Genomic DNA, 272,146 nt, shown 5'->3' with positions numbered 1-272,146 from the left:
AAATTTTGTTATTTTAAAATAAATAGTTTTTTTTTTATCTATATATGTGTGTGTGAGTCAAGTCTCGATCATAAAACGCAATTTAAAATTATGAATAAAAATATTATATAGTAACTAAAATTTTGCAACCTAAACAACAAAGGGCATAATATTTTGCTTATTTTACCCCCACAAAATCACCACATTACATATGCCACCTTCCATTTGCACCACTTGACCAACTCTATAAAATCAAAGCAAAATTGCTCCATATCTCACCACTTACATCTAAGACATTAGAGGCAAACAAAATCGAAGATAATATAAAAGGTTGGAGATGGAACAAACTGGCAGGCCTAATGTATGCCATCCCGGTTCAACGAGAGCCACAAATTTTGGTAAATTTCTAAACCATTTAGTGTAATTTTTGTTCGATTTTTTATTTTTTTATAAATGAAAAATATTCGATGTGAAATTATGTGTGTTTGGAAGGTAAATTTTTTCATAGTAAAAGCATATTTATATTTAATTTTTTTTCAAAAAAATAATATTTTGGTGTGAAAACTGTTAAAAAATTCTTTTCAAAGTTAGAAGTAATGCTTGTTATAACGTCTGTTTTAGTTTTTTTTTTAAAAAAAAAAACATCTTTTTGCTTCTCTCTTAAAAAACTGAAAAAAAAAAAAATTTTTTAATACATCCAAATATTAAAATTGTTTCTCATTGTTTTAAATACTTAATGAAATGAATAAAATTGTTCTCATTTTTTAAAATACTTAGATAAATGAAGCTCAATGAAAATTTTCTCGAATTGTCTGCTTATATATATATTTCATATGGCTCTATATATTAAATATAGCATTGAATTTCGCTTTTTTTTCAAGAATAAATTTTGGGTTTTGTTTCAATATACGAAATCGAATTTTCAAGCTGATTTGTTATAATTTTTAAGTAAAGAAAATCGAATTAATTTACTTAAATGGTTACTTGGTTCTGTCCCCGCACGACCATATCTAAATTTGTTCTTTTGGGCCACATGTTAAAAAAAATTTCAAAAAGTGGACTGGTATTTGTACATTAAATGTGGGCCACAAAAAGCCCATTTCCTGAGAGGACAATTTTCAAATGGCCCATTTCGGTAAATATTCTTTCAGACATGATGGTTAGTCGAGAGGCTTACGGCTCTAGGGACATTGCGATCGATACTAATCATGTAAGCTTTAACCAACCACTCAAACGTAGCCCGGATGAATACCTGCCGATTCCAAATGTGATTAAGATCATGCGCCAAGTCCTTCCTCCACATGTGAAAATTTTAGACGACTCGAAAGAGATGATACAAGAGTGCGCCTCCGAATTTATTGCCTTTGTTACAAGAGCAGCTAACGAAAAATGCCATGGAGATTGTCGCAGAATCATCAAGCCCGAGGACATACTGTCGGCACTGGGATCAGTAGGGTTTGATGATTACGTCGAACCTCTCGCTATTTTCTTAAAGAAATATCGGAGTGATTCTCAAGATAACGTGACTCGTCTCCATTCTTTTTCTATACCCAAGATTCCAGAGGCAATGAACCTCTTTCGACATCCTCAGTCTGAATCTACCATTTTCGGGTCCGAGCCTCGTGTGATTCAACCAACAATAGAGTTTGGCCATGTGACGCCCCCAACATCCACATTAGATCAGGCTAATGCAGATGAATTGGCAAAAATTCTAGACTACTTAACCAAGGATCAAAGCCGTCAAAGTGAAAATCTTTACAACAGTTCACCTTAGAATAAACCACTTGATTGAAATATATGATTTGCATGGAATACATTATATATTTGGCATAAAATTTTTGTTTGTGTAGTTGCTTAGATTGTCAAATTGTCGTCGAATTACTTAATAAGTCAGAACAAATATATCGTGCTTTGGATTTGAATGGTATTTTGTATTTCATCGAGTTTATTTGAAGAGCCTGTCAAGATCCAGAAACATCGATTTATCATTTTCAGTAGATCTAGTTGGAAGGATTACTGTCCTTGTGCATGCCCACAAGGAAAATTAAGAGTTTATCAAAATTTCCAATGATATTTAAATCTATATATGTATAATTCTATATACATGTATTTAACAAATTGTCTAAATTTTTTTTTTTATAAAAAAGGTGACATCTTGAAACTTGTAAAATCTAAATATTTATGTTTCTAAAAAATCGAATATAATATTTATGCGTCCGTACCATTATGTGTTAGATTTCAAATTTTTATACGAATTATAATTTAATTTTCCCTCGCACTAGAATGCCAAATTAAAAAATAGTACGATAAATTAGTTATAATAATAAAGTATTAAAAACCCCAATGTTCGCGAGCAATATAATAGATAACTATAATTAAACGGTATTATTTTCTAAGTTCTAAAATAAAATTACGAACACAACTAATTTTTCTTCGTTTGATAATATATTAATCACTTATCCATGGGCGTTGAGATGCTATCTTAATTTAAAATCAATAACACTATAAACACATTCAACTATGGTTGTTTTATCAGCCAAAAAATAACATAAACAAGGCAAAAACTTGTGTTAGATGATCTAACGTGTTGTATTTTGTGAGACGGATATCTTATTTGGGTCATCTATGAAAAAATATTACTTTTTATGCTAAAAGTGTTACATTTTATTTTGAATATCGACATGGTTGACACGTATCACAGATAAAGATTTGTGAGATTATCTCACAAGAGACCTACTCAATAAATAATGCATAAGAAATAAAAGACGAATAGATAAAGAAATGATAACCTACACATATAATGATTGTCGGAAATTCAATGCTAAAAAAATATGACAATAACAACAACAATAATATTAGCTAAACTAATTTATTATTTGCATGAATAAAAAACCAATAAAATTTTTAAAGGCAATAACATGATTGATACACAGTACAAGGCAACAACTACTACATCTTCATTGTAGATGCTGAAATGGTAAGGTTCATTGAAGCTACTAGGCATTATACAAAAATTCATCTCCATTAACCAAAAAGAAATGATAGAGGAGAATTTGGACCATATGTCCATGAGCCCAATTAAAGTTTAGACAACATTTGTTAACCAAAATTAAAGATAGAGTGGACCACAAAAATGATGGAAAGAAGGGCAAAACGGTCTTTTCCGCGAAATTCGCATTCGCTCTAATTAGCTATGGTTGATTGAAAAAAATACTATGTAAAATTAATATCATTTTAGATAGCGTGTTTTTAAAAATCAGGCATGAAACTTTTTGTTAGAGAATAAGTGTGTATGAGTTTTTTATAACATAGATAGATGAAATGTATTGGATTTTTGAAAAATAAAGATTTATTAGACTTTTAATATTTTTTAAGGAAATTATTTAGTGCAATTACTTTTAAATAAATTAATATATATGTATGAAATGAAATTAAAAAGACGAGGAGGCCCAACTTCCAAGTTCCAAGCATGAGGGACAGCTTCAACAGTTGGAGGTCCACATGTTTATTCAGACCTTTGTGTAAGTGACAAAATACATTGAAATTATTGAACATGTAAAGAGACTGCATTGGTATCGGCGTAGCCCGCGGGCCCAGGCCAGTCTCCCACTCAAGGGGCAAGAGTCAATACTCATCTCTCTCTCTTTTCTTTCAGCATTCTCAAAGCTTTTTCTTTCACTTTTTCCTCCTTTATTTACTACACACTACTTGTTTTACGGAAGAGGAAAAGAGGTGGGTTTGAGTCATTTTATTGTTCTATTTTGTGTGTAGTTGAGGGCCTTCATTTGATATAACTGTGAGCTGCTAAAGGTTCGATCTTTGTGACTTCAGGTTGCGTCTTTTTGGGTTGGCCGCTTTTTTTGCTTTGCTTTTGAACTGATCCAGTGGTCTTCTTGGTGCGTTTTGCTTCTCTGCGTCTCACTGGGTTTCTTGGTTTAGTTTGTGAGATTTTGGGGGGTTTGGTGGATCCATCTTGGTGGGTTTTTACATGGAAGTGGTGGGTCATCGGTCAAGATCTGTGTGTTTTTCATGGACCTTTCCTTTTTGTTTCTCGCTGTTTTTATCCTTAATTTATGCTTATCTTCTGGTATGTGGTAGGCTTTGACTGTGAAGCATGTTTGAGGTACTGCACTTTGTTTCGCTTGTTAATTGAATCTCTTTCTTTGCAATTCAGTGGTGGTTTGGAGAATGTCTACTTTCCTGTTTAAAAATTTGATTTCTTGAGGTGAAATGATTGTATTTTGAGGCATCAGTTGATGGCAAGTTAGATGCTTTGTTACTTTTCTGCACATTGTGTGGATCTGCGGCTGCATCGAAATTTACTTCCTGGCCTCTTTAACTCCTGCTACCCTTTCGTCACCAGATGTTGATTGATATATTTTTTTTTTTTGCGGGGTTATGTCAAAGATCTGTATGGTATCTATATGGACTTTGCTCCCTGTTTTACCCTTTGTTCAAATTTCACCCAACTTTAGTTAGATTTGTTGTGCTCTCCGTATTATTTATCTTTTGCATTGTCTTGTGGCTTAACTGCAGATGTGGATGCAATTGTAAATGACGACGCCTGATTATGGTATTGAATGGGGATACGCTTTTGTTTGGTTTTAAGAGTCTGATTAATTTACGGATTCTGTAATCTTTGTAATGGCTTCTGGTTCTTGCACCAAGGATTCCTCAGTAAAGCATAGCAAAACTAATGGAGTGCAAGTCATTGAAGGAAATCCTCGGAAGGCTTGTCCCATCCCAAATCCCAAAGTAGGGAAATTAGACACCTCTGCAAAAGAAGTGTCTAGAACTGTAAAAAATTCTGCCTCAAAGGAACTTACCACTGAAACTTTACTAGAAACAAAGTCGGTTAGTTCCTTAGTTGGTGAAGTGGATTCAAACTTACATTTGGGTAGCTCAAAGCAAGTGCAAACACTCAACTGCGATAAGAAAACATCCGATGATGCTGGAAATATAAAGAATCTTGCGGCGTCTACCAAAGTTTCGGATGGAGAGCATGGTGTTACAAAAGCTAATGGCGGTGCTAAGAATATTGATCGGAACGATTTTGTCGAGAGTGGCAAGAGCAGTCTGTGCAGGGGTAGCACAAGCACAGACATAAGTGATGAAAGTTCTTGCAGCAGCTTCAGTAGCAGTGTTAACAAACCACACAAGGCAAATGACCTAAGGTGGGAAGCAATACAGGCCGTTCGTACAAAGGATGGGGTATTGGATCTGAGGCACTTCAGACTACTAAAGAAATTGGGCTGTGGCGACATTGGAAGTGTCTATCTCTCTGAGTTATGTGGTACTAAGTGTTACTTTGCAATGAAGGTAATGGATAAAGCGTCACTAGCTAGTCGGAAGAAACTGTTGCGTGCCCAGACAGAAAGAGAAATATTGCAGTCTCTAGATCATCCTTTTCTCCCAACCCTATACTCGCATTTTGAAACAGAAAAGTTTTCATGTTTAGTGATGGAGTTCTGTCCTGGTGGTGATTTACATACGCTACGACAGAGGCAACCAGGAAAGCATTTTTCTGAACAAGCTGTTAAGTATGCCCCTTTCTTGACTCTCTCGCCATATTATATTATTGTTGTTGTTTGGTTTCTTAGAAATGCAGCATTTATTTTCTTGAACTGCAAAAACTTATGTTGTCGTTGCTTGAAAATGTTGAGCTTCTTTGATTGATCTTAGTTGTGATTCAACAAGCATTTGGCCTCAAAGTGTTCCTGTACGCCAGTTCTAAATACTGCATTACTGAGAAGCACAGGACAAAATTACATTATTATAAATTTGCATATAAAACTTGATATTTTTTTTCGATTTGCATTTGATGAGTGCGCTAAGAAGCACTTCATCGGCTGCTCATACTTGGGTGTCCCCACTCCCTCCAATCTGTTTACATTGCATTAAAACTCCTCCATTCTTTAAGTCCCAGTTAGCAATGTTTTGGGGCACTTACATTGATGCATTTACTCATGGATCACTTTTCTGGTTTGGAATATTTTCTTATGTGTAATTTTGCTTACAGGTTTTATGTAGCAGAGATCCTTCTATCTTTGGAATATCTCCATATGCTCGGCATTGTCTACCGTGACCTAAAACCAGAAAATGTGCTCGTGAGGGATGATGGGCATATAATGTTATCAGATTTCGATCTCTCTCTTCGCTGTTCTGTCAGCCCAACTTTGATCAAGTCCTCGTCTCTTGAAGCGGAGCCCCAACGTAAAGACCCTGTTTATTGGGTCCAACCAGCTTGCATCGAGCCATCTTGTATCCAGCCATCATGTATAGTCCCGACAACATGTTTTGGTCCTCGTTTATTTTCGAGCAAATCAAAGAAAGAAAGGAAGCCCAAAATTGAAACTGGCAACCAAGTAAGCCCTTTACCGGAGCTCATTGCCGAACCAACAGACGCACGCTCAATGTCCTTTGTGGGCACCCACGAGTACTTGGCACCTGAAATCATTAAAGGTGAAGGGCATGGCAGTGCTGTCGACTGGTGGACATTTGGGATTTTTTTATATGAATTATTGTTCGGTAAGACCCCTTTTAAGGGATCAGGTAACCGAGCCACCCTTTTCAACGTAGTAGGCCAGCCCTTGCGTTTTCCAGAATCGCCGGTAGTTAGTTTTGCGGTAAGAGATCTTATAAGAGGATTACTAGTGAAAGAGCCACAGCATAGATTGGGGTACAAACGTGGAGCAACAGAAGTGAAGCAGCATCCCTTCTTTGAAGGTGTGAATTGGGCTCTAATTCGCTGCGCAAGTCCCCCAGACGTCCCTAGACCGTTCGAGATCGAGAAAATTGCTGGCCCTCCAGCACCAGCAGGTGTAAAAGTTGCCCCTCCAGCCATCTCTTCTCAGCAGAGTACTAATAACTATTTGGAGTTTGATTTCTTTTAGTAGTTTTTTTGGCATTTGAGCCGCTGTTTACTTTCAGTGAACTAGAAATATGAATTTTTTTCAAGCATTTGTGAGAACTTCAAGTAAATGTTGGTGCTTGCATTATTGCTATGCAAATGTTGTGATTCTGTTAACATCAATTTCATGTATGCTTGAAGAAACTAATAAACATGTTCTAGTTGAACATAGCAACAATTTACAGTGTCCAGTGTATCAATTATTAAGTTGAGGGAAAAAAAACAAATGCGGTGAACGTGGATCGAACATCCCAACTGAGCTATCCCCGCTAGTTAAGTAGTTAAACCGTGCAATATTAAAGTAATATAAACCAAACTTTTAAATGAAGCTAACTTTTGCTTTTTCTTGAAAAATGGTCACTTTTCCATATTCCTTTTCCATTATACATTAAATATTAAATCTTTTAAAGAATGAAGTGTCCATTCACACAATATATGTGGAATCGATTAATGAATATTGCCCACCATTACCTTAATTAATTGGCAAAAAAAAAAAAAAAAAATTTGATTAGACAAGAGCATGTGAATGTGTAATGGCTGACACCTCGGAAGATTCTCCAAGATAATAAAGATATAAATAGTTAATCTTGAATAATGAAGCTGATACATGTTAAAATAGTGTTTAGCATCTTTTGATGGAGGAAAACAACATGCTCAACACTTTGCCTTTTGCGTCTTTTCATGCATGCCCCTCAACGACTTTTTTGGTAAATTTCAAGAATAGGTAACTTTTCTTTATTCCACTCGTAATTATATTTTTACATATTGTAAATACTCTCTAAGTACTAAATTCGGGCAGATCCATGAATTTAGTTACTAGATCACTTACTTTATTTTGTATTATAAGATTTAACATTTTTCCAAGATTCGATATATTTTTTTTTGTATGTTTCTGTTTTATTTGATACCATCAAGGGTTAGGGGAAAAGTTAAATATGCTTGTGGATGTAGACAGTTTATTCCTTTTTTTTTCTTTCTTTCTATTGCCGCAAACTTGCTTTTCATCTGTGGGCTTCTTCTGTTACCAATAAAATTTCAAGACAAACAAGTCCTCGTACATATAATGTAAGGCATAAAATACAATAATATGTCCAAATCTGCAATTCATCAGAATTTGGAATTTATTATTTTCTTTTTTTAATCTCAACCGATGGAGTTTTTCGAATCTTTTTATTAAAATTCCATTTTGGGCTGATTGTATGGACTTCCTTGAACTCCACACTTATCTGGGTCAATAATTGGGCCCACACAATCTGAAATCGCGTTAGCCCTTTATGTTCGTCCAATAAAAGACCAAAAAAAAATAAAAATAAAATGGAAAGACAAAAAACAAAACATGGAAAAGACAAGGCAAGGCAAGAAAATCATTAAAATTGCGAGGTGTCTTGTCGACTCCCTAGTTTTAATCGTGTCCCACACTTAATAAATTACCATCGATTGGTTAGCTTCGTCCAATAAATTCAATCTGACATTTTTTCCATTTATAATTTAATTTCAATCAATACCTGGCAACTTTTTGACCCTTACCTTATACGGTTGACATTAATCGAATAAAGTTTTATGTGAATAAAATTTAGCATTTCGTTGAAATCAAGCAACTTTATTCGATTAATGTCAACCGAAATGCTAAATTTCAATTAATGGTGATAGGTGTGATCTTGGACATTAATTTTGCGCAACTTTGACGAATATTTGATGCAATTATTTTGAGTGATAATGGTGATAGGTGTGATCTTGGACATTTCTTTACAACGCAAAATTTGGTTTTTTAGCGTTACCGTGCTAATTGCGACTTATATGTTCGAACAAGATCCGATAAGGGGTTTTTCGATGTTACCTATGGGTAATATCTCAATTTAATTATTAAATATCTGCAACGGATTCACGTATATTTTTCACGTGAACTAAAACATTGACGACAAAAAAATTTGTGAACTCTTTGTAGATCTGCTTGTGGCACGAACAAATCCAAAACGGAACAAAGATGTTCGAATAGGAATTTAAACTTACACGCATCTCAAACGTTAATGTTTTTTTTTTACCTGTTCCCCTTAATCTTCTATCAACTTATTTAAGGGGGTGTATTGATTATAGACTTTTAATGACTTTTGTGGAGTTTTAAAAGTCTAGAGTTATTCAAACTAGACTTTTATATACTCCATAAATGTTTAGTGGTATTCAATGTAAACTTTTGTAGAATTTTAAAAAGTCATGTGGTATTCAAACTTACTTTTAAAAACTCTACAAAAGTCTATAGGTATTCAAAATGTCAATAGACTTTTAATGACTCTATGGAATTCTATTAAGTACAAGAATTATAGCCTAAGGTACAACAATAAAATGTCAACAAAAGTCTTTGATTCAACATAAAGAATTGGATGTACATTTAATTGAGAAATCTCTCAAATTCAATACAAACTTTCATTCTTTTCTCATCTATTTATTTTTCCTTTTATTTGTACTTTTTAAAAACATAATTAAAATTTAATTTTTTTATTAATTATTATATACCATTTTATTTTTAATTATTTTCTTTAATTTTAGTTAATCTATATATTAAATTATTGTATAAGCAAATTCATACCGATACTATACCAAAATTTTCGGTATACCGAACCAAAAAAACCTTACATTTTAAAAAAATTTATAATTTATTGTTTTAAAATATTATATATTTTAAAATTTTTGTATATTTTTCCGGTATTTCGGTATATATCAAAATTTTCAAATTGGATATCGTTACCGTACCGAAAAATTCGGTATTGTTACCGTACCGTATCGAGAAATCTTCGGTATACTTAAAATTCGGTAAATTCAATATTTTTTTGTTATGGTAATCTCGGTATACCGAAAATTCGGTATTTTTTTCCACCCCTAATAGGGCTTGTATTGGCATGTGCTATATTATCAAATTTTCTTTGAAAGAAGTGTCAATTTGATGAATTTCAAATTGAACTAGATAATGAAGCTCAATTGTCTTCATCAGCACAAGTTTATGAAGGTGACGACTTTGATCAGTTATTTAATACTCAAAAATAACAACGAGCAAATGCTAATTCATGAAGGGATATCATAGCCAATGGAATGTAGAACGATGTTGATCAAATTGTCAGTAATGATTAGATTTTTTTTATAAAAGACTACTCATTATTTTGAGTGTTCTTTTAATAAAATTTTATTATGAACTTATAAAAATATTATTCATTAATATGTTGAATTGACATAAAGAATTGAAATTTTGATTTCAATAAATTGGATAGTTCATTTGTCGTTTTTCACAAATTAAATTGATTTAACTTTTAAGTAAGTAAAATTCATTTACATTCATAAATAAAAATAATAATTTAAAATTGAAGAGGTTATCTATGTCCAATAATTATTTTAAAAAAATTATTAAAAAATAAATCACAATTATAAACTACAAAATTCACATAATTCTATGAAAAAGTTTACAAAAGTCTACAAAAATCTTGGAAAAAAGTCTATAAGAGTCTATGAAATTTGTTTTACAATTTTACGAGATTCTATAAAAGTCAATAAAAATCTATCAACTCCACAAAAGTCCATCATTTAAAAAAATCATTAAAATTTTTTGAAAGTATAGAATGAATACACCCCCTAAATATTTTCAAGTTGTTGCAAACGTTTGCATGGTAACTTGTTAAAAATGTGTCATGTGAATTTCATATTAAATATCTTATTTTAGCGATATTTATGCTGCGAGACATTCGAGTTTTTATTCGATTCCATCTTTGGTACTGTCGTTAGTAGACTAGATTTTGACTTTTGAGGGAGTTCACATGTATTTATATTCGTGAGATGTGTCGATCTTGTCCATATCTAATATGAAAAATGATATTTTTAACATAAATTTTTTTTTATGAATAAGATCAGATAAGAGATCTGTCATAAATTAACTTGTGACGATCTCATATGAGTCTTTTGTGTTTTAAATATTACTTGTCTATGATTTTCACCATAGGTTTTTAAAGTATAACAATTTCCATGAATATATAAATTCACAATAACTCATATATATAGAGAGCATCGCACGATTGATCCGACTTATGAAAAATTATTAGTTTTTATGTCAAAAATATTATTTTTCACTTCAATTATTGAACGAGTCGATTCATCTCATGGATATAAATTCGTGAGATCATATCACAAGAGACCTACTATAAAAATTAATGTTAAAAAGAGTGAAATAGTAAAAACAAACTATATATACCGGACAGCTACACAATATTTAGGAGAGTGCTAAATCACAGTTCTTTTGTCAAAACAGAGGTAATTTTCCGTAATAATATAAAGAAACCAAAAAATAATAAAATTTCCGATTGTTATCTAGTGAATTTCATAGGACACGAGTACTGCCATTTTTCAACGTCATACGAAGTCAAGCAGATCCCAAAACATGGCAAGTATATAATTACTGTGGAAACGTTCTGGGTCGGTGAGTATTACTATTAAGTCTAAATAACTATACTTGGAAACAATCGGCCAAAGATATTCTTTATTCCAATCACGTGATTAAAAAATTTTGCTTTTGTGTTTTCTTTTCTTTCAAATTGTGAAGGAGGAGAATTGGACATCTATAAAAGATCCAAGAAAGGTAGTGTCTTTTTCTTCAGAAGGAGGTTTGTTTCGAGGGAAAAAAGCCCGCATTTTCACAAAAACCACACGGTATTGTGAGAAAAGCCCACCCATCATCACGAGGGAACCACGGTGAAAATTCGAAATCTGGCCTGAATCTATCTGCTAAGGTGTACTTGATGAAGGAAAGCACAATGATGTTCATAACGGAAGATATGATCATACAGTTTCAAATCTTGGTGGAAAAACGTCAGTTTCTCTAGTTGTCTTGCTAAATAATGTTCCATTGGTTGATCTTTGGATCTGCCGCTTGCTGATGTTTTCATGTTTTTAATGCAGTTGATGAGCCACTGAAGAAAACTTTCCAGGTGATTTTTGCTACCCATTTGTTATGTTTTTCGAGTGAATATTCTGGAAAAGTTTGATTTTCGATGAACCCAAATTTGTGTGTGTGTTTCTTTCTAAAGAGTGTTAATTTGTGTTTTGAACAAGTGTTGGTTGCTAAGCTATAATTTTTCTGATTGTGGCTAGAGATAATGTAATGGACAAAATAGTCATGCTGCTGATTTAAGTTCTCGAACAATGGAAATTGACTGTGATCTGGTTTTAGGATATTTAGAGCCGGGTTTCCTTTGCTCCTTTCTTTTTCTTTTTTTCTGAAATTTCTTCCTGGGTTTTACTGTTATTCAAGTAGTATTTATTGGTCTTATTTAAGTCAAGATTCATTTTAGAACCATGAGAAGAAAAGTGGTGCTTTCTTGGATTCACTGAACTTGTTCATGCATCATCTTCACGTCTTTTCTCAGGTTTAACTTGATCTGTTCAGTTATCCTGATCCCCAAATTATCTGATGTAACTTACAGTTTCTCATTTTGTCATAATCGAAATTGGAGTTTCAGTACATCGAACTGGTGGAAGCTTGCCTTTTATTTTCTATGCACACGTTCACGGTCAATGTGAAATGAGTGCAATTAGATAGTTGAGACTTTTTCATTTGCAGAATATGCATCTAGGGTATCAAAGGGAGACTTTGGTGAGGTTTCTCATGGCAAGGGATGGAAATGTATTGATTGCACATAAAATGGTTAGTTCCAAATTGGCTGGAATCCATTTAAAGTTATCATTCTCGGTAGTTCTTAACAGTAGTCATATTTTTCAGCTTACTGACTGTCTAAACTGGAGGATACAAAATGAAATTGACTGCACATTGAGGGTTCGTTTTTTAATTTTATCTTCATTGGAACCTTGCATCGCTATTTTCTTTTCCCTGCTGATAGGGTTGGTTGCTTTTGTAGAAACCAATTGTCCCTAGTGACATGTATAGAGCAATAAGGAATTCTCAGTTTGTGGGAATGCCTGGATACACAAAAGAGGTTCCTCTTTTGGCTATACGTCTTATTAGAACGTTGTTATTTTTTCTCCATGGATTATTTATTGAAGTTTCAGCAACAATGCCATAATACAATAAACATTCATTGTCATATTGTTCTTTCATAGGGTCTTCCGGTCATTGCCGTTGGTGTTGGTCTCAGCACGTATGACAAAGCATCCGTAAGTTACGAGCCATGAATCTCGCGTAAAGCAGGAAACTATGCAGCTCTTGCAAATATGCAAAATTATGTTCTTTATTGTGGAAACTATTGTCAAGATTTTATGCTCCATAATTCTTGGTTTTCTCCGTTCCAGATTCATTATTATGTTCAATCACATATCCAAATGAATGAATACAGAGATCGTGTCATACTGGTTAGCTTCAGAATCTACTGCCCTTCAATGTTTAAAAAATGTTGTTGCTATTTATTAGCTAGTTGACTTACTCAAGTTCATGTTGTATAGCCTTCTGCAACAAAAAAATTTGGACGGTATATTGGCACATGTATAAAGATTTTGGACATGACCGGTTTAAAGCTCGCTGCCTTGAATCAAATTAAGGTGTCATGACTATTTCCTTTTTCTTTCTTCTTTCAATGGAGCCATCACTCATTTTATTTCACACTCTGTGAACCACTCTATCATTTCTTGGACTAACATACATTTCTTGGCAGTTATTGTCTGCGATATCTACTATTGACGACCTAAACTATCCAGAGAAGACAGACACTTATTACATAGTCAATGCCCCATACATATTTACAGCTTGTTGGAAGGTTTGCGCTGAAGCATGCCTTCAGTTTATCTCAAATAATATGCAACATTCATCTGACAATTTTCTGCTGCTACAGGTTGTTAAACCTCTTCTGCATGAGAGAACTAGGAAGAAAGTACAGATTCTTTCAGGATCCGGAAGGGACGAACTGTTAAAGGTAGGCCACTCTTCTGGTCTATGAGCATAGACGAGCAATCAGTGGCGGAAGGAGGGGGTGTGTTGGTAGGGTTGGTAATTAGACTGCCTTTACATTTTCCCTGTACATGCATATTTTTCCCCAGTAGTAATATAAAACACAAGATTTCATCCAGGAAACTCCCATCATTCAACTTTTACCATTGCGATGTGTGCAGATTATGGATTATGAGTCTCTCCCACATTTTTGCCGAGGGGAAGGCTCAGGATCATCCAAACATGCCAGAAACGGAATGGTTAGTGACTGTTTTTCATTGGACCATCCGTTTCATCAGCAGCTATACAACTATGTTAGAGAGCAAGGCAAACTGGTGGAGTTAGTCACTCCAGTCAGACACGGTTCATTCCATGTGGACTTTCCTGAGCCTGATCCAGTAGACATCAAGATTGCTCAAACTATTAAAAGTGAATTTCAAAGACTTGGGAAGCAAAATGCGGTTATACACTCATTGCAAGAGCTTAAAATTTCTGGGGAGTGAAGCCATATGAAGCTTACATGCATCCAACGCTTTTTATTTTCAGTGAATTAAATAATTTCAAATTCGCATGTATCTGTCCCTTATTAGCACAAAGCATAAGATATTATCAAAGCAAAATGCTTCATCTTTCAAGCCAATTTATGGCAACAATAAAGTTATCTTATACTGAACATCATGTAAACCTACTGTACATCATGTAAACCTACCTGAATTACGATGGTCTCCCATGGTTCTAAATTACAAGACATACAATCACACTCAATGGAATCGAGTGTTTTTTACTCAAATATGATCATCTATAATTTCAACCATGGGGGAACCACAGCTTGAACAGAAATTAACCACAATCAGAAATTATAACAATAGCATGAAATTTCAGCTCAGCTGTTTGTAACAGCTATAGGCAAATGCAACTGATATAGCAGCACCGACAACAGCAAGTGAAGCATATGCATCTTCACGCTCCCAGGTTTCAAACCACGTAGGCATTGAGCACACTTTACGAGGACCAGTTCCATTTCCACTATTATTTTGAGAAATTTGTCTCTTATAAGGCCTTTTATTTTCGTTAGTAACATTTTCAACAACCTTGGCAGACTCCACCTTTCCTTGTGATTCAAGGTTCTGACAGCAAGGGAAGCCATCATTCTCTTGACAACATCCCGTGCCATCTGCTTGAGACGCGCACATGCTTGCTTTTGCATTTTTTATTCCTGAAGTCTCATTTGTGCTCCTATCCGTAAATATTTCACCGTTGATCTGAAACCTTAGTTCCTGTGACTTTTTCTGGTCGTCTTCTGATAATCCCATTTGTCCCCTGCAAAAATAAATCAAATATTTATGGGCCAAGCTCATAAAGAAAATTCTAATACTAGTCTGCTATCTATATATTACCTCCATAGGCAATCGACAATTTCTCCTTTCCCAATATGCTGTTCAAGCAACACAGGTACATCTTCAGGCATGACATATCCGTACCTGCCGCGTGGTTGCAATATTATCATTGTTTAATAGTGAACAGGCAATTTTCAAGGAAGGAAGAAACTGCTCAACAACATTAGGTAAAGGAGAACTAGTTATCCATGTACCAGTGGCCAGTGACTTCTTTTTTTATGTTTGGTCCAAAAATGATCACATTACCCGCGTACTTATGCCCTCCAATGTGCGAACATGGCCCAACCGTCACTTTACCCTGTAAACCACGCAATTCTATCTCATCCTTAAATTTATTAATAACAGAAGGTCCACAAACACCACATCGTCGATCCCTTGAGCCATGACAGCATACAAAAATATAACAACCCCTCAAAGCTTCTGGGCTTCCAGGCAACCATTCACAATCCTTCACGAGCACCTCCTCAACAAATGTATCAACATCAAAATGTGTTAATCTCCTGTAATATATTCAAATTTACGATCTTTCGTGTCAAATACAAAGGAATGCTATGGGTTTCCAAAGCAGTAGAAGATGAACTTTAACTTTAACCTGTATCTAATCATGTCTGGAAAGATTAGCACATCGCCGTTTGATGTCTCAGTACCATCACGTCCCTCACATATAGTTAAACGGGTCTGAAAATATTTGTGAGAGAGTGATTGTCATCAAATGGATAATTCAAAATTCAAACCATGGTAAAGAGGAAACCAAGTCGTGATTTTCCACACATTTTATCATGGAAACCCAAAATCTCACATCTTCATGCTTGATACTTAATATCTATATGCAATTATGCATGCTATAAACAGAGAGAAATCCGAGACCATTCTAAAAAGCAGAGGAGCTGATCTTCTTGACAGAAAACCAACCTCCATTAGTTTCTCTTTCCATTGAAGTGCACAAAATAAAAGGAAAATATTTTGTTTTATAATTAACAGTATTTTCCAGTCAGCGAAACAGCAAGTTGCGAGTTTTGAACTCATGCCCAAAATGATCAGTTGTCGCATGTACACAGTGATTGGAAGCTTTCAATGTTTGAAAAATGGCATTTGAGAGCTAGATTTGTCTTAATATTCCACATAAGTTGAGAGAATGGGTCAAAGAACACAGCCTTATAATTCGAATAGCTTCATAGAGCCATTTCACTAATTCTATCTATTGAATTACATGGTAATAAAACAAAATTCATCACCCGGTAAGATTGATGCATATCCCGCACGCCCATCAAACAACTTCCCAACACAAACACATACAATGAAAAAACTAAATCTACATCAAAACCCAGTTCAAGTTTTCCTCAAAACCCATCAAACATCCATAACCTTGCCATAATTCATAAACATTCTACCAGATGAAAAAAAAAGCAGACGTTGCACCGCCGCACAAAATCCACAGGAAAGAAAAAAACCCTCTACCTGTCGGATCATTTCTGTCTTCCTCGCAGCTAGAGCGGCAGCAAGAAGCCTGGGCAGCCGATCGAACTCAGCCGCTTCAATACGAGGCGGCCACACCTGAGGGTTCTTGTAGCACAAGAAGACGTGGCGCTCGTACAACTCCACAGTTCCCACAAGTGGACCCTGCCTGAAATCGGGACGCGAGAAGCCATACTCGGCTTCGTTGACAAATCCAGCGTCGTATCCCCAGCCGAGGAAGCCATCATTCTGGAAGCTGCCGGAGGCGCTACCGATTTGGGAGGCGTCGAGAAGGTAACTATCGGGGTCGGAGACAGCTGCCGGCGAGGAAGCCGAGGCGGAATGGTGGTGCGCACTCAGCAATAGAAGAGGATCGTCGCGATTGCTGGCCATTATGGGGTTTGACATTGGATGCTTTACAGTAAGAGTAGAGTAGAGGAGGTTGGGAGTGTGCTTTTGCTCCTAGGTTGGTCAAGTGTCGATTCACATTCCACGCTAGTGCTTGAATATTTACCTTCCACAAAATTATTAGCATCGCAAATTATGGGCATCGGAGTCGTGGATGGGATGAACTACAATTTAATACGTGTTTTGCTACATTAGTTGGAAGCCGAAAACCGCTTGAAATAATAATAAGACAACAAATCTTTAACCAATATATATAATATAAAAAAATTGACAACTATTTGTTCTCCATAATACTAAATGATTTGATGTTAGATAAATACAATGTTGAAAATTTTAAGGGAAATTTTGTTTTAGGCAAAGGGTTTCTCACGTTGTCCTTTCGCCTATTCTTGCAGTCAAAAGTATTATTTTCTCCTAACGTTCTTTCACTTCAAAATGGACATGTGATAAAAGACGATGTCAAAAGCAAAGCACGTATTGAATGTATTAGAATTCCACAAGCAATCTAAAACGCTCACCAAGCAGACCTGGCATTACTAGTAGGCACCTTTACACCATCAATGAATCAAAGACACCACCTAGAGCTAAATTTTCACAATAATTAAAATATACACAAGAGATGGCCAACGCTAGTTTGTCTCACGATGAATATAATGCACAAAAATTCGTCTATAACACTCACCAAACCGGTTTCTCACCAGGCAAATAAGAAGGAGAACCGCCCTCGACTTGGGTTTTCTTCTTTTGAAACATTCCACTAAGGCTAGGCATTAGCACTTTCTTGGCCACCGATGTTTTCGTTTTCTCTAGCTTTCGAGGTTGTATGACTCTCTCTTGTGGCTTCTGCTTCTGGCTTTGGTACACACGAGGAGGCGATACCAAGAGCTTGTCCGTTTCAGCGAGAATTCGAGATGCTGCCTCTGCTGCCTTCTTCTGCTCCCTTTCACGCCATCTTCTGAGTTCTCCCTCAACTGCCTTCTTGGCAGCCTCAGCCATCTCTGCTTTCTTCAAAGCCTCCCGAGTTGCAGCTTTCATGTCCTCGATTTCCTTCTGTGTAGCCTCGAGTCTCTTTAGGGCCTCGTTTTCATTGGCTTTGACTGCTTCCACCTGAGCCATCGCTGCTGCAACTTTCATACCTGTTAGTTTTTCAGAGTCCTCGACCTTACGGCTCAGTGACTCGAACTCGCCTCTTGATATTCTAATCTGCGCACCGGGCTCTGAAGTTGAGACACGGGCTGCATTTTTCTCAGACAAAATCTTGATCTGATCAAGGGCTCTAGCTTCAGCTTCCTTTGATTCTTCTGCTTCATGCAAAGCAACTCTCAGTTTCTTTTTTGCTTCTTCGAGTTCAATTCTGGCTGCTTCTGCTACTCCCTTAAGCTCCTTTGCTTGCTGTTTCATGTCTTCAACTTCAAGTTTGGCATTTTCTCTGTCCACAGCAAGCCGCCGAATTGTGTCGATCATTTCGTCAGAAGCACCCCTAACTTTTGCTTCTTCCAAAAGTGCTTCTTCAAGCTCAAACTTTGCTTTTCGGAGCTTCACATGCAGATTACCTGCGATGGATTCTGTTTCTGTTTCTCTCTCTTTCAATTCAGAGTGCTCCTTTTTTATTTCATCCAGTTTTGATTTAAGGGTCTCCACTAGATTTCTCAAAGTATTCTCCTCTTCCACCACTTTATGCAGCGATTCTTTAGCACCATCCAACTCTGAAGTAACAGCCTTCACAGAATCAAGATCTGCATCTCTTCTACCCTCCACATCCTTTTTTAAAGCTTCTGTTTCCGACAAGGTTTCACCCAATCGAGTCTCCAGATTTTTAACAAGTTCCGGATCTATATCTTTTTGCAGAGCAAGCAATTTGTTTACTGTCTTGTCGTGTTTGGCTTTGTGTAACTGTTTCTGTTTTTCCTTGTCGTCACAATTATTTATTTCTTCCTCCTTCGTTTGAGCTATAGCAAACTTCACTTGCTGAATCGAGTCTTGGACAGTAGCTATTTCCTTGGATAACTCGTCAACTTTTCCCACATTTTCTCGGGCAGAATTATTTGCCTCAGCAGCTCGCTTGCTGGCAATGTCTCTATCTTTCACAGATGCATTGTAATTTTGCCGTGTTTCTATCAACTCCTGCTTTGCCGCATCAAGTTCGGTGACCATAGCCATATACTGAACTCTAGAAGTTTCAAGATCTATATTTGAAGATTCATCAGTTATTTTAGAATTGCCATTGTTGGTTTCTGCAAATTGCTTTGCTTGATGCTTAGCGACTTCTGCATCCTTGAATGCTGAATCCTTAGATTCATTGATAGTTTTCAGTTTCTGGGTAAGATCTGAAACAGTCGATTTAGCTTTTTCAAGCTCTGCAAGAGCATAAACTTTTGCCGTCTCAGCATTTTTTAATTGATCCCTCAACCTATTAAGCTCTTTATCAACCAAGTGAAGCTGAGTCTCTTTTGCCAGAACTCTCTGAAAGAACAAAAAACGTGTGGGCAGGAGACTAGCAGCAATTGGTGGTTCAATGTAAGTTTATAACTTTTACATGTAATTAACCCAGTACAAGAGTATCACATCATCGAGCTGACAAAGAAATAAATCAATCATGCATTGCACATCCATTGTAAGCAAGCAGAAAACAATGTCGAATCTACCATCCACAACCAATATCTTCAACAATAAAATCATGCCAGGGGAGTATACTATTTCAGAGCAATTTTTGTTTGTTTGGTAAAGCTATACCACCAACTGCTTTCTAACATTGATTAGTCAGGGATGTAACCAAATCATAGAACTATAGAAATTAAGGTCAAAGAGAGTAACGAAGGTAACAATCATTTCTCTAGACTCTAATACAGTGCCAACCAAATAGCAACTAAATAGTAATGTGAGGTTAAGTTTCAATGAAACTCAAGACCTTTACCTCACACTTCAACTGTATGCAAAATATGTACAAAAAAAAAAATATCCCAAACTTCTACACTGGAGGTAAAACAAAACACACACTCAACATTCTTGAATCTGTAGTGGTGTTGACACGAGAAAATCGTTAGGATGGGATATGATAATTATATATACTAAGCAAGGGCTCCAAGAAAAAAGAAATCAACATACTTCCGTAGATTGTGGTTTTGCCTTCTTTATGGCTAGCTTTTCCCCTGAAAAAGAACCTTCGCCAAATAAACTGACAGCATCTTTGACAGATTGAAACGGTGCACTTGTGTCAATTTCTCCCACCTCAGCTTTAGCTGGACCTTTGGTTTTCTGATAATCTTTTGCTACCATCTTCAATCAGTTTGTTGCCAACTGTTACATGTAAAGGACAGCCAATGAAACACAATTTTTGACAAAAAAGGATGATCAATTATATTATTATAAAGAAAAAAGAACACAATCTTTCCAACTGAAGAAACTCTGAAGATAACAAGTTAAAATCAGTATGGGTGTATGGAACATATTTCCTACCACATTGAAGAATGTTTAATTTAAAGTAATATAAAAGCCTAGTTCACGTCTTGGGTTTTCAAGCAGCTACTATTAACCAGTGAAGGACATGCCACTAACAAATTTTTACAAAAACGGCACAAGAGAGTCAGCTCATGAGAAAATATCATGTTTCAAAATATCATGGTCAATCCCCTTCTTAAGTTAGAGGAATTAGCTTATCTCAATTTGATTGCTGATGCCGAAGAAACGAGACACAAACATATTTCAACTCACAAAAGTAACTCTTTAATAAAACTTGAAAGAATGACAGATCGAAAAAATCACCTGCTCTAATATGACTGTAAACTAGCAATTTAATCGGAAGTATGGGTCTTATACTGAAAATTGATATTTCATTGGTCATACCATCAATCATCACAATCAAAGCAGTATCAGATTTTATATTAGCTTTAAAAAGCTGATATTACTTCAGTGCTGTGATAGGTACTTGTTGCCTATCAGAAGTTATATCTGAAACATACATGAGTTGCTCAAAATACTTGGTATATAACCACCATAATAAACAGGTATTAAGCCACCATAGAACTAAGGAAAAATCCTATAGCAAAATTCTAGGTCGGTTGCTGATTTATTCACATGAATTATCTTAAGTACAGAAATCCCAGATTAGTCCATGGGAGTTTAAGAGAAAAAAATGGCAATTTAAACAGACAATCAGCCATTAAATTCTAAACAACAAAAGAAGCTCACAGATCATAAAGCAGTATCAGATTTTATATAAGCTTCAAAAATGCTAGTATTACTTCAGTGTGTGATAGGTACCTGTTGCCTATCAGAAGTTATATCTGAAACATACATGAGTTGCTCAATATACTTGGTACACAACCACCTTAATAAACAGGTATTAAGCCACCATAGAACCGAAGAAAAATCCTATGGCAAAATTCTAAGGTCGATTGCTGATTTATTCACATGAATTATCTTAAGTACAGAAAAACCGGAATAGTTAATGGGAGTTTCAAGTAAACAAGCAATTTAAACAGACAAATCAGCCATTAAATTCTAAACAACAAAAGAAGCTCACAGATCATAAAGCAGTATCAAATTTTATATTAGCTTTAAAAATGCTGATATTACTTCAGTGTTGTGACAGGTACTTGTGCCTATCAGAATTTATATCTGAAACATACATGAGTTGCTCAATATACTTGGTACATAACCATCTTATTAAACAGGTATTAAGCCACCATAGAACTAAGGCAAAATACTATAGCAAAATTCTAAGGTTGGTCGCTGATTTATTCAACGTGAATTATCTCAAGTACAGAAAAACCAGAATAGTTCATGGGAGTTTCAAGAAAAAATACAATATAGACAGACAAATCAACCATTAAATTCTAAACAACAAAAGAAGCTCACAGATAAAAAAGACTAAGATCTAAGTGACTGAGACAACTTCAAAATCCTATCTAAATATATGCTACTACAATACTCCTTCAGCAAGCTAGAGGATCAGAACCATAAACTGAAAGACGTAAAATTTTGCCAACAATATCAATTTGAACAAGTAATTTCTAGAATTTTCTCACTTATAATCAAAGTTTCTCCTCTACTTATTGTTCCAGTCAAGTAGTTCTTCCTTCCTACCAATTATTTCCTTCCAACAAGAGAGAGGAGAAAATCCTTTCTATCAGTTATTGGTGTACATTCATTAACCATATATTTAATCACGAGAGTCGTGAATACACTATAATAAGACAAATGAAAAAAATTAACATGAGAACCATTAGACATGAGAGTACCCACTGATCAAAGGTTTACATGAAAATTTACGCTCCAGCAAAAATGTCAAATATTAATCTTTCTGGCGAGAAACTTGTGCTTCAGCCTGAATCCACATAAATATAGTAATTATTGAACCAAAAGAAAAACTAAATTATCCACTAAATCGGAAAGGGTAAAAACTTGGATAAAATAACGAAAATGGGTAAAAAGTACAAACCCAATAATAATTCACTCGAACTTTTATCATGTGCTGAGAGCAGACAAAAAAGTCCACGTTAACCCTATGAATCAACAAAGCTTTTGATGCCAAAAAGGTTTTTTCCAAAAAAAAATAATACTCGTTGGATGGTGAAGAAGAATCTTGACAAACTTTCACCAATCTTCCGACACCAAAAGTCCGAACCTTTTCCCAGAATCAGCGAAACGCACAAAAAACCCACAACAAACTAAACTCCAGGACTCTACAACTCTGGTTCCCCGAGAAAATCACCTCTCCCGGTTTACAGAACAACCAAACACTCAAGCGATAAGAAAGAAAACGTTTTCAAACTCGATATTGGGTTGAAAAAATCAAGAAAATGGAGAAGAATTTGTCCACGGTTGTGCGAGAAAACAACAGGGGGGAGAACTTCAAATTTCTGGCCTTTTCTCAGATGCACAATAAAAAATCACAAAAGCAAATCAGAGATGGGTCAGCGAGTTGCACCGCCCCAAAGCTGATTAGGGAAAAAGAGGTATTGTATTCCTTAGCGTGCTGTACATGGTTGATGCTACGATACATACATGTGACTTCGTGGGCATGTAAATAATTTTTGGAGTGGAAAAGAAAATATATATTGTTCAAAAGTTAGATGAAATCGAATGTGTTTAGTTATGAAACTTGGGAAGAAGTGTTTTCCGAGGTAAGAAAGTGTTACGTAACGAACTTTGAATAATCATCACGATATTTATCGTGATATATATAGAGTAGATCTATTATGAAACGGTCTCACGAATCTTTATTTGTGAGACGAATCAATCTAACAATATTCAAAATAAAAAGTAATACTCTTAGTATAAAAAGTAATATTTTTTCATGGATGATCCAAAGAAGAGATCCGTCTCATAAAATACGACCGGTGAGACCGTCTCACACAAATTTTTGTCATATATATTGTTTTGAAATTTAGCTTATAAATTCTAAATCCACAATTAGTAGACTCTAAATATTAATTTTAACTTTAAATATGTACTACTAATCTCACGAATATAAATCCATAAATTAGTTTCGTCGTTCTTTTAAAATCACCTTCGTAATTGTTAGCTCACGATCCATATATTTCTTGATATCATGTCATTATAAAACAAAATTTTTTTATATATAAATATAAAACAAAAAACTCACGAGGAAATATGAATGAGAATCTTGAAACGTCGATTTTTATTTTAAGAGTAGGTCTCTCGTGAGACGATCTCACGAATCTTTTTCTGTGAGACGGGTCAACCCTACCGATATTCACAATAAAGAATAATACTCTTAGAATAAAAAGTAATAATTTTTCATGGATGACCCAAATAAGAGATTCGTCTCATCAAATACGACCCACAAGACAATTTACACAAATTTTTGTTCTTTTTTTTTTAAAAAAAAATTCTATTTGTTGTCTTGCAACACATGACAGTTAAAAATTAGATTCATGTTTTCTATATATATGATCCAATATACTTAAAATATATATATATAATTATATTATTTTAAGATAGAGGATGGCCACGTACCGTGGACCCCTCGGATAGTCTATAATTTTTTAAAACGACCATGTTTCTGTCGGCAAATAATCTATCACTATTTTACAATATTGAGTTCAAATCACGAGATGTACAGTTGAATTGATTAGATTTACAATAAAAAAAAAAAAAAAAAAACTCCTATATCCATTGTATTAAAAAAAAAATATGGGCTATTAATCAATCAAAAAATATAGGCTATTGAATCTAAATTATGTTTGGTTTGATTTATTAAATACTTCAACCGCATAACTTATATGATTGCAAATTTGTGTATTTATTATTTATATCTCACATTAATCAAATCATTTTTATTAAAAATTACAATATTATCATTAATATCTTTATTTTATTTATATTTATTAATTATTGAAAGTAACAATATTAAAATTTATTATCTTATCCCAAATTTAACCAATTATATAAAACATATCATTTTTTTACACGATTCTTAGAGAGTTTTTGAGATAACTTCTTAACTTATTATTCTAAAGATTATTTTGAAGTTGGTGAAAAACATAAATACAAAGTGTTTGGAAATAAAAGTCCAAAGCTGATACAAACTAAAGTTTGAGTGTATTATTAAATTTTGAATAGTTTGTATCGATCGAAATTATTATTTTTATAATATGAATGTATGAAAATTTATATAAGATTAATAAAAAAAATTTAAAGAAATGAAAATTTTGTATAAATGCAGAAAATATAAAAAAATGTATTATACATTATTAAAAATTTAATGTTTGTAATAAAATATGATTGAATTTTATATATAAATAAAATTTTAATATTTCTAAAAATCTACAAAAATATTTATAAAAATTGACATCAATTTTAGAATATGATAAAAAATTTAAGGAATGAGATACCAAATTATAACTTTAAACTATTAAAAAAACATAAACAAAAGCAATATCACTTCTAATTTTTAGTTAAAAATCATAAAATTTGAAACAGAAGCAGTATTTACAAACCCTACAAATTACTTCCATCCCACTTCATAGAATCTCTCCCAAATGTTATCTTAATATTTTAATACTCGCGACAGCATTAATGGACGCGAAGTACACTAATTGTTGGTTGTCGTGGACTAGCCAGCCCATTTACTTCTTATGGGCCCCCGTCTTTGTAGTTACTTAACTTTGGGCTTCCGGCGGGACCGCATTCGTTTTGCAATTATTTATTTGAAACAAAACAAATATTTATTTATTTATTTATTTATTGAAAATAAAAACAAATATTTATACACATTAATTAATATTATAATACGGGTCACTCAAAGGTGGTCAAATAAAATAAAAGATAGTTCAGTTTATACCTGTTTCGCAAGTTGTAGAATGACATCATTTTATTTTATTTTTCTTGGTAAGTTCACATAAAATATATATTTTAGTTCGGAATATATGTTCACAAAATATTTTTCTAGTTTCTTCATTTATTCAAATATTTAATTTAATATTTTTACATAATTAATTCGATTTTTTTAAAACGATTAACTGACTTCATTACTTCATATCATTGAAGTGTTTACTATACTTATTATGGAATATGTATATCATAAAACTTAACCTATAATTTTTATAAGTGAAATTATATAAACTCCAAACTATTTTAGTGCCCCAGCTCTGTTGTGATATATCATAGAGAAATACTCTAAATATAGCATAAAATAATTACAATTTATTGTGATGTCATATACCGTGCACTACCTTATGTATGCGTCTTTTTCTTTTTTTAGATATTTACAACATTTTCGTACATACGTATATGTACAATGCAACTCGAACTAGAAATCTAAATTTATTATTTATCAAGAGTATGTTTTTTGTGAGACGGTCTCACGAATCTTTATCTGTGAGACGGGTCAAACCTATCGATATTCATAATATAAAGTAATACTCTTAGCATATAAAGTAATACTTTTTTCACGGATGACCCAAATAAGAGACATGTTTCACAAAATACGACCCGTGAGATCGTCTCACACAAGTTTTTGTCATTTATCAATGTTCTAAAAAGCGATCACCCACCGTCCCGATTTTTAGAAAAAATGATGCCTCTCAGCAGTGTTAAAAAATATGCCGCTTAGGTTGCGTAGTCGCCGCCTAATTTAATATTTTGAGTTATTTTTTTTAAAAAATTATCAAACATATTTTTCAATTAATTTGTAGGATAAACAAGATGAATATGCTTGATTTTGATTTTGAATTTGAATCCGATAACGATAAATTATAGGAGAAATATGGAGATGATGGGTGGTTTCCTGTCTACCGTCTATTATTATTTAGAGCTTTTACATGCTAGATGGTGGGTGGTTTCCTGTCCACTGTCTATTATTATTTAGAGCAATGTTATTTCTTATCATTTGTTGATTCAATTTACAAAGAGATTTTTTATAAATGGTTATAAAGTTAGACCACATAGCACGTTATGGGTAATTAGGTCGACCATTTGGTAAGTCATGCTTATATATTCATGTGAATTTATTATTATTAAATTTGAATATCCAATCCGTTCAAATTGTTTAAGTTCGTGTCAATTTTTAGTTAGCCTGATTGCACAATCTTGTTTTGTGGATTGTGTTACAATTAATTAACGGAATTTTTTTTTCATGTAATTTGAGCTTGGTACTTCAATTAATTAAAGATAAATTTAGTTTTTATTTTGAAACGAATGGAACCAAACAAGTCAGTCCATAGCTATAGGAATGGTTGGACCGAAATTATTCAACAACACGACGAATAAATAATACTCGAACCAAAATTAATATTTTTTGAGTAACCACCAAATAACTAATAAATTTTTTGCGTAAATATTATAAGTAGGTCTCTTGTGAGACGGTTTCACGAATATTTATTTGTGAGACGGGTCAATCATACCGATATTGACAATAAAGTAATATTCTTAGCATAAAAAATAGTACTTTTTCATGGACCCAAATAAGAGATTCTTCTCAAGAAATACGATCCATGAGATCGTGTCACGCAATTTTTTTTCAAACAAAGCAAATAACTACTTCATATTAGTGAATATCTAATAAAATATTTAATAGGAAGATTCATTTCAGACTAGAGACCATCTTGGAAGAAAAAATAATTGAAAAACAGAGGGATAGACCAAAGTAAGAGTTTGAGGATAATGGTTGCCAAGAACGGAGAAGAAACCGTAGCTACTTTGTTCGAGACTAAAGTAGCCAAAGGCAGAGCTCTATACAAGCTCTTTTCTGCCACGATTCTTGTTGGGATAATCTTGATATGGATATACAGATTGGTTCACATCCCAAGAAGAGGTGAAGCTGGCAGATATGCTTGGATTGGGATGTTCTTCTCTGAGGTTTTCTTCGGTTTGTACTGGATTATCACCCAGGCTGGACGATGGCATGTTGTTTATCGGAGACCCTTCAAGGGGAAGCTATCTGAAAGGTGATAACTTTGTTCACTAATCTCTCACATGTGAAGATTTCACGTAGTAGAACTTGCTAAGTATTCGCGACACCCCTCCCCCCACCCCGTCCCCACTTTTTGGAAACCAAGAATCGTATTGTTCGCATAAATGTTCTTATCTTGTTGCCTGTTTTGGTTAATCTTTTTTAATCCGTTGTTAATTTGTCTTTCAACTGCAATCATGAGTGTTTTAGCTTTGGCGACAAGATGCCGGGGATCGATATATTTGTGTGCACAGCTGATCCCATATTGGAACCACCGTCGTTGGTGATCAACACGGTTCTTTCACTCATTTCGTGCAACCACCCAGCCGAAAAACTAAGCGTTTACCTGTCGGATGACGGTGGATCGGAGTTAACATTCTATGCTCTGCTTGAGGTCTCTAAGTTTTCCAAGTACTGGATACCTTTCTGCAAGAAATACAACGTGGAGCAAAGGGCCCCTGAAGTCTATTTTGCTCAGAAGATCGACGCAAATGAGTCAAGCTTAAAGCAAGAATGGACTAGCATTAAGGAGAATTCAGCTCTGTGCTCAATGAAACAAGAAAGAAAGATGATTGGCAGGGATGAGAGTGTGAAAACTTTTGTTTTTCCTTTGTTTTAGGAACTGTACGTGGGTATGAGAAACCGAATCGAGTCAGCCGCGGTAAAGGGTTCCATTCCCAAAGAAGTTAAGGATCAACACGAAGGGTTCTCAGAATGGAACAGTAAGGTCACAAAACAGGATCATCAATCTATTGTGCAGGTGATCTTTACAGTATTCGGCACTATACAGTTTTATTTATTTTTCTTTCTGTTACTACTCACTGATGAAGAATTAAGTTGAACTTTTCACTTCTGAGTTTCAGATTTTGATAGATGGATGGAACCCCAACTCAGTTGATATTGAAGGAAACAGATTGCCCACATTGGTGTACTTGTCCAGGGAAAAGAAATCTGGATGGGCTCATAACTTCAAGGCTGGATCGATGAATGCATTGGTAAATGAACTGTTCTTAAGAAGTTTCTGCTTCCCAAACCTAAGTTTAAATTTACTGTCGAATGAATTAACCACAAAAAATTATATGTCCAGAAATCAGAAATGAAGTTTTTCTTTGCAGATTAGAGTGTCATCAGAAATCAGCAATGCACCAATCATTCTCAATGTTGACTGCGATATGTATGAGAATGATCCGGATGCTTTAAAAGATGCATTATGCTTCTTTTTAGATGAAAAACAAGGAAAATCGATATGCTATGTTCAGCATCCTCAACACTATAGCAACGACACCAAAAATAATATATATGCAAATGTTGCCCATGTAATTAATCAAGTATGTAGTACTGTTTTTTATTTCCTTTTTGAAGTTTTAATCATCCGTTGGATAATATAAGCCGTAATTGTCCAACTAAAGGATACCCTTTAAATTTGAATAATTTTCACAAATCTGACTTTGAAAAGCTGCAATTCCGGGAAGAATATCAAGATATTGTCCTGTTTCTTTTCTTTTTTTGAAAATGGAAACGGTAGACTATAACCATTCCCAATTTCTTTCGAAGTTCGAGCTTTCGGGTTTAGATGGTTTCGGTGGGGCTCTGTATATTGGTACAGGATGCTTCCATAGAAGGGACAGCCTAGCTGGAAAGAAATATTCCGAGGATCATAGAATTGAATGGAACACTGCCAATGACAACACTAACGGTAGAACAGTTGAAGATTTGGAGGAAGCATCAAAAGTTTTAGCAAACTGTAGCTATGAGAAAGGCACACTGTGGGGGAAAGAGGTTTGTGTTTCACATTTACATATGTGTGCATGCATTGACACAAAATCTATTATACAAACCCTGCCTAATTTTGATGTACGGATTTAACATATACAGATGGGATTGGTGTATGGATGTCCAGTTGAGGACATAGTGACGGGCCTAACAATCCAATGCAGGGGATGGAAACCTGTGTATTACAATCCAAGCAAGAGTGCCTTTTTGGGCGTTGCTCCAATAACCTTGGATGTAGCTCTTGTTCAGCTCAAGAGATGGGCTGAAGGCATGTTTCAGATTTTCTTATCCAAGTATTGTCCCTTTCTTTATGGCCGTGGCAAAATATCGTTAGGTGCCCAAATGGGATACTGTATTTACCTTCTCTGGGCGCCTGTTTCATTGCCCACTTTGGGTTATGTGATCATTCCTGCTCTTTGCTTGCTTCATGAAGTGCCCTTGTTCCCTGAGGTATGCAAAGAAACACTTTTTCGCATTCTACGTAGATTCATTGAGTTACCTATTGATTGATAAATGTGTTCTCTTTTTGGATTTGTAAACATAGTTGAGAGGCACAAAATTATCAAGTGCTTGTTTTTCAGTTGCTGCTGCCTCCAACCAATAACTTTCATTCATGTCTCAGGTGTCGAGCTTTTGGTTTGCCCCTTTTACTTATGTTTCGATTGCTTACACGATCTACAACTTATTTGAAGACCTAATGTGTGGTGACACACTGAAGGGCTGGTGGAATTATCAAAGAATGTGGCTCATAAGGCGTACAACTTCATATTTCTTCGCCTTCTTTGACACAATTTCCAGGCAGTTAGGCCTCTCCGAGATGTCATTCGTTGTCACTACTAAGGTAGTCGATGATGACGTGCAGAAGAGGTACGAGCAAGGAACCATGGAATTTGGAAGCTCATCCATCATGTTTGTCATTGTTTCGACTCTTGCATTGTTAAACCTTTTCAGCTTTGGATGGGGTATCATTATTGTCGTTTTAGACTGGGGGATGTTGGAAGAATTTGTGCTGCAGATTACTATTAGTGGATTGTTGGCTGTGTTGAATCTACCAGTGTATGAAGCACTGTTCCTGAGAAGTGACAAGGGGAAAATCCCATCTTCAGTTTTGTTTAAGTCCATTGTTGTGGCATCTGCTGCTTGCCTGATTCCAGTGTATTAACCTGAATAGGTTGGCTTTCTTGGAAGGGTCAAATGTGTGGAATATTGTGTTGTGTAATAGAATTTCTTGATGAATTTAAATACGTTCTGTAATATTTCAGATGTAATAATTAATAAAATACACAGAAGTGTGGATCTCTTAGTGAAAATAAATCTTATCATGGATTCGACCTTGATTTTATTATGTTTATTGTAGATATTTATAATTTATAAAAACAAAAATTATATAAATATACCAACGGGCATAATATATAATTATGACTTGCTATATTATATTGTATTAATGTAGTGTTTTTTATAATAATTTTTTATATTAGAAATGATATAATTATTTAACAATTTATATGATGACAAAATATTTTAGTAGTTTCCGAAATTTTAGAAAATGAATAACATGTTAGAGTAGGTATCTTGTGAGACAGTCTCACGAATCTTTATCTGTGAGACAAATCAACTCTATCGATATTCACAATAAAAAGTAATACTCTTAGCATACAAAGTAATATTTTTTTATGGATGACCCAAATAAGATATCTGTCTCACAAAATACGATCTGTGAGACCGTCTCACACAAGTTTTGCCCAACATATTAAAATGAAATACACATATTTAAAAATATATTTTTCTTAAATAGAATTAGATTATTTTTTTCTTTATCATTTTAGTGGGGTCTTGTTAGTATTTTTTTTTTAAAAAATTCACTACATCAAATTTAATTATTCTAACAGACTCAAAATTAATAATAAAGATATAAATATATAACTATATCGATATATAATATATAATGTCAATTTTTTTTTCTTTGAAATAATTCTTCAGAAAAAGGAAAAAAATCTATGGTAATGTCAAACATTAGATTCAAATTTTATAGAATCAATAAGATAACTTTTGATATATTTATATTTGAAACTTTTTTTATATCTTTTATTCTTCACATATTAATTTCTTCACTTAAAAAAAATATTTTGATATGTTTTCATATTTAAGACGTGGGAGGCTACTATTGGCTATTGCACGTAGGTCGTTTGAAATTAAAGAACCTTCGAAGCAAAACTCAGCGCGAAAAACCCTCGCTAAGTCCTGACCTTTTTGACTGACAGTGAGTATTTGTTTAACAATTTTTGTTTTTTTTTTTGATTGATTTTGATTTGGATTTGGTTGATTGACAGTTTTTATTTCTCCTCTGTTTTTGTTTGTGTTGTTCCTTGATTTTTCTTTCAAAAAGAAAGAAAGCATACCGATGAGGCACCCGACGGCGGCGGTTCTGGCGGTTATTCTGGTGAATTTCGGCTGCGCAATGGGGATAAGATTTACGCTGGACAGAGAGGAATGCTTATCTCATAAGGTGGAGTATGGGGACACGGTGCACTTTTCGTTTGTGGTGATTAAATCGCGCGGCTCTTGGCGTTACAGCGACGATGGCGTTGATCTTGTGGTAATGCTGTTTACATATATAAATATGTGTGTGTGTTTTGGAGTTTCGTATTGAAGATTTATGAAGATTATAGTTTTGGTCATTCTATGTATGAAGGTTTTCTATAACCTTCATCGTATTTGCTTACACGGCGAATGAAATTTAGTCTGTGTTGCAGTGGAGTTGAAGTTGCATGAAATTATTGTGCTTCTCATTGTTCTATTTTATATAATGTCTATATAAATTCGACTGTAAGGAAAACACGAATATTTGGGAATGTTTTCTGAATCGGATTAATATGATGTGTTGATTTATGAACAATCAGGTGAAGGGGCCAAATGGTGAACAAATCCATGATATTCGAGACAAGACGAGTGACAAGCACGAGTTTGTGGCTTATAATAAAGGAGTTTATCGCTTTTGTTTCGCGAACAAGTCTCCATATCATGAAAACATAGACTTCGACGTGCACGCTGGCCATTTCTTGTACCATGATGAGCATGCTAAAGATGGTGGTTTTTTGTCTTTGTTTTTTGCCCTCTCAATCTATTTAGTTTGTGATGTTAAATTTAGGGTTGGTCTAAACAGATTGGTTTTGTAATTGCAGAACATTTCAAGCCTCTGTTTGATCATATCGGGAAGTTGGAGGGAGCCTTGAACAATGTTCAGTTTGAGCAGCATTGGTTGCAGGCACAGAACTATCGTCAGGCAATTGGTACATCTCCAACTTGCTGTCTGTATTTTCTCAACTATCTGGTCTGTGAGTGATGGAATCTCACATATATTTTATATTTTCGAGGAAAAATGGTAAGAGATGAGTGCGGTGAATGAGAAATAAACCTCTACAATCTTTAGATATGTGTGAAATTAAACCTTTAGAATCTTGGCAGATCCACCTCCAGCATTGTCATACATGCCTAATGTGGCTTAACTATATAACCTTCTTTCTAATTTAATCTAATAAATGCAGTGAATGAGAAAATGGGGAGAGGAGCAGTTCACAAAGCTATATTTGAATCGGCGGTTTTGGTTGGAGCTAGCATTTTGCAAGTCTACATTATGCGCCGTCTGTTCGAAAAAAAAGCTCGATATATCTAGAGTTTAAGGTTATGCAACAAGGATACTGGATTTTGAACATCATCTCTCAATATTAAAATTTTCAAAGCTTGATTCCAAATCAGATTTGTCCTCTACCGGGATTTTTTAAATAGAATGTTAATATTTGTAGCCTTGGAACTGGCTGGCTGCTTTCTTGGTTCTACATTCTTTCATGTAGCCACTTTATGGTCTCCAGGCGCATAATATCTATGCAAATACGGCAGTTTCAAATCATATGCTATACCATATCGATTAGATGCACCTAATTTGTTCCAAATTCTAAGTGGATATTCACAGGTATAATATAAATGACAAACATCCAACCAGTGCAAAAAACGAACACAAAAGCTTTACAAGAAAGAAAGATAGCAAAAGCAACATCGAACATTGTACAGATGTAGTTTTGAGGAGTTCATATTTCATTACCCAACACCACAGATATTTTTACAGTGCAAAATGTAGTGCCATGGTGACTGATACACGCAGCAGCAACAATTTGAAAGTGTTTACAGGACTATTCACGAATGAATATGCACTCCTATATTTATGCTTTATATATGTAAACCTGGTGGAGATTCGGACTTGGGATCTACATGCAGCAAAACCATTTTTTCTGCAGACAGAGGATTCAAGTAAGTTTTAGGAAGTTAACATCAGATAAAATCCAGATTCGGAGTCATTTATAAATGAAAGCAATGAAAACAAAACTCAATCTCTGAACGCAAAATTTGAAATCAAGAATTAAAAATTATTATTATTTTCCTCTGTGTAACTGAGAAAATGAACTCATGACAGTGAATTTTTTATTGTTTTTTTTATTATCAGTTAACGATTGTAAATAAAATGAAATTACAAGTTGTTTTGATAGGAAAGGTTCAAAATTTTCTCCCAGAGGATGAGAAATTGTCCCCTCACTCTGACTCTCTTTCTCTTGTTCATGTAATTAGATTTTTGAGTCCTCCCACACTATTTCATACACTCAAACAAGTCAATACTGAAGTAAAATATAGTAAAACTCACAACCTGAGTTTTTAAAGGTTCCACTCCATGCTGTGCATTTATATCCATCTTTGTAGGAGACTCCGGCTTCCCACCGGTCTTCTTCTCATTCCTGGCCTTGTTAAATATCACAGTAAAACCCTCCGCTGAAGCTGGGTCATTAACATCCCATTCACCAAACTTTGGCAATGGTCGACCCTTTTCCTAAAAAGGGTAAACGTAACAGTTGATAGAAATCAATTAGAGGACACATGAAAATACCAAAAGCCACAGAAGTTACCAACTATATTGACTTTTAAATGTTCTAACTTGGAGAATCCAAACAGAATCAACTCACTGAAAACAGTTAATAAACATCATCAGCTTAGAATCAAGTCAAATTGGAAAAATTTTTGGCATACAAACACATAATCACTACCATAAATACTTTCAAAACTTTCCCATTGGACAACAGATAAATTATTGCAGTTTATTCCCACGAATGGAAATTCTAGAAGCAAAATTCAAATCAAGAAACTGACTTGTTGAATGGTATTTGTCCTGAAACAGAACTAGAATCTTAAAATTAGGAAAATTCAATCTTGACTGCATCACAATCACACCGTATACTGATACCGCCATAATCAAATAAAAGCAGAAGTACTTAAATCTTCAATTCAAAATGAAATTAGCCACAACTAGAGATATTTCAAAAACGAAAAACACCAAAAAAAATATTTCCTCCAATGAATTCTTTTTCTTTTACATTTCTTCCAATAAATAGGCATAATTATCTATTTAATAATACTAATAGTTTCTTCAACGTCATGACCATGTTAAAGAGAGAGAGATTCATAAAACAGCAGTTCAAATCACTCCAAAACACAGCATGTACCCAATAACCAAACACGGAACAGCTTTTCATAACAGGTCAAAATCAAGATATCTTCAAAAAGCATAACCCCCAAAATCAAGGGATCGATCATGCCATCGAAACACGAAATTCGGCAAATATGAAAACGATGCGCGCATAAATAAAAAATCAAAATCACGTAAACCGATTCTCAAAATTGGAACTTGGAATCAAAGAATCAACAAAAGAACGATTACACACCGACATGAATCCTCAAGAAGCGATACTTTTTGAAAAAAAATGACCCGATCCGATCCTATGCTGGAGAGACAGGGATGGATTCTTTACAGACCAAGTCTGCTCACGCAGACATGTGTGTGTATATATATAGAGATATTGGATGTAGGTATGCAGCGTGGAATACTTTTACGTAATTTATTATTTCATTTAGTTTATCAAATATTTAAGATTACTTTTAATGTGCTTCGCAATATGTAATAAAACAGCCTTCTAGTTCTGCACCATATAAATAAAATGATAAAAATTTATTTGAGACAGTCTCATTTATTCATTTGTGAGAAAAATTTCCAAACCGACTTGATTAATAAAAAAAAATTACTTTTTATGTTATAGAAATTAATTTTTATTTTAAATATGAATCGAGTTGACTCATCTCACGAAATAGACACATAAAACCGTCTCATCAGAGACATTACGAGACATACTCTAAATAAAAAAAGCAACAACGTTAAATGATGCAATTATAAATTGTTAAAAGACATTTTTACAGTGATATTATATTATTTATTATTAGAAGTAAAATGTGCGTGACTATTAGTTAGTATATAAAGCTTGTTTGGTTGGTCAAATTCTATTTAAGAGCATATATACACATAATATATATATATATATATATACACATAATATATATATATATATATATATATATATATATATATATATTCATGTTGAAAACTGTATTTTGATATTGACACGGCAACAATAAGCTTAACTATAGAAGTTATAATCCGCCATCTATTTTTTTTAACCCATCTTAATACCTCTAAAATTGGCTTATTAATTTTTTTTGGTTCTGGTTCATTAAAATTATGAATGAATAAATAAATTTAATTAGCATGAATCCGGGTTGTGATAAAAAAAAATATAATAAAACAGTTGATTTCAATTCCATTTTATTTTTAAAATTAAAAAATTGTTGGTTTTCAGATTGAGGTATGGACCGTAGATATGGGAAAAGTAGAAACACTGATTTATACCATACATACATATAATCCAAAACAAGGTAAAAAATTGATGGACTTGACAAAGCCAAATTGGTTCCTAAAACTGCATATAAGCGAACTGGCAAAGCCTAAAGTACACATAATTTATACAATACCAATAAATAATGTACGAAGTCCAGTGTTGGGGTCCAGCATATTCATTTCGGCTGGCGCATTCGTCTGCTACGACACCACTTGTCAACTTGGTTTATATATATATATATATATATATATCATCTTTTATATATAAATTTTCAAAAATAATACACTGAAACTGTACATAATTCAGAGATATATCTCTATAATTTTTTTGAAAAAAACTGATAAAATGGACTTAATTTTGTGTAACACCGAGAAGGCCGAATTTGCCAGCGAATACTTTTTAAATCTAACAAATAAATCGGTAGATACAATTTAAATAAGATGTTTTAAAATATGAACAGCATTAAAGCATCCATTATTTTCCATACTAAAAGCCCGATTTGTCAAAACTAGAAACATCATGATTCAAATCGTCACACGTTTTTTCAAACTGAAAAGTATTAGCTTAGATATTGACCATGAAATTAGCAACTCAAGAAATTTAAAATAATTCAGGATAACACGTATCACCTTGGAGGTTGCAGTCACAAACTGAAGCACTCTTGCCATGTTTTCCTCATTGAAACTCTGGAAAACCTCCCAAAACCACTGAACAGCATTTGATGCTGTTGTATAGCCCGTGTACTCAGTGTTGGCCATCAGATCATCCACTACGAAGATAATCGAAGCACTAGGATATTTTCTGAACAATAAAAGTTATCACATGAAATCGAGAATGGAGAGAAATGCATGGACTTACAATCCATTTCAGGAAGACCGCTAATCAATAATTCAAGCTCTTTATCATTAAAAATAGACACAAGTTCTCGTGGTACTAATTCATTGAAACCTTCAAGAAAGGAATTGATTTGAGGCCGGATAGCATTAGTCAAAATGTGGTCAGCAACAAGGTCCACATATTCATGCTTTGTTTCTTCCGTTGTTCTTATGTTTCTTTCTCCCGGCTTCAGCTCATAATCTGTAACCTTTTCATAATAGCATATATAAAAAAAATAAGAGAACTTTCCAGGAGTCCTAAAACATTTAAGTTGAACTTAAAAAAACTAAATGGGAAAATTCCCAAAGAAGTAACTGATACACACATGATTACTATATTTGTACCTCTGTTTTCTCATAAGGGGCGTGTTTTTCTACATCCCCATCTATGCTGAATGTCAAATCTGGTATGTCACTCACATCATTCTGTCACGAGAGAAGAGACATGTTTGGAAACTACTGAAAAATCTGGTAAAACCACAAATGGAGTCACTCTTAGTCCTACTCAAACTCAAGCATCCATTTCAAATTTCTACAGTAATCAGGATCATCGGCCTCTATGCCACGATAAGTCACCTTCACGCCAAGGATGTGCTCGTAGAAGGAACGAGTAAAATAAACATCCAGCAATTGCCCATCAAACAGGGCTTTGGAACCCATAAATAGGATGATGATAATAGATATAATAGAATATGAAAATACAACTACAGAAGAGGTGTAAAAATTTGAGTTCGAAGTAGGGTCCTTCGAACAATTAACACACGGCCTACACATCTGAAATAAGAGAGATGTTCGGTTTGATATACAGAATTAGGATTTGGCAGAAAAGTCGCATTGTTTCCAACAGTGGTGAAAAGAAGAGCTCCTTTGTCGAATACAACTCTTGACAGTAACTGATACCATTCTCTAGTTAAACCACCAGCATCAATGCCCTCTTCACCTTGAAAATATACATCCAACTGTCCTTTAAGATCTTGAGTTGCTCTCATGCACAGCTGGTTATATGAATCCTCCAAAATGTATGCACGCCTAACACTAATTCGCAGTGGACCTGAGAGGTGTTGATCATGCTGCTGCCTAATCCTGGACCAAAAACAAGCCCTTTTGATGTCAAAATCAATCAGCCAAGGAGCTCTCAGCATCATGCAGAGTGATTTTTCCAACAAAGCAGGATTTTGCCTTATAAAAGCATTAAGAAGACGACAGTGCTTCTCAGCGAACCTTGCAAATGTGACAGATCCATCTAGTCTTCTGCAAATATCCACATATTTTGTAGATGATGAAATTGAGCACCCAGCATACTCTTTCACTTCTCTTGCTGTAACATTGAAATTATCTTGATGCAAAATTGGATTTTTAGACCGTAGCTTCTCCATAGAACAAAAAACCCTCAATAAAGGCAAACATCTCTGACTTCCAGGGGGAAGAGGAGGAACCTGCATCTCCCCGGTTATGTTAATACTGGAAACTAAAGAGTAGAATTCTGACTTAGATCTGATTCCACAGCACTGAATACTGATGCATTCACTTTTCCATATTCATTCCAGTACGACATTTAACTTCCACATGGCAGAATGCTCTTCCTGTACCTCATCATCCACCCAGTCCTCATTCAAGTCACTGCCAACTGCAGTAACCGCACCGAGTATCTGAAGCACACGAATAACTGCAGCCCCAGCCATGGATCCAGAGCTCAATCCCAGCATTTGTGAACCCTAAGTGCTATAAGTTCATTAACAACTGATCTCAACCTATGGCCTGACCCTGAAAGCTCCGAAACAAAAATTTGCAATGAGCAACCACAACAAAGGCCAACTTCCTCAGCACCTCACCGGCTGTTGTGTAAACCTTGTCTGCGAGCCTAATGACAAATTTTATAGATTAACATAGTGGCTTTACTTCACATTCAGTCATTCTAATATAAACAAAATTAGGTAAAATGTCATGAACTGGTGCATAATTAACTGCAATGTAAAACCCTACATTTTTAATAAAAAACGTACTGTGTGTGAAAGTGATGACACACTTACAAAACAATTGTTTTCCCACCATCAATGGCAAAATCACCCAAAACCAACCACCCAGACACTATTATTTTTCTACAATTATCAACGAGATTCACTTAAATATGATTTTTAGCATGTGTGAAAGTGATGGGGAGTGGACACAAAACATCACGAAAGATGAATTTTCAAACAATAGGCTAATTAAAATTTGCTTCCTGATTTAGTTGCTATCAACACATACCAAGTGCAATAACAAAAATATAGGCCAACATCAATGTGTTTTGGCATCATGCAAAAACGCAACATATTAATACAAGCAAGCAAAAAACTAGTAGCTTCTTCCACTAATCAATAAATCCATCTATCAGACTTCAAACTATTCATGTATTAAGATGCTTCAAAAATAGAATGAGGGTAAAGAAAGAAACCTCATAAGAGCTGTAGAAATGCTTGTTAGAGCAATATTCTAATATTATCCTTACGACAGGAACATGTAGAACAGCTTCCTTTGGGAAAGGTGGATCAGATTCCAAAAAATTATCCTCGAGTTGCAAATCCTTACTTGGCTTGATGCATTTCTCAAAGTAGGTATCAAAATGATTAAACAAGTCAACCCAGTGATGAAAATCTCCGTGCAATTGCACAAATCATTATTTATCAAAGTATGGGGGAACAAATTTGAGAAGTGTGCAAGAGTTCATTGTGTACCTTGTCAAACACCCAAAAGAAACTTTTCAGAGAATCTTCTATATTCTCTAGCGACGTAGCAGTAACATTGTCGATAAAGGATTTAATTTTAGCAGGCTGCAGAAAAAAGTGACGGGAATATCAATTATCCAAAGTATGAAAATTACACATGGATAACACAACCCTAAAAAAAAAGTAACGAACACAACACAAAGCAGAGACTAACCAACAAAAAAAACTATAAAAATCTCATATGGATCAGGGAAGATTTTGGAGTTTAAAGATAAGCAGCTAAAAAGAAACAGAAATATAGCTGCATTTGCTCTGATGAGGATTTTTTGGCTCTTTGCATAACTACTCAGAACAGATTAACCCAAGTTAGTAGCAATCCATTATAACAGTATCACATCAATCAAGTATGTTGATGTAACAAGAGGCAATTGTGATCGCACAAGATTTTAGAGTAAGTGAAACCTTTCACCTTCTCCAATTATAGAAAACAATAAAACCGCGAGAATCTCTAATCAGTTCTGAGGTATAAACTATTAATATTGAAAAAACAGCGAGGCTCACTCAGTGAAACCTGCATGAACAAATTTAATCACCAAAGCAGGTAAAAAAAACTTATTTGTTTTGAATAAACTGCAATGTAATGCTCCATCAAGAAATTGAACCTTTAGGAATTCAACCTTTGACAGGAGTTTAACACACGACATTCAAGCACTTACAATTACCGAAATAAGAGCACAGCAAGCAAAGTTAACCATTAAGAAAACACCGCTTCGTCTAAGTTCAATCACGCTCACAAATCAGAAAGGTGCAAGAAAATAATTCCACTGACCACTTCAAGTGCCCTCCTTCGCTTCAACTTCATTTCTTGCTATCATAATCAATCAAAGGCCGCCACTTCCCGAATCAAGGTCTGATCGACCACAAACTAATGAATCAATTGCCATAAATTCTTAATTTTTTGGAACGAAAGGTTCTTGTTTGCAATTGTTATCGCACATGATTTTAGAGACAGCGAGAATTTGTCTACATGGAGAACTGGAAAAATGGGATGGGAGGTAGTCAGTCAGAGGGTGGTGTGGGAAATTTCATTTCTCTAAAACTAAAATAAATATATTTACTGGATATTTATTATGGTTTAGGGAATATTTATTTTTTAAAAAACTAAAATAACAGCTTAATTTTTTATGAGACGATCTAACCAAATCTATTTCCGTAAGACAAATTAATACGATCCATATTTGTAATAAAAAATAATATTGCATAAAATGTAATATTTTTTATGAATGAGATCAAGCTGAAGATCCGTCTCACAAAATTAATTCATTTGATGGTTTCACGGAATTTTTTTTGCTAAAAATAAACGTATTTAAAATCAATAATGGAAAATAAGGATTTTATTATTGTTGTTGTTTGTGATTTCAACATGTCCTTGTCTAAAAACGACAACATACTCAAATAGTTATCAGTAGATTTTTCAAACAAATACCAAATACATATTTTGTCATGTGAAATAAAAATCAATTTTTAAATTAAAATTTATGTCTTAATTTCAGAAAAAAAATCATTTCTTTAAGTATTGTTTAAAAATTTCAAAGTTAGGAACCTTAATTTGACATCATAATTTTTTGCGCATTACTTTATTCATTATATTAATGAAATTTTAACACAAATTGGTTAGTTGACTTAGTTCATGATTGAATTAAAATATCCATGCAGATTTGTCATATTATATTTATTATTTCACAATATACATACATAAACACATAAATTAACAAAGGGTGTGTACGTTTTAGTAAATTTTCTGCCCAAAGTTTTCCCCCAAAAATTTAAGGTAATAACCATTTGAATTGGTTCAGACATATTTATTTTGGAAAAATTCAGAAAATCAATATTTTTAACTTGAGATACATCAGATTTCAAGTACCAGACATGATTTGAACTTGAGATACATCATTTTTAAGGGGAAAAAGGACATTCAAATTCAACAGTAAATCAATAAAATCCGACTACAAAACAATAACATGCAGCACTAGAGAGTCATTGCTAGAAAACTTCAGTAAACAACAAACAATTCAAGAAACTAAACCTAAACAAAATGCCCCTCGATCGTACGTCCATGCATGCACCTACATAAATAAATAAAGTAAACTACATAATCCAATCGTGTAGAAGGAAACAACACCAAGTTTGATCCCAGAATTCACTACAGTGGGAGGCCCCCAATCCGAATTATCCGAACCCCCTCCATCTGCAGCATCGGTCGGGGCCGGTGCGGGGGACGGAGTTCCAATCTCGGAAGGATGCATCACTCGAATGATAAGCCTTTGGCCTGATTTACAGTGGCCAGTTTGCCCGCTTATGAAATAGAAGAAACCCGATCGATTGAACTGGAAAACCGAGCTTCCGTCTTCGAATTTGGAGATGGGGTTTGCCGTGTTGCAGTTCAAGTAATCAGCAGAGCTCACCACCAGCACCGAGTCATTTTGGTACTTGAAATCTGATTGACAGATTAAAAACAGAAGCATTAGTTGGCTCTTAAAACACGTAATCCACATGTACCCATGATGCATGCATGTACTTACGAAGTGTATCACCAATCTGGAATCTGTTTTGGGCAGCCCAGTCATTATACGTCTCGGGCTCTTTTCCGGTTGGTATTTTCCAACCTCCCTCTTCTCCAACTTCGAACTCGAAACTCGAAACCAAATGCGAGACGGAGGCTGTCAAAAGGATGATGGAAAACATAAGAAAAGCTGATCTTGAAGCAGAAGAAGCCATTGGAGTAGATCGAAGTAAGAGTTTTTGATTAATAATCAAGTACTTGATCAAACAAATAAATTGCTATGCTAGCAGGAAGCATCAAACATCAATCGGGAAATGTTAATATATATAGAAATGAAAGAGTGAGTGGGAGAGTGAAGAACGGGAAGTGGGATGTATCAGTTAAGCTCAACGTGCATGAGAATTGAGACACAGTCAAATCTTGGATTGGCGGTATTTTGAACCTTGAACCTCTGCAATTTAGTTTTTACCCATTCAACGCACATGCAAATATAATTGCTCTTCAAATTAGTTTTTTCTTAAAAAAAAATATTGGTTCATTTAATCTTAATAAAAAAATTATATAGTTTTTATCATATAGTATTTGTCACCGAAGGTAGTTTAAATAAAAAGTTATCGATATTTTATATATATATATAATTTCTTTTTATGCAGTGTATGGATGAGATTTATTTTATTTAGCCAACAACATAATTTATATGTTTGCATTGAAATAAAAAAAGCAAATAGAGTGCGGATTTAAAGTTCATCTCAATTTTAATATAAGATTATTTATTACAAATTATCTTATAAAATATTAGAGATTCGAGGTTTAGAATAAGCTGTCCTACTATACCAATATGTCCAAATTCTTTTCTTTTCTCAGATTTCATTAATATCAAAAGAGCACCAAAATATGAAGAATGACAACTCAGTTTCACAGGAAATAGAAACCGAAAGAAAATGGTTAATTTCCCAAACAATCCAATTATTTCAAGAAGCAGCTATCCATCAAGATTCCCAAGAATCTTTTCCCCGTTGCATTGAACTTATTATTTCCATTTCTCCTTTTGTATCATAAAATTGATATCACTGTTTTATAATAAATACAGCTTATAAGGCAAGTATGACGACTTCTTCTTCTTTAACTTTAAAACAAAAATATAATTAAAATTTTTTCCCTTAAATTCATAAAGTATATTAAAAATTTATACACATTCATGTGAACGCGCGTTCATAGTAAAAAATTTCGAGTCTGTCGTTGCGGACAGGGGCGGAGCCAGAAATATGGCTCTGCCCGGGCTAGAATTTTAATCTCTAAAATTTTTAAATATTTTAAATTGATATACCCGGACTACTATCATATTATTCTAAAATTATACAAAATTTACCTATAAATTTTTTCAAAAAAAATTGGGCCCGGGTACAAGCTAATGTCCCTCTGCCCCTGGTTGCGGATAGATTGTAAATTTAAATCAGTGAGCAACGACAGGTTCCCTGTGTATTTCCAGAAGAGGAAAACCTGCTCACATGCAAGAATGGTTGAGGCAAAACAAAGCACGAGTCACTTGAAAATTTGATTTGGCATCAAGTCATTATCGAGCTAAATTTGTGTAAACACCACATTTATTGGTCACTATTGCGACCTACACAGTCTTAGAAATATTGGAGGTTATCAACAATAATATACATACGTATATAGTTGCTAATGCTAACACCAACTAGTCGTGCCAATCAATTCTTTGAACAAGAATTGGATTTTGCCTTCATCTGGCAGTTTTATCTAAATCCCACGAAATTGCTAAATAGTTTTCTCACTCAACATTTCTTTTAAATCTTCAATTATATCTTTATCAATATATTTAGATTCAATTCTATCTTTTTTATATATTTTTAAAATTTTTAGATGATCACTGAAAAAATACGAGAAAAAACCATTAATTTCAAATTAACAAAGACTGTCATGTTTAGATAATTATAACAACTGTATAAACACGCAACGCGTACAAAGGGACAATAATATATGATCATCATGTACATAGTTTTTTGATTAAGTCTCTTGTGAGACGGTTCCACGGATTTTTATATGTGAGACATGCTCATCCATAATTATCATTAAAAAAGAATACTTTTGACATACAAATTGATTATTTTTTTAATGAATTGAGTCAGCTCAGAGATCTGTCACGCAAATTTGACTCGCGAGATGATCTAAGAAGAGTTTTTGTGGAGTATTTATAAACCTCCCATAAAATGTATATAATTTTCTATATGTAGGTGAAATATCTTATCGTCGGTTGATGAAAATCTCGAAGTACATACGTTAATTTTGAATTTACTCGTGCAAACGTAGGTAAAGCTGTTATAATCCACGTTAACAATGCTGAATCGATCGAAAATCAAAGTAAATTTATAACTCAACCTCCTGCTATAAATATGTGGCCTGGCTCTTTCTCTATTGCACTATTCCATTACAATCAACTTCAATATCTATCTCAGTCGTCAAAATTTATTTTCTTCGTTTATTTCGCTACTCTACTCGTGCTCTGATATGGAGTTAACAGCAATATTTCATGCCTGAGATTTCAAAAGGGCTTGTTTAAAGGCAAGTAATTTTGTCCATATAATATTTTCTTGAAAATTGAGTGATGATGGTGAAGAAAATGTGTTGACAGAAGAGAGAGAGCACAGTCCCCCATCGGCAAATTGAAGGGCTTTTGCTGTTTTGCGGGAATGTGCTCTTTCTTCTTCTGTCAATGATACGGGCTTTTCCACCACCATCAAACTAATATTATATATATACATATATATGAATTGATTATATATCTGCAGATTGATGTTCTACAAGTACGAAAGATTATATATAATGATTGTATGTCTATGCAAGGAGTACAACGAGGGTTTACACATTAAGAATTTGCATGCGGTGAAATTATCTCATTTTAGCAGTAAATGAAACAGTTAATAAACATTATAAGTTATTATATTTGTTGGAAAATATAAGAATCAATTTTTTTTAGTGTTGTAAACACTCCCTAAAAAATTTTATTCGCCAATGTTCAACACAAATTTTTCATTTTATTGATGGATTATAAGTTTGATGCTCAATGCCATGCATACACACATAACACTTTCCATTGGATTCAAGCCTTTCGAAGGCAATATATTTATGATCGGATATAAGCCGAAAAATCAAGCGATGGACCTTTCGTTTGATCATCGGGAGAGAATTCGAGGTGAGTCTTTAGGACAAACCTTGCTTAACAGGTATTGTCTGAATCCAAAGGCAAGGTAAGCAAATATCCTTTCAGGGTTTCTAAAAAAATAAAAATGGTGACTTTTGAGAAATTTTTAGATCAGCCCACGATATTGTCAATAATTTAAGTCAATGCATTGATTTGATTGAGAATTCATTTTCTAGTTCCTCTTTATTTTCTATTTTGTGAATCCAACGGCCCATTTCTACTTCAGATCGATCTACTTCGTATTATGTACATGCATATGAGTGTACCTAGGTGTTACAAGAGTACACAAACTTCATTTTTGAGAGAGTAATAAAAAATTCAATTTATTTTAATGGTTGACAGTTTCCCACTCGAACCACCTACTATTGGATTCTACCCATGTGTGTCAGCATTTCGAAAATAAATTTAAAGTAATCTTTTCTATGTGTATGACCTAATATATCCGAAATGCAAAGTGAAGTACTATTTCCAAAACAGTAAATAGGCACGTGCACACAGGAAATGAAGAAATGAAGCCTCAACTTCAGTGCGTTGGGTGAGCAGAAAATAAGAAGCATTAGATATGTGTGTGGTCCCCTGGCTGTGACGATCGTCTCCAGCCATGTGTATGCGTATAGTTTTCGTATCGTTTATGTTTTTGGCCTATCCATGGTTAGCTTCAGTTTTCAAAGACACTGAGTCTCAAATATTGCAGTTGCTTGCAATTACACACAATAATAATTTGAATTCAACGACACATTTCTTTCAAGCACAGCATTCAACAAGCTATTATTATTATCTTTATATGGACAGATGGTGATTGTAGAATCGAGTATAAAAAATTTGTTACCAAAAAAGTAACATTCTTTCGACCCAAACGAAGTATATATATATATACATGCCTTTGCACTCTAAATATCAGTCAAGTGGAATTAACCCCTTTAGCCAGAAATTTTCATCCAAACCAAATAAAAAGTACCTGCAATTCATTTGATGGACAGATCAAGGGCAATAACAAAAGCAAGATTTGTAACCTTCAAGGAAGAAATTCACCAATAACATGAAAATATATTTGCTATTATGATATGGATGGTTCAATACAGTCAACGTGCACATATATGTATAAAGATGTAAAGGAGGTCTGGAGAAAGAGGTAGTATTGATACCACCAAGTATTCCGTTGCAAATCTTAGAGAAGTAGGACATTTAAAGTTTAAACTAGTTGTTTGAAACTTTCTGAAGGCAGATTATTTGTTCGGTGGTAGTTTGAGAGCAGGAAAACAACAAAAATATAACGAACTTCGTGGAAATATAACAGTTAAAATATTTGACCTAATGTATTTTCCAAATTGATGCTGCGTAAGTTATCAAAATAATTCTTTAGTCATCATTTATCCTTCCATTGAACAGTTTCATCAAAACAAAACCAAATAAGGGTAATGGTAAAAGAAAGTTAAGTAATACCTTTTGTGAGAGATGGCTTGAAAAAGAATATCATTGGATGTTCATGGAGTCTAGATTGTAACAGCCAGGAAAATTTGATTCATGCATCCATCTATCTCTGCTGTAGCTTGCGAGGAAGGAGAACTAAACAATGACATTTACAACCTTTAATAACAAACTTGTTTGCCAAAATAACCTAATTAGGATTGACATTTACCTTCATCCATGCAGCAAAAACTTTCAGGATGAAATATTAAATCAGGTTCCATTTTTTGCTGCAAGGGTAAAAGCAGACCCATAGAACTTTTACTGTGGAAAGAACAAAAAACCTCATATGCATCAATCTTAGAATAAAAGTGGTGGCCGTGTAAAACTTGAAGGTTTTTGCAGTCTTCATCAATAAACGCTTCAAACAAAATGCAATAGATTGAACACTTAAAATAAATAGGTCATATGATGAGCCACTCTCTGTGTCGAAAAGACATTGGACTAGGCACAAAAACTAAGCAAGCGAAACTTTTTACATCTATATTATGAAGTTATCCTATAGAGGAAATCACTGGTCATGGAATTTTAAAGTAATTAACTTTCTTAAGCATTAACTTGATGAAGAGCATAATGAAAATGAAATATGCTGAGAATTCTGAATATTAGGTAAACAATTGTATAGGGACAAATAAAAATAGCAAATCTAGAAGAATCACACGCAGATGGTGTCCACTACACTCTGTTGGGATTAGGGATTTTACAGAAGTAAGAGGGAAAAGCAAAGACCTTAAAGCCAGAAGTTTTCATTGTTCATTGTACAACCAAAATCAATCTTCAAAACATTTAGAATCTGATTGAGTGTTCTGAGAAAATACCAAACAAAAGTATTTATTCATAACTGCCACCTTTATTAAATGCATGCCAGAATTTGTTTCTTATTTATTCTTTAACCCAAAGAAAGAAAGAAAGCATGTTTAGCATTCTATAATCCAAATCCCACAAAAAAGGGGTGATCAAGCTACTAAAACATTAACATTTTCAAGCTGGGGCTACTAATACTTAATAGATATCTGTTACTATTTTCTTTTTCCTCTCCATGCCCTTACCAAAAAAATAATCTTTAATACACCTCAATCCTCATTAATTTCCCTCCAAAGCCAACAGACTATAGTGTTTTATGTTCTGTCCAAATACTACCCAAGTTTTAGAAAACAACTGAGTCAATCACCTGGCCCATGATGGAATGTACTTTTTGGTGGGTAACTCTTCATCTTCTTCATCTTCGTCTTCTGAACATTGATATGGAGAGATCTCATATGATTTTTCTTGCCTTTTCTGAACTATCAAGTCCTCGTTTTTGGGTGATCTATCGACTGTGGGCAGTGCCTGGAAAATTAGCATGTAAATAACTCCCTAAGTGTGGGCAGTGCCTGGAAAAGTAGCAGGTAAATAACTCCCCAAGTGTCTCATTGATTAATTACAATCCTTTCAGAAAGATCATTTCAGATTTTAATATCCAATATTTTGACAATTATATGTGATGGACCGAATGGCAAGGATCTTTAACATATAGGCTGTGATAGTTTCGTGTATGTAAGAATATGCAACAGCTAGAAAACATTTAGCTTCTAAACATATCCATTATCTCGTTGTGAAAATATTCTACCTTTCCAGCTTCGAAAGAATCACCAGAAACACCACATTCTTCAATGACTGTTTTTTTTGAAGCAACGTCGTCTCCTCTCACGACTCCACGGTTTTGCTCCTTCTTAAACTCATTGTAAGACTTCTTGGTGTTGATTTTCTCATCCTAGATTATCAATAAATATGCGAGGCTGAAGTAGAAGAAAGTAAAACAAAACAGAACATCAAAAAGTCACTCAGAAGAGTCACAACTTTGGTATGGCGTTTTTCTTTTCCAGCTTTCTCAGCATGTCCTCTTTCTTCTTCTTCCCTCAGACGTAGCCTTGCTTCTAACCGCGTTCTTTTCCTCTCCTTTTCCCTTCTTTCTTCTTCCTCTCTCGACCTTTTCTTTGCAATCGCATCAGCATCTTTTTTCTTGCGTTCCAATTCTTTCCTTTTCTTCTCAAGTTCCATTTTTCTCAAATTTTCTGCTTCCAATTTTGCACGTTCAAGCTTCAAAGCTTCCTTCCTATTCTTACGTTCATTCATTCTTTTTTCTTCTAGACGTTTTGCAGCCTCAGCAGCCTCCAGGGCTTTCACCTTGATATCTCTTTTTCCTAGAAGTTATAAATTGTTCATAAAAAATAAAACAGAATTTTTCTTTTTAAAAAGTAAAGAAATGCACCTCAGTCCCATCCTCAAACACTGAAGCATGCTGTCCATAGTTCTAAAATAGGTACAGCTGATAATTTCACCCACCAACACTTGAAATCAAAAATATTTCAGAAAAAGTCTTTATTTTCAAATAGTTCCTAAATTTTTGAATATCAATTTGCTGTACTAAACTTCCAATGCCCAAAACACACAAAATATAAATCAAAATCCATCTGAATCCTAGCAATCTTAAAAGTACAAAGCTTATTCAAGCTAACTATGAAGAGATAATTAAAACCATGTCAATCAGCAAAGAAAAATGTAATCAAAGAATAAGGGTCATAAGACCAAATGCACTTGCAGGAAAATCGAACTCTTGGTAAACTTTGGCAAGAAAAGCTTATGAGATGAACAAGAACATTTTGCCGAACAGAACAAAAATTAAGCACATGACTTATAATTCCTCAATAACTAAAAAATGAACCAGAATAATTCTTATCAAACTGAGGGGTGGGGGTAGTGTGGGGTCAGAAATATCAAGCAACAAAAGGAATAAAAAATAACTACCTGCACATACAGCAGCAGCAGCTTGTGTCTGTTGTACCAGTGGTATAAATGAACAAATATTTGAAACAATGTTATTCCTCTTAGAATCCTTCAATGAAATCTTTTGCTCATGTTTCTTCAAATTGGTTTTACTTGATAAAGTTGGTGTGCTGACACTTTCATCAATTGATACTTTGGCCTTCTTGGTTCCGTCATAACCAATTGGTGAAGTCGGGTAGCTCTTTCTCTTGGCTTTGCCCAAAGAGGATCCTTGATTTTCCCTCATCTCACTGTCATACCGAGACTTATTTTTCAGACTCCATTGTACATCATCTTGAGTCCCGCCAACATTAGATTTTGCAATAGTGACATCCACAGTATCTGCCCTCAAGATGTTCTGTTTTGCAAAAGTTGATACAGATGAATTTAAACCCATGTTTGTCAAATCCTCAAGCGGATGCCGCACATTACAATCACGCGCCAATAATGAATCAGTTTCTTCTTCGACATCATCTACAATCTCATCTACCCTTTTATTGTCTTCACTGATACAAGGGTCTTCCTCAATTGGGAAACATGTGAGTTCTGGATTTGAAATCGAACACTTCTCTGAACTTACAGTGTGTGATGACAGCCTTTCCCACAAACTCCCAACCGGAGATGCATGTTGAATTCTTGAATTCCAACCATGTCTTGATCGAGAATAAGGTAGACTAACAGAATATGGCACCCTTTCAATCCTTTCGAGAGTACTTCCCGTATCATTTACAAGACTCTTACCAGAATCTAGTTGTTTGTTGGTAGGCAAATAAGTCTTCAGGTTCATGTGCTCAAGGAGACCATTTGGTAAAGATTGAAATGGGTTTAAGGTTCCTTGAAAATTTAAAGCAGATGATAAATGAGACATGGGTGTATCCAGGCTAGCCGATCTGCACATTTCTTCTATTATGCTAGCACGTTCTATTGCAATCCTGGAAAGCCTTAATCCGGCCAAATCAACACCATCCGCAGCAAAATCCAGGTCACCATTATCTGCTAGCATCTCTACATTGAACCCCTCAAACACAGGCATCGATTCAGCAACAAATTTCAGGTCTTTATGTTTTGGAGAAAGAATCAAACATTGTGACTGCTCTCCATCAACGGACGGAGGAGATTTGTTTGCTTGAAGCATTCTCATCGTGTGAGTTAAATTTTCCGTATTTATACAATCTGTATCCTTATCCTGGTCCATTTCTATATCGATACTCATCTTCCTATCTAATAAATCTGTCAAATCAGTGTTTACATCCATTTCTATGTTCCTTAAATATCTATTTGGAGAATCTCGTTGAATGCTGCCAACATGTTTCACCGAGCTTGGATAAGATGTCAGTCTATTCACTTGTAGCTCTTTGATCTTTCTCCTCTTCAGCTGTGGCCATGATCCGATGCTGACAATTTCAAATCTGCCCTCGAGTAATAAGTCCTCACCTTGTTTAGTGCTTTTATAATTAGTTACTAACCTATTATCTTCAACACCAGTAAGGCGTGATAAAATTTGAGAAACCTGTGCGGGAAACTGCTCTATTTTGTCAGGAACAACACACATTGGATTTGCCATTTCTGATTGTCCACTTGAGAAACCATGGGACTCTTCACCTGGGTTATTGGCTAGTTTAGGAAAACAAGATTGTCCAACGTCTTTGCTTCCAGTAGCATGTGAAACTTCTGAGCTCTTAAGGCTGCCTTCACCAATCCAATTACCCTATCAAATGAAGCAGCATATGAAACACAAAAGAATTAAGTCCATAGCATGGGAAAATTAGCTGAAATCTAAGAAAATATACAAACAGGTATCAATAATTTTATGCACCTGTCGAAAAAGAGGCTAAGGGTACAGTATTATATAATAGTTTGTAGAAATAAATATTCATTAAAATGGAATAGTTTTTGTTCAATATAAAATTCCATCAATTGGTAAATTTAGCTGAAATATATGACTTCTAGTAATCAAAGGTAACTTTCTTGGGGATGGAGCTCAAATTTATTTGATGAAGAATATGTAAGCCGCTTACTAAAATCATACCCAGAAATTCAGAAGACACCAGCTAGAGAACTATAATCAACAAAAATATATGATAAAAAGAGGGGAAACTGTCAATGAGTTATGAGTTAACTACAAAGACATCAGCCAAGTAATCTTCCACTTGTCATAGGATTGTTACCCGCTCAGTCTGAATACAAAGGCCACATGCATTTATAGGTAGAAAGGTTGATTATACTGGACAAAGGAGCTCACATGAATTTCATACCTCTTCAATGACCTGTTCTGCCGAGGTTTCATACCCCTGTTCCCAACATTGTTCCACTGGATGAAACAGTAAAGTAGGAGTGTCCACCATTTTTGACATCATAATATCTGTCTCGTCTTCAACTTCAGGGTATTGGCAATTCCCACCCTCTATATTATCTTGAGGCCTCTTTGGTGTATTATTTTGACTTGTAAGAGAAACATATTTTTCAGTGCAGGTGTCAACATGCTTGTGAATATCACATTCGGAAGAGTTTGTATGAACTTTAGCTACATCTTTCCGGACCTCTGAATCGTCTGGTGATTGCCCACCCAAAGAAGGGTTATAACCGCAGTTAGAAATTTCCTGGGTAAGCAATAAATCACGATCCGACACGTTTTTTGGTGACTTATCGGGCCTTTTCTTTCCTAAACTAGAAGAGAAGGTTTTCAAGTTTTGCTCTTCAAATACACTAAAATCTAATTGTTGTATCTTCTCAGACATAAAACAATTTTTGGAGTCCTTTGCCACTAAAGATTCCAACTGCCTTCTTTGTTTAGCACCATTTGAACTTAAACTAACGCTTATCTGTTCATCACCATTCGCTGAACTAAGAGAGCGATTAATAAGATTGCCCGCAACAAGCTCGTTGTTCATCATAAAATCAACATTTCTTACCTCATCAAGCATATCTTTGGTTTCACACCAAGGTGGTCTAGTTTGACAACCTGAAAAATTCTGAACTTTATCATTTGCGGCAGAATTCTTTCTAGGAGAGGATATTGACAGCGTGCCTCCCCCAAAAGAAGAAATTTTCGAGCAATGTACAGGCTCAGATATATTGCTACTCTCTTTGCAACTCTTGCCATCTTCTAAAATTGATCCTCGGCCATCCTTATCTACACAGCCAACATAAAAAATATTCTTCTTAACTGGGGATCCATCGACATGGTTTTTACATAAATCATCCCCAAAATCCATTATGGTACCAACCATTCTCTGATCATCATTTGAAAAACTATCTGCTTTCCACGAACCACTAGCACAACTTTGAGGCCTATGAGAGCTTTTAAATGAAGAAATTTTGCCAGAATAAACCTCTCCCTTTTCCTTGCTCAGAGAACCTGCTCTAAATCTGATATCCCCGTCATTTTGACCAAAAGCAGACGAAGATCCAGGTGACTGCAGCAGCCTATTACGATAATCAGCCACCACTCTACTGGAAGTACCCACAGAGCTCCTTTTACTCGTGTTAGCACAATGAAATGACACATCTTTTCTATCATTTTGAGAGTGGCCTAATTCTAATGAAGTTCGGCCAGAACCTAGAATTTCGACATGACTTCTAGACCTTGTAATTCTGCCAAAGTACAAATCCATGCCATTGTCTTTGTTTTGGCAAGCTGCTTCGTCCAAATCCAAGTCTTCATAACATGAACCGCTGAATGCACACGGTTCTACCAATTCTGGAAGTTCATTTTCATTACCTGTTTGCTTGGAAGAAGAAATAGACAATCTAATCCCGCTTGAAAGAATACCACTGATGCTTTCATGATCTAATGCACTCTCAGCTACTGTATTTGCACTGTTACGAAGCTCCAGAGCCTTTTGCCTAGACTTAGACCTCTGAATTCTAGCCACGGACTGATCTGGTGCATTAGAAATATTCAAGAACCCTCCAGTTGTCTGATCCTTAGGTGATGTATTATTAAAGTCTAGCTCAGGAGCCTTTAGTCCAGACTTAGATCTCTGAATTCTAGCAACAGACTGATCCGGTGCATTAGAAATATTCAAGAACACTCCAATTGTCTGATCCTTAGGTGATGTAATACTAAAGTCTAGCTCAGGAGCCTTTTGTCTAGCCTTAGATCTCTGGATTCTAGCCACAGACTGATCTGGTGCATTAGAAATATTCAAGAACCCTCCAGTTGTCTGATCCTTAGGTGATGTAATACTAAAGTCTAGCTCAGGAGCACAATTTTGGGAACAACCAGCATCTGTGTCGCCTCTGGTTACAGATCTACCTTGTCCACTAGGACAATTATCAAGAGTATCCTTGAGAAATCCATCAGAAAATTCTCGATTAGCTCCTGAGATGAATGGCTTATCGTACAAAGGGTACTGTTCAGTGGAGCAACGGATTGAGTCTAGTGTATATTGGCCAAGAAGTTTAGAGATCAGGTCTTCCTTGTTCAGTTCTGCAAGGAAGCAATAATCATATACAATGACATGCCGTTAACAGGTTAATTAACTCAAATTTCGTGCATGTTTTCCACGTTAAGAAGTCAGCAAATTTCATAATTAGTAACCATTTGACTAGCCATATATTCCTTATCAAATTTCCAAGTTTAAGTTGGCTTATGGAAAAGGAAAAAGCTGCAAAGGTAAGGTAGAACAAGTTGAAATTGGAGCAAACAATTGCAAACTGACAGAGTTATGTTGTCATCAGATTTATTCAAGCAAAACTTTTCTGAAAAGAATATAACGAGAAGCACAATCACCCAAACAATAAGTACGACACAGCGTATGCTACATTTTGCTCTGAAGTTACTATGACTCCTCTCCTTTCGTAATGTCATTATCGAAGAGGGAAAAAACCATCGACATCAGATGTATTTGTGCTGTGAAAATTCGTGGGAGTAAAAATTTATTCTCCTATTTTACGTTGTACAAAAAATCTCAAGTCCCGAACAATTAAAGTAATCAAATAAGTTGAAGAATAAAATTTTGGAAAAGGAAATCAAATTTTGGAAAAGGGAATCAACCAGCCATATTATGAAGCAAATTCACAACCCCAAATAGATCGAAACCCTATAATCGATCTTTCGGGAATACCTTTAGAGTCGGAAGAGCCGGTAGGGCTCCAAAGCCAAGACGGAGGAGTGATTCCTTCAATCAGGAGTTTAGAGGCCAGGTTCTGGTTATACAACTCCGTCTGTTGCTTCACTTGTTCTATTATTCGATTCTTCCGCTCGAATATCTGCACGAACAACTTCTCCATTGTCACACCTTCCACGGCACGCCAAACGATTACAGAAAATCTTTTCACCGACCAGACAGATCTAGTTACAGCGATTATTACTCCAAATTGTTTCGGAGAAGGTCGTGAAAGTGCGTGTGTGTGTGTGCACTGTGTGTGACCGTTGAGTGAACGTTGGAATCACATATCCTCGAGCGCCGATGGGAATTTCAAATTGGATTTTAAATGTTCCGAGGAAATGAACAAAACCCGATTTGACTGACAACATACAGAAACACGGTAAAATCAATAACCGGGTTAGCGGGGGGATTGATCCGGCCCATACAATATATGCATATTATGGGTCCATATTTGAGGTGGCTTTATCATGGGCCTTATGGGCTTTGTCAAAGTACCTCTTTCATATCCTCAGTGTTCCTCCATTTATTTATTTTACCATAAATATGTTACTACTTGGTTTATTTCCAACAATTTTACGAATACATTTTTTAAAAAATATATTATTTTGAGGACTGAATATAAACATATTGTGTATATCTTGTATTATTTTTAATTAAAAAATCAATAAATAGTTAGTTTTTTTTATTTAAAAAAAAACAAATCCTCGATTAAATCAAAATAGTTTCGTAACAATCATGAAACAAAAAATCAGAAATAATAATAAAAGTATCATGATAACTAATAAACACAAAGACTAGCATAAGAATCAACTGCTCTAGAAAGTGCATGAGCCACCACATTTACTTGTCGCCTAACAAACCAAACTTGGGACTAACAAACCAAACTTGGTAAGTTTATTCTTGTAAAAGAAAGAAAAACATTCAATTATAGACGGAAGACGATTCAGTTGAGTTTGCCTTACCTCCTTATCCCGGTTGATCTTATTTTCCGCCTTTTTGGGCGTTAGAAAATGTAGTGATTCTTAGACTAAAACCTTAAACATCGACTAATCAAATAGGATCCATTCTAATAAATTCAATAGAACTACATTTCAGTAATGTAACAAGCATATGCGAAATAAACGAATATGCAAATCTCCTATCTAGGAATTTACAGCAGACTTTACTGGAGATGTGTGATGGCTCCAGTAAAATTATTTTATATGTAAAAACAAAAGACAGAGATTGAATCTCCAAAGATAAAAAATCAGCCTTTGTTTCGAACAATGAAACATCAAGGAATGAAAAATTCAGGCGCTAAAATGTTGCTCGCAACTATTCAGCAACATGGTACAAGGTTAACCTCAACTTTAGCGTGAACTAATTTCAACAACGGAGCATTTTTTTTAATAAGCATGATATACTACCACTCTGATGTTATTTTGGATAAGCACCCGTATCCTGCATTCCCGCTGTGAGTGAAGATTGCTGCATCGACATTGCATTTCAGATAATCTGTTGGTGGGATACTCCACCGAGTAGGATGTGGCTGTCTTTGAGAAAGATAATTGAGCAGGGAGGATTGATGAGCTTCCTGCCACTGCCATCAAAGGTCCATGGCTGAGATAAAAAGTACACTTGCTGCTTTATTTCTCTGCATTCCATACTACGTCATTTCTATTTTGCCACAAACTCCAGAGAACCACTGCTGCAATTTCTCTACTTCAGACTTTGATTTCGATATGACCAGATTGTTCCACCACTCTACAAAGGATCCAACCGAGCCAACATGGCTTCCTATAGATGTTAGGCACCACACTCGACAGGCAGATGGGCAAGAAATTAGAATATGGAAGACATCCTCTGGTTCATCATGGCACAATGGAGACTACAGTGGAACCTCAACTCTGCGGCGTTTTAAAGCATTCAACGTGGGTAACCAAGAAGAAAGTGTTTGCCAGAGAGGCTACAATGGAGCGTTTATTTTGCTAAATTTATGATATTTTTGGCAGCATCCATGAAAGTGCAGTCTTCCTCTTATATGACAGTTCCTAAAAACCATCAACCATACAAGCATACATTACTCGCAAATCTTCAATTCGCAAAACAAACACTTATCAATACATCATAACATCCAGATTCTCAAATTACTGAGTGTAAAAGTGTGAACCAACTGAGATAGAATCGATGGTTTTGTTGCGACTCAAAGTGATATCAAACTTAATGGTGACTGGTTGGGAAAGGCTATTGCCGGTAATTCGTTTAAGATCCAACAATGCGCAGGTCAAGTCAGAGTGGAGACTTCAACTCCCTGCGGAAGAGAGATAAATGCAAGCAATACAGATACAAAAGTCACAGAACGTTTGAAGCTCTGCAGGAGTAATCAAGAAGCAAAATCGCAGACAAGTCAATCAAGAGTGTTGAGATTGATCTGGAGATCAAGTTTGTAAACCAGAGTGATTGAGAAATCGTTTCGAAAAAGTGATATTTCCCTAGATCATTCGCATTCATATTTCTTGATTCTTTTGTTCGTTGAATGGTTTCTTAGTTCACTGGTGCATTGAAGATTCTGAATTGATCTACCAAACGTGAAGAAGAAATAGTATGCTCAATATATGTGAGAAAACCATAGACATGCCTTCTCTTGTAAATTCATCACACTTGTCAAACATATAAAAGTATTTTGACAAAAAAATCAGATTTAACCTACAGCAAGAAAAAATATTGGGGCCACAACATATTAAATAATTTGAATTAACAAAAGGCTTGACGCTGCTAATAATAAAATGGAGTGGGATAGATGGTCTTATAGATGCTATTCGGTAGTGGTTTCATCTGCTCAACATATGATATGTGTATGAATGATGAATCATGATAATTCATCTCTATATTATGATTGAATGAGTCGATATGATTTTTCAAATGCTAAGTAGATAAGAACCATATCATGTATGGAATGTATAAAAACATTAGAGTAGGTGTCTTGTGAGACGGTCTCACGAATCATTATCTGTGGGACGAGTCAATTCTACTGATATTAACAATAAAAAATAATACTCTTAATATAATGACGCAAATAAAATATCTATCTTAAAATACGATCTGTGAGATCGTAACGTATAAATATATCGAAAAAAACGGGGATGAATGCACCCCGCGTGTGGTAGGTAGTAGGATAGTGTTATACGTACCGTAAGGACAGGTTAGCAGTGCATTATGGTATAGTCATAAAGTGCCTTCAGTTTTATCCCCTATCAAGCACGACCTTGAGATTAGGGTTTCTCTAGTTCAAAATTGGAAGGAAAAGGTATCACTTTCCGGTAAGATCCTTCGATCAAAATATTTTTTTTCCCTCTATGCTCCCAAATTTTGTTCCACGGATTTGATCTTAAAATATTTATAAAAATAGCCCTGAATTTAACCCTAATTTTAGTCGAGTCATGGATGAAAATGAAGATAGAGGCAGTGTTTATGTCGGAGATCCGAACGACCAGTTTCACCGGAACGAAGCGATCTCCGCGGTGGCCGATGAGGGTTTTATGGGTGAGGAGGACGATGACTACGAAGATCTCTACAACGATGTTAACGTTGGCGAGAACTTCATGCAGTCTCTTCGGAAGAACGAGGATAACATAGGGCAAACGAGTGAGCAAGTTCCGGAGAACAAAGAAAAGTCGACGCCCTCAACCTCTCTTCCGCAGCAGCCGGTAGTGGAGAATGTAGGCATGAACTTACTAGATGAGAGGGATACTTCTAGGGTTCATACTGGGGTAGAAGGGTATCAGAATGTGGGTTTTGGTGGAAATATTAATGCGAGTAATGTTGGAGTTGGTAGAGGTATCGGAGCACCTCCGGGTGGTGGTGGTGGTGGTGGTGGATTAAGGCTTGAGCTAGGGCAGTCATCTAATAAAGCAGTTGATGTGGAGCAGATGGTGAATAACAGTGTCGTGAATAATCAACAGATGGTTCAGCACCATCAGCCTCGTGTTGCTAACACGGAAAATATTGTGAATGTTGGAATTACTGGGAATGCCAATGGAACTGGTGGAAACATGTTTGGAGGTGATGTTGGTGGTGGTGTTGGGGGTGGGGGGGCTGGGACTACTCTTTATATTGGAGACCTTCATTGGTGGACAACAGATACCGAGCTGGAGTTGGAACTGTGCAAGTATGGACCAGTGAGGGAGGTGAAGTTCTTTGATGAGAGAGCCAGTGGAAAGTCGAAAGGATATTGCCAAGTTGAGTTTTATGATCCTGCAGCAGCCACTGCATGCAAGGAAGGGATGAATGGACACCTCTTCAATGGTCGACCTTGTGTTGTTGCATATGCCTCACCATATACTGTCAAAAGAATGGGCGAAGCTCAGGTCAACAGGAACCAACAGATGGGACAGACGTCTGTTAATCAACCACGGAGAGGGCCTGGGGATATGCCCAACAGACCCATTGGTGTTGGTGGCAATATTGCCACTGGTGGAAATAATCAAGGCGGCGGCGGCAGTGGTAATATAGGTGGTGATAATAATGGCCGAGGTTTTGGTAGAGGAAATTGGGGTAGAGGCAATTCTCAAGGGGGGATGGGAAATAGGGGCCCAATGGGACACATGAGGAGTCGGACTGGTGGAATGGGTGTTCGTGGCCTAGTGGGTAATGGTAATGGATTTGTGCAGGGGATTGGTGCCACGCCTCCAATGTTGCATCCTCAAGCAATGATGGGTCAAGGTTTTGATCCTGCTTTTGGAGGTCCAATGGGCCGAATGGGTAGTTATGGGGGCTTTCCTGGTGCTCCTGCAGCACCCTTTTCTGGAATGATGTCTTCATTTGGACATCTTGGAAATGTTGGTTTACCTGGTGTTGCTCCCCATGTTAACCCTGCATTCTTTGGGAGGGGAATGCCCATAAATGGCATGGGTATGATGCCTAATCCTGGCGTCGAGGGGCCAAATATGATGATGTGGTCAGATCCGAATATTGGAGGATGGGCAGGTGAAGATCCTGGAGGGAGGGTTCGAGAGTCTAGCTATGGGGAAGAAGCTGCATCTGAGCATCAGTATGGAGAAGGAAGTCAAGAGAGAGGGCCATGGCCAAATGCAACGAAAGAAAAAGACAGGGGATCAGAAAGGGACTGGTCTGGCTCTTCTGAGAGAAGGTATCGGGATGATAGAGGAGGTGGGTATGACAGAGATGTGCCTAGAGAGAAAGATATGGGACGTGATATTGATTGGTCTGATAGAAGGCACCGTGATGGCAGAGATGTTGGAAGAGACAGGGAAAGGGAGAGTGACCGTGATCGTGAACTATCTCAAGACCGTGATCATGATCGGGAGCGCGAACGCACCAAAGAAGACAGGGAGCGATATTCAGATCATCATAGGTACAGAAATCGAGAGGCTGAACATGACAATGAATGGGACAGGGGAAGATCATCAAGGGCTCATAGCAAGTCAAAATTAGCACAGGAGGACGAGCATAGATCAAGACCAAGGGATGCTGAATATGGGAAAAGGCGTCGCCTCACCTCTGAGTGACTCAATTTGCTGCAGGATTTCTTGAGATTTAGTTTAAAAAATATGATTGAACCCTAAATAAATGTTTTTAGCTGAGATCTCTCCAAGTATTTGCTAGCTTTTTCATGGAATGCCTGACTTCAATGAACAAAGGTGGTTGTTGGTAACTTCCTTACTTCAATGTTCTGAGATTCCTTTCAAGGGCTATGCTTATCCTAGGGTCAAGTAAGTCTTTACTCTTCAGCATTCTCTTTCAATATACTAGTTTTAACAATTGTAAATATTTTCATCTGTTCCATTTTTTGGTCTGGCTTAGTAGAGGTTATTTGTTTGCCTCACATTTAACTATAGCCCCTCTATATTTTTCGTTTACCTCATTCATAGTACTCCAATGAGTAGCTCTTCTGGCACATAAATGCCTTTTCTTTCCTATGTGCTGAAAAAGATTCATCTGCCATCATTACCTTTTGCCACAAATGTTTGGTTTACTAGCCTTGGGATCAACGCCTTAGTGTGTTGGAAATGGAGGTTGGCGTAGGTTGTACTATGTGAAAGGGAAAATGAAGGGACATTTTAACATAGGGCAGTGCACAACTATTTGCTCGACTAATGAAATCACGATTCATGAGTGAACTTTTTTTGGAGATGTTACTTTTGTAGTCCAGAGATCCCTGTTGAGGCAGCTGTATGTTCTGAGATTGGGATTGTAGCTGTGGTTTATAAGATACTTCATTGGTAATTTTAGTGTGTTTTTTAGATTAATTCAGGTGCATGAACATGGAAGTGGTGTTGGCACCTTTGTTAACACTTGCTGCATGAGGAAGATGGCATTTTAGTCTGTGGGTATTGTTCAGAATTGTACTCAGTGATCTGAAAGTTTTTGAAGGACCTACCTGACATGATTATAAAGTAATCACCAACATCGATAATAGTTATTTCTGTTGTCTTCAACTCTGTAGGCTCTATATGTAGACATTTTCTTTTTGATTCACGCCCTTCCGCTGTATTCTTCACAGGATAGTTATCAAATAACCTTGCCAAACTCTTTAAAAAAAAAAAAACTAACCCTCTCAAGTGTATTTGAATACACTTGGAGGTTATTTTTCAAAAACTTAGTTTGACCAAGGTTATTTTTCAAAATTTCCTCTTCTTCACCAACTTGTAATGATGGTAAAAATATGAAATTACTGCACCCAAGGGATCTGGATGCAGTACATCTACTCTTCCGCTACCTTTCGATAAGCTATATGTATGGTTAAAAAGAGAAACAAAATATTCTGGTGGACGTTGTAAAGTAGTCGTACAATTATTTGGTAGTACATTCGAAGCATACATACATATATTTTTCTCCAATCTGTAGAATGAGGTTTTAGTTTTTCACTGTTAAATCCGGCATTCCTCTGGATTGACCGAGCTTATCTGAAATCTCAACTTATTTTGTATTGCAATGTTTTGATGGTCCACTATATTTCACCATATTCTGATGATATACTACAATTCACTGGGTGCATTTTATGTAATCGATATGGAGATTTCCTCTCTGACATTGGGGTGGAGTTTATTGACAATCTGAGGAATTTATTATCTATATAACTTCGTTACAGATATGAGTTTATAATTAGATTATGCGCGCGGTATTGCAATTTTTTGTCTCACATTTTTCTTTTGATGTTAGCTGGAAGGATATCCTTTTTCATCTGAAGCTTTTCTTCTGGAGTCTGGATTCTTGCATAGCGGATAGTGCATGAAACTTCTAGTTAAGGGAGGATGAGATGGCACGGTCTTCACTGGAATCGATTTGCTTGCGCGGCACCTTTTATTTCAGTTACTGGACTCTAAATATGTTTTTATGTTAAATATGGCCATTGAATGGACTAAAATTCTGAAGCGCGTGTGAGACGCTGGAGTTTGAGAATGTTACTGTATGGATTTGATGTGTTAGATTTAAAGTCACAGGATGTTATCATTTACACCCCCTTTTTTGTTTTATTTTCATGTAATTCTTTACCCCCATGATTTTTGGCTGGGTGTATCATGTTAATTTACTGCTATTTTACCAAGATGATGTAGAATACCAACCACGTTCTGTAAATCCAGAATTTTGTACAGTCAAATCACGCTTGTATATATCACAAAGAATGTGGTTTTTGTTCAAAGTTGTATATGCACATCTTTATTGTTCGTAAATCGACGAATCTTGGATCGCAGTTCTTTCTTTTTTACTTTGCTGTTACTTTTGTGACTTGCATTCGGATGCTAACCTGATTTTATTTTGTGATCGAAAAATCATCAAGATCTTTAGATTTACCTGGTAACGTTTGCTGGTTTTTTTCTGGCAATTATGGTTCTGTGAATGGTCTCGGTTACTTTTCTTTTAACTTCTGTGCTTGACGTTAATCTACTGCTGCCCAATTCGTGTTTATATTATTTATGAGCGCTCACACTTGAATGGGAGAAAAAGATGGGTAGTTTTCCACCATCACCTTTTTGCCCAAAGTATTTTCCCATCATCGAAACAAAAACTTGCACAAAGATTAATATTTATTTTTTATAAAATATAAACATTAAATGCTTCTGTAACAACTTCAAAAACAAAAAGTTCTGGAGAACAAGTATGTAAGTCTATATATTGGTGAAATATCGAATGGTTGAACTACCATTCATTGCATAAGAAAGCTATGGATGATGACACGTATGTCCTAGAAGTTATTCCAAGATACCAAGACTTTATCCTGCTATGGACCTAGCTGCGATTGAACAAATTCAACCTTGACAAGAGTACCAAAAAAAACAAAATGGTACTTAGGCCGAGTATTTCATGACATCGCAAGAAAAAAAAAGCAACTTTTTATGTAACCTGGTTTTTTCATCAAGCAAATTTGATAGGAATTTCACGAGGCGCCACCAAAATTTGATCAGCTTTGCAATTAAGTCCTCATGAAAACAAAACAATGGAAAAACAAGATTTTATCTGGAGGGCAATCGATTTTACCAAGCAGAGCGTCAAGGTAAGCATCGTATCTCCAAAATCAGAATAAATAGAGTAAACAAGTGCAACAAGAAACCGCTCTTAGAAGTGATTCATCTTAGAGCCTGATATATAGGTGGAAAACACTCAATAAACATGCGATGATTACTCTGGAACCTTAACACAGGTTTTTACGAACGTGACTCGAGAATATATATGCAGCCCTGTTAAAGGGAACAAAGAAGAGTTTTTCGCTAAAAGATTTACATCAGTGTTCACCCTTCTCTGCAGTAATATGGTATCTAGAACCAAGTGTGTAGTTCCGTCAAGTGCAAGTCAATATATGATCGAAACTTGAGTTTTCCCTTGGTTTCTTTCCTGATCTAAACTCACTTCCTCAGTTTTACTTGGAAGTCTAACTAAGTCACAGAGAATACAAGCTAAATACAAGGATACACGAGAAAAGAACTAACAAAATAATTGTCGTTGCGCTCAATTGAGGGAGCCGCAGGAATTTTTGGCTCATATTTCAATTCGAAATGTGGTTTTTCTTGTCTCCCTCATCCTCTCTCCATCTGTTCTTTATTCTCATTCTCTAAACTGAAACTCGGGGACTTCAGCTAAATCCTCTTGCTGACTTTAAATAGACTGCACAATTTTTGAAAAAGTTGTGCAAAACACTCAAATGCATCATTTTACTAAATAGATTATAAACAGTACGAGCCCTCTTACTATACTTTCACCTTAGAGGAAATACAAGCGCTAGCAAGATCCAAACATCACATTCATTAGCTGAATTTAGCTAGCAAAAAGAAGCAAAATTAAAGGAAAAAAAAGGAAATGGAGAAACAGAAAAAGTGCCACATATTCAGTTCCTAAGCCAAAAAATCTGAAAATTCAGAACTCACCAGTTGAAGTAATTTCACATACTTCGCTCCGGTGACGTTGGTGATCATTGACTGAACAGTTCATTTCTTATTTAATTGGGCCAAAATGGGCCGCGCCAATTTGAGGTCGGCCTTATCTAGATATTAGAAATCCACTGTCCCAATTAAATTTAGCCCAAAAGAAACTTCACGATGTAGAATACTGAAACCGCTTTTCAGTCGCCGCGTTTATTGCCAGGGCTAACGCTAGCTTATATTTTTCTAGGTCTAGGGTTTTGTTCAGGATTGTAATCGTACTTTCTCAACAAGAGATTCGATTTCCACAGTTTTTTCGTTTCCGGAGCGGAGCTTGAAACTTTTCCTCGATCCAGGGTGGTGCGAAGATATTATTGGTGGTCAATGAAATAGATGATCAGCAGGATTACATGGACCCGTCTTCAGTGCAAACCACTCCTGCTATTGAAGAAGATGAGTGGGGTACTGTCGCATTTTTCTTGTATTTGCCATTTCGGTCACCTTTGAACTGACGAATACCTATTTTGAATAGTTTAGGATAATTTGAACTGCTTGCTTATCAGTGTTTTTCAGTTAAATTTAAGATCTTGCTAAATTTTGCTGTATGGGTATTTACTTGTTTTATGTGTATGTATGCTTATGTTTTGGCGTGCATGTGTATGTGCCTTGATAGTATATTGGAGATCGAGTTTGATAGTTTTTTGAGTTTATTAATCACGAATTTCGATTATCGTGCTTGAAGTTATAGTAGCTAACGAATGCTGTACTTTCTTTAGTCTGGTTTATTGATTTCCTCTACTTCTGTTGGCTCGTTTTGTATATGTTATGGGTTTTAGATGGACGGTTCTGGTTTGTGAATCTATTTGCATCATGTATCTCGTGATTTCGAAAAATAATGGTTGATAAAATAAAACTAAGGTCGTCTATGCTTCAAGAACTGTGTCGCATTGCGACTCTGTGTGATGCTTGATAATGTGAAAATGCGTTGAAGCAAACATTCCTCGAGTGTTTTTTAGCTTAGCAAATTTTTTATGAAACTTTTGCTCTACAACCCTGAATTGTGAAGACATATGAAACAATATAATAAAGGATCTCCTCTTAAAAGCTTTACCTATGCTGCTCGTGTAAACTGGTTAATCTATGAAATTATCCGGAGATTGTGGTGCTTCATGTGCAAAAGGTGGCAAAATAGTCAATAATCGTTTAGCAAAATGAAGGGATCTACTGTGTTGGCCTCGCAGCAGTATGGTTTATGTAACCGAAGGCCCATATTATGTTCCTCGTGCCCGGTTCACTCGCGGAAGGTGCAGGAGTGGTTGTCCAATCACTTAGTGGGTTGTCTTCCTGGAATTTTGGTTGTCCTCGGTGGTTGGGATTAGGAAATATTCCTCCCTCTGATTGTTGGAGAGGCTAGAGTTTAAACCAGCTATCTTACTGTATGTTCCTATTTGTCAGTCTCTAAAAGCGTGAAGATTGAAAACCTTTCATAGAAGCTTTGCAAAGGCTTGCGAGTTGCGACTTTTAAAACAAATATCAGAAATGAATGAAACATTATTCGACTTGTGCATTTTCCGTTTAGTAACTAGAAAGTTGCTTGTTCTATTTTGTATTTTGTTGTATCTTTCTATACTGAACCATTGGTTTGTTCAATTTGCAAGACACTGATGGGTTTGTGATTCCAAGCTTGGGAATTGAGGTCCTTGACAGAGTAACCGTTTCTCCAGTAGTAGAAGACTCTAAGCAATCAGCTCAGGTAAACACTTTGTTGTTTACAAATCTTCTGACACTTGGAAGCTAGCTAGCTTTTAGTTCATGTAACGGAAATGAATTTCAAATTTATCTGTCACGATTTAGCAACCTAGAAAAGAAGAGAATATTTACCTTGGACCCCACGGAGCTCCTCCATCTCAGGCAAAACAGCAAGAGCGAAATTTCTCTGGCAACAGGCAGAGGTTTAAGCAGAAACTCAAGGAAGCGGATAAGAGATACAGTGGTACTGGGCGTGAGAATAAAGTTGACAACTTAAGGGAGCTTGTGGGCAGTACGGGAAAAATGCCCGTGATTGCATCCAAGAGTCCCAGGGATTGGCTTGACCCCCATTGTCATGAGTCCCAGTTTGAGAGGCGACACCCTCATTAGATTTCTCGCTATCTAATTTTAAGTCTTTATTGTTTCTTGCTTTTCGTGTCCGATATTCTATTTTTGCTTTCAATAAGGAGGTTATTTGGGTGCACGTTAACTTCCCGTCTCCTGGTGATTACATTGCAAGGTTATGGTCAGACTCTTTCTTTCTCAACTTTTGAATTTGCCAAAAACAATCTCAATGATCAAATTTTTTTTTTTTTTTTTTCTCTTCAGTTAGCTAACTTCCTTGTATCCGCTGCTCTGCCCGCAGAAAACTGTAAGGTTGATAAGACCCCTGCCCCTCCCTCAATGCAATTATCAAATTACAAAAATGGAAAATAAATAAGAAAAAATACTCCCCTCTATCTGTAACCACAGAAAAATTCTTTAGCTTATCAAACCTAGGAATGTGATTCTAAAATACAAACGCGTTCTATGGCTCTTCATTATAAGTTATTTGTCCAACCGTATCTTTTGTATTTTTTAAAAAAACATTTCAAATGCGAATATCTTGTGAACCTGTTCACAAACTTGTCTAAAAGTGATTGAGAACAGTGTCTCCTAATTCTGCATGCCTTTTCCATTAACAATTTTCTAACCTGCAAAAACAACTAAAAGGATAAATATCCATCACGAAAACAATCTGCTTATGTAAAAATAAATAAGCGGCAATTCTCACCCGCTTAGAGACCGAGGAACTCCAATCCAGTTGCTGAAGGTGTCAGGTTATATTGGGACAAATAATGGGCGTTGTGAAACTTACTCAAGTGCCTCATCCCGCTGTCACATAAAATTGTAACAATCGTGTGGCCACGACCCAGTTCTAGTGCCACTTTGACAGCTCCAACGCAATTCATGGCTGAAGAACTCCCAAGAAAGAGGCCATCGTTCTTCAATAAATACCTGAAGCACATAGAGTTCGGGTTTTATTTTGATCTCAAGAGTTCAGAAAAGCATACTGACTACAAACAATATCTTGAACCTAGACATTTCAACAGCTTCCATATCAGAGCCCTGGAAAGCTCCGTCAAGTGCAGCCATTTTAAAATTTTCTGTCAATCTGTTGATCCCAATTCCCTCCGTGATGGTATCAAATGGGTTTTTTAACCTCCGTCCTTCAGCCTCCTCTCTTGTGTACATCACTCCTCTGGTCACCTTATTGAACAGACCAGAGCCAGGAGGGTCAATCAAAAAGCATTTGATAGATGGTTTCTTCTCCTGTTGAATCCATGAAACAATGTCATATCACTACACCTCCAGAGTACCCGTCCAACAAGAAATTTCATGATTAGGAAGAAATCAACCTTAAGAAACCGAGAAACTCCAGCTAAAGTGCCCCCTGTGCCAGCAGCTGCAACAAATGCATCCAAATGCCCACCAACCTGTTCCCAAATCTCAGGTCCAGTGCCCTCATGGTGGGCTCTAAAATTTGCTAGGTTCTCAAATTGATCCGCAAAGAAGCCACCACCCTTGCTGTCAACTATGCTCGTCGAACTCTGTTTTCCCCGGACCAATACACCATTCTCAACTTGATTCATTTGTTTGCTAGTTTGCCTAGAATTTTGGTGCTCTGATGCTAGTCCATTAGCCTCAAGCGCCCTTCTCCGTGCAATATTGACATAGTGTTCTCTGTGAGTGATTGAAACAGGTCTAACTCTTTCAACGGTGGCACCAAGTGCTTCTAAAATTTGTGACTGCAAATGATCAAGGAAAGAACACCACATGGAAGTTTATTCAAAGAATCCAACTCAAAAGTGATTGAAACAATGCATCTAGTTTTTGCATACCAAGAATTCGTGAAAATAAGAGTGCAACGCAAAACATACCTTCTCAATAGCAGCATCATCTGGAACAACTACATGGCACTTGCATCCATAAGCTGGAGCCACTGTCGCGAGACTAATAGCCGTGCTTCCAGCACTGCCTTCTGTAATTACTCCTCCAGGAGAGAGAGCTCCAGATTCTAGGGCCTGTGGAAACCACCCAGAGCAAAAATTATTTTTAACCTAAACACGACCAAGTTCAAACAAGAACTACAAAGACAGAACATAATGATACACTACAGCATTGTCATAACAGAGAGAAAACAAAAACAAGTAGCATGTTCATACTGAAATCTTGTAACTGATTTAAGCGCCAAGGAAAATGCTACTAGCATTTTGCACATACATAAAAGCTCCTTCCATGGTAGAATTACGATTTTAAAATAAGCAGAACATCCATTTTCGCGTTTAGTAAGCAAAATTTTTTTCCTGACGGTTAGGTGAGGTACAGAATGCTAAGTTCAAAAATGTTTCATACCTCTTCAAAGATTTTGACTGCCACTCTGTCTTTCACGCTGCCACCGGGATTCAAGAACTCTGCTTTTCCAAGAATCTGCCAGCCCAAATAATGATCAAGGCACCACAAGAATATAGAAAATCAATGAAATTTTTCGAGAAAAAACAAATAAATCACCTCACATCCGGTGGCGTCGGAGAGACTGTTGATCCTAATCAGATGAGTGTTGCCAATGGCAGCAACAACCCCACTTCTCGGCTTTACGGTGTTCCTACGCGAACGAGCCCTTCTGTTGTTGATAAGAATGTAGGAAAGCAAGGCAATTACTGAGACTGCAGTAGCGGCGGCGCCGGCGGTTCTAACAGGAGGAGGCACCATAGTAGCGGCCGGATTTATGAATTGGGCCCAAAACATATCACAGTTCATGTCCTGGACGGCTTTCTAGAACGGCGTCAGGATGGTAGAATGGGCTGCCTGGTAAGGTATACAGGCCCAACAGATCAAACGGCCCATAACTACATCATCAGTATCACAAATCCTGACTGAACTCAGAAGCCAGTCATAGCGAACAGACAGGGGAACAAAGAATAAGGTGAGATTGACCACAACCAAACAATGTTTATCTGTTGATTGGAATTAGACAAAATCTAACCTCACCTCCCACACTTTTTTCCACTTAGGAAAAACGACTTTATGGTCTGTTTTATAATTAATTATCTCTTCAAATAATTAAAAGAAAAATAATTACCAAAAAACAATCAATTCTTATGTAAAAGAGTAATATGCATCCAGTGCATTCAATACCATTTAGCTGGGATCTAAATCTAATGACGCATGCCACTACCATCGAGAAATCCCTTGATTAGGAGATATGTGCAATTAACTATGGGCATTTTGGGGATTTGAAATTGAAAACAAGGACTAATTAATAAAATTTCCGACACCGACCGCGAGGCATTCACATGCCTCACAAGCAGAATCTCTGCACTGTGAAAGATCCGAGGTTTCCCATCTCAACTCTCAGCAAATGGAGATCCCAGAAAAGCTCCTCAAGTTTAAGTTGCACATTCTGGTGCTCTTTGGCTTCGGTGTTGTGATCTTCTCTCTCTGCTATCTGGCACCTCGTTTTCTCGATGTTTTGAACTACTTTTGGCCACTCCTCCTTTCGACTGCTCTATTTCTCGTAGCAGTCGTCGTGTTTGGCCGGATTTCTGCGCCGGAGGCAGATTCTCCAGGCGAGAATGCCGTCGAGGGGCTATTAAACTTCGCCGATGGCTAATCGGAGCAGGTAATATTTAGCTGAACGCAAGCTTTTGAGCCGACTGATGTTTTTTACGCTAGTTCGCTTTCTTGTACATTTTTTTTTTTTTGGTATTAATAAAATACTAAGATGATCGGCTCCAGGTGATTTTCGTTTGATTTCTATATATACATACATATTACGTTGGTGACACTTATGTGTGATGATTTATATATAAATCACTTCCAACATGTGAGTATTCTCCAACCAGCAAGACAATAGAAATACATGAAAATTAGCCTTGATTTCTTTTAACAAATGTAAAAAATGCAAATCCACAAGGCATGAAGAAATAAATACGCACATTTCAACAATACTAACTCGTTAAGGTGTAGAAACTAAACATTACTATCAGATGTGTGTACAAACAAATTTCACAAAATATTTCTTCTTCTCGTGTTTAAGCTAACTGGGCGAGAGTTAAATCACGCGTAGAAATGGTTCCAGACTGATCGACATCAAGGTTGTCAAACTCTTCTAGCAGAAGGTTAATATCCTCTTCACTGATCTTCCCCATCTCTTTCAGCTTATAGATGATGAATTCAGCAGCACTGTCATTAAATTTCAAGCAAAAAAAAAGCAATCAGTGGGATACATGAAACTATTCTTCGCGCCATAAACTTTGATTACCAGCCGTGTATGATTTCATATTTTCATCAGTTAATGTTGGATACTCGTTTCCGGGCCTCATGTTTTCAGGCATACTTGAGGGGTGAACAAAATGAAATCATCATTCATTTTGAGCATTTGGGATAAATCTGACTATCATCAACTTGGGTGATTGATTGTGAACGTAGACGGGCATCGATTAAAAAACAAAACTCACAACAAAGTTCATGTATAAGTTCATAAGTGACTTACTCCACAGTTCCATCGTTGTCAATATCAGCCGCTTCCAAATCCACATTTGTCATCCTCTTGGTGAGAACCCATTTAACCAGTGCTTTCCGTCTTCCCTCTGTGTTGAGCTCCGCAGTGTAACACAAGAACTGAGCCAAACAAATGGTACTTGTCAGAATCCAAAATATACCGAAAATACGCCCGGCCTTTGATGAGAAGCTTTTGTCTCCATAACCCAATGTTGTAACTGTAGAGCAAACACAATAAAACGCATCAACGGTGCTAAATTTCTCGACAGTAACCAGAAAGACTGTGCCAACAATAATAAGGACTATGAGGATGGACAACATCATAAAGCACTTGTATCGAACCCTGTTGTTCTCCATCTCCTTAAGAATGTCACTCGGACCTAGTTTTCTCCTGAGATGCATTGCCTTAATAAGCAATACCTCTTGCCTTTCTACTAAGTAGTCTGCTCCTTTGCTTATTGTTAGACCTAATAAAGCCATCCCCGTGAAGACAAAAGCACAAGCAAGAAGTTTTGTGGAGGCACTGTTAGGCACAAGGTCTCCATATCCAACAGTGGTCATGGTAACTATGCAAAAATAAACAGAATCAAGAACACCATTTGTTTTCACGCCGATGATCGTGCTCATAACAAAGCTAAAGCATAGGGTACCGATAGCCAAGTAAAATACAAGGTAAATGATCACTCTTCTAAAACTGGGATTTATTGTATATAAATACGAATCAGAATGTGGAAGTGGCTCCGGCGTGCAATCGATTTCCCCAGGAACAAATTCAGTCAAAGGAGCGCTTTTGCTTCGACGAAATCTCCTTCCCTTAGCACCAGCTTTTAGATCGATCGGAGGCTTATGACTTAACAATGCTGTTGATGCGGACGTTTCACCGTCACTGGCCATTAACTTCAGTATTTTCCTGAATACGAAAAACCTGAGATTCCCAGAACAAATTTTGGGTCACCACGACATAAGAACTGTCTGGAATCTTTGGAGTTGCCGGGTGGGGGTTTGAAATACCAACATAAACGTTCAGAAGAAGGATTGCATTAAACCCGTATACTTCTGATCAACATAACTACCACTACTAATATTCTTTTATTTGTTCACTTCTCTAATATTAATGGTGTCATATTACTAACAATAGAACATAAAAAAGGTAGAGATAATCTATCAGAGGTTGACAAGTCTGAGACTGCAGGGTGAAAACTTCCAGGTTAAATTAATAAAACACAAAAAATCACAGCGGAATTCTAAATCTAAACTATTTAAACAAGATAAACGAAAACCCATCAGAATCGTCTCAAATCCTCCAAATCAAGACGGCTAAAATACAATTAACTATCATCGGTTAGAATTCAGATGCCAACGCGGATCCACATTCAAACATAACAAAGAACAAAATGGCATTTAGCGATAAATTCAAACAGAAGATGCGTAGCTCAGCAGAAGGTCTAACCTAGAAACTTGGATTTACGACTAGTGGAAGCGCGAATCGTTTCCTCGGTGTCGTCTCCTGGAATGACTCGAAGGTTTCGCTTTACAAATGTCTGTAAAGTGTTAACTGTTCTATGTTTTGTGCTCAGTTTGGCTTTTGCCAACTAATGTTAATTTGTCTTAAATGGGGAAGTCAATTGTTGACTTCTTCGAACGTAAACGTGGGCCACTGGAAGGGAATCGGTACTACGAGGTGTGTGTAATGTTATTCATATTCATTAATTATGAAAGGAACATGATTGTAATCTATTATTTATTCAATATTTAGTTAATCAAACCAAATATATTATTATGAATTAAATATCATTTTATATTTTACTCAATATCTAATAATCATAACATAAATTAAATATAATTTTATATTTTACTCAATATTTAATAATCATAACATTATTTATCCTATAGATACTAACTATTCTCTCCCCACACATCACTATCTATATTAAATTCATAAATATTTTAAAAAAAAATTGAATTAGTGAACCCACGCGCTATTTACTACAAAATGTTGAAAATATGGAATATATATAATACTACATAACAAATTTTTTTAGATATAATTACAAAAATAAAATTTTGAGTATAAAATTGGAATAACGATATTAATATATATCAGTACTTACTACATCAAGTCATCTCCCGGAGATTCGTTGGCTTGGAGCCTTTCAATCTGATTGTAAAACATATCAATGTCTCCTACCTTTAACGGGTAGATACATAGCATGGAACCATGTGTTTAAAATCTCATTTTTTTTCCAGCTAATTTTAAACGTTCTCTGATAAGCATAAGCTCTGAGGTATGTTGCATAGGTGTTATATGGAATGCGAAGTACCCTATTGGAGGCAAAGCTTCTTGAATGATAATTATTTTTGTGTGTATTGCCATTAGCCATTGTATAAAAAGCACTTCTCAGTCCATGTGTAATATTTTACAATCTTACATGCGTGTATTCAATCTAGAGATTTAACGACTTTTAATGACTTTTTTTAATAAGAGACTTTTGTGGATTTGACAGACATTTATAGAATCTCACAGATTTCTAAACAGAATTTCATAGACTCATGTAGACTTTTTGCAAGACTTTTGTAGACTTCTGTTAACTTTTTCATATGAAAATCCATGACTCTTGTAATATTTTTATGGGGGTATATTCAATCTAGACTCTTCATTTGAAATATTATTATTATTATTATTAATGTAAATAAAATTTATTTAAAATGTAAATAGATTTTATTTGTGAAAACAAATAATGAATCACTAATCAATTATGAACTCAAAATTGAACTTCTCGATCCTAACCAATTCAACATAAATTATTAATTAATCAAAAAATTTAGAATATATAACAATTTCTTTTTGTGAATATTAGATTAAAAAATCAAAATAGTATGACAATTTGATAAAATTTCAACAATAGTTTATGAAATAAAATCTAACTTATATTGACAATATGATCAACATCGCTCCACATTTGATTTGCTATAGCATCTCTCCATGCATTAGCATTTGTCCGTTGTTGTTCTTGTGTATCGAATAATTCACCAAAGTTGTCATCTTCGTAAACTTGTTCAGATGAAGATGGTGGAACTTCAATCTCGGTTTCAACTGGAAATTCATCAGAACGACACTCCTTGCGAAGAAAATTGTGTAATCCAGCACAAGCCAATACAATCTCTGTCTGTGTTGTATATTTAAACGGAGGAGCAGTTTTGAATAATTTGAACCGCGATTTAAATATGCCAAATAACCTTTCAATTACGTTCCTCAAAGAAGCATGACGGAGATTGAACAACTCTTTTGCATCTTCAGGGTGGCGACCTTGGCCAGTGAAATCTTGGAGATGATAACGCACACCACGAAAAGGAGCCAAGAATTGACGTCGATTTGGATACCCACCATCCATTAAAAAGAATTTACCTATCAAACCATATTTTGTAGGATCAAGTAACTAATGTATAGAATATATAATCCTAAAAAATAAAAGAAATTAAATAAGCTAGTAGCATTAAAAAAATAATCTTGTGTCACTTTAAGCCCGTTATTTCTTGATAAAGCATCTGTCAATACGTTTGAATCATGTGCAGATCCCTCCCATCCACTGAGCACATATATGAATTATAAATCAAAGTTACATGCTGCTAAAACATTTTGAGAAATCGTCCCATGACGATTACGATAACTATTAGTATCATGCCCAAACACCGTGGCAGGAATATGAGTGCCATCAATAGCTCCAATGCAATCCTATAACAACAATATAATAATAATAATTACAACAACATCAATAACAAAAACAACAAAAAGAATTTCATTACTTACTTTGAAATAAGGATAAAATCTTGTACTCTCTCTTATTTTTTCGGGCACTGCAGATCCAGGTTTGACCATCATATCTGCTGCAATGCTATTTAATGCTTTCAACACCTACCTTGTTGAAGTTTTGGCTTGTATTGTAGTGTGATCGTTCAAAGGTTTTACGAATTAAGCAATATCGTGTATTATGACCAACAACGAGTAAAAATACGGCAAGCATTTCTTCAATACAAATGTATCTTGTATCTTGTAAATGTGTTTTCTCTCTAAGGATGTTGCACAATTTTAAAAATACGTCGGGGTACATTTTATAAATCTCTCGAAAGTTTGTTGGATCTTCTTTTAATATTTCATGAATATAATCGTATCCCCTTGAAGTTATTGGTTGTCTATTTAAAGGACGATGGACACGTTCACAATTCATGTTAGCTATATGCTTAGTAAAAGTATAGAGGCTCCCACGAACTTCAACTAACAAAAACCTAATAGTTTCGTGTAATTCTTCTTCAAATTCATCTTCTTCCATTTGTTCTTCTACTTCATCGACGTTGATATTTGACATTTAAATAAACTACCTGATATCAAACAGATAATTAAAATAAAAGAAACTCTATAAATTTATTAAAAATCATTCCATGTATCAAACAAGATATGTTCAAGAAACAACAAAAAACTTATATAAATCATCCAAAATTCAAGAGTTTTCTACTAGATCAATAATTAGAAAAACAATTTGAAACAATGCGAATAAAATTTTTAACATAAGGTAACTATTTAAGAATTGTGTTTCAAAACATACTCATTCATTCAATTTATAATCTATCCATCCCGAACGCTCTTCAATGGTCATTTTCAAGAAATCCATCTTTTTTGATCTGGTATTGAGTAAATCAAGCACCTTATATCGAGTACGATTATCCAAATTTGGGACCTCCTTGATAGCATCCCAACAAGTGTCACCTGCATTCCCTATTGATTCTATCTTAGAAACCACCTTCTCAAGACTATGGGAGAACTCATGCATAGCATTTGGGTCAATACTTTTGAATGTGTTTGATTTTGCTTCAAACTCGGTCCTATCCCGTTTCCTAGTTGTTGCTGGAACTTCTGAACTTATGGGCTGAGAGGGTAATGGTGAAATAGAGTCCTCGAAAAATGGAGGTTGATACGAAGATTCTTGTCCGTCGCTTTGCACGAAATATTCACCAATGTTGTGATCAAGCACATAATCGTCTATTAAACTAGTTCCCCTATTTTCTTCTATCTCAAATTTTCTTGCATCAGTGTCATCTCCTACTCCAATTGAGTGTTTTCCTGTAGCAGTTCCAGTCCCAACCACGATTCTCAGGTCTTCATAATCCTCAAAAGTGTCTGTCCGATAGTGTTCATGTTTAGGGTGAGACTGGTAAAGAGCAAAAAATAACATCAAGTGTTAAGCTAGTTATAAATCTAATTGTAAATATAAATTTTATTTTTTTAAACTCGAAGACTCTCACCTTAAAATAATATTTCCATACTTCGTCATTAGCCGTGAATTTCTTTGTCTCAGGATCCCATCCAAAACCAGAGTTATGACGCATAAGCTTACAATAACTGTTGTATCTTCCTTTGAACCACTTTAGACGACTTTGATATTGTGTAATAGTTTTTGCACACCCAATCTTGTCGTTCAGAGCGGGAAGTATTTTCTTTTCTACAGTTTTTTTGCTAAATACTCCATTCTTATCACGCCATCCTCTCATGGCAGCATCAACCATAATTTTTAGCAATTCATTGCTCTCTTCAATCGTCCACACATTATATTTTTCTCGTGAATCTCCCATTGATAGTATTACTTGAATATGCATAAGATAAAATCTCAAGAACAACTCACAACAAATTTTATTAACATTCTATAATCCATAACAAACCTAAAACTATGCAATATACGCATATTGAAAACATGATATTTAAATAATAAAAAAAACTTACAGACTATAAATTATATTCATTCAAACCTAAAACTATGCAATATACATATACTAAAAACATGATATTTAAATAATAATAAAATACTTACAAATTAATAAAATACTTGCAAATTATTGATTATACTCATAACAAACCTAAAACGATGCAATATACATATATTAAAAACATGATATTAAATAACGATATTATTAATGTAGTGAGACATTTGATACAATTGTGAAATTAGGTTTGTGTGCATCGAATTATTCTCAATAGGATTTGTGTGAATGTGTAGACAAAATCGTGAAATTATATAGATTTATGATAAATAATCATGATCAAGCTGACAAGAAAAAAAGAAAAATGAAACACCATAATAATTGAGAAGTCAACTTGAATTTGTACAACAACAAAAAAAAAAATCGTGACTGAAGAAGGTACCTTTGAAGGAAATTGTGCAGGAGGAAGAAGAGCGGCCGCCGATATGGGGTGCAAAAATTTGTTGATAAAAGTCTACCAAAATCTCTAGGGTGAGTAGAAGAGAATTTTTTATTTCTAATTGTTGTACCTAGTGTTTTAAATTTTGTACATAAAGAAATCTATAAGAATCATGGAAAATCTATGAAAATTTTGGATACTTATAGATTTTCATAGAGTCTACAAAAATCCATGTTGAATACCTCTAGATTTCTAAAATCCATGAAAGTCATCAAAAGTAATTAAATTTTCTAGATTGAATATACCCCCGTTAGTTTCGAACTCAAGCAATTGTTGGACGGTGGAGTCAAATTCGAGATTGAACCATTGTGTGCAAACTCACTTTCATTCTTTACAGAGAGTTATCTGCCATCCATAATCCAAAAGGGAGCATGCATACATCTAAGCTGCTGGCTTTGCTTCTTATGCTTTCACTAATCGATCAGGTTAAGTGAAAAGGTATTGAATATGTTGCCATTATATTGAACATACGTTAAAAAATATCTTGTAATTAAATGCTGAGATTTAGGCCTGTTGCTATTTAACCATTGAACATATCCTCACCGAGTTTTACTTAGATTGCAGAGTCATCAATCATTCAGTTTAGTTATTGTTTCTCATATTGAGACTCAAAATGGTTTCATTTGTTCATGAATATTACGATAGTGAAGGAAAAAATCCAGTTTAAATTAATTTTTGGAATAGTGATTCTTTATAGAGAATTGATACTGTCATCGCATTTTCCCGGGATTGGAACAATTAGATAAGATCCTAATATTTTCTTGTTATTTGAGAGATCACACACAGTATGATCCAATGCAAAACAGGCAACTACGTACTTAAAATTGGTCTGTATGCTTTAGAATCTTATCCTAATTAAAAATGGAAACGATATATACAAAATCATTCGAAAGATTAATTTTCCATTTTCATAAAACCTCGAAATATGATTTTAATACTTATATATACTGCAGAAAAAGAAACCCATCTTTCATATCCAGAGTTATTGAGCATACATACGGTCTTGAGATTGTTGTGATGGAGCCTTATGCTGAAGCGGTATTTAATCAGAAACTATCATTCTTATTACTTTTCGCTTGATTTGAATCGCTGCTTTATATGGCAGTAAATCTGAAGCTTTTTGAATGAAATCGTGCATGTTGTAGAGCTGTGTTCTGAAGGTGAATGTCCATTGTCAGGCCTGCAAAATGAAGATGCTGGAGGTTCTGGGTTCAATTTGCGGTAAACAGTACTTGTAGTTCAACTTGAAATTATTTGAAACCTTAAATTTAGGATTTTAAATTTAATTTTTTTATGAAGCATGTTCCGCCAATGAAAAGAAAGTGTGAAATAGGTCTGATTTATAACACTATACCCTTTATATTATTTTTCCTTTTTGAAGTTGAAATTGAGGATAAAACTTTGATAGAATATACCAAGATAGTTTATAGAAAAACACTCACCGTTGAGGTAGTCTGACAAATCTTAACACAATACGCTAGTCCGTTTTGAGTTTCTGAAATCATGATTAGGTATAACAATGGGGTGGGATGGTGTCAAGTTTGTCATACTCATCCCGTCTCGCGTTTTTCTTGCGACTCTTGGAAAAAATTGTCATCTCTACTAATGATTAATGAAATTTGGATTTTGGACACTACTTTTTGTAGGGGTATTTGATGTTACCATAGATTCTCAAGAAGGGCTGGCCAAAGTGTACGGTGTGGTGAATCCAAACATGCTCGTGAGGGCCTTGACGAGAACCGGGTACCATGCGGAGTTAAAATGGGTCAAACTCGGACACCCGGATCTTAATAGACGTTCTTACTCTCATGACTATTATGATCATGGTTATTATAATACTGGATACCCGTACGGAGTAGTACTTGACGACCCATATAGGAATAGACTACGGTACTTGATGGATCAATATTCTTACTCGTGTTCGTCAAGATTAAGGTTCGATCATCCCTACTATCACGGGTTGAGCTTACCACCCCGCGAGGTACGTACCATCATATCCACTCAGAGAATATGACCCGTATGATGATGAACCCATCAGTTTTTGCGGCATTATGTGACCAATTATTATGTCATTAAGTATGTTCCTTTTTTCTTTAGTTAACGAGATAGAGATCTGAGTTTTATGGCGTTTCTGCGCAATGGTGGAGCCAGATTTATTAATTTATTCGAGTTAGGATGTTGATTTATTGAATTTGATAGGCATTTTTATGCATGTAGGAGTGGACCCTTTTATTTCTAAAAGATTGAGAAGATTCCTTGTGATCCTTCGGCTCTTGCAAGACTTTTTTGGCCCAACCATTCAAGTACTGCATTGAATCTGTCTTGTTGAAATTACATATTAAAATGGACTTCGTGCCTTTGGATCGACGTGTTTAGAAATTAAATTTGCGTATTGGGATATTTTGTTATTTAGATTAGGTCAAACACTTGAAACTTCCCCTAAATATGTCTTTGGACGAGTGCTCTAAATGAAAGTTTGCTTCTTTCTTGTTTCCAGTTTCTGTCTTGGTTTTCATTTCATTATTCAAAACAACCATGTTTTTCTAAATTACTGAAGAATAATGTGCCCATTCCATTATGAAAAATGAGTCAAAAGTAGTTTTATTTATTTCTGTATTTGAATAATTCCCCCTTATCCATTGGCATAAATTATAGCTATCGATCGCAACGGTTTTCGCAAAAGGACAACAGTTGGATGGATTACATTACGTGGGACGATTTGATCGTAGATGGGTACAGGTTGTGTTTCAGAGATAAAAATGGCGGCAGGTGGACCTCACGTGACTTTGTCGTCTTAAAGCTCATATTTGAAGGAGATTTCAGAAAATATTTTAAATATACTAATATAATATTTTATTTAACTAGCTTTGTGGAAGAAAAAAAACCAACGAATTGTCTCGCGCTTCTAAGTATTCTCTACCTACCCACCGGTGGTGTAGGCTGATGTTGATACAATTATGAAGCTACTGTATTATCGAAACCAGAATTTGTATTATCGAAACCAGAATTTCAATCTACCGAAATCATATTCGAATATAAATTGACTTTCAATTCAAATTAATTTTTACGATAAAAGAATTTTATTTTTCTTAATCTTGTATTGATACCAAACACAGTTTATCATTTCCTTCAATGTGATTTTATAGTAATATGTGGTTTTAGTAGTCGAATTTAAACATTATATTTTACTTTCAGTTATTAAAATTTGATATTAAGAATTCTTAAAGAATTTTTTTGTTTTCAAATTTCAGTATGTTTACATTGTATTCTGGATTAGGTGGCAACGAAGGACTATTTTTTTTTTTTCTCATTTCTATCACTTTTTGTTTGTATTAATAAGAGAATCAGTAGTTGTTTTTAGTAATAAAAAGCTTTGTGTATTGGTCAAGATATGATTTACAAATTGGTTATTTCTACTATCAATTTGAAAATTATATCCAGATTTCATTTATTGAGCCAAAAGTAGACTTTCTAAGGCAGAATACAGTTGTCTCCACAGAGGTTGGAGTTGATGGCAACCAAGCTGTGGAATTAAGGATATCAGGTGATGAAGCCATGTTTGACAAACTTTGGTTTCTGCGATCACAGGATACTCTTTTGGATGAAACTGGAACACAATATTTTTACCAGTGTTTCATCCAAGGATCCATAGATTTCATATTTGGCAATGCAAAATCTATCTATCAGGTACTTATATTCCAACCATTGTTTTTTGGTTTTTTTTAGTTCTTGAGTATATTTCTTCAAAAATCATATTTTCCAACTGAAACACAAAATTCAGTTACCAAGATTCATACCCCAGTTACAACTCAAACCTTTCACGGCTTTGTTTCGACTCGAAAAAGTTAGGGCAAATGTTACACTCACTTTTTACCAGCTAGCTAGGTATCCCATATCATTACAACTGCAATTACGCCAATACCGAACAAAACAGCGAGAAACTTGAAAAATGGTGTGTTGACTGAAACCAACTTCTGAGGATTGTAGCCTTTAGCAAGTAGATGATTAATGGCCACATAGACAAACACCCCACAAGCCAAACCCATTGATATTGCATATATCCAATCAGCCACAGAACCCTGTGTCGTGGCATCAATTATAATGCCAATAGCTACACCAATTGGCGATGATATGGCGAATGCAAAGGCATAAGCTGCACATGATAAGAGAGGACGATCTGGAATCATTTTGAGAAGAGCTATCCCCATAGCAATGGCAGCAAATATCTTGTGTAAACAGACGGTCCACAGAGCTCGCCAAGCATCCGCCTCGGTTTCTGCCACTCCGATCGCAATGCCCTCAAACACCGAATGGAAACAAAGGGCAGCAATCAACAAGACGCTGTCACCAAGGGACGTGGCGCTTGGAAGTGAAGCTTTTGTGGCATGGCTCTGATAAATCAAATACCTCAAAGTGATCAAGCTCATTCAAAAATCGCCTTCCCTGCCTATGGATGGAAAAGATACAGTTTTGGGACAGAAATGTAACCTGTAAATGTGAATTCGAATGCAACGCTATTCCATTATCGTGGCCTTTAACATCTGGAGTATTTTCTGTAACAAAGAGAGGCAGAAAATGGAAAATCACCACTCAATGTAAAAACTATGAAACCCAATGACACCAAACTCCCATAAGATAGACCCCAAGAAATCTCACGAAGTTAACCTTGCTATGAATTGTTCTAAAGCAAGAAAAGAAAAGAAACACTGATTATGGCAAGAGAACCCCAAATAAGACATCGGGATTACTAAATCTAATGCGGCAGGATACGCAATATCCTCAAATAAACACAAACCTTGAAGCTCAACATCAACATGAGCAGAACCTGCATCACTCTTTCCATACACATAAGAAACAATGGAATCGGCCGCCATAGTGAGCAAATATCCAGTACTCGCCAACATAAACGCGAAGGGGTACTCTTTACTCGTCAAATCCTCAAAAGTGGAATTAGAATCACTCAAGAAATGCATCAGAGCTGTTCCCAGAAACACCCCACCCGCAAACTGTGTGCCAATCACCAAGAAACCCTCGTTCCACTTCATGAAATAGGGGGACATACCCCCGGCAAAAGTCCCCACAAACACCAGAATCAAGCACCAAATTTTGACGAGTATCAGGGATCGGGACCTGAGATTGGGCTTCTCCGACGGCGAGACAGAGTCGGAGTCAGAGTCAGCATCTCCGCCGTGGGCCGCGGCAGAGAGGAAAATGATGCAAAGCAGAGAAAGGAAGAGATAAAGCCGCGACATGGATCTTGAGAGTGGGAGCTCGTTTTGGAGCATTTCTTGGAAATTTTCACAGTTCCTTAAATCACAGTTCCTTAAATAATTTACTCACGGAGTAACATTTACGTCGTAGTACAGAACAGATAACGCAGTACAGAAAGCGACACGGCGAGAAGGAAACAAAAGCAGAAGAATTACGCATCCTCGTGTACTTCACGCATGGAAATCATCCTCGTAATTGGAGCGGCACACAAACAACGACATAGGATAAATCATTAAACTACCATTGTTTCTTCCTTTTAGTTTAAATTTGGTTGTTTTATTTTATATTTTAAAAGTAAATAAATAAACTTGATAGGATTTAGAAAATATATATCTAAAATGTAATGGTAAAACTAAATTTATAATATAAAACTAGTGTGAGATTGTCTTTATATGCGATGTGGTGAAACAAAACTGCTTTACGGATCAATTTTGTGAGATATATTTTTATAGAGCCAATTCATAAAAAATCGTTATTTTTTATATCAAAAATATTATTTTTCATTATAAATATGGATCAGATTGATCTATTTAACATATATACAGACGTATAAACCCTTGAAGAGAATAACTATAACTATAATTTATTCAACTTTGAGTTATTGATCTATTTAACATATATATAGACATATAAACCCTCGAAGAGAATAACTATAACCATAATTTATTCAACTTTGAGTTAAAGGCATGAAATGGGGACTTGCCATATGGCATTTGGAATCATAATAATTAATTATTATTAGTAAATTTAATTAGGTATATGATTTCATGAATGGGACTGACCCGTTTGGTTTGAATGGGTCGCCTAACATTTTGTTTTCACTTTTAAATTTTATAGTATAAATAGAAGAATTTGAAACGACTCAATTGACCAACCAGGCGTAGTAGGTCGGGGATTGTGGATTATTCAAATTAATAAAATGTTATATGGTGGAACATGAGTTGAATTCTTTTTTGTTATATTTGTCGAAGAGCCCTTGGTCTATGTGACCTCGAGATTCAATTGGCCATGGGTTATAATCTTATTTGTGTGGATTGTTTAGGTCATGTTCATGGTCGATGAAGTCGTGCGATGAAGTGTGCGCTTCATCGACCAATGGAGGGCGAGGATCTCGCACGCGAAAGTTTTCCCTTGCGAGGATATAGCTGAGTTTGGTGTAGTGAAGTTGTCAAAAAATATAACCACAGAGTTATCAACATATGGTACAATGTTTCTATCAATAGTGAATGAAGATAGTTGCCGACGATAATAGTGAATGAATGGTTAAAATCCAAAAAAAAATTGGAAGAAGATAGTTGCCGACGATAATAGTGAATGAATAAAAAAAATTGAACGAAGATCGAAGATGAACTTCTCGCAAAGATATGATACAATGTTTCCATCAATCCGACACTTAACAATAATCAAAGCAACGCTGGTTTTTAGGAATTAGGTTATAAGAAATATAACCATGAGTTATCAATATGTGAAAACGTGTTATCAACATGTGAAAACGTTTCACTAATATTGTGTAATAAGTATCTGCTTTCCAAAATAAATTAAGTGAACTAGAAACGTTCAACCAATGAGCGTCTCTTTCATCGTTGTTATGGACACCCATACCCTTGTTCTAATGGTTTGGCCCAAAAATTACGTGCAAGTTTTAAAATTTTAACTATGTGTAATTTTAATTTGTTATAGCTATGTGAAATTTTATCATGTTATTTAAGTTAAGTGTACTTTTATTTTTATTTTAAAATTTTTTATTCCATTTAATTTTTTTAGATTATTTGTAAGTTTTCAGATTTAATTTTTTTTATTTGTTTTCAATTTTCTTCTGTTTTTAAATATACATTATTAAATTGAATAAAAAATTCATATTTAAATATCAGAATTGTTTATTTAATAAATTGTACGTACACACAATGTGTTCAAATTGTTGATATATTTATATCGTTGTGCAATTTTTAATGATTGTGGAATTGGATTCTTGAATTTTAAGATCAATTATTAAAGCAGTTTTTCTTCTCTTCTTCTTTTCTTTTTTAATGGACGGTGTGAGATTCCCGAAGGATCCTCCTGCGATCGATCCAGCCATCTACAAAAGCATTTATTTGATTCTTTTGTTTTTTTATTTTACTTGAAAAAAAATTGATTCTGTCCAACTTTGGAACTTTAACTAAGTACTGAAACGAGCAAAATTCATTTGAAAAAGTTAAGCAGAACCCTGAATGGATTTTCTAATTTAGACGTATCGGCATCACTTCAAGAGCAAAACCTAAGGACCACGAATTTTTATCTAAGTTATTTACGAAAAAATTTTATTTTTTTACGTTAAGAGTATTATTTTGTATTATTTTAAAAAAATATTATTTTTTATTATAAATATTAATATAAAAATTCGTAAAATGATCACGCACGAAATCCGAATAGCTGTCACACCTCTCTGCTTGTGCTCTCAACGAATAACGAACATGATGTTGAGCAGCTCATCGGCTAAACAAGATTTGAGATTCTAAAATCTCGTTAAGTTACTAGATTATAAATCCCCTCTGATAATCAACCACACATTTTCATTTCCTAAGTTTACGAAGTGATTTCATGGGTGCAGCTGCGGCTGCCGCAGCCGTGCCTGAAACCTTACTCTTCAATCAGCTTAATTTCGTCGCTTATCATACTAGGTCGTTTAGAGTTCTCCGCAACCCTTGGAAACCATCCCCTAAGTTCCTTCTTAAAAGGGTTCGTTGCGGCGCATTGTGTACTCCGCCGTGTAATTCTCAAGCTTCCGTTTTTAACTCTTTTAGAAAAGCTCCCCTGTATTCACATACGACTAAACCCAGTTTCTGTAGGAATGATGAGAGTGGTGATGCGGGGATTGTCGAAAATTTGGGACAAATCTTGGCCAGAAAGTGGCTGTCGATTGTCGCTGTGGCGATTGGGGTGTTCGTGATACTGGGTTGCCGGAGGGCACTGGCGTTGGAGGGGGTCATGAGTACGGGATATGGGGTCTGGGAGCGGAGTTTATCGGCGTTGAGGAGCTCATGGCCAAAGATTTTGCAGGTTCTGACGTTTATCAAAGAGCAGGGTTTGGTTCTTGCGGTGCTTTTAGGGCTCTCCGCTTTTTTCTCCATGGCTGAGACTTCCATTACCACTCTTTGGCCTTGGAAGGTAGTGATGAATGTTGTTGGGAGTGCGTTGCTATATATATTATCCATCGACATCATGGACGGAGTTGAAAACTCTTCTGGTTTTGTGTGAAACTAAGAGAGGTCTACCATTGACGGACCTCTGTTAATGATTTGAAGTAGTTGCTAGGAGAGATTTAGCGTTCAACTGTGTTTGCATGATTATCTTATCTGTTGCATTTTATAATGGTTTTTGTTGTTTTGAGATGATTTCTCAGTGTTGGGAAAATCAGATTTATTTTTCAGTTGGTTTCTCTTTTCTTCTGAAAAAACAACTAACCTGACAAATTTATGTGATGAATGATAGGTGCGGGAATTGGCAGAGAAAGAGTCAGAAAATGGTGTCTTTAAAATGCTAAGGAATGATGTTACTCGCTTCCTGACAACTATCCTTATAGGCACCACGTATTACTCCTCCTATCATCAATTAGCCTCTTTTCTTCTTCTTTAGGATATCAACATGTTTTCTAAGTCTGGATATTGACTTTTTCCAGAGTGGTAAATATTGGTGCTACAGCATTAGTTACTGAAGCTGCAACTTCAATATTTGGAGACGCTGGTGTCACCGCAGCTACCGGAGTTATGACGGTATGACTATAGTTGTTTTTGGTCTTCCAGATTGGATTAAGCCCACATTGCTTACTTTGCTTTCACGTCAGTAGGATTTAGGAAGGTCAAATCTCCAGAACTTCAGCGATGATAATCTTTAATAATAATGGATTTTTTTATTTTCTCAAAGATGTTATGATAGAGGAGTTTAGCTGAAAATACTCATGGCTCTATCCACTCTTAAAGAAAATTCTGCACCATTCATGCCATTTATTTTCATCCCTGGATTGCATTTTGATGTCCAAACATGTTACATGCGAAAAACAGCTTTTAGTTGGGTCCCGTCTCAAAAATTCCAAGTTCAAATCGATCATTCTCATTTAGACCTGACATTATTATTCTATAAAAAAAAGTAAAAATTCATTCTAAATTTCTATGTCTATCTGGTCACAAATCCTTATGCATATTGAAGGTGTTCTGCCATATTTCAAAAATTTTGAGAATCCACGTTGAATCCTGGAATTCCATGTTCTTTTAAGATGAGTTTTATGCCCTTATAAGTTAAATTATTCTCCTCTAGTGTCATGTAGTTTAATGTTTCTCGTGTTAATGCAATTAGGTGTATGCTAACATCCCTGTATTTTGTGATGATAAAAAAAAATTCAATCCTTGCTATCTAGTCATATTCCGCATCTTAATTGGCTTTATAGGATGCGATATTATCGGCTATGCGACTAGCAATAATATCTGGAGCTTTAATATTTGTTTCCTTTCCCACCATGGCAATGACCAGAAATACGTATTGGCAGAGCCTCATCCGATGCCTCTTTTTCATTTTGATAATCTGTTACAAAATGAATCTTGATTCCCCGTTAACATTTAATTGGAAACTTCTCTGTTTTCCATTTGGGCATACTTACTCTGAAACTGTCAATGACACCAGGTTGCAATTTTGCTCCTTACTGAGATTACTCCAAAGAGTATAGCCGTTCACAATGCCACGGAGGTTGTTAGATTTGTGGTAAGTTTCTAGCTTGTAATTGCTTTGAGTTTGCTTTATGACTTTGTCATATTGCAGACGGTGGTTTTAATTCTCAAATGCTCTCTTAAAGAATTTAAAGTAAGAAAATTTAAGACATGTATAGTGTTGTGTATGCCTCATATATTTTTGATGCAGTATGATTGTGATGTCTTTAGGTCAGGCCAGTGGCGTGGCTTTCTCTTGTATTATATCCCGTGGGCAGAGTTGTTACATATTTGTCAATGGGAATGTTAAAACTTCTGGGTTTGAAAGGGAGAAGGTGAGGTACACCTCAATTGGTATTTCTCTCTCATGTCATTTATTATTTTTCCCATGCATATAAATTATAATTCTCTTATACGGGCGGGATGCCAGAATCTTTAGTTTCTCAATAGACGATTGCTGATCAAGTTCCGAGATTTGAGACTCTTTAAAGAAATCTGTGCAATATAATGTAGATCATTAAAGAAAATAGAGATTTTACGTGGGGAAACTCATTTAGTTTGGTATGTTGCAGTTTAAAAAGGGAGTTCCTGAGCAGGTTTTAGAAAGTGGCTCTTTTTACGGATAGTCATAAATTCTAATATTCCTTACTAATTTTAAGTGCATCTATCAATTACAGGAAGATAACCTCTAGCCTTGCTAATTGTGTATTCATTATAAATGCTATTAACCAATTCTCTTGTTCTGTGAGCTGATGTTTATTTTCTTCTACCATGTCACTGGATTTTTGCACCTTATATTTTTGGACTACCACATAACATTACACTTAACTTGGTCGTCTTGATGTGTTAGTGAGCCTTATGTAACTGAAGATGAACTAAAATTGATGTTGCGTGGAGCAGAATTGAGTGGAGCAATCGAGGAGGAAGAACAGGTGAACTTTGTTCCACGTATCAGTATCCTACGCACGATGTGCACGTCAGAGCCTAACATTGGGTTGATATATGACAGGATATGATTGAAAATGTGCTAGAAATAAAAGATACGCATGTTAGAGAGGTAATGACACCTCTTGTTGATGTTGTTGCCATAGATGACAGTGCAACACTGGTTGATTTCCACAATTCATGGGTTAATCATCAATATTCCAGGTATGGTTTGCTTTTCTATTTGTGGGTTGTATTATGTTCAGTTCAAGAAGCTTCCTTTTATGCATGTAGGGTTCCCGTCTTCAAGGAGCGCATTGACAATATTGTTGGTATTGCATATGCAATGGATCTTCTGGGTTACGTCCAGAAGGTTAACTCATTTCGAATGCTTCTGTATATTTATCCAGAATGTTGTCCTCTCATCTTTTCTACTCATGCACAAAATATTCTCGTGGGACTCAAATTATATTCTTTTTGGTCTTGAAGGGGGAACTTCTTGAAAATTCTGCTGTGGGAGAGCTAGCGCATAAACCGGCATACTTTGTTCCTGGTAATTTTCAAGTTTTATATTATGCAATTAATATTTGGAAAACATGTTTGGATGTTGAGATTCAATAGAAATTTGGCTTCTTACATGATATATGATATGTTTGTCAGTGTGTGTGAGAGAAAGTGTATGCGTGTGTTTGTATGTTGTTCTTCCAAAAAGTAAGTTCAGTCTAATATTGTATAATGTGCATTTTGAAGGGCTGTTTCTTTTTAGTCCTCAAAATGCTAAACAGGTTGTTCTACTCCAATCAATGAGGATTGGTATCTAAAGATGCCTACAATTTTGAAACACGAGCCACATCAAATTTTACCTTTTCTAATTATAACATTGTTCATTTCAAAAGGATGCTTTTCACATCTCATTTCGTTTCTTTCTTGTTCTGATTTGTGATTTTATAGCTAGGATTTATGTAAACAGATTAAATATCTATGAAATCTGAGCAACATTGCAGATTCAATGTCCGTATGGAATCTTCTAAGAGAGTTCCGAATAAGGAAGGTGCACATGGCTGTAGTTCTAAATGAATATGGTGGGACCGTTGGCGTAAGCTATTCCTATCTTTGTATATTTATTTTACACTACCTTGATATGGATATCTTTTGGTCATATACTGGACCAAACAACTTTTTCTTGTGTATTAATGTTACTTTCTTTTATGCTACAACAGATAGTGACCCTTGAAGATGTAGTGGAAGAAATTGTTGGTGAAATTTTTGATGAAAATGATTCAAAAGTAAGTCATTTGATGATACCATGTGTTTTCTGTTGCAATCACTAATTTGAGATGCATGTCCTATCCCACTCATAAAATTTTCATTCTCTGGTCGTCTTTTTATTTACTTTTGTGGTGTTGACATTGCATGGAAAAGCTACAAGATATTGCATTTTACAGGTGATGGACGAGATGACATAAATTGAATACTTAATAGCCTGATAATATTAGAATATGGGAGGAACCTAATCATAAATCATCAGTTTATCCTTAATCCCCTGTCGAGATTTGAGATTAATGACATTTTCTGGAATTCGTACGTGCTTTGATGTAGAATTGTTCCAAATCCATTTGATTGTATGTCAATGCTTATTGAAGACCCCAGCATCTTATGTCTACCAAGTCTCGTTGTGTAACTAAAGGAGGTTTTGGTTTACATACTGGCATGAATTTTCCCTATTTTATTTTTGCAGTGTTGCATTATGTTTTGCATTTATTATGCCAGCAACACAAGTTCTGTTGGCATTGGCAGAGGAGCATTGAAAAATAATGTAATTTCTGACTCTGATTTTCCTGTATTTTACCCTATGGCAGGAAGAAATCCAGAAAAAGACTGGTAACATTGTCATGCGTGCCGATGGTGTATATGATGTGGATGCTAATACTACCATCGGGCAGCTATCTGAAGACCTCTACATTAAAATGCCGGAGGTAGTTTTTCATTTTCCCTCGAGTTACAACTTACAATAGTAAACTGATCGTCCTACAAAATATGTTGAGTGCGACATATATGGGATTGTTATTATTATATGTTCCTTATTTGTTTTAGATATAATAATTGTAGTGTATGGTACAATTCTATGGATTTCAGGTTTCAGTATGGTTGCTAAGTCCATCGATGCTTGCTGGCATTCTTGTTTTTGCATGTTCAGGGTCATCAGTATGAAACGGTGTCAGGCTTTGTATGCGAAGCGTTTGGGTACATCCCAAGGACAGGTGAGACCATAAAAGTTATCCTGGAAAGAGCAAATCGAGAAGAGCATGGCGAATACGACGCATCAGAATCTGGTCGACAAGATGAAAACCAGAGGAGTCAGATTTTTAAGCTTGAGGTTTGTTTTTCTTGTTCTTTGTAATATAAGAATAAAAAAATGGAGCTCGAATATTGCAACATTTTGTAACCAACCATAGATGATATCCGCAGATATTAGAAGGGAATGCCCGAAAGGTTAGCGCTGTTCGATTCGAACGGAAAACCCAAGATGATTCGTCTTTAAATACGAAAGAATTTACTCGTTTGGTTCCCAAAATCAAGAGAAGGAAATGGAGCAGCAACGATGATGAATTAGATAGGACAGAGACTGGTGAGGTCCCATTTAATGGAACAGGTGATTATATGGACTCGTCTGATGATGATCAAGCAAGAGGCCAGTAGTTGCATCCACCATTCTTTTCATCAGACATGAATGAAATGTATATTTCTCTCTCAAAATATTGAGCATAGGATGCTTGTATTTTTTGCTGACACCATCACATTTTTCTAACATGATGGATGATATTGGATGTAGAGGCCGCATACAGGATTGATGTTCTTTCACAATCCAATGTAAAAGAATATTTATAAGAGAAACAAATTTGGGAATATTTTTTTCATTTTATAAGATTTTTAACATAATTAATTATTTTTTAAGATTTTTAACAAATTAATTAGTTATTTTAGAATGTAATAATATAAGTTTTTATAATATTTTTATTGGATAAAAGAAGGGGTAAAAAAACTGTATAAGAGTGGTGCATTGGTATAAAAAAAATTCGACGGACAACATTTATCCTAATTAAATAAAAATATAAAGTAAAAGTCTTTTAAAATTGGATCTACTTAATGGGCCAAGATGGTACTGGCCCTTAACCCTGTATTTGGAGGCCCGTTGATGATATAATTTAAGTAGATAATGTTTGGTGACATCCGTATACAATTTACTCTAAACTCAACGGAGAATTTAATACTCGACTTGAATGAAGGAGGGTATGTGAGAGATTTTTTTTTACCTTAAATAAATGAATAATCTGATATGGAGATGGAGAGAGTCTTAAAACATCTTACACATACCTAACCCAAATACCCTATTAAATTACATATATATGATTATATTTTGTTATTTCTTATATAACGTTTAATTTGCTAATTTTTATATTAATTTTTTTTTATTGTTCTGAACAATTTAGTAATATAAATAACTTACTCAAAATATTCAAATCTGAAAAAAAAATACAATTATAGATTATATAATATGATATTTTGGTTGGATATGACTATTCATTCCTCCGACGAGTATAGAGATGTGAATAAAATTAAACATCCAATGAGAATAAAGATGAAGATGAATATAACAAATGAAGATATGTTCCAAATTCGACCTATTGACATCTTTAACGGTACTCTGTCTTTAGCCCTCTCTAGTAAAATAATAATAACAATCCTATTTCACAAGTCCGTAAAAAAGTCAGTTGGTGAGCACGATGGGGTTAGTTGATCCATGACCTATATTATGGATGATCGTGGAAGATGACTCTGTGGAGTAGAACAAAAGCTGAAAGGAGGGATCAGAAAAACACACACGAAAAAAACATTCAACAAAGCAGCAGTAAAGCTTTTCAATTTCTCTCAATAATATCTGTATATTTTTCAATTTCCAACATCCTAGTTTATTTAGATTTTGTTATATTCCTCCAACTTTCTTGAAAAAATGTCGTAGGTTCATAACAACGTAATTAAATTTGACGTTCATGGATTTTTTCTACAATTTCATTATATTCCTCAGTTTATATCTTTCGCTTTGAAGCCAGAGAGAATTAGAACTAACGATCGAATCGGGACACATAATGTTTGATAAAGAAGTCAGATCATTCCATATTTGTCACGATCACGTGTCTGACACGTCTCACAAATTTTTGTGACAAACAACAAAACAAACTATTATCTTTGTGGAGCCTATCTAGATAAATATTTAATATTTGGATTTAAAAAAGAAGTCACAATATAAAGATGGAAGTTTCATTTTATACAATTATTAAAATTTTATCGCCGTCACTTAATCAATTCCACCCCTAAATTAATGCCCAACCAAGTATATTTTCACGAGTTTAATTTAATTTATATAAAACGATAAAAAAAATTAAAAATCCTAACAAAATAAAAATTGTAGATTATGGCGTCATAAACAATCTTATCGAGTTAAATAGATAATTACAAATTCAAAGTAACAGAAGATAAGATGACCAAGAATCTCAAAGGAAGATCCACTTAGCAGATTCGAATATGATCAACGGAAAGATAGAAACTCCAACACTCCTACTCCATCGAGTGCTACATGTAATACGACTATATCAAACAATTGTTTGAATTCCACCTGAATTCTGATTGAAAAACAATCCCATCTCCTCCTATATATCGCCTTTCCACTCGTGTTTTGGTTTTGCATATTCGACAAAAATAAGAGGTGATTGAATAAGTGTTGCTTATTTTTTCTGGATTTGATCTTGTTTAAGGCGTCGATAATATATGGTAAGAGTTTAAATTTTCCCGTTTCTTTGTTTGCTTGTGTTGGTTTTTTTTTTTTTTTTTTTTGTTATGAATCTTACCCATACTGGCAACTCCAACGAATTCCAGTCGAGGAAAAAAGATCTGTTCATGGATGCGATGGAAACGAAGGGATATTGTTTATTTTCGGGAAAATCATATATTTGAATTTTTTTTAACAATATATTTAATATTGATTGACTCTTATCTTTCTTCAACAATACATTCAAGAATAACTAATTAATCTTGATTAAAAAGATCGACAGTGTATGAATCTATATATTCTTAACAAAAGTGATTAAATACAGTAATATAATAATACATAGTGAAGCATTCGCCGATTGTTCTATTACCATATGAAGTTTTAAGCACTTTGAGTTTATGTGTAGCTATGGGGGATGAAGAAACTGAACCGTTCGTCGAACTGAGCCCGACGGGTCGATACGGCCGTTACGCCGAGCTTCTGGGCGCCGGCGCTGTCAAGAAAGTGTACCGCGCTTTCGATCAAGAAGAAGGACTGGAGGTCGCGTGGAACCAGGTTAAGCTAGGGAACTTCAACGACGATGGAGTAACGATCAACCGGTTGCAGTCGGAGGTCTTTTTATTGGATGGTCTGCAAAATAAGTATGTCCTCTCTTTAAGATCAGTTTGGCGCGACGAAAGGAGATTTACGCTGAATTTCATCACCGAGGCGTGCACTTCGGGGAACCTGAGGGAGTATAGGATGAAACACAAGCATGTCTCCTTGAAGGCGATAAAGAAATGGTCGTGGCAGATTTTGAAGGGGTTGGAGTATTTGCACACACATCAGCCCTGCGTGATTCACAGGGATCTTAACTGCAGCAATGTGTTCATTAATGGCAACAATGGCCAGGTTCTTCTAACCAGTCTTCCACCAGTATCGTGTCTAGATTTTTCTTGCTTCAAAAACTGTTTACAATACATAAATAGGCGAATACGTAGTGCCCGATTTTATATATGTTCTAACTTCCTGAAACAACATTTTCAAGAGTTATGATGACATTTATGCATATGGCCTAAATCATGTAGGTAAAGATTGGTGATTTTGGCCTAGCAGCGATCGTGGGAAGGAACCACGCAGTGCGTTCGGTGATCGGGACACCCGAATTCATGGCACCGGAGATGTACGAGGAGAACTACACAGAACTGGTCGACATATACTCCTTCGGGATGTGCGTGTTGGAAATGGTGACCCTTGAGATTCCATACAACGAATGCAGAGGTATCGTCGCGATTTACAGAAATGTGACATCTGGGGTGATGCCTCAATCATTGAACCAGGTTGACGATCCGGAGGTTAGAGCTTTCATAGACATGTGCCTGGCTCCAGCCGATGCTAGGCCGTCGGCTACTGATCTTCTCAGATACCCTTTCTTTTATGGAATTCACGACGACGACGAAGAAAATGAAGCTCATGAACTCAGAACATGCTCATCTTGATAGTTGATTAACTTGATGTGCGGTGATGCTGAATGTATATATACAATTCACCGGTTATTTTAATTTTATGCAATATTTATTTAGATTTCAAATATGGCAAAAGGATTAATCTGATTTTGTGGACCTCATTTATTCGTTGGGAAAAATAATAAAAGCTGGCCTGATAAAAAATATATATATATAGGAATTTATTTACTTCAATTCAATATCTCCATCTTTTATTCTTCGGTAGAAAATATGGGAATAAGAAAGGTACATTACCCATGAGTTTCACGCATTTTCATCATACTTTGTTAAAGGTACCGACATATATATTAGTCTTCAAATAAGAATGATAAGTTTTTGAGATAAAAAAGGATCTCGATTATCTTTATCCATGAGATAAATCAAAAATACTCATATTTACAACAAAAATTAATAATTTTGACCTAAAAAATAATATTTTTAATAAATAACACAAATAAAATATATGTCTCGCAAAATCGATCAATGAAACCATCTCACTTGATTTTTTGTTCTCGAGAATTACATGCGTGTACAATGGGAATAAGTATTTAAATATGATAATTTTGTTATTTTCAAATCAATTGTTTTTTTTTTTCATATTTTTCATATATATATATATATATATATATATATATATATATATATATATATAAAAACACATAAAAAGTAACAAAATATAGTTAAAAAAAATTGGTTACTACTAAACTACTACCTCGACATATTTGACAATTATATGTCAACTCAATCTTTCAAATGTGGACATGTCTTGAAAGGTAGTTGCCAACTTTTTTTTTTTTTTGGCATTCTTTGAGTCGTTCATATAATGGCTAATATAAAGCATTGATTCAGTAAATGAACATGGGAATTGGTTGGTAGCTTCTATTATGGACTTGACCAAAGTAAGTGGACTATTGTTTTTATAAACGTAAAAATTTATGTGAGACAGTGTCATGGGTCATATTTTGTGAGATGAATCTCTTATTTTGATCATTTATGGAAAAAATATTATTTTTTATACTAAAAATATTACTTTTATTGTAAATATCGATAGAACTGACATGTCTCATAAATAAATATTTGTGATACCGTCTGACAAATAAAGATTCGTGAGACTGTCTCACAATATATCTATTCTTTTAGATATTGTGGTAAAAATAAATAAACAAGAACAATTAGCTATTGACAGTTGGAGATTTGAAAAGTTCTAATTGGTTCATGATTTAGCTGGCAATTACCTCCTGATGATACATGTTGTGTGATATATATATATATATATATATATATATATATATATATATATATATATATTGCCATGGGTCACGTCTCTACCGATACGAGAGATATTTATGTTACTGCAACATTCATACATAAATTATTTATGCACGAGACATATTATTTTTGAAAAAATATATGAAATAGTTGGGAAATTGTGAAAAGGGTGAGCTAGAGAGGTCAAATACGAACAATCACCTCAAATTCCATTTAAATTTCTAATAAAAACAAAAAAGATAAAGATTCTACCCACTTTTCAATAATATAATATATATGGAATTTTTAAGTTGTAGTTCAGATTTCTCTTGTCAAGCTTGCACTAAAACTGTATTAATGTTCAATGGGACAGCACTGTAGCAAGTAGTGAGATTGCACCATCAATGACATTTAAAAATTTATTATATTCCTCATCTCAATTTGTGCTCTCTCTTCCCTTTTTATCTTCTCTGAGTATGTGCGGGCTTTTCTTGTACACAAAAACTCTTGTGTGAAGCTGTTTCATATGTCAATTTTGTGATATATATTTTTATTTGAGTCACTCTTTAAAAAATATTGTTTTTATTTTAAATATGAATATGATTGACCGGTCTTCCGAATAAAAATATGTGAGACAGTCTCACAGAAAATCCATTCTGATTTGGCAGCAATATTTATCTTTGGTAGCAATAATTTTAGTGGTCCATATGCAATTGAACAAAGATAGGTATCAAGAGAAAATAAATAAAAATTATTGAACAAGTTATTATCAATCTTATTTAACACAAATAAAGGGTTTGTTATATATATATATATTATATATTATAAAAAACCTTATTTTGATTTATGAATATATATATATATATATAATAAAAAACCTTAATTTGATTTATGAATGAATATATATATATATAATAAAAAACCTTATTTTGATTTATGATTTTGTTTATTATTATTCACAGTCCCATAAAACTTTTTTTTGCATCTTAAATTGTTTCATAGGAGCAATGTTTGTTATTGTTTTCTACACCTTATTTTCTACTGAAATAGCAAATGGTATTGGTACTTCCATTTTCTTATGTATGTGCATTTTCGAAAAACTAGCCCTGTTATTTAATACATTAACACTTATTTAATTAATTTATTTAACATCTAAATACAGGACTGATAGATTAATTTCTCACACTTAATTTTAAACCAAGTCATTCTGATCCAATTGCATTCATGATTTTAAAATATATATCACAATCAATTATACAAGCACTCAGCACGTACAAGATACACTGATTGATATATATATATATAAGTATTTTTGTAATATATTACGTTAATGTATTGTTTACTTATTATACATCAAAAAGTAACGACGATGCATTTCATCGATTAAATATCGTCACTAATTTTTGATATATAATAAGTAAAATAAAGATTATCTTAATATATTGCAAAAACACTTGTATATATTATTATGTTTTTAAGGTAAATTTCCTCTGCTACTACGGTCATCCACCTAGGACTCAAATTATTCTAACACCACACCAGAGATTTGCCTAAACTCTCTCAATTTCTCTCTCTGCACCTCTTAAACATTTTATCAATACAAATTTACATCTCTTCTCAACCAAGCTAAGAATTCCATTTCATTCATTTTGTTCACAACTTGTGGTATAACAACAGAGAGAGAATAATGGAATGACCTTTGGGAGACTGAAAAGAAAGTGAGAGGATGAACTTAGTCTCTTGTTTTTCATTTTTGCGTATGTGTTTTTCTTTTATTAGATCTTGGTTTCATCTGCTCTTCGACCTTTAAGTGAGGAGTCCTCGAAACTGAGTGCATACTAACATTGCGGATTGTCGTTTTTCTGATTGTGGGTCTGTTTGATCTGAAAAGATTTTGTTTTCCCAGGTTGAAAGAATCGATTCTTAATCGATGAATGGAGGATCCGATTATTTAAAAAAAGCGATCCAGTTATTCCCACTTTATATTGATTGCTAACTGCTACTGGGTTCCTGCCTGATTTTCTTAAATTGGTATAATTCTTGCCTTTTTGTTAGCTTACTAATCAGATTTCGATCTGTTGGATTTGCCTTTTGATGATTGCTAGTTAGGAAATTTTGTTGCTTTCGTGTTTATGCAGCAATAATCTGTAATCTATGCGATTCAGCTTATGTTCTAATCTTTGAATCAGTCATCTCATTGCTTAGTTGATTCACTCGATTCAAAGACTTAGAGTCCTCAATGATTATATCAACGTTTATCTTGCTGTCTTTCAAATTTTCTGGTTCGGTTTTGATGGATTGTAGATAAAACTTAAGATAATGGGATTTGAAATTACAGAAAAGATGGAGGTGGATCAAGGTAAGCTCTTTATTGGTGGGATTTCTTGGGACACGAATGAGGATCGCCTTAAAGAATATTTTGGAGCGTACGGAGAAGTGGTGGAGGCAGTCATTATGAGGGATCGTTCTACTGGACGTGCTCGTGGCTTTGGTTTTGTAGTGTTCGCCAATCCAATGGTTGCCGAAAGAGTAGTTAAGGATAAGCACGTGATTGATGGACGGACTGTAAGTACATTATATATGTCTTATGGGATCACAATTCTTTCAAAATGCCGCATTTTGTATTGCCATGATAGCTATTCTTGATGGTGCTGATGTCTGAGTAAAATTCACTGATTTCAAATTTACCATATCCTAATAAAGAGGAGAATAATTTAACATCCTCAGCTTTGTAGCTGCTAATTGACATTGTCTGAGTTTAATGATTCTTACAATGATAAAATGCACCATTATCACGTGTTTCTTTTATGGCGTAGGTGGAAGCCAAGAAAGCTGTTCCAAGAGATGATCAATACCTGATAACTCGCAACCTTGGCAGCAGCATTCAGGGATCTCCTGGACCTGGACGAACGAAAAAGATTTTTGTAGGAGGATTAGCATCTTCTGTTACTGAGAGCGACTTCAAAAATTACTTCAGTCACTTTGGTAATATAACAGATGTAGTAGTGATGTATGACCACATCACTCAAAGACCAAGAGGTTTTGGATTCATAACATATGATTCAGAGGATGCTGTGGATAGGGTGTTGCACAAAACCTTTCATGAACTTAATGGAAAGATGGTGGAAGTAAAGCGAGCGGTTCCAAAAGAATTGTCTCCTGGACCAAGCAGGAGCCCAGGTATCGGTTACAATTACGGTTTTAGTAGAACCAACAACTCACTCAGCAACCATGCCCCGGGATATAATCTTGGCTCGCTTGGAGCATATGGAATCAGGATGGACGGTAGATTTAGTCCATTAGCTAGCGCTCGTGCAGGTTTCTCAAATTTAGGTTCTCCCACGTATGGAATTGGTTTAAACGCCGAGCAAGGAATGAATGCTGTCTTTACAGGGGCCAGTTCCAGTTCAAACAATGACATAGGTTATGGTCTTGCTGTGAATCCCTATTTCACCAATAACCAGAGCAGATATAACACTCCCATTGGTTACAATGCAAACAACAGCCGCAGTGACTCATTTTTGCACTCATTATCAATGAACACATGGGGAAATGCTGGGCTTAATACGTCTACAAATAATGTTAATTCTGTTCCATACTCTGGTTCTGAAACCAGCGATTTTGGAGTCTTTGGAAACAGTAGAGAAAATTGGGGTGCTTCTCCTATTGCTACCTTGTTTGGTGGAAGCTCCTCAGGATACAGAGGTGGGGAACATAGTAATGCACTTGGAGCAGTAGGACTTGGAAGAAATGGTGGAATGGGAGTGGCGACTACATCTTTGTTTGCTGCAGCAGGTGGAGGTTTTGAGGGATCTTATCAGGACTTTTACCAAGGTGGATCTATGTATGGTGATTCAACTTGGCAAACCGCATCTTCAGAGCTGAATATATCGGATTCTTTTGGCTATGGGCTTGGCCATTCTGAAGAGGACATTGGTAAAGATTCTGATTACATGGTTGGTTATAGCATCCCAACTAGCCGATCCAGTAGAGGTAATACTTTCCCATTCATGTACAAAATTCAAAAAATATTGTTATTTCAAGAAACCGAAACATGTTAGCTATATTGTAGGTTAAAAGCTGGAGTTGGATGATTGAGATGAATGTCTTCTTGATGCAAATGTTTTTCTAGATGTTAAAACAGCTACTCAACTCGTGTAATGAATCTTTTCTTTTCTTTTCATTATTTATTTTTTTCTTTTATTAAAAGCATAGTAATATATGGAACTAACTGTTAAATTGGTTAATTTACGGAATATCATCAAAGTTGAAATCAACATTATAGTAGCTTGCATGAAAAATCTTGGAATTGAAAGCAAACGATACAATTATAATCTAACTTTTTCCCCATTACTACTTTTCAGGAATTGCTGCTTAGGAGGTTTCGGTTTTCTGAAGATAATGTAGGTGAGACATCCTTTATAAAAACACGTGGATCGTGCGACTTCATACGTATCCCTCGTAGATAAATTATCTGACCCTTATCGTACTTTCGATATATTGCAGATGTGATAGGGGTCTGAAATGGAAGTATACAATATCAATGGAAAAAGGTTTGAGGCTTTATTTTTCGGCGTTTTGATTAAGATGTTAATCAGAGTGCGGGATGTATTCTTGAAGACGATTCCCGCTTATCTTGTCATTGTGATTCTTAAAAAAAAAAAAAAAAAAAAGAGTAACCATTGGAAAACTAGAGATAGCTCTTTGGTTTTTTCACCATTTGCTGGAGAAGTTTTTAATATCCTTTTTCTCTAAGACTCATAATTTTTCTCAGGTTTATATTGTGAGATTATGTTTGCTTTATTAGCATGAAATATAAAAGAGCGACTTAATTACTAGTTTTCTCTTTGGGATACCTAAAAAGGAAACATTCATTTAGCAGAGTTTTATGTATCTGTGGACCAATGTAAGAGTTGGAGTTCGTTTCTTTAGTCTGTCTGTGAACTTGAATTTTCTTTATAATGTTTGTTGAAATTTGTATTCTTTCTTGTTCATATAAGACAAATATATGCGTAAGAACTAATAAAGACACAAAAAAAAAACTAATGTGAAACGATTTCACATAACTATTTTTTGAGACGAATATTTCATTTGGATCACCCATACAAAATTATGTTAAAAATATTATTTTTTATTATAAATATAGGTAAGATTGACGGTACATACTCTACAAAATAAACATAAGATGAAAAAACAGAAACCGCAAATTAGGAAAAGGAGAGGAGAAGTTGGGGACTAGAGAACATTCCTATTTGGGAAGAGGAGAATAGTAGACGTGACTTTAGTTAGACCTATGAATTTTAATTCGAAAGAGTAGGCCCATTAGGATCTATAAAGCCCGGCAGCGTCCAGTTGGCCCAGCCTATGAGAGCCCACTCAATGTGCGAGTGCTCATTATTTGTGTTATTTGTAAATCTACGGAATAATTAGCAAAATAATTTAGAGAATTTTTTTAAAAGAAAACTAACTCTCTCAATTATATTTGATTGAATATAGTCAAATAAACTTGGAAAGTGTTATTTTTCAAAAACATAGTTTGAACAAGGTTGTCTTTCAAAAAAATTCATGTAATTTCAAGAAATGGCCTTTTTAATTTAAAAAAAAAAGGATAATAAGAACATTTGTAGTATAAAGTTAATATTCGTGAAAGTAAATCAAAAAATTCATAATAAATGAGAAACCAATTTTGCACTTGCAAATTTTTTTTCAAAATAAATTCTAAGTACAGAAAGTTTATTTTGTCAGGGATTGGGACAGTCAAATTTCTTTTCCCTTTTCCGTGTTATTAGGATTCTTTATTCTTTCAAAGGGAAAAGGGGAGAAATGTTGCTTAACAGCTAAAAAGGTCCAAGAAAGAGCTTCCATTTTCCTACTTTATGAAGCTCAAATAAGATTTGATTTTCCGCTAATCGAGGGTCTGGTTTAATTTTGTCTGAAATTTTATTAAAGTAGAGAAAACTAGAATTCAACCTATGTCAGCAAAGTTAGCTCTAAGCAACCTTTTTTTTTTTAAAGAATTAGTATAGAATCGATTCCAATGTATTTAACCAAAATGGAAGTGCACGGGAATTTAAATTCCCGATTGGCTTATATATTTAGTAATTTACATTTTCATAATTCTATTCATCCAAGGGAAAATATCAAGAACAAGAGACGGCTCGATTTTGGAACCGTCTCACAAAGATTTTGACCATTTATCCACCTAAAGAACTTGCTGATCTTCAATATTCTCTAAAATCACTCTCTCAACTCCGATGATTTGTGAAAGTTTGTCAAAAAATGACTGAGAGTAGGACTTGAAAGGTCTTCATTGTGTTATGACGTAAATGGGACATGGAAACCTTGATCTTCAATGTGTTTTTTCTTCTGAAATCAAGTGTTCGTTCATTTATCAAAAGTTATATATTATGATAATATTAAACCGTACAATTTTTGATAAAATGACGACAAAGCAAGTTCATATTGTTACCAAGAAACAGAAAATTCCATCAATGTTGATTTGTCCCAAGATGATGTTTTCGGCTTCTCTAATCTTCATAAAGGAATGGCCAAGAAAATCGTATTGAGACGCATAGAGTTCTTCTACCTTGTAGAATGGGAGATGGAACAAGTAAAAGACCTACTGTTGCTGCTTTAATATCTAGATTCTAGATCCTTTTCTTTATGGGTTTATAGCTCATACATTTATTGTCTATTTTTGAAAAAAAAATAAAAAATAAAAAATTAGCCCACTTTATTTTATAATTTTTAACCCACCAATCCAGTATCCGTTGTAAAATCTTTTAATCTCAATCCTTATTTCTTTTGTTTTTATAATATTATGCAATTTTTTTAAAAAAATTATTTTCATTCGTAGGTTGACTACTTGCTTGATAGATTTTTTAGCTTTAAAAATGGTTGTATCTGAAACATGAAATTTTTGGTTGTATTTTTTAAGTTTTGTGATACTGATTATTGTTTCATTAAACATGGATATTTAATCAACTTTATTTTTACAAAACGTTTAAGAAACTAAAATATAAACACGATTTTATTTTCCCTATTAATAAATATGTAACAGAAGGTTGTGAAAACATTTAAAACATGGTCATTAATGAATTATTATTTTTTAATTAGTATTTGCAATAGGAGACATTTTTTTATTTATTATTATCAACAAGATGGATGAAATGGTATTGTGATTGAAGAGTTAACCGCAAAGATATCAGAATATTATTATTACAAGTAACTTCATAAAAGTCGAGAAACATTCCACATACAATACTAGGCGTGGGCGTTAAAACAGTACTTCATGCCAGAACAGGCAATACATTCCTTTCTATTCTCGACATCAGCAGCATCAGTCTCCGTTCTAAATACCTAAAGTCACTGTGTACTCTCGAATCTTTCAGTAAAATGCTTAGAAAAAAGCTCTACTGCCATAGAACACTCGAGATCCGGAGTTCTTTGATGCCGGTGTTCTCTGATCTGAACTCGAGTTTTCGGAGCTAGTAGGCCCGCTTTCAAAGTCAACTGGAAGCTTCATTTTGGCTAATGACTCGGTGAATTGCTGCATGCTCTTCATATACATATCCACAATCTCCTGCTGATCCACCTTGTTCTCTGGTTCAATATTCAGAGTAACAACAGGCTTTAAAAATGCATCATCAGACACCTCAATTGTTGCGTTACTCTCAGACCTTAAATTGTTAGCACTTTTTTCCTTTGAATCATCCTTAGGAGGTAGAGGATTTTCCTCATTCAGAGATTTTGAATCCTTGGGAGGGTCAGAAGACCGGGAACTCGCAGGAAGAGATGCATTTGAAGATCCATTTGCTGAAACGCTGCTCGAAGGAGAACGAATCTTTGGATTAGGCCTTGAACTCGCTGTGGCCACGGACAAACTATTCCCATGCTCATTCTTGATCTCAACCTCCGACCTTACATGATTTTCACTGTCAGAACTGACCAGGTTATCTGAATTTTGAGAGTCCAATGTCGTACAAGGCATTGCAAAATACTCTTCAACCATCTTATTATTTTCGTTTGTGATTTTTGGATCAGGAAACTCAATCTTCTCTAGGTCACAAGGAATAGACTCTACATACTCAGTATCATGCACACAGGAATCATTCACCACAGACTTAGGTTGTGCAGAAAGCGGAATAACTTCAGGTGGAGCTCCATCAAACGAGATAGATAACTGCACAAACCCTGCAGGTGAGTGGAATAGATCAGTCGAGGATAGAGAAAACTCCTTTTTGAGCTTTCCATCGTGCAGGAGAATATCAGAGACTGGAACCAAAGCGAATCCCAGCAACTGATCTTCAAGATAATTCCTCACCCTGCTTAGCATCCATATCTCACATTTGATGGATGAATCAACTTTCCGAACATTAAGACGAAGATTCTCGTTGAATACTGGATTTCTCCCACCACCATTAATGATTTTGGTGGAAACCGTATCTTCAGGATCATTAGTCAGACATAATTTAGCATAAACATCTTGCTTTTGGTAGATGCATATGTTGTGGATGTCCCTAGCTTCATGTATGTAGACCTCCAAAACACCAACAACTTCGTCTAAATTATACATGGAGGCTTCCTTTCCTTGAAAATTGATTTCTCTCGTCAGGAACCTGGAGTTTACTAAAGCAACATTAGCATTTTGTTTCTCATGCTCGACAAAAACATGAGAACCCTTGAACGGTGACACCACTGACTGAGGAGAATCCATGAGTATGATTCAAAATTAACCTGTAAATCGATTGAATTTGGACACTCTATCATTAATATACACAATAAAATATATCAACCATCTAGTATGCACCAAACTAATCCAGTATTACTATGAATCAGAATATATATATTTTAAGTGCAATCCCCACCATTCACCTGTTCTCTCCAAGAAAAACACTCCTTGATTCTTTAGAAAAGAAAACCAAGCAAAAATTAAATAAAACCACAAAAGATTACGTTTCCGAGATGGCTTAAGGCAGTAAACAAGTCAAACAGGAACACCAAATTTCATAATCCAGCCCAAAAATCAACTGTAAGGCACGGATCTAAAGGCAAGAAGAATGCATCAAACAAAATGAAACACATCTGACAAAGGAAAAAAGCCAAGGGAGAAAGAAAACCAATGGGAAAAGTAGGGAATTCACAAAGCATGTAAACTGTCTGATATATTTATAATCAAGAACAGTAAAGTGCAAGAAACATTTAGTAACAGAAATCTTGGGAGGGAAATAGGAAAACAAATTACAATTCACTATATTTAACCAACCAAAAATCTGAAACCTTGATCCAAATTAAGGAGTAGTCAAGCGAAATTCATGAAGTAAAACCAAAGGTAAAGAGAAAGAACGAAAGACGTCTTTTCCCCAATATCTTCAATACCCATGTTCCACTGAAAAGCCAAACACCAGAATCTCAAAAATAGAAAAAGCTCACCAACAGTTGAGGATCAAGATTTCACCACACTCCAATCACAAAAGTACCAACTTTTCCTCGTATCAACATAACAGTAAGAAAGACAGACACATCTCACGCAAGTGTAAAAGGATACCAAGACATCAACTTGAAAAGAACCCAGGTAAAACAAATCGACAAAGAGCAAAAGGCAAGCTCAATCAAAGCAAAAGAATAATTTTAAACAAGTAAACAAAGAATTCCAAAAGTCAAGTCGACTTCACGCGGAACCTGATGCTGAAATCCAAACGATTGCAGGATATTCGATGTAGCAAGGTGCTCGAGACTTAGTCCAGTACACTGGAACGTGATCTTGGGGGAAGATTATGAAGTTGGGCCATCGTGCGGTGACATATAAAATGGGATTATTGTGATACTTTTTCTGGGATAATAATTATTATTACTATCTGCCTTTTTGTCAGCTTTTACTGTGAATTTCATTAGTGTCACGCGATAAAGAAAGGCAATCCAATCAGAATCCGTTTGAGTGCGATGCACATTTACAAATGGGTTCGGGACAATCGGAGCGTGGGTAGTACGTGCTGCTCGATGTGGTTTTGGAACTCGAAAGTTCTCGGTGTCGGCATTTTCAACAATTATTCCCGCATTCGGGATTGCGTTCACACCAGATAATAGATTTTTGTTCTAATTAAAGCAAACCCCATTTCGAATTATTTTTATTGAATCGACATGACCAATTTATGGGGTTATAATATAATTTGAAAAAAAACTTTCATATTTTTTTTTATTATCTTAATCAATCCACAATTTTAGTTATTATTATTTTAAAATCACACAAAAAAAATTGTTAACATAATATCGAATATTACTGACATATCATATGCTCCGATATAGAAGAGATTAATACAGAAATATAAAAGAAGGAATAAAAAAAAACTCTTTAAATTTACTTAAATTTTAGAAATAAAATATGGAGGTTTATTGTTCAAGATTTTGAAATATGAATTTATTTAAAAACTTAAATAAGATGTATAAGTTTTAAATGTATTGATAGGTAAAAATATGGTAGATCTCTTGTGAGACAGTATCATGAATCTTTATCTGTTAGAGTGGTCAACTCTATCGATATTCACAATAATAGATCAGTCTCACAATATACGACCAGTGAAACCGTCTCACACAAGTTTTTGTCTACAGAATATCAGCGGGTGAATAGATCTTTTAAATTTTTTGAAATATAAAATGAGCCAATGTGCATAATCTAGAGAAGCAATAATTCCATATAGAACAGTGGGAGCATATAAATAAATTAATAAACTTTCTATGGGACATTAAATAACTTTCTATAAGTTCAAAGCATTTAATAGTTTTGGTGACCAGCAAATGTTAAGACCAAAGTTATAGTCTTCAATGTTTTGATATTTATGGTTTCAACACAAAGTGGTCATATGATATCCAGAAATGTGCCTAACATTTTGGAGGTTTCTAGACTTTTTTGGAGTCAGTCTTGTTAAATCTCATTTTTCCAATATAAAATCATATTTTAGAGAGAATATATTTTAAGTGATTTTTCTCAAATCTGTAGTTCAAGGTAGCCTTCCTTTAGATGGTATACGGCAACGTTTTCTGAATATGACAATTATAATTCCTAATATTTTCTCGAATAAATGTAATATTTATTAAATTTTAAGACAAAAACTTACGTGAGACGGTCTCACAGGTCGTATTTTGTGAGACAGATACTTTAATTGTGTCATCCATGAAAAAATATTACTTTTTTATGCTAAGAGTATTACTTTTTATTATGAATATCGGTAGAGTTGATCCGTCTCACATATAAAAATTCGTGAGACCGTCTCACAAGAAATCTACTCTAGATTTAATATTGTATCCATTAAAGTTCATCTATCAATATCATCCCATGTGGTAGAAATTGAACTCACTAGTGTTATTTATAACATACTCAACTCTTCGAATATTTACTTTTAACATTAATATTTAACATAAATTTCTTTAGAGTTGTATTTTGACGAATGTATTTTATGTATATGGATTTCGATTTTTTTTATTTATTATTATCAATGAAACAATAGATAAAATCATAAATCTGTAACTTACTTATTTGCACAATTATAACACAGAGTAAAATGAGATTCAAATGGATTCATTATCTGGTGAACTTGAAATCCATCGTAACTAACATGAAACATTATATAAACTTGGAATTCGTAGATTTGAAGTTTACAGCCTTATTTCTCTAAACTTACAAAAATATATTTGAAATTCATAAATCCTAACACGATTTAGATTTAGAAGAATATGAAATATTCCGGGTATTATTATTATTTTTGAATAATGATAGCTAAATACGTTAATATAATTTTTTCTAACAAGTAGTTAGTTATCATTATTTTTGGGGTTTAATATATACATAATTATTAGCTCCACCAGTTCGTATTCCTTTTTTCTCTGATTTGAGTTGTGTTAACAACAATTATGCAACCTTTTAAGCATCCTAATTAAGTGGATTTCATAACCTCTCTTAATTCGTACATCATTGCGAATGAACTTGTCTACCAAAAAAAAGTTGGCTTTGATATTTGATGGTCTAAGCCTAGGGGTAAATTAAAGTGCACGCATTACAATATATTAATCGATTGGCCAAAATTCAATGCACAAATCTCATGTTTTTTGAGATTATGGAATCTAAATTTCTAGCAACTTTCCGTCTAATTCTATGAAAATTGTGAGGATTATATTTTCTGTTAAAAGGGTTATTGTTGTTGGATTGTACAAATTTAAGGTTATTTTTATTTTTCTAAAATAAAAAATAATTAATGATCTCATAAAAAAATCAAATTTATTTGACAAAAATATCACGTATAATATATCAATAATAGGTCGCTTATGAAACGATCTCACAGATTTTTTTTCTTCTTGATACGTATAACCCTATCTACTTATGCTTACAATAAAAAAGTAATATTTTTTGTATGAAATTTTTTTTATGAGTGACTAATTGAAAAGATCTGTCTCACGAAAATTGAACCGTAAGATGATATATCAAAATGAAATGGTGGAAATCTCGATTTCAACTCTTGTAATTTTACGAATAGCCGGCACATCCCTTGTTTTCTATAGGAAAATAGTCAACACATCTTGACTCTTGTTATTCTTGAATTTCTATGATTTAAGGGAATTGTGTGCATGGATATAAATAAATAAATAAATGTGGAAAGGATCTTTGTTTTGACATGTAGCACTATTAAATCGCTTTGACTTTCTTGTACACCAATTTTGACTAATGTTGAAAAATAAATCTAATAATAAATAGCTGCTTAATTCTATAGCCATGTCTTTATCTTGTACTGGTGGTATTACCATCATCAAATGCAATATAAATATTTATAAGCACATATGCATTTGTTCCAATTATAATATCTATCACATCTTCAAAAATCGTGATTTTTATATATCATATACACATTATATTAACACATATACCCTCTTACATTTATTTTAACATTAACATTCATTATTTGTAGTTCTCGTTTGTCCACTCATTCATGTTATTCTTATTTTACATTAAATAAATTCAATTTCAAAATTATATTTTATTATAAATTTGAAATGAAAATATACAACATATAAAAATAAATCATACTTACATAATTTTTTTTTAAAAAAAAACAACACATAAATTAAACGTAAAAGAAACTGTAAAATACTAATTCAAATATTGTTCTTGTATTGTGATCAAATATGTTCGATTAAGTCGATACAAAATTGATGGTCCAATACAACATAAGAAAAAAGCACATTTACATACAGTTACAAACAATATATAAATTAAACATCTAGGATACCTAGACAATTTTTTTAAAAAAATTAAAACCAATAATGCCCAAGGACGTTACAAATTTTGTTATTTATTTTTTTTTAAAATTAACATCCAGGAGATTACAAAATTTTAAAAATAATAAAAATAAAATAATCATGAATAAAAATATATTAAAAAATTCAAAAAGAGGGTGGAAGTTTGATGCATGTTACAAATCATTTTTTCATAGAAAAATGAACTTGTTCATTTCTTTGAACGCGATGGTTGAGTTTGCCATTGAATGAATGACTCACATTGGTTTTAACACAAATTTGATGTTATGACAACCAATTGAACAACTCAACGTAGATGCTCTAAACAACACTCTCCAAATGGGAAAAAATTGAAGATAAAAATTTGACTATTTGGTAGTCTCTGAATACGGCTGGTCGGCATTTTCTGAGTGTTTAAATTGACCCATTGCCATTTTCATTTCCACCAAAATTGTTCACACGCACGATGTTTCTTCTTCTATGGCTCCCATTAATTTTAGCCAGTTTAATCTTTTAGTTTCTCAAATTAAACTTTATTTTAATCCAAATTTCCGAAAATTTTAAAAAATGAACTTATTGCTATTGTGAGTTTGATACAATATATGGACCCTCTTATAAAGGTTATAGACTTCCATATCCACATATTGAGTCCCTACTCCAGTTCTCCAGTTCTATTCATTGCAACAAAAAGGTGTTACTTTGATATAGTTCCATCCTTCTTTTTCCATTTTATTTGTTGACTTTTGTAATAAAAAGTTGTTCTTTTGATATGGTCAATGTTATTTATGAAAAGGGTTCTTCGTACAAGATAAATTTTTTTTTCCCCGGTGAAAATGATATAAAATTAGTATATATGTGCTAGTTTGCTTCAAAGAATGAAAAAATGGTAATCGTAACACTAACAAAACTTTCGCGTTCATTTTACCTCATCCTTTGGGTGGTACAGACTGATGGTACGAGTTATCGAGTGAATATAATGGGGCTGAAAATAACAATTATAGTATTGGGCTGAATCCATTCCAAATAACCAGCAAGGGGAAAAGGTTACGATAACATGATCAGATATAATGAAGATGAAAATGTCAATCAGGACGATGAGATACTAATCACACCATCATAATACCAGTGAAAGTATTTCTTCCTTCACATGCGAGTACCACCACTACATTACCTTTCGAGGCGGAAGTAACTAAGCTCTTACCCAATTTAAATAACCCGGAAAATTTTTTGTTGAACATACTACAATTACCCTTCCATTTCTTTGGTGCAAGAAAAAAGGTTGGCAATTGGCATAAAACAAATAATAAGCACACACATCGGAACTATCAATCCCCAAGAAATTTGCGCTTCTTTGTTGTGTTCATAAAAGGCCTGATGACCCATTCAATCTGAGCCTCATCCTGTTCCATTGTTCCTAATTTAACCTGCAACATGAAAAGTACCAGCAAAATGTTAAGGATACCACGGTTGAATGACCACACCCGAATTAAGTCTCTATCACAAAGGGTCCAAGTTGGAGATAAATAAAAATTTTACCAAGCTAGACAGACTCCAGAGTTTAGATGAGTTGGGCAATAGTCACAGAGAGAAGTGACAATTTTAATTTTAAAAATCACATGAAATTTTTATAAAAATCTCGATGGAGACGGTGGCAAGGGTTCTGATTGTGCGGTTTGAGAACACCCTATAATTATAGGTTGAACAAAACAAAACGTAATATTTATGCGAATTGACCTTTGGTATCTCGAATGAAGTACTGAACCTACTTACCTGGTACAGCCGCATTTCGAACCGGGGGCCTATCTCTTTCAGTTCAATCGATTTGGGACCTCCACGTTTCTCATAAACATGATGCCTGCATGATTTCACCAGACTTACAGCCACCATAAAAATATTAGTTGGTGGAACATTGTTTCACAACATAACTACCTGAACGAAATATAATCTGATTGATTTGCAAAAGTAACAATTCGTTTTGTATCCGGCTTGGGCACAGGAAATAGATACTTTAAAATGTTTGCAGTCCTTTGACCGAGCTGCCAACAATTGAAAATTCCACAAATATCATAAAAAGTTCATAATAGATTGAAGGAAACAGAAATTGGACACAGGAAATAGATACTTTCAAATGTTTGCTGTCCTTTGACCGAGCAGCCAACAATTGAAAATTCCACAAATATCATAAAAAGTTCATATTAGATTAAAGGAAACAGAAAGTTCCAGCACAATCAACATAATTTTTGGTTTTATAATCATTAAAGTCCACATAATTCTGGAGGTTTTATAATAATTACAGTTCAATTGTTGGCTTTGTGGGAAAGGGAGAGAATATTGACCTGCAAAACAAGTATGTGCATGCACATATCATATTTTCACATGTACAAACACACGCGTGTCTGAGAGATAGAAGATAAGGCCAACTGATAAAAAAAAGTCAAGATGCACATAAGGTAGCGATCACAAGGATCATGCCCATTAAGAAGTTAACTAAAGTCTATAGGAATTACAGATGTATTCAAATGACTATGCAGTAGCGTGATATGAAACCCACAGAGGTGCAAATAATTTATGAAACATATTATCCGGTCGCAGATTGAGTACGAATTTTCCACAGTTCTATAAGATAGGAAAGCTGATGGATTTTGAAATTTCAAAATTCTGTATCTGTTTAACAACAAGGTTTCAGCCACAATCATTCAAGATTACTAAGATTATATTGTTAAGTGACAGGTTAAAACAGTGGATGCACGAACCCTCATTAGGTTCAACTTAATCGAGTAAAATCTCAAGCTTTGACAACAGAGGCAAGAAAAGGAAAAATCAGACAAAGAAATATAACCTTAGTAGAGAAGTTGTCAAGTATCAGATGTGGGTAAACCTCAGGCATTGTTCCAATAGCTTTCCTGTCCTTAATGTCGTGTCTCGTAACCTACAAGAGATTGCTAGATTACAATATCACATGGAAAACAGGATCAAAAGTTGTATGTCGAACGAAGTATAGTACTAACCACATTGAGTAATCCAAAGCTAGCAGTAGGACCAAAAGGTAGATGGCTTATGATCATACCATCTGGTACACCACGATGTTCATGGACTAAGATAACATCTGTAAAATCATGAGCTCTGCAAGTTTCAATAATCTCTGATAAAACCTGAAACCAAAGAAACTGATTTAACTTGTGCACTTTTAGTGCTCAGTTTCTCCGCATGCAAGTTAAATCGAAAAGCTTTACATAAAAAGAATTTGGAGTTTCAGAATTTTTTGAGCAATGCAGCAATAATGCTAAAAGAATGATCAAAGATAATTTCATTTTGAAAAGTCAATAGCAATTATGCTTGACAGCCTTCTTAGACCATCTATCAGAAGGATGCCGATTTATCATTTCTATGCTCTAATGGGTTTCATTAAAGATAGAACAATGCACCCAAAGAGCAAGGGAAAATAGCAAAAGTACGACAAACTTAACAATACACCAACCTGACCACCTCGATTCATTCGTTGTGCATTTGGAATAACAAACTTCAATTCCTGAAGTAACAGACATAACATCTATGAACGCATGGCACAAGCAAGGAAACTAAAACCACAGGCGATAAGAAGGTAATGTTTCTTGGTGCAAAGTGACAGCTAAAACTTAGGAAAAATTAGACTTGACCACCTTCACAAACTGTGTAAGCGGAGCACTAGGATTGCGTGATGTTGTGAGTAAAATTTTGGGATCTCTGTTGGTTGCGTTAACATATTCATCGTCAATGGTTGAACGGGGAACTGCATTTAAGTAACGACGAATCCATGCATCAGTTTAGAACATAGACAATTGTCCCCTAGAAGTAACATCAAGAACATAGCATTCTGTGATAGGCTCAGAATTAACATTTTCCTTTTAGGATCCTCCTGATAAGTGACATGACAAGATTATCCGAGAAACATATCAAAATCACGAGCCAAGGCTTACATGTCGTCATGAATATATCACATATTGTCATAATGTGAAACAAAACTAATTGCCCGGTTGTGGAAATGTGAGGATATGCTATCATTCTGTTGACGCATTGGGTAGTCAAACAACTTTATAGAATAACAAAAATAAAATCGAAACAAAACAAAATAATGAGCAAATTTACCAATGCAGATTGTAGAGAAGGAATAAATACCAGCAGTATTCTCATCTTCAAGATCAATTTCTTGGCGAAGGGCCGCCTCTTCATTTCTGAGCTCAGTGGGAATTGGCTTTCCCTCTGTTCACAAGGGAAAAAGGTTGAATGGAAAAAATTAATTTGATAAAGAAAATCCTTAATTCTGTTTGTTACTCATCAACAAAGAAATATCAATAACCTGCTAAGGCTTCCCGAATTTTTCTCTTTTTCTCATAGAGCAACCGCTCTTTGACCTCCAAATTTTTCCTATAAAGATACTCTTTCTTCAGCCTCGTGTTCCTTTTCAACATTGTCCTTATTAAAACCCCAAGATGCCTTCACAAAATCACAAGTGGATGAAAAAGTAGGAACGCCACGCAGCAGAGTTAAGACCGAAAAACTGCAAGAAGAAGGAGGCAGACAACACACCAAGCAAACCTTTTTTGGTGGACTTTGCTCGGTGCAATGGTGGGAAGACGAAGACCAAGGCTCCAAAACAAAGGAAGACGAGGAAAACGAAGAGGCGAAGAAGGAAGCAAACCCTCACTAGATATGGGCCCAATTGTATGGGCTGGAAGATATGGAAACGGGGGTCTCTAGCAAGGTCCAGACCAATAGAAACGGCTATTTTTGTAATTTCGATATTTATTTTAAACCTCAAACGCTCCCACACGCGCAAGGCATTTTCAACGGTCATATACGATAATTCTAACACCTCTCTTTTCTCCTTTTTAACATTCGAAATCAAACCATTATTTCTTACAGGGAGTGAGCCCCTATTTCTTCTGTTTCTTTCAGATTTGCATCTGAAAAAGAAGGGATTTTCAGTTTCGAATCGGATTATACACTGCTTTCTTGTTCAATCTATTAATGGCGAAGTCCAATCCTGAAGTGTGTGAGAGCAGCAGATTCTTTGAACCGTTCAAGAATTTACTTCAGAAATCGAAAGTAAAGACAATGCCCATCCTCCGACGTAAATTCAGATCTGATGGTGAAAACATGGCCCCGAATGATCCCAACATCCAGATCTGTGATCCTCCACTGTCCCCTTCAATCTCGTTCTTAAAAAAACCAACATTAAAACCCAGAGAATCCACCGCACATGTGATCCAAGAAACTATGTCTGAAGCTCCAGATGCACCAGTCAAGGTACCGGAAAATGGGGGTTTTTTTCCTTCCAATTTCGTGAAACAATCTTACATTTGTAGGATCAGTCATCTGGGAAATGATTAATTCGATGTAATATATATTCAGATATTGTAAATTTTTGTTACTTTATCGTGAGTCCTGGTTTTAAATTATGTAGTATCTGTTATGTCAATAGGTTGTGGTAAGGATGAGGCCGGTGACTGGTCTTGGAATTGGAGATACGTTGGTCAGAAAAGTTTCAGAGGAATCAGTGACTATCGCTGAAAGGAAGTATACATTTGACTCGGTGTTGGACTCAAATTCATCTCAGGTTTGAAGAGTTTTGGAAGAATTCTTTATATTTCACAAACTGGAAAGGAGACGCGTAGTGTTTTAGTTTCTCGTTGATGAATTTTATTATTTTGCTTCATTAAAGGCTTTCTCGGTGGTTTTCTTTAGGTAAATATAAGAATCTTAGTTGAACAATTAAGTGGTTTTGTATTCATAGGAGGACGTCTACCGATTGATTGGTGCTCCTTTGGTTAAGGATGCTTTATCAGGTTATAACACAACAATTGTGGCTTATGGTAAGGTAACTTTTTTGGCCAATCATAGTCTAAATTTGACTCTCTTTTATAAATTTGCATTTTATGAACATGGAATATCGTTTGATTTTCTATTAATACTAGACTGGAAGTGGGAAAACTTATACTATGTGGGGACCCCCAAGTGCAATGGTTGAAGGTCCATCATCAAGTGGTCTTCAGGGTATTGTGCCCCAGATTTTCAAGAATCTTTTCTCCGAGATTCAAAAGGTAGGTTATGTTACCGAGTAGACAAAAAGTTGAAACATGAGTTGGTGATGTAATTTGGACTCATTGATTGTATGTAATCATTATTATCGTGTAGGAGCAAGAGAACACTGGTGGCAGGCAGACAAACTATCAATGTCGGTGCTCGTTTCTTGAGGTGATACTTCCGGGCCGTTGGCTTTTCTTGTCTTGGTTTCATATGAAGTCCCTAGCTAATCACCAATAGATTGTTGCTGCAGGTGTATGGTGAGAAAATTGGAGATCTAATCCATCCTATTCAACAAAATCTGGAGGTAAATTCGCTGCTTCTCAGAATACATAGAATAATATAATTATGTTATTCCATCTAAACGAAATCTGATGGATAAACTGGGTTTTATTGGACTTTTTTTAGATAAAAGATGATCCCAAAAATGGGTTTTATGTGGAGAATTTGAGTGAGGAGTACGTGAACAACTATGAGGAAGTCACTCAAATTTTGATTAAGGTATAGCAATGACGATGGTGGTGTAAACACAAAACATTCCCTTAGGAATTTATAGAAATAACTTTACTAATTGGCTATTGCTATACTGTAATTCAACTTCATGCTGCAGGGTTTGTCAAATAGAAAAATTGGAGCGACAAGCATAAATTCTAAGAGCTCAAGATCCCATATCATGTTCACATGCATTATTGAGTCTTGGTGCAAGGTAGGCAGTATAGTACAGGACATTATACTTTTTATTTACTCTTGAAACTTCTCCTCCATCCAAAAACCCCAAAAGAAATCAGGAACGGAAATCTGTTCGCTATTGTTATTTAGTGACTAATTTCATCACTCGATTTTATTGTCATCTCTTAGGAGACCTTGTCGAAGTGCTTTGGTAGTTCAAAGACTAGTAGAATAAGCCTTGTCGACCTTGCTGGATTCGACAGAAATGCACCTGAGGATGCTAGTCGACAGCATGTGAAAGAAAGAAAATATATAAAGAAGTCAATATCACAGCTAGGGTATGTATGGTGAACACATCTAATAGTTTTATTAAGGTCCTGGGTTTTTTTAATCTTGCAAAGTTATCTCAGGCTTTCTTCTAGTAATCGTTATCGCGTCATGTTTGTACATTCTAGTTGTAATGGATTTTAAATGCATCCAATATCGGTGTCAATGAAATCCAAGTTCAAACATTTTATTCGAAATAAATTTTTTCCATCCATATTAACTGAAGTTTGCGGAAATGTAAATGGAACAATTAGCATAAATAATCTGACATCAGATTCGATATTGTTTGCAGGAACTTGGTAACTATTCTCGCAGACGGAAGTCAATCAGGGAAAACTGAAGATGCTGCATATAGAAGTTCAAGTCTTACTCATCTTTTGAGAGACTCATTTGGCGGCAATGCTAAACTCTCCATTATATGTGCCATTTCTCCAGATAACAAGTACTGAGTTTTATTTATTGATTCTAGATATAAATTTGGCCTTGAAAGAAGTGGTTCTAGTTTCCCTCTGATTTATCTATTTTACTCTCACTGTATTATTGATTGTTTTGTTTCTTATATTTTCTTATGCTTTCTCCTTTATATGAGCAGAAGCAAGAGCGAAACTCTGAGTACACTCAGATTTGGACTGCGGGCAATGTTAGTAAAGAATGAACCTGTAATAAATGAGATAACAGAAGATGATGTTAACGATCTGAGTGATCAGATTCGGCAACTAAAGGTGTTATTATTACTTGCCACTAAATTGAGAGTTTTACAAAGTTTTTATGCTTGAGGTCTTGAATATCATTGATGTAATGCAGGAAGAACTAATGAGAGCTAAGTCCAGCACATGCAACTCACTCAGCAATGGCGGACACTTCACGGGAGGAAATGTTCGTGAAAGCTTGAACCATTTGAGACGCAGCCTCAATCATTCATTAATCTTACCACGAATAGACAATGACTCTGAAACAGATCTGTGCATTAATGAGGATGATGTAAAAGAACTAAAGCTTCAGATTGACAATATCCGAGTTTCTCATGATGAAAATTTAAGAGAAGATTCTGAAAATGGAGTGAGTAGTGCCCTCATGTACTCTGCTGAAGGCTGTGAAACAGGCTTCACCTGTGAACACTATTTGAGTTGCTCAGAAGATGGTGAGAACGAAGAAATTAATTCCAGTGAAACTCATACAGAATTGCCACACATGAAAAATGTTACCCAGGTGGCAGAACTTGATCAAATTTCTAAGAACTCAATTGCGACGGATCCTCTGGCAATCAATAATATGTCCATCAGTGGATGCCATGAGACTGGAGACCTACAAGATCCTGTGTTTTCCGAGTCTCCTAAAATTAAGAGTTCCCAGAGGAAAAGCTTAATTTTCTTATCAAATCATCTCTCAAGTCAGGAAGATGCAATACAGAGTTCCAAAACTCTGGATGTGTCGTGGCAATCACACCAACAATCTGATCATGGTAATTCGTCCCTAAGATCCAGTACAATTTATCCTGGCCCTACTGAGTCCTTGGCAGCTAGGCTTCACAGAGGATTACATATCATTGACTATCACCAAAGGAATTCCACAACAACTAGATCATCCGCCTCCTTCTCTTTTGAACACTTGGCACTCAAACCGTGCCTATCAGTTGACAAGGGCAGTACCTCACCAGTAAATGGCCAATCTTCAGATCCTTCATCTGCTTCCTTTGTTTGTAAGAAATGTCAAGTGGAGGATAGTTTGAAGACAAATATAATAACGGTGGATGTATCAGCAAATTCAAATAGATTGGGGATTCCAGTGACCAAGGTTGATCTAAAGCTGCTTAATTTTGATATCCAATGCCATATCATTTATAAATAAAATCGGAATTTCTTTCTTCTTTATATTTATCCCTTTGTCTTTGCGCACAGGATGTAGAGAAAGATTTAGCACTGGCTGCTGAAAGAGAGAAGGAGCTCGGTAGCAAATGCAATGAGCAAGCAGCTGAAATTGAGCATCTAAGGAAACTGGTGATAGGACTTTTTTTTTCTGATGTAAATGTGGGGCATGCTTATCCTAGAAACATGCTATAACGACCTGTTTTTCACTGCAGCTAGAGCAATGCATGTGCGAGGCTAATCATCAGACTGATGTTAGAGCATGGAACAATTCTTCCAGTTTCAGTGAAATGAAGAAGCAGCTGCCGCCTATCCGTGAGGATGAAGATTATAACTGCCGCTCAACAGATGTTGAGAATCAGGTACGGACTTTGTTTTCCAAATTTTGCATTAGATATGCCTACTATATGACGTGTCCTTGTGGATTTTATTGTTATTATATGACGTGTCCTTGTGGATTTTATTGTTCCTTCAAGCTTGTGGCGTTTCATGGTGATGAAAATCTCGATTCAGAAGTTGTGAAGGAGCAGTGTGAAATTAAAGAAGTCCAGGAAGACTTGAATCATTCTATGAAGAAATCCTTTGACACTGAAGAAAAGGAGGCACTTATCAAAGAAATTGAAACATTAAAAACTAAACTGCAGATGTACACTGACACACCAACAAGAAGATCAACTGATAAGCTCAGATCTTCTTTGCTGTCTCAATCTATCCAGTTTAGAAAAAGTTGCACAAATTCTCAAGGCATTAGTGGAGAAGAATTTGAGAACGAAAGGCAGAAGTGGATGGAAATGGAGAGTGACTGGATATCACTAACTGATGAATTAAGAATTGAAATAGAAATTAATCGTCATCGAGCAGAAAAGGTTGAATTGGAGTTGAAACTAAAGAAGAGGAGCACGGAAGAGTTGGACGATGCCCTCAAAAGATCTGTCATAGGGCAAGCTAGAATGATCGAGCATTATGCAGAGCTGCAGGAGACATACAATGACATAGTATTAAAGCATCGAGCCATTATGGAGGGCATAGCAGAGGTGAAAAGGGCAGCTTCTAAAGCAAGATCCAAGGGTCTTCATGGCTCTCGTTTTGCTAAGGCCTTTGCAGCAGAGCTTTCTTCTTCGAGTGCGGAAAGAGAGATGGAAAGGGAGTTATTAAAGAAGGAGAACCAATGTCTTAAAGTTCAACTCAAAGATACCGCAGAAGCTGTGCACGCCGCAGGTGAACTTCTTGTTAGGTTGAGAGAAGCAGAGGAGGCAGCTTCAATAGCTGAGGTAAATCATACTCACACACATTCTTTCTAGTTTCTGGCAAGCTACATTTTCTAACCTTTTTGCTTCATGCTGCAGGTGAAGAACACGAAGATAGAGGAAGAGAATGACAAATTGAAAAAACAAATGGAGAAACTGAAAAGAAAGCACAAGATGGAGATTATCACAATGAAACAGTACCTTGCAGAGAGCAGGCTGCCTGAAGCTGCATTACAACGTCCCCTATATCGTGAAGACTCGGATGTAACACACGATGATGATAAATCATCTGCATTCCATGACGATGATCAGTCTTGGAGGGCAGAATTTGGTGCAATTTACCAAGATCACTACTCTGGTTTTAACTGATTGAGCATGACCCCCTACTTGGGTATAATGCAATTACATAACCTGAGACTTTATGGAGGAAAAGTATATGACATGCAATTACATAACCTAATACTTTATGCAATTACATAACCTGAGACTTTATGGAGGAAAAGTATATGACATGCAATACATAACCTAAGACTTTATGTAGGAAAAGTATATGATCTTCTTTGCTTTCGAAGTTTATTGGCAGCATTGTTTTTGGAGTGACTTGAACAGAATGACATATGCAAAAGTTCCTATATGTGTGGAGTCATCTATCCGATTGAGTATCCAAAGTGAAAAAAAGATGCAGCCTGCCATTTTCTGTTTAAAAAATAACCCAAATCCCCAAGAAACCTGTACTTTCAACTGAAAAACTTATTTACCTTGATTGAAAAACTTTAATCTGATTGGAGTTATAACCATAAAGAACCTACTCTAAACATTATCTCTTGCCTATTATTCCAATTATTATTTGATTGGTCCCTCATGATGTTAGTGTATTTGTGAGGATCAATGGTGAAAATATGCAGGAAAAAACACCCTTTTTTATCATGTGTAGGAACAAATAGTTCTGTTCTGATGAGTTTGGACAAGTTAAATTCCGGATTTTTGTCTATTTAGGGATAAAATCACCTCTCGTTTTTTTTAAAAATTAATTTAACATTACTAAATTGTTTTCACCTCATTCTAATAAATACTAGCACACAACACATATATGTTTAAATGTTTTCATATATTTTTCTGTGAAGTATAATTATGTTAGAGTTATATTTTTAATTCAAAGTCAATAATTGAGTTCTTATTTTATTTTAAAAATAATAGTATTATGTGGTAAAATATATTTGGATAAAAAATGTATGGCTTTAAAGACAAATACAGTTAGCACAATTTACTACAAATTTATAATATTTTATGTATATAATTTTTAAAAGAGTTAAAATTAGAAGTTGGAAAATTTTATAATTTAAATAGGAGAGAAGAAGCATCAAGATTAACTATTTTATATATACTTTTTTTTTATTGGAACATGGGCTGGGCTAAAGAACATTAAGTTTAACTGTCTTATAATTTATTATTAAGAAATTGGGCTGCAAAAAGCCCCCGCCAAGGTTTAAGGCCCAGGCTAACTCGTATATTAGTTCCGCTCCAACTCGCTTCTCTATTTAGAACCCTAGTTGGGTGCAACAATTTTGTTGTTCCGCTCTGCAGGGTTCGGGGAGCTCGGAATCTCCCGCCGGCAATCATGGGTACAAGATGAATCTGCATATTTTTCATATATCTCAAAGTGTCCTTATTCTGAGCTTCTCTGACTCCTATTCGTGTGTGTTAATCGTTGTACATTAGAAATTAATAAAATAGTGATTGCTCTATGCTTTAAGCTGGCAAAGGAGATGTCTTACTACTGAATTATGGGGTAGATCAACGCAATTACTACTTGATTTGGTTTAATCTATCATCTGCTATTAGGTATGAGCTGGGAAGACAACCAGCAAACACAAAGATGTTAGAAACTGGGCCTAAGATAGTGCGTAGAGTGAGAGTTCGAGGAGGTAATGTGAAATGGCGTGCTTTGAGGCTGTTTACAGGAAACTGCTCTTGGGGTAGTGACCCGAAAGACGCGTATTTTGAATGTTGTTTACAATGCATCAAACAATGGGTTGGTTAGGACAAAGACTTTGGTGAAGACTGCAATTGTTCAAGTGGATGCTGCACCATTTAACCAGTGGTATCTCCAGCATTATGGAGTTGACATGGGCCGCAAAAAGAATGCTGCTGTGAAGAAGGAAGAAGAGGTATATGAGCATTCTTTTTCCTTTGATCTTTGACAACACCGCCTATTTTTTTATGTCAACTGCTCAGAATAGGTTTCTTTAATTCAGAGTTGGAAAAAAGAGTTTATGCAGCATTTCTTGTTATATCTTGATTAACTGTCATGAAAATAAATGGTGGCTCTGTAACTCAATTGATAAGTTTTTATTGTTTTATTGGTTGTGGCTTTAGGAAGCTGATGCACTGCTACAGAGGAAGTAAAAAAGAGTAAACATGTTCAGAGAAAAGTTGCAAAGCGGCAAGAGGACCGCAAGATTGACCCACATCTTGAGGAAGAATTCAGCGCTGGTCGTTTGTTGGCTGCAATCTCCTCACGTCCTGGCCAATGTGGACGCGCAGATGGCTACATAATCATATTTTCCATTTACTCTTTTGGCCAGAATACATGATTCATATAGTCGACTAATTTCCATGTTCACACTGTTTTACACACATCAACTTACTCATTATAGCTACAGTATTAAATCTTTTTTGAAGTGGATGGATTGGTTTTAATGTGTATCAATTTATTCTATGTTTTTTAAATAGGTATATTTTGGAGGGCAAGGAATTGGAGTTTTACATGAAGAAAATCCTGAAAAAGAAAGGAAGGGTGCAGGTGGGTGGGGCCTAAATTATCTGCATCAAGCCCGCAAAATTTTCCAGTGGCATATCACTTTATTTTTATCGATATGTTATGGCTCGGCATTTTTATTAACAAAGATTTACCTTAGTTTTTTAGAGTTAGATCGACATTTTTGTTCTCATACTGATTGATTTCTTGACGAGAATTTTATTTTGTTTTCTTCTTTTTGCTAGCTGTTATTTCTAGCTGCAGTCATGGGTTGTCTGTTTAAGTTTTGCAGTAGTGTCCTATCAACTGCAATAACGTTGGAGCAATTAGTATTTAAAATATCTTATAATGATTTTATTCAATTCATGGGAAGTATTCGAAAAAAAACAGCTAACGATCGCCTCCAATATGATAATGAACTTGATAATATCGTTGGAAATAAATACCATTTCACTAATTAATCATACTGTAATGGGTTTGAACAATTCCCCAGAACACGTAATTGGTGTTGTTGGCTGAAGTTCTTCGATTTCTTTAATAACTTGAGCTTTGTCTGATTCAAACATCTCATCCTCTGCGTAACAAAATTATATATGAGATTATATATATATATATATATCCATATAAATATCATGTACTGGTAAATCCGATGGTTTAAACAGCAAAGGATCTTTGCATGTTAGCCGATGTAGGAAAGATTTAGCCCTTAGAAATTTGAATCCTACATCTAATCCATAAAATTATTTGCCACCATACTATAAAAAACAAGTGATTCATTACCTTTTTCAATGGTAAAGCCATCGAAGAAGCGTAGAAGCTTACTTCTGTTTGCGCAAAGAACGTTGATAATATCAGCGGGTTTGCACTGGTTAGCCACGAAAAGCTGCAAGATGGACTGATGAGTTAGAGCTATAAATGGATCAGAAATGGCAAGTTTCATATAACTCTGGCAAATGTTTTCATGTTTTTAAAGCGAATATACCTTGAAAACATGGAAGGCATCCATCTGTATGTTCTTCTGTGATTCCTGCAACATCAAATTTTCGCTTATTTACATAATATTGTGATCGAGTCTGCTGGTAAGTGATCCTAGAAATGGTTTTACCCTCAAAAGATTCATTAGGACTCTCATGTTATCTTTCGAGCTGACATAACGTATCATCACGTTAGAGTTCGAACGATCCAGCAAAATATCTCCCAGGAGCTGAAAAAAGGGGTACTGGCAAATCATCATCCATGATTTCAGACAAAAACATCAGGCATGTTATGAATCCAAAATTTGTACCTTGATTGCATATCTTCTTGTCATGTAATTTGTGGATTCCAGCAACTTAGAATTGAATTCAGCGAAAAACTGCGGGAATACACATAAGTGAAAACATCAAAACTGCTTGGAATGTTTTCTTTTTCGAAAAAAAAAATCAAGTCTTTTTATGTTTCATGCTGAGGGAAGAACATACCCAGCGGGAGTTTATGGCTAGAAATTCTGAAACTGTTGACTTGTGCCTTGTAAGAAGCTCCTGCAATATATTGCAGAAACCATATGAGTAGCTAGGTTATTAGACATCTTATTCTCGGAAAATACATAAATCTAGTACTTTCACAATGTGCATGCAAATACCTTAAAGGTTGTTGCGGCATCTGAAGCAACATCGAAATTCGGAAGTTGCACGTAATCAAAAAACTTCTTCAAATGCTCAGACTTCAAAACATATCTGCAGGGATGATACAAATCAAGAGTTTCTTGCACATATTAAAGATTTAACACTTGAGGTGATACCTGGCGATGACTTGATGTCGTATCGACTCCTTCAACATTCCTCCAAAATGCAGGGCGTTTACGGGATCCTCATAACTAGATAAATGGGAAGGGAGTTAATCATTAATATGTAACTATTAAGATCAAAACACAATGCTCAAATATTTGTGATTATGAACGAAAAATCACTGCAAAATCAAGAGTAGCTCACCCAATTATCAGCTGATCCATAAGATCAAGATTGGCTTCCAAGTAGTCAGAAGCAATCAACCGCGACTGAACCGGCTGTCTCTGCAAATTTGCGACGACTTGAGTTGCGTCTTTGCGCGTCTACGAAGAAAATGAAACCCCCCGATAAGTTGATCAAGAACCAAAGTGGTATCAGTAACATATTATTCTGCATTACTTAACGAGTAATAAAATAAATAATATGCACAAAAAAGAAAAAAAGAACAGAATGAATAATATTATATGTAGTTTGCGTACTTCGAAGTTCAATTTTGGGAGAGTCTGAATGAGGAGCCGAAGGGTATCTTCTCTGAAAAACTCGAGTCAATTGGGCACAAGCTTCTGCGACGGGTTCGGAATCATCAACACCATATAGAATCGACTTCATCTCCCTGATAAAAGCATCTAATTGCTCCAACTGAAATCAGAAGTTCTTACTGAATATTGTATCTCAAATTCAAAAACAATCCAAAGATCCAGAAAATTATTGCAGGAAAAGATCATCCACGTACGGCCACTCAGTTCAACTCTATCGTCCGAAATGGATGAATCTTTTTTGGGAATTTTCGTCAATCTTTAGCTTTCGTTAGGATGAAAACAAATTAATACTACTAACCACCCCTCCAATGTGAAAATAAGAAGAGAAATGTTTAAAGAAAAAGATTGTAGTCCCATGCAAGAGTACTTAAAAAGGCATGCGTGTACCAGCGGATCAAACAATCATATATCACCATGCAGTGCCAAAACATAAGGATATATATATAATGAATACGGAAAAAAGGGATAATAAATGAGCAACCTTTTCATCTCGTTTAGGCTTGCCGGCGGTATCGGTGGCAGAATCAAGATACAAGAGCAAAGACCTGGTGTTACGTACGACATCGACAGGAGTCCGAGGTTTCTTGGATTTGAACAGATTCTTCATGGAAGCCGTGCGCAAAATCTTGGGAACAAGCTTCTTAAAATTCAAAGAAGAACCCGACCTCTTCATAGGCTTGCCATCTTTCTTCCTCTCCTTGTTCGCAGCGACAGAAATCTCTTTCCCCGCTGAGAGGGAATGAGATTCCGCCGGCATGATCGATTTTACAAAGAACCTGTCAAGGTTAATGGATGCTGATCGAGTCTCATGTGCTGTTCGGTGTCGAGATTGAATAAGAAAAGGCAAATAAAATGGGATCGAAAAAAGTTTTGGTTATGGGGTTTGTGGCTGTTATTATTACATAACATGGAAATGGTCAATGCGGGAATGAGAGACTCCATATTCGGATTTCTGTGGTCGGGTTGAGTTCTTGAGGGAACTCCGAACTCATAGGAAATCATGATAATGTGTCTTTGTGTACTTTGTCTGATTTACTGTAGTTTCCTAAATCCTTGGACTTTTTATTAGTATCTCCAATTTTTGTACTTTGTACGGTTTTTTCTTGTTCCCATAAAACCAGGTCAAAGTTATTCAATTTCCAATCAAATAATAACTGGAATAAAAAAATAAAAATTACGAACAAAACGTAATTCTTTCTGCGTCAATTGGTCAACTCAACGGTAAGAGAGAACACCAGTTTTAGTTTGTTTTGATATGATTGATTTTCAATCTTTAAGCTGCAGCTGCCTTCACTTTCTCGATCAAATCCGCAGCATCTTGGACGGTGGCGATGTTCTCCGCTCCACCTTCTCCGATCGAAACATTGAATTGCTCTTCGAGAGCCATCACGATCTCCACCGTGTCCAATGAATCAGCACCCAGATCGGCGAATTTCGTCTGTGGCGTCACCATCTCCTCCTCCACCTGCAGTTGCTTCGCGATCGTGCTCTGCACGATCTGGAGGGTTTTAGGTTGCGCTACGGCGCATGAAATTCTACTTCTTTTGAGGCAGCCAGTTGATTTGGTTGATGGGATTTGGTTCACGAGCCTCATCCCTGTAGCTCTTGGGGTGCTGTGAAAAGCGGCGATGGTGGGTTTAGATGAGTGGGAAAGACGGCCGATGTTGGTGGTGGCTGGGAGAGTTGATGCTAGTGAAGCCATAGCTTAATGAATGTTGGGAATATGAAACGAAGGATATTTAGTCTAAACGCTGAAAATTATTGATTTGGAGATGAATTTCGAGATGCATGTATATAAAGGGATTAGATTGGGACGATTGTTAAGAAGAAATGTCGATAACAACAATGGCCATTTGTCTTCTAACTTGTGGTCGTTGATAATGGCAATGAAGATGGCCAAGTTTCACTTTGATTTGTTCGTCTCCCTAGATTTAAGACACGAAATAAAGACTATACAATACTAAAAACAGCACATATATGTATCATGCAACAATTGCTGTAGTTAAAATATATAGTAACATGACAGTCCCATCAAACATATAGGACAAGAGCAGCAAGAATCGCAATTCTGATGCAGTACGTGCTAGCAACGAGTGTAGGCTCCCCCGCATTTGTATGAGTTGGCCTTGCCGCTGGTGACCCCATTCCAGAGTCCGCAATTGTTGGCCTCAACCTGACTGGTGGTAGAGGAGGCTCAACCGCATCACTATCATTCAGAATTGGGATTGGAGGCTCAGCCGGCGGCAGAGACTCCATTAACGGGAAAAGCCCACCAGGAGGAACAGGAGCCATGTATTTGGGCACATTTTCATATCCCAAACGTTGGCTGCGTGCATGATAAAGTAAAAACGTAACTCAAATATGCGAATGGCGAACAAAGGCATTTACAAGTGCATTTCTGTATCTGGCAGCTGTTGCAGGGAAGTCTGTGACGACACCATTAATTCCCATAGAGGAGACATGGTTGTTAATCTCCACATATGCATCAGATAAGTAGTCCCATGCTTGGGACACATACTAAGTTCTGGAACAATTGCAAGTAAACCGGGAGATTAAAGTGCTGCATTTTTTAACCACAGTTGTTTTGCCTGTGAGAAAGCCATCAGCTGAAGGAAAGGCTGATCTTTTGGAGATAACTATAGGATTCGCAAATGTTTTATTTCCGAAATTGTCGAGTTCGAGATATCACTGACTTCCTCATCTACTAGGTATACGAGCTCATAATTAGTGTTTCTTTTAAACTTCAACAGCACCGCACTGTCACTAGATTTTATCATAATCTTCTTGGAGGTTTCTTGTTGTAACCCGCTTTGCTCAAAGCATCCATGACCGAATGGGTTACTCCCAATCCTTGTTTCTCAGCTAGGCAGGCAGCATTCTGGAAAATTCGGAAGTTAGTTCAAGAGATAAATGTTACATTTAAAGATTCAGTTAAAATGTGGCAGGTGGATCCACTTCTACACTGATCAAGATTCCAGAGACAGAGAGCATTATTTGCCAACGCCAAGAAATCAGACAACGCATCAAGTTTCCATCATTTCTGGCTTTCGGATTTCTCAACAGAAAATATTCAGCAAATGGCTTGGATATAGCAGCTGCAATGATATCAAGAGGCAAGTAACCAAAAATTTTAAAAAATTTCTTTTAAAACATTCACTACCATAGTTCAGGTTTCAAATTTCATTTACGTTTCAATATCTGAATTTCGCTCCATGTGAGATCGTAGACAAATATTTCATACTCAATATTAAGCTCAGGATTACTTGTCCCTTTCATGAATCCTGAACTCGCAACATCTGTTCTATCTCTAAGGTTGATGGAACCTAAGCAAAACGGAACTCCATCCTTCGTCATTTGGCCTGGATAGTCGAGAATGTCTACGCCATCTGACACAGCTTTGCTATATGCCTTGTCTGTACAGCCGGGATAGTCCCCGCTTGCTCCCTCAGACGAAATAATCAAAAAATTTACTGAATAATGGGAGAAGAAAAGAATCACGAGTCGTGAAAAGAAACAGAATGATATCAAGTTTCTATAATTAGTATAGCCTACCTTGCTTCTGCTCATTCTTGGTCATGTGTGAGAAGCAATCTGCAATAGTGAAAAATATTATAATAGGAAAGCACACAAATATACAGTACTTTTGCAAAATCAGTTGCAAAACTTCTAACTTTATGAGCATCTAGCACGAGAGAGCTGTGATTTTTCAGACAGAGATCTTTGTCTACAGGCCATATGTAAGATTTTAGAACAATAATTCCAGCGACAAATGTTCTGATAAATTTAAGGTTATTCAAAGGTGAACCGTATGTTTGGTTAGTCGAAGGTTCCACAACATCTGCTTCTAGAAACCAAAATACGAGCTTGGTATGGTCGGTCCTGAATCGTTTAACAATACTTCAAAGGAAGCCAACTTCAGGTAAGGACACGTAGTTAACAAGCAGACATTCAGATACAGAAATAACGAAACTCTCCATACTCAGATTACGTTGGCTGAAAAATCCATCGTACTGCATGATCATTTGGAATGAAAGGAACACCCATTAGGATGAGAAAAATAATAGCAGACACGGATTTAAGTTCTTACATATGATGAAAGATAAAAATATTTTGTTTCTTACACCTGAATATTTAACCATAATCCTGGTGGTTTCGCCTGTATAACAACTTCATCCACAGTAAGAATTGGCGAAGAGCCATCAAACCTTCGGGTCCGAGAAAAAATCCCTTGTCTCTCTGTCCCGAACATCAAATATAATATTAATACTTCCCAAAGTTTAACATTAACTCAAATGACCAAGAAATCGAGCTCACAACGGACAGGCCCTGCTAATTCGTCAAGGGTGAAATTCAGAGAGAACCATCCTGTGACAGGGGCTCCAATCAGATTATAGGTGCTCCGATTGCGTTCGGCAATGTCAGAGGAATCACCAACGGCGCATATCCTACAAAACGAGGTTACGATCAGCCGTAAATTTCAATACAAGTATACATACTTTGAAACTTATGCCACTATACCGCTAAGTGTTAGCCACTCTTCGCCTTTTCCTCTGGATCCCGAGCAGAAACTAACACCACGGATATGCAAAAAAAACACAAGCGGGAACAAGATGAAGTTTGGTCGTAGCTTCCACATTTCTTGCCCGTAAATTGCGGTGTCCCCTGCAAACTGCACAGCCCACTGTTTTCTTGGTTTTTTTTTCTTCCAGTAGATTACAAACAATGATTCAGCAGTACTAAATCGTCTGTTTTGTAGCTCGGAAAGGATGAAGAGAACAGGGCCTTTCGGCTTATGAGTTGCATGAGGTTTGTATATAGAAATAGATTTAGCTTAATAAATTATAGGTTAACTAACAGTTGGAAATGAACGCAGGTTGCACAAATGGGAAGGGGGTTGTATTTTGAATGCAGTACAGGTACAGCTACTGATTTGCCTGAAGTGGCTTGTGTTGGCATCTGATGCCAGTGACTCGCTTGGGTTTTCAGCTGAAACTGGCGCAATATACGTTCGAGATGCCATAAATAAAATTTGTCGAAAGAAATATCAATCGTTTCGAAGTTGCAGTGAATGGCCTGCGACAAAATTTATGAAGTACAAACATTTTAAAGTCTATATCAACTTCAAGCGTCCGAGTGTTTGTTCCAAAAATATATATACTTTATCAGTGGTAGATGTGACTTTTACTACGTTCTTTTTAAGTACTTTGATTTAATTATGGCGTCTCATTTCATTCCCACGATACTGAATTGTATATATTTTTGAATGGAAGTGGCTAATGTCGTACGTGTTTCCCATAATTAACAAGAAGCCAAATTGGAATCACTGGCAAAACACAGAAATTAATAATTAATTACAGATGCAAGCAGGCAGACGTCCATGATTGATATTTGTTCTATTTTTAGTATGGGAAATTTTTTTAAAAAAATTTAAAAGAAGAAAGATTGTATCTTCCACAACTAAGGTTTTCTTATGCCACAAGTACAAATCTCCCTTCTTTTGAGAGTAGTTATCATTGATACAAAATGCATATAGATACGTTATATTATAATGTAAATTATAATTTTATGCATATGGATTTTTTAATGAAATATAATTATGTTGAACTGAATTTTGCGATACATTTTGTTTTTAAGTTTCTACTTCTCTCTCTGTCACTTTATTATGAAAATAAGTATTTTAGGACAAAACTCTCTTAAAAAAATTTAGTATGTTTTAAAAACAATTATATTTAATAATGTGGATGAAAATGAACCTTTCCACGAGTGAAATCTAATACTTCTCATTAACGAGAGAATGTAAAATTAAGGTACAACAAATTCCATATAAAGTACAATCAAGCATCTCGAAACGTCATAGTAAAATACGTAAAGCAAATAATATAATTTCACACAACTATAATAATAATAATAATTCTCCCATAATCTGTTTCTACATCTGATCTCCAACTGTCAGCATATTTACAAAATGCAGATTAATATTAGTTTCACTCCATAACTTCAAACACAATTAAACTGCTAACAGAAGAAAGCTATTTAACCTTCCAAGCAGCTTTGCATTACATATTTGAGACTAAGATTATGTGTAACAACGCTGGTTAAAATCAACACCATGTATCTGCAAATCATAATATAAACCATAGTAATTTAACCTCGAATTTCATGGGTCGACCAAGAAAATTATAAAATATTTTCGATCAGTCAAGAAAATAGCATATTCCATTTCTATGCGAGAATGATTGAGTAGACGTATACGGGTTTGTTTGGAGTAGAGCTAATGACCCTACAGGAAAACACTTTTGCACATTCAGTGAAGGAGCATATTGAGAGGGAAAAGTCTACTCGCTAGCTAATTGAGACAAAATCCCAACATTGCATAAATTGGATGTTTAGGAAAAGTAAATTCCTGGTATATATTTGTGACAAAATATAGAGAAGAGAGAAGAAGGGAACGAACACAACCAAATGCGAATGAGTATGCTCGGAAGAAAGAAAGAGGAATTGGTTACAACACGTGAAATGAAGACAGAAGATATAGAGAGTTTATGGCAAAGCAATGTCAAATAGAAAGGAGAATATGCATCATGCATGCAACTATTTTTCCAGTTTGCTGTTGCTTTTGGTTTTACAGATAATAATATAAATTAACCAGCAATTGAGTGTGACAAATGCAATCAATACCTTTTAATTAGCAGTCAGTGTAGTCATCATGATTTCTTAGATAAGTGAAGCCGAGACAATGTCTCAGGTATCCCCAGGGCTGAAATGCTTTCACATCCAAGAAGGCCTTGTAATTTTACATCACATGTGATCACCATCGCATTTGAAGGATCCTATGAGTAACACAACACATTATGAAGAAAAAAAGTGAGAAGTAATTCTCTGCTAGTAATCCAGAACAAGAAGAATGGTGAGCAAATAACAAAAGAAATCACGTGCCCAAAAAAGGGCACAAGCTCATAGTATTCTAGCAGTTTGAAGGATATGAAAGAGAGAGCGATTTATAACTTATCAAGACTCACAGAAATGATAGCCACTCTCTGAAAACAGAAGATTACGCAAACAGTTTGCCCCACTCTTCATCCTCGCTAAGCATAAAATCGTAGCTAAAAAAAATGACGGGCTATACATCTATGAGTGCATCATAGTTCTATCTTCTTAGGAAGGCAAGGTACATTAGTTTCTGATGAATGAAGAAATTGTCAATAACTGGGGAAAGAAACCAGGTAAGGTTTCTTAAAAAGAAAAAAAAACAGGGGGAAAAGAGAATTGATAACTCTTGTGAGAATTTTCAATGCACAGAGAGAGAGTGAACATTTTTTACACATTATACATCGTTTACAGTACTTGCTTAACAGAAAAAGACTCTGCTAATAAATCATAGACTGAGAGTGAGTTCGGATACAAAAGTTGTAGCTTAAAAAAAGTATTTGAATAAGTTCAACTTTTTAAGTGCTTTTATTAAAAAAACAGAATTAGTTTTGGCGTTTTGATAAATGTTAAAAAGTTCTTTTGTTTTAAATTTTAAAAAGAATCAGCCATAAAAGCCTAAAACCATAAATTTCAACTTCTAAAAAACATTTTTTTAAGTGCTTTCTTAAAACGGTTACTGTAATCAAACAATATATTTTTTAGAAATATTTTTTTTATTTAAAAAGGTGCTTTTGACCTATGAGATTCTTCAACCAAATGGGTTCTGAATTCTCACTTGTCATCTGTGAACTTATACTCGTTAGAATGTCATCTGTGAACTTATACTCGTTAGAATGTCATCTGTGAACTTATACATGTTAGAATGTTTCAATAGATCTCTCTCAAGCATGCAAGCTGAATTACATTAAATTAAACTCAAATATAAATTTAACTCTTGAGACATCATTGATAATCATTATAATTTATCTGAGCATCATTCTAAATTGTTTTTCAATTACCATAACAAGAAAAAATCATGATGACAAATCCAATGATAAAGCAAAAGAGAAACAAACGATATCACTTTATCTTGCTACGTACTTCGAGTTGGTTAAGCTTTATGTACTCCCACATCTGCCTTAATACTTCTGGTTGTGACATCTCCCGCTCATCAGTTCCGAAGAAACTGGCAAGAGCCTCAGATATCAGAACAATAGGAACAGGGTCATCACTTTTACTCCCAGATTCCACATCAGCCTTGGGTATCTTACTATATCGTGTTTTCTGTTCTGTAAAAGTAACAAAATCACATACTATCACAATTAAAGCGGCCAAAATGAAAACACAAAACCAATTGCCGATCAGATCCATACTTGTTGGCTCAAGCGGTATTATATGCTTAGCTAGCAATTTATTCATCTTGAACATGTCAGTACAATCCGTATCAAACACCAAACGGAGATCGTCGTTGCAAATTATCTTCCTTTTGTTGTTGGGATCTTGAAGGCTGTGTTTCCTTATGTAAGCCCATAACTGTTTCACGATCTGCAAAATACTCCTGTTATGGGAGGATAAAATGGATTTTGTTATGGAAATAACATAGGGCAGAAAAAAAACCTCTGTCCTTGGCAAGGTAGGTTGTCCAACAATTACTTGAAGCTCGGGAGAAACACCGCACAGTTTGTTCAAGCCACCTGGACCACCTCTTCTTTTTCGCACAACTGGAACACTGCCAACACATGGTACATATAGAGAACATACATCATAATTCCTAATAATAAAGCTATAAAAAGAACGGAAAATCAGCAATTTCAAAAGAAGATTAAATTATTATTGGAATGCATTGATTCTAGGAGTCCACAAGTCCATGTATTGGCGTGTTTGTAATTAAACCATATCATGCCCTAGCTCTGCAGTTCAATTCGGTTCACATACTAAAAAACCCTTCTTTTAGGTAAGATCAGAACAGAACAGAGACTTTATGGAATCAAGTTAAAAGCATCACGGAGATGCAGTTTCCAATTATGTAGCATTATGCTCAACGTACAAAACAAACCCTAAATTTTTGTTCTTTTTATGCAATCATTATGAAGAAATCAGCTTGAATATAAGAGAAGCCCTACAAACAAAGAAAAATAACAACCACATAAACCTGAAACGGAAGGGGAAAAATGATGAAACGCCCGTGTGGTTGGTGCGTAGCAGAGGAGCCGATTCCAACAAAGGCGAGACAAAATTCTTTACCAAGAAAACATCTTCACAAAAAAATGTGTTCTTTTTCTTAAAGATAAGATTTCAAAAGTTAACAAAACCACCTTTCTTTGGCGGAGGTGTTGGCGGTGGGAACACTAGTTGTCTTCACCGACGGAGGTGGCGGGAGCTGCGAGGAAAGTGGCGGGGATTGGAGCGGCAAGCCAAAACCGTAATCCACCGTGGACTGGTGAACGATGAAATTTGGGGCAAAGTGTGGCGATGAAACGGGATTAAATTTAGGGGTTTGGTGAAGGGCAAAACCGTCCTGCTGCTGGTTATGAGGTTGCGACTGTAGTAGAAGGAAATGGTGGATCTGGCTACGAATGAAGTCCATTTTCTGACTCAAATCCACCCCTAATTTCGCCTCCAGCATCTGAACGACACCGTTTAGAGAGGTGAATGAGTTGACGTCACGGAGGAGGGACGTCAGCGCCTCCGCTATTTTCTGCTCCGTTACAGCCATTGCCGGCGGCGTTACTGCTGCACCTGTCTCACTCATTAGTTACCGATTCACCCCTCCGGCGCGGCTGCGGCTGCTGCTGCTCCTGCTCCCTTTCTACAATCGAAAATATAACAGAAATTAACTGTCCTCTCCTGACAAGCACTTTCTATGAAATGACCAAATCACCCTTCCTTCTGCTAAGATTACAATCTAGGTTTCTTACCGTTTATGATAGCCAATGGAAAATTGACACGTTATGCTGTGCATGGATTCTGCGTGACAGAGTCGCCCCGATCGATTCTACCAGATTCATTGTCATTTTATAGTGGGTAAGGATATATTATCCATGATCGAGTCATGTATCTGAACTGATTCAAAAAGCAAATAATTTGTGATTCCAACTCATTTTGTATTTTTGATTCTTTAAATTTTATCTAGCTGTTATCCTTGTATTGATATATCATTAGAGTAAATTTAACAGTATGCAAACCACGTTAATCAAATGAATCACACTATATTAATTGTGTGATATGCTCGTTCAATCAAGTGTTGCATATAATTTTAATATTATTTGTAGAATCAAATGTTACTGTTTTACCAAAAATTATAGTTAATAATAACAGTATAATTCTAATATTTTAAATTATACAGCAACATGAGCAATATACTTATATTGTTATCCTCACATGAGCAACTATTGAACTCTCAACTTTTATTTTAAACATGTATATCATGACAACATTTCTTTCTTTTATTTCTTTTGTTTGTGGTAAAAATATGTTGTCTTTGCCTCCATGTAATTTTATGGTTCTAAATACATATTTAAGACTGATAACCTTTGGGATGCTTTCCTAAATGGTGGTGATCCATCCCTTGTTGTTTGGATGAAAAGCTGAAACAATTTATTTTTTATAAGAATAAAAATTTTAACTGAATTATTTTTAAATAGAGGAATAAAATTTGTTGGTGAAAAAATTTTAAAAAAATAAAATTTTGAAATAGACTAAATATCATCTGTACGAATAAGAAATTAAATCTAAATAATCTTGGTATTTTAAGTAATAAACAATTTAGATCCCAATAATAATAGGCAAAAACTTGTGTGAGACGAATTGTAAGTGAGACTCTCCTTCTATTTACGGTAGAAGCACATTACACACATATGTATAGATATTATTATAGTTTGAAATATATCTTTTATTATAAATTTAAATAAATAATAATATAAGTATATTAAATTTAAAAAATATAAATACATCAGAAAATATATTCAATTAAATTTAAATTATAGATGATTTTGAAGTGTAATTAGAAACAAATTATTCGAAGATTCGTTAAATATATAAATGAATGGATGTTTGGTTTTCTCGTGCTACGAATTATCTTCCTCTTTGAGGGTAAAGTAAAGTATATATCAATATTACATCAATCAAATAACAATAGTTCTCGCCGAAAACAATGTAAAAAATAATTTAGTAAGATTTATTCTCTCGGAGGAGTTGGGGAAAGGAGAGTGGAAGTGGATAATCGCCAACGTAAAGGCCCGAAGTCGACGATAGGTAGATCGTCTCTTTTTAGAACTCTCGAAAGACTTGAGAACTTGCGATTTTCTTTCCCACATGTGATTGACAAAAACAAAATCAAATCCCAAGTATACAATATCGGGATTAAATGGATGGAAAGATTTGGGTTCTGGCTTTCAATCCACTGATGCTATCATGTACATCTTGGAGAACGTCACACTATGAGCCCGTTTGGTACAAGAACCTACAATTAAAAAAGTGTTTTTTTAATTTTTAACTTGTTTGGGTGGGCTTCTAGTGCTTAAAAAAGCACTTATTTAAGTTGAAATTAGAACTTTTTTAAAAGCCGTATTTTAGAACTTTTTTCACTAGCTTTTTTAATAATCTTAAAAAAAACATCCACCAGTAACCTCCTCTCAATCTTTTCTCCATTCTTCTACAAGGTACAAATTTTTTTTTTTCCCGTCGAGGTTTTTGTTCGTTCATTTTTTTCTGCTTTCTTTTTGCTGCAGAATTACGTCTGTATTACGTATTGTGAATTAGATAATTATGTTACAATTCGGTCAATGATCCGATAAATCCAGGAAGTCAGGAAGGGGAAAGTATTTGCTTATTCCATTTTTTTGCAACTACGTATATAATATTCATCAATTCTTGTGTATTACGTATATAATATTATATTAATTAAAATATGTTATATACCATAATATTACTGTAATATTATTTAATCCTTGTTTGTACTATTTTTTCATTTATGATGTTGTGAATTAGATAATCTATTGTTTTTTTATGCTTTATTTTTTGAAATCGAGCAAGATGGTGAAAATATTTATGTCCATGACAGAGGTACGAGATGGCAAGAGCCAACACAAAAAAATATTACGGAAATGAAAGAATTGAGAGATGACATAAGAAATTCACTGCCAATACAAGGTCGACATTGAACTATTAGTTTTTATTATATAAATTAAAGTAGAATGTAAATATCAATCATTGTTATTAACAATTGTTTTTATGATTTTTAAGATTTCAATGTTTTATTGTTTTGGTATGGATTTAATTATTTATATTTACACATCACACTTGTTTAGAAATCCGTTATAAAATATATATATAAATTAATGAGTTAAAAAAGTACTTTAATGATATGTATCTAAACACATTTATTAATTTAAAAAGTGCTTTTTATCTATTCATCCAAATACAATATTAATACAACTTTTACTTAAAAAAACAATTTTAAAAACCAACTTAAAAAAACATTTTTTTAATCAAAAAACTTTTGATACCAAACGGGCTGTATGTTACAAAGACCAATTATCTCCAAAAACATAATCATTCAGCACCCAAATACTCAGATTTTCGGCATGAAATTCTAAATATCTGAGACGTCCTTGGTGCGTACCACACATCATCATTTGGCCATTGGCCCATGGGTGACGAGGAAAAGCGCTGACACGGAGTTTCGGGGTTCTGTGGGGATCATATTCAATTATCCTACCCGATGAAGAATTCCATAAAGATCAGTGAATGTACTCTGCACGAAAACAGGGTCAAGTTCTATATTTGTGGGCACAGTACTACCTTCCAGTCACCAGTTTTCGAGAAGAATACTTCGAATATTTGAGAACGAGACGCCACATATGCTACTGCAGTGTAACTTGCGAGAGCTCCATCATTCGTTTCAGTGAGAATACCCAACCAGATGCATGGAAGAAGGACAACAGACTGCTTCTTGACAGGATTTCATTCCATCTCTCAAATTATACGGTGAACACTTGCACAAAATCAGCCCATTGCTCACTCCCAATACCCTGTAGGATTTCACAAGTAAGTTATGATCATCGTTGGATTGGGCATTTGAGCTCACCAGAATGCAAGTCCATCAGCAGTTTGGCTTCCCGAACACCACGATGCATGGAACAATCATAAACCCCTTACGAAAGAAAGGTCCAATAAGCGATGTCGATTCTCGAGAGTCATATATAAAAATGAAGAGCTCAAAATCATAGAATGTATTCCCAATAGAATAGAACAAAAACCCAAAACAACGCGGTTAGATGGATCGGAGCTGCAGAGGATGGGGTTTTCTCAGATAGACAGATTTGACTTGAGAGAGAGAGTTTGGCTTTTTAATTCTCGATGCGTACGTTATTATATATAGGAGCAGCCCCGAGGAGTCCGCATATATAGGTGAAGGATTAATGAGAAGATATTGATTGGATAAACTGACAGTTAGGCATATACCGACGCCATCTTCGCAAGTTGCCTTTCCAGACTTGCATCAGGCTTCCTGGAGAAGCCCGGTTGATATTCAATATTCACATAATAGCCTAGCCAGGTTCTTGCTAGCTAGACATGCCATTACAAAACCAAATTGCAGTCTATTGAGCCTTATAAATTTTAGATAAGATTTGATTTTTTCATTTTGTAAATCAGATGTGAAATTTCGAATCTTTGACACAACCCTTTTTCTTCTTGTAGTAAATTTAAGATCTTGGAATGCATAGAGCATCACGAGACACGAAGACTCCCAATTTTCTGTATTATGAATGTGTGGTTGTTATTAATCTTTCTTTTCCAATCCATAGTTGAGGAATTGATGGTTCCACTTAAAATTCGTGTTTGGAACAGTAACAAAAGGATGTATATATTTGAATGGTGAAAATTGGAGAGGATTTTAGAGGTTAAGGAAAGTGCGGTAAGCGTTAGCAAATTTGCTGCGCTGTTACTTTCAGAAAAAATTGGGCAAAATTTGTTTTGTCCTGGAATCACAGAATCTGATAGCGAACTACTAGTATATATAAAATAAATTTGAAAGAGAATCTTCAGGGCGAAACCGCTCATTTTCGAACGTTTTCAAACCCAATTCTAAATCCGAAAAACGCAGAAAATGGAGATTGATTTCGCCCCGATAACTCGGTGTTCCAAGGAGCACCAGAAGATATATCAAGATTGGTTCTCTTTCGCTGATTCAGGTACCCACTGTAGTTTTTTGTGCGCGGGGATTGAATTCTAATCGGATGATTTAATTTTTTGATGAAGCACTGATTTCATATTATGATCAGATGGAGATGGGCGTCTAACGGGAGGCGATGCCACCAAATTCTTTTCCATGTCCAGTTTATCTCGTGAAGATCTCAAGCTGGTGATTCTTTTGTCCTCATGTCCCTCTGTGTTTGTTCGATTTCACGTTTTGAATGTTTCTTTGAAAAGTACGTTTTTGTTGGTCATTTTTTGTGCTTATTATATTTCTTTCCACCAGGTCTGGGCAATTGCGGATACAAAAAGGCAAGGCTTTCTTGGGTTGAAAGAATTCGTCACGGCCATGCAGGTTCCGATATTTTCCCTACTTAGATAATGGTGGGATATCAGCCTTTTGTAATATTTTGATTTTGATTTATCTGCAGTTGATCTCTTTGGCACAAGCTGGACGTACTCTCACCAGTGATATTCTAAATGCTGAAGGTAAGTACTCGAGAATCAGATTCTTTTGTTCTTCGAGTTAAGTCTGTCTATTACATTTTTGTTGGTTTTTATAAGATAACGTGCTAATCACATGCAGTTGACTTTGAAAACTTGCATCCTCCTGCCATGGAAGGTCTGGATGTATGCCTTGATGTAAGTATGTGGCATCCTTCTTCTGTAGATTTGGCATGATAAAGTAATTTTAAAGCGGAGCTCTTTTGGTTCTACATGCAGAAAATGAAGCGTAAACTTGCGAAACAAAATGGTGAGATTCTGGAAAATACATTTCCATGACAATATTGGTAGTAGGGCTATTTATATATACCGTGTTTTTAATGATTCAGGTGCTCCAAAGGTGCAGTCTTCTGCATCTGCTAATTGGTTTTCATCAAAATCTTCCAAGAAGGTGACTTGACGCGTCATAGATGCTTTAAAAACTTCTGTCTGTTTAATGATTCATTACTCTCTAAACATAAGTCCCAAGTATCCAAGAACTTGAACTGCTCCCTTTACTGCAATTTGTGTATTGCTTTTCCATCAATCTTACATCGTCCTTTAAAATATTGGATGTATGTATGAATTCTTATGTCTTCCATCTCTTACGGTCTGCAAGAATCTGCTTACGTTGCTCAGTTATGGTTTTAGGTATCTTCAAACTCTGTAACTTCCATAATTGATGGCTTGAAGAAACTGTATGAAAAGAAGGTGAAGCCCCTGGAAGTAACATATCGGTTTAATGACTTTGTTTCTCCCTTACTGGTAAGATTTAATCGTCCAGTTCAATGCGTTGTGAAAAATGGGGAATTAGATCGAGCTAGTGATTAGATGTTACTTCTAAATGACCTAAACCTCTCTTATATTTGTTGTCGGTGGAAGACAAACAGCGACTTTGATGCTAAACCAATGGTGATGCTTCTGGGTCAGTACTCCACAGGGAAAACAACGTTCATCAAGCATTTGCTTCAGAGTAGTTATCCAGGTATCTGACAACCTTCTTTGGAGTATTCATCTATCTTCATTTTCATTTTGTTTTCTGAAGTTATTACCAACTAAATAACTTTATATCTCAGGATCCCACATTGGACCAGAGCCTACAACAGATAGATTTGTGGTTGTCATGGTAAGTTTTTGTCGTTTTTCCTCCCTCCACTGTTACAGTGTATTTGAGCTTCAGCATTTAAATCTCAAGATATATGTTATTTGGTTCGTACCTCCTATCATTTAATGAACATTAGTTCTAGTTGTATTGGATCTTCTGTTGTTTCCACGATTGTTTCGGTACATCAGTTATTGATTTTTAACATCCAGAATGGACCTGATGAGAGAAGTGTTCCAGGGAACACAGTTGCTGTTCAAGCAGATATGCCATTCAATGGCTTGACAACTTTTGGAACTGCATTTTTGTCAAAATTTGAATGCTCACAGATGCCACATCCTGTGAGTTACATACTTTTTTTTGAGATTTTCTTGATGCCTTTTTTCCTGTTTAACTTTTTTATAGTTTTGATGGTAATTAACAGCTGCTGGAGCACATAACATTCGTGGACACTCCCGGAGTTTTATCAGGAGAAAAGCAACGAACACAGAGAAGTTACGACTTCACCGGTGTAACATCTTGGTTTGCTGCAAAGTGTGATCTCATCCTGCTTCTATTCGACCCCCACAAACTTGATATAAGCGATGAGTTCAAACGAGTCATTGGATCTTTACGAGGTCATGATGATAAAATACGCGTGGTTTTGAACAAGGCTGACCAAGTTGATACACGGCAAGTATGAATCAGTAACGAAATTTTCAAGACTTTAATTTGTTCCGTATGTTATTCACCTGTAGCTAGAAAAATTATGTACCCTCCTACAACCTGAGTCCACTGCTTCTTCTTTTCTTGCAGCTTATGCGAGTATACGGAGCATTGATGTGGTCGCTCGGGAAAGTTCTCAATACTCCTGAAGTTATGCGTGTTTACATAGGGTACGTTCTCTTCTTCCATGTTTATTGTGCAAAAATTTTCTGATCAGGATGGATTGTGAATTTGAAATCTAAGAGGTCTCCAGTATTTGTATGTCGAGCCAACTCGGCTTGTAGGGACAAACTGACGGATAACATCTCTTTTCAGTTCTTTCAATGACAAGCCTATAAACGAAGCTACTGCTGGTCCGGTTGGTAAAGCGCTTTTCGAGAGGGAACAGGATGACCTTCTTTCTGATCTGAAAGACATACCAAAGAAAGCTTGCGCTCGTCGTGTGAGTATGATATCGTTTTAGCTCGAGCCCGGGTGGATCAAGAAAATACCGATACTAGGGGGAAACATGGATTTTTTTTTCAATATTAGAGACATTTTTATGCATGTTGGCTGTACAAGGCTGGGAGATGATTTTCTGATGTTCTTTTTCAAACATTGTGCAGATAAACGAATTCGTTAAACGTGCCAGGGCTGCGAAGATACACGCGTATATCATCGGTCATTTGAAGAAAGAAATGCCTGCAATGATGGGCAAAGCCAAGACACAACAGAAACTCATCGACAATCTGGCTGACGAATTCGCAAAGGTTCGTTCACTATCCCCTCTACCTACATGTACTGCACGAATGGAAGCTTATCGTTTTCACTCGAAATTTCAGATTCAGAAGGAACACCATCTACCACCTGGGGATTTTCCAAATGTGGAAGAATTTAGGGAGATTTTGAGCTCCTACAACATAGATAAGTTTGAGAAGTTGAAGCCTAAAATGATACAATCTGTTGATGACATGCTTGGATATGACGTTCCCAACCTTCTGAAGAATTTTAGCAATCCTTATGATTAAAGTTGAAAATGTTATTTGCTGGAAGCACAAAGGGAACTTGTATTATTAAGAAGATGCTGATGTTCTTCTTGAGTAATATGTTATTTAATTTCGGGTTATATATGCTTCGTTACATATGTTTGGTGTTCTTGAATTAGATATTATATTATTTGTGATTCTATAGAGAGTTTTTTTTTTTTAAGTTGGTGATATTGGAATAAAACAGAAGATATTATATTTGTTCGTTCGTATTTAAAATTTTATAATAACCCAAATTACATTACAAAATGAAAAAGTATGGTAAAACAATATCGGAGTTTTTCTTTTCTTTTTTGCAAGTCATTGTGCTTCGAACAAGGGAGGTAATAGTTTAAAATTTTTCATAAGAAATTTCAGTAATCTCTGAAATTTAAAGGAAAATAAATAATATAAGAAATGGTGAACGCAGTATTTATGGGCCTTAGGAAAAGACCTTTTAGAGTTGGTCGCTTGATTTTTATTGGGCCCTGTAATCAAGTCCAGCAACGAAGAGACCCGATTCAAACGTGTTCAGACACTAACGGGGCTCCGTTTCTGACACTTTTGCCACGCCCAAATCCCCTTTGGATTAATACGAATCGGCGACTTTTTCTTCGGATTGAAGGTGAACTGTTTTTTGTTTCGGATTGATGTGAATTCTGATTGATATACAGCAGCAGATATTTACTAGGGAAAATTTAATTGGCGTGTTGTCACTGCAGGTTGTGGGCGGATGAAAATGTTGCCACGGGGGATGAAGAAGGCTGTTACAGACAATCCTAAGAAGGTTGCGGATCTGATTGACCTTGTAAATCTGCCCTCGACACTGAGAGAATTCATGGGTCAGTCTCAGAGTTCCCAATTGAACTGCTTTAGGCATGTGTGGTCGTATATCAAGCTGAACAATCTTCTGGTTAAGTCGCGAATGTGTTTTTGTTTTTCTGATGCAGCTGGGGATCATGATGGCTCCTGAATTGTGTCCCTTTGTTACTAATTTTGGTTTATAAAGTTTAATTTCTTGAATTCTTTGCCTTCTTGCGAAAAATGGAGCTTCCTCGTCCTTACATTTGGCTGTAACTCGTATTCTGGACTCTAGAAGTCTTCATGCACTCTGCAAGACTTCTATTTGAGTTGTTTTGGCCCTCCCCTCAGCATCTAATCAAGCTCGCATGCCTTTCCCTTTTCCAGGATCCGAGCAATAAAAACATTGTGAATTGTGATCACAAGCTGAAGAACATTCTGTTGGGCAAGCCTAATGTCGAACTTACTGAACTTCCCATGTTGATCCGGTTGCATTTCCCAAAGCAGCCATAGTGATTCTTGCGAGTTCATTAAAGTTGTTAAGTGTGTCATTTACCCCCAAATGCACTCAAGAATGAACTCCTTGTCAAGGCAAGTGTTCATTTTTTCAAATGATGCAAGTTATAAGGCAAGGTCCTGAATGGAGTGCTGAAGCAATCGTCGTAGTAGTTCATCTTCTGGCCATTGTCATCAAGAAAAGAACTTGTAGTTTTTTGTTATGTTTGCTCCTGGTGGCTGTTTTAATTTTCTAAAGTGACGTTGTACAAGTATATACAGGCTTAAATTGATGTCAGCCCATGAGAAATGGACTTGTAGCAGTTGATTATTGATTAATTCTCTGCATCGTTTTTTTCTTTTTGTTTCAACTAACCTCTGAAATTAACCAGAAGTAGTTGAGATTTTTTAGTGTTACCAATCTTCGTATTAGCATGCCCTTGTATGCAACAAATTGAAATCTTATTATCAAATGAGATCAAAACTCATGGATTAATGATTCATTCTACAAGCAAGGAAAGACCCACCACTTCCTCACCTCCTTGGGATGGGTTTAACTACCCTAAGCTTAATCTAAAGCAGAGAAATGTTGGGGGATTTATACATGTGAGAGAGCAGATATCAAAGAATGTAGTATCATTGCATACATTTGTAAATGAATTAAAGGCCTTATTGTGACCACGAATGTACTATAAGAGAAAAACTTGCTAAAGAAACACTTGTTTGTCAGAGATATTCGAAAGGCATCTGCCTATGACATTTGTTTTCTCTGTAGACTTACTAATAAAATGCAGCGAGAGATGTTCGGACAGCATACTCTGCTATTATGGCGTTTGTTTTCTCTGTGGGGTGGAATGAATCCCAAAACACATATTTGTTTGCATCTGAACATGTGTAGGGATTGTGTTCATTACACAAATAGCTCATCTCAATCATTCCAGTTCCACAACATGCAACCGCTACTTTTTCAAAACCTGCATCAGTAAGTCGGAACTTCAGGTCACACCTACTTGATGGGGAAACAACTTTTATGGGTAGCTGGAACGTAGTTTTGGTAATAGTTAGTTAACTACTCGTAAAAAAAGGCTTGATACCACATACTAAACCAAGAAATATGTTCCATTGTGTACTGAGTTTAGCTTTTCTGTTGCCATCCCTTATCTACCTATCATACCTTGAATTATCATGACAAAAACATGCATCTATCATGCAATTTGATTGAGCTGAAATAATTAGGTACGACTTACCAAAAGAATGGGGATTTCGAATCATATCATAAAGAATCGCGTATGGATCTGTGAGCACCAGTTGAAGTCCAGAAAGCTCCTTGTTCAGTGTTTCAATCAATACTTGCAACTTCTTATTGAAATCTAGGGACACGTTATTGTATTTTTCTATACAACCTCCCCCGGATGCTAAATTCGTCGTTCTTTCCAGAGGTAAACAACCCATTGGAGGCAGCCCAGTTATGGATATCTTCCGTGCTCCAAGCTGGTAAATCTGAGTGATGAAAGTAGAAGCTATACCTGCCAAAAATTTCTGGTACTCTTCAACAGAGTACTTTGATGGTCTATGCGGAAGTAAATAATAGTTCTCTAAGAAATCATTTGTTCCTATGCTGATAATGTACAGAGCTTCACTTATGACCTCGTCTGCCTTAACTTTACCCAGATAGTCTCGTAGCCACTGCTGGTACTGTTTGTAGTAATCTAGTTCCTTCCATAGAGGAATTACTTGCTGCAATTTGAGTTGTTATTCAGGTTAAATTAAAGCATCAGTTTATATGTCTGAATGTGCGTGCGTGCTTGCATGCAAGCATCATTTGACGTTCGAAGTTAAGATAAGTTCTTCATTGTAAATAGATGGAGAAGCATCTAACTCGTGTTTATATGCACATGGTACTTACAAGAACATTAGATGTGAGATTATCATAACCAGTTCCAGCGGAAGCAAAGCAGACACCTGTAACGAAATCCTTGATATTGTACGCTGGATCCAAGTAAGCTGGTATGGTTTTCTTTATCCCAAAAGCCTCTGCTATAAAATCTGGTGGAATCCTACCATTGGAAAACCGACCAGTGGCTTTACCTCCATCGAAATCCCGACCATAAGGCTTGAAGTTACTCTTCAGAACTGTGGGAATGTAATTATTGTTTCCAGAATCAACCGTAGAATCTCCAAACACGATAATGGATGAAACTTTAGCATCAAGTTCAGGGATTTGCTGCAGAAACAGGAGGACTAAAAAAAGTGAAGCCATTTCCATGTCGCTGGCTTCTTGATTGGAAATGCTTTTGCCTTTTTTGGTTATAAAACCAATTTTTATTAAATAATAATGGTTAGTTGTGGGTTGCATTTACGAGGATAGGATATTTATTGTCCATGATGAAAAGTTTACTGCCCTTTTAACTGTTCTAGCAAGATTCCTACTCTTAAATCTAGATATATGGATGCGACCAAAAGCATAACTTGTGGGAATGATGAAAAAAATGTTACTTCTCATTTTTTTTTTACAAACATGAACAAAATTAACACGTTTTATAAATAAATATACATTAAACTGTCTTATTAAAAACTTACTCTTAATCATTTGATTTAGCCGTGTATGTTCAATTCTTGTAGTAATCGTATAAATGTGGATGCGTGCGAGAAAGGTTTTTGCAAAACTTATTCATCATATTCTTCACCTGTGATACGCTTCTTAGTTGGTGAGACAACTCATCGTGATAATAGTTTGCAACTTTATTTATGTGATGCATATGAACCTCTTTCAATTCTCAACCAACTTTTGTTTTCAGAGTTTTTATTTCAAAATTATTTTGAAATTTTAATGCCTATTTTTATTTTTATGGACGTAGACTTATTTATTATTATGAAATTATTTAAACAAGCAAGTGCCAATCATTAATTAATTTTTTGACTGTAGTGCCAATCATTATTTCATTTCAATCCATATTAACACTGCACTGTAGAGAGGTCCCAATCCTGGGAAATAATAATAATAATTATATATAGTTTTTCAGTGGAGGGGTGCAAAGATAGTCGTTTTGTTTTTATTTTATATATTGGGCCCGTTTATACAAATGGACCTGGATTCCGAGCCCATATATCGAAATAAAGTCCATCATTTTAGGCCCACATTACCACTATCATGTACCAGTTGATCATATCCGAAAAACTTGTACTGTGTTTTTATATAAAAAAAAGTTGAACGCCTTAAGAATTTTTTGTACAAAATAAATTTTAAATTCAGTTTAAAATAAATTATTGAGAAATTTTCATCCAAAATGATCACACTGAAAAAATAAGTGTCGGACTCCAATTATTTTAAATAATTTATAATTCTTTTAGTACTTTATAGTTTATACACTGAAAAAATTTTATATATATTTGATATTCTAAATACTATGCAATTAAGTATTTCTGGACATATTTTTTTATTTTAAAAATCAAAATTCTGGAAAATATATTTAAGATATGATTAAAATTTGTAAACAATATTTTGATATTTTCAAATATTAAATGAAATTTCGAAAAAAATAGGCCTATTCAATTTTTGTGTTTTTTAAACTCTTTTAATTATTAATTTAGTAACATTTTATTTAATTTTATTTTTAATAAGTAGTCAAAATAGGAAATCCTGGATGGTTCTAAAACTTATAGAAACAATTCTAAAACCTATAGAAAAACTCTAATTTTCAGTACTTTCAGAGATCAATATACCCCTGCGTCTACATGCCTTTAAAAGAGATACAACAAGAGCAGAATAGTACAGTTCGAGCTTGAGCTCGACCAATTTAATATATATATATATATATATATATATATATATATATATATATATATATATATATATATATATATATATATATATAAATATTTGTGTGCAGGGGCGGTCCTAAGAAAAAAGAGGTCATGGGCGAAACTTATAATATGGTCCTCTTGTATTGGTCCTCTTGTATTGATTCGAAATTCAAATGTATATTAAAAAAATTAAATAGCAAAATCAAAGTAAACCAAAATGTGTAAATAAGAAAACTACACATAGAAAAATGTTTACATAATTTCTCAAAATAATTTATTCAACAATCAATATTATTTAAAACGCACACTTCTTGCGTTTTTTGAAGCAAAGTCATCAATTATGTCGTCATATGAGATATCCTCCAGTATGTCTTTTTCGATGCAGAGGATCGCCAAACTATTCAATCTCTCTTGACTCATTGTGGTTCTCAAATAAGATTTCAATAATTTTAACTTGGAAAAGCTTCTCTCAGCTGATGCTACAGTTACAGGAATAGTCAATAAAATTTGATACGCAACCACAACTGTAGGAAAAACATCCATTTTCAATGCAAACTCCAAAATTTTAATGGCTGTCCAAGATTTATTTGTGTCGTAAGCTTCAAGAGGTAGCATCTCTTGCAACATTTGTAATTCTAAAAGCAGATCATGAGCATCAATATCAGACGCATCATCCTTTTTCAAAGCAGATTCAAGATTCACACAACATTTTCTCAAATGATCTTCATCCAATGCCATTAACTGTTTTCCATCCAACAGAAACCCAAACATCTCTTCAAAATTATTCAATTGCTCAAATCTACTTCTCAACTCCAAAAGAGCAATATCGACCACAACAAGAAAATAATCAGTCCTAAAGCATTCCTCAGCTGTTTGTGGTTCTCTTTCAGTATTAGCAACCTCATCAAACTGTCTCTTTCTAGAAGCTTGTCGTCGCTCAGGAAATACAATGTCGACTCTAATATTGGAAGCAATTTCTTTAGCAGAATTTATGGCAGATGCAAATCCTTCTTCCCTGTAATTCTCAAAAAAAGAAACAAGCCCTTTCAATTGTTTCACCGCAACATCAATATGCATCGTTTCAGATTGTAAGGATTTACTAACCGAGTTTATGTTGTAGAGAATATCATATCAAATCACCAAACTTAACAAAAATTCAAAGCTACTAAGTTCATGTGTTGCTAACAATCTAGCATCCCTGGATAATCTTGCATCCTCAGTTAAATCCGCTACCTTAAGTAAAGCTTCTCTGATTTGCCCAACTTGTGACTTAATGGCCTTGACACTTTCGATATGACTTTCCCATCTCGTGGTGCACAATGACTTGAGTGTCAAATTATCCAAACAGTCAAGTAGAATACTCCAACGTTTTGTAGAATTTGAGAACACGGTATACATGCATTGACATGCTCCAAAAAAAGATTTTGCTTTAACACAAGAGTTTGCCATATCACAAATAACCAAATTAAGACAATGACTACCACACGGCATATAAAAGGCTCTTGGATTTATATCAAGCAATCTTTTCTGAACACCTTGATGTTTTCCTTTCATGTTGGAGCCATTATCATAACCTTGTCCTCTTATATTATCAATATCAAGTCCAAGAGAGTTCAATGCAGCACACAATTCATTGAAAATGCTCAATCCACTCGTGTTTTCAACATTCAGAAATTCTATAAAGTATTCCTCAATTTTTACAGGAACGCATGACACATCAACACACCGTAATATTAAAGTCATTTGTTCCTTGTGGCTTGCATCAGGAGTAAAATCAAGTATCACTGAATAATACTTTGCTTTCTTAACCTTTTCAATGACAACATTTTTCACTTTTAATGACATATTCGTTATCAACTCATTTTGAATTTTATGACTGAGGTAATGATGATGAATTTCTTTTCCTTTAATGAGCCGAAGATGTTCTTGCATTATAGGATCAAACTCGGCAATCATCTCAATCAAGTCCAGGAAATTACCCTTTGAACTATCCTCCATATTTTCATTTTTTCCACGAAATGACAAAATATTTTTAGCCAAAAATTTTACCACTGCTATAATTCTTGTCAAAACCCCTCTCCAACGGTGTGTTTCATTTTTAATCTGTTCCTGCAATTCTTTGTCAATTGTTTCATTTTTCCTCAACCTCACTTGTAACTCCACCATCGATCTCAAATTAGCAAGATGTTCACGACATTTTTTGTGTTCTCTAAGCTTCTCACTTAGATGCTTCCAATCTCTAGATCCGTCTTCTGCTAATTGACTTCGTGATGGAAGTGTTTTGAAAAGCCTACAGCAGAAACAAAATACTTTATCTAACTCCTTTGAATAAACTAGCCATTTTCTTTCATGACTTGTTTTGTTTGGAAGCACTCTATTATAATGCTCTGAGGAAAAATGTCTACCAAGTTCATCATGTGGGTATTCAAAATTAACCTCTCTAATGGGGCCTTTTTCAACGAGTAAATCCCTCATTTTTGTATCAAGGCTATTCCAAACTCTTGGATCAAATATATTCAGAGAATGATCTATGTTTTCATTTTCCTCAATACCCATAGTGTTTGCAACATACATCTCTTCTATTTGTTCGTCAGAATGATTTTCTTGTGCGCTCAGATTATCGACATCAACAATCAAATTTTCTTGAACTATACTCGATTCTTTCAAAACAAACTTATCCATAGAGCCTTTCATTGATTGGGTCATCTTCTTTTCTGTTTGCTTTTTTTTCCTTTTTGAACTTCCAGATGGGTATTTTCTAGGCATCCTATTTCTTCAAGTGATACTACACCAAGAACAACCGCAAAAAAATAATTGAACTATAAAGAATTATCCTTCACATTCATAATTATAAAATTATCCAAAAAAATTCACAATGAACTATTAAAATTCAAAATGCATGTGCTAATTTAATTTAACACCAGTTAATTTAGCAATTCAAAATCAAATTCAACAAAAGTCCCAAATTTCAAAATTAGGTTTTGAAAATTCATACATCTAATCTTCGACGATAAAAAATTTACTAAGGGATGACGAGGAGCAACGATGAGTGCTGAAACAAAATTGAGATGATAGAAGACAATTGGAATGGAGGTTAGAGATTGGTCAGATCGTATAGCTTCATCCGCCGAAATCGAAAATTGAGTCTTACGATTTGAGTATTGAACATGCTGCTGTTATAATTTTTTTTTTATCATATTTAGGTCTTATTATATATATAATATAATTAAAGTAATTATTTGGGTCCCAATACTATTATATATATATATATTAAAAAAATTTGGGGCCCCCATCAAAATGGGGCCCTGGGCATGGGCCCAGTTTGCCATTGGAAAGGGCCGGCCCTGTTTGTGTGTGTGTGTGTTCAATCTCGACTAAAATTTGATTCGAGCTTTTATTGTGAAGCTCGAGCTCGGCTCATTTAAAAATTATTCAACTGCAAATAACTTGAGATCGGTTCGTTAATAACTCATTTATCATGTTTAACAAGTTTGGTTCGAGCTAAACAGCTCGAACAGACAAACAACTCATTAAATAAGATAATTTATCGAGCTCGTTAACCAAATTCATTTTCAAGTTCGTCGAACATAATTAGCCAAAAAATCAACTGAGATATAATAATTTAAGAGGATTGACTTATCGTTTTATAGAATGAATAACTTCTCTTGTACTCAGATTTTTGTACGAGACAAAACAAATTATTATACACTCAAGTCCAACAAACTGGTTGAGACCGACCTCGACATGAATGAGCCAAGCTCGCGACAAGCTGATTATCTTTAAACTCGAGCACAATTGGATAAATTTAAGAAACGAACCAAATTTTCATGAGTGGCCAATAGCTCGCTACCCGTAACTTTAATGGAGATCTTCTAGCGCTTTTGCTATATTTTTGGGGATAACTAACTCATTTAACAATGCATCCTTTTTCTGTTGTGCTGCCAGCCAGCAATCTCCTCTTTATTCCACAGCTAATCGGCTATGTCGGTGACCAGGATAGCCATCCATTTTCGAGGATCGCGTTGTCCCGGTGCCGCAACTCGCCGCTCCACGTCTGCCGCGGTGACCGGAAATACGTCTCCACTTTCTCTAATCAGTTAATTTACCCCAATGGTCAGGTACTCTTTTGATTTCCCTTTTTCATTTGTTCTTGATAAAGGGAATTTTGGGTTTTGCTAGGGTTTAGGCCTTTTGCTGGTTGTGCTGAAAAGTTGGTATCTTTGCAAGTTTTTATTGTTCTGTTACGGTGTTTGTAGTTTTCAACCTAACCTTAAACATTTTCATATCGTCAAGTTGTCGGAGTGAAACCATTTGAGGAATTTTTTTACCTGAAGCATAATTTTCTGTTAATATCAGTCAATTATGATATGCTTATTTCTCTAGCTTGCTGTAAAAATTTAGGATTGAGTGGCCGTTCCATCTTTTATCTAGCCATTGGTTTTAATTATGCGCTTTCTAGTTGCCGTTCATTTCTCTGTTACTAATTACTATGGATTTTGAAGTGAGGTAATTCATAATAATGGAGCTAGCTTGATTGATTAAATTTATTTGAGGTATTTGACTGTGGTGGTTGGAGTGTTTATTCGTATTGTTAGAGGTATTGTGGGGAAGAGCTTTAGCTTCCTAAGGTGAGGCTTAACGTTATGGCGATCCTTCTAAAGGTGTTTATTACCAGATGCATTGCCTTGTATTTCACATATTTGTTTTCGGGATAACGGGGCTGGAGCCTGGATTTCTTTCAAATTTTTGTTTCGAAACTTTAGACATGTCTCTGCATGGTTCATTGATAGTTTCGTTTTGTTCCCACCACAGGCAGGATACATCCTGCATGACAGAGTTATAAGGCCAGCGGAAGTTGTTGTTACTGTGGCGATTAACAATGAGGAAGCTGAAATAGGATCCGATCCCAGCCGTGAGACATACCAGCACACAAATTGTGCTCGCGACCAGGACGTACTGAGATTTGGTGGTTATTACTTGTGAATTACACGCTTCATGTTATTCGAAATTTTGAACACGCAGAGGCAGAATCGAGATGTCTATTTGATTTATCCCGATGTAGTGACGAGATATCCAAGATAAGCGGTCTGATGAACGTGCACTACTGTGGACTTGAACCCTTTCAAACTGTCGAGACTGGATGCGCCTTGTGCATTATTCGAAACGCTTATTGAAACACAGCAGAAGCTATGTAAAATTTGGTGAATATTTAGGGAGCGGTACAGCATCTAAGCAAATAGCCAAACAGGCATTCAAGAAAAATAATATGCGCCTGATAGAATTTTGGCGAGGATTTATAATTACAACCCTTGGCTAACGATCACGCTTCTTTTTCTCTTTGGAGAACAAGCCTTCGACCGCAATTTTATTTGAGTCACACTGATCTTCACTAAGTTCCTGCAAATTAATTGATTTCCAGAGTATCAAGTGGAAAGATTACAAGTTATTTTTTCTTTTTTTTTTTAACAGAAGCAGGAATCCATAGCTTAGAAATAATGCTCTGCAACTTGACTTCGATCTTGTCTGAGAGAATTTTTGGGGGCATTGAAGTAAAGAATGTTGACTACTCACGTACCTGAACTTCATCAATGTAGAAGAAAATACACAAGCACAAAGGAAACACGACAAAACAAATGCAAAAACTAGAGCAGAAAAGTGAGCGAACACACACACAGGAAACACAAAACAAAACAAATGCAAAAAAAAAGAGTTGAAAAGCGAAAAACCTGAGTTTCCTCAGTAGAGATATCTCCGTTGCTAGCTTCACTACCATTCCTGAAGCCTTTCGTTTGATTCCTTTCGCTTAATTTGTCTTCATTCCTCAACCTTTCAACGCTTTCTGTGTCTCCCTTCTCGATGGGAACGACCTGCAGCGCCAAGGATAAAGACCTTTACCCAACTCCAACCAAACTCCAAAATGAATAAAAGAAAGTGCGCGTGGAAAAAAACCCACATACCGGAGTGTATCGGAAGCGGCGTTTCCGGGGTTCATCAGCTCCGGTGGACAGTGGGGTCCAGCGGCAGAGGAGCAGCGGAGGCCCGTCGTTACGGTTGTTCCCACTGGTGTTAGTGGGACGAGAGCTGACCCACTGCTTCTTCCACTTTCTCACAGGACCGCTGAACACCGGCGCTGCAGGGCTGGAACCGTACCTCGACGACGCCCGGCTCTGTCTCGAACCCACTCCTTCCATTTCTTCTCTCGGATTTGGAGTTCCAATCAAAATAATGAGGTGGGTCCTTTATCTAAGAACTTGTGGAAGAAGTAGGAACATGTTTAAAGCAGAAGCAGATGGTGTGGTGGCAGAAAAGGTAACTACTTTCATGACGCCTTACTTTAAGGTTGTTGCTTTTGAGGTTCCACCGTTTCGTACGGTTAATTTGTCTTTAACCTCATACCCATCTACTTATACTCGCTAATCTTCGATTAACAAATTAAAATAATGAAGTTCTTGAATTTAATATATGTCCTTGTCATCTTTTGAGAACAGAGCACGAAAAAGCAATTCGTTACGTCAACGTCTTTAAGCTCATAAAAAATATCTTATCTTCCCCCGTTTGTAAAAACCATTTGGAATCTCTCTTTGTGCAGCTCCAAGAAAATTGGCCACTCCAACAATGGAGTTCTGCAGCTCTACCACTGTAACAGCCCAGAAATTCTTTCAATGGAAACCCGCTGCAGCCGTCTTTTTTTCTTGTACTCGTTCACTTCCCATTGCTCAATATCTTAAGCCCTTCAAGGGAATTCAGCGGTCCTCATTCACAACATCGCCCCGCCGATTCGTTCATCCCAAGTACTTGCCCTGTGAAAAAGTAATTACCCGCTTCGTAGCATCAGCAGCCCCAGCTACTGTCGATAGTTCCGTTGGTGATAAGCTTCCCGCTGACATTCAAGTTATTGAGACACCGGAACCGAATTCTAGAGTCAGTGTTATTTCTTTTTTATTATTGATTTTTGAGTGGTTAAGTTCGTATCCCTTTTCAATTGATGGTCCTTTCCGATTTATTATTGTTGCCCGGCAATTGATTAGACATTTTTTCTTGGCATTTTGACACCAAGATCACATTGTGCTTTGAAATTGTCAAGTGTTGCATTTTTCAATCTTTTTTATGTTATTGCAGATTTCTTATTGTTTTCCGGTAATTAAATAGACATTTTTCTAGGCATTTTAACTCCAAGTTCACATTTTTCTTTGAAATCGAGTTTTGCATTTTTCTATATCTGTTTTTCTGAGTTCACGAGGGTTCGCAGGTGCTCTACTTTGCTCTGAGTAGTCAGATTTTAGTTCGTAAGACTAATATGGATTTTTTTATGCAGGTAAGGTTGAGTGTGGAGGTTCCTGCTGCAGTATGCGATGACTGTTATAAAAGAGTTCTCAAAGAGTTAATGAAACGGTCCAAGGTACTTATTAGTTGTCATTGTTTAATTACTATTAATGTCTGGTTTTCATTCTTTAGTTTCCACTTAAATGTCAATTAGTGATTCCATCTGAAATGTGTAATGGGGTGTGTCTTTGTTCTAACCTCTGCATCATCACTTTACAGGTCCCAGGGTTTCGCCCCGGGAAGAATGTTCCAGAGGATATCCTTATTGGTTATGTTGGAAAGGGAATTGTTAAGAAGGCTGTAGTTGAATCTATCTTAGAGAGAACACTTCCACATGCAATGTCTTCGGTGCGCCTTTTTTCTATAATCTGGTGTTTATTCCATGTCTCCTCAACTGTTGATCGATTTTTTTGGGGATTTATTTATGTGGAACTGGGATATCTCGTGAATTTTTATGCCGGTCTCGTATACGCTGTATTGCGTAGTTTTGTTAAGACTGCAGATAGAGCAGCCATGTTTTTTTGGTACAGAAAAGAAATAAATAGATTAAATGCAGATTTATTTCTGACAGCAAAAGACCAGTGTTATCTTTGTGCTAAATTGAGGCATCTTCATTCATCTTGATTGTTTTTTGAGGAAACATTCATCTTGAATTTTGATAACATGGTAAAGATATCCTTGCTGAAGCTGATATTTTAATTGCTTAAGTTGCAATTGATTCATGTTACTTCATAGGTGAGTGGGAGAGCTCTTGAAGATTCAATTCGCATTTCAACTAAATTTCCAGAAATGGAGAACACGTATTCTTCTCTGAAATTTCTGAGGTCTGTCCATCATTTATTATTATTATAATTTTTTGAACAGACTGCTGCTGTATGTTTACCGCGAATTATACTTGTTGATAAGGAAGTTTCATTAAGTATTTGGCTACAGAAAGTATATTAACCATTTTTTGAAGGGAACCATGTGGGAAAATTGCACGCAAGGTCCATCAGACAAATAAAAACAACCCTTTGACTTTCACTTGTGGATTGGTTATAGTGTGCTTCTGGGTTTTTTTTTTCTTTGGGATCAGGATGCTTCTGGATTTCATTTCATGTTTATGATGCATGTGCCTATATGGAATCGATTCATGTGCTAATGCTAATTTTCATTCTTCAAAACATGGAGCATAGATATGATGTTATTGTCGAAGTGGCACCTGAACTCAAATGGATTCCTGAAGATGGATACAAGAATCTAAAAATTGTTGTTGACATTGACATGGAAATAGATGCTGCAACTGCCGCTGAGCAAGAATTCAGTCGTCGTCTCAAGGCCCTCGGTGCACTAAGAATTGTGACTGGCAGAGGACTGGAGGTAAATGACACTTCATAATTTCCTGATATTAGGAAGTCAGGGTTCTTGATGTACCTATGTGGAAATTCAAGACTTGAATTACGAGGTCTTAGTTCTTTTAGAAAAGCTTCTGACCTTATGTTTTTCTTTTTATCTAATTTCCCTGTTGTCACTGAAGAGAAGAGGTAATTCTATGAATGGCTCTTTACTAGTGTCTATACGGTATATACTATGATTCTTATTTTATCATTTTCCAAAATTCTTTTGCTGATATTCAGGCAACTGAACTTTCGACATGGCTTGTCTTTGAAAGTTTGTATTATCATGATTGAGGTTTTTATTTTTTGGTTTCGCTTTTCTTTTGAGAATGTTTATATATGAATCACAAGGAACTTCAATGCAATGAGCCAATGGCTAAATTTTTTCTAGCAATTTCCAATAAATTTGCAAGCTAGTAGAAAAAATGAAGCGAGCTTAAAACCTTTGCAGCTAGGTGATGTTGCAATTCTTGATATATCAGCCACTACAATTGAGCAAGATGAGTCAACTCGTAAAACTATACCATCTGCAGAGAGTAAAGGTTTGCTTCAAATACTTGTGTGACTTCGTTTGTTCGTTCCGTGTTCTTACTCAAATCATGTGTACATCAATTATTAGCTGTGGGGTACTGTTTCTTTTATACCTTAAGATTATTACAGTTTGTGTGTAACAGAAGCAGTGGAAGGATATGAACAGGAAAGAAAACAGATTTGTTTATAGGCTTGGAGCTTTATATTGATAACATCAACCTGAAGTGTCTCCTAAAAATTATGATTTGTGTCATGTAATTTAATTTTAACCTTGTAGATCATGCATAAATGGAAAAGTAGAAACAAAGTTCTATATATGTAAGTTTTGAGTTTATTGGTATGCCAGATGTGTGTTTGAGAATGTTTGCTTGTCTTTCAGGATTTCAGTTTGATACAGAAGATGGAGATAGAGTTTTTCCAAATTTTTTGATCGCAATTACTGGGATGAAACGCGGTGAAACAAAGTCATTTCCATTTGTATTTCCTGATTCTTGGAAGCAGGAAGATCTTCGCGGAGTTTGTGCTCAATTCACGGTTTGTTCCTTTTTATTCTAATAGAGACCATTTTAAGATTTTTTATTGTGCTCTGAAGCAAGATTTTGTATAATGCGCTGACATGTGTATGAAAGCATTATGAGTCATTTTTATTTTTATCTATTTTGTAATGTATTTTGTAGCTTTTCATAAAAGAAAAGCTAATTGTTGTGATTATTTTTACTTTGGCAATGACTGCTCTGAGCCTGAGTATCTTCGCACATAGTCCACTTCTATATACCAATTTAGAGATTATGTTTCTTTGTATTGAATTTGGGAGCATCTTGGCATCTAATTTTTGATTTGAGTTACTTTCAATAATTGTTTCTGCATTGCTAAGTTAATATGTATATTTACTCTTGCTTCTGCTATACATACCCCCGATTTGTAGTTTTAGACATCTGTAATTCTATATCTAGTTGAGACTTTAGTGTTTGTTGTGGTAAATAAACTGTTCTTGATAAATTAGTATGACCTTGATGCCACATTCTGTTTAAGGTAGAATGCAAGGAACTGTTTTACAGAGATTTACCTGAACTTAGCGACTCTCTTGCTGACAAGATTCTGAACGGATGCACAACCATTGAGGAGGCAAGTTGTTGTGCCTGATATTAGTATGATAAAAATGGATTTTACTTGATTCGTTAATCTCCATCTCAACAGTCTTACTGGAGATTTTTCTGCAGGCGAAGAGAATTTTGTTGCAAAATTTTCTTGAATTGGAGCAAACAGCTAAGGAACAAGCAACTGATAATGCTATTCTGGACCAGTTACACAAAGTATTGCCTACTAACGTCTGAATAATTTCTATGTTCGGTGTCGTTTTGATGTATTTATTTCCTTGTGCATGTTGGATCGGCATCAAAACCCTCTTCTTTCTTGCACCCTGGCTTGCAAGAAACCTTCTTTTTTTTATTTCAACTTAATATTGATGTGTCCCTATTAAATTTTTAGATGGTTGAAGTAGAAATTCCTCCATCATTGTTTGAAGAACAAGGAAGACAACTATATGGAGCTCAACTCTTACAAATTCAGGTGAAGTTTTGCCTTTCCCGAGTGTAATTTTTCTCTCTTCGGAGAATCGATACTCATGATCGGTTTCTTGGTTAGGCAAATAGAAAACTTGATGAACAACAGTTGCCATCTTTATCAAGTCCAAAGGCAGTGAAGAATTTCCTTGAAAACAATAGAGAAAATATAACAAGTATTATAAAGCAGAATCTAGCAGTTGGCGACATATTCAAGCGTGAAAATCTGCAGGTAGATTTTTATAGCTTGTTTAAATCTTAACATTATTTCGAAAACCCAATTTGCTCATGTGCAATCCAAGGAAGGTCCTCTGTTCCTCCCAATTGCATTTTCCTACTTTTTTATGGTCAAGCATCAACTTAAGTTTTTCTGAAGCAAAACATTAGTTCTTTAAATACTAGTGTAGTCAATGCTTAAGCTATATAATTTTGAATTTGATGCAGATATTAACCGACGATCTGGTGAAGGAAATTGAGAATTCGACTGCTGAATTCAAACAGCATAACCAAGAATATGATGAGGAGCGTGTAAAAGCACAGGTGATAAAAATTGAATCTTTACAAGATGGAATCAACGTTTTCTTTAGCGTGATCTTATGTTTATCTTGCTTAGGTACAAGAGGTTCTTGAGGGAGCCAAAGTGCTAGAATGGCTGAGAGAACGAGCCGAAATCCAGTACATAACCAAGTAACAACATTTTGCCATGCAGCACACTTATTAGCTGTTGGATCTGTGTTTGCTAAATCTGTCCAGAGAAATTATTCCCAAATTTGTGAACTTGACCATGGTTATCTACTGAAATCCCATGAAGAGTTAAACGCCACACACGACAAACGATAAACTAACAGCAATACTTGTAAAATTTTATGTAAGATTTAACCATCCATCTTTATGTAAGATTTTATCATATTCTTCTATAAAAGAAATTCGCATTTTTTAATACAAAAAGAATTGAGCGCGGGAGATCAGGTCAAAGGAGACATAGCCTCCATAACTTCAAGACTTCCCAGATAGCTAGCTATTCTTTGAATAGTTGACCAAGCATATAATACAGTCTTTCCTGCTCCTCGAAGCTGAGGTTTCTTGTTATCTGCAAATGGAGTGATTTGAAATAATATGTTTTTGTGCTGTAGAAATAATTAGTGACAATGAATTTATTGAATCCCGTTAATTATTTCGAATGATATTTACGGACCTGATCCAATATCATGTCTACTGAATTAACCTGAGTGACAATGAAGGATTGAAAATAAATGTAAGCAAATATAGCCATCACCATCTGCGTAACATGCAGAATGCTTGTTAGCATTTAGTTCAGGACAAACAAATAGGTATAAATTTTTTGGCGGAAACAGCCACACGAATACCATAACAAGGACTCGGGATGCTCGATCAGCATACCTGGCAATCCATTCGATCAGTAAAACCACCATGCCCTGGAATACTGTCTCCAAAATCCTGGAAAATCGGTATTTTGTTGTCAGGGAGAGTGATCGTTACTGATGCAATCCCTAGCTAGTTCAGATATTGAAATAATACCCACCTTGATCTTGAACGCTCTCTTCAAACCACTAGCAAAAAATCCTCCAAAGGGTGCTATAATTGATGCAAACAAGCCTAAGCACGAAGCATGCCACTGCACTGGCATGACCGGTATTCCATTCCATGCGTGCCAAATTTTGTTTTCACCGCATTTCATGTATCATTTTTGTATTGCTAAATAAGTTAAAGATTTTGACCGTTACAATGTGGCTTCAAAAGTTCTGTTATCTCACCCATTGAGGTTACCAAAGAGGAAACGAATAATATTCTGACTTGAAAGCTGCCCGGGATCACAATCAAGCCAACCAGTCGATAGATCCCGCAGTTATTATCGAGAAACAGAATTTCATATTATGTTTTGGTTTGTTATAATCTTTCCGGTAACAAAAGTTACCTTTCTTGGACGTGTCATCCACGGAAACCGTCCCAAAATATTTGCAAGCTGTGAGGAACACGTTAAATTTCTAAACATACACACTTTTTACACATATTTAACAGTAGGCATGCTATCAGAAATTTATACAAGATGTAACCAGAAAGTTCGATCTGACAAGTTAAATTGGATTAAAGTGTTTACAAGAAATGCAGAAATTATGGTAGTCATAGATGCTCCGATAAATCCCTCCCATGTCTTCTTCGGGGATAGTTTGATTAATGGTGTTCTACCAAAGAAGAAGCCAAAGAAATATGCAGCTACATCATTGATTGCTATGAGGGATACCGGAAGAATAAACCTGTGTGAGTTCATAAGAACAGCAAAAAAAATTTGAAGTAAGGAGATAATATGGCATGCGATTCTGTTGTCAAAAGGATCGGGTAACCTCTAATGGTTGAAGTTCAACAGAAAACCCCTGTAAATTGTAGCACAAAAACCAACTTGATATTTACTTACCAGAATATTCCTTCAAAAATATTTTCGACAGTGAATGAAGACTGAGTAAAGACCACTATAAGAATCATGTGTGTCCATGCATACTGACCAAACTGATACTTGTACATCTTCTTTTTCAGAGTAAGAATGAACCACATCATTCCTGTAACTGATTTGGGTGAATGTCCAATTCTCATAGATAATAGAATTTGAGTAAGGAGACATAACAACATAATTGATTCTGATTCTTAAAAACGAATGCTCCACAGTGGAACACGAAGCTAGTGAATGCAACTGATCTTAATGAAAAGCTCCAAATTATACGGACCTGCAATGTAAAGAAAATAACAAATGACCATCTGATACTTGACTAGGCCATTCACAAGTTTGTGGAAGAATTTATCTGGAGTTACAGTATCAACAAGTTGTTGACTGAGAATTCGTCCATAAACATACATATATACACACACATATATATATACATATATACACACACATATATATATACATATATATACATGATACTCACGGGAAATTTAGGGTCCGATCCACGCAAGCGTCACTAATCCAGACACGGGCTCCAAAATTACCCTGGGCCTGAAATCACAAATAAGACCGTTATGAGGGGGCCAGGAGAGTATCCTGGCGTAGCCCCTCCGACGCTCAAGTCAGAGACTGAGGATATATGGGGGGAGCAGCTAAGGGCGCTGCTGAAAACAATATAGTGAATCCAATAACTGAACACTCAAACCTGGTATTTATAGGAGAATACATGGGCCCTTGATGGGCTTGTCTTCCTTTTGAGCTAGGGATGGGCCAAGGGTAATGGGCCCATCCATGGGGTATCAATACATATATGTATATATATATGTATGTGTATATATGTATGTGTGTGTGTGTGTGTGTGTGTGTGTGTGTATATATATATATATATATATGCTTGTCTGTATGATATATAATTGATAACATAAGAAAGTCGGGGAACAAAATAATGTGGGAAAGTGAAGCTTCGAGATGATAATTTTGTCGACAAAAAACAACACTATCAAGTAATGATCATTTTCAAAAACATCTTTTAATTATTGTCTGATTTTTTGTTGATTTTTGAATTGACAGCACAGTCCACAATTATTTAAAGGTGGGTTAATGTAAAAGCTACATATGTAGTTGACTTTTCAAATTAAATATCTAATTTTTTATACAATAAAATAATAATATATAAATGACTTATTAAATTCTGATACATTGAAGTATTGTTTGACATGGGTATATATAATGTTTGATATGTAGATAGTGAAGTGAAGTTGAGTGAGAGTTGAATATATTATGAATGATCATTTTATCAATAAATATATATATATATATATAATTTTTTAATACTCATATTACACGTTAATGTCATTACATCATTTTATAGGACGTACCAAATATTACCTAAATGTTTTGATTTTTCATATAAATTTTGCATTCGCGAAAGAAAATGAGGAGAAAAAAAAGTAAATGTAGGTATAGTTGTATGATTATGTTGTATGAACAAGTAACAGTGGTCTTTACTTTTTCAAGCCTGCCCACTTAGGGATGTAATCGAACCGAGTCGAACTCTTGAATATTTGAGCTTGGTTCGTTTATAATCGAGCCGAGCTCGAGCTTTATTTAACGAATATATGCATGACTCACGAACTTATTCAAATATTTATCGAGCATAAACAAGCTTAATAAAAATGAATTATACATTTAAATTTTCATTAAATTAATTAAAAAGTAAATTATATATTTAATGAAAAATATATTAATTTTATTAAAATTTGTAAATTTATTATAATAAATAAATTTAATAGATTTTTCTATATATTTCATAAATAATATGCAAAATCAATAAATCAAATATCAAAACTATTATTTTTTCATCTAAAAGATTACTCATAATTTACCAACGAACATGTTCACGAGCTAACGAGCCGAATACTGTAAAACTTGAGTTTGGTTTGTTTATCTTAACGAGCCTCATTAAACGAGCTTTTATCGAATCGAGCTTCGAATAGCCCACAAACAGTTTAGTTCGTTTACATCCCTATGCCCACCTATTATTAATTCCTTGGTAGACATGAAAGAAGCTCACTTCTTCTTTTTCTCTGTACAATTTATGACTAATTGCACGTCAAACTCTAAAAGACTTAAAATTCCTTAAAAATTATTAATACATTAATGTACCCTTCATTTTTTAAAAAATAAAAAAACATTACAAGATTCATGATATAGTAAAATACTGAAAAAGGGTTTTTCTTTTTCTTGTTCTTTTAAACAATAACCCTCTACAAAATATATTTTGAAAAATGACTTCCCCTTGCTAATTAGAATTAATATGGCCGGAAGGTCTCAAATTGAAATGCCTCCAATTAAAATTTGATGTTTCATTAAAGAGTAGGTCTCTTGTGAGACGGTCTCACGAATCTTTATCTGTGAGACGGGTCAACCCTACTGATATTCACAATAAAAAATAATATTCTTGGCATAAAAAGTAATATTTTTTCATGGATGACCCAAATAAGAGATCTGTCTCACAAAATACGACTCGTGAGACCATCTCACACAAGTTTTTGCCTTTATTAAATGATTTGGTGGAAGGATTTGAAATCAATTAATGTATTTTTATGGTTAGATAACTAGCACACAAAAAAATTCAAATTCATATCCCCACTTATTATATTAATTATAATGGATTTCAAATTTCAAGAATATTAGAGTCATTTGAAATTCATTGTGATATGTATAATACATAGTATAAATAACTAGAAGATGAACTTTAGTTTTCTCTGTCTAATTTATTTAACAATGAAAATTCCAAGCACAAATAGTAACGGCTCGAGACTATAGTTTTTGTTTTAACAAGTCATTAGTAAAACGCAAATTAAAAGAGAACGAAAAGGGTCGATAAAGGGTTACAAACTAGCTAAACAAAAAACAAATTCCCACATAATATACTAATCTTTAATAAGAGATGCCACTATATGAAAGAACTGAAGCTGGTCAAGCAGCTCATTTGCGTGGCTCGTGGCTCGGCTCGCAACTCGAGAGAAGAGCTCATCGCTTAGCAGATCTCCAATGTGGGCATCAACAAGGACGCCGCTGACGCTACGGCAGCTGTTGGCTAGAGCTCGGCCAATCTCCGCCGCATCGTTAGGGTGGTTCACCACCAGAGGGCTTCCACCTTTAAATACTTCGAGCTTGTTAATGTTGAAAGAGCCATCTGCTTCCACCACCTCCTTGAAATCCTCTAGACTTGGCGCGTACACCGGGATATTGAAGTTGTCACGTTTTTCACTACTAATTAGACCCTGTAATTACCCAAAAAGACGTGTATCATTTACTTTGAATATGCGTATATTTTTTAAAAAATATACTTTCTTGTAACATGTGAAATTCGAATTTTTGGTGAAATTTGAGACGTGTGACGTTATATCATGTATATAGTAGTGTAACATTATTTGAAATGATAAGGTATGAAGCAATGTGATGATGATATCTGCATGTTGGAGAAGTGACAATTACAGCACAGTGACAATGGGGGACATGATTCATGATATTTGTTATGATTTCACAGAGTAATTTCTTCAAGATTAATTTTAAACATCGTGATCAAAATAATTAAAATACAAATGAAATGGAGATAACCCTAAATTAATTAATATCAAATACCTCTTGAACAAGATCGTCCCAAGCATCTTGAAAATGGGAGCCGAAGAGAAGGCCGGCGCCGCCCTGGTCCGTAGGATCGGGACAAGTCCGACCCAAACAAACCAAGAACATAGCTCCTCCCCTCTTCATCTCTTTGGATCTTGAGCTCAAGAAGGCTGCTAAATCAGCCTGGAATTGTTTCTTGAATGCAAGCGCGGTGCTCTCATTTGCACCGTGGATGAATATCCTACCTTTGTTATACGCCGTTGATCTCTTGTCCAAAACCACATCAGGTACCTGCAGTATGCATCACATTGGAACATTTCTGATATCCGTATTTTATGTAAATTAAATTGCCAGTTTGAATTTTTAATCAAAGTATATATATATTTATTATATATTCCTTATGTTTCATGCAAATATAATTTAACTATTAACTTGGGTAATTGCGACGACTTTTGCTTAATATTCCGGCAGTACTATAACTTGTAAAGGACGTAAAAAATATTATGTAATAATTAACCATGATTTTTGAAACTTAGAAAAGCCATGCATCATGCATGCAATTTAAATTTAGAATAACTAATTAGTTCATATCATTATAATCAATATTTAAGTAAACCCCACAAAAATAAACTTATAAATTTGTAATTTTATAAATTAAAAAGTTCAAAAAGTTATTTTATAAACATTGGCCATTGTCCAACCAACTTTTGACATTTATCAAAAGGTTAGGAACTTAATGGTGCATCTTTAGACAAATAGAAAAGATGAAATTAATTAATGGATTCAGAAACATATGATGAGTATGGATTTAAATAGAATTATTTCCTAAATATCATGTATTTTAAAAGAATTATGAAAAGGAAATACTTAAAAATTACTTTTCTAATAGAGAGAAAAAAACAAACATTTTTTAGAACTTTAATCTAAAAATGTTACCCTCAATTGTTAAGTATATGTTTCCACAATATTATGACATACCTGAGATAGCCAGTGCAGAGAGAAAGCTGAATAAATAACATCAACAAATTTCGAGGGGAAGAGCCGCCGGTAAAACGAACCCGGCACTCCGGCAGCAAAGTAGGAGCGGCAGCTGTCGGAGGCGAGGCACTCCTCCATGCTGACCCCACCGTAGGGAGGGAGGAGTTGGAAGAGCGTGTTGAAGTCATTGGAAGGGAGATCGGAGAAAAACGCCGAGAATTCCGGCAGCCCATCACCTACCTCCTCATACCGTTTACTCATATGTTTGACGATGGCGTCCATCATGTATATCGTGTTGCTTCCACAAGAACACCCCAGGTCCGCCACCACAAAGGGGTAATCCGGCGAGCTCAGCCGCACGCCGTCCAGGGTCTCTCTCAGAAGGTGGAGCATGGATCGAGCATGTTGCCCCTGTGACACAACACAATTATATTATTCCACAAAATTTAGAAAACCTTCATATCACAATATACACGTAATACATACATACATACATATATACATACATACATATATATATATATATATCACAGAATTAAACCAAATTAACCTGGGCCTGAGAATTATTAACATAGCTAGCTTCGCCTTTGCCTCCTTTCATGCTCAACATTTTCTCAAGCTTCATATTAGAAACGACGACGTTATCTCTCTTGGAAGTCATACTCGATTATGTAATTACTTACGTACAAATATATATAATATGTTTGTGTGTGTGTATATCTATATATATGTACTGACGATTTGACTGTGAAATCTAGTGAGTAATAAAAATGGCTCTGCATAGAGTGTTTTATATATAGAAAAAGGAGGTCATCATGGGCACTTACCTTGTATATTATATTCTTTACAATATAATTTATGTAATTTGCACAATTATTACCTACTAAATAATCAAAAGATCAATCTTATCTTATCTATTTACACACACATATATATATAGTTAAAATATATTGTACACTTACCGTGTATATTTATGTGATTATCGATAATGTGTCATTCGTATATTATATGTGATGAAACATAGAAAATTTATTTATTAAATTCACATTCAACAGGTGAGTGTCACTTCATCGGTGCTCAGATAAGTACAATGAGTATGCATCGTCTAATTTAATTTATTAATCCGTAGTTGATAAAATAATAAAATGGATGGCATAATAAAAAAAGTGAAAAGGAGTGGACATGGGCTTCACATGCAATTCAAGAAAGCAGGCCCAAGATTGACGCCGGATTTTCTTGTTTGAATCTCTACGTCGTTTGAAATTGAATTAGAAAAAAATTATTATTATTATTTTTTAACAATTATGTGAACATTGTTTACAGTAATCCAACTTAACATATAAATAATTATATTGTGCACTTCCTTGATCTGTGGAAAGACAAATGAACTGATCATATGTTTTAGTCAATTATCTAACTAGATTCAGATACATAATATAATGTGTGATCACATGTTTTGATCTGTTTAAATTTCGAGATGTCATCTTTCGAAATTCGTCAAATCGACTCATAATTATGTATCGTGGATTGTTTATTGTTCAAAAAGTAATAGTTAATCAAAAATCTGTGTTTTAACTAAATATATGACGCAATATTATATTTCATAATTGTCAGATTACGGTAACTATCAAAATATGTATGTATCAGAGAAAACATACAAATAAATATGACGGGTTTCTGTTTTACGGAATCATTGTGGGGGACTTTTAAGGACAAAGGAAAGCAAATATGTGGGCCCGAACTTTACGTGGATTCGGGCCTTACCAAACAAATTAACTACCAACGGTAAACCAATTTTTTCGTGTTTATGGCATGATTAAGAGATTACTTTTATGATAGACAACTTTAATCCAACCGTCTGAATCTTGGTCTTATTTATATATAATAATACTATATTAATAGTAGTAGAAAGGCTAAAAATCAACCAATAGCTTATATGTATATATATATATATATATATATATATATATATATATATTGCAAACTTAAAAGACCAGATTCGCTATTTTCCCAAATTATTTAAAATGTGATGATACAAAGATAAGAAATTTACAAGTGCATTTGTTGATCTCATCTTGTGAACTAAAAAATAAACTCCGATTATTACAATTTTCAAAAGGTTTAAGGTGGAATAACGCATAGATCCTAACTATGATTTTTGGTTAAATTAGTTTTAAGTGTAATCAACTGCTTTAATCTTTTTTTGCATAATCGCACAATTAGTGGGATATGAGTATCCTTTGGTACCATTAAAGAAAGATAAATAGGATATTAATTAATAATATGTTCTTCTAAAGAGTAATCAAACCCAGAAATCAAGGTTTGGTCTTCAACTGACTCATGCGAAACCAACAGAAACTATAATTTAATTCTTAATTTTCAAACGGACATATTTAGAATTCAGCAGACAATTCGGAGAAAAGAACTCACAAACTTGACCAAATTAATATTATTGTCCCTGTGATATTTGTACACTGTCGGGGTGAAAGATGGATGGATAAGGACCAGTGATACATCTTTGTAAAACATATATTTTAAAAAAAATCACAAATTCAAAAGCAAACTTTGGTGGTCAAAACACAACAATTATTTCTAAGCAAGCTATCATTGTGCTCAAAGTTTGTCTTCGTTTTCCTTTTTCTTTTGGTTTAGAAGGGAACGGGGTCAACGAGAGTTATCTTTCAAAAAAAAACCTAGTTTACATATCTTTTGTTAATTTCAAAATACATATATATATATATATATATATATATATATATATATATATATATATCAACTTTACGACGATAGGATGATGACTAAGTAAATAAGAGTTAGTATCAAATATTTAACAATATACATGTAGGTTATGTAAGGAACACATTTCCTCCAAATATTGATATATTTTAAGCTTGCTAGTGTGTGTAACAGGCAAAACACAGACATGTCAACTAAATGAGGCACAATAAAGTTCAACCTCAACGACTTATTGAGCTAATTCACTAACTACTATCATTTACATCTAGCTAGGTCTCCTAGACCCCATGTTTTGCCAATTTCCGGTGCGCATCCCACAGCTAAAGAAGGGTCGGATCATTCCACGATATCAAATCAGTATTTTTTTATAATAAAGAAAAAAAAAACCAGTATTAACTTGGCTTTGATTGAGTTGATCAGATCCCAAGACGATTAAGGCCATCTTGGCATGGTATTAAAGTCGTTATATATCGTATAACGATTCAACCCATGCTACATCGACTAAAATGATGAGATACATGACACGATGTATTTTATAAGTAAGCTACAACTTACAATACAAGTAAAATCGATCATACACTGTTCTTTTCCCTATTCTTACTCGACACAGTAATTAGAGAACCCGATTCGTTGTTTTTGAAAAGTGGGGCAAACTTTCATTGGAGCGACTGAACAAGAAAAGCGTAGTAAATAATAGGAACAGCCACTCACTCTACTATGGATAATATGAATGAATGGCTTATATTACTTGAAGTTGAGTTGAAAGCAGAGAGGTGCGTGGAAATTGTGCATTCATTATTATACGTGTGTGTGTGTGTATATATATATATATATATATATATATTAATATAATATATATGTGTGTGTATGTGAGCTCCTTTCACGAGATATATATATATATATATATATATATATATATATAACATACATATAAATATATGACTTCTAATTGTGAATTTTCCAATCTACCCTTATTCATTTAATGTAGCAAATTAAATCAATAATTTTTTTATGGGTTCTTTTATAATTTATTGTCTATCTTAAATGCCTTTGGATATTAATTCATATTGAATTTATCAATTTACCCATAATTTTTCTTTGTTGCTAACTAAAATTTGTTACTAAAATTAGTGTATTTCTTCATGGTTGCTAATGAATATTTAATATTCATATCTTTTCTTTTATTTTATAAATTGATTTAAGTAATAATTAAATAAATAGTTACTCAATAATTTAGTGATTTCATTTATGATTCATAATGTATTATGATAATATTTTAGATAATAATATTTTTAAAATTAAAGTTTCTATTATTATATATTTTGTTATCAATTTTCAATTGTGTTCTAAACATAATATAAAGTATGGTTATATTAGCATTATTCTATTATGAAATCATCGTATATAATATATAGATTTGTTATATTGTTTGTTCTTTTCAACCTATTAATTAATTTCAAATTGTATATGATGAAATTACATACATAAAAAACAATTTTTTCTCTTTTCTACATATTAATTAATTTATCATTATATATGATGAATTTACATATATAAACTATTTTTCACATTTCAAAATAACAAAATTGTTATTTAATATTACCCACTTATTAAATTAACTAAGTTATGTTTACCAATTCATTGTGCATTGTTACTATGATTGCAACTTAATGAAGCATAGGTGATGACATAGAATTGTCACCCTATGTGTTTAAATTATTATTAGTAATTAAAACTACTTTGTGTTCGATGAAATTATTTGATTAGTGAGAATAAATTTGATTTAGAAAATGATTTCTAAAATGTAAAATAACAACTATATCCTATTTGTTAGGTGCAATAATTGTTTATGTAATGTATAACAATCCAAATGTGATGTTTGAGTTGTTTTACTATTTTAAAAGATTTTAGTTAATGTTGCATCGTTACCCCGATTATAACTTTTGGTAAAGTAGCAAATACATGATCTTACAATTGGTATATATAAGAGTCAAAGTCATGAGATCGATTCTCATAGATTGCAATTAGTGTGATTATTGATATTGTTGGAGTGCAATAATTGTCCTTGTTGGATACATCGATGGAATCATGATAATTGAGTTATTATACCATTTAAAATATTTGAGTTGATGTGTAATATCTATTTTATAAAAGGAAAAAGTTAAACAAAATTTGCAAGGAGTTAAAAGTTGTCAAAAACACAATTGATATTTAACTTAATAACAAGTTTAGGGGTTTTATTTTAACATAATTATGATAATTTAGTTAATTAAGAGAATTTTATTTGACAATCACTGTATTCACTCCATTTAAATACATTGTGATTTTGGTTTTAGTAAAATTTACTATTCTCTTAATTTTATTGTTTTTCATTGCAATGATATTTGGATGAAAAATATATTTGTTAATTTGAGAGAGCTGTCATTATGTTATAATCATGTAAGTTGAAAAATGTTATATAAATAAGTGAATATATTGATTTATCGTCATGGCGTATTTTTATTTATTGTGTTTTGATATATTTAAATTAATAAATACTAATAAACAAGATGTTATTCAAACAATTTTAAAAATTATTAATTATCTAAATCTCGTTATTATATTTTTCATTATTAATTATCCACGTGCATCGCACGTGATCATTCCTAGTATATATATATATATATATATATATATATATATATATATATATATATATATCACGATACCCTATGGATGGGCCCACTACTCCCGGCACATCCCTAGCCCAGATGGAAGACAGGCCCATCAAGGGCCAAGATATTTTCCTATAAATATCAGGTTTGAGCTTATGATAATTCATTCACTATATTGTTTTTCAGCAGCATCCTTAGCTACTCATCACTTGTATCCTCAGTCTCTGACTTGAGCGTCGGACGGGCTACGCCAGATAGCCTCTTGGCCCTCTTCTAACGGTCTTACTCGTGATTTTAGGCTCGGGACAATTTTGAAACCTGCATCTGTATTAGTGACACTTGCTGAAATTAGACCCTAAATTTTCCGTGAGTATCAATATATATTAAGGTTTTTCTTTATCGATCGAAATACACTAAAATTTGCGGCAAGAATTTTGCTTCTGGATGATAATATTTTCCATGCTCACAATAAATTAATTAAAATTATATAGTCAATCATATTTTAGGTAACGCATTTCAAATGTGAAAAATACTTCAAAGTTGAAATATGAATTGATGGAGAATGAAGAAACCATCCCCAACAACTTTTTAGTCGAACCTCAATTTTGAGAAGAAATCGAAAATATATTACCCTAAAAGAGAAGCTACATAGAGTATATAGAAGTCATTTGTCTAATGGAGTTGATTATTAGTTGATTCTATAAAACTTCAAATGCTCCACGTATTAATTACCTTAACTCCACGAAAACAATCATTTTGAGGCATCACGGCCCCTCAATAGCATGATCAATATCTCTTCTGTAAGCCCAAGTCCAAAAGTGGCTTTACGTGACACAAGCCACTCTACAAGACGCAACAACCCGAAGAAGACTACTATGCAAGTGGACATCTCTTTTTTTAACTTTACAATGTGAAATTCAAATCGAGTCAACTTTGTATAAAAGGATCAATACAATTAATTTGATGGGAAAACTAAGTATAAAGGGTTCACTTGTCCCTTGTACATCCGACAATCATGTAATTTAGGTGTTGAGCACCAAAAACAGGGTGTGCTGAAAACTGAGATGATACAGACTACAATTAGAGCTGCTAACCATATCGTACACAAAACTGAACTTTAAGCTATCCTTTGCTCCAATGTGATGGGGCCACTGCATCAACAAGCTACCTGTTGAATACAATATAGATCAAGTGACGTTAAAAGTTAATTTATAGGTGTTGAACATTGAAACGTACAGTTCGATCCAATATTCGCGATCACCAGTGGAGGATTTTTTTAGTGAAAATGGATAAAACAGGTCAATAGATTATATCTACCAAGTACCTTATGAAATGAAAATACTCTACTAGAATAGCAAATATCTATGGAGTCAATAGATTATATCTACCAAGTACCTTATTAAATGAGCATGAACAGGCCGTGATGTGTATAATTTATCCACTAATAATATGGCTTGCCATATTTAACAAGAAATATCCCGGAATAGCCCTTTTGCTTCGTCATAAATCCATCTGTCAAATTAGAGAGCTATATCAATGCCAGATAGATTCATAAACCATGTATGAAGGAAGAAATCTTGAAGTGGGACAAAATAGATTGCAGACTCCGTAACATGAGATCTCTGCCACAACTTAAACTACTCAGGGGATCTAATAATCAAAGTAGCCAATGACAATAAAGAGTGGTTGGGTTCGTCATGGTCCTTCACCATTCCCTTTGAAAAAATGGAAGTTTTCAGCCGATTTCCATTCTCTGTGTATCATAAATTCAAAAGATTATTCTATGGATACCAATCTGAATGAACAGGATGCTGGCACAAATGTCTACAAATTATTAGCTCCATAATGTAAATGCTGAGGGGCAAATTTAAAAAATTGTGAAGGATGTGCAGTTGTATAGGTCTATAGTCTGCACTAGAAGTCCATAATTAATTTAAAGAACAAATGAATCACAACTAATTTATAACAGCTTCCTTCAAGCAAAAATCACTAGTTACCTATAATTCCAAGAAAGGGTTATACAATTATTTTGGAGAACAGCATGATTGGGAGGAGTAGAGCATCCAGAAAAAAAAAATTATTTTAATAAATAAAGCTTCAGAGTACAGGGAAAGCAAAGGACACACTTGCACAAATAGAGTGGAGGGAAACGATGTTGCATTCCTGAAACAGTTCTCCTTTCACTCTCTTCGGAAAATTTTCTTGGAGGAAGGACTAAACATGGACTTTCTATCAATCCAGCCATCAATGCTCTACCACAAGAAGACTCGTAAACCTGCAAATTCTGAAAGATTATCGACGACCTTGATGCAATCCCTTAAATGCTCTTTCGAACAAAACTACACAATGATTATAATTTCATGAAGGTTTAGTTTCTTCAATAATATGTCCCAGCATCTAAACATTTATGAGTACTAAGATATGCACAGGCAATGCATACTCTTTTAACACGAATTTTGACTTTTTGATGAGTAAAAATACATACAGGACCTAAAAACACATTCAACTATGTTCGAACCTTGTGAGCACTCAACATGACACTTATGTAAATTCATCAAAACGCAACATTGCAATGTAAATTCATCAAAACGCAACATTGCAATTCACCTCACAGCTTTCCAGACCACATGGACGACCAACAGCCGCAGGTAAATCACCAGGAAAGTAGCACCGATTTACAGTTGCCCACTTTGTTGTATTATTGTTATCCTCCCACATTGCCTGCAGAAAAGAATCAATATTCGTTAAGCAAAAACCATATATGATACTTATCCTGTCCTCTTTTCACCTCAGAGCAACATAAGTAACTGAAACAAGTTCTAGAACAAATATTAAACATTCAGGTCTAAAGGACAAGCATTCTTAATGCAAAAGTAGGAAATATATTGGAACTCAGACTGTGGACATATGATTGATATTGTTCGAAATGATGAAACAATATGATCATATTCCTCACAAATAATGATTAGAACAACAATAAAACCAGTCCCAATAATCCTTGCATAACAGATTGCTAACCTGAAGTCTTGAAGGTACAAGTTTTTCATTGTCAAACCGAATTAGGACATGGTCCATAGCTTTATAAACATGTCCATTGATGCAGCATGATGAGTAATAGATTTTCTCATCCAAAATTTGAAGTGGGTCACCAACCCAATTGACAGCATGTAAATGAGACATGTCCTGGTTTATCACCCATGTATCACCATAAATATTTGCTGAGTTATTAACTAAAACTTCTTGCTCATTTAGTTGGTTCAAACCCATCACTGTAAGGTTATTTTGTAGAGATTTCTTTAAAGACTTTGCTTCAGCATTTGGCTTGTCCTTGTTACCATCTTGAGCATTCACTATCACCTGGAAATTATCAGAGGAATGTAGAACCATTTCGCATTTTGAAGGAGGATTTGGATTTATTTCGACAACTTTCTCCCCACAAGTTTTTTCAGCCACTGAATTTGCAGACAAAACAGAACCAGAGGTAGAAGTTTTCATAACATTATTAAGGTCATTCCCAGAAGATATTTTACCCACAGTCGAGCTAACATCGTTCTTTTGAGTTCCTCTTGAATCTTCTCTCTTTGTTCCAGAAATCTGATGGTCGTAACTATTCACCTCAACTTCAGTAAAAACATTTTGCATTGAAATGTTTCCATTAACAGCTACATTCGGAGCGGCCTTAACAGCTCCTGAAGCACCAATTGTTTGGCTCAAATTGGATGGACCAGCTGGTGAATTGGAAGGAAGCTTGGGAGGAGTGGCATTTCTCATGACACGACCATATTTCGGAGGCAGAGCTTTCCCATTGCTCAATGACAAGCACTTTCCACAATGCCACTCCCCTCTCGGAACCCCCTTTTGATTGGTTGTCTGAAGGCATTTTAAGTGATACCCTTTTTCACAACCATCACAAATAAGTACACTGTCTATTTCTGTCACGGTAGACATGCACACCTGACAAGTTAATGCTTTATTCATATAATCCCTAGAAGGTGGAATCCAAGTCGGCCGTTCAGAACCCCGTAGTTGTAGTAATCTTTGAACAATCTTACTGATTTCAGCATGAGTATGTCCCATATGAGGAGCATGGACATTACTAGTGCCACATGAAGGAAATCCAGTTGTCGTCTGAGCAACTGTCATAACCCTTGTTTGAGGAACAGCTCCAGATTTAACATCCGCAGCTCCCTCCACTTTCAGGGAGGTATTAACTGGTCCCTTATTATCTCCAGTTTTGGCAGATGAAACAGACTGAGTTTGTACCAACCAAGCTGGAGTCCTCGTGGTTGCATTAGAGGACAAATTTGCTGCATGATGAAAGAAACATGAGAGTTGATCATGGATCTATGGCTTGAAGAAAAATAAGATGGCAGTGGCAAGCTTTAAGAACCTCGTAAAAGGAAATGCCATATAACAATATAGCATTCAAGAAGACAATATCACTTGAATTCCAATGCAAAAAATATATGCCATTTTTATCCCTAAGACGTCTAAAATTCCTTGAGGCAAATTTTATGGTACTAGAGAAAGGACATTGAGGAAGTGAAACTAGAGTTAAATTTGGCTGCCCAAGATGCTCATGGAACGATTAAAGGGAAGAGATTATATGCTACATTTAATAATAAAAAGCATCTGTGATACCTGGAACTTGTGAAGCATGTGAAGAACCATTTGATCTAGGATGGGATCTGTCAACTCTTGGCAATGTTGTTGAACCCAAATGGCTAGAGGGCAATGCACTGGAACCCACTGGTCTTATCTCACTGGTAGGAAGTTGATACGGCAAAGAAGTAGAAGTTGTCGCAGTACCATAAGTCGAAGGTGTGGTAGACTGGATTCCAGACAACATTGTCATGTGACTTGATTTATCTAACTGAGATGTTCGAGCAGGATGCAATGCAGAACGAATTTCAACTGACTGACCAGAGTTCCCCTGCAGATTCTGTAATGAATGCGGCGTAGATGGTAGGGAAAAATCCGCTGCTTTTTCCATCTAAAGAAAAGATACCGAAAAATTAGCTACCAACATATTTTAATTTAGTAGAAAATTTATTTATTAAGGTGCATAGTTGACAAAAGCGCAGCATGCGCATGGCTTCCACGAAGTGTGAGCTTCTGTGATCTTCGCGCTTCGCAGAGAAACCGTCTTTTTTCAAAAGAAATTCCGACAGAAAAAAAAAAGTGCAGAGGAAACCCTAACATCACGTAGCCTTTGTCACCATGTCACTCTGCCGTTAGCCTTCTCGTTCTAATATTTTGATATTTGGAAGATGACGATGATTTCAATATTTGAAATCTCATATTTCATATTTAAAAAAAATATTGATTTTATTTTTATTATGAATAGCATTTTATTTCCATAAAGCGTAAGCTTCTCTTTACGCTCGTAAGCTTCTCTTTACGCCTAAAGTCCCAATACACTTGTGCGCTTTAATGGAACTGGAGCTTTTAATTACTATGATAAGGTGAGATTCCACCAAGCAGCCAACTGTGATGAATAGCTCTTTTTGCTTGCATCAACAAGGTAATTCAAGGCTATTGAATTGGTTTCGTTAATTTGACGAGTAATAGTGTTGACTTCTTAAGGTAAGTTATATAGCATTCTATAACAGAAATTTAAAAACTTCTGCAACAAAGTTAGCAGGTGCCATCAAACGAAGATCAACAAAGAATTGATACAAGTAAAAAAATTGAAAGAGAGCTTCATATCCACATACATACATACATACTCAACTCGAACTTCTTGTCAATCGAATCAAGCAAGGTTGGCGTATTAAGATGAATTAAATAGCAAACCTTTCTTTTTGAGATCAACAACTTCTCAGCAATAGATATTTTGGGAGGTCGAAACCCTAGCCTCTGGTCTTTCAACTTATTAAGCCCCAAATCCTCTATCAAAGCCCCAAAAGCATCCCTGGGGAACACATCCTTGGGAGCAAAACCTTGACAAACCTTCACCAGAGTGTGGCGTGCCTCGGCCATCAACTCCTTCTCAGCCTCAGTTGGGCCCTTCCCTCCCCTCATCTTTCCCATTGCAGCCAACACCAAGACCATCTCCGCCACCTTCTTCAAATCCCCCCCAACCACAACCACTCTCCCTTCGGTCCCTTCCTTAACTTTCTTAGGCGGAGAGGCCTCCGCCAACACATCCCCATCCTCCACCGCCAGCCTCTTCTCACCGACAGCCTCCGATCTCTCGTCGGACAATTGAATATCCCCCAAAGGTTCCATCCAACCCTAACAAACACCCAAAGAAAACACCCACATAGACAAAACGCAGGAATCAGCGTACAGACCTGCAGAGAAGAGAGAGATTCGAAACCATAAAGGGCAGAGAGCATACAAACCCTAGGCATTGGGAAGAACGGAATTTAGCGGAAAAACTTGAAAATATACCTTTTGGCGGGTAATTCCGAAACAAAGCTTTGATTAAATCGTGACCGAGTGTGTGCGTGCTGCGCTGTGTGTGATTGGGGGTTGGGTGAAAAAAAAGAACTTGAGCAGGGGAAGAGGCGAGCGAGGGGGCAGAAAATTTTATATTTAATATTATTATGTTCTTTTTTCTTATAATCCCCACCCTCGCCTTTGTTTTACGTTTTTGCCCTCCGTCTTTCCTTTTTACTTTGACAATGTTTTAAAAATTAAATTCATCGAATTAAGCAGCACGATTAAAACCAAATATATAAAGTTGACTGAATAAATCAAAATTGAAACATCAATAATGTTTTTTTACTCAAATTTTGGTTTGTTTTCGTCTTGCGATAACTTATAGCTCATGTGATGCAAAGATTTAATGTAATAAAGTTACACTGAAATTGGTAACAGTAAATACTAAATATTTACTTTATAATATTTTAAATATACAACACCCGTAATAAACTAAATAATCATTATATATTTAAATTTAAATTTCTAAAAATCCTACTGCATTACCTAAAGTATGTATCTGAGGTGGTATTTATCCGAGGTGTTAAATATTGCATTGAATCCGTTGATGTAAAGAAAATACTGCGACTGCAAGAACCCGTAATTTTTTCGCCAATCTTTTATGCAAAAACATCAAAAACAATAATTGTTCTTGCTGCCAACAGTGCATTTTACAATTTTGAAACCATTTAGTGAATAAATAAAAAACATGAAGGGATCATTAAATTTATACAAATATAGAAATACAACACACGCAGCGTTGCATGGAGGAAGCATGTCCTGAGCTAATCTCTTCAGTCCCCGTGTTCTTGCACGGAGTCGTGAGTGAGCAGCAACTAAATAAGATTGAATAGTTTCGCAGTCCCTGTGTCGCTGCGTATCACCATCCACGAGTCCGTGAAGAGGATTTGGGTGTCTTGAAGCCCGTGACCATGGAACTCTGGCAGCGCATATCCTTCACGCAGTTTCATATTTATGTAAGGCAAGACTACGGTTTTGAGCACGCTGGACATAAACGTCTGCGAAGATAGACAGTTCAGGGCTTAGCAGAAGAACATTATTTACAAACAATAATCTCGTGAAACATATCTCAATAACGACCAGCCATAAAAGGAGGAAAACAGGTCATAAAAGAAGAAAAACAGAATGCCAACACGGCTTTGTCTAACCAGCAACCACCTCCAATAGCACTAGTTATTTCCCACTTCCTTCAGGTATCCACCGGGTTGTCATTGACTCCTAATTGTCGCAGTTCTTATATTCTCATAGTTAAAGTTGTGACTGCTAAATAGTAACCAAACCAATCTGAAGAATTTGGTATCTCCAAGCCAATACCTGGATTAAATGCATGTGCAGATCTCCAATATTGCTCCACTCAAGAGACAGAAATTATTTAACTTAATATTTCCAGTCACAGAATTTCTTGAAATTTCAGTAACCGCAGAAACATCAATCATCTGTAGAGGAAAAAACCATAATATTCAGCATGAGACAATATCTATACAAAATAAGATCCCAGAAAAATGCACAAAGTTCAACCTGAGGTAATCAGATTCATTTGACCTGTTCTCTTGGCTTACCATGGAAATGCACAATACCGTTATCAATTCCTCCATATCCAAAACATCAATCACCAAATTTAAGGGTATCATTGCCTTGATATTCTGGTCTCCCAACTTTTACGGTAGATGGAGACGAAATGGAAATGTTCAAATTCATGTCGTGATTTGGGTACCTTCTTATACAACCGAGGTATAATAAACCTCCACTCAGCTGTGTTTAAGAGGGATTGATCTGGTAATTTATCAACCATCCAATGCATCTTGCCTACCTATTTTGAAAAACCACGACTTTTAGTCGTAGATAAGTCAATAAATATGTTATGTTATTTTCAAGAAAGCAACAACCAATACCGATAAAAATGAAAAAGAAAAAAAAGAAAGCAACAACCAAATTACGTAATGAAGCCCAACAAATCACTTCAAGTAGGCTACCGAGAAAAGAAAAACTAAAGAAAAAAACTTACCTCGAAGTAAGCTGACGATGCTGACTAGATAACATCTTCATGCAAAGAAATTTTGGCCATCTTATCTTCTTGCATGCATGAAACTGAATCCTGTGATGGTCTATGGTAGTGGTTCAAAAGCTCGACACCATTCTTGGAAGAGACCAACCCGGTCATTTTCAGTTCAACAAATGATTCACTAAATACCGGCTCATCGATATATGTGAAACTCAGAATAGCTATATCAGTAACTGATATTTCTTTAGAAAGAGACAGTAATGAAGTTTCAAGCTTGGCCGCCGCATCTTTTATTTTGTTAGAAACAGCATCTTCAACTGCAGAACTGATTTTATCCTCAAAAGCATCTACTAACCTGGAAACAGTAAGTGAAATAATTTTTAAAGCATTAAAAGCTACGAGGAGTAATAATAACAAAGGTTTGAAGTATGAAGAACCCCTAAACAACAAGACAAAAGAAGTAGAAGACATAAATAGATTGTTGGAAGCTGATGCTTAAGCCCATAAATCAAATTCCTAAAGTACATAAAGATACCGCTTCTAACATACTTAGGATAAGAAAATGAAACAAGTAAAATTTTGATATTCATATTATACATGTAGTCAACATCTGGTGGGGAAAAATCAAAGAAGATCTATAAACCTCAAAAGTCAAAAGAACCGCATGAGAAAACACACCCTTGATAAAACCATGACGATCCTCCATCCAAATGTATAGAAACATCATTGACGTAGCATCCACAATCCAGAAGAGAAAGCTTAGGATATCCCTGTATAGTCTTCAAACTGAGAGAGAGAGACCAACTTCTAGTCCTTCAACCTTTGAAGAAGCAAAATTCATCATGCCTCAATACAAAGTCAACTTGATGATGAGTGTATGATTTCATGTCTAGGGTTCACAGATTTTGTCACTAAACCCAATGGCTTAAAAAGGAGAAATTTGTGGAAAGAAATGAGCTCAGAGCAATTTTATTTTATAAGACTAAGAGGACAATGCAGAACCCAACTTAGAGAAGTGATGCCTTCGAAAGGATCGTTTTAACATAGTTGCAACCATATCAGCATCTAAAGCACCAACACATTTATTCAAATTAAAACAATGATCGATTCCCCTTTAAAAATTTAAAAATTACTGATGGTTGAATTCTGGCATCAGCCTGCGTAGACAACACCACATGCTTGAGTGTGAACAGTGCATAACACGCAACAAAAACTTGTTTACATTGTTGCTTAGATATTATAAATTTCTCAACATGCTCATGACTTAAGAGTCATCCACTTGTGTGAGAAATTGGATCAAAGCTAGTGAATTTAATAATTTTGCTATTTAATCAAAATGGAAAAACAACTGCACCATCTTTTTTATTTGCAAAAAAATAAGCCTGACACTCTTTTCAGTCTTTGTTTTGCATATTTTCCTTTGTTGAGGTTTCCCTGTGCCCGGGATTCCTAATAAGCCTACTGCAGTTTTTAAATGACATCCTCACTCCAACTAGGTGGTCTGGATTCAAAAACCACTATTGTCAAGAACTATGATCCTTTTGCGCATATCAAATTACATTAAAAATCCACTTCTAATTTTCTTCATTTCAGTGCGGTAGATACGCGGAACAGCTGCTGACAATCTCGAAACAGAGCAGGGACACAAACACAACACATCCAGTCATGGACGACCGGCAAATTCAATTTTAGGACTAGTTGGTGCACTGTACCTAAAGAGGGTCATAGAAATTGAACATATCTTCATCTGCCACCCCTCGCCACACCTAATCCTTCTATGCATTATGCTGACATAATATTCTTGTTCTTGCCAAAAGTAAACTAATCAGTAGATTCCACAACTCAAATCATCCACGCTTTGATCTCAACTTATAAAATAAATCGAACAAACAATTCATGTAAGCATCATACACGAACAGTAGCAGTTTCTTGATCGGAGACCGAAATGGGAAGTGGCCAAGTAGTGTACGAATACTTCAAATTCATAGTCAAATTTGCAAATGCACCTGAAACATCCATAACAATCCCAGTATCTCCGGTTTGTGCACAGTAGAGTTAGTCACGTGTATTCTTTCAATTGTGATGTTGGAAAGAACCGTCTCAACGTTACCTAAAACTGGGATTTTCACAAACTTCTCAATCTTGGGAAGCTCCAATGGAGTTAATGAATACTCTGCCTTTTCTATCAGCAAATTCTCGAGAAAATCAAGCCCCTTTCTCGATATCTCTGCTTCTACATACCCTTCTTCAGATTGAACACGATTGCAAGAAACGGTGGATAAAAAGATTAGCATGAAAGCCAAAATCGAGCGAGCCATTAATATATGTGTGGGGATAAATTAACCCAGATAAGAAGTGGGATTGTTGACAAATGGTTTATGAGTAATTCGAAGCTAGAGTCGATAGAAGTGCGTTTGAGCTTGGTATTCGGCTCGTTAGCTCATAAACATGTTCGTTGGTAAGTTGATGAAAAAATAATAGTTTTGATATTTGATTTATTGATTTTGTATATTATTTATGAAATATATAAAAAATCTATTAAATTTATTTATTATAATAAATTTTAAAATTTTAATAAGAATATTATTTTTTTAAAATATATAATTTATTTTTTAATTAATTTAATGAAAATTTAAATGTATAATTCATATTTATTAAGTTTGTTTAGGCTCGATAAATGTTTGAATAAGCTCGTGAGTTATGCATATGTTCGTTAAATAAAGCTTGAGCTCGGCTCGATTGTAAACGAACCAAGCTCAAACATTCAAAAATTCGACTCGACTCGACTCGATTATATCCCTAGATTGGAGATAGAAAATGACAGTTGGGGATGCATAACGACGGTGTCTAGTTAATTCCCGGATAGAAGAGGCGGTTGATTAATTAACCCAAAAAAAACAAAACAAAAGAAGAGAAACTAAGGACGACGGAAGCGTGTGACGTCACCCTTTCAGCAAAGTAAAATCGTCCATTTTTATGTATGTAAATATACAAGTATAGGTTTATAAGTTTAATGATATTATTTTTAAAATATTTGGATAAATTTATTTTAAATTGTTTAAAGATAAACTAATATCCAATTTAGGTAGCCAAAAATTTGTGTGAGACGGTCTCACGGATCGTATTTTGTGAGACGAATCTTTTATTTGGGTCATTCATGAAAAAATATTAATTTTTATGCTAAAAATATTATTTTTTTATTGTGAATATCAGTAGGTTGACCCGTCTCACAGATAAAGATTTGTAAGATCATCTCACAATAGACTTAATCAAGTAATATAGTGCCTGAGTATCTCAATAATGTACCTACTTTTAATGTTTTGTGAAAACGATTTACAAAAGTATTTAATTTGGGCAAATAAAGCAAACTTAACACAATTATAATCATTCTCAAACGTAATCAAACCTAATCTCATTAGGTATGAAAAAATCAAGAAAATATTACATAGAAAATGCATTTATAAAAACAATTACACATTATTTATTTACACACCAGTGATATAAAGTATAATGTATTTAAAATGAAATTGTTATTGGGTGAAATTGAAATACATCATAATTAACATGAATATTATATAAAAATGTAATATATAAATTTGAATTTATGGTCTTACTTTGATAAACAACACAGATTTATTTGAAATCTATCGATCCAAACACAATATCATGTTTAACCCAAAAATATTTGTTAGACGGTCCAATGGGTTATAAATGGATGGCGGGCTTCATTGGGGACTAACCTTTGTTTAGCCCAGAAATAAATTCCTAGATGACCGAATGGGCTAGAAATGGATGGTGGGCTTGTTTAATTTCTATTCAAAAACAGGCCCAATACGAAATCAACAATAAGCTGTGTGACCCACGTGGCTGAGAATGTGGAGCAGCAGCGGCTAGGAACTAGTTCGAATAAACCAAACAAAAAGGCTCACTGAAAGGTTAGCCTTTCATGTCTAGCTTTCGAGATTTCCACAAAACTTGTTTAAATTATAAAATTGCACACAATTTCGACCATAATGACATAATTAGTTTTATTGTCATTTATTGAATGTTCGTTCCAGATTTAACAACATTGTAACTAGCTTTCTTTTTCTGACGCTCAACCGGAGAGTTTTAATATACAATCCAGATTAACACACATCTACGTGAAAGTAACATTTATTGTTTACTCGTGACTAGAGATGCAAACGTTCCAAACCAAACTAAACTGTATCAAATTTGAGATTGATTCGTTTTAGATTGTTTGAGGCTGAAACTCGGTTTGTATTGAAATTACTAAACTCGAGAAAAGCTCGAGCTCGGCTCGTTAAAAGCTCGTGTATCATGTTAATCAAATCGGGTTCGAGCTTGATTCGTTAATAGGTCGTCTATCATGTTTAACAAGTTTGACTGGAGCTCGGCTCGTTTTCGAGCTTGTAAAGCATAGAATTGAGCTCGAGTTTGAACTTGATTCGATCTTGTTAAAAATTAATTATGTCTATTAACTAATTTAAATCAGACATAAAAATATATATTCATTCATAAATAACCAAAACGACAAAAATAACAACTAAAAAAACATAAACTCGTGATATTATTGAACATTCAAAAATAGTATATCTATCATCCAGATAACAAATATTCGTCATACACAGATATTTCCATATAAATAACGTTGCAACAACTTCACTCCTTCAATATTCCACTCGCAGTGTTCCAAATAAATTTTAATTTTTAATCAATATAAATTCATTATATTCAATTTAATATAATATTTTAGGATAATATTTTGTAAATTTACTTAACATGTATATGAATTAGTGATGTAAAATTTTTGAGAAAAAAAAATAACTTGGTGTATTTATGTTAATTTATTATGTTTTAAAGAACTTTTTTAGTATAATGATATGCAAGTAAGATAAAAAAAGTAATCGTGACTATGTGGTGTAAATTCATCTTTTTTCAACTATGTTTTGTGTTCAATTCATTACATTGATATTATTATTAATATGTTTATTTGTCAACTCAATAAACGAGCCAAGTTCGAGCTTACGAGCCATCTAAACGAGTCGAGCTCAAACTTATGAGCCACCTAAACAAGCCGAGCTCGAGTTCGCGAGCCTATTATTGAACATGTTTGCGAGCTTATTATTTAACATGTTTGCAAGCTCACGAACCGAATATCCGTAGGCTTGATCTTGGTTTGATTAAATTTTCGAGCTCAAAATCGAGTTTGAGTTTGACTTGATATGATTAACAAATGAACTCAAATGAAATTTTTATCGAGCCGAGCTTTTTAAATGATTTAGTTAATATACATCCCTACTCATGACACATTTTGAGTACTCATATCATTAGTTAAATAATTGTTATATTCTCCATATATTTATTTCGAGTTGTTTGTAAATTCATTTGTGAGAGAGAAATTCATAATTTTTTTAAGGTTGTAAACATTAGTTTATACTCTTATTTTGATAAAAGGAATTTTTATTAACATGACAAGTCAAAATTAAGGGGCGAAAATGTAAATAATTTCTACATTCTCATGTTTTCAAGGATCCCTACTCAATTTTGGTACTTCGCTTACAAATGACGCGGCATATTTATCGACGTTCGCATAATCGCATATAGGAAAATTCCAATGCGACGACGTCGTTTCGGACCTAAGAAATCGGAATCTTGACCGTGGATTTTCGAGAGCATCCGAACCGTCAAATTCACAGCCACACTATCTTTAGTCGATTCCCGATCTTTTAATTTATTTAATTTATTTTAATTTTAAAGAAAACTGTAATTCCCAACACAGGAGAGTGAAAGCTAAAACCCTGTTTCGTCGAAGAAGAAGAATAAAATCGAAGACTGCAGAAAAAAATGTCGAGCGTAGAAGATGAGAAGAAGCCCACCGATCCGGCGGGACACATCAATCTCAAAGTCAAAGGCCAGGTCTCGCTTTCTCACTTTGATTTTTTTGATGATTATGAAGTCATGACTGTAGCTGAATTTCTATTTTTTTAGTTTCTTGTTTGATTCGATTTACTTTTAGTTGTTGAAATTCTACGTGATTGATGGATGTTAGATGATTTATGATTGGACTTTTCAACCATATAGGAGAGTTATTGTTCGTATATCTATTCTATTGGTACCTTTGGCTGGCTTCTGGTTCCAGGAACTCTGCCTTGTAGGATTCTGAAAAAAGAAAACAGTAACAATTATATGATGATAAATAAACTCACTTTTAGCAGTAGAATCAGTTGGGGTCTCGGATGGAATTTTTCAGTTGGACAAATTTGAAGAAGAAGTAACAGAGAGGTGGTCGAGGAATCGAAGGATTTCTTATGGCTAGGGTTGAGATTTGATTGGCGTATTTTGGAATTTTTCAGTGTTGGAAAAGTTTGAAGGAGAATGTTGGGGTGAACATTTCATATGGATTGAAGGATTTTTTTATTGCGAGATTTCTGATTGTACAGCGTAATTGGGAAAGGGATAATGGTAATTGTAAACTTAGAAAATGACATGACTCACCAAGAGACCATGACATCTTCTATAGGGTGCTCTTACTTTATTAAATAGTAAAAGATACAAAAATAAATGAAGTTGTGTAAAAGTTTTGTTGTATACAGGTGAATTCCACCTGACAGGAATCATGATGGACAAATGGACAATCAGTCTGCTAATTTGATTGTCTTCCCCTTAATTGAAGCTCTTTAATCTGCTCTTCTACGCCTTAGTAACCAAGCACAATCTTTTATGTCAATGTATTACTGTTTGCATATTTTGGTTACGATAATTAATGCCACCCTCCTGCCCAACAAATGAGAAAAGCGTTTTCATGTGAAACAGATGCTCTAGAACAAGGCTGCAAAAAAAGTCCTGTTCACCCAATATTCAGTTCATTTTTTATTTAGCTACCTGAAGCAGTCTCAAAAATGTATCGGAGCCCTTATCATTATTGCAGAGTTAATTGAATCGTTGGTGAGCTTAAAAGGGCCGTGATTTCCTGCCCAATGTTTGAACTCTTGTGGCAATCCCAAGGATTCCACGTAGCTGAAAATTTTAAAACCCATTTGAAAAACATTTTTCTGTGAAATTTCACCGTGTTTATATGTTATTATGAAATTTGGTCAGTTTTAGTATAACTGTTGCAGGGCAAAAAGAAAAATTCCATCTGAACATTTGAAGTCATTCTTCTGAACATCTGAAGTCATTCTTATTGATCCTTGTCATTAGACTTTATGCCAAGACTTGATTGTCCATTACATTTTGGTTTTTGGATGCTGGGAAGCTGAATAACCAAGTGCCTGATCCGGGTGTTTTTTGTAGGATGGAAACGAAGTTTTTTTCAGGATTAAGAAGAATACTCAGCTGAAGAAGCTTATGAATGCCTATTGTGACCGACAATCTGTGGATTTCAATTCTATTGCTTTTCTGTTTGATGGTCGTCGTCTCCGAGGGGAACAAACTCCAGATGAGGTCTCATATCTCACTCATTTTCTGAAATATTGATGCTTAGTGCATCTCTAACCCACAGCCAAAGCTATTTTGGCTCTTGGTCTTGCATTCCAACTGGGGCACCATCCTCGTGCATAGGAAGGATGTGAATGGCACAATACTGTTCATCACGCAAATACTCATTTTTTTCCTTCATATACTTTCATTTGTAAGTTTAGTATAACTTTTCAATATAATTAGTATAAAGTAGAAAATAAATTATTATATTAGTCAGATTAAATCAAATTAAACATAGATTTAATATGTTGATGTAATTATAAATTGGCGATTAGTGAGATAAAATAATTGTTGTAAAGTAAATGGTTAGAAGTTTTGAGAATATTATTTTTACATTAAAGTTTGAAGTAGATGAATTGAAGATTAATTTTGTGTTTGATGCAGAAATTATGGTGTTTTTTTATTTATCCTCTTGCCAAATATAAAAAAACATGAAATCTCCTATGTATAAAATAAAAAACCTCGTTTAACTCTGTGTTTAAAAAGAGGTACATTTGCCTCTTTTGCAGGTGGTTCACCGCCTGAATGTATGGGGTTTTATGATTTTTAGGTGTTTTCAGATGTGTTGTATGATATTTGCTACATAAATTACTATACTTCGGTGCAAATCATTTGCTAAAATAGTGAAGTTGGTTGGAGATGATCTTATAGCGTCCAAACATACTAACAATTTGTACTTAAAACTTTTCAGCTGGAAATGGAGGATGGTGATGAAATAGATGCAATGCTGCACCAGACTGGAGGTACCATTGCATATCTGGGATGATGATAATGGCAAGACGTGAAATTAATACAAGTCGGTTTGTTCAACTTTTTTAAGCACAGTTTAGATTGCTTTGCTATAGTATATTGGGTTTGTAAGAATCTAACTTGAAAGTCACATCTTTGCTAATTATTCTTAGCAAACTCAGTATTAGCAGTGCCCTATATTTATATGTGCAATGTGTCACTTGTTTTCTTTGTCTTGTTTAGTTCCTGTTTTTGGATGGTTGCTACTTGTCCTGGAGTGTATAATACAGAAGAAACAAAGGAATGATATGGGCTGAAACTGAAGTTAGTTCCTTGGTAAATAATTGTCATGGGTTCAATGTTATTTGATGTTTCTCTAACAACATTTTTTTTAATGACGTGAGAACTCACGTTCACTAGCTACTCTTCAGTGAGTATTGGATATATCCTTGGTCAACGCAATATCTTGCAAACCATGTTAATTACATAAATCGTACTGGCAAGTCCGAAAAATTGTTTATAGGAAGAATCGAACTTATGATTACTGGTCTAATGTTCATCAATTCCATCAACCAGAATGCCTTTGGAGAGGTCTTCTCAATCGACATTCTTGTTTGTTGTAGTGGTGGAGGTAGAGAGGGCTGGCAGGATGGATGCCCAACCCCTCTTAAAGCTTTTTTATATATTCATAAAAATGACTTCGTCTATGGTTTTTGACATTGTTCGAGTTTTCTAATATTGTTTGGTTTATTTGGATTAAATGCAATGATGATCTAGTAAATTTAGCGATGACAGTGTTTTAAGCTATACTAATCAGCATGGTAAGATGACAATAAATTATATTAACAAGAGACCATGAAATCTGAGCATTGCGAGGTTGGGGTAAACATTGTCTTGTCAGGCCGACCCTACCAATCGAGCGGTTTGATTGAGCTGCTGTTAGACCCATCTTTTTTTAGAGTCCGAATCCAATCTGAAGAGTGGAGACCCACCAATTGAAAATGGCCCAGCTTGTTAATTTCATGTCTCTTTTTTTTTTCCAAGCTAGTTTGTACATTCGGGGATTGAATTACTATGGTTATCAAGATGAATCCAAAACTAATAAACCCTTAAATACTATAATTCAATTGTTACGTCAATTGACACTTGTAATAATGAAAAAGAGTCACCTTGTTCATTCATGCGTTCGACGTCCAAAGATTAAAGGATAATTTAATCTGAAAAAAGGTTAGAGAAAAGTTTCTTTTTCATTATTGTAATTTAATAATCCCTGATTTACTTTATGTTTAGACCTATGATTCCGACAATTTTAAGGCATAGTTTGGTACATATGATAGGATAAACATGTGATATATAATATAAGGATAAGTTAATGATAAATAAGATGTATGATATTATATTTAATGTTTGGTATAATTTTAATAAGAGTGATTAAATTTATATATTAGATTGTAATGACGAAATTAACATTATCATAATAAATTTTATAATTTCAAAGTTGTTGCTTGAGTTCATATTTTTTATCTGTTCATGCGTCAATAGTGCTTGCATGATTTATTTATTTTTACCTAATTTTATATATTATATAATATGATAATTGAGCCATTGATTTTGTGAGTCAAGTCAAATATCAATTTTTAAGGTTAATCGAGTGGTACTAATAATTTTATTGATATTTATAAAAATTATTTATATAATTATCTCGAATTCATTTATATAATTATCATATTATATAATATATAAAAATAAATAAAAATATTTATTTGATTTTAATTTCTACCTATTAACATAGATTTATAAAAATCATTTATAAATTGAGGACAATTAAGTCATTTGTAGTGTATTTTATCATTAAATTAAAATTATCACACTTAATAAAAGAGACATTTTATTATTGTAAAAAATTATTTATCAATGGCCCATGATATTATCATAAGCTTTTTAAAAAAGTATCAAACATGAGATTATGAGGATTATTTATCAATCTCTCCCTTATCTCATGTACCAAATTATGCTAAAAACGTTATGCTCAGTTGCTCACACTGAATAACGTCATGTAAACTTTCTTTTTGAGTCTATCGTTCGTATTTTTTGCAACTATTTTTAAGTGTCTTTAATTGTTAACGTTGAAGATACCAAAATAATGTTGAATTAGCATCTCACATCTCAATCAAAAATTAAAAATGTTGCAGAAAAAATCTAATGAAGTTCAAACACAATATGAGTACAAATCAAATTAAATTTCAAAGAAAATCCACTTCCGGGATCGCGACTTTTGACTCAACTTCTGCTTCAAGACACATGAATCAAACTTTACCATTTCTTCCCATCGATTGCCTTATTTGCTAATGTTCCAACGATTCTACCAAGGATTTATATTTATATTATAGACAAACAAATATATATGCCCACAAAAATTTCCAAGTAAGCCCGATTCCATTTGTGGTTGGAGCGAATCATTGCTTCATTTGGGCAGTGATTGGAGATGCTGTAAATGCTCAAATTAAATCTGGTTTTTCCTTTACCAGTTAGCTGTGTTGAATTCACTTTATGCACATGAAACACACAGACTAGCTATCTAAATGAACGGTAGGATCTTTCTCCAGATCAACTTTCATTTATTTTCCATGTACTTCATCCAACGCCACCTGTATAAGTGACATGTTTTACATCAATTGATATATACTTAGTTGTTGCTACTCAGTTAAATTGCCATAAATCCAATATATCGTGAACTAAATTTCAAGAAATCAAATATCACAGAACATTAAAAACATGCATAATTCTCCAAATCACCGGGCACCCGTATGTTATATATAGAGGACAAGATCATGTCTTTGAAGAAAAAGGAAGAACGTTAGAAGAGATCGCCTCAAAATTTAACAGAAACTTCAAGATTTCGCTCACAAGAAAGCAATGGAGGAGAGGAAAAGGCAATGCCAATTACTAGTTCAATTACTTTTCTTATTTTCCATTCTTCCTGTCTCTCATTCCTTCAACTATGGAGATGCTCTAGCCAAAAGTCTCATGTACTTCGAAGCGCAGCGATCGGGCCACCTGCCGTACAATCAGAGAGTGACATGGCGCCACCACTCCGGCCTCACCGATGGCCTCGAACAAGAGGTTTGTTTTGTGTTGTGCTCATATGTCAAATTAAATAGATTAGTGGGCAAAACAAGAACAGAATATCCATGCCAAGCTGCATTAACATGCTTCAAAACATCAGGCATTTCACATAATATATTCTGCAACTATTTTTGAAATTTAATGGAATTTCATCTGTGTATTCTTGGAAATAGGTGGACTTGGTGGGGGGATACTATGATGCAGGTGATAATGTAAAGTTTGGTCTTCCGATGGCGTTTACCATTACAATGCTTTCATGGGGTGTCATTGAATTCCGGGATGAAATCGCTGCCGCGGGACAACTCCGGCATGCCCTTGAAGCGATCAAATGGGGAACGGATTACTTCATTAAAGCGCACACTCATCCTAATGTTCTTTGGTCTATGGTGAATTAATATTGCATTTTCGACAGAATAGACGCTTCCTATTTCCTGCGTGCGTCAAAGATTTGAAGTCCTGATTTTTTATGTCGTTCTTGTTTGTCAGTTTAGAAAATAAGGAGTGTTAGATTTTGATGATGGTTTAAAAAAAATGGCGTGGCCCTTTAATTAGGTGGGTGATGGTGACACCGATCACCTATGCTGGCAGCGGCCGGAGGATATGACGACTTCCCGCCGAGCGTATAAGGTGGACGAGAAGAACCCAGGTTCGGAAGTGGCGGCGGAGACCGCAGCTGCCATGGCGGCAGCGGCAATAGTGTTCAAGAAAACAAACCGACAGTACTCACACCTTCTCTTGGAGCATGCGAAACAGGTCTTACCTCAACGGTTTCACAAAAACCCCAACCCCATTTTAAAAAATCAATTAAATTTTAAAAGGCGTTAATTATGTGCAGTGACATAGAGGGAAATTGTGTACATGCAGTTGTTTGAATTTGGTGACAAATACAGAGAGAAATATGACCGCAGCATTAAAGAAGCGAAGGGATACTACCCGTCGGTGAGCGGGTACGTAGATGAGTTGTTGTGGGCAGCTTTGTGGCTATACAAGGTTACCGACAACGAACCACAATATTTGAATTACGCCATTCAAAATGCGCAATCTTTTCGTGGGATCACTTGGGCCATTGCTGAATTTAGCTGGGATGTCAAGTACGCAGGGCTTCAAATCATCGCCGCTATGGTAGGAAAATAATTTTTTTGGTCTAGTTCTCAGAATATGGCATGTTTTTTTTTATCTTGTTATATGGTGTTGCATCGGATTTGATGATTGCTTGCAATTCATGCATGTTGAATTCATGTATTTTAACTTTCACATCTTCTTCACAAGGCCAATAATTCCAATATTTGATAGAGAATTTGTTGTCTAATTTTGACTTCAAATGTAATTCCTAAGCATAATAATTATTCAAACATAGTCATATTCAATCATTGGGATTCCATTCTAAGCTCCATGTTACCATGTGAAGTAAAGATTGGGAAACCACAAGGGTAGAAGTCTTATATTACAATTTATATTTAGATAAAAATTCCAGTCTCAGAAATAGTCATATAGAATCAATTGCATGCAACAAAGGGAAAAAATTCTTTTTACTGCTCAAAACACTATTTTTTACATAATGTTTTCCTTTTTTACATAATGTTTTCCTCTGTAAATTTTTCCCAGTTGCCAATGGAAGACAAAAGCCAACTAGAGAAGGAGATCCTCAACCAGTACCGTTCAAAGGGAGAACAATACATTTGTGCTTGCCTGAACAAGAACAACTCAACCAACGTGCGCCGAACCCTCGGCGGCCTACTGTACACCCGGAGATGGAACAATATGCAGTATGTTTCCACCGCAGTATTCTTGCTCACACTCTACTCCGATCATCTTCAATCCACCAACCGAAGACTCAACTGTGACAAAGACTCGGTGAGTTCTGACGAAATCATCTCATTCGTCAAATCTCAAGCACACTACATTCTTGGCTCGAATCCTATGGGAATGAGTTACCTGGTCGGCTATGGACCGGTCTATCCCAGTCGAGTACACCATAGGGGTGCATCCATGGATTCGCACAAGGATAGCAAGGTTTTTGTTGGGTGCAAGCAGGGATATGATAACTGGTTTGGAAGGCAGAAACCGAACCCGAATGTTATTGTAGGAGCCTTGGTTGGTGGACCGGATGATGACGATAACTTCGTAGATCGAAGGGGTAACTTTGCTCAGACTGAGGCTTGCACGTATAATACCGCGCCTTTGGTCGGAGTTTTCGCCAAGTTGCACTCACTGGAAAAAGGTAATTCCACTCCCACTGCTTCGAAGAGTCTCTCCTTAGTCTCCTTCATTTAAACAAAAGTAAATGCACGACTTTTTTTGGTATAACAAGTGAAAGAAGAAGATACACAGGAAATAATAGTTGTGAACTAAGAAAAAGGGTATTAATTAACACTCAATTTTTCGAAAGACCCATTTTTTGCGATTGATTTTCAGTTCTTGTACAAACTGCTATAGCTAACTAACTACAGAGAAGAAAATTGTTTGAATCAAAGGTGTCAACTTCACCGACATACAAAATTAAATTTTGAGATACAACACATGCGAATCGAGATGGGCCTTCAAATAAAAGAAACAGGGATTCTTGGCATAGGTCAACGCGAGTATTTTCTATGGGACCTTGAGTATTTAGTTAGTTAAAGTAATTCTTTCAATTACAAAGAGAAATGCAGCTCGACAAGCCAATTCCAAGAAAAATCAAGTAATCAAAATAAAATCAAGTAACAAGAAGAAAACCAATGCCAAAACTTTGTTAATGGTAAATTGAGCCTATAAGACAAAAATCCGATCACCCCGTGATTCTTCTTTCAATCTCAAAAAAGAATAGCTGACCAAGAAACATATCGAGAACGAGCAATATAAAAGTCTCTGCTTCCTGCCTCACCAACCAAGAAGTAAGAGCTTCAAAAGAGCCATGCGAATATAGAGACCATCCTTTGCTTGTCTAAAATATGCATCCCTTGGATCGACATCCACATCAACAGTTATCTAAAATCAATCAAGGAATAATAATTAAAAAATCGTGTCGAAGGGAACGTGTTGTTTGAATCAAAATGGAAGGTAGCTGTGAAGCTGGAACCAGAACCTAACCTCATCAAGCCTTGGTAGTGGATGCATTACAACTGCGTGTTTCTGCATCACATCAAGGATATTCTGATCCACTATGTACTTTCCCCGAGCTTCTTCATAGAGATCAATTCTTTCCTCAAATCTTTGAGTTTGGTACACCACATCACATTTTGAAGCAACCTCCATTAAATCAGCACTTTCTTCCCATTCAACTCCCTTGGATGTCAGATAATCTTTGATGTCATCCTGAAATCGGAATATTAATGATGTACCAAAAAGTCACAAAGGATTTACTAATTGGATCCAATCTGCAATTTTATTGACAAATTCACTTTTCATATACGTTAACCAATATATGTTCTTATAACTCCAATCAGTTTCAACTTCATCTTTACTACTTCAGGCGACACAAAGTAGATCTTAACATCCTTGTACTTGTCGAGTAAATAGGCAAGTGATCTGACTGTTCTTCCATAAGCTAACTAGATCTGCAACAAGTCCAACTATGAAGCCATAAATTTTTCCTGTCTCCCTTTGAATAGTGTACACATCCAAGAGGGCCTGTTCATTGCCGTAAAATTAAGAAGTGCAAATTCTAGAGTAAACGTTATAGTACATAATACATTTTGATTTGCTAAAGTCCAGTCCAAACAAACAGATAAACATCAAATGCAAATTGGTGCAACATGTTATTACTGCTTCCTTTATCCATGAAATATTATTCAGATGATGTACTTACTTTTGTTATGAACACCCAGACAAGACAGACTGATTGTAAAGAGAAACTCATGTGGAAAGTTTAAAGTCATAACAAGCTATAACTGATAAATGTTCCCAGTGGCAACAATTATAATGTGTAACGCTAAGAACTGCACCAAGAAAAAATATAAGGTTCAACAAAAAGTTGTTCATAATCATTATCTCATTACAGAAGCTATTCAGATGCATTTTTTCTTGATACAACATACTAAATACTGGTATAAAATGTTTTCTGGTCCAAAGTTTACAATAGTTTGTCATCAGAGAAAAATATGGAACTACGAGCTACAAAAATCTACGCATATAAACTCTGGAGATGCAATTCCCATGAAGTGATAGAAAAAGAAGAAGAATATTTAATTTGTATGTAAATTATTAAGAATGTACTGCATTTTAGAGTCTAAAAAGCCTTCAAACAAGGCACATGCAGTTAGACTTATTTTAAGTACGTTGACATGTGTGTTGAAATAGTAGTAGTTCATGTTGCTCAGATTGTAACTAACAATGCCATCAATAATACAGTTGCAGCTAAATTGATGAGAGAAAAACGGCCTGGGGTTTTTTGGAGTTCATGTGCAATTCACACCGTTAATCTAATACTTGAAATTATTGGCAAGCTTCCAAGATTTAAAAAATTCATCGACCTAACAAGTCTTTTACGATTTTCATTTATGCTCATCATAAGATTTTATCATTGACGAGAAGGTTATCAGGTTTGCATCAAATTTCCTCACATTGCCGAGTTTGATTGAGAAAAAAGCTAACTTAAATGACCATATTTACAAGTGATATACGGGAGAACTTTAAATGATCATAGACGAACAAAGATAAATAGACTTACTTTGCTGTGATGAGTTTTTTGGAATAGTATGACACTTTGTTTGAAATTATTTGTTCCTTTGGTAAGAGTTCTTCAATTAGTTGACGGAGATAGAAATTCATCCATGGAGTTCCTATATGGAAAGCTTCTTCGAGCTGAAATCATTGAGATCAGACTTAGAAAATTGCTCAAAACCGGATTAGTTCAAAGAAAATGATAAAATTGATTTATATTAAACGGAAGAAGGCCCACGTAGACCTCAAATTCACAACTGATGGACCTCAAATTCATACACAATAATGTCAACTTGGGCCTGAGTGAAAAAGTATCGGCCCAACTAGTAAATGCCTTGCCCTTGAATCCGGCAAACAATATATTTTATATTCTTACTTTCTAAAAATTATATATTTTATAAAATTTTCATATATAAATTTATCTAATTTTCATTTTATTATAATTAAAACTAGTTATTCATTCTGTGATGCGTATGGTGTACTAAAGAAAGTTGTTGTTTTTAAATTGAAATTTATTAATTTTTTAAATTGAAACGATAAGACTGAAAATATCACATTTAATTTTATGGAATTGAAAAAATATTTTTAACGTTTTCTAATAAAAACATTATTGTGTGTAATAAAAAAAGATGAAAAATTGCAAGAGACTTCAATAGGTGTCAGATGCAATGACAATTAATTCGTCCCAACTGCACCCGCGTGACTTCACCTTCCCCAAATCTTTCTCCCAATCAAAACTCCGAATCCCGATCCCGGCATTTCGCCGATTATCGCCGCTCTATCGGAACCGGAAGGCGGAGCAAATCGCAAATTTTGAATCATCTGCATATCTTTTCGATCTAGTTTCGAGGTGATGGCGGGCGCTGATGCTGCGGCGAGCCTCCGTTCGTCTGTTGCCCCTGCCAATCTGCCTCTCGTCTCGGCCTTCCTAGCGTGTGCTGTCGCGCAGTTTCTAAAGCCTTTCACTACTTGGTACTTTTGGTTTTACACATTTCTTTCGATTTAAATCTTCACGAAGTTGGTTGAATCTGATTTTGGCCACTGAAATTATTATTATTTTCAAATTACCCGTAAAAGTTGAAATTTTTTTATCTTTTATGGCGGTACATGCTTTATTTGGTAAAATTGTTTAATTTGTTGATTGCTGGATTATAGGCGAGGCCGTGACAACTTTTTTCATTATAACTTGCATTCACTATGTTATTTCTTGTTCCCTTTGCAATTTGATGGGTTTTTAATATTTTGTAGCTTCACGGACAGAGTGTCATTCTGAAATTAAGGTTGTTTCTTACCTGATTTTCTTGCTAATTTGAAATTATTGTCTCAGATATTAGCGCCCATGAGTGGTGACGATTTCTCTTGGTTTGTAAGCAAATTCAATTGAATTTTGTTTGGAGAATGCGCGTGGTTATTCCCAATCTTGTTGGGAAGTGTTTAGATATTGAAGAAACACACAAGTTGCATGTTTGAGTGGTTTTAACATATTAGAATGTATAATAAATCACAACAGGTTCCAAAGTTCTCTACTTTTTCACGGTCGTCTCATCTGCTGCTTTTGGTTTCTTTGGGTCTCATTTAGTGAGTTTTTCCTTTTAGAGTAAGAACTTCAGTTTAGTTTCTTATCTTGCTCAGTTGTTCCTACCTCTTCTTCTTGGTTGCTTTGGTGCAAATTTTTTAGGTCATAAATCGTACAGTAGCTTATTAGCATCTTGTCTCATAAGGGCAATTTTTAGTTACTCTTGTTATCTTGCGGTTTCTTGTTTGATATTTCAACATTTTCCCTTAGACATGCAGGTTGAAGGATAAAAAATGGGATTCTAAAAGGATGTTGGGTTCAGGTGGGATGCCATCATCGCATTCAGCAACTGTTGCCGCTCTTGCTACTGCTATTGGACTGCAAGATGGAGCTGGGGAATCATCATTTGCCATTGCTGTAGTCCTGGCATGTGTTGTATGTACTTTCTAAACGAGGTTTCCTTCATACTTTTTGCATTACCTGCTTGTTTATGTCTTTTATGAATAATTACATCAGAGGTTGTACAGTTTTGGTGTGTGGTTGATATGGGGGATTATTTCCATTTAAAATTGTCTCAGAATTCAAGATTCATAAATGATTGCCTGTTCTAATCTTAGTTTTGACTTCGTTTGTTTCTCGAGACAATTCTTTACCTAAGGACTGTGTCACTAATGGAGATAGAGAATATGCCATTTGCCTTAATATAAGATTTTTTATTAATTTATATCATGTTTTCCTCAATGAAAAGAAACGTACAGAACCCTAATGTTCTCCTTAGGCTTAAGGTGTGGGCATATTAAGTATAACTACACATACTGTTTAGGATACTTATTGCAACTCCTGAAGTTGTGTTCAGTCACGGGATACATTCCCTCTTATTCACAGTCTCTTCCTCTTAAGAGAGATTCAGAATATATCTACGTATGTTTCATTTCATATCATTCACAACTGGATTTTTTTGGGCCAAAATACTTAGTTAACAGACTTATTTTTTTCTTGCTTATTAATTGTGATGTATCAGGTAATGTATGATGCTACTGGCATCAGACTTCATGCTGGTCGGCAAGCTGAAGTAAGATTCTTCATGTTTATTATTGGTTCCTTTTCGCCTTTAGTTTCCTTAAGGTAGTCGAATTCCCTAGGTCGTTTGTTGTGGCACGTGGAGCTGAAATAATTGAGAGAACACTGCCTTATGATAATTGCTTCATATTTGCCGCCATTAAACTATCAGGACACTTAATCAAACTTATTGTCATGTAATGATAGTTTTATTTTTGCAGTTATTGAATCAAATTGTCTGTGAATTACCTCCTGAGCATCCTGTTGCTAACGTCAGACCTCTTCGAGACTCACTCGGTCATACTCCACTTCAGGTACGATTAGTCATACTCATATTGTTTGGCATCATTGCAACATGTTTCTTATGCTAAAAATGTGTTCCAGAATACCTTACCTAAGTTAATATGGTCTTATATGTTGTATTCAATTGTTACTGCTGGGCATCCTACTCTGGGAAATCAATGGCTAGCTTGTGCATATGGTCCATGCCCGGTTGTGATATAATTGCCTCAAGTGCGTCGAGTAAATGAAAACTAGTCGCTTCTCCCACCTGCATGAGAACTTGCATTTTTTAAGTGTAAGAAACAGAGATATGGTGGTTTGCATTTTTTTCACCCGTGTTGTCTCATTTGCCCCTCACTCAGGAATGTTTCATTCTTTATTATGAATTCACTTGTTTGTGTATTTGTGAGTATCCAAAAAGAACTTCTAATCCATTGATTAAAAATGCCCTTAAAACTTGAGCTGGCTCATTAGTGTATGAGCAACCTCATAAAGTTGGCCTAACACGGCCTAATTTGACGTGGCTGGCTTGAGCCCGAGATCACACATGCTTCTATTTATGATATACTTGCTCTCTTTTTCAGCCAAACATATTAGGTGGCTTTGAAGTAGGCGTAAAATGAGTCGATCGAGCCAAATACTAATAATCTCATATTGCTGGATTTCATATTTTTTTAGCAAGCTCAGAATTCACAATTTTAAACTCAAGTTTGGCTTGACTTAAAATTTGAACTCAAACTATCATTTTTTGGTTTGAGCTTAATTATCAAATTTTATTCGATAAATGCTTAAATTATGGCTCGTGTTCGTTTTGAAGTTATGAATAGATTTCAAATATGTTCAATGTAGGTATCATCTAAAATCCATTATTCAAATACATCTACCAAATGAAACCTGTTCTTCTGAACGTATACTAAGATTGTATGGATTTGAGTTGTTGTAGGCATTTGATGATGGAACAGTTTTGAAGTTATGAATATATTTCAAATAGGTTCAACGTAGGTATCATTTAAAACCCATGATTCAAATCCATCTACCAAATGGAACCTGTTCATCTAAGCAAATGCAAAGATTGTATGGATTTGATTTGTTGTAGTTATTTGATTTGACAAACATTCGAAATCCATCACTTAGTTAATAATTGTGCTTGAGTTGATAGCACTGAAATGGATTTGAAAATTCACTTAAATTACATTCACCCAGACAAGTAAAATGATCTTGAAATTGATGATTTCAAGTACCTCAATATAAACACATTCTAGGACAATTTGCTTCCCCTGTCTTAGTGAATGCCTTCTCTTTTGTTCATTACAGTGGCCTTGTAAATTATAGCCTATAACTCACTGGTTTTAGTTAGATATCTGTGCTCTGAATATGAAATGATATTATTAAAAATCTCTTCACTGTGTTATTGCCTTCCTTGTCGTGGGTGAAGGTCGCTAATTAATTGATTACCTACAGGTTTCTGCTGGTGCTTTGCTGGGGTGTATGGTAGCAGTCCTATTGAGATGTTCTAGTTAAAGTTTTCTTTTACTTTTTTGATGGACACGGCAAAATATGAAGCACAATCTTCCGTAACATCAAACAGCCAACTCGAAGAATTGGTAAGTAAAGCTGTTGATGCAATTCATGTACCCAGGGGATGATAATTAAATGAAGTCTATCATGTATGCTTTGTATAGTGACTGTATCGGCTTTCCAAGTGTTGTTGCTGTATATTGACAGCCAGCTTTTCCAATTATATTTTCAATTTTTTTGTTCATAGTTTAGGTTACAGTGAAAATTATGTTATGTTTCTGTCCAAATACTACATGTTCGAGGAAAACAAAACGTTGCATTGGCAAGGATACTTTGAGTGAACTGCAATACTAAAACAGGGAAGAACCTGATTTCGTTGCTCACGGTATACCCTCTAAAAACTTCTGTAACCAAACAATTTATTTTTTTAAAAAAAAGCGTTTCTATTTCGTCGACTCCTGAAACCATATGAACTCTTATCATTTCTAAGCTCTTTGTTTACTCAAGTTTATTTTTTAATAAGAGCTGGCACTTTGTACTAGCGAATCATATTTGTCAAATTATCGCTATCAAGTTGACTGGAATTGTTCATCTTGTTAGACTGGATGCTTTAGACCAGTCAAATGATTTTAACAAACATTATAGATAATCTTGTTAACATCTATCATTTTGCCATGGCTCATCGAGTGGTGTCTTTTAAATAAGTGGGAGCTTCAAAAACTACACATTGTATGTCAATTTGAGGTACTTTTATCAACTTATTTCCTTGTCAAAGGATTCAGAATAGATGCTGCACAACTAGGATAAGCATCACATCTTATTTCTGTAACATTTTACTATGATAAGTGACAACACTGCTACATTTATTATTAGCTGGATAATTTCTTTTTAAAATAGCTCCATTAATATATTAAACTGTTTACATTACTAAAACCATATGTATTTATCATATGTTTAATTTTTTAAAAGTCCCAAACTTTACAGAAGCAGATGAGGTATAGTCACAGTGATCTTAGTTCAAAGATCAACTTTCATATCTGTGGACCAGTGGATCTTCATTTTTTGCCCATGGTAGGGTACCACTTGTCTACTTGCCCCCGACCTTATCCCCAATGGAGCAACTCAATCCCGACAGATATTTTTTGACCACATTATCTAAGTAATATAGTGCCCTACAGCTTACTCAATTTGTGCTTCATCTAAAAAAATATCTGTGTTACATCTTGAGCGCTGTATAGCACATATCAATAATAATATAATATCATTCATTTTGTGATTTTTTTTTTCAAAATTAAGAATAATAATTTTGTGGTTGAAATTAAAAATTCACAATTGCTCGTGAAATTCAAGAAGTTTGTTTAATGTACTTTTTACGATGGGATGTTTTTATTTTGATCTTGGAACAAAAAAAATAAAAAAACAACCAAATAAGGTATGACAAAACATCCTCGCATGTGGTTTACTCGACCTTACCCTTCTGGCAGTGTCCGCAAAGATCGATCCAACGGCTCGGATTTTTCCGAGTCAAAAATTTTTTTTTACATGAAAGTGGGCCCGGAGTGTGTATCGGTCGAGGGGATGTCCCGCTCACACATATATCTATTCTATTATTATTATTAATAATTTACTTAACAGAGACAAAAAATTGGTCTGTTTTTTGTTTTCCCAATTTTGTCCTCATTTGATATCAAAATTACATTATTGTTTTTATTTTTTTTAATTTCAAAAAACTTTTTTGTTTTTTTTTTAAATTACAACGATTCAAATAGCACTTTAGTGCTTCGATAATTTATCAAATTTCATTTTATTTCGTAGATAATTAAAAAAAAAATACGGCGCAGCGTAGTTAGTATATATTCTATGTGGCAGGTAGCTAGTGACATCGATTAAAGTGACGTACACCAATTGAATATATATGTGTGCGCGCGCGCGCCACTTCCACTGCTCACCACTGGCTGAGTATAGTACACCCATTCAAATTTCGAATACAGATCACTCACCACAATTCAGCACTCATTCAAAGTTCAAACACATGGAAATATTCAAGAAAACCCAGATCACAGAGCTTCTTCTAGTGGCAGCCGCTCTCCTCGTAATTATCACACCCCTTTTATCCACTGCATCTTTGAGGTCCGCAAACCTCTACCTCGTCGTTAATATTATCATCATTGCAGTTGCAGCAGAAGCTGGGCTCTTCTCCTTTTTCCTCGTAACTGAAGAAAACAAGAAACCTGCTGCTGCTTCTGTTGTATCGCAGAAGCCCGTGAATATTTCTGGGGTTTTTCCTTATCGAAAAGGGAAAATGGATGGGACTGATAGGCCCCGTCCATCTGCCATGGCTACCCAAGTTGTCGGAAATCGTTCCCCGGACAAGGTTTTCGGAGCATTTCACGAGTTTCACAAGGATCCGAGCATCTTCTTCATTGGAGGTGGCGAAAGTACCGAAACTGAAGCAAAATATGTTGCAGATGATAGAGGAGAAGAAACTGGGGAGGTGATCAGCGGGCAGGAATTGTTTCAAAAATCTGAGATTTTTATTGGGAATTTCTATCAGCAATTGAACATTCAAAGAGAGGAATCATGGAAGAAACTCCATGATTTTACTCAGAGTTCATTGTAACTGAAAAAACAAGATTCTGGCTGTACTGATTTTCTCTCTCTCTCTCTCTTTTTGATTGAACTGGGTTACTGATGGGCTACATAATGTTTGGGGCCTAGTTTTAAGCCCAAATTCTCGGAATGGATTTGGGCTACTTTATGATCCAGTTGTAATCCGTCCGTCCATTTCATTATTTATTATTTAACTTTAATTAAAATGCATCCAATAACTTGACCATTATCATTTTTAATATTTTCCTAATATTTTTTTTATATTCATGAAAATTTTTCATAAATACAATTTTCGTATAAAATATCAAAAAAAAAAAAAAAATTATAATTTGAATGTGACTGCAGACGATCTAGAAAGTGGTATGCTTAATTTTTTACTTTGGATTTTTCATTAGACTAGTATTAATTGGTCTTGATTTGCCTCAATCACATCCAAACTTTGCCCACTATCAAGAAAAAAAATCACACACTAAGAAAAAGGTGAAGTTAAAATATTTCGAATAATCGATAAAGCAAACTCTTCTGGTCTTCGATACATTCTTTCGGATTTCTGGTCATCTTTTCTCGTGTTGGTTGGGTTGTCCAACCATTAATCACTATCCTTGTTTATATACACTAGCCACGACGTAACCCACTTGTTACATGTATATAAATGTAAATATTTATTAATATTATTTGTTTTTTATGTATGATATATTTTTAGAGTAGGTTTCTTGTGAGACGGTCTCACGAATATTTATCTATGAGACGAGTCAACTCTACCAATATTCACAATAAAAATTAATACTCTTAGCATAAAAAATAATATTTTTTCATGGATGTCCAAATAAAAGATCCGTCTCACAAAATACGACATGTGAGACCGTCTTACACAAGTTTTTGATTTATAATGATTTATAACTGTGAACTTCCAACGGAATGTTTGAGTTAATGGAATATGTGAGTGTTGACTAATGATCAATAATTTAATTTTTTCTACCGAAATTTACCGAGATAGTTTGTCACACACAATTTAGTTTTATCTGATTAACGTGATTTGCAAGTTATTGTGCTAATATGATAATTTATTAAGTACACATCAAAATAGTAGCATGTGGGAATCTACAAACTATATATATCTTTCGTTTGGATATATGATTGTACATAATGAACGGCCCATGGATTGAAGGAATTTCATTTTAAAAATAAAGTATCAAGTTGAAACTTTTATAATAATTCAGTGTTCCATCTGACATAAACTCTCATTTTTGTAGAAGTCCAAAAAACAGTCCTTATATCAATACAAATTTGCTCAATTAGCGCATGCGAGTTCCCAAAGTAAAAAAAAAAATAGAAAAAAATTTTGCTCAATTGTACCGACTCTCATGAACTTAAATACTTATACTGTAGGTCTTAAATTCGAGTGCCAGTGGAGGCGAAAAGAACCAATTTTTCAGGAATGAGGATAATCCATTAAGCGTGAGAAAAAATACTGAAATTTCGATATAGCGATGTTATCGTATCGAAAATACCGATTTCATCGAAATTTTCGGTATACCAATGATTTCAGTAGGTATGGCAGTGATATCGAAATTTTCGATACGATAACAATATGAAATTTAAAAATTTTGATATATACTGAAATATCGAAACAATACATAAAAATTTAAAATTTATAATAGTTTTAAATAATAAAACAATAAATTTAAAAAATATAAAAAAATCAATATAAAACGATATATATCAATATCGTAACAAAAATGATATACCGAGACTCGATATACCGAAAATTTAAATATAATATCAACATATATTGTCTTATACGTTGTGATACAATATACAATGTATAATTTTTGATATAATACAGTGTAGTACGTTACAGTATATCTATCCAGATATAACACGTACTTTTTTGTCCAAGTCATTGTTTGTTATACTTGCTATAAATAATACTATATAATAATTTGTTTAAAATAATTTTGATCGAACGTTTGATATAAATCAAGTGTCGAACTTGCGGTTTCCTTAAAACCTGTGACATATGTCGCGTAATATGAAATGCACATAACTGAATAATAGTACAATTGGCCAAAAAAAAAAAAATTTGGTGTAAAATTGACTGTTATTAAAACGAAGACAATTTTTCTTATGGAAAAATGAAGACAAAATATTGGTGTAAAATTTACTGCCATTAAAAAAATAATGGAAAAATGAAGACAATTTCAAAACGACTTAGTTAATAATTTTATTTCATGAATTAATACGAATCTTGGCTGTCTAGTCGAGTCGAGTCAAGTCAAATCTACAAATTTAAAAAATAAAGCCGTGTTACACACCATTCCCATTTTCCCAAATCTTTGCCTGTCTTGATTTTATTCTTTTTTTTTTTAATAAGCGCATGGTTTCATAATTATTTATTTAAACGAGCTGTGAATATTTTATTAGAATTTATCTATGAATTTTAAAATATTTTATATAATCAAATTTAATTATATTGGGCTCTTTTCGGAAGGACAAATTGGCACCTTCTCCCACAATACTATTCGTTACCCACGAATCATATTATATAGTTAAATATTATTATTAATGAATAATACAATATGAAAAGAATGTCAAAAAAATGCAAGATTGACGTTGACATTTTTGGTATCGAAGAAACTGCGGGCGATGGTCTCTTCCGTTACATGTAAAAGATACCGAAGAAATTTCTGAAAGTAGCCAAAAATGGAGAAACTCAAAATGCCATGTTTTCGTGCCACTCCGTTGATTTTCTTGATAATCTTTCCTTTGCTTTTTATTGGTGTTGATTTCTTCTGGGAGAACACAGCTCTTTCTTTTCATGGATGTAAATTTTTTTTCCCTTCTATTCCTGCAAGCTCAGAAACCAGCTTCAGCACTGGAAAGGTCGTCAATAAAGCACCTGGAGATCAACTGGGATTGATGAAGTTTCAGTTATCAAGACTCGTAAAATCAGGTCTATATATTTTCTTTAATTTCTTCTCTAAATTTTCTACTTAGGAGAAATTTTTTTGAAATAAATTATGATTTACAGGAGGAGAAGATGGAAGAAATCTTGAATTCACTGGCTTCGCATGTGACAAATCAGTTCGCTCTGTGGTCTGTGTAGCGGATCAGCCTGTAAAAATCGACACCAGGAACATGACAGTATACGTTTCATCAAACCAGACAACCGAGCAAGAAACCATTATACGGCCTTACGCGAAACAAGAAGATGAAGTCCTTAAATCCATCACACCTGTTCGTATTTTTCGACATGGAAACTTAATGAAAAGTCCGCCGTTTTGTGAATACAGGCACGAAATCCCTGCTGTAGTTTTCTCGACAGGCAGCACAGGCAATGTTTTCCATGAAATTAGTGAAATAATAATTCCTTTATTCATCACGACGAAACAGTTCGAGTCTCGGGTGTTTTTCATCCTCGAGGATTACAAGCCATCGTTCATGGCCAAATACGGCAAGATTTTGTCACATTTATCCGCTTTTGAGGTCATGAATCCAGCTTCGAACGGAAGTGTCCACTGTTTTCCAGGTTCAGTTATTGGTGTTAAGTATAACGACAATCTGGCCTTAAATTCAAGTGAAATCCCGGGGGGATATTCGATGTTAGATTTCAGACATCTTCTTAGGCAATCATACGGTCTGAGATTCACACACGCTTCACAGATCAGTAAACCGAGGCTACTGCTGTTATCTCGTACCAATACTAGGCGATTCTTGAACGAAGATGAAATGATTTTGATGATGAAAGAGTTGGGCTTCGAAACAATCGTTGTTAAAAGATCATCGCTAGCGTCGAATCTGAACAAATTCACAAAAATGATCAATTCTTGCAGTGTTTTGGTTGGAGCTCACGGGGCCGGACTCACAAATGAGTTGTTCTTGCCTTCTGGTGCTGTGATGGTGCAAGTAGAACTACTCGGCACCGAATGGGCATCGAACATGTACTATGGCGACACGGCACGTGCAATGGGGGTGCACTATTTGCGCTACAAAATCGAACCAGAAGAGAGTTCCTTAGTGAAGTTATACGGAAGGAATCATCCCGTAATCACTGATCCTGGATACATGTATAACAAAGGAGGATACCGGGCAGCCCGGACTGTGTATCTTGATCTTCAGAATGTAAGGATCAATCTTGTGAGGCTTAGAGAAACACTTGTTGAAGCACTAAGCATAGTTACTGATTTAGAGAAGTAGATATATAAAGTTTTGTGTTTGGTGATATAGTTATAGATACATCCGCTGTTTGTAGATACGGGGATGATAAAGTATCGGGCCTGGAAAATCCATAGCCTGTTCAGTTTTATATATTTGAGTCTACGATCTGGTGTATAAATGCATGTTTACATTCTTTTTGTTTATGCTGACTTGGGATTTGTTTAATGAACTATTTTGTAAGATCATCAGGTATTATGTCAGCATTTATTATTTATTTGTACGACAGTGAGTGCATATTAAGTAAAATTTTGAACTAATGTAATAACCTATTGACCACGTTAGTTAAAAATATTGTATTAAACAAATCATGTGTGACAGACTCGTCCGAAAAAGTGTAGGTAAACCATGATTATCGTCTAAACACATTCACATGTTCCACCAATTCGGACACCCTGAACCTACTCGAACACCCTGAAAGTCCCGTGAAAGTATTTATTGATATGATTTAGTGAAAATAATTAACCATATGAAAATGTTCAAATCAAGAAACTTTTCTTGAACAAAATAAGAAGATATGTAGTATTTTTCAAGACTCAAGGAGGATTACTATAACCAAGAACTATAAGAACATGGGAAGTATCCTAAATATTATTCATTTGTAGACAAATGAAACAAAAACTTGTCTGTCTTCACACGACGTTCAGTTGTTCGTATACGGAAAATTTTGAAATTATCAGAAAAAGATAGAAAGAAGTTGCCATCAATTTTTAATGAATACAACTGTAAAAAGAATGTGAACCAGATTGCTAATGGTGGTCAATTCAAAACACAAGTTGTTTATTTTTTTAATTAATTCCATTTTAATAGCTCTCCGGGCGGCTAGCATTTTAGCGTTGGAATTCGGAGCTTAGAAAAATAAATAATTTGGCTCATTCACATGCTCCAACTGGAGTTGTCAGGTTAATCCTTCTTTATTTGGAATTTATTACCGATTATTATAATTAATTATAATTACGTGATTTGGATATTTTGGACTGTATTATGGCTCAGTGATCATATTTTAATTAATGTAAAATATAGTTAGTCGGCACTAAAACCAAAAACTCACCAATTTTTTTTAGCCAATTCACATTTAGTTTTTTGGCAAAAACTTATGTGAGACGGTCTCACGAGTCTTATTTTGTGAGACGGATCTCTTATTTGGGTCATCCATGAAAAAGTATTACTTTTTATGCTAAGAGTATTAATTTTTATTGTGAATATCAGTAGGGTTAACCAGTCTCACAGATAAAGATTCGTGAGACTGTCTCACAAGACACATACTCTAGTTTTTTTATTGTTAAACTTACTTAAAAAAAATTCAATATATATGTTAATTTTGTCCAAATTTGAATTCCCCCCACCCCCTTTGTATTATTATGAACCTTTTAATGCTTCAGCAACTTTAATTTGCTTTAGAAATTTTAGATAATGGAAGACCAAAAAGCAAAATCACCGGAAAATTTCAATCGTTGGATCGGACAGCCAAAATACTGTTTAAAGCCACGATTTATTCATTGCATTTTATATTCAGTATTTCATATGTATTTTGAAAAAAAAAATGCAAATTTCATAATTAATTATAACTAATGAATTCCTCAGCAGAATAATTATTGAAATCGAATCTTATATTATGCGAAAATATCGGTTCTTGTCACCTAATTATCTACCAATAAATTTTGTCTAAAGTCAAATAATCAAAGAAGACGTCGCCAAGACGTGCGTGCATAATTCTTAATCGTTGAACTTTCTTAGAAACTCTGGTACTGTGCATTTGAAAACCAATATAAAAATATGTACCATTGTTCAAACATCATATCATTTAGATCTAACAACAATTTTTTTTATCATATACATATAAGAGTAGGTTCACGGATCTTTATCTGTGAGATGAATCAATCTTATCGATATTCTCAATAAAAAGCAATACTCTTAGCATAAAAAGTAATATTTTTTCATGGATGACCCAAATAAGAGATATGTCTCACAAAATACGACTCGTGAGACTGTCTCACACAAGTTTTTACCTACATTATAAACATTAATAAAATAATACATATGAAAATCATGGTTATATGTAAATTAAATTTAATCTGGTTTCAATTAAAAGCCTTTATATATGCACAAAATTAAGAGTTATGAATTATATCAGTCACTTACAAATATAGTTTTATGAGCAAGTTCGCTTGTGATACAGTGATATAAACTTCTTCCCAATAGAAGAGAAGCTTAAGTTGGATTCTAGTTGATAGCAAAAAAAACAGCGATCCCATGTAATGAAAAAAAAAGAGAGTTTTATGCAAAGGATAAAATAATTAATACATCAAGCAAACAATTAATTGTTATAGGTTAATTAATAAATCAAGCGTAAACTAAATTTATTATATAACCTGGACTGATGGTAGCTGTAATAATTACTAAAGATAAGAGATACTTAACCACGCAATTTAAAAATAAAAAAAGTCTCCTTCGATTAAACAAACGACGTGTAGTTGTAAAAACACAGTAAAAATCAGAACAAAAAGTATGCGTCTCTTGGACAAGAAATTGTTCTATTCTTTCTCTTTGTTTTTTAATTGCTTTTGCCTCATCAGCGTGTAGATTCGTTTCTTGCATCTGGAGCACAGTTTCTAACAGTTCTTTGTGCAATCAGCAATGAAGAGAGATCCTAGGAAGCTGTTTTCTCGTACAACTCCATTGATTTTCTTGCTTGTGATTCTTTTGCTGTATGTTGACTTTTCGTGGATTCGTTTCATTCGATTTGATGAATGTAAGTTTACCTGAATTTCTTGTTTTTGATCAATTTTTTTGTACTTGTAATTCTTTCATAATAGAATCTGAAGTTTGTTTAGTTTACATGGAATTGGCAGGGACGCAATGCATCTCTACTTCTAAAACTACTTCTATAGACAGATTAAAGATTAGAGTGAATGAAACCGTGAAAGAATACCAGGATTCCCTTGATTTTCTTTTATCCAGACTGGTGAAAGGTTCCGAAATATTCGTCTACATGAAATACTTTTCCTGATTAGTACTTCGATATTAAGATTTTGGTGTAATTTTTACAGGGGAAGATCAAGAAAAGCTTCAAACGACAGGATTTGTCTGTAATCCTGAAGTTCACTCCATACACTGCGTTACAAATAAACCTGTTGGGATCGACACCAGATCAATGACAGTTAGTATCCCGTCCAATCTTGCCGATCAAGAAAGCGTGGTTCGGCCATATGCTAGGCGAGAAGATGAAGTTCTGCTCAGAAGTGTCACCCCTGTGAGGATATTGCAGGGAAATGTTACTTTACCAGTTTGTCAGTACAATCATCAAATCCCTGCTATAATTTTCTCATCCAGCGGATTTGTGGGGAACATTTTCCATGAAATCAACGAAATTCTAATCCCTCTTTACATAACCACAAAAATGTTCAAATCCCAAGTCCAATTTATTCTGCTGGATTACAATCCTTCATTTGTGAGAAAATATGGGAAGGCCCTGGATAAGTTATCGGATTATCCTATAATAAATCCCGCCATAAACAAAAGTGTGCACTGCTTTCCAGGGGGAGTAATCGGGCTCAAATTTCACGGACACCTGTCTCTAAATTCCAGCGACATCCCAAAAGGACATTCCATGCAAGAATTCAGACAGTTTCTTAGAAAATCCTTTGGCCTAAAGTTCGATCATGTTTCCCAGATCAGAAGGCCTACTGTAATGCTCTTATCCAGGAGAACAATGAGACGATTCCTCAACGAAGAAGAAATGGTTTCCACAATGGAGGAACTAGGATTTCGAGTCATTGTCATTGCCAGAGCAAAAACGATCTCGAACTTGAGACTGTTTGCGAATTACATAAACTCATGTAGCGTTTTCGTGGGAATTCATGGGGCGGGTCTGACGAACGAGCTTTTCTTGCCTGATGGCGCTGTAATGGTACAAATAGATTTGATCGGCCTTGCGTGGGCTGCAGCTACCTATTATGGGAACCCTGCCCGTGCAATGAACGTGCATTATTTGAGATATAAGATTGAACCGGAGGAGAGCTCGATTTCGAAGGTTTACGGAAGCCCGAATCATACGGTTTTGACAGACTTCCATTGGCTCAGTGTGGAAGCGGGGAGGGAGGTGTATCTAAATGGACAGAATGTAAGAGTTAACATTGCAAGATTTAGGGAAACAATGGTTCAAGCAATGAGCCTTCTTTGAGATCCTGTTTTGTGATCAAACACGAGTAGGATACGAGATTTTGATTAAATTAATTTTTTCTTTTGTTTCGGACTGGCTGCTTGTTTAGCCCTAATGGGGAATTTCACAAATCAAATAAATTCGTGGTAGGCAATTTGTGCTGATTGTAAAGCTCACGCGTGCAAATTTATGGATGCAATCACCCTCTCATAACTGACTCACTATTGCAAAGGGACATCGGGCAGCCAGAGCTTTGTACATAGACCAGCAGAATATAAGAATAAAAAATGTAGAGTTTAGGAGGACAACAGTGAAAGTATTTCAAATGGTTGGAAACTCATATTTTGCGAGATAAATAGTATTTGCTGATTTCACCCAAAAAATAGCCAGAAACCAATATAAACATTTATATTGCTAGATTTTGCGAGATAAATAGTATTTGCTGATTTCACACAATAAAAGCATTCCCCCGGTGGCACATAATTGTTTCAGTAGTTTAAATAGTAGAATGCAATGTTTTTTACAACTTCACAGATATTTAGACTCTTGCAGACCAAATAGCATCGCAGAAGCTGCGGAGTTCTCAGCTTCTTTAACTTTTGACTTCTCATTCCCCTTCACAAAGAGTACACCTTTAGTAATTTCAATTTCAACAGAACAAATATACTTCTTCTTATGAGCCAGGCCAACCTCCTCTTGAATTCTACACATAGAAGAAATCAGCAATGTAATATGACCAAGAAATAAAATATTTCCAAAGGAATGCAGGGTCTGAATTGATCACAAACACAATCATAAAGCAGTGTTATAAGATTAGATGGATGCTAATCGGGTGTCAGACCAGCAACTGGTTTATGGCATAAAAAATTAATTTCATTTTTAGTTGGGCTTTTAATTTAGATCAAAAGCCTTTTCAAAAAATTCCCAAAAAAAAAAAAGAAGAAGTAATTTTCGGCTGCCTAAGCTGGCTGACTAGCACTTTTTTAGTGCGGTCGGCCGGCGCTGTCTTGATCAACTTCATTTTTTACAAATGCAATAAATTTTCGCATAATTATCTTCCAGCAGGAAAATTCTTACCTGTAATTTGGTTTGGGCCATTTCTTCTTGGCACATATCTCATGCAGCTTATGTTTTGCTCCTTCGATTTCATTATCCCCATTGAGTTGAATGCACGTATCGACCATCTTTATACCACTAGATTCATAAGACAACCTCTGAAGAGCGAATTTTGCAGCATGTAGCTTTGCATTTTCTTTTTGCTCAGAAGAAGCTGAAGCCACAAAGTGTCCGTCAACATAGACACTTGCAATATTTCTGTCTCCATTTCTCCAATACCTAATGTCAACTTGCTTGCCATCCTTTTGGCAACGTTCAAAGAGCGTTGTCACTGGTTGTGGTTGTTGTTTCAACACATCAAGCGTGACAAGAGGCTCTAGAAGGTCTCTGATTATCTGAAGTGTGAATTCCAAAGAAAAACAAGCAACTTAAGAAGGGACTTTTGGAGGTATGTTTGTGTTGATTCATATATATCGAAACCAGTAAAAAATCTTTAACAGCTAAACGGGACATCAAATTATAAGAAAGGATTAGTGCAATATTTATGGCATGTTTTTGCAGCCAGAAAGCAAATATATAAAACAATTAGTATCAATTTTCCACCGAACTCCTTTTCTTGTGCCTAACTCACTGAACTAGCAGGCTTCGCTGCCAAAGCCCTACCATAGCATAAGTGAAAAATGCTTATGCCTATAACAAGTAACAAAATTTTGGCTCTAAACACATGGAATACACTATCTGTTTGGTAATTCAATACAACAGGCAAAAAAAAAAAAGATGCATAAAAAAAGCAAGGCAGAAAAAAACGGAAAAGCAAGACTAACCATCCACATAGCATTTGAATTGAAGTTACAATCAACATACACAGCAGCAGACACTGATTCTACAATGTCAGCAAGAACTTTCGGGGCTTTAATCAGCCCTCCATACACTTCTGGTCCTTCCTCTTGCCGTACCGCTATCACGAATTCCCTTACCTGAAATACAGTTATGCAAAGGGACACAATTTTGGTAGAGTCCAATATCGAAAAATTGGCCTAGCTTCCCAACAAGCACTTGGTATGCATATTTACTGGGTAATTGATTCCATTCTTGGGTCAAAGGAACCCCTCAAGTGCTTATTGGACAACTTAACCAACTTCACGATATTCAACTCGACCAAAGCCATGTCCCCGGAAGGGCCACAAAATTCGAAATATGTGTCAATCAACAGACTCAGGCACATGTACTAGTTTGCTAGTTGCTAATATAAATCTCTTCAATCAAATAGCAGAGCTCTGCCGCCACAGTTAAACATCAAGTCCGTTAAGATAAAACAGCCTCAATCTTTAAACAAACGATTCAAGTGCTTTTAGTGCTATAAAAGAGCGATTAATCAAACAAGCAAAAACGTGTGCCCAAAGTTTCGATTTTTTTGAACCGTACAACGCAAGGTGATAGATAATAGAAGAAAGAGCAGATAGATACCCTCTCGTCGAGGATGATGGCGTTGTGGCGGACATATTTGTAGAGCTGGTGACGGACGGCGATGCGCGCGAGCTTCTCCGTGCTAACGTTGGCGGATCGTATGAGCGAGAGTTTACCTTGGTCAAGGTCTGGGTAAGCGATGTAAAGGTAACTACTGATTGCTAAGCCAAGAACGGAATCGCCTAGGAACTCGAGGCGCTGGTAGGAAGCGGATTCAGTGTAGGAGGAGTGAGTGAGTGCTTCCTCAAGTAGCTTCTTATTCGTAAAACTGTAATTGAGAAGATTCTCCACCAGCCTCACCGACGTGGCTATGTCAGGTATTTCTTCAGACTCCTCCGCCGAATAGCAGCTAAAAGAGTAACCGGCCGGCAGCGATTGCATTATTATTATTTTTTTTTGAAACTTTGACTAATCTTTTTTGGTTGGGAAACTTTGGCAGAAGACAGAGTAAAATAACAAAAAATAGAGGGCTTTTTAGTCTTTTTCAGTTCATTGGAAAACTACGTCCATAGCAGATGGGCCCCATCCCCATGTGCTTTTCTGCATTCCCGATAATAAAGTGTCCCCAAGTCACGATTCGCGTGTCAATTGGGGCACAAAAAAGTTCTCTTTCCAGGAAATATAATTTCCTGACATAAAAAAAAAAAAAAAAAGATTCCTGATGCAACTATTATTATTATTAAATAAAGTTTGTGGCGATTTACTCGTAAAAGTAATAACTTGAGACAAATCTAAATAATAATAAAAATTATCATTATCTATACTCACATGATAATTATTTCAAATAAAAATTAAAATTATCATAATCTACACTTGCATGATAATTATTTCAATTTTTTTCATATGATATGATCTCATTATTTTGAATTTAAAACCAAGAAAGCAAATAATAAGTAGAGTATCAATCAAAATATCCTAGCCAAGAACATAAACTTTTAATTTGTGACGTTTCCCTATCCACACTACGTGATTGTCATAAACAAAATTTGGGGAAAATAATACACATTTGAAAATGAGACTGTTTGTATCTATTTTTTGAGAATATAATACAAAACTTTTTCATATAAAAGAGATGGACATGCTTCAGAAATTTATGAAACTCGCACCCACCGAACAAAAAATAAGAGAAAAGAAACAAGATAACCACTGTCTAGAAATGCGGTAGGAGAAAAAGACATGCCTACATGGTTCCAGTATTCTGCCAATTCAAAAGTACCAGTTTTCAGGTTCCTATTCTTTGCAAAAACCACTTATATACTTTAAAGTTACTCTGCACGTTCAAAATGAAAACAGGGACCCCTATAAAGGCTACGATCTGCATATGGTTTCGATTTTAATTGACCATCATATGCTCGAATCCAGTTCCTGGTTGCATTGGAGCCCGAGCAGCTTGAACATTGTAAATCAACTGTTGTAACCACCTTCTGGTAGTTGGATCTTCCTGAAGACCATAGCATTAAGAAAATTCACAATGCCCACGAATTTCATTCATTATAATGATTCAAGTTGCTACTTACACGAAGGCAGCTATTAAATGTCGCGTCTCTAAGCAGATCAGGTAGGCAGCTTCGCAGTGCTTCACAAGCTCTACATATAACGAGGTGATCGATTACACCAACAAAGCAAACAAATATGAATGGAGAAAGATGAGAACATTCTCAAATAAATATTCCTGATTTGTTGACCACCTCAGATTTTCCGACAACCGAAGATAGCATCTGATTATGTGCTTCAACAGCCGAGGAGAAGGTTGTTCAGCTTGCACGGTAACCATGTTTCCAAGTACTCTACCTACAGCATAAAACCGCTCGGCTGTAGTGCATATGTACTCTAAGCCAATATCATCAAGTAAAATCTTCTGCACAATGAATGTTGCTACCTGCCAATGATAATCCATGCTCAGATAAACTCAACTGACCATCAATAAGATGCTTAAACCCACAAGCAAAATGTAACTGCTAAATGGGGAATCATAATCATTTGGTTTTAGAGGTAGGAAGCAAATAAAAGAAATCCCGGTTTCAATTTACTGCCGGGTATATCTCTTGAATAGCAATTGCTACCAGCACCTATTGATGAAAAGGGATGTAGAATTGAGGAAAACATACATCAAAGATTCAAAGCAAATACCGTTCGCAACTTCTAATGCATCAGTTGCCATATGCAATGGATGACCGTAAATCCAAAAATAATATGCATATAGAACCATTTTTGGAAAAATTATCTCTTCAATAATTCATGGCGCAAGGCTCCAACAAAATATTAATAGACAACTAAAACGCTGTGTTGGAAGGGCTCAAACAATTCTTTGCACATAATCATAAAATTTTTCATACAACGGCGGGAGGTGGTGGTAGGGCGATCAGTGACCGCCTCGGCCGCCTGCTCACCCGTCAGATAGCCTCAGACCACCTATAGAGACCGCCTTAGACAAAGGCGGACGGTCGAGAGCTGCCTACCGTCTAGGAGGACGTCTCAACCGCCATTTAGAACACCGATATTTTCCAAAGTCAGGAATTTAACTTCGTATCAGCATTTAATGTCTCGAGTACAGTGTAAAAGCAACGTTTACGTTAGTTTAAAAGAAAATTTTTTCACCACCAGTATCAAACCTGAAGAAACATCTTCTTAAGATGGTCCCACATGTCATCATTTTCTAGTTTCCAACTAACAGATAAAATATATTAATGAAACTTATAAAGCATAATAGCATTAAGGAGAGTTTCATAGAGAATGAATAGATGAAACTCAACTGTTTTTGACAATTCACTCCCCATCTCCATTGTGCGCAGGCATAGGGGAATGATCTCAGTAGAGAGAAGGAAACTGATAACTTCAGTGTCATCAACCTTGAAAAACACGAGCCACAATTTATTGTTAGAAGCAATAATAATGAAAAAGGAAAAATTTCATATACCAGGAACAAATGTCACAAACTTGCTCGTGAATAAACCACACATGTATGACCTATAGATGACGAAACATGAAACTAAATCCTCAAATGCATCCAATTATTATCACGAGTTATTGATGGCCAAGAATGATGAACACGTAAATAAAAAATCAAAAGTTAGAACCAAAGATATAGAAAAAAGTTAGTCTCTGTGGGCAGCTTTTGCAACTTATCATTGACTTGTTACTGAATTATCTTCTCACATATCCAAAAGGTAGATAAGTTGGCAATGGAATAAAATAACTACCAGCAACTAAAACTGGGTACAAAATGTACTGTGTTTAACACCAGAAATGAATGCACACAAACAGGTCACAGGGAATGGGTGCAAAAGAGGGATTCTCTTTATTAAGCATGAAATTTGAAGATTAACTATGTAATTAAAAACTACCTTCACCAAAGCACCGATGACGCCGAGACTGGTTAGCCTCAAGTACTCAAAGGGCCTTGATTTGCTGGTTGTGTTGAGAAAAGGGTACAAGTAAAGAGGAATATGAGCTGCAACATTAAAACATCAGATGATAAACAATCACCAACATTTTTGAGGTTGCCAGACAACAACTGTGGCTCCATCCTTGTTCACCTTTATAATATAAAGGAAAAGTTACTGTTCAAGAGACTAACAAACGCCAAAGAAAATTTAAATAGAATAAACTCAATTCCATACACAGTTTGAGTAGCAGTCATGACAGAACAAAAACCATGCCATTTAACAGGTAAAAAAGAACATGACAATATACAAAAGAAAGAAACCTGCCATGGAAAGATTCTGCAGTTACAAATAAATTTTTTTATACAACCAACAAAATTTACCATTAAGGAACAGCATTCTGGTGTCCGGATGCGAGGCCACGCACTACAAAAAAATGAAACCAATACCACTATTTCAGGGTTGTAAGAGATTTTAGAATAATCTTAAAAGCCTAAATACAGTTGCAGCATCTACTGCAGAAGTAACAAAAGTAATTCAAATGACATTGAAGGCGTGCAAATATAAAATAGCTCGGCATGGGAATGTGGTTAAAAGTGAAAAACTGCATCATAAGAGAGAAAAATCCAAAGCCAAAAAGAATGAAGAAATAAGACTAAAAGATGCAAAAATTAGAAAGATATACAAGCTTCCTGCCAGAACAGTGAACAGAGAATGATTAGGATGATGCTCCACCAACGGACTTTTTTGTTTATAGAATTAGACAAACATCTGTTCACATTCCGGCCATGTGAAGAGAATTACGATCTTAACCATTCTAACCCCTAAAATAGTCCTATTTGGAGCCATACATTTGCCGGTGACCAAAAACTTGAGTGACCTAAACATGAAACAGGAGCAGAATAAAAGCATATACATAAATCAAAGCTAATTGCATTGGCACAACATAGCTTGCATCTAGTCCATAAGAAAACAGTACCCAAAATAAAATCAAATGAGCATCCCTTGAAAAGAGAATATAAGAAAATTTCCTGAAATTTTGAAAACAAAAAACTATTAGACCTGAAGGAGAGCGAGTGCATTGCAAACTCTGTTTGATTGTGCCGGAGTTAAATTTGGAGGTGATAAAACAGGATAAATGGAGACTATCTCCTGCGCGTCAAACAAAAGCAGCATCCATATCAATTAAGCATAGACGCAACATCAGAATCCTCAAATACAAGGCATACGGTTGCAAACCTGCAAAAGAGCGGCAACTGTACCGAAGGAATTCCACAACAATGGAGCCAAATCTTGGAACAGTTCCCTCTTCTAATGGAAAAATAATAAAAAGTGTATAAGGCATCCATAAAGTAGTGGGCAGATAAAAGCAGGCATGATGACCACAATTCCGTGTTAGGACTCTAAAAAATCTGCGTCCGGATGGAGATTATGCCCATCTGGAACAAAAATGAGATACTAAACTATATATATCTCTAATAGTGCCTGATTGTATGCAAATGCAGAAGAAATTTTCTCGTCGTTTTCTATTCCAGCGAAAACCGAAAAATTCCTAATATCTGCAAATGGGCCGATTTTTCAATCAATGCATCTAGATTAAACAGAACCACTTAATTATCGAAACGTGAAGATGAATAAGAAAGCGTACAACACAAATTCAACATTCAACGAATTGCGTGCGAACATAAATAAATTGTACAGATAAACATAAACCTTGGAGAGTTCATGGAGTGCATTTTCCCGAAGATCGGGATTGCAAAGATCGAGAACCAGCTGTTCAGCCGATTGCATCCTCCGGTCCTTGTTGGCCGCGGAAGAGCTGCTACCAGCTTCAAAGGGGGTGGCCATCAAGTTTAACGACGGTGCAAGGCTCACCATTCTTCTCTCTGAATGATTTCTGTTTCAGGATTCGATTTGCGAGAAGGGTAAAAGCAGAGGACTGTCGGAAACACGTGACTCTCATGCGCGGTTCCGCCGACACTTGTCTCTGTCGTGCAAAAATCAAGGGTTATTGAAACAAAATAAGCCCAATAGGCCCAACAATTCTACCAGTAAGTTTTTTTTTTTTTTTTTTGGTGAAATGTCTTCTATTTTTTAAAAAATTTAATATGAAAAACTGCATTTTTATTTGTTACAAAAGAGGAACTCTCAACCCATCAGGCGAGCACTAACAACAAGCTACTTTAAATCGTTGTCAGAGGAATGCAAACTTTTTTTTAACAATGTAAAAAGAAGGACATGTACAATTACACTGGACATCATCGTGATGATTCACACAAACAGATTTTACAGTTGGTCAATACGTTCTATAATCATCTACCACAGTAATCGTACTAGGAATACAACGAAAGACTAAAATTGTTTTCCCTATCGAATATTGTCTTATTCCTTGCATTTGAAATATGATAGATCGTACTTGTTAGTACTATAACTCTCATCTTGTTGAGCATTGATTTACCGTGGTAGACTCCTCGGAAGGCTTTTAGTACAGTGTTCGCCGATTTCATACCCTTCTTCATGCCCAACCATTCACGGACACCATCCCAAATACTTTTCGACATGCTGCACCTGAAATAAATATGAGCACAAGATTCAGTCGCAACAGAACATAGCACACAAGATTTATCTTGAATCAAATTGCAGTCCAATTACCATTAATAAATTCAATTAGATATATTTAAAATAATACTTTTGGACTATGGTGATAAATGTTTATTTATTACATTTTTATCCATATGATAAATAAAATTAGTTTTATATGTGAGTTGATTATTATTTATTGTAATATAATTTTTACATATATATAATTGTTTTAAAAAACTAATTAATAAAATAACTTATTTAATCTTGAAAATAAAAATGTGTACCAAACTGAATTTATTAATGATAATTGGACTTAAAACAATTTAGGTTAAAAGTAAATTTGACTTTTTAACTTGATCATGTACCAATTTGTCATTTAGAAATAATTTATATGTCAATTAAGTTATTTACAATAATTCATGTATCGATTTGCCAATTTATCACTAATTGTTAAGTAATTCATAGAGCAAAATGAATTTTAGTCTTTGCTAAAGTATATTGATTCTTAATGACTTGTGTTCCAGGTTTTAATAAAAAACTGCCACTTTTGGCACTATGACAATGATAATTAATAAAATTCAATCAACATTTAATTATTAAGTTATTTTATATTTTAGGTAATGATAAAAGAATGCATCAATCATCATAGTGAATACTAGAATATTACAGAAATTTAAAAGGTAAAAATAAAAATAAATTTATGTATAGACAATATGCCAATATCCTCATGGATCCCATTCATTATACGTTTATCATCAGTTTATCTACACGGCAAAAAGGGCTTAAAAATCATAGCTTGGAGACAATGGACAGCACCCTCGTGCACATCAATTGCACGTACAACTAAAGTCATTTCTTGTTTGAATAGTCCCGTGGTCCAAATATTATCGATCCAATTCTCACATTAGTGCTACCCATCTCAATCTGCAGGCAAAAACAAGTATTCAAGAAGCAACTCAGTCAGTGATCTCAACTCTAGGCATTAAATGAGTGAACTATCAAAATACAACTTCAGAAAACCAGCAAGTTGCAAATGAAATGGGATTACCATGATCCCAAGACTCTCTCCATTAAATCCGAGCAGGAGGTGTTTTTGGTCTGGTCAATTATATTCACAGATGGCGAAGGTTTAAGAATATGGATAAAGTTTGCCATTTTTATCGTATATACGGTTAGATAGGTCTCGCTATTCGTTGGAACTACATATGTGGCTCGGTAATTAAAACACGACACTTTGATAATTGTATAGTTTAAAATATTCGAGTGCTAGTCTTGGTATCAATCATAGTAAGTAATTAAAACATGACACTTCGGTAATTGTATAATTTAAAATATTTGAGTGCTACTCTTGGTATCAATTATAGTTTTAGGCACAACAACAAAAGCATGGCATTATAGATATAGTAAGGCACGTGATCAAAATGACTAGATTTCCAGGCCTACCGCTTGTTCAAAGTCACCAGACATGCCCATAGACAATTCACATTGAGATTCTGCAATTCCCAGTGCCTCACACACTTCAGCTCTGCAGTTCAATAAAGTCTGGCATGCCAAGAGCTATTCTTATGTCATGATTCTGAATAATTAAAAAGAAAAGTGGCATAAAGATATAATGAATAAAAATCCAGCGCGACAGGTTCGGGACTGATGTTAGTCATGAAACGGGTCAGAATTAATAAGCAAGGATACCAATAAAATGTAGGATAAAGGCAAAAATTATTTTGGAGACCAGAAGCTTTAACAACTAAAATTAGATATAAAACATTATAGAAGTGTTGCATGCAGAAGACCCTAATGTTCATGTGGGAAAAGTTCATTCACGCAAATTGCTATTTATGCAAGTTCATAGAGAAATAATTCTAACATTCTGCCACTTGCTTGTTCTTATAAAAAAAACAAGGAATACCACCTGGAAGTTCAAGGGGGTTGACGTGTAGTCAGGCATCCCTATAGTCATCAATCCTGAAAACTCAAGATTTGGGCAATCTAGCTTGACATGCTTCACAAGATCCACACAATTTGATGGATTTACACCAGATTTTGCTGCAAACTCAAAACAACAGCTCATTGCCTAATATGTCTCTATATACCAGCTAATTTCTTCCAGATACTATGTAAAGAAAGTCTATTTCATTACTCACAAGTTTCTCCACTGGTGTTCACTTGAACCATAACCTTCAAAGGCTGCCTTCTAATGCCCGAGACTACACGATCAAGATTATTGGCAATCTAAAAAGCAAATGAAATCAACTCCTTCATTGTGTTGACTAAACCTTAAGGCTTTAGAGCATAAAGTTTAGTATAATTTAGAGCATGAATTTTTGCAGGCCAAATTCATTCAGTATCATATAACGAAGATCAGAGACAGAGCTTGAAGTAAATAAAGTCAGGCATCAAATAGAACAACTTCCAGTCTCAGCAGTATCATTCCCTCGACTAGAGAAATTAGAATGAAGCTTCTGAAAAATAAAAAACAAATAATCGCATTACCTATGGCAACACATGAGTTAAAGACACTTCTGTCCATATACTGGTCTATAAATTGACCAAAAGGACTATTATTTTTCAACAAACATGCAAGCAATTCAGGCACTATCTCCTCGTACTCAACTGTTCTCCCCATGACTTGTCCTAGATCACGATAGGGAATTTTGTTCAGGTTACTCTTGGTTTAATTTGCTTATAGGTGAAGCTTAAGTTTTGATAAAGGTTCAACCAAATCTGTGGAGGAGGAAAAATCTTTCAAACCAAAATGCTGGGCCTGGAAAGTACATATTTTAAGTGTTTTTACCTTGTCATTATCAACACCTTCCACAATGGAAAGATTCGGAACTGCAGCTGCGCATGATAGAGACAAGAACTAACAATAAATTATATTTCATATTCCAAAAGTTATTTCCAATTCCATACTACAAAGTGCAAAACTTGGCAATATTATTTTTCTCACTCAGCAGCGGCTTCACTTTATTACCCTGCAAATGCCCGATAAAATGCCACTCAATGTCATCCGGAAGCTGCGGAAATATCCAAAAACAAAGCAAAAATTGTACAATTAAACAGAACCCAAATATCCAATTGCAATTTCATGTACTCTAGAAGACCTGAGGGGCTTTATCGATTAGTTCTTGGGCGTAATTTTCACCAAAACGGCGGTGCCCGGCGTCATAGATTTGTTGGATGAGGGAAACAGGCTTGGTCTTGCTGACAGCCACCACCCTTACATCATCGGCGCGACGGCCGCAGCTCTCCGCCGACCGACGGACCCGATGGAGTACCGCCCGTAGCGCCGTCACGGCTGCACCCTCAACCGCAGGTGCTGCCATTCTATGTACTATGTTTGTTCCAATGCTTTCTCTTCCTAATCGTAAATAAAACTACGGTTTGGCGCTCCGTTTGCTCTCCATCAGGTGGCTGAAGTTCGAAGAACATGAGCCTCAGAATAATACGAGGTTATAAATAAAAGCCGTAAAACTGGAAAAATACTTCTTCGCCGACAATAACAAAATTATAAATATTAATTACTATTATAATTACTTTGTTTGAAATATATTTTAAATTAATTAATTAGTAAAACATATGAATTATTTTTTAAATACTATTATTTACAAATAAATCAATCAATTAAATTATGATAATAAACTAAAAATAATAGAATTAATAATATATATGAATAACGTGAATAAGTTAAAAATACGATAGTAACAAAAATAATAATAATTGATTTTTATTAATGTTGTTAATTTAGTTAATACCACTCCCTTTGCTTGACTAAATAAAAATTCATTATACCACCTTTCGGATATCCATGCACTATCTCGGGTCACCATGATCTGGTTTATTTCCATTGTCAGGTGATCCGGAATCTTATGAGGTATCACACACACAAATATATATATATATATATATATATATATATATATTAATCATGAACAACATTTCATTGAACATTTACCAAATCTTTAGTTACAGCTTTGCATATAAGCATTCATACATTTCATTTCTAGGGGAAACAGTACAACGTTTACCTTCATAAAAGTATACTGTTTGAGGAGTAAACTGAAACATTTATAACATTATTTTTAATTCACGTTTTTATGTTATATTTGAAGTGACAAGATCACAATTTCAATTTGACAATGAATTACAATAAACAATAATTCTTACTATTGAATAAAAAATCGAATATTTCCATATTTAACTATTTAAACACTCAATTTACCACATTGATATAATTAATAGGAATAATGATTTCTATCTTTGTGTATATCAAACTTGTTCAATTTCGAGTTTACTGCATTAAATTTTCAAAGTTTGATTTTAGTATATAAAATTTTTATTCTCGGTTGTTTTGATCCGATTGTTGACGTGATATCTGACAAGTCAGTAATTTTCGATGTCTTATAAGAGATCAGATCAAAATATCCGAAAGTTAAAAATTAGTATACAAATTTTTAAAATTCAGTGGACCAAAATCCAAAATTTTAAATCAATAGACCAAATAAAACTATTTTCCATAATCAATACGTGCAAGAGAAAAATGAACGCTTCAAAAAAAATTACTTTGATGCACACGATAAGATCCAACAACAGAATGTCACTGCCTCCAATAGCAGGTGATGCGGGCGGAACTATCTGTCTCCGGCACCAGGTGCAGTAGCGGCTACGACTGCTGCGGAAATCTGATCTTTTGAACCAATTTTTCTCTCTTTCGCTTTCACTAGACAAAATTTTACCCACGTATAAACTTCAAATATCAGGGTCACACAGCCCAGTGCTCCAAGCAATCCAACATAAGACCATTTCCAGCCGTTGTCCTCCCCAAAAATCCTGATCCCATAAAATATATTCACAGACACCACCGCCAGCAAAGAGTATCCCAAGAAGTGGTGATACATGTTCCAGTAATTCCGGTATTCGTCTGTAACCTTCGGCTTTAATTTCAATGAGAACATCTACACATAGAAGGATTGATTGCTTGTGCATCAGTAATTTGTTAGATGAATTTAGAAATCGAATCGGTTAAACCAAATGTATTTACTTGCATAGTAGCAAAAGTGAAAATGATTATGGCTATGTTCCGATGTGTTTGGAAAATATAGTATTTGGAGTTGTTCCCCAGCCAGAGTCCGATTCCCCAGCCGATTAAGCCTAGGCTGTATCCCGTGATCTGGCAACCGACGTGTGCCACGAACCACAAGCTCCATTGTCTAGGAAAGTTTCTGAAGTACCTCGCAGCTATCACACCAATGGGTATAAATGCTCCCCATCCCACAATGTTTATTATCCCATGAGCCTTCATTAATCAAAACGGTTAATTCAAACACGAATTCTGGGACTGGGACTAGAATCATGATGTGAAAAGAATGTGAAAACTTGCGCTTACAGTTCTCAGCTGGCGGCGGCGATGAGCCGTGTAACCAATCACTTTGTTGGAAACCAAATCGATAACCTCAGCAGTGTCAAAATTCTGGATGGATGTAGGATGCATAAGCGGCCCACTTTCAGTTGCGTGCTCCCCGACTTGCCAGACAACATTAGCCCTCGAACTGTTGTATTCTTTAGGCAGGAAAATCGTGGCAAATATCACATAATATCCCATATGGACCTTATGAACGAAGCTAAAGTTGAGCACGTCGAGCCCTATATCTTCAGATGGCAGAAGCTGACAGCCATTTCTGGTGGCTGCCGTGATGTTGTACTTATGCCATTCCAACGTGCCATTCTGTCGCTTGATGCCGATCAACGCCCGAGTCCCGACCATGTGCGGCCCCTGTGGATTCAGCCCCCACGCCAGCCACCCTGTCTCGCCGTGCAGCCTCCCCCCAAATGCGATGTCTAACCGACGAGTCTCGTTGTCGAAATTCCACCCAAATTCGACCTTTAAGGTTTTTAAGTTGCAAAACTTTTCAGTGACATTAATTTGACTAACTTCTGTTAGGAACTCATCGGTACATATGTGTGCGGATGCGAAGAGAGGGAACACAAATGCCAAAACAAGGACACGAGCAAAAAATGTCATGTTGTAAGGTTTGTGGTATGTGGGATGGGATATCTTGTCTTAAATGTGTGCCAGATATATACAATTACTTTGATGTGTGATTTAGCTTTATTCTGTCAAAAGTGGTCATTAAAGAGTTAAGCTCAAGTTGTGGATATGTTCTGTCTTCTTTCTTACTCACTGTTATTTAGTATGTCCTTTCGGCATCATCAAGAAAAAGTGAAGCCCTTCCTTCCTAGAAGAACCTTGACTTTGTATGACTGATGTTGATATAATAATTTGTTTAATGTATTATATTTTCAATTATCAGATTCTTTGTTCAATTCATATAATATGCATATAAATACTAAATTTAAACCCTCTTGATATATTCTCGTTGGATCGTGAGTTCCAAGATTAATTTCACGTTCCTGGATTAATGTTTATTTGGTGAGAAAAATAAATATTGTTTAAAGGGACAAGTGCACCATCAAGCAATGAATCGGATCTGCTTTTGAGTTTGAAATAGTACAATAGCCTTCGAGTGAAGCACGTTGCAGCCCCCAAGAAACACATGTTGGACAACAACCAGAATGGACGAAGAATAATTAATATTGTTAAATGAACCGAAACGACATGAAAAATATTTGACCCGTGTTCAAAATTATCGAATTCAAACCAAAATATAAGATGTTCGAATTTTTTTCGTGTCAAATTATTTTATTCGATAATTCATGAGCTGCTCATCGAATTATTTAATAATTATATATTAGACATATATTTTGAGCTTTTTTTGGAATAGCTCACATATATGTTCAAATGTTTCGAGCCAAACTCGAAATCGAACCTTGTTTTGAAATGAATTGAAGTAAAAAATACTAAAAATGTATAATTTCAAATTGATCTCGAGCTCAAACATATATAATTCGATGATGATGTTTTTTTCATGTTCGACCCTGTTCGGTATGCGGAGAAGTTGGATCCAAGATTTCATATTGGCTATCCCAATGGCAGTAGGCTCTCTTAATGGGCCTTTCTAAGTCAAATAGCTCGTTGGCCCGTGATTGGCCCAATAATTGTCAGACCACAAACCCTGGTTTTATCGTGGTTGGTTGCCAAACGTCTCCATGTTTTCCCCCTTTTTTCTTCCTAGGGTTCATTAGTCATCTATGACAAATTAATAATCAATCAATACAGCACACGATCGATTGGAAAATCTGCAAGCGGATATGGATTTACAGGTGGTCGGACGCCACGCTCTGCTGTTCGACGATGATGCCACTGCGGATTTCGTTAACTCCAGTCGGGCCCTTGTCGAGTGGTACTCCCTCCAAATTGACAGATACGACGTCCGGCACCTCCTCTCCGCACCGCCTCCGCCTCGTCGCCGCAATCGAAATTCCGAACATATAGTCCCCGAGGACACGGCTCTTGAATCTCAACTTGATCACGAGCGATATCTCGACCTTCCTTCTCATTCCGATCAACCTGGTATACAATTGTTTACTTCTTGCCTTTACCATTCTTCTTTCTTAGTCTTTGATTTACTTTTCTTTGGATCACTGTTTATTATTTCGACTTATTATTATTTTTGTTTTTACTTTTTTGGGGGGAACACAATGAATCAGTCAATACGTAAAAATGAACTGCATGGGCCTGACCAGATGTAAATTTATATCTCTAATTACGGTTTCAGAAATAAAGCTAGAGACTCCCTGCTGAATTGTTTTCAGAAAAATATATGAGTTTAGTTACATAGTCTCTCCTAAAAAAATGACAAAAATGCTGGAGATTTGTTCTATGGAGATTCGTGTTACGGCTGTTGCCAAAAATATATCTGCTAAAGTGTCCTTAAACAGGATAGGACGTACAAGGGTGTAATAGCTATCTAGTTTGTGATGGTACCATACTTCTTTGCTTTATGCTTCCAAATATCCAGGAAAGCTCTAACTGACTTTCTGCTTCCAGTTACAAGTAAGTCTTCTTATTGTCTTTCCTTGTGTTATTCATGTGTAGTTATATTGCTTCAATGTATCCTTGTTTTACTTAGTATTGGTTTAACAGGATATTTAAATATCATTGTACTGGTTTGTCTTGTTTCCAGAGGTAGAGGAGTGTGAAAAGTCATCAAATTGCGGAGGCTATTATGCTGTTGGCTACTCTTATGGGGAGAATGATTATTCTGCTGGTCCAAAGAAAGCTGATACTGAGATGGATTTCTCTGGATTTATCCCCCCATTTGCCGTTCCACCGAACCTTCTCCAATCCTTGGTAAGCACGCATACTTGAATCACTAGATTTTGTACCTTTTCAAATGAGATTAATATTTTGTTACTAGGTCAAAACTCAAATCATCCAGTATGGCCAACTGTAATTGCATAAGATGCATTTGTTATCTAAGGTTCGCAGTGTCAAGTTTTCAGATGCTTGGAGCAAGGATGATCTACCTGTGATCTTAGTTTGCCGAACACAGGCACCTTGTTTCCTTTTCATGTCATGACAAAGGGCCTTGCAGGTGGGATTAGGAAAGTCGTAATTTTCTTTGAGGACTATCAGTTTACTACTTGACAGGAAGATATTCCCTAATATTATTCTTTCTGCTTTGGTTGTTTTGTGATTTTTTACATTAGTAATATCATTGAATTTTTTGGTATGTGATTTCTCAATTTTGGCAGGTTTTTGGGTTTTCAGATTTCATGTATTTGTCATTTATCATTATAATGGACTTTTCTCTTTTGTGCCTTTGCACTGTTGCCTCTTTTTTTCAGCCTCCAACAGAGAAGGTGCATCAGATAATAGCAAGAACTGCAATGTTTGCCAGCAAACATGGTGGCCAGTCAGAGATTATCCTGCGGGTGAAGCAGGGAGATAATCCGACATTTGGTTTCTTGATGCCTGACCATCATCTTCATTCTTACTTCAGATTTCTTGTCGAACACCCAGAGCTTTTGCATTCTGAACATAATGAAAAATCTCAAGGCGAGACGAAAGATGTTCATGGAGAACACCATAATACGAATGGTGTTGGGGGAGCTTTGTCCTTACTTGGTTCTGCATATGGGTCTGGGGAAGAAGAGGATAGTGACTGTAATGCAAATACTGAATATGAGCTGTCCCAGGATAATAGCAATTCTGTCAATAGTCTTGTTTCTCATGGTTCAAAGAAGGTGGAATCCAATGCAGACGTAGCAAAGGATGTGTTGATATCTAGAAATACAACTCCTTCCATTAAAGAGAAGGTTTTCTCAGTGAAGAAAAATTCATCGATCTCTGCATCCAAATCTGGAAATTTAGAAGGCCCAAAGAAGAATGGCAAATCTGGTTCATTTTCTGCTACAGCAGAGAAGACCGGGAGCTCTTCTTTGGGAATTCCTTCTAAGATTGAACCAATAATTTTAGAGCCTCCACCTGAATTGAAGGGCCTGATTGATAAGATTGTTGAATTTGTTACTAGAAATGGGAGACAATTTGAGGCAACTCTTATTGAGCAAGACACAAAGCACGGGAGATTCCCTTTTCTTCTTCCATCTAACCAGTACAATTCTTACTATTTAAAAGTGCTTCAAAGTGCTCAAGAGGTATTTTCACTTGTGCGTTCTTCTTTTCAAGTGAACATCATGAAGTACGCTATTTTTCATGGGTCTGTTCCTTCTGGTTGTGTGCTCTGTGTGATCAAAACATCTTGTAACCCGCTTAAATTCTTCTTTTTCGCTAGATGAGAAATCTAATTGGTGCTGTATTATCGCTCTCTAACGTAGAACTTTTGTCAGTGACATACCTAATCAACTTTTGAATGAACTTTTTGAAGCAAAGATCTGAAAATATTCAAAGGCATAACTTCTTTAGAACGATATTTTCGATAAAAAATTTCTCAAATTTGACTTGTTTGTGCGGTGGAGGCTGAATCACAGCTGTTCTCAAGTATCTAGAGTGATTTAAGTTGTATGTGGTCAATAAGGTTTGGAGGGGCAAACTTAAGTGGAGCCTATGGCTTATATGTTTATTTATTTGCATCATTTTCTGCTTGATTCTCTTTCTACCGATATTTTCTCGCTCTGAGGTGGAGCCTGAATGGCTCAATTCTTTGCAATCTTGGTGTATAAGGTTTTATTATGTGGAGATAGTGTTTCATAAGTTCTCGTTTACAAGGTTGGCTTACTTGAACATCATTTTGTGCTCAACCAATATTTTGGTATGTTCTTTTGTAGTCAAAGACAAGTGGTAGGAGTTCTTCTGGTAAGGATGGCCTAGTAGGTCGTGGAGACAGAAAAACCTTTGTACACAAGAAAAATGAATTCTCATCACTGGATTCTGATGTTGGTGACATTCCTCTGGAATCTGACATCAAAGAGAAGTTCAAAATGGTAATAGGCAAACCGAAGAAGGATGTGCAGGAGTCACGATCCAAGGGAACAGAACAAGAATGTGGTGTCGCTATTGATGCTGCAGCTGCAGCTGCTATTCTTCAGGCAGCGATTAAAGGTGTCAATAAGTCAAATTTGAGGATTTCTAACGCTCCCCTGAATGCTCAGAGTGATATCAATCACAGTGAGGGTAATTGGTCTACAAGTCCAATCAGTCTTTATTCCTCCCAAACTGAAAATGCTGATCGGAATGGAAGTCATCAAGTATCTACCCTTGCCCCCAAGACAACTTTGAGAACCTGTCTTGAAGCTTCACGTGACCAAGAGGCACAGTTGACTGAGGAGCAGAAGGTGAAAGCTGAGAGGCTGAAGAGGGCTAAAATGTTTGTGGCCATGTTGAAAACTGGAGCAGTTCCATTGAAAAATCAAGCATCACGCGAATCATCAGCAGATCCTCTGGAGTTCGGAGCCTCTAAGTCTGCCAATGAGATCAACCTTACTGGCAAAGACGGAGGAGGTATCTCTGCTCCAACAGATGTTAAAAGGACTGCCACAGTTGAAAATCTTGAGAGAATATATTTTGGCGAGGAGCATAGCGAGAGACTGGCAAGAAGAAGGTATAGAGCCAGATCTGGAGGGTGTGACAATACCGATGAAGAAGAAGATGGTGATTATGGAGAAAAAAAGAGGCATAACAAGGGTTGCTCAAGATCAAAGTATAGGTCAAGATCTAGAAGACATGAGGATGGAAATGCTGAGGAAATTGATGGGAAGCACTCCAGGAGAAGGTGTCGGTCTCATTCCTCCTATGATGAAAACAATGATGGAGCAAGAAATGAAGAGGACGGGGACCATGCGTGCTCTAAACCGAAGCATCACTCTCGCCATTCACAGAATGAGGATGATGGGCATGTAGTCACATATAAAAAGGTAAAGGATCATAAACAGTCCAGGAAGAAGCATCACTCTCATCATTCCTCCAGAAAGCGACGATGTTCATCCAAGAAACGCTCAGATGAAGAAAATGAAAGTGATAGTGATGGAAGAGACCACCAACACTCTCAGAAAAAGCACCGTTCTCAGCACTCTTCAGGTCATGGTAGGGATAAGCATAGGCATCGAAATGGACATTCTTCTGGAGACAAAAAATCTCGGCACTACCTCAAGCATGATAGTTCTTCAGATGACGAGGATCATAATCATACTAGCTTGGATAAAAATGAAAAAGAAATAAACGATGAAAGAGACGAGTTGGAAGAGGGTGAGGTCTGCTTTAAAGTATCAGAGGGATCTAGTGGAATTGCAAGTGGTCATGTCAGTCGAGAAACTTCTGTCGGTGCACTGATTTCCCATGAAAGGGCCACATCTCAACCCCCTGGAACCACTTCTGAGGTTCCAGATGATTTAAGGGCCAAAATTCGCGCAATGTTGATGGCAACTAGGTTGTGAGAGAAACTTTAAGTCATAGAGATTTGCCGAACTATATGAAGATCAGTGCAAAATATGGCAAAATTGGATGGTGGAAGAATAGATGAAAACATCTGACGCGAGTTCTCTGCTAACTTGTGAGGTGATATAACTATGCCATCAAATCAAGGAACTTAATATCACTTCAGCACGCGTTCGGGGTTCTTCTTAACTTGTAGATCTAGAATTGCTTATTTACACAGGATTTTATGCTCCTGCAAACCCTCTTCTGTTGCTCGTGATCCTTTTGCTCTCAGGCTTGTGTCAGTTGACTTGCATGTATTTGTTTACTTACCTTTTGAATTAAAGGATGTTTGGTTTGTAAGTGCTGTGACAATTAGTTGATGACATTCAATCGCTCTGCAGTTTTTTTTGTTCCGATGATGAGTAAAGCGTGCGCTTTTTATTTTCATTGGATGTTTGTTTTATCACTACAACGCTTTTTGTTTGGTTCTACGTTTCTTCCATCCCGAATTTTGTGAAATGTAGTCAAGCTGTACCTTAAGCTTCTGATCTCCCGGTCTGATATGTTAACTGGATATTTAAAAGGAATTAAATCAACATCTTTGCTGTCGATTATGCGAAGTATTTGTTTCTTCTCAATCGCACTCACTGAAGAAAGGACCGTTGAACAATTGTTACCGGGAGGTTTCAAACAAGGCAAAAATTTGGGTGAGACAGTCTCACGGGTCATATTTTGTGAGACATATTTTTTATTTGGGTCATTCATCAAAAAGTATTACTTTTTATGTTAAAGATGATTATTTTTTATTGTGAATATCGGTAGGGTTGATCCGTCTCACAGATAAAGATTCGTGAGACAGACCGTCTCACAAGAGATCTACTCTTCAAACAAATGGTCGTTCCACGAGGCATCGTATCAACAAGGTTGCCTCAGCAAGGGGATTTATTTATTTTAAGTTTTTTGAAAGTTTAAGAAGGTGGTGGTGATCAGAAATCTGCCAAGAACTTGTGGCTTTCTTTAGTAGTTGAAGGCGTCGAACTGAAACCTAACCAGAAATTAGTTAAGTCAGATCCTTAATTTGGTAAAGAAAGAGAGGAGGCCCGCTTCAAAAGGCAAGAATGAGAAAAGCATGTGTGAAAGCGGCTGCCCATTTCTTGAAAATAATACACAACAGTCATGTATGAGTTATGCTCTGATTCAAAAACCAAAAGAAAAACAAAGCGGAAAAGAATCCACCCGATCCTGCTTTAATACAAAGATTGTGGTTTCTTAGATCCCACATTAACATGATTCTCGTCTATGTAATCTACATTTCATTTCGACATTCTTCGACTAACTTAAAATTTTTTTTTGATTAAAATATTCAACAAAAAAATATATCAAGTCAAACCATTATATCATAATAACGATAGAATTGATCTATAAATTTAACAAAAGACGACGTATCATATTTTGGAGTAGCGACAAAATTAAAAAATCGAAACGTTGTTATGCATAAGAATTTGGGTGGTTGATGATAGGGTTTGCTTGAGGATTACACATTCAAAACCTGTAAGTATGTATGAGCGCCTACCTTTCCATTACTTTAAGCACAAGCCCCCATCATTTAACTGTTTACTTTTTCAGCTGAAAATAGTTGGGCAGTTGCATTTCTTGAGCTTTTGGGTCTCACAGAATCTACTTTACATTGTTCCTCTTCCTCTCTTATCTTTCCTACTTTATCACATTGTTCCATCCCACGCCCCAACTTTTCGTTGTTGCATCTACATTTTGTTTCGCATCAGTTGTTAGCAGTTTAACTAACTATAATCCTAACATTTAATAATATTTATTATTATTTAGGTTTGCTTAATGAAATTAGGAGTTAGCATGGAAAGTAGGCATAAATAAGTGGACATTAAATGAACATCTAATTCCTTGATTAAAAGAGGGCAGTCTCAAGAGTAAATAGTTGGCATTAACATGGGTTCGCCAATGCACCTACTAGCCAGTCGCAGGTGTTATTATCTGTCAATATATTTTTCCATTGGTTCTCATTTATATACCATACCATGCCATCCCTTTCTTCTTCACATTAAATACTTACCTTTTTAGCACATTCCCAAAGTTGAACCAATAAATATTTTGTAACTTATGTTCCCTTCAACCCCATAAATCTTTAATTGAAGCAGTTACTCCCTCCATTACAAATATAAACGTTACTCTTTTGCATCCGTTTTTAATATATAGTCCAATATCTATATTTAATAATTATTTTTTTTACCAATCTACACTTTTTAATTAAATATATTAGTTATTTTCAACAAGTTTTTATATCACATGCACCACTTGATTTTCCAACAATTTTCTTTATATCTGTGAACATACAGATGATAATCTTTGAGTTATGACAAAAATTTGTGTGAGACGGTATCACATATCGTATTTTGTGAGACGAATATCTTATTTAGGTCATCCATTAAAAAACATTACTTTTTATGCTAAGAGTATTACTTTTTATTGTGAATATCGGTAGGGCTGACCCGTCTCACAGATCAAGATTCGTGAGACCGTCTCACAAGAGACCTGCTCTTCAGTCATGGACGAAGAAATTAAAGCATTTTTTTTTAAAGGAGTTTTCACAAACTGTGTATTTGTAACCAGCTAATTTCTTGATAAACATATTATAATATTATTTTATTATAGAAGAGTGAAAACTCCGCGGCTACTTCATTGCATTACAAGTAACAAAGAACATTGCGTCGCCGGCAAACAATACATTAATCATCTTGTTTCTCTTACAACTAGAAAATTTCTGTCTATTGACCTAATGATATTCAAACCATGCGAATCCCTTTTGTTGTGTTTTCACATTGTATGCATACATGTTCGAGATTTTGAAAACCTGCGTCCATCGAGTATATATATATAAAAAATACTATGGAGTTGACTTTTAAACAGTATCTAAGCTGAATCAGAAACCTTTGGATTAAGAATTTCGGTTGGGGGCAAAGAGTGAAGCGCGATGCAATGTTTTAAAAACGTAGTTTTGGTGAATAGCGATATTAGCGGCAGGCTGTAGCACGTGTCTGCTTTCATGTGGACGGCTTTTATTTCCCCAACTTAGCAACGCTCCCCCCCGTCCGCCCAAGGTTGCCAGCTCACCCCTCTTTTATTTTTCTTTATTATTTGTCACACCTAACTAACTGTCTGCACGCCTTGCCATTTCATGTCATCTTATGTAGGTGTAATATTTTATTAGTGCGTGAAAAATGCGTCCCCTTTGGTTGATTTTTGTAAAATTCAAGTATATCGATATTTATTCAATACTCATCGAAAAATAACGACCGAAAGTCATAAAAAAAACTTTTAATGTATGTATGGCTTATATTTATATATGTATACCCAACCCAAGTAGGAAGTATACGGACGTCATTCTGAAATACCCAATAAAGATTCTGCGCTAAAAGCCACACACCAAAGGCGTAAAGACACGCAAAAAATACAACAGCCTATTGCTATTAATAATCTAACACACACCAAAACACGTCGTGTCCCCACATTTATGCATATATAGGTTACATTACAGCATCCCATTTCAAAATCAAGCCTATTCTTTTGATCAAATTTTCTCTCCTTTTTTCTCACTGCTATGGATTGGACGAGGGGTCCTGCAATCGGCCGTGGCTCCTCGGCCTCCGTGTATCTCGCCACCACCGCCGGCGGGGAGATCTTTGCAGTGAAGTCTGCCGGTTTCTCTTCTTCTTTCTTGTTGCAAAAAGAGCACCTTTTGGTTTCTCAGCTCTGCTCGCCTTACATAGTTAAATGCTTGGGCTTTGACGCTACTTTGGAGAATAATGAACGAGTTTACAATCTTCACTTGGAGTATGTTCCTGGGGGGACGCTTTCTGAGCTGATTGTGAAGCAGGGGGGTTCGTTGGGCGAAGGTTTGATTCGATTCTACGCGCATCAAATGCTGCTGGGGTTGGATTATCTTCACCTGAACGGATTCGTGCACTGTGATATCAAGGGGCAGAACATTTTGATCGGAGAGAGTGGGTTGAAGATTGCTGATTTTGGGTGTGCTAAGCGGGTGGAATCCGACACTTGTTCGAAACAAATGTTCGCCGGGACTCCAGCTTACATGGCACCGGAGGCTGCTCGGGGAGAGGAGCAAAGTTTTGCGGCGGATATATGGGCCTTTGGGTGTGCAGTCATTGAAATGGCGACAGGATCTTATCCCTGGCCGGAGATGAAGGACCCCGCATCGGTCCTCTACAGAATCGCTTCTTCCGGCGACGTCCCTGTATTCCCGAGCTGGTTTTCCGATGAAGGTAAGGATTTCTTGAGTAAATGCTTGATTAGGGACTCGAGAAAACGGTGGACGGCGCGTGAGCTTCTAAAGCACGCGTTTTTTGACGATGTGATGGAGACTTGTGGAGAAATCAGGGAGTCTACGAGGAAATCTCCGACGAGTGTAATGGCTCAAAGCTTCTGGGATGAGCTGGAAGAATCAGGTTCTTCGCAAGCCGCAACGGGCGTAAATGCTTCTTCTTCAGATTCTCCGGCGGACAGGATCAGGGATTTGATTACAGAGAACTTTCCATTGAATATAAATTCACCGGATTGGGGGGAGGACGATGTTTGGGTGACGGTGCGGGGCGACGAAATTGAAGAATGCTTCAGATTTGTGAATGATGACTCTGAAACATTGATTGATGCCGAAGATGTGACATTTTCAGGCGTTGGTGAAGAAGAAATTCAAACGTCGGGTTCCATTGAGAATTTTAATGGAATTGTAATTAGCATATTGTTTGTATCAAGAATTATCATTTTACGTAGAATTTTAATGGAATTCTTTTTGTTATTCGGTTCAACTTTCTTGAAATCTTTTAGCTCTTTTTCTTTTTCTTTTTCTTTTTTTAACATATATATTTATTTATTTATTTATTTATCATTGGCTATGATAACAAAATCTTAAAAATTGTTTTTGCTATGTGATATGGGATCTGACATCTAATTGGTTCCGCGACTAATGAGCATTAAGGAATTCTCACGACACTATTTGACATCTAATTCTATTATATATATATTTAATTAACATTTTAACCTTTGATTCTCACATTCGAATTAGCCATAGATTGATTTGGAGTCAAATAATATGGGACCTATCACAGTAGAAGTTTCCCCAAGAAAAATATATGCTCATTCGCGAAAAGTAACACTTAATCATCTTTAAGAGGATAACCATATTTTGTTTGCTGCTTTGGTTATTACGTGCCAAGTGTTGATTGCTAAATATTATAACTCTAAGACAGTTGTCGCAACTCCGTGGCCCAACTAATCGTTCCGGCATGACTTGTTACGAAAGAAAATCGAGTGAAGAATAAGTCCACCTCACCAGCCACGGGGAATTTTCCAGAACCAGCACCACGCCTCTTGATGATGGATTCTGTCACACATGGCGGTGGCGGGGGACGACACGAGAGTCGCGAACGATGATGTAATAAAGCACACGACTTCTTCCAGGTGTGGGTTGTGAAGTTTGTCAAAGTCAACCCACTCCCTAGCCGTGTTAGCAGTGTTGTGTGTGAACATGAAAGACTTTGAACCCGCAATACATGCGTCAATCTCCTATTGATGAAAGACTTTGAACCCGCGATACATGCGTCAATCTCCTATGGCTTCAAGAAGTCAACCATTTGTTAATCTAAAAATGCGAGATTAGGTGGATAGTACGGCTTTGAGAGTTGAAACTTTCCCAACGAATAACCCATTTTGTTCTTGTCGCATGTAGGGCGATGGATATTCGTTTGCTTCGATGGGATTTTGGCCATTGCAATGGTTGAAATTCAGCGACTTTTTGGTTACCCAATACTTTGCTCCGGAAGCAAGAACAAATGGCTAGGGCAGGTGGCCTTTTTTTATTTGTTAGTTGGACACAGTCTCACGGAAGAAGATACTGGCAGCTTTTTGTTCCATTTTAAAGTAGATTGCGTGTAGTCTATTTGTATATCTATCATACTTTTTTCTTTCCAAATGCTGATTGGGTATCTACCATGTGTGTGTATCTCGTAACCAAAACCAATTAATACTCCACTATAAAAAGAGACAGTAGGTGGTGTAGGACTATAGATTCGATGTGCTTACCTAAATCAAGAAAAGATACTTATCCGACGGCCCGTTTCATCTCTTTGCATATATCGGGTGGTGGAATCTGAATCTGAACACTCATCGAATCCTATGCAACTTTTCAACAAGAGCACACACACTAGATATCCATGTAGGAATTCAATTTCCGCAATGATTTCGCCTCATATTCTACGAGGTGCGTGTTTGCTCAAGTTTGAATCTTTTCCTTTCGTGTCACAAATATCTTAGGCATGGCCACATGCTTTGCTACAAAACAGGGGGGGGGCTCCGCACTACAACAGATGCATGTGCGGCACGCTTTGTCCCCAGTTACTCACAGGCTTATTCACAAAAAGGAAAAATCTTGAAAAACATTTAGGATCTGCTATTATTATAAAAATCTATCCCAACCCAATAAAGATTAAACATTCAAGCAACAAACACTCTTCCAGAACAGTAAATTCTGACAGCCGAAGAGTGGACACGCAACAAATTAAGGGGTCCTTCAACCCTACAACGGGCAGTACCCCACTACATGGAAATGATCCAGATTTAACCACACATGAAATTGACCAAATCTTGAACACCGATCTTACAGTTCGGGTAATATCACACATGTAGGATCGAATTTCCCCAAAATAAGTAAATGTACTGCCTGAAATACCCAAACCTAAGTCCGGGGATTTATAGCAGGCAATAATAAATTTTTACCAAATCTCTACCGCATTCAAGTGTCCGACCTGCACAATAAATCAGTAAAGCCATCAAGGCTTTCAGGAAAAAAATAATCCTCGAGTGTTCTACAATTTCAGTTTTAGTTGATCGCTTGCAACAGACCAACGCCCTTTCATCGGATCAACAAGGACTAGTTAGTTGCCCAGCTTTAGCGAAATAATAACTAGAAGAGCAACATTATGTCTCAAGTTATGGAGGAAAGTAGAACAAATATAACTCATATAATTGCAAAATTGAGACCGTAAACTCGGCTAAGATTTCAGGCACACAACAAATACAAGTAAACCACGGGAGAAAGCAAAAGATGTTTACATAATTTTCAGCGTCCCATTGAATTTCATGTTTATTCACGAAATAACCCAAACCTTCAATTGTTCCTAACAAGCTAAATGTTAATTCGTCTTCAGTCCTCTTCCTCTGTAACATTACTCTTGCCCTTTCCCTTGCTTAATACACCATCAGGTGCCCGATCCGTCTTCTTTACAGCCTCCAAATGTTTCCGCAGCATGCGGACCTCCTTAATGTAGTAGTGGATTCTGTCTATCATCAACGCCAGGAAGAGCGCGAAACCTATATACAGGACCAAAAAAGGTTTTTTTCACTCATCACAACATATTTTACACCAAGTTGAATTTACAGCAGCGTTTTTCAGCTATACCAATTTAAAGTAATCAACCACCCTATATAGAATTCACGTAAGGTACATTGTTTATAAAATGGTTTATAAAATCGCACGAGGTCTGTAAGGCTCAATCCTTGTGCCTCAGACACAAGCCAAGATTCCGCGCAAATTTTAACATTTTCTAAGATATTATCAAACTTGTTATTTTTTGAATTATATTATAGTTTTTTAATATAATATTTAAATATATATTAACGTAAATTTTACTACTTAGTTATTAAACATATCATATATTAATTGTTTCTGCTAGACTCAGAAAAATAACATAAATAAAAAAAGTTATCACTTGATTATATCATTTTGAGTTATTTTGCCAATAAAATTATTTTCTCGTAGCATGGGAGAAATTGGTTAAATAACTTCTATCAAAATTTTTTTTTTTTTAAGAAAATAGCAGGTATTTAAATTTTTTAAGAAAATGAATTCCTTGTATCTATTTCAAATATAGGTCATTTTCTTAACCAGGATTAAAAAATAAAATACCCGCAGGCACAGTCTCTTTTCCTAATAAAGAAAAAACTACTACTCTAGCAGAAGCAAAACAAGATTAAAACTGAAACTGTCGATTTAACAAATTGTTGACCCAATTTTGGGTCGAACAGTTCAAATCGTCACAGATATCAGCGCGCTTCGAAGGAAAAAAAGAAGATTTTCCAAAGAGACTATAACAAGTATCTGGAGGATAAAGCGTAACAATCCCCATTAAAACTGAAACTGCTAGCAAGGAAATTTTTGACGAAGATGGAAACAGGTACTGATTAAAAATTTACCTAGCAGTGATGCTTGTAGAAGATGAGAGGCGTGGAGAACCTGATCGGTCTGATTAACCCCGCCGCCTTCCTCAGATCGGTCCTGAATTCGGTTTATATTAAACAATAAGGACACCATAATCACAAAAAGAGTAGCTCCGGCTGTGGACACCACTATAGGACCCCGCCCCTGCTTCAATCGGTCCAGTAACATCAGAAGTGGCTTCCTCAGCGGCGTTCGGAATAGAAGCAGCAAAATTACCACCACTTCGGCGAACACCAGACCATAGAGAGGCTGAATCATCTTTCCACGAACGAGCAATCACAAATTTCTTCAATGAAATATTTGGAGTTCGAGAAATGGTGCTGGTCTCCGAAGACGGGGTTTAGTGTATATAGTAATTTCAGGAACTAATAATTTAAGGGAGCCGAAGGACGTGTGTCGATTGAGCAGACAAAGAAAGGAATCAGAGGAGACGTGGCACCTAAGGCCAAACAATCCCCCTCTTACTAATTACCCTTATTTTTTTATTTTAAAAAATATTAATATAAAAATATATATTATATTAAAAAAAGAAAGGAAAAAGAAAAAAAAGAAAGCGTGCCTTGTTCGGTAGTGTTCGATTGTATGATAATTAATTCAATTAAGTATTTTTATTCAAGTCCAACTCATTCACTCTTATTTTCAAAATTTCAAAATCAAACTATGAACTTTTATAGGTGATGTTACCAAAAAATAGCTTCGGAAATTAATGATATACCACCGTTTTCGTTACGAACGATATTTGTGAGTGATTTCTTACTTCACAACTCGACGAAGACATCCCGACGTTCAAGTTATCAATTGCTTAATAAAATAAAATAAAATAAAATAAAATAAAAATGTTATTGAGCTAAAATGAGAAGGTATCTTAAAAATATGAAAGCGTGTCATGGGGCTGAAACTTTATGTGACCTCATGCATTTTTGGGCTTCAATAATTAATTATAATAACAGGGTCCATTATCTTAATTATGAGGATATTGGGCCGGACCACTGAGTTTCTCTTGGGCTCAAATGGATAACTAAATCAGGCCGAAACCCATAGTTGAAATTAGGCCGTAACCGATCGATAGGATACGTCGAACAAGGGATAGTATCAGTAATGTTTTAGAGTTTTACTTTGAATACTTTTTTGGTTAAAAAATAAAAAATTAAATATTAGCTTGTAAATTGGTACATTTGATTAATATTAAAATTTGTGGTGCACAAAGTAATCTAAATAACTGATAATCGTAATTAAGAAATAATTAAATTATAAAAATATTTATAAATTGATTTGATAGGGCAGGGAATGTAGAGCTCAAATGTTATTTTATACTGAGGAATAATAAATTTATTTTTGGAAGAGATGACTTTGTCTTCCATGTTTCAATACATGATTTCATTATCAGTGGTAAAATGTAAGCAGCTTGGAGAGTATTTTTCAAGGAAATCCTCCTCCGACTCCACCACCGGATCCTCCACCGAACCCGCCACCAGCGCCTCCACCCAATCCACCTCCACCTCCAAAACCCCCTCCTCCGCCAGCACCTCCACCAAGTCCAGACCCACCACCAAAACCTCCCCCGGAACCTCCACCAATTCCAGAACCACCGCCTAGCCCTCCACCGCCACCTCCACCAAGTCCACCCCCAGCACCCCCACCAAAGCCAGCTCCACCCCCATACCCAGAACCTCCGCCTAACCCTCCGCCGCCGCCACCTCCCAAGCCTGCACCTCCACCTCCACCAAGGCCACCGCCACCACCCAAGCCTCCACCTCCTCCAAGACCACTGCCACCTCCTAAACCTCCACCTGCACCTGCACCTGCACCTCCACCAAGCCCGCCACCACCTCCCAAGCCTCCACCTCCTCCAAGACCACTGCCGCCTCCTAAACCTCCACCTACACCTGCACCTCCACCAAGGCCGCCCCCACCACCCAAGCCTCCACCTCCTCCAAGACCACTGCCACCTCCTAAACCTCCACCTGCACCTGCACCTGCACCTCCACCAAGGCCGCCCCCACCTCCCAAGCCTCCACCACCACCTCCTCCAAGACCGCCGCCAAATCCTGGACGGCCAGGGAACAATGTCTTTTCATCAGCGAATTCCGAAGAACCCTTTGTTTCAGCCAAATGCCTTGCAGTAGTACCAGCACAAACGAGAGCTCCAACAAGAAGAAAGAGAAAAAACTTTGAAGCCATGCTTGAGTGATAAGAAAGTTGCATGAGAGTTAAGTACTCAAGATTCTTGATGATGCATGAAACTTGAGAAATGGAAAGGGTGATTATATAGTGATAACAAGTCCGCATGGCGTTGGGACGATGTTTAATGGCGTATCTTCTCAGCAATAACCGCGTTAAGACTATGCACTGGCAATTCATTAATACAATCACCATTTTTCTTACATTCCACTGTGCTTGCTACTTGCTAGCTCACTCTTGACACATTCAGATATATATATATATATATATATATATATATATATATTATCTGATTTAATTAACTAGTCATATATATCATGGTTTTACAAAGCGTACGTCATTAATGAACTACAAGAATAAAGAATTTTTGAGATGGAATGGACCAAGATTCATGTGGTCATGAATAAGCAAAAGTTTTCATATTTTAAATTTTGCAAGTAGTGATATTTTTGAGATTGGTTAGTTTTATTGCTATACATTTTTTGATTTCCATAGATTTGTTGAGATTGAGGTTGCTCGTGATATAAAACGATATCGAAGGATCCATCACAGAAGCTTGGCCAACATGGAAAAAGGTGCCTAATGATAATAATAATAAACTTTGTTTGGGACAATTTTAGAGCTTGGCCATCACACCGTGAGAGAATTACAAAGCATGCAGGTTCGTAAAATGATTCAAGAGGTGGTATATACGAATCATGCATGTATTTGCAGGAGAATCTGGCTTCCTTGAACTAGGTTATAAATGATGTCAATTTTAGTTAGATTAGTTGTGGGATTTCAAATTTATTTACGTATACGTATATATACTTGTAGTTTGATACCTTTGAGATTTGAAAATTTATTCGGTTTCTTATGATTTTATCAATTATTCAGTTTAATTACATTGATGATGTGAATACTTATTTATATAAATTATGTTAGTTATGTGATATATCTTTCGTGGATTGAGAAATATCTATATGCTATTGTTTTGCACAAAATGATATGTCGATGTGAAATACGTTTAGTAATAAAATTAGAAATGAATTTATACACATAATTGTAAACGGATTCATAAACGGAAATTTTTAAATATACTGATTGTAAATGAAATAAACCTATATTTTTATGTTGTTTGAGATTGAATAATGCCAGATTTGACACAAAATTAGAGACATAATTTGTATTTGAAACTAATGGTATTTGGCCAAATTAAAAATAGATTCATAAACGGTTTTATATTTCGACTCTAAAAATTAGGAGTATGATATTTTCGTTTCAAAATCAGAGGTGACACCTTCAACAACGGGTATCTGAGACGGAATTCTCCTTCTCAAACTTTCATCTGAGACATAAAAATGGTCTTTGAAGCCTTGTTTCCTTGAAAAAAATGTTTTTCTTTGTCATTAATGGACAATTGCACATGGCTGGCGCATCATATCGTGCTGATTTTCAAAGGTATGGTTGAGAGGATTGATTTAATATGGGGGGCCTCTTTATCTTTCTCATCTTCTGGGATATATATTTAATGCGTACGTTATTATTTGAATACAAATTAAACATCCCAGCTCCTATGTATTGTTGGTTCGAAATTGAATGATCAAATTCCTTCCAACTTAAACATTACGCGGAGCGAGGCCAAATTAAAACCCTTGGTGATTTGTATTTTTTTGGCAGCAACATATTCACAGCATTTTTCAATCCATCTTGCTTATGTATACAATTTTTTCGGAGTAGGTCTCTTGTGAGACGGTCTCACGAATCTTTATCAGTTAGACTGGTCAACCCTATCGATATTCATAATAAAAGTAATACTCTTAACATAAAATTAATATTTTTTCATGGAAGATCCAAATTCATCCAAATAAAAGATCTGTATTATAAAATACGACTCGTGAAACTGTCTCACACAAGTTTTTGTCATTTTTTTGTTGTTGTTGTGGTGTAAATTGGGTTTATGTTAGAAATTAATGACATCCAAATAACACAAAAATGCTGACGTAGAGTCAGAAAATTGTTAATATGTTAATAATGATAAAAAATAATTAAAATATAAAAAAACCCTTAGATATCGTTTGGTTCATGGTATGAGATATATAGTATGGAGATAAGTAATATTTTGTAATAATAAAATAAATAGAAAATGATAGTTAATATAGTGTTTGATTTAATTGATTTGATTGATTAAATTTGAGATAATATGGTATTACCATTTTGTCATTGTTGAAAATATTAATAGAATATTAATAATATTATTTATTAAGGGTAATATCGTAATTTTATATTATTGATTTGATTGATGTGAGATAAATTATTACGAATTTGATTGATGTGAAATAAATAATTAATAATTTGATTGATCGAGATAAATAATACTTGTACAAAACAAGTGATATGATATGACTATTTATATCCGTACTTGCAATTACTTGAACCACGTAGGCACATCAGCTTAAGTTATTGGATTAAAAAATAAGGAAAAAAAATGCAAACTATCGAGATGCTTGGTCCCACGCAGACAGCTGGTATTGCGCAAAGGTTTGACTTCCCTATCCCCCAAACATTATCCACAAAATACACTATACATCAAACAGGGATCGACTGCTAACTAACCAAATGAATTCCATAACATACCACTCTCCACTCCCTTCATCTCTTTCGAAATGCAATCACATGCGCCAAATGAGGACCCTTTTGTTCGGCCAAGAAACCAGCCAAAGTTCAAGAAAATCGGACTGGATTCTGGTCTTTTAAAACCAGGGCTGCAGTTCCTCCCGTGCGTATCAGCTCTGGTTCATCGGCTACAAACGGGAAACTTATCTGTCCTGCTCCAGACAAGGTGTAAGATTGTGATACTTACGTAATTGGTACGTTGTGCATTGATTGATTCATTTGTAATTTGTTGGCAGCGCCGTGCTTCTGTTAGCATACTGGATTGCCAATTTTGTGGTGCCGGGGTTTAATATGGAAGACTATCGAAGAGATAAGTCAGAAGATAATCAGGATGATCCATCCCAAGATTAGAAAAGAAGCAAGCCATTGGTTTAGTATCCTTTGTGGAATTTTTAGCGGATGATGCTTCAGCCAATAAATAATCTTGTATTTTTTTTAAAAAGAGGTTTCAATACAAATTTGCGCAGTGATTTCTTCACAAATTATGTTCTTGGTCGGAGTTGAAGGAAAATTAGGAAGATTTGGATGAATTTGAAATCGACGGCAGATGAAAATTTACAAACAAATTAAAAGCCGAAGCCCAATATTTAGGGCCTGCTGTTAACACCCAACTTCTCTTGGGCTAGCCTTGTATTCAATATAGTTAGCAAGCAAAAATAAGGTAATGCGGTGAACGTGGATCGAACACGTGACCTTCAGATCTTCAGTCTGACGCTCTCCCAACTGAGCTATCCCCGCTATGACAAAAGTTTGTCAGCTACATATTATAATCTTGTAAATTATAATGTGTGTGCTCCATAGCAGATCATATTAAAATTTTTTCCCCCAAAAATTATAGAGAATATAATAAATTTTTTTAAAAAATATTTTTTATGCTATGATGATCATTTGTAAATTCAAATATATGGATAAAGATCAAAAAAATATATATCAAGATATTTTAGTTATATATTAGATACAAATTTACTATTTGTATGACATTTTTATTAAATAAACAAAATTAGCATCATTTTTAGAACTGGGTTGTACCGACTGGTTTGACCAGTTCAACGGAACCGATCACCAATTTGATCTGAACCACGCTCAGAAACTATTTTATCGATTAAACCGATCAAATCTAACATACAATAGAAAACCCATTGGGGTATTGACCAAACAATTTTCCATCCACGTATCGTGTGCTTCATTTAGAATGTATTATAATATTACTACATAACCATATTAAAAGTAACATTTAATATTAAATATCATTCATCTCATATTGATTAAAATAACTTGCATAAATCAATTATCCATTGTTTTAATTTTATGGATTCTTGTTTCTATAGCTTGTTTAGGTTGGTCCTTGTATGGACATAGTAGTTAGGAAGCATTGTGTATTTGTGTTTCTGAAAAATGTAAGCAAAGAAAGCCACTCAAGGAAAAGTTGGGAAATTAATGTAGTATAAACAAGGTCTCTGCTCATCAGTACCAATTTATAGTTGGCTCTACAAGGAAATGCAGTTCTTTTGTTTCTTGGCAGTGATTATGGTACCTGATGATTGTACAAAAAATTCAATATAATAAGAAGTTCCTGCATGCTGTTACGTGCCCGCAGAAACATTATAACACACATTAGCAGTTAAGCAACCTCAAAATAGGACATACTCCTTGTTAATTAGAGAAAGAGAAGCAGCAGCAGCTAGCTGAGGGGAATTCCAATTTAATTGTGAGCCGAAATAAGAAAAAGGGCTATCTACGAGGTTTTAACAAGAAGATTGAAGGCCCAAAAAGTGGGAGAGTGTTGGTTTCGGCGCACGAGGGCAAACATGAATAAAAAGTTGTGAGCGCAGGGGGAAGAGCATTTTGTCAGAATGAGCGACTCCTTGAGGGAGGGGCCCAAGCGTTTTTCCTCGTTTTTCAATTCACTGTAACATTTGGAAAGACTTTACTTTTCTATCGGAAGCAATAATAACATTCCATATTTTCTCTAGCATTATTGTGATTGCATCACGTTTTAACTCATCTTATGACATGTCTAAATGGAAGTCAAAGATTAATCTAAACAAATAAAACCGACAACATAAAATTTAATGGCGTGGAATCAGTAAGGTAAACTAAGATGTTTTTAGATACATGAACCTTAAAACAACACGAGGATTTATCCACAAGGAATAAAATGGGAAGAATTTAAATCACAATCGCAATGAGGTTTACAGCTTCCTTTAGTTTCACATGAGCGAAGGTATTTCTGCATGACCCTTCTGAGTTGTTGGAGGGGACTTGATCAACGTTCTCAAATATTCCATGATGCTGGAAAAGGAGGGGCGTTTCCAAGGCTCACTGAAATATTTATGCGGAATTAGTTACATAAGCAACTTAAAAATCGACTATAGTTCAGATGAAATCTCTGCTAATTTGAAGCCAATAGTATGTAGATATTGGTGACAAATATGTTCACATATGAAATCGACTAGTGGAAAGGAATCTAAGCAGCAAGAAAGGAAGTGACACCACTTGATAATATGTATTAAACCAAATGCTATTCAACATATTTTTGGTCGATTCGGAGACACAGCATTCATGACAGATTTGCATCTAGTCATCAGACAAGGAAATAATTATACCCTCAAAGACGAACGCTACACTTCCCAAATAAACCAGACGTTTCACTCACTTGGTCCAGCAGCTCTCAATTATGGCCGCTATTTGAGGATTTATGCCCACCGGTATTTCAAGCCTTTTTCCTTTAAAACCAACAGCTGCAACAACCTAGAAGGTTAAGATACAAATTCAATCATGCGTACATACAAGTGGGCTCAAGAAAACATCAAACTTAATGTAAACATAGTAATAATCCTTCAGAAACTTCGACAGATTCAGGGAATAACGATCGGTGGTAGGAAACCAGCAAAGGTGAGACTTTCATTTTTATCATTTTTTTCCATTAAAGGTTTTGGAGGAAGAGGTAGACTGGTAGGCAGGTTGCAGAGACCATAGCAGTGCACGTCTCTCCGGCTCCGCCAGCAATCCATGCAGGCTAAAATATACTTCAAACTGATAGTCCATCCTCGTTGGCATCATCAGTTTGTATACAAAATACAACTACCATCAAATGTTAAAATTTCCCAAAATTAAAGATGAAAGGGTGATTCAGATGCATCTGATGCTGCATAGAATAATTAATGATATAACTTTTTATTACAACTTAATGAACAATTTACATCTAATGTTCAAGTATTTCAGTTTTCAATATTCTCGAAGCAACAGTTCTGTACCCCAATCCCCCTGAAGTTTGACCCAAACAGCATAATATTTTTCAGATAATAAGTCAATAAATCTGTTATTAAAGTTTTATTATCTCAAATAAAGATAATCACAAACCTGAGCAGGATTTAAGTTACCCCACGGTTGCTGCAATGTTGCCAGCTCCCATAGAATTACCCCAAAACTATACACATCTGATTTCTCATTTGATGGTTCATCACGGAGGACTTCGGGTGCCATCCACTCAGGCTACATGAAAAAGAATAGTATTCATTATTTGATGAATATTGGCAAATGTTTGAGGAATGAGATCATTGCATAAAAAGAGAGTAAACTTACAGTGCCAGCAGCAGACTTGGATGAAAGAAACGTGTTAGCTTTTAAACGGGAAAGACCAAAATCACAGACCTGGTGAAGACATGTACATGGTAAGGATCCATACAAAATAAGGGAGCGAAGAAACCTTAAAAACAAAGGTAAATCAATACAGTGAGTTTGACAGGAACAAGAGCATATCTTACAAAAGCATATCAACTTATATGATTCTTTAAATGATAAGCAAAAGCACCTAAATAAATAAAATGAAGCAACCACATGAAAGGATGAATGTCATGTCATAGACCAACTCCACTAATTCTCAAGTGTTGAAGGAAAAAAACGCAAATGTTTTAACATTTCAGAGCATAACAATTAACTTGCTCATATCATAAATAAAAAATAATTAATCTTCCTCTTACCTTCACAGTATACTTTCTGTCAACTAATAGGTTAGGAGATTTCAAGTCTCGATGAACAATAGGAGGATTGCGTTTATGAAGATAGTTCATCCCCTTGGCCTGTAAAAAGGTAAAATCCATCAAGCTAAATAAATTAGAACGTGGGAGACTACGTCACTGGAGTTTCCACCAAAAAAGAAATCAGTGGAGAGAGGTGACGTGAGGAGTAAGAGATGAGGGTTCTGTTGTACTTTAGATGCCCTTAGAAAAGGAACTAAAGACATACAACATCATAAGCCATGCCCAGCCGACGTCTCTCATCTAATGCATCTCCTGCACCGGGTTTATGCAAAAGTCGGTACAGACTACCTCTGAAATTTAGGGGGAAAACACCCCGTCTGTTAGAACAGAGAGATACAAGGCAGTCTAACAAGGATAATTGACCATAGAAGCTCTAAACTAAGTATACCTGGATAAATATTCTGTCACTATGGACAAGTTCGGAGGCTCTGTGACAGCACCCATGAAAAGTACAATATTTGGATGACGCAATCTTTTCATAATTGCCACCTAACCAAACAGTCAAGTGAAGCTAAAGGAACTACCAAAGTAAAGGGTATTAAAGTTGATTGAAGAGAAGCAGCACTCACCTCCTGTAAAAATTCCTTGAATAGCTCCCCATGTAAGTCTTGCTCCATGAGAATCTTCACAGCAACATCCTGCAATGTAATCATACAAATGTGCAAAAGAATGGATTTGGAATTGAAAGATAATTTTTTTAAAAAAACGGATGATTTTTAACATCTTTAAAGAACGATAAGATAGATAACTTACACAACCATTCCAGTCAGCTAGATGAACTGTACCAAAAGAACCTGCACAAATAAAAAGCAATTAATTTAGGCACATGATCCTGGAGAACTACACTTAGGATGGAGCTGAACAATGTTCCTCAACATGTAGTAGCAGATACCTGCCCCGATCCTCTCCTTCAGGGTAAGATCACTCCAGCTAATACATAGATCTTCGACATCAAAAGAAATATCACTTGATATAGACCAATTAAGTTGTCCGACCTCACCAAATCTTATATCCTTATTTTTATTTACTCTTGGACTCAATAGAGCAACATGTGGTTCAACATCCTCATGCTCGATTGGAGGGATAACATCTAGAAGGACCGAATCTTTGACTATGTTTGTGCAACTTGCAACATCATGAGAATTAGATGGTTTGGAATGCAACTGTTCCTTACTGCGAACCTTTATCCATGAATTTGCGGGAAATGGTGGCGTATGAGAAATTTCCTCTGGCTTGCTAGAGCTGGGCAAGGAGCCGGTTCTATCCTCGTAACTCCTTTCTGATCGTTTAGGGTGCATGAAATTGCCCATATTCCCATCAAGAACAGTTCCAGCTGTCAGGAAGAATTAGATATCTTTTAACTCACAAGTTCAAGCTAGCAAAACCAATAAGGACAGCACACAGTCAAGTAACTCAAGACAATAAAATAATATGCAATGCATATGTCTGCAGGAAGCTTCTGAACATAGTAAAGGAAATCAAGTGGGAAATGTTTTACAAAGAGAAAGACAGCACACCATGGCTAATTACTCAAAGACTAGGTAAAATTGCAAACCTCGAAAATTCTGCATAAATTTAAAATGAAACCATTATCCAACAAAGTAATAACATTGCTCATTTTTGTAAACAAATAGATTCTAATAATATTTTAAATGCAAAAGTTCAATTGCAAGGATACCTGAAAGCATCTATCTATGAGACAAAATATCATTAGACAGATTTATTCATTAACTTTGGGAAAGTAAGCATAAAGTAAATCAAAGTAAAATCAGATTACAGCATCATTGTCACAGAGAATGCTAAGGTTAGATCGAAGAATTTCATTCACCCAAAGGATGCAACAAAGTAATAACATTGCTCATTTTTCTAAACAAATAGATTCTACTAATATTTTAAATGCAAAAGGTTCAATTGCAAGGATACCTGAAAGCATATATCTATGAGACGAAATATCATTAGATAGATTTATTCATTAACTTTGGGAAAGTAAGTATAAAGTAAATCAAAGTACAATCAGATTACAGCATCATTGTCACAGAGAATGCTAATGTGAGATCGAATAATTTCATTCACTCAAAGAATGCTATTTACAAAGAAAGGGCAAGGAAAGGTTAGATGATCACCAGAAACAGAGAAGTACTTATGCATGAAGACTCATCATTAAATACACTCACCTGCCAAAGAATCATCAAGCATGACATCAAGTGATTGAAAGTCTAAGAAATACTGCTTTGCCATCAACTTAAAATCTATTCCAGAATCCAGCTGTCTTAGTCGTGGAAAGTTCAACGGTGAAGACGTTGAGATTGTAGAAGGGCCATTTAGCAAGGAGTCGGGTTCATATAAGCATCCCGGTTTCTCAACCAAATCAATAAGATACTCCCTGTGAACCCAATACGTTGTTGAATAATCTAGGATTTATATTTACCTCTCTCTGTCTCTCTAAACTAATGTAGACACACAACATTTTTTATGAACGGGGAGCAACATAGAATATTGCAACCTTTAGGTTGTGCTTGAATTAATGAATTTGAAATATCATCATAATTTAAAATTCTTTGACTTGCTTGAATGAACAAAATTCAAGTGAAATTCGAATCCACTCCATGACAAGTTAAGCAATTTCGATAGTAATTGTGGTAGACTTCAAATACAACCAAAATGGACACTTGTCGAATACTTTCTCAAATCAAATCTCTCCTTCCAAGTCAAATTCATCAATCCAAGCACAACTTAGAGACCATGTAACAAATACCTCTCATTGAAGTCAATAATTAAAATACCAAAAAGGTTACGAAATGTTAATCATGAAAGCATTGTAATCTAAAACAAACAGATAGAGAAACAATAAAGTAGCAAAATTATAGATTTTTTGCCATCTTGTTTCAGGGTTAGCTTTATTTGAAACGGTGGCAAACATCTGACATTATTAACTTGATGATTTTGTTGTATAAATAACCCAAGATTACAGTACTTCATAACGGAAAAAATGTGGCACTAATCAAATAGATGCTTTTGGAATGAGACATATCCATTTTGAACCTGGTAAACATCTTTTGTTATTGTTCTAATATTCAATACATGGAACCACGGTGAAGTCATTTACGGAAGTCAGATATACCTCTCAAGTCCAAATAGAACAAGGCACGAAGAAGCATCTTCTCTAGTACAATATTTGCATCCTTTTGCAATTCGACAAGGTAAGCCAATCATGTCAGCTAAAATCTGCCAAAACACTAATATTTTTTGTGACGTTTGGAAACCAAATTCTACCGGAATTCATCTTATAGCAAACAACTATTTTACAACAGTATTGTTAATGAGGACAACACATACCAAGATATAATGAGAAAATAAAAGAAAGAGTAATCACCAAATTCAAAAGGAAACCTATGAGCTAGAACTAATTACCGTACAAAAAAATTGTAAAAATCCAAGGAAAAATGACAACGAGGCCGTGGTGTAGCAAATTTGTAGTACACAACCCCTTTCAGTCCATTTCCTTCACCTTGGAATGTCAATTTCCGAAATCTAAAATTAGGTCAAATGGAGGTCTAGGTAAGCCATGAAAAAGACAATGTAAAATTATACTAGCACAACTGAGCACATTTTGATATACCTGTATGCAAATTTACTGGGGCTCTTGATGCTTCACGGTGGTGACAATGGTGATTGTGATTCTACAATTTGTTATCAGTGGGAACTATGCAGAACAGATGGGTGACAAAAACAGTGTATATGAGCAGCCATCCAAATCATTGAAATTACCGAGAATAGATCTCACTTTCAGTTTAAAAAATTATACCCAAACATCAGGTTCTGACCCAGAATGCAAATGGTATGGTAAGAACACATTGGAAGGGAACTTCATTGTTCTGTTTAATGGGACGGAAACACAACACAAGTTGGGAAAGTAAATGGGACCAATATTGCCAGCATACATATAATAGATGGCTGTTGGTCAAACGGAGGTCCACGCAAGCCATAAAAAAAGACAATCCAAGATTGTACTAGCACAACACATAATGGCGGCAAAGTAGAACAGGACTTACTTTGAATAGCAAAGAGCGGTGCCTGCATAGTCCAATAGAAAGGCTACCTACAGGGAGCACAATGGACCCCGAACAATCTTTTAACTCATCAGTGCACTCTTTCAAGAGGGGAATCAAGTCATCTTCCCTCTTAGCAGCTGAAAACCTAAGAAAGGCACGAAATCGTGATTACAACAAGAAAGAGTGAGCTCAAATAATTAACTAGGTGCTTGTAGCTTCTAACACGCACCCCATATGATTACAAACTAGCTTTGCTAGATGGTCAACAACTTCCTTTGTGGTGATGCAACTAGATGACATAGAATGAATCCGGTTTTGCAGCTCTTTCAAGCTAGGATCACTTTGTCTATCTACTGAAATCACTTCTACTGAAGACACAATGGCAGGATCTACAATCTTTAGTGAGTCAAGGGAAGGAATTCGGCTACTTTCATGAATATCAGAGCACACAGCCCAAACATATGGATCCATCCCATCAATCGCATAGAACCCATCTGGAATTTTGTCAAAGTATGACAAACAGCCAGTTACCTGATGAGAACAAGAGTACCAAGAAAAAGATATGACAATGCTTCAACTCAAAAAAGTAGAACAACGTGTTGAAAAAAGACTAGATGCAAACTTTCATTGATTTTAGATACATGAAAAACCAGAATAATAATGTAACGATGAGATAAAACCAGAGACAAGAGAAACAAATATACCAGGCAAGGATTGATAGAGGATTGCTACTTGGCTGGCCGAAAAGGATGTATGCAGAAAAGAATAAATGCAAGATGCAATATAACGAAATTGTAATGACCCGAATCTTTATTTTGAATGAAGTACTAATTAAGAGATGATTAAAGGGTTGTTAATTAAGTATTATTAAGGAATTGACAATTCGAGATCTACTTGTTGGGATCTGCCAAATTTAAAATGGACATTTCAATCTATTTCAAATTACATTATGTCGAGAAATCCAACTAGACGAATGAGATTCTAACCCATGGCAGAGAAGATTGATTCGAATTTTCTAAACTAGTCCGGATGCAGCCTATAAATGGAAGCTGATTTCATTTGTTTCCTACACCGCTTTCTTCAGCTACTCTCTCTCAAGTTCTAGTCCAGCCAATTTCTAGGGCAGTTTGGTGTCTGGAAGTTGAGGGGTCGGCGAATCGGGACGCAGATCGAGACATCATCAACGGGCTGACGACAGACGCGAGTATAATCTTAAAGCCTTAAATAGTGATTTAAGGATCGCTAGAAAGAACTTTGAAGCATGTTTGGTAATTCAAAGTCTGGTTTGATAGTGATTTCATTATGTTGGTATTGTCTAGGTTTAGACGAGTGAGCTTTCTGTCAAATTGTTTTAGTTAGGTACGTGATGTACTGACTGAGATATCCAAGCGTTGTATACACACTTATATGATGCATATTTACCTGTTGCATGATACATGTTTTACTTCTTTGGCATATTATGCATGATATATTATGTTGGGTTTTACATCTTTTGAGATATACCTCGTTTGTTAGGGCCGCTCAGCTCTGTTCTGCATTGTGGACATTTGGGCATCGAGAGCTACAGTGTCCAACGGGACTCGCGGGCTCTGATGACCCTGGACATTATAGTTTCACGTCTTGATGATGAGTGTGGGAGCCAAAACATTTCTAGGGCAGATCAGAGACTACACGTTCAGGCGCCTCTAGACTGAGCATGAGATTCTTGACTTGATCTTTGATATCCGAGCATACTGCATTTCACATACATCATATCAGTTTGTATACTCGTATATTCTCTTATTGGACGATTGTCACTCACGTCCTTGTTTTCATCTTGGACACCCCATTCCATGAGACATGTCTAAAGTTGGACGGTTCAGACGGCCAAGACAGTGGCTAGAGCAGTTGGGTTTTCAGTGGTTATCCAATGGATGTTTTATTTGTTTTATCGTATTCTCGTGCAGTATTATGTTTTTCAATATGGTTGTATTAACGTTTAAGACTGAGATTATTGTTCTATTTTCGTTCGGGTTGTAAGATGATTAAGTTATTTGGTTTCCGTTGTTTAATTATTGTTATCAAGTTTAAATTTTGCATGCTTATTAGTCTGTTTAATAGTGGCTCAGGTAAGGGCGTTACAGAAATATTTTTAGATCTACATTTCAGTAAAATAGAATCCGGAACCTTGAATTGAAAATCTTAAAATAATTTATGTACACTCAACTCATAGTTCCCCTTTAAAGCAAACACTTTGTTCACCCACGAAAGCAACGCTCCGTTGTCTATGTGATTAGTCATTATTCCTTGTTGAAATTTGAAAATAGACCAGACTTCATATATAAACTATGGTGAACTGCTGGCTACGTGATAAAATGCTGTTTGTTCAAATAAATGGTGTGTGACCATTTTACACTTACATTTCACTTCATAATTTGACATAATATTGCTCATTTTTTAACAGCTGATGTTTGGCAGTGTCCTGTTAGCGACCAATTTAATACGTTTTACAATGTTCAACGATATACTTGAAGTAAATCTATGAGTTTGTCGACATTAACGACACTGAATTGACAATCTAATGTTTTCACTTTGTTATTTCTGTTGTGTCAACTCTGCACAAGCATATATGTTAAGATATAAGTCTAAAACAGTACCTTGAGTCAAAAAGATTAGTGTTGGGGTAACCGCACAATCCTAGTTTCATTTTCCTCTTGTATCACCATGTTGAAATGAACTCAATTATATACGTTATAAGAGTTGTGTTCAAACCATCTATGTTGTCTGTCAAACAAGGTTTGGACTTCTATTTTCCTGAAACGTAAATCCTAAGCAATTTTTGGCACTGATGCAACTAGCATTTCCCCTTTTCTAGCATACATTCTGTTAGGGGCCTTGGGCACCCAAACAAGCGTAGCTCCATCAATCCTTGTCTACCAACTTTATCCCGTTCAAATTTAGCAAATATATATATATATACACACACAAAATCTTTTTCGAAACCTACAAAATGTGGTATACATTACCCAGAAGCGATGAGAGATGGCCTCCACAGAGGCAGAAAAATATGAAGAGGTAGACTCATCAGGCAAAGGATCCAAGGAATTAGGGTCATCGGCGCAGGTAGCTTCCGATGAGAGACGCAGAGCTAAAGCAAGCTGCAATTGGTAACTCTCCTCCGTCTGTTGCGCCCAGCTCTTTGACGATGAGCCTCCGTCACCACTTCCAGAAAACTCCGTCGCCTTTACAGGCAATTCAGCACAACCGTCATTTAAATGACCAAACGCCATCTCGGGATTGGACAGAGAGGGCACATAATTGTCCTCCGAGATCGAGCTCTCACCAAAGCTGCTCCCGCTCGAGCCCGGAAACCCCGCCTTCCCGACTCGATTCTGCTGCAACTGCGGCGGAATCATCCTTTGATCAAAGACGTCCCAATCAAAGGCCGCCCCTCTTCCCGGCTTCAAGATATCCTTCTCCCCGGAGTTAGAATCGTAGTACAGAGGCTGCTGCGCCACTGTTCCGCCGCTTAGTGCGGCGAATTTCGGCTGCTGAGGCTGATTAACCAAGGGTTCGTCAGTATTTTGGCTTAATAAAGTGTAGTTGGGTCGTCTACCCGGAATATCCATAGATACCGATTAATTTCGCAATTCATGAAACCTGAATCCCTTGAGGTTTTGTAAAGCCCGGCTTCTTTTTCACTATCCACAGAATTTGGCTCAAATTCCTCGTTCTTTCTTCTCTCTACACGATTGTGGGGAAACCAGTTATCCCTTCATTAATGGCTTCTCGCTGTTTAGCACATCAAAATGCTTGAGAAAATCGCTTCCCCCATTATATATAATTCATTAATGTACAATAAAAAAATAAAAATCCTTTTATATTATACTATTTTTTCTATTTTAAAAATTAATATTAAAAAAAACTTAAACCTTGTCAATCAAATTTTTTTGCATCCAAATTGTCCCATCTCTCTAAAATGCTTCTCATAATATATAAAATATGCCAAATGTATTATCATATATTAAATTGACATTAATTTTAGTAAAAAGTGCTAAAAGTGATAAATTTATATTTTATATTGGTCAAAATATCATAAAAGCACTATGTTATGACTTATCTAGATTACAAATAATAAAACATTTAAAATGAACACATGGTTTTTATTTTTAATTTTTTTAAAAAAAGGAAAAATTAAATATATTTTTGGTCTTTTACGCATTGCCGTTGTTGATTATTAAATTGCTAATCGATTAGTTGTCCTAATTCCTAAGAGAATCTTGGAAAGCGTATCACGTCACACGCTAATGGATATCTTTGACCGTAAGAGTGATCGCGATAGTTTATATGAATTGAGTGGGTTTGCAAAAAATTTCGACTATTCGAAAAATATCTTTTTTTTATTCGAGTTAAATTTGAGTAAATTATGTTGTTCGATAATTCATGAATTATTTGCGAATTTTAGTATTTTATTAATATGATATAACTATATATTATACAAATTTTGAGAATTTCAAGTACTTTCTTTTTATTGGACTGAAATCAAACTTTAATTTGAACCGAATTCGAGCCAAAAGTTTAAAAATTTTCGAATTCAAAATCGAGTGAGTATTCAAATTTTATTCATATTCTACTTGATTGGGTTCATTTACACATATACTCTTTGATCTAGTATTAAAATAACAATTTATGTAAATAGATTTGATATCAAATTTAGTAAATGATTTCAAATATTGACACATCAGGCAAATAAATAAATATCCACGTAAATACCCATAACAAGTGCAAATCACACCATCCATCTCTCTTCGTCCAACATCAAGAACCTCAAATTGTCCAGACATGTAAATCAAGAATTTAGGTTAAAAATAATAGTATTTTACTACAAACACGGAAATGGAAATTTATCCATCGAAGAATACATAAAGCAGGAGCTTGCCATTAGTAAGCATAAGGAAGTATCCTCCAAGGAACCAGGTTCCGATATTCCGCCCAAACTTCCTTGTACTTCTGTGCACACCGGGCTTCGTCTCTTCTTTCTCTCCATATTAGTAGAACAAATAGGTATATTGGATAGAAATATGGAACTGGAGAACTGAATAAACATGGTAAATCAGGACAAAACCAAGTTACTATAAAATTGCTCGTCCTTGATAGATAGAGAGAGAGAGAGAGAGAGATTGTTACCTTATCCCACAAGGTAAACTGAGGGACAGAGCAACCAACAAATCACCGAGATAATTACTGTGCCTGGCAATTGCCCTGAAAAGGAACAAAAATCTACCAGGATGAAGCATAGTAATTTTAGTCTTTTTAGATAAAGGAGATACATTAGAATCTAGATACCTCGAGGCTATATTTGGATTGATCTTTCGGATTTCAAATCCATAATAGGATATCCATTGAGTTTGTTTGGATATTCATTTTATAATAAATTTTAAATCCCTATTAGCATGTAGCTATTTTTTGAGTCACCATAGTAGTCATTTGAAATCCTTTTTTTTTCTTCGTCTAAAAAAAATCCTTTTTTCCAGATTATTCCTCAAATACAAGCCCTTCAGCAGAGAACTTAATTCATATAGTTTAATGTATACTTTATTAGCATTCACAACAATAAAACTAGTCATCATTGTACAAGCACTATTTCCACATTAAAAATGGGTTTTAAAAACATCTTGAGCCAAAGTGCACCAAAAATGGGACTTCATCGTTAAGGTGTACACTACCAAAGAGTTGAATTTAAGGTGTAAGCTACCGAAGAGTTGAAACTTAGCTTGGGTTGAGACTCAAGAATTGAGCCTTGTGCGTAAGAACACACCTAGTTGGCTTTCAATAACTAATAGAGCAAATTGTTGCAATCAAAACGTCACTCTTGAGTTCTCTACTAGCAATGATCAGAACCTTGGCTGTTGTATGAAAGTCACTTGAAAATGGCATTCTTATACAAGTTTTCGCTTCAGTGGCGTGGATAGTTACTATTATTAATTATCAAAAGGAAAAGATACCGAGGCCTAATCTTGTAGTGCTTTTGATTAAAAGAAAAGTTTAGGGCATTGGGATGTGGATAAAATACCTTTTGTTTAAGAAAATTTGTGCTCATATACTCAAATCTGGTCAAGTTGAACCAGAACAAGATACAACTAGTATTCTGCAGTTCCGAGGATCACTCTAATCAACACCAATCCTTGAGTTTAACCTTACATTTATGCTGGCAGCTTCAAGTACAAGGAAATGATGAGCCAGATAAGCTCATGAAAAAATCATTAAAATACTCCAAAAACTGCAGCTTCATTTTTTCAAAGTTGCATTTACTCTATTTTCTCTCTGCTGCTATATGTATATCATAAAAGTGAAAAGAGAACATAAAGAACTCCCCATATATATCTCAAAACCGAAGAGAGGACAGAAAATACTTGGACACTCGAAAGGAAAAACAGCTGGGCATTGTCAAGCATGCAATCAATTACTCGGGGGCAACCCTCATACAGTTATTCCTATAGCATTCCTATCTCCAGAGTCAAACTTGGAATTTTGCAAACCATAATATGCCAGCAGACTTGTAACAATACCATATTTTTCATGTGATGAAGTAATGAAAACACAGGGAGATGGTCTGATATTCTGAAGGCCAGATGGATACTTACCAGTAACCAGAAGCAAGAAGCTTTCCTCCAATTACTTTTGGAGGCCTACCCCATATAAGTGCTTTGGGATTCCTTTTGAAATCATGCTTCTGCTTGTTAGCTCCTCGGAAGACGAGATAGCTTTGCAACCACAAAACAAGCATGTCAGCGTAGAAAATAGACATGAGCAGTTGAGAAGATCGGAAACTCCAATATGTAGGTTGAAAATAACCAACCACAATAGCAGCTGTGATTGCCTCATCTGAACGAGAAGTATTACCCAATGAGAAAAAAAGACAGTTGGCAACAACAGCAGCAGTTGTTAGCTCCACCTCATTATTTTTAAGCCACCAACCCTTTCAAAAGAGATAAATTATCAAATATTTACAAGAACAACATGGTTGTGCATCATACACTACAGCAGCATTCACATGAGAGATTGAGCCAGAGTAACAAGAATTAGAGCTTTGAAATAAATAGCCTGATCAGATGGCACACTAAACAAGGGAATGACAAGAATAAACAAATAGAACAGTTCATTTCTGAAATAGAGCAGAAGCTCAAGTATTGAGTAGAGTAGGACAACAAAAAACATAGCTTTTACGTAACTTACAAATCATTTGGCAGCATAGAGAGAATCATAGAAAATGAATAAACAGGCATGAGAGAGAAACAGCCAAAATTCAATTTCAGCCTGCTTCTAGGAACCCTCGGAAATTATAGAGACGAGAATATAACCATTGTACAACTGGAGAAACAAACAATCATATATCAAAGTATAGCCAAAACATAATTAGAGAATCTACTAGTTATATTGTTCCACATGAACATAATTTCATGATTGTATGACACTGTTATTATCATTGCCAAAGACACTGGAAGACAAAGAATGTCCTCAACAATGCATTGTAAAATAACAATGGAGGTCATGTTTCATAAAGGAAAGGCGATAATACCCTTAGATAACTGAAGGTGTGTGTGTGTGTGTGTGAGAGAGAGAGAGAGAGAGAGAGAGACGGAGAGATGGGTGGAAATTCGATATGTCTGGAGAAAGACAAAGGGAATCGGAAGACTTTCAAAGAATGTGAATATGAAGGTAGTTATCACACGACACACAGTGAACCCGGACCTAAATGTTTCTAAAACCATTATCAATACTAACTACATATCCTTTGCCTAAACCAAGTTTGAGGGGGTAAAAGTATGTAGAGCTGAATTTAAGATAGGGGGGCTTGAAATAAAAATTGAGTCAAGTGTTGCCATTACGACCGTATACCTGGATACTGAATGTAAATGGAATCTAGACTAGGTCTCCAAAAACCAGCATGAAACCCAACCTCTCTGCAATTATATCCCATCTAAGAAGATGCCAATTTGGTTGAGGTTAGATATAAGGATTCTTTGACATGTTAATGGAAGGTTAACAACTAGGCTAATCAAAACTCAACCAAAGAAAAAGAAACTGATTTATTTGAAGGAAATGGATGGCAAACCTTCAACAGTAATCAGGATGATATGTTACACGAGCTAGCAGAACAAAAACTAGTGTAACATTTCCACACAATCTTAGACAGAGGAATCTACACTCAAAGATAATATCGCGGACTAAAAAGCTAATTGAATAACAAAACTTTTAAAGCCAAGCACAAAGAAATATTCTATGATATATACGTTGGACAAAGAAATAATGATATGGATACAATTGCAGTGAAATATATTATATATGTGATAAATTATCCAGGGAATAAGTAGGTGTGAATAAAATCTAGTAGAAAAGTCTGAAAACGTGTTCACATAAAAAAGGAAAGTATGATACTTACGTGGAGGTCATGTATTCTTCAAAGAAAAAGTAGTCCAGAATGTATAGCTGAAATAGGAAGCAAAAGACAAAATTCTAAGAACTAAACGACATCAAGAACTGTAACGGCCCAGATAACTCAAGAGGCACCCAGAGAGGTTATTGCATGTATATGCTTTATTTTTTATAATCATGTACGTATATTAATAAACACAATTAACATCTCATTCATTTCTATCTACTGAATTTATCGTTGAGCATTAGATTGCTACTACCTTATTGATGGATAAGGTATTTGTGTCTGTCCCTGCTGGTGTATGTTTGATGTTTCTAAGATAGTTTTAAATTGTGTAATTTGCTTTGATGAAAGAGGACAATATCACAAGTGGGTTTGGCCATTACATTTGGTATTAGAGACAATACACTGACGTCGTATGTTGTGACGCGTTTTAAAGCCGTAAGGCCATGGGTCTATCAGACAATATCACAAGTGGATTGGGTCTTTGCAAGAACAAACACAACAAAATTTTAGCCAACATACCACACAAAATAGCTGGTAGAGTATCATTGATCTGCTTAAGTCGGTCACTTGAATGCACTTTGCAAGAACAGACAGATTTATAAGAAGTCGTCCCATCATACCAGCTCTAACAAAGTAGAATCTACAAAATAGATTAGATTGCATCATATTAAAAATTTACAGGCCAATTTCACTATGTGAGGATATAAAGGTGGCTACATATAAGCATAACAAATCACAATCACATTCACTTGTAGACATAATGAAAATAATCTGATCAACTTTAGTTTTCTTCCAATAAAAAAAAACATTAACGGGAAGCTATTGTTACTAATATATAAGAGTGAGAACATGCCGGTAATAACTAAGAGTGTTGTGAAGATTGAGAGAATTTCAAGAAACCAAGCTAACATCTTAGGTTTGGAAACATACTTGAGGTCTATGTAGCACGGATACCTTAAAATTTTTTTTTTTGAAGTATCGGATACGGATACGACACGGATACGGATACGACACGCGGATACGCGTGTCGGATACCACAAAATCCGTATCGTTGACTTTGTTTAGGGTTGACCAGCCGGATACGTTTTGGACACGGAGAGGACACGTCATGGATACGGCATGGATACGTTTTTCGGATACGTTTGGGCAAAATTGCAAATATTTAAAAGTTTTAGGGGTTAATTAAAAAAAATTAAAATTTCTAGGGACTAAAGAAAAATAATTTAAAATAAATTTGGATGGGCTTTTAAATCCATAAATAAATTTGTCCGTCTCTTTCATTTCATTTCTATAATTTTTACTTTTCAATACTAAGTTTATGTAAATATAAATATATATAATATTTATATATATTTTAATGATTGTCGTATCCTAGCCGTATCGTGTCTAATATTTTCAAAATTTGACGTGTAGCCGTATCCGTATCGTATTCGATACGATAATCGTACCCGTATCCATGCAACATAGCTTGAGGTCAAGTCCCATTAACTGAGGATTTAGTTGTATGCCAAACCACCTATAGCATTAAATAAGAATACATAAGCATAAAATGAAGAAAACCGTTGATGTTCACTCTTTAAATTTAGTAAATAAAGCAATATCTATGAAAAAATAAGTAGAAAAGAAAACGTTCAATAGTTTCTGGAGCTTGAATGATCAATACAAACTGCTTGCAAGAACTCTTCAGGGGAAACAACAATATTTACTTTCAACAATAGTTTGAGAGATTTCATGTGACAAATTAATTCAATTACCAGTCATGAATGAAGTTTCCAGTGACTTGAGGTTTCAAAGAAGAACTATGTGAGTGGGAACTAGAGCCAATTATATAAAGAAGAAATGTCACCTGTCATGGACAAACACCATTAGAACAAAACATTAGTGATGTATAATAATACAAGAGATGCTAATGGTTGATAACAGGCAATGAGACACTACATCTTCAAATGTACAAGTTGTATGATCACCGCATAGTTTCAAGTACCCTTTCGGCGCATAATGATCCATTGCCTTTTAAGTCATATTAAGCCACTGAGATGTGCAAGTGTGTATTTTATGCAACACTAGCTTATAAACTTTCAATATTTCATTGTCACTTTGCGATGGATGTCAACAATAATGTAACTTCTCAGCTAAAATGTTGGAAAACGCACCTCAGCATCGTGAATTTCAATACCAACAAATTTATAACATATAATTATAATCAATCAGGTGTACTACAATTTGATTCCGAGCCTTCATTTGAATAAATGAAACAAAAGGTTGACCAGAAACTTACAAATACACTAAAGATAAACGTTGTTGCCAAAAGCTCAAGCCCTCTATCTGCAATTGCCTGCAGCAAATATAATGACATCGATTCCGTTTCAGAGATCAATGTGCACATAGTCTACAATACTTCAGTGAGCGAGATAAAACCCATCCATCCGCCTATCCCGAGTAGAAAAACCAATAAGATGAGCGATAATAAACCTGCAATCACGAAACAAAGAAAAAACCAAACAAAATAATCCTGAAACAACGTCATAGCAACCAAAGCCGTAGGAATTGTGGTCTGATTTCTAACCATTACAACGATAATGGAGCCGAGTTCCGTCAGAGAGTGCAGCTGACTCCAGGAATAAATTTTCCGGGAAAAAGTGATCCAGCAATCGCCAAGTAAGTAAAGAATAACAGAATCATAGCAACCTCCAAAAAATCACACCAGAAAAAGTAGCCGTTACAATGAGATACGCATACACATTCATTAAACAAATTCGTGTGAGAGTTGAGGCAAACAAACTGATGTCCACGAAGGAATGAGGGAGAGGAGAAGAGCGCCGAGATCCATCGGCGTATGATAGATTCGATCCGTCTTCAGCTTGCCAGTGCTGCTTGACTCCTTTCCAGGTTGTCACGGAAGAAAGCAGAAAATGCTTGCAAATGGGAAATAGTGTGTATTCATTTATCAACCCCTTACGAGAAAATACTTGGATAATAATAATATCTTTATGTTTTCCTAGTAATAGTATTATAGTAAAATGGAATTTGGAGTTCATATATCTGATTTTAAAAACCAAAATTTTGAAATTTTTTATTCCCAGTGACAAAATAGAAGTAGAATTAAAAAAATTTCTTTGTTAAAATGCGATGAATTTATATACAATGTATCATTATATTGAAATAACTTTTCATCTATATAATTTATTTTTGTTTTTTATATTTTTCTCAAATAAACAAGGATATCATTTCAAAATAAGTTCAATTTTTTCAAACGTACTCATTAAAAAATAAAAACGATTTTAACATTTAGATAAATATTTAAACATGTTTTATTTTTATCACTGAACATAAAAAACGGTAAAAACATAATATTCTTCCAACCAAAGGCTGTCAAAACATCAAGAGTAGATCTCTTGTGAGACGGGTTCACGAATCTTTATCTGTGAGACGGGTCAACTCTATCGACATTCACAATAAAAAATAATACTCTTAGCATAAAAAATAATATTTTTTCATGGATGACCCAATTAAAATATATGTCTCACAAAATACGACCTATTAGATCATCTCACACAAATTTTCGTCGAACATCAATTCCTACCAAACTATTAGAACGTATAAAATTGTTTGGGACTCGTTTATCGATGAAACCGTTATCAGTTGTTAGAAGCGAATAGAGATCCCCTACTGGTGGGTACGGTCGTAGCCCTACATAGAAAATTAAGTATGCTTCTTCCGATAACTCCACATCAAATGCGCGGGGCAAACGTGAGTGTACCACCCACCCACCCACAATATAAAAAAAAAAAAAAACATTTAGTGCAAAAAAAATCGTTACATACGAAGCAAAAAGGGCAGAAATGCTCGTAATTAATATTATGAGCTACACCAGTAGGCCTAAATATGCAGTAATATGATTTGCATCACACATTCATCAATCTCCAGGCAAAAATGGAGCAAATATCTGTGGTTGCTCTATGTCTTTATTTCACCTATAATATATTACAAGATTATAAAAGAAGTGCATATTTCTTGGACCTTTTAAGCGTTGTCCTGAAATGGGACACTTGCATAAGAAAACTTTGCTTTTCATCGACTGAAGATAAATCAGAAAACTGCAGTCAAAAGAGCGTTCTCGCCTTCTCCACATCGTCGGTGCACATCTTTAATCCTATCAGCAGAATTGCAAATTCCGCTGCAGCTCCAGTCAAACGAAGCAACGCATATATTGCCTGCTTGAGCCTTCCACTCGCAATCTGTGAATATATATAACATAAATCAACATATTTAACAAATTCATTCAAATGCATATTTTCACACTAGGATATAAGTTACCAGGTGGTGTTCCACAACATAATCTTCGGTCATCTATGTGCTCCACATCCAATCCAATGAACCAAGATCCCAATGACACATCCTCATTCGCGTACTTGTGCAATACACGCCTACCAGAATGAAACTTTCAAAAAATTCCACAGATTTGAAGATGTGAAGATAACAAGAAACAAGCCAACACTCACTGATTTATTGATATGTAGGTAGCCAAATCTTTAGAAATGGCATATAATTGCCCTGTAGCATGACGAAAATACTTGTTTCCTTGCTCACCAAATTTCCAATACTCAGGTTCGTGATATCTCACTCCCCTGCCAATAAATTGCCACGGCCAAGGGCATGTAAGGACCAAAAATAGAAAATCCAACACATCAATTCATTAGCGGACATATATTCTAAAACTCTTGCTTACTTTTGAGCCAAGACGGGACCGGATTTCATGCATCCAATATACACCCTTGGTTTGGAACGATGCCTAACTAGAGTTGCTCCTAAAGTTGCTGCATATTGTGTTCTTAACATCAAAATGTAGGCCAGCATTGCCAAAGCACACACGCGCACAAAGAATGAAAGAAGCTCCAATTAAATTTTGCTAGCATTTGTTTTAAATGCTTGCTCTCTAAACTCCCCACTATGGTTGCTTTTGAAAGATTGAAAAAATTGATGCAAACACCCTATAAATGCTTAAACGGCTTAGAGCAGCCCTACCGAAAACTATAATACCAGCTCCTAAAACTCTAACCCCCCTTACCTTGTACCAAAAGAGGAAGTTTGCAGTTAACAACATAGTAACAAATACATGTCCTTCAAGCAAAAAAATTATAAATCAAAATAGATATTTGGAATGGTCCAAGCAGAGCCTTTCAAATAACAGAATTTATATACTAATACTCGATTCCTTGATTCACGGGGGAGACCACCGTGCTGCTTTCTATAGCCCATCCATCTCCATTGGTTATTTATATACTCTCGTTACAGGCATGAACACATGTTGTCATATATATCTTATACATGCAAAATTTACAAGGGAGATTATGTCATGCTTACCTATATTTACATGAACATCATCATCAACTTTGACATAAAAATCTGCATCCCAAAGTGCAACGGCAGTGGTAAAATAAGTCTTAGTCTTGGCTGATAGTTCAAGGTACCCCTCCACATGTTCCTAGTCAACCATTTAACGACATTGTATAACTTACATAGCCATTAAATAGCAGAAGAAGTAGGTATAGACATGAGTTGTCCCTCATTAAGGAAGCCGAAGGAGCCAAAAGAAGAGCAAGATATACTAAAAAATAAGCAAATGTACCAGTCTCAACAAGTCTCCGTGTTTCTTATCTTCTGCTTTGATAGCTCTATCAAGGATACCACCTGAAGTTGCACTGGTGACCAGGGGATGCGATGAAAATAGGCAACAACTTAGTAATCATTCCCATTCAAGTTGTTTATGAGCGAAAAAATGAATATGAGTAAGGTGGTAAGAAAGTATCATAAGAATATATAACCATCACAAAGTTTGAAAACTAAGATTTAAGTTCGTTCAGAGACATTCCATGATACTTCAATTATGTTTAATCAATAGCTGTGGCAGCAATTGAACGAAAGAGTAGCAACCCTACACTGAGGTAAAGCACACAGGGGAAGCAGGAATAAAAGAAAATCCAAGACAACTAACTTTTCAATGAAAGATCAAGTGCAACTGATATTCTCATGTAACTGATCAGCTAAAAATTATTGTCTAGCACAAAGAGAGCAATTGAAATAATTCTCGAATGAGCAAGGATACTATAACATTCACTCGAAATTGCTTAACATCAACAAACATTATTATTTCCCACCTGTGACCAATCACAAATCGAATGATGATGCCCTTTTCTTCCTCGAGCCTTTTGCGTTTATCACCTGAATTTATATGAAGAAGAACATGTTCATGGATAATAAACGGAGAGCACTGAAAGACAAAATAAAAGAACTCAATTTCAATCACCTTGAACCATCCAAGTAGCACGCACTGAGTCTCTCCTCTTTCTGCTGCTAAAGGCGGTATTTATGCCCACCACCATCAAGTATTTTCTTTTTTTGGTTAATTCGGGCATCTTCAGGTCTTCGGAGATGGGAGAACCACTGAGCAAGGAATCCTGTACAGCCCTGGCGGAAGCTAATTCGATCTCCAAATTTGAAATTGTTTTATCTAAGGTTCTGCACTTTTTAAGTGAGCTTAAGTAATGCAATTTATGTCACTGATGAACATTAAAAATGTAAATTATTCAAGGTCCAAGGAGCTTACTCAATTGCACGTTGAGACTTTGAAACTTCACTTAATATGGCCTTGGACTCACCCTTCACATCCTTCTGACAGATAGAAAATGGTTAACAATATAGAGTAATGAACCTTTCAACTGATATAAAGATACTCAGACTTGAGCAAATCCCTTTAGAATGAGAGTAAAGTTCAAATAGTTACTATGTGAGTACTCACAACAGTTGGATCACAACCATCTGAAACTAAACTAAATTTCTCTTCTCCTGCGCCAGTCAATCGTGATATATCTTTAGCTTCGGGCTCTGTCCACATTCTGTCACCAGTAAATTCGAATCAAACAAGTTATGTCCATAGGAAGTCCAAGCAAAAGGAACATGTGGAACAAACTCGTAGAGACTCTCAATAGAAAGCAAAAAACAGATTTTGCATAATAGTTTCCAAGTTTGAGTTAGAAGTGTCAGTTTCAGCCTAATGTTATGTTCTATTACATCCTCAATCTTGAGCAATACTCGCAAAGATTTTTCTCCCACTAATACTATATCTTCCCATCAATGGCAATACAGAAATTTTACATCTATAACAAGTCAAATCACCTTTAAGGTACCTAAATGTCCTATATAAGGTAGAATAATAAAAAAATTCTAAGTGATGTTGAATGGCCTTAAAACCCGTCTGTTAGCTTTTAGCTCCGGAAGCGATAAGCAGCACAACGTGGACTTTTTGTTCATAATTGGATCATAATCAATTCAACTTTCAGGAAACCACACCAAGTCAACGACCACCTACACAAATTGATAATCATAGGTTGTCATGATTACCAATCACTAACCAAAATCTTTAGTCATCAGACCCCATATTATACAGGTTAAAAAAGAATTACATATGAAATAGCTCCATTTAGCAAGAATTTCCAAGGCCTGGTAGACCATATTATATTTAAATTTAATGGAAATTGAAAGTATCAAACCTGTCCGTGAAGAGCATCCCAGCACAGAAACATCCAATACAGAGGAAAATGGTGAGTTTTCTGGGAACCACATCCTTGGAAGTTGACTCCACCCCTCTGCTCTTCCAAGACATTATGTTATTCTCCACTTTAAACTCCCAATTTCCCAATTTAAGGACAGCCCATATCAAATTTCACGAAATCCAGAGAACCAACTAAATAAAACGGATCAAAAGCTACTCTCTTTCGCTTGATAGCTACCAAATTGCAGTAACCCAATTCGAGAACAATGGGATCAGAACACCCCACAAAAAAAAAAAAAAAAAAAAACTAAAACTAAAACTAAAACAATAAAAAGTTGCAAAACAGCGTGCGACTTCTTACGCAGACTTAAATGCAAGATTGGAAAAGAGATCAGCAAGGAAAAAGAAAGAAAGAAAAGCCAAAAAAGAAACAACGGTAGAAGATTTCCAGTGATTCGCTTTTGTAAAGTCAATGAAACTTCTTTCAGCTTGTATTAATGATCTCCAAGGTGGGTAGTACAAATTTATCTCAACCTGAATTTATGGGTTCTTCAATCCGGGATGCTTAATTTCTTCGGGGGAAGGAATCTAAAACGGAATATAGATGAAGAATTGAAGAAGACGAATAAGTAGGAGTGGAATTTGCCAAGGCAAGAATAGACCCACTGCCTAACTCAACTGCTCTCTGTTCCATTCCTTACTGTTATTGTTGTTCTCAAATTTTAGTAATTTGACAGTAAATCTACCTTATTTTTATCTTATTTTAGAAATTATATATATTCTCACACAAATGAATCTCTTATATATTTGATAAACAATCATACATATTCACACTATATATATATATGTATGTATATATATATATAGAACAATGTGCTCCAATTGCTGCTTGTCTGTGTGTTATCCTATAAAGTAAAGGAAAAGGGAATTGGGACAAGGGAAAAAGTGGGATAAGAAATGGGAACACTGACTGGTTAGTTTCCTAGTAGGAACCAATCAATAATTTATAATCAATAATTATTTTTAGAAAAAATTATATTTTTTGTTATAATTATTTGTTTGGTATTCTCGTGTTATCAAATTTCAGCCGTTTGTGTTATTTTTGTGTTTTTCCCAAATTTGGTTTTTTAGATGAGAAATTCATGTGTTTATACATCATAAATTTCATATGAAAAATAGTTAAAATTAAAAAAAAGTCGAAAGATACAAAATTAAATTGAAATTCAAAAAACATAAAGATTGATATTACAAAAAAAAAAGTATATAAAGAACAAAAAAAATATCATTTTCTCTTATTTTAAACAAAAAAACCCTCCAATGAATATTTATTTTTTAAAAAAAAAAGCCTCCAAAGAGGAAATTATTCTTTTTAAAAATCAATAAAGCTTTCCCTTTTATTTCACAAATCTTATTCAAAAATCAATTAATAGTCATACACATGGTGGACGTGTAACGAACATGGTCTCTCTTAATAGTTATCGAAGTTTACAGGTCATAACCCAATTACTTTAAGCACGTTGTCGATTTCTTTTATTATATAAAGATTATTTAATTTTATGTAAAAAATTGGTGACACTGAAAACATAAAGGTAATGAAATAGTCCCTTACTCGTCGACGACATTTTTTTTTAATCCATTCGAATGAAATTATTAAATAAAATGTTAAATTATTTTCGGAAAATGGAGCAGATCTTTGAAGCAGATGCAAATTATGGTTGAAGTGGGTGGACAGATCGGCTTACCATTTCAATTGCTATTTTATATTTTCTCTTTAAAAATATATTATTATTATTATCTATTCTTTAACATATAGGTAAATGAAATATATATAATTTTTTTCTTTTTTGAAGCTGTTAAATGAGATGTTCTATGTAATATATTTCGAGTATTTTATATTATATTTCTGCTGTGCATATATATGTTTGATATGAGGGATGCGAAAAGTGTAAATGAATAGATTTCATATATATCCAGGAGAAAAATCAAAGTTATTACATGACAATCAAATTTGGATTATATAAATAACTAAAATCCAAATCATGATTTAATGACGAAGTTAAAATTACAATTTTTTTACGATAATATTAATATAATTTTAAATATATATGTACCCAGCCTGATTGATAGGCCTAGAGGCCCTAGACTGAGACTCCACTTGACGTCAATGAATCCATTACGCCTGACTCCTGAGTACTTTATCTCCTCTCATTTGAAACGAGTGCTTGTGCTTTTATCACGCCGGCATATTAGATTTGTGTTACTACGAATATGAGATCAATCCATTCACATATTAGACGAATACGAGTTGATTAAATCTTTAAATATCACAAATAATAATACTTTTTTATATAAAAAAAATATTATTTCAAGAGTTAAGTTAAGTCGAGATCTGTCTTAAAAAAATGATTTTTGAGACTGTCTCACGAAAATTTTATTGATATTATATTCATCATCGAACGCATGAAAGCAAATTACTTGTAGTTTGAGTGGGCCAGATTAAGACAGATTAGGTAGATAGATAGATAGATAGATTGGGTTGCCGAGTACCTTTATCACGCTTCTCCTATCCTGACTATATAACCGAACGAGAGCCACAATTATATATTAATATTTTATTACTTTTAATTTTTTTTAAAAAAAAAAATCACAAAACATGGTAAACTTTTATTTGTACAAAAGAATTATCGAAGAACCAATCATGGAGAATATTTATGGGGTATGCTCTAATGCACCGGGGAATACTCTCAACCATTGGCAGAGGATTGTCAACCAAATAGGCCATGATCTTGCTCGTATAAGTTTACTTACAAGAGGCAATTTGGAGTTTTTGTATGCAATGCCTTTGTCTTTGAAAATATATAAATCGTGATTTATTGATTTGTGAATGAAATTTAGGTTCACGGTAAAAGAAAATTAAGAATCTTTATTCTTTCCTAACAAATTAATTGATACTGAAAACATGGTACACAAAGAAATAATTTATGATAAAAAGTTGTGTGAGACGGTCTCACGGGTCATATATTGTGAGACAAATATCTTATTTGGGTCATCCATGAAAAATTATTAATTTTTATGCTAAAGTATTACTTTTTATTGTGAATATCGATAGGGTTGATCCGTCTCACAGATAAAGATTCGTGAAATCGTCTCACAAGAGACTTTCATCATTCATAAGCAAATTGCACACATTGTGGTGCATATGATCAACATAATATATGTATTAAGTATTTAGATATGTGTGCAATTTTAGTGTTTCGAAACAAATAAAATAGTTTAAAACAGTATATATCACTTATACTGAATAATATTAAAAATAATCATGATAACAAATGAATAAAGAACTTTGATCTGTTAAATTATTTGGTTGCTTAATGAGATTAAAGCTATTTCGTGTATTAGATCATATAAGCATTAATATTAAACTATGTAAATATATATATATACACACACACGCGTGTGTGTGCGCGCGTGTGAAATTCTAATTATTGTTATTTTTTTGAAAGAAAATGATTTTATTAGCCATGGAGCAGATGGCGATCACTACATCTTTACAAAATACAGGAACTGAATCACCATACAAACTATTCACTACGATTTTGTTATAAATTTTATTTTTTAAAAATAATCGATAGGATTTTTATATCCATTATACCCATTTATATTTTTTCACTTAAGCACAGCTAACATATAGTTCGATCACAAATCATCTTCAAAGACAATTTCTGATTAATTAAAATAAAGCTGGTCCGATAAATATATAAATTTTTCCGAAGTAGTTGTATAAAATTTTGTATGTAAGGTTAGCTATTTTATTAATGGCAAAAACTTGTGTGAGACGGTCTCATGGGTCGTATTTTATGAGATAGATCTCTTATTTGTGTCATTCATAAAAAAATATTACTGTTTATGTTAAGAGTATTACTTTTTATTGTGAATATCGATAGGGTTTGAAAGTTCCGTTTCCACAGGGTGAATGTGACGAGGGTGAGTGTTGTGTGTATCAGAATGTAGGTGTTGTGCGTAGGTGTTGTAACACCCACGACAACATGCAGCGGAAATTATGATTTTAACACACCTACACGTAGCTGGAATAATGATAATAATACGAGATACGAGATGTAAATTATGCACAAGTATAAAATACTTGTGCGGTACCTCAGGGCAAAATAATTCACTAGAAAAACTTGTAAGTTTACAAAAACCAATACTAGTGAAAGAATAAAACAACTCCCTTATTAAGGCAAGTAACAAATTGCATCCTAAACCTCTAACAAACCGTATAACCAAAATAAATAGGATGCATCAACTGAGAAGTGAAAAAAATCTTCAAAACTCCACACACTAATCAACACGGTGATTAGGTGTTGTCTTCGGATGTTGGCAGCACTTCACAGCAACAAGTTATCAATCACGAGATGACTTCAATCAGAAAACCTTTTCTTCGTACAAATGCATCTCTGTCTCTCCGAAAGTTTTTGCTCTGTATCGTCACTCTCTCACCCTTTTGTTTCTTCTCCTTTTAGTCCTATTTAATATATAAAAACCAATTTCATTAGGAAACAAACTCTTTTTAAAACAAGGATAATATCTTAAAGATATTGTGATATCATATCTTAAAGATATTATGATATCATATTTTAAAGATATTACGAGTCATATCAAAATATAGTCTTATATCACATATTGAATTTATAAGAGATCATATCATCAATTTCGAGATTATCCTCATGTCTAGAAAGGTAAAATATTAAAGATAAAAAAGGAGAATATATCAAGGAATAAAATTCCTTTCAATCTCCCCCTTTTTGCCTTTCTGGACAAAACAACTCAAAAATGGTTGTACATCTCAGCTCCCCCTGAGTTAGCAAATCAGTGACTCAGCCAACTTTAGTTGACTCCCCCTGAATTCTACCGTTAAGCCTTCCCCTGATGAAAAATACAGTTCACACAGGTGTTGTATGTTAGATGTTGCAACATTCAGATCATAACACCGAAATAGTTCATTAATCAGGAGGGACAAAGATCAGAGAGAATAAAAGGACAACTAAAATACTAAAACCATCAAGAGAGAAAAAAAACTCAAAATCTCATTATCCTTCATTACTGCCATCATCATCAGCCATTTTTGCTCCACTGGTTCCAGCTATATCTGTATCTACTCCCCCTTTTTGTCCAGAATGGGCACTTTCACCCAGCAGAAGCTCATAG

At 35.3% G+C, this 272,146-nt stretch overlaps 49 protein-coding genes, 1 long non-coding RNA gene, 1 other non-coding gene and 6 pseudogenes across 102 annotated transcripts; 22 read left to right on the top strand and 35 right to left on the bottom strand.

Moving 5' to 3' along the window:
• The first annotated feature begins 3,539 nt into the window (after positions 1-3,539).
• LOC142526426 (serine/threonine-protein kinase D6PKL2-like) lies at positions 3,540-7,006 on the top strand. 7 transcript variants are annotated; one of them, XM_075630829.1, is made up of 4 exons: positions 3,584-3,711; positions 3,811-3,875; positions 4,516-5,519; positions 5,999-7,006. In XM_075630829.1, exons 3-4 carry the CDS (start codon positions 4,624-4,626, stop codon positions 6,870-6,872), a joined length of 1,770 nt encoding a protein of 589 aa, XP_075486944.1. In that variant the 5' UTR covers positions 3,584-3,711; positions 3,811-3,875; positions 4,516-4,623; the 3' UTR covers positions 6,873-7,006. The 7 variants fall into 7 exon arrangements, with proteins under 7 accessions (XP_075486943.1, XP_075486944.1, XP_075486945.1 ...); XM_075630828.1 differs by lacking the exon at positions 3,811-3,875 and having other exon boundaries at positions 3,540-3,711; XM_075630830.1 differs by lacking the exon at positions 3,811-3,875 and having other exon boundaries at positions 3,597-3,789.
• A 4,207-nt stretch (positions 7,007-11,213) lies between these two features.
• Positions 11,214-14,475, top strand: LOC142526332 (SEC14 cytosolic factor-like). Of its 2 annotated transcripts, none has more exons than XM_075630651.1 (12): positions 11,214-11,345; positions 11,469-11,734; positions 11,825-11,853; positions 12,486-12,569; positions 12,645-12,698; positions 12,781-12,858; positions 12,983-13,036; positions 13,172-13,231; positions 13,322-13,417; positions 13,531-13,632; positions 13,708-13,788; positions 13,985-14,475. In XM_075630651.1, the coding sequence occupies exons 2-12, from the start codon at positions 11,665-11,667 to the stop codon at positions 14,303-14,305; spliced, it is 1,029 nt and encodes a 342-aa protein (XP_075486766.1). In that variant the 5' UTR covers positions 11,214-11,345; positions 11,469-11,664; the 3' UTR covers positions 14,306-14,475. The 2 variants fall into 2 exon arrangements, with proteins under 2 accessions (XP_075486766.1, XP_075486767.1); XM_075630652.1 differs by having other exon boundaries at positions 11,218-11,349.
• LOC142526331 (uncharacterized) lies at positions 14,409-17,226 on the bottom strand. The gene is made up of 5 exons (XM_075630650.1): positions 16,658-17,226; positions 15,792-15,877; positions 15,394-15,699; positions 15,200-15,283; positions 14,409-15,122 (listed from the first exon to the last, which is right to left on the bottom strand). Exons 1-5 carry the CDS (start codon positions 17,060-17,062, stop codon positions 14,681-14,683), a joined length of 1,323 nt encoding a protein of 440 aa, XP_075486765.1. The 5' UTR covers positions 17,063-17,226; the 3' UTR covers positions 14,409-14,680.
• Positions 17,227-17,509: 283 nt separating this feature from the next.
• Positions 17,510-23,133, bottom strand: LOC142526330 (WEB family protein At5g55860-like). 8 transcript variants are annotated; one of them, XM_075630644.1, is made up of 4 exons: positions 22,503-23,133; positions 22,303-22,388; positions 20,168-20,359; positions 17,510-19,525 (listed from the first exon to the last, which is right to left on the bottom strand). In XM_075630644.1, the coding sequence occupies exons 3-4, from the start codon at positions 20,336-20,338 to the stop codon at positions 17,741-17,743; spliced, it is 1,956 nt and encodes a 651-aa protein (XP_075486759.1). In that variant the 5' UTR covers positions 20,339-20,359; positions 22,303-22,388; positions 22,503-23,133; the 3' UTR covers positions 17,510-17,740. The 8 variants fall into 8 exon arrangements, with proteins under 8 accessions (XP_075486759.1, XP_075486760.1, XP_075486758.1 ...); XM_075630645.1 differs by having other exon boundaries at positions 22,307-22,388; XM_075630643.1 differs by having other exon boundaries at positions 22,322-22,388.
• A 3,990-nt stretch (positions 23,134-27,123) lies between these two features.
• Positions 27,124-30,583, top strand: LOC142526697 (cellulose synthase-like protein E6). Its single transcript, XM_075631248.1, has 8 exons — positions 27,124-27,474; positions 27,690-28,012; positions 28,103-28,239; positions 28,343-28,474; positions 28,595-28,807; positions 29,034-29,258; positions 29,355-29,702; positions 29,875-30,583. The coding sequence occupies exons 1-8, from the start codon at positions 27,191-27,193 to the stop codon at positions 30,412-30,414; spliced, it is 2,202 nt and encodes a 733-aa protein (XP_075487363.1). The 5' UTR covers positions 27,124-27,190; the 3' UTR covers positions 30,415-30,583.
• An 835-nt stretch (positions 30,584-31,418) lies between these two features.
• On the top strand, positions 31,419-33,116 carry LOC142526295 (transmembrane emp24 domain-containing protein p24beta2-like). Of its 2 annotated transcripts, XM_075630585.1 has the most exons (5): positions 31,419-31,512; positions 31,639-31,848; positions 32,153-32,339; positions 32,435-32,542; positions 32,798-33,116. In XM_075630585.1, the coding sequence occupies exons 2-5, from the start codon at positions 31,654-31,656 to the stop codon at positions 32,923-32,925; spliced, it is 618 nt and encodes a 205-aa protein (XP_075486700.1). In that variant the 5' UTR covers positions 31,419-31,512; positions 31,639-31,653; the 3' UTR covers positions 32,926-33,116. The 2 variants fall into 2 exon arrangements, with proteins under 2 accessions (XP_075486700.1, XP_075486699.1); XM_075630584.1 differs by lacking the exon at positions 31,419-31,512 and having other exon boundaries at positions 31,578-31,848.
• A 158-nt stretch (positions 33,117-33,274) lies between these two features.
• On the bottom strand, positions 33,275-35,169 carry LOC142526296 (protein NOI4-like). 2 transcript variants are annotated; one of them, XM_075630586.1, is made up of 3 exons: positions 35,018-35,169; positions 33,946-34,128; positions 33,275-33,538 (listed from the first exon to the last, which is right to left on the bottom strand). In XM_075630586.1, the coding sequence occupies exons 1-3, from the start codon at positions 35,021-35,023 to the stop codon at positions 33,515-33,517; spliced, it is 213 nt and encodes a 70-aa protein (XP_075486701.1). In that variant the 5' UTR covers positions 35,024-35,169; the 3' UTR covers positions 33,275-33,514. The 2 variants fall into 2 exon arrangements, with proteins under 2 accessions (XP_075486701.1, XP_075486702.1); XM_075630587.1 differs by having other exon boundaries at positions 33,949-34,128; positions 35,018-35,166.
• On the bottom strand, positions 35,017-40,681 carry LOC142526293 (E3 ubiquitin-protein ligase UPL1-like). 2 transcript variants are annotated; one of them, XM_075630582.1, is made up of 6 exons: positions 40,432-40,681; positions 39,332-39,707; positions 37,657-38,758; positions 37,243-37,324; positions 36,881-37,106; positions 35,017-36,791 (listed from the first exon to the last, which is right to left on the bottom strand). In XM_075630582.1, exons 3-6 carry the CDS (start codon positions 38,337-38,339, stop codon positions 36,547-36,549), a joined length of 1,236 nt encoding a protein of 411 aa, XP_075486697.1. In that variant the 5' UTR covers positions 38,340-38,758; positions 39,332-39,707; positions 40,432-40,681; the 3' UTR covers positions 35,017-36,546. The 2 variants fall into 2 exon arrangements, with proteins under 2 accessions (XP_075486697.1, XP_075486698.1); XM_075630583.1 differs by having other exon boundaries at positions 36,651-36,823; positions 36,971-37,106.
• A 6,130-nt stretch (positions 40,682-46,811) lies between these two features.
• On the bottom strand, positions 46,812-55,134 carry LOC142526796 (uncharacterized). Of its 4 annotated transcripts, none has more exons than XM_075631393.1 (8): positions 54,730-55,134; positions 51,916-54,092; positions 49,643-51,368; positions 48,692-49,038; positions 48,465-48,608; positions 48,027-48,184; positions 47,028-47,119; positions 46,812-46,954 (listed from the first exon to the last, which is right to left on the bottom strand). In XM_075631393.1, exons 1-8 carry the CDS (start codon positions 54,893-54,895, stop codon positions 46,923-46,925), a joined length of 4,842 nt encoding a protein of 1,613 aa, XP_075487508.1. In that variant the 5' UTR covers positions 54,896-55,134; the 3' UTR covers positions 46,812-46,922. The 4 variants fall into 4 exon arrangements, with proteins under 4 accessions (XP_075487508.1, XP_075487506.1, XP_075487507.1 ...); XM_075631391.1 differs by having other exon boundaries at positions 46,829-46,931; XM_075631392.1 differs by having other exon boundaries at positions 46,829-46,931; positions 48,695-49,038.
• Positions 55,135-57,909: 2,775 nt separating this feature from the next.
• LOC142526209 (uncharacterized) lies at positions 57,910-62,230 on the top strand. 2 transcript variants are annotated; one of them, XM_075630460.1, is made up of 3 exons: positions 57,911-58,073; positions 58,187-60,485; positions 61,936-62,230. In XM_075630460.1, the coding sequence occupies exon 2, from the start codon at positions 58,194-58,196 to the stop codon at positions 60,279-60,281; it is 2,088 nt and encodes a 695-aa protein (XP_075486575.1). In that variant the 5' UTR covers positions 57,911-58,073; positions 58,187-58,193; the 3' UTR covers positions 60,282-60,485; positions 61,936-62,230. The 2 variants fall into 2 exon arrangements, with proteins under 2 accessions (XP_075486574.1, XP_075486575.1); XM_075630459.1 differs by having other exon boundaries at positions 57,910-60,485.
• Positions 62,231-64,323: 2,093 nt separating this feature from the next.
• LOC142526230 (uncharacterized) lies at positions 64,324-66,426 on the top strand. The gene is made up of 3 exons (XM_075630493.1): positions 64,324-64,592; positions 65,789-65,883; positions 65,985-66,426. Exons 1-3 carry the CDS (start codon positions 64,541-64,543, stop codon positions 66,267-66,269), a joined length of 432 nt encoding a protein of 143 aa, XP_075486608.1. The 5' UTR covers positions 64,324-64,540; the 3' UTR covers positions 66,270-66,426.
• A 171-nt stretch (positions 66,427-66,597) lies between these two features.
• On the bottom strand, positions 66,598-69,205 carry LOC142526228 (cysteine synthase 2-like). The gene is made up of 7 exons (XM_075630488.1): positions 68,712-69,205; positions 68,556-68,630; positions 68,081-68,224; positions 67,559-67,948; positions 67,237-67,472; positions 66,934-67,157; positions 66,598-66,853 (listed from the first exon to the last, which is right to left on the bottom strand). The coding sequence occupies exons 1-6, from the start codon at positions 68,958-68,960 to the stop codon at positions 66,938-66,940; spliced, it is 1,314 nt and encodes a 437-aa protein (XP_075486603.1). The 5' UTR covers positions 68,961-69,205; the 3' UTR covers positions 66,598-66,853; positions 66,934-66,937.
• An 855-nt stretch (positions 69,206-70,060) lies between these two features.
• On the bottom strand, positions 70,061-72,287 carry LOC142526229 (two-pore potassium channel 1-like). Of its 4 annotated transcripts, none has more exons than XM_075630489.1 (3): positions 72,154-72,287; positions 70,696-71,628; positions 70,061-70,385 (listed from the first exon to the last, which is right to left on the bottom strand). In XM_075630489.1, the coding sequence occupies exons 2-3, from the start codon at positions 71,595-71,597 to the stop codon at positions 70,235-70,237; spliced, it is 1,053 nt and encodes a 350-aa protein (XP_075486604.1). In that variant the 5' UTR covers positions 71,598-71,628; positions 72,154-72,287; the 3' UTR covers positions 70,061-70,234. The 4 variants fall into 4 exon arrangements, with proteins under 4 accessions (XP_075486604.1, XP_075486606.1, XP_075486607.1 ...); XM_075630491.1 differs by having other exon boundaries at positions 70,696-71,613; positions 72,154-72,285; XM_075630492.1 differs by having other exon boundaries at positions 70,696-71,613; positions 72,172-72,245.
• A 1,337-nt stretch (positions 72,288-73,624) lies between these two features.
• LOC142526149 (uncharacterized) lies at positions 73,625-74,095 on the bottom strand. The gene has a single exon (XM_075630406.1). It carries the CDS (start codon positions 74,093-74,095, stop codon positions 73,625-73,627), a length of 471 nt encoding a protein of 156 aa, XP_075486521.1.
• An 803-nt stretch (positions 74,096-74,898) lies between these two features.
• LOC142527393 (uncharacterized) lies at positions 74,899-79,039 on the top strand. The gene is made up of 5 exons (XM_075632179.1): positions 74,899-76,985; positions 77,291-77,391; positions 77,907-77,991; positions 78,099-78,174; positions 78,600-79,039. The coding sequence occupies exons 3-5, from the start codon at positions 77,971-77,973 to the stop codon at positions 78,965-78,967; spliced, it is 465 nt and encodes a 154-aa protein (XP_075488294.1). The 5' UTR covers positions 74,899-76,985; positions 77,291-77,391; positions 77,907-77,970; the 3' UTR covers positions 78,968-79,039.
• Positions 75,305-76,328, bottom strand: LOC142526148 (uncharacterized protein At2g29880-like). Its single transcript, XM_075630405.1, has 2 exons — positions 76,002-76,328; positions 75,305-75,907 (listed from the first exon to the last, which is right to left on the bottom strand). Exons 1-2 carry the CDS (start codon positions 76,326-76,328, stop codon positions 75,305-75,307), a joined length of 930 nt encoding a protein of 309 aa, XP_075486520.1.
• Positions 79,040-80,630: 1,591 nt separating the features above from the next.
• On the bottom strand, positions 80,631-82,379 carry LOC142527704 (zinc transporter 11). Its single transcript, XM_075632597.1, has 3 exons — positions 81,749-82,379; positions 81,442-81,506; positions 80,631-81,344 (listed from the first exon to the last, which is right to left on the bottom strand). Exons 1-3 carry the CDS (start codon positions 82,236-82,238, stop codon positions 80,835-80,837), a joined length of 1,065 nt encoding a protein of 354 aa, XP_075488712.1. The 5' UTR covers positions 82,239-82,379; the 3' UTR covers positions 80,631-80,834.
• A 2,251-nt stretch (positions 82,380-84,630) lies between these two features.
• LOC142526981 (putative DUF21 domain-containing protein At3g13070, chloroplastic) lies at positions 84,631-90,731 on the top strand. The gene is made up of 14 exons (XM_075631679.1): positions 84,631-85,371; positions 85,696-85,793; positions 85,883-85,976; positions 86,881-86,958; positions 87,135-87,238; positions 87,754-87,835; positions 87,913-88,052; positions 88,122-88,200; positions 88,317-88,380; positions 88,832-88,923; positions 89,048-89,113; positions 89,687-89,803; positions 90,025-90,204; positions 90,297-90,731. Exons 1-14 carry the CDS (start codon positions 84,805-84,807, stop codon positions 90,525-90,527), a joined length of 1,992 nt encoding a protein of 663 aa, XP_075487794.1. The 5' UTR covers positions 84,631-84,804; the 3' UTR covers positions 90,528-90,731.
• Positions 90,732-92,378: 1,647 nt separating this feature from the next.
• LOC142526918 (putative serine/threonine-protein kinase WNK11) lies at positions 92,379-94,287 on the top strand. 2 transcript variants are annotated; one of them, XM_075631584.1, is made up of 3 exons: positions 92,379-92,592; positions 93,062-93,546; positions 93,723-94,287. In XM_075631584.1, exons 2-3 carry the CDS (start codon positions 93,064-93,066, stop codon positions 94,131-94,133), a joined length of 894 nt encoding a protein of 297 aa, XP_075487699.1. In that variant the 5' UTR covers positions 92,379-92,592; positions 93,062-93,063; the 3' UTR covers positions 94,134-94,287. The 2 variants fall into 2 exon arrangements, with proteins under 2 accessions (XP_075487699.1, XP_075487698.1); XM_075631583.1 differs by having other exon boundaries at positions 92,379-92,657.
• A 2,605-nt stretch (positions 94,288-96,892) lies between these two features.
• On the top strand, positions 96,893-100,349 carry LOC142526761 (heterogeneous nuclear ribonucleoprotein 1-like). Of its 4 annotated transcripts, XR_012815348.1 has the most exons (7): positions 96,893-97,105; positions 97,294-97,418; positions 97,726-97,952; positions 98,204-99,380; positions 99,460-99,544; positions 99,752-99,794; positions 99,894-100,349. XR_012815348.1 is itself a non-coding variant. In XM_075631333.1 (6 exons), exons 3-5 carry the CDS (start codon positions 97,731-97,733, stop codon positions 99,763-99,765), a joined length of 1,413 nt encoding a protein of 470 aa, XP_075487448.1. In that variant the 5' UTR covers positions 96,893-97,105; positions 97,294-97,418; positions 97,726-97,730; the 3' UTR covers positions 99,766-99,794; positions 99,894-100,349. The 4 variants fall into 4 exon arrangements, 3 of the variants coding, with proteins under 3 accessions (XP_075487448.1, XP_075487449.1, XP_075487450.1); XM_075631333.1 differs by lacking the exon at positions 99,460-99,544; XM_075631334.1 differs by lacking the exon at positions 99,460-99,544 and having other exon boundaries at positions 96,893-97,144.
• Positions 100,350-102,548: 2,199 nt separating this feature from the next.
• On the bottom strand, positions 102,549-105,338 carry LOC142526424 (uncharacterized). Of its 4 annotated transcripts, none has more exons than XM_075630821.1 (2): positions 105,062-105,338; positions 102,549-104,123 (listed from the first exon to the last, which is right to left on the bottom strand). In XM_075630821.1, exon 2 carries the CDS (start codon positions 104,101-104,103, stop codon positions 102,787-102,789), a length of 1,317 nt encoding a protein of 438 aa, XP_075486936.1. In that variant the 5' UTR covers positions 104,104-104,123; positions 105,062-105,338; the 3' UTR covers positions 102,549-102,786. The 4 variants fall into 4 exon arrangements, with proteins under 4 accessions (XP_075486936.1, XP_075486935.1, XP_075486937.1 ...); XM_075630820.1 differs by having other exon boundaries at positions 105,069-105,330; XM_075630822.1 differs by lacking the exon at positions 105,062-105,338 and adding an exon at positions 104,653-105,055.
• A 4,396-nt stretch (positions 105,339-109,734) lies between these two features.
• LOC142527271 (uncharacterized) lies at positions 109,735-113,384 on the bottom strand. 3 transcript variants are annotated; one of them, XM_075632022.1, is made up of 10 exons: positions 113,247-113,384; positions 113,008-113,144; positions 112,827-112,910; positions 112,331-112,440; positions 112,150-112,200; positions 111,680-111,823; positions 111,511-111,600; positions 110,601-110,707; positions 110,442-110,526; positions 109,735-110,095 (listed from the first exon to the last, which is right to left on the bottom strand). In XM_075632022.1, the coding sequence occupies exons 2-10, from the start codon at positions 113,117-113,119 to the stop codon at positions 109,997-109,999; spliced, it is 882 nt and encodes a 293-aa protein (XP_075488137.1). In that variant the 5' UTR covers positions 113,120-113,144; positions 113,247-113,384; the 3' UTR covers positions 109,735-109,996. The 3 variants fall into 3 exon arrangements, with proteins under 3 accessions (XP_075488137.1, XP_075488135.1, XP_075488136.1); XM_075632020.1 differs by having other exon boundaries at positions 109,735-109,889; positions 109,994-110,095; positions 113,008-113,372; XM_075632021.1 differs by having other exon boundaries at positions 113,238-113,372.
• A 115-nt stretch (positions 113,385-113,499) lies between these two features.
• Positions 113,500-119,304, top strand: LOC142527268 (kinesin-like protein KIN-12F). 2 transcript variants are annotated; one of them, XM_075632018.1, is made up of 16 exons: positions 113,500-113,957; positions 114,133-114,267; positions 114,445-114,528; positions 114,626-114,751; positions 114,846-114,905; positions 114,988-115,041; positions 115,143-115,235; positions 115,345-115,440; positions 115,593-115,741; positions 116,023-116,172; positions 116,323-116,452; positions 116,535-117,524; positions 117,629-117,727; positions 117,811-117,957; positions 118,072-118,866; positions 118,942-119,304. In XM_075632018.1, exons 1-16 carry the CDS (start codon positions 113,679-113,681, stop codon positions 119,209-119,211), a joined length of 3,657 nt encoding a protein of 1,218 aa, XP_075488133.1. In that variant the 5' UTR covers positions 113,500-113,678; the 3' UTR covers positions 119,212-119,304. The 2 variants fall into 2 exon arrangements, with proteins under 2 accessions (XP_075488133.1, XP_075488134.1); XM_075632019.1 differs by lacking the exon at positions 113,500-113,957 and having other exon boundaries at positions 114,445-114,523.
• Positions 119,305-120,460: 1,156 nt separating this feature from the next.
• Positions 120,461-121,839, top strand: LOC142526147 (small ribosomal subunit protein eS8y-like; annotated as a pseudogene).
• A 96-nt stretch (positions 121,840-121,935) lies between these two features.
• LOC142527269 (putative MO25-like protein At5g47540) lies at positions 121,936-125,014 on the bottom strand (annotated as a pseudogene).
• Positions 125,015-125,178: 164 nt separating this feature from the next.
• LOC142526146 (uncharacterized) lies at positions 125,179-125,607 on the bottom strand. The gene has a single exon (XM_075630404.1). It carries the CDS (start codon positions 125,605-125,607, stop codon positions 125,179-125,181), a length of 429 nt encoding a protein of 142 aa, XP_075486519.1.
• LOC142527270 (glycerophosphodiester phosphodiesterase GDPDL1-like) lies at positions 125,604-129,023 on the bottom strand (annotated as a pseudogene).
• A 777-nt stretch (positions 129,024-129,800) lies between these two features.
• LOC142527602 (uncharacterized) lies at positions 129,801-133,692 on the bottom strand. 2 transcript variants are annotated; one of them, XM_075632445.1, is made up of 6 exons: positions 133,130-133,692; positions 132,432-132,543; positions 132,188-132,359; positions 131,916-132,103; positions 130,584-130,735; positions 129,801-130,185 (listed from the first exon to the last, which is right to left on the bottom strand). In XM_075632445.1, exons 1-5 carry the CDS (start codon positions 133,564-133,566, stop codon positions 130,610-130,612), a joined length of 1,035 nt encoding a protein of 344 aa, XP_075488560.1. In that variant the 5' UTR covers positions 133,567-133,692; the 3' UTR covers positions 129,801-130,185; positions 130,584-130,609. The 2 variants fall into 2 exon arrangements, with proteins under 2 accessions (XP_075488560.1, XP_075488559.1); XM_075632444.1 differs by having other exon boundaries at positions 129,801-130,020; positions 133,130-133,690.
• Positions 133,693-137,282: 3,590 nt separating this feature from the next.
• LOC142528085 (EH domain-containing protein 1-like) lies at positions 137,283-141,466 on the top strand. Its single transcript, XM_075633139.1, has 16 exons — positions 137,283-138,010; positions 138,101-138,180; positions 138,298-138,366; positions 138,443-138,500; positions 138,598-138,653; positions 138,735-138,765; positions 138,845-138,906; positions 139,146-139,259; positions 139,377-139,479; positions 139,571-139,620; positions 139,809-139,937; positions 140,021-140,272; positions 140,392-140,471; positions 140,617-140,743; positions 140,907-141,050; positions 141,123-141,466. Exons 1-16 carry the CDS (start codon positions 137,926-137,928, stop codon positions 141,306-141,308), a joined length of 1,626 nt encoding a protein of 541 aa, XP_075489254.1. The 5' UTR covers positions 137,283-137,925; the 3' UTR covers positions 141,309-141,466.
• Positions 141,467-141,796: 330 nt separating this feature from the next.
• LOC142527604 (upstream activation factor subunit UAF30-like) lies at positions 141,797-142,947 on the top strand. Its single transcript, XM_075632447.1, has 3 exons — positions 141,797-141,930; positions 142,028-142,218; positions 142,494-142,947. Exons 2-3 carry the CDS (start codon positions 142,039-142,041, stop codon positions 142,617-142,619), a joined length of 306 nt encoding a protein of 101 aa, XP_075488562.1. The 5' UTR covers positions 141,797-141,930; positions 142,028-142,038; the 3' UTR covers positions 142,620-142,947.
• A 275-nt stretch (positions 142,948-143,222) lies between these two features.
• On the bottom strand, positions 143,223-144,966 carry LOC142527603 (GDSL esterase/lipase At4g26790-like). The gene is made up of 3 exons (XM_075632446.1): positions 144,508-144,966; positions 143,849-144,338; positions 143,223-143,575 (listed from the first exon to the last, which is right to left on the bottom strand). The coding sequence occupies exons 1-3, from the start codon at positions 144,955-144,957 to the stop codon at positions 143,382-143,384; spliced, it is 1,134 nt and encodes a 377-aa protein (XP_075488561.1). The 5' UTR covers positions 144,958-144,966; the 3' UTR covers positions 143,223-143,381.
• Positions 144,967-146,696: 1,730 nt separating this feature from the next.
• Positions 146,697-147,482, bottom strand: LOC142526145 (uncharacterized). The gene has a single exon (XM_075630403.1). It carries the CDS (start codon positions 147,480-147,482, stop codon positions 146,697-146,699), a length of 786 nt encoding a protein of 261 aa, XP_075486518.1.
• Positions 147,483-147,536: 54 nt separating this feature from the next.
• Positions 147,537-149,171, bottom strand: LOC142526144 (uncharacterized). Its single transcript, XM_075630401.1, has one exon. The coding sequence runs from the start codon at positions 149,169-149,171 to the stop codon at positions 147,537-147,539; it is 1,635 nt and encodes a 544-aa protein (XP_075486516.1).
• Positions 149,172-151,593: 2,422 nt separating this feature from the next.
• On the bottom strand, positions 151,594-152,596 carry LOC142525757 (uncharacterized). Its single transcript, XM_075630050.1, has 3 exons — positions 152,363-152,596; positions 152,132-152,272; positions 151,594-151,802 (listed from the first exon to the last, which is right to left on the bottom strand). Exons 1-3 carry the CDS (start codon positions 152,594-152,596, stop codon positions 151,719-151,721), a joined length of 459 nt encoding a protein of 152 aa, XP_075486165.1. The 3' UTR covers positions 151,594-151,718.
• Positions 152,486-158,020, top strand: LOC142525756 (trigger factor-like protein TIG, Chloroplastic). Of its 3 annotated transcripts, XM_075630047.1 has the most exons (14): positions 152,486-152,714; positions 152,995-153,326; positions 153,721-153,804; positions 153,948-154,076; positions 154,464-154,552; positions 154,904-155,087; positions 155,556-155,646; positions 156,015-156,169; positions 156,668-156,760; positions 156,856-156,948; positions 157,124-157,204; positions 157,280-157,429; positions 157,642-157,737; positions 157,811-158,020. In XM_075630047.1, the coding sequence occupies exons 2-14, from the start codon at positions 153,021-153,023 to the stop codon at positions 157,886-157,888; spliced, it is 1,629 nt and encodes a 542-aa protein (XP_075486162.1). In that variant the 5' UTR covers positions 152,486-152,714; positions 152,995-153,020; the 3' UTR covers positions 157,889-158,020. The 3 variants fall into 3 exon arrangements, with proteins under 3 accessions (XP_075486162.1, XP_075486163.1, XP_075486161.1); XM_075630048.1 differs by lacking the exon at positions 152,995-153,326 and having other exon boundaries at positions 152,487-152,714; XM_075630046.1 differs by lacking the exon at positions 152,486-152,714 and having other exon boundaries at positions 152,932-153,326.
• A 147-nt stretch (positions 158,021-158,167) lies between these two features.
• Positions 158,168-160,068, bottom strand: LOC142526143 (phosphatidate cytidylyltransferase 1-like; annotated as a pseudogene).
• Positions 160,069-162,485: 2,417 nt separating this feature from the next.
• On the bottom strand, positions 162,486-165,009 carry LOC142527227 (indole-3-acetate O-methyltransferase 1-like). Its single transcript, XM_075631967.1, has 4 exons — positions 164,820-165,009; positions 164,270-164,680; positions 163,307-163,582; positions 162,486-162,945 (listed from the first exon to the last, which is right to left on the bottom strand). Exons 1-4 carry the CDS (start codon positions 164,928-164,930, stop codon positions 162,592-162,594), a joined length of 1,152 nt encoding a protein of 383 aa, XP_075488082.1. The 5' UTR covers positions 164,931-165,009; the 3' UTR covers positions 162,486-162,591.
• Positions 165,010-170,484: 5,475 nt separating this feature from the next.
• On the bottom strand, positions 170,485-176,192 carry LOC142526641 (uncharacterized). The gene is made up of 8 exons (XM_075631163.1): positions 176,056-176,192; positions 175,456-175,955; positions 174,301-174,652; positions 172,678-173,966; positions 172,267-172,380; positions 171,786-171,934; positions 171,055-171,171; positions 170,485-170,827 (listed from the first exon to the last, which is right to left on the bottom strand). Exons 2-7 carry the CDS (start codon positions 175,888-175,890, stop codon positions 171,123-171,125), a joined length of 2,388 nt encoding a protein of 795 aa, XP_075487278.1. The 5' UTR covers positions 175,891-175,955; positions 176,056-176,192; the 3' UTR covers positions 170,485-170,827; positions 171,055-171,122.
• A 488-nt stretch (positions 176,193-176,680) lies between these two features.
• Positions 176,681-180,470, bottom strand: LOC142526968 (putative BPI/LBP family protein At1g04970; annotated as a pseudogene).
• Positions 180,471-183,848: 3,378 nt separating this feature from the next.
• LOC142527141 (small ubiquitin-related modifier 2-like) lies at positions 183,849-186,550 on the top strand. The gene is made up of 3 exons (XM_075631865.1): positions 183,849-184,027; positions 185,405-185,554; positions 186,282-186,550. Exons 1-3 carry the CDS (start codon positions 183,956-183,958, stop codon positions 186,354-186,356), a joined length of 297 nt encoding a protein of 98 aa, XP_075487980.1. The 5' UTR covers positions 183,849-183,955; the 3' UTR covers positions 186,357-186,550.
• A 2,475-nt stretch (positions 186,551-189,025) lies between these two features.
• LOC142528054 (endoglucanase 11-like) lies at positions 189,026-191,912 on the top strand. The gene is made up of 5 exons (XM_075633100.1): positions 189,026-189,442; positions 189,619-189,831; positions 189,998-190,198; positions 190,310-190,567; positions 191,051-191,912. Exons 1-5 carry the CDS (start codon positions 189,236-189,238, stop codon positions 191,717-191,719), a joined length of 1,548 nt encoding a protein of 515 aa, XP_075489215.1. The 5' UTR covers positions 189,026-189,235; the 3' UTR covers positions 191,720-191,912.
• Positions 191,913-192,159: 247 nt separating this feature from the next.
• On the bottom strand, positions 192,160-193,205 carry LOC142526142 (aspartate carbamoyltransferase 3, chloroplastic-like). The gene is given in 5 exon segments (XM_075630400.1): positions 192,160-192,412; positions 192,515-192,739; positions 192,862-192,978; positions 192,980-193,054; positions 193,146-193,205. Coding segments are annotated over 5 exon segments (585 nt in total). The 3' UTR covers positions 192,160-192,304.
• Positions 193,206-194,734: 1,529 nt separating this feature from the next.
• LOC142526780 (uncharacterized) lies at positions 194,735-198,790 on the top strand. Its single transcript, XM_075631364.1, has 5 exons — positions 194,735-195,058; positions 195,881-196,037; positions 196,624-196,674; positions 196,883-196,975; positions 198,405-198,790. Exons 1-5 carry the CDS (start codon positions 194,940-194,942, stop codon positions 198,462-198,464), a joined length of 480 nt encoding a protein of 159 aa, XP_075487479.1. The 5' UTR covers positions 194,735-194,939; the 3' UTR covers positions 198,465-198,790.
• A 4,878-nt stretch (positions 198,791-203,668) lies between these two features.
• On the top strand, positions 203,669-205,432 carry LOC142527896 (alpha-1,3-arabinosyltransferase XAT3-like). 2 transcript variants are annotated; one of them, XM_075632891.1, is made up of 2 exons: positions 203,669-204,024; positions 204,106-205,432. In XM_075632891.1, exons 1-2 carry the CDS (start codon positions 203,775-203,777, stop codon positions 205,266-205,268), a joined length of 1,413 nt encoding a protein of 470 aa, XP_075489006.1. In that variant the 5' UTR covers positions 203,669-203,774; the 3' UTR covers positions 205,269-205,432. The 2 variants fall into 2 exon arrangements, with proteins under 2 accessions (XP_075489006.1, XP_075489005.1); XM_075632890.1 differs by having other exon boundaries at positions 203,670-204,024; positions 204,103-205,432.
• A 2,272-nt stretch (positions 205,433-207,704) lies between these two features.
• On the top strand, positions 207,705-209,683 carry LOC142526509 (alpha-1,3-arabinosyltransferase XAT3-like). 2 transcript variants are annotated; one of them, XM_075630962.1, is made up of 3 exons: positions 207,705-208,038; positions 208,121-208,258; positions 208,337-209,683. In XM_075630962.1, the coding sequence occupies exons 1-3, from the start codon at positions 207,924-207,926 to the stop codon at positions 209,467-209,469; spliced, it is 1,386 nt and encodes a 461-aa protein (XP_075487077.1). In that variant the 5' UTR covers positions 207,705-207,923; the 3' UTR covers positions 209,470-209,683. The 2 variants fall into 2 exon arrangements, with proteins under 2 accessions (XP_075487077.1, XP_075487078.1); XM_075630963.1 differs by having other exon boundaries at positions 207,707-208,038; positions 208,139-208,258.
• Positions 209,684-209,759: 76 nt separating this feature from the next.
• LOC142526511 (ribonuclease 3-like protein 2) lies at positions 209,760-212,422 on the bottom strand. The gene is made up of 5 exons (XM_075630964.1): positions 211,972-212,422; positions 211,329-211,481; positions 210,526-210,899; positions 209,903-210,151; positions 209,760-209,862 (listed from the first exon to the last, which is right to left on the bottom strand). The coding sequence occupies exons 1-4, from the start codon at positions 212,350-212,352 to the stop codon at positions 209,977-209,979; spliced, it is 1,083 nt and encodes a 360-aa protein (XP_075487079.1). The 5' UTR covers positions 212,353-212,422; the 3' UTR covers positions 209,760-209,862; positions 209,903-209,976.
• Positions 212,423-213,102: 680 nt separating this feature from the next.
• Positions 213,103-217,348, bottom strand: LOC142526914 (uncharacterized). 2 transcript variants are annotated; one of them, XM_075631578.1, is made up of 9 exons: positions 217,068-217,348; positions 216,594-216,662; positions 216,417-216,506; positions 215,738-215,780; positions 215,316-215,422; positions 214,725-214,820; positions 213,660-213,850; positions 213,489-213,558; positions 213,103-213,412 (listed from the first exon to the last, which is right to left on the bottom strand). In XM_075631578.1, the coding sequence occupies exons 1-9, from the start codon at positions 217,230-217,232 to the stop codon at positions 213,305-213,307; spliced, it is 939 nt and encodes a 312-aa protein (XP_075487693.1). In that variant the 5' UTR covers positions 217,233-217,348; the 3' UTR covers positions 213,103-213,304. The 2 variants fall into 2 exon arrangements, with proteins under 2 accessions (XP_075487693.1, XP_075487692.1); XM_075631577.1 differs by having other exon boundaries at positions 216,594-216,665; positions 217,068-217,346.
• Positions 217,349-218,618: 1,270 nt separating this feature from the next.
• LOC142526801 (uncharacterized) lies at positions 218,619-221,391 on the bottom strand. Its single transcript, XM_075631401.1, has 7 exons — positions 221,039-221,391; positions 220,885-220,951; positions 220,729-220,775; positions 220,079-220,166; positions 219,847-219,980; positions 219,381-219,479; positions 218,619-218,861 (listed from the first exon to the last, which is right to left on the bottom strand). The coding sequence occupies exons 1-7, from the start codon at positions 221,258-221,260 to the stop codon at positions 218,787-218,789; spliced, it is 732 nt and encodes a 243-aa protein (XP_075487516.1). The 5' UTR covers positions 221,261-221,391; the 3' UTR covers positions 218,619-218,786.
• Positions 221,392-222,394: 1,003 nt separating this feature from the next.
• Positions 222,395-223,997, bottom strand: LOC142526800 (cytochrome b561 and DOMON domain-containing protein At4g12980-like). The gene is made up of 3 exons (XM_075631400.1): positions 223,321-223,997; positions 222,976-223,230; positions 222,395-222,889 (listed from the first exon to the last, which is right to left on the bottom strand). The coding sequence occupies exons 1-3, from the start codon at positions 223,954-223,956 to the stop codon at positions 222,566-222,568; spliced, it is 1,215 nt and encodes a 404-aa protein (XP_075487515.1). The 5' UTR covers positions 223,957-223,997; the 3' UTR covers positions 222,395-222,565.
• Positions 223,998-225,029: 1,032 nt separating this feature from the next.
• Positions 225,030-230,157, top strand: LOC142526409 (uncharacterized). Of its 8 annotated transcripts, none has more exons than XM_075630779.1 (5): positions 225,179-225,405; positions 225,779-225,888; positions 226,019-226,185; positions 226,683-227,492; positions 228,123-230,157. In XM_075630779.1, exons 2-5 carry the CDS (start codon positions 225,813-225,815, stop codon positions 229,725-229,727), a joined length of 2,658 nt encoding a protein of 885 aa, XP_075486894.1. In that variant the 5' UTR covers positions 225,179-225,405; positions 225,779-225,812; the 3' UTR covers positions 229,728-230,157. The 8 variants fall into 8 exon arrangements, with proteins under 8 accessions (XP_075486891.1, XP_075486894.1, XP_075486893.1 ...); XM_075630778.1 differs by having other exon boundaries at positions 225,185-225,405; positions 225,774-225,888; XM_075630782.1 differs by having other exon boundaries at positions 225,280-225,405; positions 225,854-225,888.
• A 3,113-nt stretch (positions 230,158-233,270) lies between these two features.
• LOC142526140 (mitogen-activated protein kinase kinase kinase 18-like) lies at positions 233,271-234,670 on the top strand. The gene has a single exon (XM_075630399.1). It carries the CDS (start codon positions 233,342-233,344, stop codon positions 234,668-234,670), a length of 1,329 nt encoding a protein of 442 aa, XP_075486514.1. The 5' UTR covers positions 233,271-233,341.
• Positions 234,671-236,758: 2,088 nt separating this feature from the next.
• Positions 236,759-238,499, bottom strand: LOC142527967 (uncharacterized). Its single transcript, XR_012815570.1, has 2 exons — positions 238,009-238,499; positions 236,759-237,126 (listed from the first exon to the last, which is right to left on the bottom strand). It is a non-coding gene; the product is annotated as an uncharacterized LOC142527967 (long non-coding RNA).
• An 837-nt stretch (positions 238,500-239,336) lies between these two features.
• On the bottom strand, positions 239,337-240,458 carry LOC142526927 (uncharacterized). Of its 3 annotated transcripts, XM_075631594.1 has the most exons (3): positions 240,055-240,458; positions 239,932-239,964; positions 239,337-239,829 (listed from the first exon to the last, which is right to left on the bottom strand). In XM_075631594.1, the coding sequence occupies exons 1-3, from the start codon at positions 240,407-240,409 to the stop codon at positions 239,453-239,455; spliced, it is 765 nt and encodes a 254-aa protein (XP_075487709.1). In that variant the 5' UTR covers positions 240,410-240,458; the 3' UTR covers positions 239,337-239,452. The 3 variants fall into 3 exon arrangements, with proteins under 3 accessions (XP_075487709.1, XP_075487707.1, XP_075487708.1); XM_075631592.1 differs by lacking the exon at positions 239,932-239,964 and having other exon boundaries at positions 239,337-239,913; positions 240,010-240,458; XM_075631593.1 differs by lacking the exon at positions 239,932-239,964 and having other exon boundaries at positions 239,337-239,841; positions 240,010-240,458.
• A 3,076-nt stretch (positions 240,459-243,534) lies between these two features.
• Positions 243,535-243,607, bottom strand: TRNAF-GAA (transfer RNA phenylalanine (anticodon GAA)). Its single transcript has one exon. It is a non-coding gene; the product is annotated as a tRNA-Phe (tRNA).
• A 1,330-nt stretch (positions 243,608-244,937) lies between these two features.
• On the bottom strand, positions 244,938-254,769 carry LOC142525769 (serine/threonine-protein kinase CTR1-like). Its single transcript, XM_075630061.1, is given in 16 exon segments — positions 244,938-245,172; positions 245,175-245,191; positions 245,526-245,620; positions 246,233-246,364; positions 246,455-246,523; positions 246,853-246,951; positions 247,118-247,202; positions 247,301-247,401; positions 247,482-247,550; positions 247,666-247,706; positions 247,805-248,245; positions 249,087-249,295; positions 250,034-250,137; positions 250,965-251,109; positions 251,194-251,495; positions 253,970-254,769. Coding segments are annotated over 16 exon segments (2,646 nt in total). The 5' UTR covers positions 254,573-254,769; the 3' UTR covers positions 244,938-245,038.
• A 957-nt stretch (positions 254,770-255,726) lies between these two features.
• Positions 255,727-262,544, bottom strand: LOC142525772 (delta(14)-sterol reductase-like; annotated as a pseudogene).
• Positions 262,545-263,211: 667 nt separating this feature from the next.
• On the bottom strand, positions 263,212-267,727 carry LOC142525771 (putative beta-1,3-galactosyltransferase 4). 3 transcript variants are annotated; one of them, XM_075630063.1, is made up of 12 exons: positions 267,473-267,725; positions 266,937-267,130; positions 266,186-266,282; positions 265,994-266,058; positions 265,694-265,905; positions 265,545-265,608; positions 265,016-265,088; positions 264,751-264,871; positions 264,116-264,203; positions 263,889-264,014; positions 263,704-263,813; positions 263,212-263,624 (listed from the first exon to the last, which is right to left on the bottom strand). In XM_075630063.1, the coding sequence occupies exons 2-12, from the start codon at positions 267,047-267,049 to the stop codon at positions 263,476-263,478; spliced, it is 1,218 nt and encodes a 405-aa protein (XP_075486178.1). In that variant the 5' UTR covers positions 267,050-267,130; positions 267,473-267,725; the 3' UTR covers positions 263,212-263,475. The 3 variants fall into 3 exon arrangements, with proteins under 3 accessions (XP_075486178.1, XP_075486179.1, XP_075486177.1); XM_075630064.1 differs by having other exon boundaries at positions 265,994-266,055; positions 266,937-267,727; XM_075630062.1 differs by having other exon boundaries at positions 266,937-267,724.
• Positions 267,728-272,146: the final 4,419 nt, after the last annotated feature.

This window comes from Primulina tabacum, chromosome 15 (genome assembly GCF_025594145.1).
Source record: "Primulina tabacum isolate GXHZ01 chromosome 15, ASM2559414v2, whole genome shotgun sequence".
Classification (NCBI taxonomy): Eukaryota; Viridiplantae; Streptophyta; class Magnoliopsida; order Lamiales; family Gesneriaceae; genus Primulina; species Primulina tabacum.
Note: the sequence above shows the minus strand (reverse complement) of the source record. Positions and strands in the feature narration are given on the sequence as shown.

Bases quoted from the DNA above. Each gene is read 5' to 3' on its own strand.
- LOC142528085 (XM_075633139.1), top strand. From the start codon at position 137,926: ATGGAGATTGATTTCGCCCCGATAACTCGGTGTTCCAAGGAGCACCAG. The intron at 139,621-139,808 runs GTAAGTTTTTGT...TTTAACATCCAG, and splicing joins ATAGATTTGTGGTTGTCATG to AATGGACCTGATGAGAGAAG. The intron at 139,938-140,020 runs GTGAGTTACATA...GGTAATTAACAG, and splicing joins GCTCACAGATGCCACATCCT to CTGCTGGAGCACATAACATT.
- LOC142527602 (XM_075632445.1), bottom strand. From the start codon at position 133,566: ATGAGTGAGACAGGTGCAGCAGTAACGCCGCCGGCAATGGCTGTAACG. The intron at 132,360-132,431 runs GTTTTTTTTCTG...AGTATTTTGCAG, and splicing joins CTACCTTGCCAAGGACAGAG to ATCGTGAAACAGTTATGGGC. The intron at 132,104-132,187 runs GTATGGATCTGA...TTACTTTTACAG, and splicing joins AATACCGCTTGAGCCAACAA to AACAGAAAACACGATATAGT.
- LOC142526761 (XM_075631335.1), top strand. From the start codon at position 97,731: ATGGAGGTGGATCAAGGTAAGCTCTTTATTGGTGGGATTTCTTGGGAC. The intron at 97,953-98,203 runs GTAAGTACATTA...TTTATGGCGTAG, and splicing joins ACGTGATTGATGGACGGACT to GTGGAAGCCAAGAAAGCTGT.
- LOC142526330 (XM_075630644.1), bottom strand. From the start codon at position 20,338: ATGGTAGCAAAAGATTATCAGAAAACCAAAGGTCCAGCTAAAGCTGAG. The intron at 19,526-20,167 runs GTATGTTGATTT...TTGTTCTTTCAG, and splicing joins CAAAACCACAATCTACGGAA to AGAGTTCTGGCAAAAGAGAC.
- LOC142526697 (XM_075631248.1), top strand. From the start codon at position 27,191: ATGGTTGCCAAGAACGGAGAAGAAACCGTAGCTACTTTGTTCGAGACT. The intron at 29,259-29,354 runs GTTTGTGTTTCA...TAACATATACAG, and splicing joins GCACACTGTGGGGGAAAGAG to ATGGGATTGGTGTATGGATG. The intron at 29,703-29,874 runs GTATGCAAAGAA...TTCATGTCTCAG, and splicing joins AAGTGCCCTTGTTCCCTGAG to GTGTCGAGCTTTTGGTTTGC.
- LOC142526800 (XM_075631400.1), bottom strand. From the start codon at position 223,956: ATGACATTTTTTGCTCGTGTCCTTGTTTTGGCATTTGTGTTCCCTCTC. The intron at 223,231-223,320 runs GTAAGCGCAAGT...TGATTAATGAAG, and splicing joins GCCGCCGCCAGCTGAGAACT to GCTCATGGGATAATAAACAT. The intron at 222,890-222,975 runs GTAAATACATTT...TTCTATGTGTAG, and splicing joins TCACTTTTGCTACTATGCAA to ATGTTCTCATTGAAATTAAA.
- LOC142526295 (XM_075630585.1), top strand. From the start codon at position 31,654: ATGAGGCACCCGACGGCGGCGGTTCTGGCGGTTATTCTGGTGAATTTC. The intron at 32,340-32,434 runs GTGGTTTTTTGT...TTGTAATTGCAG, and splicing joins TGATGAGCATGCTAAAGATG to AACATTTCAAGCCTCTGTTT. The intron at 32,543-32,797 runs GTACATCTCCAA...TAATAAATGCAG, and splicing joins GAACTATCGTCAGGCAATTG to TGAATGAGAAAATGGGGAGA.
- LOC142526426 (XM_075630828.1), top strand. From the start codon at position 4,624: ATGGCTTCTGGTTCTTGCACCAAGGATTCCTCAGTAAAGCATAGCAAA. The intron at 5,520-5,998 runs GTATGCCCCTTT...TTTTGCTTACAG, and splicing joins TTTTCTGAACAAGCTGTTAA to GTTTTATGTAGCAGAGATCC.
- LOC142526424 (XM_075630821.1), bottom strand. From the start codon at position 104,103: ATGGATTCTCCTCAGTCAGTGGTGTCACCGTTCAAGGGTTCTCATGTT.
- LOC142526780 (XM_075631364.1), top strand. From the start codon at position 194,940: ATGGCGGGCGCTGATGCTGCGGCGAGCCTCCGTTCGTCTGTTGCCCCT. The intron at 196,675-196,882 runs GTAAGATTCTTC...TTATTTTTGCAG, and splicing joins ATGCTGGTCGGCAAGCTGAA to TTATTGAATCAAATTGTCTG. The intron at 196,976-198,404 runs GTACGATTAGTC...GATTACCTACAG, and splicing joins TCGGTCATACTCCACTTCAG to GTTTCTGCTGGTGCTTTGCT.
- LOC142527603 (XM_075632446.1), bottom strand. From the start codon at position 144,957: ATGCAACCCACAACTAACCATTATTATTTAATAAAAATTGGTTTTATA. The intron at 144,339-144,507 runs GTAAGTACCATG...CTCAAATTGCAG, and splicing joins ATCTCACATCTAATGTTCTT to CAAGTAATTCCTCTATGGAA. The intron at 143,576-143,848 runs GTAAGTCGTACC...TTACTGATGCAG, and splicing joins TCGAAATCCCCATTCTTTTG to GTTTTGAAAAAGTAGCGGTT.
- LOC142526149 (XM_075630406.1), bottom strand. From the start codon at position 74,095: ATGGATGGTGGGTATCCAAATCGACGTCAATTCTTGGCTCCTTTTCGT.
- LOC142526801 (XM_075631401.1), bottom strand. From the start codon at position 221,260: ATGGCAGCACCTGCGGTTGAGGGTGCAGCCGTGACGGCGCTACGGGCG. The intron at 220,952-221,038 runs GTCTTCTAGAGT...ATATTTCCGCAG, and splicing joins TAATCGATAAAGCCCCTCAG to CTTCCGGATGACATTGAGTG. The intron at 220,167-220,728 runs GTAAAAACACTT...TTTGCTTTTTAG, and splicing joins AAGGTGTTGATAATGACAAG to ATTGCCAATAATCTTGATCG.
- LOC142527704 (XM_075632597.1), bottom strand. From the start codon at position 82,238: ATGCTCCAAAACGAGCTCCCACTCTCAAGATCCATGTCGCGGCTTTAT. The intron at 81,507-81,748 runs GTTTGTGTTTAT...TCTTTGTTACAG, and splicing joins TGTTGATGTTGAGCTTCAAG to AAAATACTCCAGATGTTAAA. The intron at 81,345-81,441 runs GTTACATTTCTG...TTGATTTATCAG, and splicing joins ATTCGAATTCACATTTACAG to AGCCATGCCACAAAAGCTTC.
- LOC142526511 (XM_075630964.1), bottom strand. From the start codon at position 212,352: ATGCAATCGCTGCCGGCCGGTTACTCTTTTAGCTGCTATTCGGCGGAG. The intron at 211,482-211,971 runs GTATCTATCTGC...ACTGTATTTCAG, and splicing joins CCATCATCCTCGACGAGAGG to GTAAGGGAATTCGTGATAGC. The intron at 210,152-210,525 runs GTAAGAATTTTC...TTCTATGTGTAG, and splicing joins TGGCCCAAACCAAATTACAG to AATTCAAGAGGAGGTTGGCC.
- LOC142526332 (XM_075630651.1), top strand. From the start codon at position 11,665: ATGAAGGAAAGCACAATGATGTTCATAACGGAAGATATGATCATACAG. The intron at 11,735-11,824 runs GTCAGTTTCTCT...TTTTTAATGCAG, and splicing joins TCAAATCTTGGTGGAAAAAC to TTGATGAGCCACTGAAGAAA. The intron at 12,699-12,780 runs GTTCGTTTTTTA...TTGCTTTTGTAG, and splicing joins AAATTGACTGCACATTGAGG to AAACCAATTGTCCCTAGTGA.
- LOC142526641 (XM_075631163.1), bottom strand. From the start codon at position 175,890: ATGGAACCTTTGGGGGATATTCAATTGTCCGACGAGAGATCGGAGGCT. The intron at 172,381-172,677 runs GTTAGCAATCTG...TCTTTTCTGCAG, and splicing joins TTGTACCTTCAAGACTTCAG to GCAATGTGGGAGGATAACAA. The intron at 171,172-171,785 runs GTGTGTCCTTTG...CTAATTTGACAG, and splicing joins CCTCCACTCTATTTGTGCAA to ATGGATTTATGACGAAGCAA.
- LOC142527896 (XM_075632890.1), top strand. From the start codon at position 203,775: ATGGAGAAACTCAAAATGCCATGTTTTCGTGCCACTCCGTTGATTTTC. The intron at 204,025-204,102 runs GTCTATATATTT...TATGATTTACAG, and splicing joins ATCAAGACTCGTAAAATCAG to GAGGAGAAGATGGAAGAAAT.
- LOC142526296 (XM_075630586.1), bottom strand. The intron at 33,539-33,945 runs GTGAGTTTTACT...CTCTGTCTGCAG, and splicing joins AACCTTTAAAAACTCAGGTT to AAAAAATGGTTTTGCTGCAT.
- LOC142526918 (XM_075631584.1), top strand. From the start codon at position 93,064: ATGGGGGATGAAGAAACTGAACCGTTCGTCGAACTGAGCCCGACGGGT. The intron at 93,547-93,722 runs GTTCTTCTAACC...TAAATCATGTAG, and splicing joins TTAATGGCAACAATGGCCAG to GTAAAGATTGGTGATTTTGG.
- LOC142526228 (XM_075630488.1), bottom strand. From the start codon at position 68,960: ATGAACTGTGATATGTTTTGGGCCCAATTCATAAATCCGGCCGCTACT. The intron at 68,225-68,555 runs GTATGAAACATT...TGGTTTCCACAG, and splicing joins CAGTCAAAATCTTTGAAGAG to GCCCTAGAATCTGGAGCTCT. The intron at 67,473-67,558 runs GTTGATTTCTTC...TGGATTCAACAG, and splicing joins GAGTTTCTCGGTTTCTTAAG to GAGAAGAAACCATCTATCAA.
- LOC142527393 (XM_075632179.1), top strand. From the start codon at position 77,971: ATGGAGCCTTATGCTGAAGCG. The intron at 77,992-78,098 runs GTATTTAATCAG...TGCATGTTGTAG, and splicing joins TGGAGCCTTATGCTGAAGCG to AGCTGTGTTCTGAAGGTGAA. The intron at 78,175-78,599 runs GTAAACAGTACT...TACTTTTTGTAG, and splicing joins GGTTCTGGGTTCAATTTGCG to GGGTATTTGATGTTACCATA.
- LOC142526796 (XM_075631391.1), bottom strand. From the start codon at position 54,895: ATGGAGAAGTTGTTCGTGCAGATATTCGAGCGGAAGAATCGAATAATA. The intron at 49,039-49,642 runs GTAGTTATTTTT...TATAACTTCTAG, and splicing joins TGCTGCTGCTGTATGTGCAG to GAAAAAGAGATATCAAGGTG. The intron at 48,609-48,691 runs GTGACTCTTCTG...TTGATAATCTAG, and splicing joins AAAAACGCCATACCAAAGTT to GATGAGAAAATCAACACCAA.
- LOC142526981 (XM_075631679.1), top strand. From the start codon at position 84,805: ATGGGTGCAGCTGCGGCTGCCGCAGCCGTGCCTGAAACCTTACTCTTC. The intron at 85,372-85,695 runs GTAGTGATGAAT...GATGAATGATAG, and splicing joins CCACTCTTTGGCCTTGGAAG to GTGCGGGAATTGGCAGAGAA. The intron at 89,804-90,024 runs GTAGTTTTTCAT...TTGCATGTTCAG, and splicing joins TCTACATTAAAATGCCGGAG to GGTCATCAGTATGAAACGGT.
- LOC142527268 (XM_075632018.1), top strand. From the start codon at position 113,679: ATGGCGAAGTCCAATCCTGAAGTGTGTGAGAGCAGCAGATTCTTTGAA. The intron at 114,752-114,845 runs GTAGGTTATGTT...ATTATCGTGTAG, and splicing joins TTTTCTCCGAGATTCAAAAG to GAGCAAGAGAACACTGGTGG. The intron at 115,236-115,344 runs GTATAGCAATGA...TTCATGCTGCAG, and splicing joins TCACTCAAATTTTGATTAAG to GGTTTGTCAAATAGAAAAAT.
- LOC142527227 (XM_075631967.1), bottom strand. From the start codon at position 164,930: ATGACTTCCAAGAGAGATAACGTCGTCGTTTCTAATATGAAGCTTGAG. The intron at 164,681-164,819 runs GTTAATTTGGTT...GTTGTGTCACAG, and splicing joins TTAATAATTCTCAGGCCCAG to GGGCAACATGCTCGATCCAT. The intron at 163,583-164,269 runs GTATGTCATAAT...TGCATACTGCAG, and splicing joins CTCTGCACTGGCTATCTCAG to GTACCTGATGTGGTTTTGGA.
- LOC142527141 (XM_075631865.1), top strand. From the start codon at position 183,956: ATGTCGAGCGTAGAAGATGAGAAGAAGCCCACCGATCCGGCGGGACAC. The intron at 184,028-185,404 runs GTCTCGCTTTCT...TGTTTTTTGTAG, and splicing joins ATCTCAAAGTCAAAGGCCAG to GATGGAAACGAAGTTTTTTT. The intron at 185,555-186,281 runs GTCTCATATCTC...AAAACTTTTCAG, and splicing joins GGGAACAAACTCCAGATGAG to CTGGAAATGGAGGATGGTGA.
- LOC142526140 (XM_075630399.1), top strand. From the start codon at position 233,342: ATGGATTGGACGAGGGGTCCTGCAATCGGCCGTGGCTCCTCGGCCTCC.
- LOC142526914 (XM_075631577.1), bottom strand. From the start codon at position 217,232: ATGGTGAGCCTTGCACCGTCGTTAAACTTGATGGCCACCCCCTTTGAA. The intron at 215,423-215,737 runs GTAAATTTTGTT...TTAATGTTGCAG, and splicing joins CAGAATGCTGTTCCTTAATG to CTCATATTCCTCTTTACTTG. The intron at 213,413-213,488 runs GTAAGTAGCAAC...TATGGTCTTCAG, and splicing joins CATTTAATAGCTGCCTTCGT to GAAGATCCAACTACCAGAAG.
- LOC142526409 (XM_075630776.1), top strand. From the start codon at position 225,144: ATGGATTTACAGGTGGTCGGACGCCACGCTCTGCTGTTCGACGATGAT. The intron at 225,406-226,018 runs GTATACAATTGT...TCTTGTTTCCAG, and splicing joins TTCTCATTCCGATCAACCTG to AGGTAGAGGAGTGTGAAAAG. The intron at 226,186-226,682 runs GTAAGCACGCAT...TCTTTTTTTCAG, and splicing joins CGAACCTTCTCCAATCCTTG to CCTCCAACAGAGAAGGTGCA.
- LOC142526509 (XM_075630962.1), top strand. From the start codon at position 207,924: ATGAAGAGAGATCCTAGGAAGCTGTTTTCTCGTACAACTCCATTGATT. The intron at 208,039-208,120 runs GTAAGTTTACCT...AAGTTTGTTTAG, and splicing joins TTTCATTCGATTTGATGAAT to TTTACATGGAATTGGCAGGG. The intron at 208,259-208,336 runs GTTCCGAAATAT...TAATTTTTACAG, and splicing joins TTTATCCAGACTGGTGAAAG to GGGAAGATCAAGAAAAGCTT.
- LOC142526146 (XM_075630404.1), bottom strand. From the start codon at position 125,607: ATGGCTTCACTAGCATCAACTCTCCCAGCCACCACCAACATCGGCCGT.
- LOC142526148 (XM_075630405.1), bottom strand. From the start codon at position 76,328: ATGGGAGATTCACGAGAAAAATATAATGTGTGGACGATTGAAGAGAGC. The intron at 75,908-76,001 runs GTGAGAGTCTTC...GCTCTTTACCAG, and splicing joins TATGGAAATATTATTTTAAG to TCTCACCCTAAACATGAACA.
- LOC142525756 (XM_075630047.1), top strand. From the start codon at position 153,021: ATGGAGTTCTGCAGCTCTACCACTGTAACAGCCCAGAAATTCTTTCAA. The intron at 156,761-156,855 runs GCAAGTTGTTGT...ATTTTTCTGCAG, and splicing joins GATGCACAACCATTGAGGAG to GCGAAGAGAATTTTGTTGCA. The intron at 157,205-157,279 runs GTGAAGTTTTGC...TTTCTTGGTTAG, and splicing joins CTCAACTCTTACAAATTCAG to GCAAATAGAAAACTTGATGA.
- LOC142525757 (XM_075630050.1), bottom strand. From the start codon at position 152,596: ATGGAAGGAGTGGGTTCGAGACAGAGCCGGGCGTCGTCGAGGTACGGT. The intron at 152,273-152,362 runs GTATGTGGGTTT...TTGGCGCTGCAG, and splicing joins GCCGCTTCCGATACACTCCG to GTCGTTCCCATCGAGAAGGG. The intron at 151,803-152,131 runs GTTTTTCGCTTT...ATTAATTTGCAG, and splicing joins TCTCTACTGAGGAAACTCAG to GAACTTAGTGAAGATCAGTG.
- LOC142526331 (XM_075630650.1), bottom strand. From the start codon at position 17,062: ATGTCAAACCCCATAATGGCCAGCAATCGCGACGATCCTCTTCTATTG. The intron at 15,878-16,657 runs GTAGAGGGTTTT...AAATATTTTCAG, and splicing joins AGACAGAAATGATCCGACAG to ACCCGTTTAACTATATGTGA. The intron at 15,123-15,199 runs GTAATATATAGA...TTATTTTTGCAG, and splicing joins ATTGTCGATTGCCTATGGAG to GGGACAAATGGGATTATCAG.
- LOC142527604 (XM_075632447.1), top strand. From the start codon at position 142,039: ATGAAAATGTTGCCACGGGGGATGAAGAAGGCTGTTACAGACAATCCT. The intron at 142,219-142,493 runs GTTAAGTCGCGA...TCCCTTTTCCAG, and splicing joins TCAAGCTGAACAATCTTCTG to GATCCGAGCAATAAAAACAT.
- LOC142526229 (XM_075630489.1), bottom strand. From the start codon at position 71,597: ATGGCCAGTGACGGTGAAACGTCCGCATCAACAGCATTGTTAAGTCAT. The intron at 70,386-70,695 runs GTAAGTCACTTA...ATTTAATGACAG, and splicing joins GACAACGATGGAACTGTGGA to TGCTGCTGAATTCATCATCT.
- LOC142525771 (XM_075630063.1), bottom strand. From the start codon at position 267,049: ATGTCTTGGAAGAGCAGAGGGGTGGAGTCAACTTCCAAGGATGTGGTT. The intron at 266,283-266,936 runs GTTTGATACTTT...TACTGGTGACAG, and splicing joins GGGATGCTCTTCACGGACAG to AATGTGGACAGAGCCCGAAG. The intron at 265,906-265,993 runs GTAAGCTCCTTG...TAAAAAGTGCAG, and splicing joins AAGTCTCAACGTGCAATTGA to AACCTTAGATAAAACAATTT.
- LOC142528054 (XM_075633100.1), top strand. From the start codon at position 189,236: ATGGAGGAGAGGAAAAGGCAATGCCAATTACTAGTTCAATTACTTTTC. The intron at 189,443-189,618 runs GTTTGTTTTGTG...TCTTGGAAATAG, and splicing joins CCGATGGCCTCGAACAAGAG to GTGGACTTGGTGGGGGGATA. The intron at 190,568-191,050 runs GTAGGAAAATAA...AATTTTTCCCAG, and splicing joins TTCAAATCATCGCCGCTATG to TTGCCAATGGAAGACAAAAG.
- LOC142527271 (XM_075632022.1), bottom strand. From the start codon at position 113,119: ATGTTGAAAAGGAACACGAGGCTGAAGAAAGAGTATCTTTATAGGAAA. The intron at 112,911-113,007 runs GTTATTGATATT...CCTTGTGAACAG, and splicing joins AATTCGGGAAGCCTTAGCAG to AGGGAAAGCCAATTCCCACT. The intron at 110,527-110,600 runs GTAGTTATGTTG...GAAATCATGCAG, and splicing joins TCAGATTATATTTCGTTCAG to GCATCATGTTTATGAGAAAC.
- LOC142526230 (XM_075630493.1), top strand. From the start codon at position 64,541: ATGGACCCGTCTTCAGTGCAAACCACTCCTGCTATTGAAGAAGATGAG. The intron at 64,593-65,788 runs GTACTGTCGCAT...TCAATTTGCAAG, and splicing joins TATTGAAGAAGATGAGTGGG to ACACTGATGGGTTTGTGATT. The intron at 65,884-65,984 runs GTAAACACTTTG...GTCACGATTTAG, and splicing joins ACTCTAAGCAATCAGCTCAG to CAACCTAGAAAAGAAGAGAA.
- LOC142526927 (XM_075631592.1), bottom strand. From the start codon at position 240,409: ATGGTGATTGTATTAATGAATTGCCAGTGCATAGTCTTAACGCGGTTA. The intron at 239,914-240,009 runs GTGCAGGTGCAG...GTGCAGGTGTAG, and splicing joins CGGCCTTGGTGGAGGTGCAG to GTGGAGGTTTAGGAGGCGGC.
- LOC142526145 (XM_075630403.1), bottom strand. From the start codon at position 147,482: ATGCATATTGATGTTGCGGTGAAACAATTGAAAGGGCTTGTTTCTTTT.
- LOC142526209 (XM_075630459.1), top strand. From the start codon at position 58,194: ATGGATGAAAATGAAGATAGAGGCAGTGTTTATGTCGGAGATCCGAAC.
- LOC142526293 (XM_075630582.1), bottom strand. From the start codon at position 38,339: ATGCAGGTTCCTCCTCTTCCCCCTGGAAGTCAGAGATGTTTGCCTTTA. The intron at 37,107-37,242 runs GTACAAATATAG...TATTATGAAAAG, and splicing joins CCCCTTATGAGAAAACAGAG to GTTACAGATTATGAGCTGAA. The intron at 36,792-36,880 runs GTAAGTCCATGC...TTATCTTCGTAG, and splicing joins CGGTCTTCCTGAAATGGATT to TGGATGATCTGATGGCCAAC.
- LOC142526144 (XM_075630401.1), bottom strand. From the start codon at position 149,171: ATGCCTAGAAAATACCCATCTGGAAGTTCAAAAAGGAAAAAAAAGCAA.